The following is a 233,909-nucleotide window of genomic DNA, read 5'->3' as shown; positions in this document are numbered from 1 at the left end:
AAGAAAATTAATAGTAGACTGAAATATAAACATAAATCACCTCACAGCTGCTGCTATTGGAGCTTATCAATGTTTAAAAAAAAGATATTATATCTCACACACACCCAAAGAAAGAAATTAAATGTCTCAGCATATCGTGTGTAGTGTTTGAATGTAGGATGATCTTTCATTTTAAATCCCTGAATCCTTGCTCTTCCTGTTTGAATGTGTCAAACATTTAATTTCATGAAGTTTTTTTCTTTTTATCTCCAGCGGGGGCACATTCAAATAAATACAGACAGTGATTAAAAGGACATATTAAATGTTTTGACAGCTTTCCTATGATTTGAGTCACAGGTTGTTTAGATGGCGTCATCAGTTCCCCTCTGGAATTGACACAAAAACAGGCAGGAGGAAGAAGAGAAGCGCGATTTATTGAGAAAACGGCGTGGTGCAGTGCCGCTGTTTCACCGCCAGAGGGCAGCATACAGAGTAAAGACAGACACAATATAGCATGGATGCCTACTTCCGGAACTCTTTCAAAATAAAATAAAAATGGCGACCGCGGCTGGCTGTGGGCTTTACCTCAACTTTGTCTGGTGAAATGAGTGATTTGTAGCCGTGGTGATGGTGCTGGGGGGTCCCGGGGTTGTACAGCTGTCCGAGCAAGACAGCCAGAAGTTGGATTGTGTCCCGGGGAGCCCAGCTGTCCGAGGACGAGACCCGAGAGTTGGAGCTGCTAACGGGCTATGTTGCTAATGCTATCGGTTGATATCCGCTGAAATTTGAGAGCGTCACGACCGTATCACACTCTGCCAGGGTTAAATAAATAAAGCGTCTACTTCTGAAGCTGTTCCTCGTCTAAAACACTCTGTGAGAGGCCACAGTACTTATCGTTACCTGACCGTAAAGTTGGGGCGGTCGGAGTCATCTTTTATTTAGAAAGCGAGCGGCGACTTCCGCTTGTGGCCTTATGTAACTTCTCTAGCTTGACGCTACGGTGCGATGCAGTTCCCCGTTGTGACCGGCAGAGGGCAGCAGACACAACGCGTTTCAATGGGTTGGATGAATTGTATTTTTAAATTCCTGAATTCTTGATCTTCTCTTTTGAATGCATCAACAGACATTTAATTTTATGATTTTTTTTTTTTTAATCTCTTCAATAAATCTTTATTGACAATAATAATTTCAGTACAAAGGCAGTTATTAATGTAGGCTCAAGCTGACAGCTACAGGGAGGAAGGATAGATAGATAGATAGATAGATAATTTATTAGTACAGACTCTGGGTCCAGTTAAAATACAAGACAGGACAGGAAACAACAACAAGCAACAACGACATACGGGGTGGTCTAGCAGCCCCTTATTAAAGACACTTATACCAGTGTTTCCAAAGCAGTGACGTGTATCGTGTGGCACTAAATGCAACGTTAGTCAGTTCCATCACAATCTGATTTTCTGAGTTGTTTAGACGACAAATGAACTTATACATGATATTTCTTAAGACAGACTGGAGAGTGTTGACTCGAGCATTCACAAACATTTCAGTGGCGCTGGTCCATCTGGGCCGTTTTAACAAGATTCTCAAAGAGTCATTATATGCCACTTGTAATCTCTCCGAAAGCTCGTTTTTTTGTAATTTGACCACAGATGTGCAGTGTACAGCGGTGTGCAATAAGCTTTAAACAGAGTCAGCTTCACATCATCAGAACAACAGCCAAATTTCCGTCTTAGCACATTTGCTTGCACATATAACATGCGAGACTGACGCAGAATGTCCTCGTCATCAGTCAGTGTGTCTGTGATCACATGACCAAGATATTTCACCTGACTACAGGTTTTTAAAACTTGACCTGACAGCTTAAAGTCAGGGAAAATCACATGTTTATCCTCATTTGTTCTGGAGATCATGATCACACTCTTTACATCATTATATTTTATGTCATGTTGTTCTCCATACAACGAACACACATTAAGAAGCTGCTGCAGGCCAGCTGAGCTCGGACTAAGGAGCACACAGTCATCCGCGTAGGCCTACTAAGTACGAATATGAACAAATGACTGTATTAATCCCCAAATCATGTACGTATATCAATATAATACTCTACACTGCTACATATCACTCTAGATGATTATTAATACTGTAAACCACTGTACACAGCTGTTAATTAACTGCAGTAAAGCCCAGAAGACGCTGTTTTAATGTGTGTTTGCAGTGAGCTGCAGTTCTCTAAAGTCACCACAAGGGGGGCGATCAAGAGCCACTGTCCTGTTATATCAGGTTCTCAACAGTTTTATATGGAAGAAAATTAATAGTAGACTGAAATATAAACATAAATCACCTCACAGCTGCTGCTATTGGAGCTTATCAATGTTTAAAAAAAAGATATTATATCTCACACACACCCAAAGAAAGAAATTAAATGTCTCAGCATATCGTGTGTAGTGTTTGAATGTAGGATGATCTTTCATTTTAAATCCCTGAATCCTTGCTCTTCCTGTTTGAATGTGTCAAACATTTAATTTCATGAAGTTTTTTTCTTTTTATCTCCAGCGGGGGCACATTCAAATAAATACAGACAGTGATTAAAAGGACATATTAAATGTTTTGACAGCTTTCCTATGATTTGAGTCACAGGTTGTTTAGATGGCGTCATCAGTTCCCCTCTGGAATTGACACAAAAACAGGCAGGAGGAAGAAGAGAGCGCGATTTTATTGAGAAAACGGCGTGGTGCAGTGCCGCTGTTTCACCGCCAGAGGGCAGCATACAGAGTAAAGACAGACACAATATAGCATGGATGCCTACTTCCGGAACTCTTCAAATAAAATAAAAATGGCGACCGCGGCTGGCTGTGGGCTTTACCTCAACTTGTCTGGTGAAATGAGTGATTTGTAGCCGTGGTGATGGTGCTGGGGGTCCCGGGGTTGTACAGCTGTCCGAGCAAGACAGCCAGAAGTTGGATTGTGTCCCGGGGAGCCCAGCTGTCCGAGGACGAGACCCGAGAGTTGGAGCTGCTAACGGGCTATGTTGCTAATGCTATCGGTTGATATCCGCTGAAATTTGAGAGCGTCACGACCGTATCACACTCTGCCAGGGTTAAATAAATAAAGCGTCTACTTCTGAAGCTGTTCCTCGTCTAAAACACTCTGTGAGAGGCCACAGTACTTATCGTTACCTGACCGTAAAGTTGGGGCGGTCGGAGTCATCTTTTATTTAGAAAGCGAGCGGCGACTTCCGCTTGTGGCCTTATGTAACTTCTCTAGCTTGACGCTACGGTGCGATGCAGTTCCCCGTTGTGACCGGCAGAGGGCAGCAGACACAACGCGTTTCAATGGGTTGGATGAATTGTATTTTTAAATTCCTGAATTCTTGATCTTCTCTTTTGAATGCATCAACAGACATTTAATTTTATGATTTTTTTTTTTTAATCTCTTCAATAAATCTTTATTGACAATAATAATTTCAGTACAAAGGCAGTTATTAATGTAGGCTCAAGCTGACAGCTACAGGGAGGAAGGATAGATAGATAGATAGATAGATAATTTATTAGTACAGACTCTGGGTCCAGTTAAAAATACAAGACAGGACAGGAAACAACAACAAGCAACAACGACATACGGGGTGGTCTAGCAGCCCCTTATTAAAAGACACTTATACCAGTGTTTCCAAAGCAGTGACGTGTATCGTGTGGCACTAAATGCAACGTTAGTCAGTTCCATCACAATCTGATTTTCTGAGTTGTTTAGACGACAAATGAACTTATACATGATATTTCTTAAGACAGACTGGAGAGTGTTGACTCGAGCATTCACAAACATTTCAGTGGCGCTGGTCCATCTGGGCCGTTTTAACAAGATTCTCAAAGAGTCATTATATGCCACTTGTAATCTCTCCGAAAGCTCGTTTTTTTGTAATTTGACCACAGATGTGCAGTGTACAGCGGTGTGCAATAAGCTTTAAACAGAGTCAGCTTCACATCATCAGAACAACAGCCAAATTTCCGTCTTAGCACATTTGCTTGCACATATAACATGCGAGACTGACGCAGAATGTCCTCGTCATCAGTCAGTGTGTCTGTGATCACATGACCAAGATATTTCACCTGACTACAGGTTTTTAAAACTTGACCTGACAGCTTAAAGTCAGGGAAAATCACATGTTTATCCTCATTTGTTCTGGAGATCATGATCACACTCTTTACATCATTATATTTTATGTCATGTTGTTCTCCATACAACGAACACACATTAAGAAGCTGCTGCAGGCCAGCTGAGCTCGGACTAAGGAGCACACAGTCATCCGCGTAGGCCTACTAAGTACGAATATGAACAAATGACTGTATTAATCCCCAAATCATGTACGTATATCAATATAATACTCTACACTGCTACATATCACTCTAGATGATTATTAATACTGTAAACCACTGTACACAGCTGTTAATTAACTGCAGTAAAGCCCAGAAGACGCTGTTTTAATGTGTGTTTGCAGTGAGCTGCAGTTCTCTAAAGTCACCACAAGGGGGGCGATCAAGAGCCACTGTCCTGTTATATCAGGTTCTCAACAGTTTTATATGGAAGAAAATTAATAGTAGACTGAAATATAAACATAAATCACCTCACAGCTGCTGCTATTGGAGCTTATCAATGTTTAAAAAAAAGATATTATATCTCACACACACCCAAAGAAAGAAATTAAATGTCTCAGCATATCGTGTGTAGTGTTTGAATGTAGGATGATCTTTCATTTTAAATCCCTGAATCCTTGCTCTTCCTGTTTGAATGTGTCAAACATTTAATTTCATGAAGTTTTTTTCTTTTTATCTCCAGCGGGGGCACATTCAAATAAATACAGACAGTGATTAAAAGGACATATTAAATGTTTTGACAGCTTTCCTATGATTTGAGTCACAGGTTGTTTAGATGGCGTCATCAGTTCCCCTCTGGAATTGACACAAAAACAGGCAGGAGGAAGAAGAGAAGCGCGATTTTATTGAGAAAACGGCGTGGTGCAGTGCCGCTGTTTCACCGCCAGAGGGCAGCATACAGAGTAAAGACAGACACAATATAGCATGGATGCCTACTTCCGGAACTCTTTCAAAATAAAATAAAAATGGCGACCGCGGCTGGCTGTGGGCTTTACCTCAACTTTGTCTGGTGAAATGAGTGATTTGTAGCCGTGGTGATGGTGCTGGGGGGTCCCGGGGTTGTACAGCTGTCCGAGCAAGACAGCCAGAAGTTGGATTGTGTCCCGGGGAGCCCAGCTGTCCGAGGACGAGACCCGAGAGTTGGAGCTGCTAACGGGCTATGTTGCTAATGCTATCGGTTGATATCCGCTGAAATTTGAGAGCGTCACGACCGTATCACACTCTGCCAGGGTTAAATAAATAAAGCGTCTACTTCTGAAGCTGTTCCTCGTCTAAAACACTCTGTGAGAGGCCACAGTACTTATCGTTACCTGACCGTAAAGTTGGGGCGGTCGGAGTCATCTTTTATTTAGAAAGCGAGCGGCGACTTCCGCTTGTGGCCTTATGTAACTTCTCTAGCTTGACGCTACGGTGCGATGCAGTTCCCCGTTGTGACCGGCAGAGGGCAGCAGACACAACGCGTTTCAATGGGTTGGATGAATTGTATTTTTAAATTCCTGAATTCTTGATCTTCTCTTTTGAATGCATCAACAGACATTTAATTTTATGATTTTTTTTTTTTAATCTCTTCAATAAATCTTTATTGACAATAATAATTTCAGTACAAAGGCAGTTATTAATGTAGGCTCAAGCTGACAGCTACAGGGAGGAAGGATAGATAGATAGATAGATAGATAATTTATTAGTACAGACTCTGGGTCCAGTTAAAAATACAAGACAGGACAGGAAACAACAACAAGCAACAACGACATACGGGGTGGTCTAGCAGCCCCTTATTAAAAGACACTTATACCAGTGTTTCCAAAGCAGTGACGTGTATCGTGTGGCACTAAATGCAACGTTAGTCAGTTCCATCACAATCTGATTTTCTGAGTTGTTTAGACGACAAATGAACTTATACATGATATTTCTTAAGACAGACTGGAGAGTGTTGACTCGAGCATTCACAAACATTTCAGTGGCGCTGGTCCATCTGGGCCGTTTTAACAAGATTCTCAAAGAGTCATTATATGCCACTTGTAATCTCTCCGAAAGCTCGTTTTTTTGTAATTTGACCACAGATGTGCAGTGTACAGCGGTGTGCAATAAGCTTTAAACAGAGTCAGCTTCACATCATCAGAACAACAGCCAAATTTCCGTCTTAGCACATTTGCTTGCACATATAACATGCGAGACTGACGCAGAATGTCCTCGTCATCAGTCAGTGTGTCTGTGATCACATGACCAAGATATTTCACCTGACTACAGGTTTTTAAAACTTGACCTGACAGCTTAAAGTCAGGGAAAATCACATGTTTATCCTCATTTGTTCTGGAGATCATGATCACACTCTTTACATCATTATATTTTATGTCATGTTGTTCTCCATACAACGAACACACATTAAGAAGCTGCTGCAGGCCAGCTGAGCTCGGACTAAGGAGCACACAGTCATCCGCGTAGGCCTACTAAGTACGAATATGAACAAATGACTGTATTAATCCCCAAATCATGTACGTATATCAATATAATACTCTACACTGCTACATATCACTCTAGATGATTATTAATACTGTAAACCACTGTACACAGCTGTTAATTAACTGCAGTAAAGCCCAGAAGACGCTGTTTTAATGTGTGTTTGCAGTGAGCTGCAGTTCTCTAAAGTCACCACAAGGGGGGCGATCAAGAGCCACTGTCCTGTTATATCAGGTTCTCAACAGTTTTATATGGAAGAAAATTAATAGTAGACTGAAATATAAACATAAATCACCTCACAGCTGCTGCTATTGGAGCTTATCAATGTTTAAAAAAAAGATATTATATCTCACACACACCCAAAGAAAGAAATTAAATGTCTCAGCATATCGTGTGTAGTGTTTGAATGTAGGATGATCTTTCATTTTAAATCCCTGAATCCTTGCTCTTCCTGTTTGAATGTGTCAAACATTTAATTTCATGAAGTTTTTTTTCTTTTTATCTCCAGCGGGGGCACATTCAAATAAATACAGACAGTGATTAAAAGGACATATTAAATGTTTTGACAGCTTTCCTATGATTTGAGTCACAGGTTGTTTAGATGGCGTCATCAGTTCCCCTCTGGAATTGACACAAAAACAGGCAGGAGGAAGAAGAGAAGCGCGATTTTATTGAGAAAACGGCGTGGTGCAGTGCCGCTGTTTCACCGCCAGAGGGCAGCATACAGAGTAAAGACAGACACAATATAGCATGGATGCCTACTTCCGGAACTCTTTCAAAATAAAATAAAAATGGCGACCGCGGCTGGCTGTGGGCTTTACCTCAACTTTGTCTGGTGAAATGAGTGATTTGTAGCCGTGGTGATGGTGCTGGGGGGTCCCGGGGTTGTACAGCTGTCCGAGCAAGACAGCCAGAAGTTGGATTGTGTCCCGGGGAGCCCAGCTGTCCGAGGACGAGACCCGAGAGTTGGAGCTGCTAACGGGCTATGTTGCTAATGCTATCGGTTGATATCCGCTGAAATTTGAGAGCGTCACGACCGTATCACACTCTGCCAGGGTTAAATAAATAAAGCGTCTACTTCTGAAGCTGTTCCTCGTCTAAAACACTCTGTGAGAGGCCACAGTACTTATCGTTACCTGACCGTAAAGTTGGGGCGGTCGGAGTCATCTTTTATTTAGAAAGCGAGCGGCGACTTCCGCTTGTGGCCTTATGTAACTTCTCTAGCTTGACGCTACGGTGCGATGCAGTTCCCCGTTGTGACCGGCAGAGGGCAGCAGACACAACGCGTTTCAATGGGTTGGATGAATTGTATTTTTAAATTCCTGAATTCTTGATCTTCTCTTTTGAATGCATCAACAGACATTTAATTTTATGATTTTTTTTTTTTAATCTCTTCAATAAATCTTTATTGACAATAATAATTTCAGTACAAAGGCAGTTATTAATGTAGGCTCAAGCTGACAGCTACAGGGAGGAAGGATAGATAGATAGATAGATAGATAATTTATTAGTACAGACTCTGGGTCCAGTTAAAAATACAAGACAGGACAGGAAACAACAACAAGCAACAACGACATACGGGGTGGTCTAGCAGCCCCTTATTAAAAGACACTTATACCAGTGTTTCCAAAGCAGTGACGTGTATCGTGTGGCACTAAATGCAACGTTAGTCAGTTCCATCACAATCTGATTTTCTGAGTTGTTTAGACGACAAATGAACTTATACATGATATTTCTTAAGACAGACTGGAGAGTGTTGACTCGAGCATTCACAAACATTTCAGTGGCGCTGGTCCATCTGGGCCGTTTTAACAAGATTCTCAAAGAGTCATTATATGCCACTTGTAATCTCTCCGAAAGCTCGTTTTTTTGTAATTTGACCACAGATGTGCAGTGTACAGCGGTGTGCAATAAGCTTTAAACAGAGTCAGCTTCACATCATCAGAACAACAGCCAAATTTCCGTCTTAGCACATTTGCTTGCACATATAACATGCGAGACTGACGCAGAATGTCCTCGTCATCAGTCAGTGTGTCTGTGATCACATGACCAAGATATTTCACCTGACTACAGGTTTTTAAAACTTGACCTGACAGCTTAAAGTCAGGGAAAATCACATGTTTATCCTCATTTGTTCTGGAGATCATGATCACACTCTTTACATCATTATATTTTATGTCATGTTGTTCTCCATACAACGAACACACATTAAGAAGCTGCTGCAGGCCAGCTGAGCTCGGACTAAGGAGCACACAGTCATCCGCGTAGGCCTACTAAGTACGAATATGAACAAATGACTGTATTAATCCCCAAATCATGTACGTATATCAATATAATACTCTACACTGCTACATATCACTCTAGATGATTATTAATACTGTAAACCACTGTACACAGCTGTTAATTAACTGCAGTAAAGCCCAGAAGACGCTGTTTTAATGTGTGTTTGCAGTGAGCTGCAGTTCTCTAAAGTCACCACAAGGGGGGCGATCAAGAGCCACTGTCCTGTTATATCAGGTTCTCAACAGTTTTATATGGAAGAAAATTAATAGTAGACTGAAATATAAACATAAATCACCTCACAGCTGCTGCTATTGGAGCTTATCAATGTTTAAAAAAAAGATATTATATCTCACACACACCCAAAGAAAGAAATTAAATGTCTCAGCATATCGTGTGTAGTGTTTGAATGTAGGATGATCTTTCATTTTAAATCCCTGAATCCTTGCTCTTCCTGTTTGAATGTGTCAAACATTTAATTTCATGAAGTTTTTTTCTTTTTATCTCCAGCGGGGGCACATTCAAATAAATACAGACAGTGATTAAAAGGACATATTAAATGTTTTGACAGCTTTCCTATGATTTGAGTCACAGGTTGTTTAGATGGCGTCATCAGTTCCCCTCTGGAATTGACACAAAAACAGGCAGGAGGAAGAAGAGAAGCGCGATTTTATTGAGAAAACGGCGTGGTGCAGTGCCGCTGTTTCACCGCCAGAGGGCAGCATACAGAGTAAAGACAGACACAATATAGCATGGATGCCTACTTCCGGAACTCTTTCAAAATAAAATAAAAATGGCGACCGCGGCTGGCTGTGGGCTTTACCTCAACTTTGTCTGGTGAAATGAGTGATTTGTAGCCGTGGTGATGGTGCTGGGGGGTCCCGGGGTTGTACAGCTGTCCGAGCAAGACAGCCAGAAGTTGGATTGTGTCCCGGGGAGCCCAGCTGTCCGAGGACGAGACCCGAGAGTTGGAGCTGCTAACGGGCTATGTTGCTAATGCTATCGGTTGATATCCGCTGAAATTTGAGAGCGTCACGACCGTATCACACTCTGCCAGGGTTAAATAAATAAAGCGTCTACTTCTGAAGCTGTTCCTCGTCTAAAACACTCTGTGAGAGGCCACAGTACTTATCGTTACCTGACCGTAAAGTTGGGGCGGTCGGAGTCATCTTTTATTTAGAAAGCGAGCGGCGACTTCCGCTTGTGGCCTTATGTAACTTCTCTAGCTTGACGCTACGGTGCGATGCAGTTCCCCGTTGTGACCGGCAGAGGGCAGCAGACACAACGCGTTTCAATGGGTTGGATGAATTGTATTTTTAAATTCCTGAATTCTTGATCTTCTCTTTTGAATGCATCAACAGACATTTAATTTTATGATTTTTTTTTTTTAATCTCTTCAATAAATCTTTATTGACAATAATAATTTCAGTACAAAGGCAGTTATTAATGTAGGCTCAAGCTGACAGCTACAGGGAGGAAGGATAGATAGATAGATAGATAGATAATTTATTAGTACAGACTCTGGGTCCAGTTAAAAATACAAGACAGGACAGGAAACAACAACAAGCAACAACGACATACGGGGTGGTCTAGCAGCCCCTTATTAAAAGACACTTATACCAGTGTTTCCAAAGCAGTGACGTGTATCGTGTGGCACTAAATGCAACGTTAGTCAGTTCCATCACAATCTGATTTTCTGAGTTGTTTAGACGACAAATGAACTTATACATGATATTTCTTAAGACAGACTGGAGAGTGTTGACTCGAGCATTCACAAACATTTCAGTGGCGCTGGTCCATCTGGGCCGTTTTAACAAGATTCTCAAAGAGTCATTATATGCCACTTGTAATCTCTCCGAAAGCTCGTTTTTTTGTAATTTGACCACAGATGTGCAGTGTACAGCGGTGTGCAATAAGCTTTAAACAGAGTCAGCTTCACATCATCAGAACAACAGCCAAATTTCCGTCTTAGCACATTTGCTTGCACATATAACATGCGAGACTGACGCAGAATGTCCTCGTCATCAGTCAGTGTGTCTGTGATCACATGACCAAGATATTTCACCTGACTACAGGTTTTTAAAACTTGACCTGACAGCTTAAAGTCAGGGAAAATCACATGTTTATCCTCATTTGTTCTGGAGATCATGATCACACTCTTTACATCATTATATTTTATGTCATGTTGTTCTCCATACAACGAACACACATTAAGAAGCTGCTGCAGGCCAGCTGAGCTCGGACTAAGGAGCACACAGTCATCCGCGTAGGCCTACTAAGTACGAATATGAACAAATGACTGTATTAATCCCCAAATCATGTACGTATATCAATATAATACTCTACACTGCTACATATCACTCTAGATGATTATTAATACTGTAAACCACTGTACACAGCTGTTAATTAACTGCAGTAAAGCCCAGAAGACGCTGTTTTAATGTGTGTTTGCAGTGAGCTGCAGTTCTCTAAAGTCACCACAAGGGGGGCGATCAAGAGCCACTGTCCTGTTATATCAGGTTCTCAACAGTTTTATATGGAAGAAAATTAATAGTAGACTGAAATATAAACATAAATCACCTCACAGCTGCTGCTATTGGAGCTTATCAATGTTTAAAAAAAAGATATTATATCTCACACACACCCAAAGAAAGAAATTAAATGTCTCAGCATATCGTGTGTAGTGTTTGAATGTAGGATGATCTTTCATTTTAAATCCCTGAATCCTTGCTCTTCCTGTTTGAATGTGTCAAACATTTAATTTCATGAAGTTTTTTTCTTTTTATCTCCAGCGGGGGCACATTCAAATAAATACAGACAGTGATTAAAAGGACATATTAAATGTTTTGACAGCTTTCCTATGATTTGAGTCACAGGTTGTTTAGATGGCGTCATCAGTTCCCCTCTGGAATTGACACAAAAACAGGCAGGAGGAAGAAGAGAAGCGCGATTTTATTGAGAAAACGGCGTGGTGCAGTGCCGCTGTTTCACCGCCAGAGGGCAGCATACAGAGTAAAGACAGACACAATATAGCATGGATGCCTACTTCCGGAACTCTTTCAAAATAAAATAAAAATGGCGACCGCGGCTGGCTGTGGGCTTTACCTCAACTTTGTCTGGTGAAATGAGTGATTTGTAGCCGTGGTGATGGTGCTGGGGGGTCCCGGGGTTGTACAGCTGTCCGAGCAAGACAGCCAGAAGTTGGATTGTGTCCCGGGGAGCCCAGCTGTCCGAGGACGAGACCCGAGAGTTGGAGCTGCTAACGGGCTATGTTGCTAATGCTATCGGTTGATATCCGCTGAAATTTGAGAGCGTCACGACCGTATCACACTCTGCCAGGGTTAAATAAATAAAGCGTCTACTTCTGAAGCTGTTCCTCGTCTAAAACACTCTGTGAGAGGCCACAGTACTTATCGTTACCTGACCGTAAAGTTGGGGCGGTCGGAGTCATCTTTTATTTAGAAAGCGAGCGGCGACTTCCGCTTGTGGCCTTATGTAACTTCTCTAGCTTGACGCTACGGTGCGATGCAGTTCCCCGTTGTGACCGGCAGAGGGCAGCAGACACAACGCGTTTCAATGGGTTGGATGAATTGTATTTTTAAATTCCTGAATTCTTGATCTTCTCTTTTGAATGCATCAACAGACATTTAATTTTATGATTTTTTTTTTTTAATCTCTTCAATAAATCTTTATTGACAATAATAATTTCAGTACAAAGGCAGTTATTAATGTAGGCTCAAGCTGACAGCTACAGGGAGGAAGGATAGATAGATAGATAGATAGATAATTTATTAGTACAGACTCTGGGTCCAGTTAAAAATACAAGACAGGACAGGAAACAACAACAAGCAACAACGACATACGGGGTGGTCTAGCAGCCCCTTATTAAAAGACACTTATACCAGTGTTTCCAAAGCAGTGACGTGTATCGTGTGGCACTAAATGCAACGTTAGTCAGTTCCATCACAATCTGATTTTCTGAGTTGTTTAGACGACAAATGAACTTATACATGATATTTCTTAAGACAGACTGGAGAGTGTTGACTCGAGCATTCACAAACATTTCAGTGGCGCTGGTCCATCTGGGCCGTTTTAACAAGATTCTCAAAGAGTCATTATATGCCACTTGTAATCTCTCCGAAAGCTCGTTTTTTTGTAATTTGACCACAGATGTGCAGTGTACAGCGGTGTGCAATAAGCTTTAAACAGAGTCAGCTTCACATCATCAGAACAACAGCCAAATTTCCGTCTTAGCACATTTGCTTGCACATATAACATGCGAGACTGACGCAGAATGTCCTCGTCATCAGTCAGTGTGTCTGTGATCACATGACCAAGATATTTCACCTGACTACAGGTTTTTAAAACTTGACCTGACAGCTTAAAGTCAGGGAAAATCACATGTTTATCCTCATTTGTTCTGGAGATCATGATCACACTCTTTACATCATTATATTTTATGTCATGTTGTTCTCCATACAACGAACACACATTAAGAAGCTGCTGCAGGCCAGCTGAGCTCGGACTAAGGAGCACACAGTCATCCGCGTAGGCCTACTAAGTACGAATATGAACAAATGACTGTATTAATCCCCAAATCATGTACGTATATCAATATAATACTCTACACTGCTACATATCACTCTAGATGATTATTAATACTGTAAACCACTGTACACAGCTGTTAATTAACTGCAGTAAAGCCCAGAAGACGCTGTTTTAATGTGTGTTTGCAGTGAGCTGCAGTTCTCTAAAGTCACCACAAGGGGGGCGATCAAGAGCCACTGTCCTGTTATATCAGGTTCTCAACAGTTTTATATGGAAGAAAATTAATAGTAGACTGAAATATAAACATAAATCACCTCACAGCTGCTGCTATTGGAGCTTATCAATGTTTAAAAAAAAGATATTATATCTCACACACACCCAAAGAAAGAAATTAAATGTCTCAGCATATCGTGTGTAGTGTTTGAATGTAGGATGATCTTTCATTTTAAATCCCTGAATCCTTGCTCTTCCTGTTTGAATGTGTCAAACATTTAATTTCATGAAGTTTTTTTCTTTTTATCTCCAGCGGGGGCACATTCAAATAAATACAGACAGTGATTAAAAGGACATATTAAATGTTTTGACAGCTTTCCTATGATTTGAGTCACAGGTTGTTTAGATGGCGTCATCAGTTCCCCTCTGGAATTGACACAAAAACAGGCAGGAGGAAGAAGAGAAGCGCGATTTTATTGAGAAAACGGCGTGGTGCAGTGCCGCTGTTTCACCGCCAGAGGGCAGCATACAGAGTAAAGACAGACACAATATAGCATGGATGCCTACTTCCGGAACTCTTTCAAAATAAAATAAAAATGGCGACCGCGGCTGGCTGTGGGCTTTACCTCAACTTTGTCTGGTGAAATGAGTGATTTGTAGCCGTGGTGATGGTGCTGGGGGGTCCCGGGGTTGTACAGCTGTCCGAGCAAGACAGCCAGAAGTTGGATTGTGTCCCGGGGAGCCCAGCTGTCCGAGGACGAGACCCGAGAGTTGGAGCTGCTAACGGGCTATGTTGCTAATGCTATCGGTTGATATCCGCTGAAATTTGAGAGCGTCACGACCGTATCACACTCTGCCAGGGTTAAATAAATAAAGCGTCTACTTCTGAAGCTGTTCCTCGTCTAAAACACTCTGTGAGAGGCCACAGTACTTATCGTTACCTGACCGTAAAGTTGGGGCGGTCGGAGTCATCTTTTATTTAGAAAGCGAGCGGCGACTTCCGCTTGTGGCCTTATGTAACTTCTCTAGCTTGACGCTACGGTGCGATGCAGTTCCCCGTTGTGACCGGCAGAGGGCAGCAGACACAACGCGTTTCAATGGGTTGGATGAATTGTATTTTTAAATTCCTGAATTCTTGATCTTCTCTTTTGAATGCATCAACAGACATTTAATTTTATGATTTTTTTTTTTTAATCTCTTCAATAAATCTTTATTGACAATAATAATTTCAGTACAAAGGCAGTTATTAATGTAGGCTCAAGCTGACAGCTACAGGGAGGAAGGATAGATAGATAGATAGATAGATAATTTATTAGTACAGACTCTGGGTCCAGTTAAAAATACAAGACAGGACAGGAAACAACAACAAGCAACAACGACATACGGGGTGGTCTAGCAGCCCCTTATTAAAAGACACTTATACCAGTGTTTCCAAAGCAGTGACGTGTATCGTGTGGCACTAAATGCAACGTTAGTCAGTTCCATCACAATCTGATTTTCTGAGTTGTTTAGACGACAAATGAACTTATACATGATATTTCTTAAGACAGACTGGAGAGTGTTGACTCGAGCATTCACAAACATTTCAGTGGCGCTGGTCCATCTGGGCCGTTTTAACAAGATTCTCAAAGAGTCATTATATGCCACTTGTAATCTCTCCGAAAGCTCGTTTTTTTGTAATTTGACCACAGATGTGCAGTGTACAGCGGTGTGCAATAAGCTTTAAACAGAGTCAGCTTCACATCATCAGAACAACAGCCAAATTTCCGTCTTAGCACATTTGCTTGCACATATAACATGCGAGACTGACGCAGAATGTCCTCGTCATCAGTCAGTGTGTCTGTGATCACATGACCAAGATATTTCACCTGACTACAGGTTTTTAAAACTTGACCTGACAGCTTAAAGTCAGGGAAAATCACATGTTTATCCTCATTTGTTCTGGAGATCATGATCACACTCTTTACATCATTATATTTTATGTCATGTTGTTCTCCATACAACGAACACACATTAAGAAGCTGCTGCAGGCCAGCTGAGCTCGGACTAAGGAGCACACAGTCATCCGCGTAGGCCTACTAAGTACGAATATGAACAAATGACTGTATTAATCCCCAAATCATGTACGTATATCAATATAATACTCTACACTGCTACATATCACTCTAGATGATTATTAATACTGTAAACCACTGTACACAGCTGTTAATTAACTGCAGTAAAGCCCAGAAGACGCTGTTTTAATGTGTGTTTGCAGTGAGCTGCAGTTCTCTAAAGTCACCACAAGGGGGGCGATCAAGAGCCACTGTCCTGTTATATCAGGTTCTCAACAGTTTTATATGGAAGAAAATTAATAGTAGACTGAAATATAAACATAAATCACCTCACAGCTGCTGCTATTGGAGCTTATCAATGTTTAAAAAAAAGATATTATATCTCACACACACCCAAAGAAAGAAATTAAATGTCTCAGCATATCGTGTGTAGTGTTTGAATGTAGGATGATCTTTCATTTTAAATCCCTGAATCCTTGCTCTTCCTGTTTGAATGTGTCAAACATTTAATTTCATGAAGTTTTTTTCTTTTTATCTCCAGCGGGGGCACATTCAAATAAATACAGACAGTGATTAAAAGGACATATTAAATGTTTTGACAGCTTTCCTATGATTTGAGTCACAGGTTGTTTAGATGGCGTCATCAGTTCCCCTCTGGAATTGACACAAAAACAGGCAGGAGGAAGAAGAGAAGCGCGATTTTATTGAGAAAACGGCGTGGTGCAGTGCCGCTGTTTCACCGCCAGAGGGCAGCATACAGAGTAAAGACAGACACAATATAGCATGGATGCCTACTTCCGGAACTCTTTCAAAATAAAATAAAAATGGCGACCGCGGCTGGCTGTGGGCTTTACCTCAACTTTGTCTGGTGAAATGAGTGATTTGTAGCCGTGGTGATGGTGCTGGGGGGTCCCGGGGTTGTACAGCTGTCCGAGCAAGACAGCCAGAAGTTGGATTGTGTCCCGGGGAGCCCAGCTGTCCGAGGACGAGACCCGAGAGTTGGAGCTGCTAACGGGCTATGTTGCTAATGCTATCGGTTGATATCCGCTGAAATTTGAGAGCGTCACGACCGTATCACACTCTGCCAGGGTTAAATAAATAAAGCGTCTACTTCTGAAGCTGTTCCTCGTCTAAAACACTCTGTGAGAGGCCACAGTACTTATCGTTACCTGACCGTAAAGTTGGGGCGGTCGGAGTCATCTTTTATTTAGAAAGCGAGCGGCGACTTCCGCTTGTGGCCTTATGTAACTTCTCTAGCTTGACGCTACGGTGCGATGCAGTTCCCCGTTGTGACCGGCAGAGGGCAGCAGACACAACGCGTTTCAATGGGTTGGATGAATTGTATTTTTAAATTCCTGAATTCTTGATCTTCTCTTTTGAATGCATCAACAGACATTTAATTTTATGATTTTTTTTTTTTAATCTCTTCAATAAATCTTTATTGACAATAATAATTTCAGTACAAAGGCAGTTATTAATGTAGGCTCAAGCTGACAGCTACAGGGAGGAAGGATAGATAGATAGATAGATAGATAATTTATTAGTACAGACTCTGGGTCCAGTTAAAAATACAAGACAGGACAGGAAACAACAACAAGCAACAACGACATACGGGGTGGTCTAGCAGCCCCTTATTAAAAGACACTTATACCAGTGTTTCCAAAGCAGTGACGTGTATCGTGTGGCACTAAATGCAACGTTAGTCAGTTCCATCACAATCTGATTTTCTGAGTTGTTTAGACGACAAATGAACTTATACATGATATTTCTTAAGACAGACTGGAGAGTGTTGACTCGAGCATTCACAAACATTTCAGTGGCGCTGGTCCATCTGGGCCGTTTTAACAAGATTCTCAAAGAGTCATTATATGCCACTTGTAATCTCTCCGAAAGCTCGTTTTTTTGTAATTTGACCACAGATGTGCAGTGTACAGCGGTGTGCAATAAGCTTTAAACAGAGTCAGCTTCACATCATCAGAACAACAGCCAAATTTCCGTCTTAGCACATTTGCTTGCACATATAACATGCGAGACTGACGCAGAATGTCCTCGTCATCAGTCAGTGTGTCTGTGATCACATGACCAAGATATTTCACCTGACTACAGGTTTTTAAAACTTGACCTGACAGCTTAAAGTCAGGGAAAATCACATGTTTATCCTCATTTGTTCTGGAGATCATGATCACACTCTTTACATCATTATATTTTATGTCATGTTGTTCTCCATACAACGAACACACATTAAGAAGCTGCTGCAGGCCAGCTGAGCTCGGACTAAGGAGCACACAGTCATCCGCGTAGGCCTACTAAGTACGAATATGAACAAATGACTGTATTAATCCCCAAATCATGTACGTATATCAATATAATACTCTACACTGCTACATATCACTCTAGATGATTATTAATACTGTAAACCACTGTACACAGCTGTTAATTAACTGCAGTAAAGCCCAGAAGACGCTGTTTTAATGTGTGTTTGCAGTGAGCTGCAGTTCTCTAAAGTCACCACAAGGGGGGCGATCAAGAGCCACTGTCCTGTTATATCAGGTTCTCAACAGTTTTATATGGAAGAAAATTAATAGTAGACTGAAATATAAACATAAATCACCTCACAGCTGCTGCTATTGGAGCTTATCAATGTTTAAAAAAAAGATATTATATCTCACACACACCCAAAGAAAGAAATTAAATGTCTCAGCATATCGTGTGTAGTGTTTGAATGTAGGATGATCTTTCATTTTAAATCCCTGAATCCTTGCTCTTCCTGTTTGAATGTGTCAAACATTTAATTTCATGAAGTTTTTTTCTTTTTATCTCCAGCGGGGGCACATTCAAATAAATACAGACAGTGATTAAAAGGACATATTAAATGTTTTGACAGCTTTCCTATGATTTGAGTCACAGGTTGTTTAGATGGCGTCATCAGTTCCCCTCTGGAATTGACACAAAAACAGGCAGGAGGAAGAAGAGAAGCGCGATTTTATTGAGAAAACGGCGTGGTGCAGTGCCGCTGTTTCACCGCCAGAGGGCAGCATACAGAGTAAAGACAGACACAATATAGCATGGATGCCTACTTCCGGAACTCTTTCAAAATAAAATAAAAATGGCGACCGCGGCTGGCTGTGGGCTTTACCTCAACTTTGTCTGGTGAAATGAGTGATTTGTAGCCGTGGTGATGGTGCTGGGGGGTCCCGGGGTTGTACAGCTGTCCGAGCAAGACAGCCAGAAGTTGGATTGTGTCCCGGGGAGCCCAGCTGTCCGAGGACGAGACCCGAGAGTTGGAGCTGCTAACGGGCTATGTTGCTAATGCTATCGGTTGATATCCGCTGAAATTTGAGAGCGTCACGACCGTATCACACTCTGCCAGGGTTAAATAAATAAAGCGTCTACTTCTGAAGCTGTTCCTCGTCTAAAACACTCTGTGAGAGGCCACAGTACTTATCGTTACCTGACCGTAAAGTTGGGGCGGTCGGAGTCATCTTTTATTTAGAAAGCGAGCGGCGACTTCCGCTTGTGGCCTTATGTAACTTCTCTAGCTTGACGCTACGGTGCGATGCAGTTCCCCGTTGTGACCGGCAGAGGGCAGCAGACACAACGCGTTTCAATGGGTTGGATGAATTGTATTTTTAAATTCCTGAATTCTTGATCTTCTCTTTTGAATGCATCAACAGACATTTAATTTTATGATTTTTTTTTTTAATCTCTTCAATAAATCTTTATTGACAATAATAATTTCAGTACAAAGGCAGTTATTAATGTAGGCTCAAGCTGACAGCTACAGGGAGGAAGGATAGATAGATAGATAGATAGATAGATAATTTATTAGTACAGACTCTGGGTCCAGTTAAAAATACAAGACAGGACAGGAAACAACAACAAGCAACAACGACATACGGGGTGGTCTAGCAGCCCCTTATTAAAAGACACTTATACCAGTGTTTCCAAAGCAGTGACGTGTATCGTGTGGCACTAAATGCAACGTTAGTCAGTTCCATCACAATCTGATTTTCTGAGTTGTTTAGACGACAAATGAACTTATACATGATATTTCTTAAGACAGACTGGAGAGTGTTGACTCGAGCATTCACAAACATTTCAGTGGCGCTGGTCCATCTGGGCCGTTTTAACAAGATTCTCAAAGAGTCATTATATGCCACTTGTAATCTCTCCGAAAGCTCGTTTTTTTGTAATTTGACCACAGATGTGCAGTGTACAGCGGTGTGCAATAAGCTTTAAACAGAGTCAGCTTCACATCATCAGAACAACAGCCAAATTTCCGTCTTAGCACATTTGCTTGCACATATAACATGCGAGACTGACGCAGAATGTCCTCGTCATCAGTCAGTGTGTCTGTGATCACATGACCAAGATATTTCACCTGACTACAGGTTTTTAAAACTTGACCTGACAGCTTAAAGTCAGGGAAAATCACATGTTTATCCTCATTTGTTCTGGAGATCATGATCACACTCTTTACATCATTATATTTTATGTCATGTTGTTCTCCATACAACGAACACACATTAAGAAGCTGCTGCAGGCCAGCTGAGCTCGGACTAAGGAGCACACAGTCATCCGCGTAGGCCTACTAAGTACGAATATGAACAAATGACTGTATTTTAGCCTTAAAAAAGTCAGGAAAAATACCATGTGACGCCTATGTCACAATGAGAAAAATGGGAAAGAACTGCTCAATTAAATTAGGTGATTCAGGTATTTTGAATTAATATACTCTATGTTGTTCAATTTAAAACATAATTTAAAAATGTAGACATAAAAATAATGTCAAATTCAATCAATATTTAATAAAATGATATATCAGTCCGGAAATTGAACCACAGATTTAGCAGAGACACTCTTCTCAGTAAATGAACAAGATTTTAGTATCCCATGCTGGTCCCATATTAATGTAATTATGCTTTTTTGCTGTATTTTTTGTAATAAAATAGGATACAGTGTTCAGGATGTACTGACGATCATCAGACGTGCAATAGATGTTGTATACAGAACAACAAATACAGCAAAGAAGAATGAGAATTTACATAAGAAAATATTAGGAAACAAATAAGAAAAGTTAACACAGTCAAACAGTCATGAACCAGGTTTGAGACAAGGGTTCTGGACTGCTGTACTGATGGGAGAGAGGGTCCCATGTGGTGCATTGTGAGAGAAGGACGTTTTACCCAGCTCAGTTCTGACGAATGGAATATGACCCAACTATCAGTTCTGTGAGTGGGTACCAATGTTTTGTGATTTCATAGTTAACAGAGATGATAAATAAGGAGACATAACTGTGACAGGGCTTTAAAAATGGATAAAAACCAATGCTGTTTTCCCCTTACTGTCAGAAATGACCAGCCGAAATTTTGATAAAGAGTGCCGTGATGAGTATTATATGAAGCATTGGAAATGAAATGTAAGGCTGAGTGGTAAACAGCATCCAGTGGAATCAAAGTGGAACTAGCAGCTCTTCCATAGATGTCATCTCCATACTCTAAAACAGAGAAAAAATAGTGTCTCCAATTTTTTTCCTGTGGTGAGCAGGGAAACGGTGCTTATTTCTGTATAGAAAGCCAAGTATTGTTCTTAGTTTAGCAATGAGGGTGGTGATATGGTGCTTAAAATTAAGACAACTGTCCATCCAGATGCCAAGGTATTTGTAGTTGGAAAGAAAATTGTGGTTGCACAGCTTTTAAGGTTTCAGTAACTGGTTAAAGCCTTCAATATGAGGCAATATTCGCATTTCTATAGTGTTTGCCCTTTTTTGTTGTGAAACTTGTCTTAAAAAGGTGTTAATAGTAACCAGCAAATTTGTAATTTTGATATATGTTATGGAAATGCAAATAAAAGGTCAAATTTGTGTTACAGAGCAAAAGAAAATGTCAAGCCCATTTATTTTCAAGTGAAAATTTAAGTTACCAAAAACGCCCGATGTGACATATATGCAACATTCCAGATCTCTGACAATAGGTGGCGCTATTTAAAAAAAAACTTCAAAAATGTGTTCCATGCATTCCACTTGGTCTGTGTTTCACCCCACTTAATTTTCCTTCAAGTATAAATGGGTCTGGGTTCTTATGGGTTAATGTAGGCTCAAGCTGACAGCTACAGGGAGGAAGGATACTAAGTACGAATATGAACAAATGACTGTATTAATCCCCAAATCATGTACGTATATCAATATAATACTCTACACTGCTACATATCACTCTAGATGATTATTAATACTGTAAACCACTGTACACAGCTGTTAATTAACTGCAGTAAAGCCCAGAAGACGCTGTTTTAATGTGTGTTTGCAGTGAGCTGCAGTTCTCTAAAGTCACCACAAGGGGGGCGATCAAGAGCCACTGTCCTGTTATATCAGGTTCTCAACAGTTTTATATGGAAGAAAATTAATAGTAGACTGAAATATAAACATAAATCACCTCACAGCTGCTGCTATTGGAGCTTATCAATGTTTAAAAAAAAGATATTATATCTCACACACACCCAAAGAAAGAAATTAAATGTCTCAGCATATCGTGTGTAGTGTTTGAATGTAGGATGATCTTTCATTTTAAATCCCTGAATCCTTGCTCTTCCTGTTTGAATGTGTCAAACATTTAATTTCATGAAGTTTTTTTCTTTTTATCTCCAGCGGGGGCACATTCAAATAAATACAGACAGTGATTAAAAGGACATATTAAATGTTTTGACAGCTTTCCTATGATTTGAGTCACAGGTTGTTTAGATGGCGTCATCACTTTCCCTCTGGAATTGACACAAAAACAGGCAGGAGGAAGAAGAGAAGCGCGATTTTATTGAGAAAACGGCGTGGTGCAGTGCCGCTGTTTCACCGCCAGAGGGCAGCATACAGAGTAAAGACAGACACAATATAGCATGGATGTACTTCCGGAACTCTTTCAAAATAAAATAAAAATGGCGACCGCGGCCGGCTGTGGGCTTTACCTCAACTTTGTCTGGTGAAATGAGTGATTTGTAGCCGTGGTGATGGTGCTGGGGGGTCCCGGGGTTGTACAGCTGTCCGAGCAAGACAGCCAGAAGTTGGATTGGTCCCCGGGGAGCCCAGCTGTCCGAGGACGAGACCCGAGAGTTGGAGCTGCTAACGGGCTAGAAGGGCTTTGTCTAAAGTCACCACAAGGGGGGCGATCAAGAGCCACTGTCCTGTTATATCAGGTTCTCAACAGTTTTATATGGAAGAAAATCCATATACATTATACATTACAGATCCATGCTTGGGACTTCTCTTCTTCTTCTTCTTCTTTTTGTTTTACGGCGGTTTCCGCTTAGGACTTCCGGTATGGATTGGATGTATGGCGGCGCCCTGGTCGGCCATTGTATCTGCAGTTGGGTCCCTCTCAAGTTGACGGCGTCTCAGGTGATCTTCAGGTGTGTTCAAGGGGGTAGATCGGACTACACGCAGGCGTAGCTCACAGTCGGCCATATGAGGACGGGCAACTTGCTCTGACTCTGGCTGCAGTTACAGTGCAGTAGATAGGTGATCCAGTCATCTGCACTAAAAAAACGATTCATAACTCTGTGAAAAATAAATCAATATGTAGCTATTACTTTAACTATTTGCATAATGTCACTATAATGTTACTTTTACAAAAAAAATACATTATTAAAATTATCCGTGATTCTAAATATGCTGCATCATAACTGAATAAACGTTCATAAAAATCAAACCGTTTTGAAATCGGACAAAAACTGAGCAAGTTATGGTCATTATAGCAGAATATGCACCATAGGCTTAATGCTCTGAGGGAGAGAGTTGCCCGTCCCAAGATGGCCGCCGTACTGGCTACGCTTTGTCATTGGGAAACAGCTGCGGGTGAGTCATCTAGTTCTTATATATATCTATGGGTGTGTTTACCTCACACAGGTGAACCAGGAAGTGAACCGGAAGTGGTTGCGGCTTTAACAGCAGCGCCACCTGGGTTAGGGTTAGGGGCGCCACCTGGCGGCGAGGAGGATAGATAGATAGATAGATAGATAGATAGATAGATAGATAGATAGATAGATAGTTTATCCTGTTACAGCGAATGTCTGACGTCTGCCCGATTTCACGTGAATGCAACATTAAGAATACGTTCCGATATGCAACCGCACTGCTAGATGGGGGGAATTCCTACATATTATACCTTTAATTCATCAACCAATCAATCAATTTATTATTTAAAGTGTAAAATCACCATGGTACATGGTCTCAATACACTTTCCAATAAAAACAAGTACAGAAATAACAAACAAATAATAAAAAAACATTAGAAAAACACCAGAGGAAAAAGATTAAACAGTTAAAAGTCCGTTTACAATAATAACAGCCAATAAAACAATAGTAAAACACCAGAGGAAAATGCTAAAATTATTTAGTTTAATCCAAAATATTGGGTAAAAAGGTAAGTTTTAAGACGGGACTTAAAAATTGCGGTGGATGTAGCGCAATTACTTAGCCGTTAGCATCATGATATCTGCATTATTAGTTTCAGACAGTGGAGTTTAGTGTTCTATTCAGTAAAAATGTAATTAAGTATTTGTGTATCATATAAATAAGTGTACTGTAATTGGTCTGCTGTAACATTTCCCATAATAGCCTCAAGTTGCCTCCACCATCTTGTCTTCTTCCCATTGTGCATCTCTTCTAATGTAGGTATACTGTATGTGTGTGCACTGTAAAAAAATAAACGGTAGCCACTTGTCTTTCATTCACCAGTTATTTATTGTTTGCACACATTAATATTACAGTATATCACCAGTATATCAGACATATATGAGACTAATATCCACAACATATCAAAAGTAAAAGGATGAAAAAAAACAAAACAAACATCAGAGTTAAGAAAATAAGATCAATAACTATCAATAAATCAGCTGGAAAACCACGTGATTTTCTCGCACGGAAATATTCTTCACTGTCACCATGACAACAGTTACAGTACGAAGATCCATAGATTAGACAGGGCTGTAATCGATCAGCAGAGTTAAAGGAGAAACAGAATCTGACCTGGAGTCAGATTATTGAAAAGCTGCGAAATGATAATAATGAATATATTAATTAATTAATTAGTGTGTTAACTTGATACTGAACATGAGAAAAACTTCAAAATAAAATACCATACCGTGAGAAAACCAAGATTTATGAATGAAATGACTGAATCAGTGATGATTTGGATGTGAATTAATTTGAAGTGTTTTGAATAGAAATGCAGCTTTAATCCTCTTCACATGTGGTGGTTCATATTCATCAGGTTCAGTTCTTTAAGCCTGTGATTGTCCATTACAGCTGAGCTGCGTTCAACCACGCCAACGCCTTCAAACTGTTAAAGGGATAGTAGCATTTTTTTTAAAGTGTGGTTGTATGATCTACAAATAGCCCCTAAGTACTTTAATTGCAGTAGAAGACTCTCTGCACTCCTCCCGTTAGCAACGCCAGCCCATAATAGCCCTGCCCAGAGATTTACAACAAGCGAACAATGGAACTGTGTATTTTTTTTTCAGATAAAACCTCTTTTAGGCCGTGAAAATAGGCCGTTTCTTTGGGTCCATTCACAACACTGTATGTTGTAAATCTCTGGGCAGGGCTATTATGGGCTGGCGTTGCTAACGGGAGGAGTGCAGAGAGTCTTCTACTGCAATTAAAGCACTTAGGGGCTATTTGTACATCATACAACCACACTTTAAAAAAAAAAATGCTACTATCCCTTTAACAAACGCGCAACAGGCTCCGTTGAACGCAACTCGTTTTCTTTTTAATCTATGGCAGAAACGGGCACACTGGCACTTTGATGGCTAATCACATGACCACTTAGGGGAAACAGATAAGGCACGGGCATGCACACACACACGCACACACACACACTCGCACACACACACATTTGCTGTTGTCTAAAAAACTTTATTTCATCAATTTTATTTTAAATGGGTTGTCAACAGGGCCGTATAAGGGAGAAAGGTGGTGATAATTCTAGGGGCCCAGCGCCCAGTGGGGCCCATAAAAAAAACGCAGTAGTCTAATCTTTGTATGACTGAATTATTCTGGGTAATACTCATAGTAATGCTGCATTAGCATTAAAACAAAATAAATGAATAAATTAAAAAAAATGATAATACATACGTAGTCTAAGAAAAAAAAACTGGAAAAGTTAGGTGGGGGGGGGGGGGGGGGGGAGGCCCACTTTAGTATTCTTTAAGGGGGCCAGAATTCTTAGCAACGGCCCTGGTTGTCAACCCCGACAACAGAAAAAATAACACACTCACTCACCCCTATACACACACACACACAGAGCCCTAGTTTAAAATCTTTTACCTATATATTTTAACCCCTGCAGTTCCAACATGCTGGGTCCACATTTACACACACACACACGCACACACACACACACACACCCATATATACACTAATAGCATGTCAATTAGCAGGGCATTGACATGAGTGGGAGTCACGACAGGTAAACATCTGAAATTGATTCTTTTTTTAATTTTTTATCTTTTTTTTTTTGGTTTTGTGTGTTTTGGTGTTTTTTTTTCCACTTACATCACTTTACTATGTTTCAACTACTGACATTTGGAATTTGGCCACTGATGAAATTAAAATAACTCTTGGGTTATTATTATATAATAATAGGAGGAGGCTTTTATTTTGACACAGGAAGTGAAGCTTTGGATGAGCCGACTCTGTGACGACGCTGAGATGAGATGAGGACGTTTAACGTTAAACTTAAGGCTTTGGAAAACAATAAAACATAAAGCTTGAAGATGTTGTAGCTCGAGGTGGAATCAGGAACTGCATTACCCAGAATCCTCCTTGTTTAAATTCTAATTCACTATATTACTTCCTGTAACGAACATGAACCGAAATTTCACATTAAAGCGTTCCAACACAGGAAGGACAGGAAGACTTTTACTGTGAAAAATGGGGGATGAATTAGCAAAGTGGCAACATTTGACATCTGAAATACGCCTGTGCTACTGTCCCGTACCATTAAAAACAGAATGTCACCATGGCGACAGAGGGGGGGAAACACTGTTATTTTATAAACGCGATAAGATAAGAATGAATTACAGCATCGAACTGATTGTCCAAAACATCTGAGACCATCTGGGTCCAGTCGCACAAAGTCATTTAAGATTTCACTTAGAATAAACATTTAACCTTAAGTCTTCTCTTTAAGGGTTCAACGCAACTTCCTGTTATTTTTAAGACATTTCCAAATGTCCTTAAGATTAAGATTAAGAAACAAAAAAACATAACGTTATTCCGCGAAATTGCCCTTAAGTGGATTTGTGCAACCAGCGCCCAGAACCTCAGGCTGTTTGTCCTCAAGAACTGATCCCAGACCTGATATTCCTTTAGAGTCAGGTTTTAAACTGGAAACCTGTGTTATTAAAGGGATAGTTCACCCAAAATTCAAATTTCACTCATTATCTACTCACCCTCATGTCGACTAAGAGCTGGGAGACTATTCTTCGTCCAAAAAGACACACCAAAAAACATCCAAATACCGAGCAGTATGGAGGTATTTGGATGTTTTTTGGTGTGTCTTTTTGGACGAAGAAAAGTGAGCTCCATTCACAACCGTCATATGGACATGCAGTGCTGCACGGAGCCCCGCTGTAACTCAGAGAAGGCACGGAGGACTCTGAAACTTCTCCCAGCCCAGTAGATAATGAGTGAAATTTGAATTTTAGGTGAACTATCCCTTTAACTACGGTAATTAAAAGACCCTGTTACGCTGCGATACGAAGGATGTAGTAAGATCTGATGTGTTGGGAGTTTGATCATTGCATCAAACCCCAGCGGAGAGAAAAACAACTTGGTGTGCAGCTCTTGGATGCTACGGAAAATTAAAAAAACAACACAATCACAAAATGACGTTCCAGTCAGGCTTTGGCCCCGCCCCCATCGATCAGATCGACGATTGACGATTCACCTGAAATTTATTTGCCTGCACTTATCAACATATGAACCGGTCAGACGTTCGTCGACTCGGCAGTAATCCAGGCCAATCAGAACGCGGATGAATGACGGAGGCTAGATGAAATGCGATTGGTCCGCTGGGATGATGGGGTGTTGGGACTAAGTGCTGTAGGTAGAAGTAGAGCACTGGAAAAGAGAGTAACTACACCTCCATTGACTCCCGTGGTAAGGGTTTAAGGGTTTAAGGGTTTAAGGGTTTTGCGCCCCTAGTGGCAGGATATGGGTATTGCAAAAGCGCCCAGAAAACCCATTCACTCCAATGTATGTGTGTTGCCCACTTGCTTTGTAAATTGATGAAAACCGGTCGTGTTTTTGTTTTTAGGTGTCTTGGTCATATCAGATTATACTTATAATTTGTTTATTACAAAATGTAGATTGAAACATTAATGTAGACAACTGTTAGACAAATGTCTAATTTCTAGTCAAAGCTAAGCTCTTTCCACTTAAAATAAGACTCATAACCTAAAAATTTACTTTTTTTTAAAGATCATTTTCACTTGTTTCAAACTAATTTTCACTTGAAATAAGTAGAAAAATCTGCCAGTGAAAGTAAGTTTTTTGTGCTTGTAATAAGGAAGAAAAACTTGTTCCACTATCAGATTTTTTCTACTTATTCCAAGTGAAAATCTGCTTGAAAGGAGTAAAAGTGTCTAAAAACAAGCTACTTTTAATATGATGAGTCTTATTTTAAGTAGAATGAGATTTGTTTTGACTAGAAATAAGACAAATATTCTTGGTAAGATACTTGAGTTTTTGCAGTGTAATGCTGCATTAGCGTCAAAACAAAGTAGGCTAAATAAAAAACGATAATACATACGTAGTCTAAGAAAAAAAAAATTGAAAAGTTGATGTCAGTTCTTGGGCGCTTTTGCAATTCCCATATTCGTCCACCAGGAGGCGCTTCTATTGGACCAATGTGTGTCGTTATTCTCTTTTACAGAGCTCTAGGTAGAAGTACCTGATGAAGACTAAATGCTGAATGAGAGGAGGAAGAGGGAGGAGGAGGAGGAGGAGGATGAGGGAGGGGGAGGGGTCACAGTGGTGATGTCACTGCTGGGGGGGCGGGGCTTAGGTGAAGACCAGGTGCTGCTGGTCCAGCAGGGTCCTGGTGAAGTTGTTGATTGGCCCGATGGCGCTGAGCGACATGGCGTTGTCCCGCCCCCACAGCAGGTTGGGGCCGAACACCACGGCCAGGTTGCTGTTGGTCATCTTGTTCACCTCGCTGTTGGCCGACACCTACACAACACAACACAACACAACACAACACAACACAACACAACACAACACAACACAACACACACACACACAGAGTTAAACTGGGGAATTTTAGAAATATTCCAAATTGGAAACTTTCCTTGGGAATTATGGGAATTTATGGGAATTAACTGGAAATTGGGGGTAATTTAAACAAACTGTATCATATCCAAACATAAATGTAAATATTTTGTTTTGTCATAAGCAGACATCCATGTAAAATAATACAATTAAAAAACATTTCAACTGATTTATTTGAGTAGAACTTTATCAAGTTTTAATTCTTGTATGAACAATCAATTCTTTTACTGAACAACAAAAACATGATGAATGTAAAATATTACTACCCCCCCCCCCCAAATAAAAAAAAGTAAGCAGTGTGCTGTGTGCATGTGATTGAGGAATAACAGAGATATTCAAGTGTATTTGCATTAAATCTGGTTGTTTTAGCCAAGATTATGCTACAATATATTTCCCCCAACTATATTTAAATTCCCTGTTAAGGGCCAAACTTAAATTTTGTAAATTTCGGATTTATTCCCGTTAATTCCCATAAATTCCCATGGAAAGTTTCCAACTTAGATAGGTAAGTTAGATAGATAAGTTTATTGGTCACATGCAAAGCTAAAACCAAGGTTAAAAAACAGTGCAGTGAAATGCAAAAAAACCAAGCTCTCGACTGTACCAATGAAACACAAAAGATATATACCCTCACTCTCACACACATACATATTTCAAAATAAAACAATTATAAAGACATCACTCTCAGTAATAAATAAACTAAGATAAAAAATAAATATAATAAATAGGGAAGCCCATAAGAGTCCTTAAAATCATGGCATGTTCATAAGCCTCACTGCCTGTGGGAAAAAGCTCTTTTTCAGCCTTTCGGCCCTGGCTTGGAGGAAAATTCCCGGAATTTGAATGGAGGTTGTGTACCTGAGCCAGGAATGTGATGAGGTATCTCAGAGAAGCGTAGTTTTCCTCCGGCAGCGACTCCACCAGAGTCTTCATGGCCGACACCTGGCTGTCACTGGACACAGCTGCAACACAACACACAGCTGGAGTCACAACACACACCTGGCTGTCACTGGACACAGCTGCAACACAACACAACACACAGCTGGATTCACATACTCTCCTGAACTCTGGAAAGAGATATAGGCTTCCTTTGTGCAGGCACAATCCATACAAACATTCCTTTGTGCCTGTATCAACCAAGCTTCTCAACAGCAGGAAATGATTGTGATGTTTCTGTATGTATACGAACATAGGCTATGTGTATATGGAAATTAATGTATTATGACTCAAACTATGGACACATGTGAGTGAATGGATTAATGTATGTTTGAGGTTATGTGATGCTGATATGAATGTATATTTATGATTACAGTTAGAGTAGCGGTGTGGATGCATGTGAACGACGTTCACATCAGCTTGCTGCATGTGCAGGATTGTCCAGTGTGGTCTGTTTACTGTCTTTTAACTTGATGTTCTTTTTGTATTGTATGTGTTTTTTATGTATGCAACATGTTCCCTGTCTCCGCAACAAATTTCTCCCTGGCGGAGACCAATAAACTAACCTAACCTAACATCTGGGCTCTCCAGAGATGCTCCTACACCTGATTCCTCAAGAACTGATCCAACATCTGCCCCTTCAGGAACTGATTTTAGACCTATTTCCTCCAGATATGCTCCCAGACCCAATTCCTCAAAAACTAACCCTAGACCTGCTTCCTCAAGAACCCCAAGAACCCAGACCTGATTCCCCCAAAACTTATCATAGACCTGCTTCTTCAGGAACTGATTTCAGACCCATTTCCTCCAAGGAGGCTCCTAAACCAGCTTCCTCAACAACTGATCCCAGACCCAATTCCTAAAGAACTAATAGCACACCCAATTCCTGAAGAATTAACTCCACACCTGACTCCTCAAGAACTGACCCTAGACCTGCTTCTGCAAGATCAATCCTTGTCCTGCATCTTCAAGAACTGATTTTACAACGATTTCCTCCAGGAATGCTCCTAGAGCTTCTTCCTCAACCTGCTTCCTCGAGAGCTGATCCCAGACCTGCTTCTACAAGAACTAGGAAGGAGTGAGGTCCTTGTGTTGAACGTACAGGTGAAGTTGACGATGTCGTTGTAGAGCTGGTAGGTGAGCAGAGGCTCGGGGAGTTCCCTCAGGAAGGTTTTCAGGATCACAGCAGCCAAGTGAACGTCCTCCATCTCGCTGAAGTTTACTACTGCTCCTACGTTCACAACAACAACAAAACAAGTCGTCAGGTCCCTGTCCAAGTACACCCAACACCCACCATCCAAACTTGCAGAATTTGAGTTCTGTTGACCTGAAATCTGCTTTAATGTCCCCAAAAACCAGTTGGGCCAATCAGAAGAGAGTCTCAGAGCCTCCTCTGTTCTGATTGGCTTACGGAGCTCCACATACCTGAGTTGTATTTGAGCTGCACCTCCTTCACCAGCGTCACGTTGGCCGACCGTCTGAAGATCCCCTCTATATCCAAACCTGACACACACACACACACACACACACACACACAGTGACACACCGGTCAGTTCTGATTGGACGGATTCAGAGACATGTCTCGTTTAAGAAGAAGAGTCACCTTGTTCTGACAGGAAGCCGATCGTGTCTCTCATCACCACGGGAACGGCATCAGCATCTGGACTCCTCTGTCTGAGCCTGAAGTGGACAAGACACATCCACAGTGGTCACTTCATTAGGAACAACACAGTCCTGCTGACAATAACTATACTGATACTTTTGGGACTACCGTATTTTCCGCACTATAAGGCGCACCGGATTATAAGACGCACCTTCAATGAATGGCCTATTTTAGAACTGTTTTCATATATAGGGCGCACCGGATTATAAGGCGCATACCGTAGATGACCATTTAGTAGCAGTTAATATGCTAAATCGACTTGGACCCCAGGCGTTTATAAGAACCAGGCGTATTTGCAACAGGCTACAATTTATTTTAGCAATGAGCAGCACCAGACCATCATGCAAAGAACAAGGAGGTCACCATAGGAACACTGAAACAAAACTACTCCCGACATCGTTATTGACATCAAACAATAAATACAAAGACTGTGTTACCGCGACACAGGGAGCTGATCATATCAGTGTTATGAACGATAGCGGGAGGGGGGGTCGATCGCGGTAATTTCAACATAGCGCATTTATCTATTTGTCTTTGTCTATTAGTAGTCCAGCGCGACCTATCCCGCTGGCGCACCTGTGTTTGTGTGTCTGTGTGTGTGTGTCCGCCTGCATGCAGGAGAGAGAGCGAGAGGAGGGGCTGACTGACATAAGAGGTGAGAGCTGGTGATACGCTGTTAAAAAAAACTTTTTTTCTGTGCAAGGCAGGCTATGGTAAACACTTAATCGCCCCGGCGTTTATTTTGCCAAATGAGGTCGGACCCCGGCGGCTGTTAGAGCACAGGCGCGTATTTGCACGCGGGCGACTATTTGGTCATCTACGGTAGAATAGAAGATACTGCAGTCAAACTGGGGTTACGTTATGCATCCCCTAGATGGAGCTGAGTATGAATCAACCAATTAACCAATTGATCCATATATAAGGCACTCCGTATTATAAGGCGCACTGTCGTTTTTTGAGAAAATTAAAGGCTTTTAAGTGCGCCTTATAGTGCGGAAAATACGGTACTAATGATATTTTGTATCGCTATAAAAAGTGTTAGAAAGCAGGGGCAGGGTTAGGGGATGGGTACTTGGGCTCAAGCCCCGGATGTTTTTGCCAAAGCCCCGAATGTTTTACAGTAGGGGCAAAAAAAACCTCAACGTGACTCCACTATGCCAGATGCCAGGCTGCTGTATGGAGCCAGGCAGGCTGCATATAGATCTATGCATTATATGAGATACACTACTCACAAAAAGTTAGGGATGTTTGGCTTTTAGATTAAATTTCAGAATGCACCTAAAATGCACTATAACCTTTACAGGTGAACTTAATTAAACCTTCTCTTTTGAATGCACATGTCCAGTTGTTCAATGTTTCAGTTCTTATTGAATAACATGCTGTTCTCTAACAAGGTGATTAACTACAAACATCAGTTTTGTTGTGCTATAGCCACCACTGTTGTTAGCTTTTGTTTGAGATAAAGAAATGACCATTGCATCCTTCTACTTAAAAGGCCTCATGATAGAATATCACTGTAGCAGAACTTTTTTATAGGGATATTCTTATCAAATATCCCTAACTCATTGTGAGTTGTGTAAATGTAAGTCAGACAAATTGAGTTTAAATTCAGATTCTTTCCTTTTTTTTAAAAGCGTAATGCTGTGGGAAGGGAGGCTGAGGTCAATCAGGATTACATGCACTGCCATATCATTTTTATTTGAGTATCTTATGATCATTTTTATATTTTCTTTTTTTATGATGTAACACCTGTTTGTGGATCCTTCAGGACAATGCTTTTGTAAATGTCCAGTAGGCCTATCACAGTCAGCAACAAAGACAAAAAAAAAGGCAGATCTTTGTCTTTCCTCCCCCTGGGCTAAGCCTCGGATCTCCCATGAACCTAGATCCGCCCCTGAGAAAGTCTAAGCTTTGGGTTTTCTGTTCAGGACCTGGTCTAATGTGGTCTACAACAAATAACAAATAAAACAACCAGATGCCAAAGGTTTCTAAAGGTGCATGTCCACGTGTTCCTGGCTTGATTGACTTACAGTGTGAGTGGAACTCCAAACACCTGGTTGGGGAGTGGGGGGCTGCGAGGAGGAGAGAGGGGGGGCTGGGCGGCCGGTTTCAGAGACGCTCTCAGCTTGTTGTCGTACCTACAACAGAGACCAGGTCAGATCATCACATGGACAGATATATAACCTATAACCTGTGTGAAAAGAAGTGTGAATGGAAGTGTAGTGTGAAAGTCGTACTCTTTGACCCGGGCGGGGATGAGCAGCTGGTCACACTTCACCACGTCCTCCAGCTCGCTCAGGTAGCTCACGTAGTTGATCTTCCTGCCAAACTTAAAACTATAGAGGAAAGACAAGATTACACATCACATGAGCAGCTGTTGCAAACCTCTTAGTTTGTCTCAATCATTCTGTTGCAATTCCAGTTTTAAATGGATTTTCAAGATTCTTTCAGCAATTTCTTCACTTAATTCAGCATTGTTTCAACAATTTATTCAGCTCATTCAGCTTTTTCAGCATTCACCCGTATTTCCTTCAGGAAATGCATTCTGTAGTTTTAATTGTAACTTCGAAATATCATTCTCACTATCCTTAAAGCAGATATCAGTGGAATGTTTTTGTTAATATAAGTCCTAAATAGTCCTATTTTCCGTCAGCAATCACTTACATGAAGTATTTCAGCCTAAACACGAGTCTCTCCGTCACTCTGCTCTGCTGTAACCCGAGGAGAAAATTTTCCTTGTGGGATACAAGTGTTATCCAATGAGGAGAGAGAACGGCATGAAGGGCTGTGTGTGCAGCCAAGGGATGCGCGTGAATGTGGTGACGTAGCACGAGGACCAATTGATGCCTGACAAGGGCGGGGGCTGCTAACTCATGGTGCGTTCAAAGAAACTCGTACTTTGTGTTTTTCCTTCCTGTGAAGTCATACCAGTTCGATCTGGTACGAGTTCACGGGTCGGAAGTTACGAGTGGCCGTTATAGGGAACTTTCACAGACAACAGGATGGTAAAAACACGAGCTACGGGTTACCTGGAACGCTACCAAGTCGTAGTTGTGACTTGAAGCTGTAACTTACGGTTTCAAAAGCCTGCCTTGAACGCAGCATTAGCCGAAACGGCCGTGAAGCTGATATCTGCTTTAATGCAGTTAATTTACACACAAGTGTGACTTAGAAGGACTGTAATGCTTTGAGCAGACAGGCCAATCAAAATCCATTAATATGTAGCTTTTTTTTTTAATTAAGTCCATTTCATTACATTTATTTCTAAAGAAATACTGATTTCTTGTTCATAAAATATATTTTAAGGGAAATATGTTTAAAGCAACCTACAAAAATAAAAGACTACAGTCTCACAATCCGTAATAAAACCTGTTCTTCTTAATAAAGTGCTCAGATTTCAATATACCAATCCACCAAACGTCCCATGTTACAGTGGTGCTGTACTTTGCTACGGCCACTAGATGGCCCTGCAGCCTCAGTCATTGTGTTGCCGAAGCTTCACCAAGTCACCAGAGCAGTCTTAACTCCCAACCCTAATCACTGGTTGGAGTAAAACGTTCAGTAAAAAACAGAAAGCAGAGGAGCTCAAAAACAACTTTAAACAAAAATGATGTTGAACAAATCAGCCCCGAGGCTTCTTCTTCTCAAGGCTTCCTTCAACGGGTCACTGGAGTATTTTAGCTGTTCTCCTTATTTGGTCTTGTATTTAAGGAATCACTAAAGGTCAGTTCAGCTATTCCGCAGAAAACCTCAGAGACCAAACTAAGAAGAAACGAGCTGCATCCGACTGTAGCTGAAGCTGAATTGTACCACTTCTTTCTAGAAATGTTTTCGGAGAAATTTTACCACTTTTTTTTCCAGAAATTTCTCTATAATATTTCCAAAAAATTCACACCATTGGCCCTAATTTGAATGTACAAAACTTTATTCAGTCTCGGAACAAATATTTGTGTATTTCTGGTAGGGCTGCCCCCAAATAGTCGACCAAAAAAATCATTAGCCGACCAAGATTGCAACATTTTGTCCAATGGGGGTCCATGGTCTAATTTGTGTCAATTTAGGGGTACTTAAAAGGTTGAGGTTTGAGCAGAATCACCCTTTATCCCTGTATTTAATACTGTTGAATGAATTAGGTAAGTAAGTACCTGATAATTGGTTTGAAGAGGATGAGCAGAGTCTTGATGAACATGGTGGGGTGGACGATGTACAGGGCCTTGATGTTCTTCTTGTACCTGCAATCGCCCAGAGCAGAAACCATGACAACGGGAAGGATGGGGGGGTATAAACAGCGTATTATGGTCTAGAATCTGGTCATCTGGACTTATCCGGGGCAAAAGGCCCTGTAAAGACTAAAGACCACCTTCGATTGACTCCAAAACACTTTCCTTTGTGAACCAGTATCTTGACTTCATGATAAAAACTTGAGTGGGTTAAAGGGATAGTATCATTTTTTTTTAAAGTGTGGTTGTATGATCTCCAAATAGCCCCTAAGTACTTTAATTGCAGTAGAAGACTCTCTGCACTCCTCCCGTTAGCAACGCCAGCCCATAATAGCCCTGCCCAGAGATTTACAACATACAGTGTTGTGAACAGACCCAAAGAAACGGCCTACTTTCACGGCCTAAAAGAGGTTTTACCTGAAAATAAATACACAGTTCCATTGTTCGCTATAATATAATTTTTTCAAGCCCTTTTTTTTTTTTAAAAACAACTTTAAAGGCGAATTTACAGTCAATTTTAGCATGAGACTAGGGTCCAGATTTACTCAGGTTTGCACAGCTTTTGCTCCTGTTAAACCTGCACAATCTGTCTCTCTGTGTTTGGTTTTGAAACATGTGAAGACAGACTGATTGGTTCATTGTGAAACATTTATTTATTGATGTAAATGTGTTTTCTGTACATAGGCTATGCTCCGAGGCAGCGCTACTCTTTCTGTCCAATAACACACATGAAGCTTAAAAATGCCATAGGTTACATAAAACATATTAAGCGGCAATATGTATTTAAAAGATGTTCAAGCAAACGGTTCGGTTCACGGTTTTGTGGTCATGGTTTTCGGTTCGGTTTGGTTTACTCTGATCGTTGGGAAAATCAATCATGTCTTGTATATTCAGGTTAAAATTGAAAGAATGAGGCAGTCTGACATCTGATAGGCTATAGGCCCTTCAAAGTGCAGGAAAAAGGCAGTTTTTATTTGGACCTAACCAACTCACGTATCCGTCCGCCCAGGGTTAGCTCATAGATCATACAACCCCACTTTAAAAAAATGCTACTATCCCTTTAAGAGTGTCTCTCAATTTCTTGATTGGATAACAACCGTCTCAAAAACACAGCTGTAATTGATTGGATTCTAAAGTTTTGGAGCATTTGAAGTAAAAACTAAAGTCAAACCATGATTTTGATCTGGTTTAGACGTTAAACCTTGAAGGTGCAGCAGTCAAACCAAAGTTTTATTAAATACCAGCAGACTTACTTCCTGTCAAACTCCCTGTAGGCGTCTCGCAGCCAGCTCAGGGACGGTTTGTTTTCGCTGGTCAGTCCGTGGTGGAAGTAGATCAGAGTGTAGTCGCTCTCCACATACTGGTCCAGAGTTCCCTTCAGGTACCTGCAGAAACAAAACAATCCTCCTGTCAGGAACCACAGCTTTGGTTTGGTCGTATGAAGTTAAACTGAAGCTGGACCGACTCATCTAACATTTGGTGGACCGTTTCTAAATATTAGTATCAGTTTTGTTTTTGCTAGATTTGGGTCAGGATTGGACCGGATTGAACTTTTTCTGTAGTTGCTGGCGACATCTCTTTGACCAAACTAGTGCACCTTCTGGCAGTCCTTTTTATTTACGTTTTAAAAACCCAACTGCAACTGGAAAATGAAAGATGTATAGGTACACTGTGGTAATCTTATAAATTGCTTTCTTATTGCTTATTATTATTATTATTATTATTTATTTTTGTTTAGTTTTCTTGTTTTTTTGGTTTTTGTATTTTTTTGTCTACGTGCTGTTTTATTTACTTTATTTCCCCCCATTTTTGTAGTTTGTCATATGAGCGTCTTATGTGGGATAAAAAAAATAATTTAAAAAGCTGTTTTCTGTTTTTTCCGCCAAAAATTTGCACTTTGTCAGAACAGCCTTTATATCCTCTTACTTTTATTTTAAAATATTTACCTTTACTTCCATGTCCTCTAACTAATTTTCTCCATCTTTAAAATTTTACCAAGATAAAATGATAAAAGGGACATTAGTAAACACCAGAACTGAAGAGTTTCCTCAAAAATGTTTGAAAAAAATGTCTGTATTTCTGCTTTTTTATTTCTTTATCACTATTCCACCTCATGTTTGACTCTCTGTCCCATCAGGACTTACATCAGCAGCTTGTGGTGGTCCAGCTGGTGCTGGGGGGGCATCCTGCAGGCGTTAAACACTATCACCTTCCTGCCGAAGTTATCATCACCTGCACACACACACACACACACACACACACACGTCATAAGTGATTTAAATCCACTTCTATCTGTATAGAACCGTTTCCTCTGGACCAGGACTGACCTGCCACTTCAATGATCTGATGCCTGGCGATGTCGTAGAAGGGATGGTCCCAGGGCAGGTGGGGGGAGCCCCCATCGAAGCGCTGGGAGATGTCTGTCTCTGCAACACACACACACACACACACACACACACACACACACACACACACACACACACACACACACACACACACACACACACACACACACACACACACACACACACACACACACACACACACACACACACACACACACACACACACACACACACACACACACACACACACACACACGATCCAGGATGAATATATAGTTTACTGTTCAGGTTTTGAGCTGCAAAACATTCAGGATAAAACAAACTAGAGAATGCATTTCCTGAAGGAAATACGGTTGAATGCTGAAAGCTGAATGAGCTGAATAAATTCTTGAAACAATGCTGAATTAAAGGGATAGTATCATTTTTTTTAAAGTGGGGTTGTATGATCTACAAATAGCCCCTACGTATTTTAATTGCAGTAGAAGACTCTCTGCACTCCTCCCGTTATATAGGTCCAAATAAAAACTGTGTTTTTCCTGCACTTTAAGGGGCTGGAAAAAATTATATTATAGTGAACAATGGAACTGTGTATTTTTTTTCAGGTAAAACCTCTTTTAGGCCGTGAAAATAGGCCGTTTCTTTGGGTCTGTTCACAACACTGTATGTTGTAAATCTCTGGGCAGGGCTATTATGGGCTGGCGTTGCTAACGGGAGGAGTGCAGAGAGTCTTCTACTGCAATTAAAGTACTTAGGGGTTATTTGGAGATCATACAACCCCACTTTAAAAAAAATGCTACTATCCCTTTAAGTGAAGAAATTGCTGAAGCAATCTTGAAAAGATGAAACAATATCTGAATCTGAGTAAAAGTAGAAGATGGAAGACGGAGGATGAATGAAATGGTTGGAAATTACTTGAATTGTTGAAGATTATAGTATGAAGAAATTGAAAGGCTGAAATCTACTCAAATAAATGTAAAACCAACAGCTTGGAAACATTGTAGAGCCATTACTAATATAGATGAAACAATATATTGATATATATATTGTTTCATCTTTTCAAGATTGCTTCAGCAGTTTCTTCACTTAATTCAGCGTTGTTTCAAGAATTTATTCAGCTCATCCAGCTTTCAGCTTTCACCCGTATTTCCCTCAGGAAATGCATTCTCTAGTTAGGCTATGAAATGGTTGGAAATGACTTGAATTGTTGAAGATTTAGTGTGGAAATAAATTAACATTTAAGTCTACTCAAATTAATTAATATATATTATAAACAGACAGCTTGAAAACATTTGTTGAACAAATATTATATTATTCAGTTTTTTTTCAGTGTTTTTCAGTTTTTTCTTGGAATTCTGACTTTTCTTTTTAAAGTTCTAAAAGAAATTCAGAAAGAAAGTCAGAATCCTAAACAAAAAATAAATCAAAGTGGTCCTAATATAATTCTTTATTTCAAATGAAAAGTCCTGAACCCTGCTGCAGCCTGGACTGTACTACATCAATTCGAAACAACATAATAAAACTGTCAGCAAACTATTTCAGGAAGCTTTCCAACTTCTTCCTCTCATTCAATAAATCTGATTTAGAAGAAGAGGAAACGCCGACAAACATGAGACCAACCAGGCTCCCAGAATGCATAGCAACCTGTGTGTGTGTGTGTGCAGGGCCGTTGCTAGGAATTCTGGGCCCCCTTAAAGAATACTAAAGTGGGCCCCCCCCCCGTAACTTTTCCAGTTTTTTTTTCTTAGACTACGTATGTATTATCATTTATTATTTAGCCTACTTTGTTTTGATGCTAATGCAGCATTACACTGCAAAAACTCAAGTATCTTAGCAAGAATATTTGTCTTATTTCTAGTCAAAATGTCATTTCTAGTCAAAACAAATCTCATTCTACTTAAAATAAGACTCATCATATTAAAAGCAGCTTGTTTTTAGACACTTTTTTACTTCTTTCAAGCAGATTTTCACTTGGAATAAGTAGAAAAAATCTGATAGTGGAACAAGTTTTTCTTCCTTATTACAAGCACAAAAAACTTACTTTCACTGGCAGATTTTTCTATTTATTGTGAATTTAAGTGAAAATGATCTAAAAACAAGTTAATTTTTAGGTGATGAGTCTTATTTTAAGTGGAAATAGATTAGTTTTGACTAGAAATGAGACATTTGGTGTGTGTGTTACCTGACTTGGTGAGCGTGGCCTCGTCGGCGGGCCACTGCTGGTCCTCTATCGTGGCGAGCTTCAGCTGTCCCAACTGAGCCGTCGCAGGGTCTTCGCCCAGGTCCACCAGCAGCTCTGAAGACATCACACACACACTGCGTACACACACACGCAACACACACGCTGGGCAGTCTCAGACACGCAAAAAGCTGCGACTTCCACGTGGCAAAGTCCTGCAGGAGACAAAATCAAAATCAAATCAAAATCAAAATGAACTTTAATGTCCCCGGAGGGAAAACTGTCTTGGACAATCAATCAATGCTGTAGCTACATCCTGCAAGACAGATTTTAAAACCATTCACCATTTCACACACACACACACACACACACACACACACACAACCAACAGAGATCACTTATGGGCTAATGATATCTGGTTTAAACCAAAGCTCAGAACCTGTTGCCAATTGAAAAATGTATATTGTTCAGAACCCGATGTGACTTTGCCATTGGATCGATCCAAAAGATCTTTATGTGGCCAGTTGAGGGCTGGATTCTCCCTCTGGCAGTAGAAGTAGGTCGGTTTAACTCAGTACCTGACGAGGGAAGACTATGCACATTATGTAATTTAAATGTAATCGAGGATGAACTGCATTTTGTGTTTCATTGTCCGTTATATGACGAAGCCAGAACAGGCCGTTTTTGTTTCAGAAAATGCTAAATGTGAAACCTGAGTTGTGTTGGGCTGATGATGATGATGATGATGAGGTAAAGTTGGAATGGTTCTTCAGAAAAGAAGTCTTTATTATAGCTACTTTCATAAAAAGTGCCTGGTCAAAAAGAAAAAGTGAATTATTGATGTGAATTCATGTGGTTTCTGTTTTTGTTTGGTTTTGTCTGTGCTCTGATGATTTTGTTTGGTGTCTAAATATGATGATAATGTGTCTTGTATAAGCCCCGATAGGCTGCATGGGCGCCTTAATTGGTGCACGACACGTAAATAAATATAAATTCATTCATTCATTCATACAGACAGTACGACTAAGTTCATAGATCATACAAAGTAATAAAGAATTATTGCACTACTTTCTGCTGTATATATTGCATCTTGCCTCAGTATTGCCACAGTCTCTGGGTCTAAATTACACCATTTCGTATGTCAGCATCAATTTAAAGGTGCCGAAGGAATAGAATATGTATCTATTAAAAAAAGAAATGTATATATCAATTAAAATGATGAATATAAAACAACAAAACCATTAAACATAATTTTACAATACACTGATAATAACCAAATACCTAATATAAAGCACACATGATCCAGAACTGGAGTTTGGGGAACATGAAGCATTTCAAAATAAAAGGTTTCCCTGTAAACAAAAATGTTGGCGTATCCCTTTAATGCTTATTTCTTATCTTTTATTTGCTTCGATGTGCGGAAATATTTTTAATCCTATTTAAATAAGTACGTTTTAATGGTAATTTACTGATGCTCTCTGTGTTTATAATGTACATTACATATTATATGTTCATTTAGATTTTATCGCATCTTCAGCCTCTTAAAGTGTAGAGGAGGAACTGTCGCTAAGGAAACTGGAGAGCTCGCCTAGTTGAGCATCGGTACGCTTCACCATCATCTGGCTGGGGGTTCACCACACTAACACAACGTCTTAACAGAAGCTGCTAAGTGTGTGTGAGTGTGTGTGTGTGTTATGCTACTTTATATTCCCGTATGTAGAGAGCAGTGAGCCTGACTGTAATCTGCATCTCTGATCCTCCTCCCCCTCTTTTCCACTTCCACTTCCTCTTTTGCCCCAACCCCCACTTATTCACTCAGCTTTCTCTCTCACACACACACACACACTCACACACACACACACACACTCACACTCATAGCCTGTGTTCCCTCTCTGCTGGGTGACGTTATACAGGCTGACAGCATGTTGCTTTAAATAAATATAGCTACTAACCAACAGGCACAGTTCAGTTGGGTCTATCATCGCTGCTGCTGCTGCTGCTGCTGCTGACCAACAAAACACACATGCATGCACACACACACACACACACACACACACACACACACACACGCATAGCGAAACAGCTCAGTCAGCCCATGTGGGAGGTAACTGCTTCCTCTGTTTTTTCCTGTGTGCACCTGAATGCAACATAGAAGGTCAGACAGAGGTCACACACACCCCCCAAGCTGCTAGTGTGTGAACAAGAAGTACAGTCGCAAGCATCCCATGGTTGATCTTGAACGCAGCTGCTGAGGCTGCATCATGTGACCTCACTGTGGTCACATGACCGCGTGTGGTCACAAGACCGACCGTCAAGGCCATCGACCAGTAATCAGCTGATGACCGAGTAGGGAGAGGAGAGGAGATTCTCACATTTGATGCACTATGTCAAGCAGATTTAACTTTTAAAAGCTAAATTTGACTATCTATGGTGGTTATTTGCTGCCATAAATCAAGAGCATATTATATTGATTTGAGAGCATTATTTTTTGATTTCACGTTCAGATTTTGTGATATTTTCTGTCAAAACTCTGCTCTCGCATTCAAATTTGCCCTGTTCGTGCTCAAACTGTGTGCTCACACTCGGTTATAGCTGCTTGCACAGATTTCCTGCGCTCAAGATCGAGCTCTTCGTCTTGCGCTGAGGAAAGTTCTGCTCTCGGATTTCTGCTCTGCTCGCGGATTTTCTATCAACTGTCAACCAATAGAAGGCCGGCTACTGTTGACCAATCAGATTATCCCTGCTTCTTTGTGGGTGCGTTCGCTGTACTTCAAGGAGCGTTGCATACGGGCGGGCACTTTTTTGCAAAAATATTGAAGCGGTCGCATGTTTTTATTTTATTTTTTTTATTTAGCCTTTATTTAACCAGGTAAAAGTATGGTATGGTATGGTTCAAGGCCATGCAGACTTACCTGCATGGCCTCTAAAAGTGTACTTTCTACCTTATGGGGTCTTAAAAGAGATATTTATAGAAAAATGTGCACCTCAACATTCTCAGCATCATGCTGGGCCGGGATGCGAACCAGCGGTCCCATGATGTAAAAGAGTGCGAGCACACAGTTTGAGCACGAACAGGGCAAATTTGAATGCGAGAGCAGAGTTTTGACAGACAATATCACAAAATCTGAACGTGAAATCAAAAAATAATGCTCTCAAATCAATATAATATGTTCTTGTTTTATGGCAGCAAATAACCACCATAACTATCCGGAATTAACATTGTAGATATCAACAACGTCTTTAATTCATAGGGGTGTGACGATACACTCATCTCACGAGACGAGACGAGACACGAGATTTTAAGAAAACTACAATGACAAAATCTCTGACTGGACCAACAGACTTTTATTTAACCGAGTTGCACATGCATTTTGAAATGTTTTATTATAACTCTTTACATGCATGATGTAGCTAAGCATTAGCTTTTAATAAACTTCTTCTTCCACAAATTTAAACTAAAAGGAAGTTAAAATAAAATAAATTAAATTAAATATTTCTTTCACACCCCTAGTAATTCAGTTTTGCCGAGTCAAAAAGAACATTTCAGTTATCCACAACTGTCATTTTAGATATCTACAACTAAGTTCTTCCTGTTGCCATTCATGTGTATGGGGTTTGTCATTACAGATATCTACAGTTCAGTTGCAGATATCCACTATGTGAATTACAGATATCTGTAACTGAATTACCACTAGTACTAACTCCAGTTTGAGATATCTACAACGTCATTTCTCCTAGTCAAAACTTAATTTAAGATATCTGAAAAGGGGCATGTAGATATCTTTAATTGAGGTAAATTAAAGATATCTAGAACTGGACAACTGAATTATAGATATCTGTAATGACAAACCCCATACACATGAATGGCAAAAGTGATGTAATTTGTCCTATAGGAAGAACGTAGTTATGGATATCTGAAATAACAATTATGGATAGGAAGAATGTAGTTGCGGATATCGGGAATATTCTTTTTGACGAGGCAAAACTGAATTACAGATATCTGCAACACACATCCAGTCTGGCTTTTAAATGTTAAAATGGCTCGACATAGATGAACTGAAACCACATAGCAGCAGTGTGGTTCACCACCGAAAACCTGCGCTGACTTTCCAAGAACTGTGGACTCGCTCCACGAGGACCTGGGCGGTGCTTATCTTATATTTCAATTCTGCTTTTTGATTCTGAAGAGCAGCAAAGACTTCTGCAACTTCTGCGGTAAAAAATGTTTTGTGCAATGGAGGAACCATCACCGATGTGTCGAAACACTGAGAGAATGAAAGAGTGTTTGATGTGGGTGTCCAGCCCACAATAAAGAACCAGGTAGCAGGTGCACCGAGGTCAAATTACATTTTCCCTCGACATTGATTTTTTTTTATCGACAGCTATCTTTGAAAAATTCAAGATTTCTTTTGGTATTTTATCATTTATTTGAAAAGTTTGGGGTTTTTAATTGTTTTTGTTGGTCATCTCTTATAAGAAAGTGATATGTTTTAATTTATATTATACTCTATTATTATAATCTTCAGAAACTAGAGGAAAAAATTACTATTATTATTATTAATTTATGAACTAACTTTGAGTAGTAAACATTAATTAACTGCTTACTAATAAGATACACTAATTAATCTGTTTCCTAATCCTAAGTAATACATAATAATGATTGTTAATATATTAATTAATGCTTAATAATGTACTAACTAATGTTAATTAAGGGACCCTTATTGTAAAGTGTTACCGTTGCAGTTAAAACCTGGGGCTCAGATTATTTTAGCACACCACAGTTTCTAATCCAAACTGTAAACACCACACCAGTCTGATATTATAAATCTAATCCAAAGTAAGTGTTAGCCTGGCTAATACTAGCTTAGCATTAATAAAATGGAACCAACAGAGTTTAAAGTAAAGCCCTAATATAAGTTAGCGCTTTGGCTAAGTGGGGTTTTACACTCTAAATGTAAAACCCCACCTCACAACCCAAAAAATAGGCATTTGTGGTGTTTAAAATGCAGAAGAGAACTCCTCAACAGCTACTGGCAAGGACAATGAGGACAGTAACGCTTGTTTTTCATTATTCCACGGTGATTTCACCACCGGTAGTGTAGGCTGATGATGATGTCACCATTTCCGAAGGCTACGGTGCAGCCCTTTAATTTTCAGACTGCTGCTATAATATAGTAGTAAGGATGTAGCCTGTAAGGTTAGCATAATAGGCTATGAGAGACCTCTTGCGGGGCGGTCCCAAATTGCTTCATCCTTACACTACATTAGATCAATCAATAGTAGCCTAGGGTTGCAAAATTCTGGGAAGTTGGAAACTTTCCATGGGAATTAACGGGAATATATGGGAATTAACAGGAATATATGGGAATAAATCCGAAATTTACAAAATTGAAGGTTGGCCCTTAACAGGAAACTTGGGGGGGTAGTAATATTTTACTCAACATTCATGTTTTTGTTATTCAGTAAAAGAATTGATTGTTCATACAATAATTAAAACTTGATAAAGTTCTAAATCTGTTGAAATGTCATGTTTTTTAATTGTATTATTTTGCATGGATGTCTTCTTATGACAAAACTAAATATTTACATTTATGTTTGGATATGGATATGATACAGTCTGAAAATTACCCCCAATTTCCAGTTAATTCCCATAAATTCCCCCAAATTCCCATAATTCCCATGGAAAGTTTAAAATTTGGGAGCTTAATTGTAAGCAAAAGGCCTAATTACCCTTCAAAATAAAACACCAAAAGATTACAATAAATTCCAGTTGGAGTAGAGACTGTATCAAAGAGTTTTTTGTCGATTGACTAATAATCATTAAAGACTAATAGATAATGTGCATCCATCCGAGAACACACATGATTACAACATCAGCCAAGAGTCATCTGTTCTGTTCTGACTAATGCTCCATGTTCACTCAGTTATTATAGCGGTTCAGCAAGTCAGTCGGGATGCCAGCGGCCAGCGGGCGGCGGCAGAAAACTGTAGCTAACAGCAACATTAAAGCATCTGTTCCAATGTCACTGTCAGGGCCAGAGACACACAAACACTCAGTCTGCTTCCTCTGCAACTAACGGCTGTAAAGGCGGTATGGTGCGTCTACTACTGTAGCCCCACCCACAACACAACACCTATCACTAGGGATGTCACGATTACAGATTTTCTTGGTACGATTATTGTCAGAGAAATAATCACGGTGCTACGATTTTCATGATTATTATGCATTAATTAATTTCACAACACTATGAATGTGTAAAATCAAACATAGTTAAAATATACATTACTAATTATAAAATATTTTAAATACCTACGAAAATATGACCAATTATTAATCCTCCAGGGGAAGCGTCATCGATACCAAATGTTTAAGTTAATTTTAATCTTTTTTTTTTTTAATTACAAATGACACTCTAGCATTTAAATTCCTACCAATTCAATGCTACGTAGGTAAATGGACCAGCATCTGTGCATTTACCTTTACTTTGGTGCACATCTGCCAACAAGGTTCATACATGATCTTTTTTTTTTTAAAGTGACGGTATTTAGGAATCTTTGCGATCAATTAATTGTGGCGTTTAATACCGCGATTAATTGTGAAAACAAGTAATTGTGACATCCCTACCTATCACAGTTCTGCAGAACAGATTAGCTAAAGTAAGTTTCCTCCAGGGCGTTGGAAATTGGTTTCAAGCTAAACTACACTGTAAAAATAAAAAAATTGGTAAGAACGAAGTCAGTTCCTGTTAACTCACCACAGAGACAGGGTGTTATCAACTTATCACTGATCTGTTCTGATACATTGCACTTCACTTCCTTCTATGCCTATGACACTGTATCAGTCAACACACACACACACTCATCTTTTATTAAAGAGGTTTATTTCCTCTATTAGTCAAGGAGTTGAGCTAACCTGGTTCTAGGCTCACATTAGCTAGTAGCGGTGGTGGGTAATCTGAGGATAGAAGTGTGTCATAAACATGGAAAATAAATGACAGTGTTGTGATGCTAGCTGCTGAATCATACTGTTTCACCACCAAACAAAAACAGCACCATCATCATCATATGCACATCTTTCAGTGAAGTGAAATGCAAAAATGATTCATCACAATTGCAATATCTGCCGAAAATAATCACTTTTAGAATATGATTTATTTTTCTTTTTTTTTTGCACATTGTTCAGTGCTAACTGCTCTTAGCTAGCTGTCAAATCAAATTAAGCTGAGAACAAAGAAGCTTGACATTTTTTCTCTGCAGCCCAGAGAGGAACTACTACAAAGATTGTGTGACAGTGGCTTTTGCAATATGTTTCTCTATAGCTTCCTGGTTGGTACTCCTTTTAACATTATGGGATGGTTTTACATATAAGCTATATGATATTTGCTGCTTTTTAATATTTAATATGCATGCTTTGAGGTTGAGGGTTGAGCACTGAGGCCTCGCCCTAGGGCCGGGCACCATCCAGTCACAAGCCCTGTCATCTGACCTTTAGGGTCACACCACTACCCTCATAGCTTTTAGGCATTTTACTACACATCCCATAATGACTTCAAGCCCACACATGCATTCATGATCTGGTCTACAGCTTTTTTGTTACTGGCACTGGAAACCGACACAGAGCTGTCAAATTACTAAGCAATGAGGTGAACAACATTAGTGAGAGTCATATTAAAGGGATAGTTTAACATTTTTGGAAATATAAGGGTATAAGGGGGGGACCTGTACCATTCACCTCCATTGTGTTCGCTGAGCATCTTTACATCTCTGCCTTGCGAATCTCAAAACATGCACCGATAACTAAAGATAATGATGAACCTACTGCTATGACTATTAATTGTCAATAGGCGAATTTGCCAAAAAAAATATTGAACTATCCCTTTAAACTAATATAAATGATATGTGAGCCGGGTTTTACTGCATGTAATGGGGTAATTTGAAAAGGAGCATCCTTACTGCTTATCCTTGGACTTGACTGTGTTAAATATGCAAATGTCAATCTAACACTGACTCACTGCATTGGCAAATACAGTAGAGGAGGTGCTAACAGCTAGCAGCTAACAGCTAATGTGTCCACTGGCTGTTAAAGCAACAGGTGAACACACTGAGGTAACTTCAGGTAACATTTCAGCACAGAAAATGCTTCATTATTCAGTTATTTTAGCTCCAGTAGATAACAAGAAGCTAACTCCCCTCCAGCTATTATCACACAGGCGACACATAGCTTGTTATGTCGCACAGTTATGTCTATTTTAGCTTCATTAACACTGTTTCTGTTGTGTAATTGTGTTGCTTCAGAGATCTACACCTCGATAAAAGCATATTATTGTGTTAAATTCAGCGTTTTCAACAAGTTAGCCCCCGTGATAGGCGGCTGGGAGCGACACAACAACAGCAACACAGCAACACGTAAATTAACGTTACGTAGCTTTTCCCGCCGCTAAAGAGTCTCTGAATTCAATATGGCGGCGCAGTTAACGTACAGAAATAACCGTTTCTTTACCGTAAATGTGCCGTAGCTCTGCGGGGAAACCCTGTGGTGCTTTGTGTGGCGTCTCTTCTGTCTTTCTCTCTGTGTGTTTGATTGTGTGACTGTGACCGACAACAGCCAACAACTGAACTGCGTCAACCCCCTTTTCCGCCCTGTGATTTTCAAAGTAAATGTAGGGGTGTCTGTTTGCTACGGTTTGTTATGGTTCCTTTCAAAATAAGAGCACGTAATAGGAATCGTGTGCCCCCTTGTGGCCACACACCGGTATTACAAGTAAGTATCACAAGTCCATAGATCTCGGTGTTGTACTGAAAAAGTTCTTTGGTTTTCCATCAGTCCATTTTTTTTGTGTGTATATGAAATTTTCCTAAAAATAAAACAAGTTGTACAAAAAAAATTTAATCATTATCCATTTGGTTATTATCAAAGTAAAGAAAAATTCTTTATACAGTCTATGATATAAACACGTAATAGGTGAATCGTGTGCCCCCTTGTGGCCACACACCGGTATTACAACAAGTGGTAAAATTAGAATCAAAATCCAAAATTATAATAAATAATACTACGTTGAAAATCTGTGGTAATATAGTATTATATTATATTATATTATATTATATTATATTATATTATGATGATTAAAGCTGTTTATTTTAATAGTAAACTTTAGTAGTAGTAGTATTCATTTGTGTGGAAATGGTGGTATGATACACATAATACTGTTACTACTCCTACTACTAATAATAACAATGATCATTATTATATTACAATAAATAAATGAGACTGAAGCCCAAGTCCAGTATCATCCTAGTAAATGGCTGCAGGTGTTTTGACGGCTGAAATATGTGAGTAATGTACAACAGCGTAGCTTTAAGCGCAAAAACAAACACTGAGCACATTCCTGTTTGAAGCAGCAGAGTGGAAAACAAGTCTGACAACCGGCCCTGGCAGATCCCAGATCAGGATTCCCTCCACTGTACTGACCAGGCAGTTGTATGAGGGTATGAGGTTGTATCAACTGTCAACCCAGATCTAGAAATTCATAATTTCAACCATAATTTTTCTTTTTTCAATGCAAATCAAGCTGAGGAAGTAACCTTTTTTTTTTCCAAAAGGTGTAGTCGTATATATACATACACATATAGAGAGATTAAGTTAAGAGAGCATTAAAACAAAAACATGTAAAAAGAAAAGGCTTTAGTTAAAAAAAAAAAAACTTAAATAAATTATTATATTCATCATCACAAAATAAATTCCTCAAAGCGTTAATTGAACAAACTTCCATATACTGTATATATTTTATTTTTTTATTAAGACATACATACATACAATAAACATACAATAAACAAATAAACCACAAAATATATACATAGAAAGGGGTATTAATATTATATTATGTTATATATTATAGGAATATATTATAGGTATTATTAAATCATAGTTGTTTGTAACAGGAACTCCAGCCTCTCTGTGACCTGAACCAATCAGCTGGAAGATCAGGTGAGCGGAGAAACTCCTCTACGGAACTCCTAAAGGGACTATTTAAAGTGCGGAAGTGTTATTACCATAGACATACAGGTTATTACTGGGGGGTAGAGGACCGAGACCTGAACCCGGACTGGACCAGACCAGCACCTGTTCCCAGTCCACGGTGCGGGTCTAGGGTCTATGGGTCTAGCCTTCTAGCATGCAGCACAGTCAGCCAGGAGAGGCTGCAGACTGACCCAGGATCAGCTCCACGGCGACGCCCAGAGAGAGAGACCATGTCCAGAGAGAGCTGCACCATGCCCGGGGAGGGGACCAGGGGCTGGGCGGCGCGCTGCGGCCCAGGACGGTGGTCTGTGGTCGGCCTGTCGGTGCTGAGCTCCGCGGTGTCTGTGGCCGCTGTCGGCTGTTTCTGCGCGTTGATCTATCCCATAATCAAAGGTAAACACACACACACTGCAGGACTTTGGAGAAAGTGGTTAAAGTTTTAGGTAAAGTTTGATGCAGCTACTTCCTGGTCAGACTGCAGCTCATGACGTAATAACCTACCTACTATGATAAAACAGGAAGTCATGAGTCTGATCTCAACAAGTGTAAACGTATTGAGCCTGTGGGGGATGAAGACCATGAGATGAAGCTGAAAGGTCCAGGCTTGAGTAGGAATGTCCTGATGTTGAGCAGATGTTGTGATCCTGACTGTTTCAGAGCTGCGGTCAGACAGACTGAGACGAGAGGATGGGACTGAAGAGAGGATGCTGGGTAAGTTTATAATAACTTTGGGGTATGAATGATGGATATCCATGTTCTCTTTGATTTGAAAAGTAATTTTTACATTTAAACGTTTCCGTGCCTGTTGTTACTAGAGCTCCAGAAAAATAAAAACATGTTAAACTACATTGAAGTGCTTTAAAACCACATATAAATGATGGAATTAATTAATTAATCTTGAAAAAAAAAAGAAAAAAGTTTGCATCAGTAACTAAAATCATACAAAAAAAATTGTGACTGTGAAAAGTTACAACGCCAAGGTTTTGGTGTTTGTTTAGGTATGGTATCAGTAGTTTTTCTGTTCTCTGTGATTATTTAGATTTTTTTCAATTTTTACAGATTGACTATCTTTTGTTTTCATTTACAAAAGTTTAAAAGCATTTTGAATTTCATGGAACTTTTTTTTTTTTTGGGGGGGGGGGGTCCGACAATCAGGTCCAACCTCAGTCCCCCAGCAACTCCTTTGACTTCAAAGTCACTACAGTAGTAAAATCACTACTGTTTGAGTTTACATATTTTATCATGAGTTGATTATACTTTTTTTGTTGTTAAAAGTTCACTTTTTAATTTAACATTTTTAATTTTTAAAATATTTCCATCCCAGTGAACTTTTATTAGGAAGCACACCTGATACTATCTGCATCAACATAATATCAAGTATAACATTAGCTATGTGCGCGTAATCCTCTATGTAAAGACCGTCATGAATAATTAACGAATGAAAAAAAAGAAACATTAACTTCATCTGTCATCATAACCTTACGACGGAGTATTAGGGCCACATTGACGAATAAAAAAATAACAAACTTCAAGAAAAAAGTTGTACATTTACGACTTTATTCTCGTAGGAAATGTATGACTTTATTCTCGTAAATTTACGACTTTATTCACATAATGTTATGACTCTTTTCTCGTAGGAAATGTACGACTTTATTCTCGAAGTCTGTGTGTTTTTTCTCCACGTGGCCCTAACACTGGGTCATATAACCTTGCTGTAACTGTGTGTAGGTTTCTGGAGCATCCTGGTGTTGTCGGTGTTAGCAGGATGTATCTTCTACATCTCCTCCTGGACTCTCACCTACCTGGACTCTCCTCAGCCTCGGCCCGGCAGGACCAGGACCGCCCCGCTGGACCTGGACCAGGACCTGGACCTGGACCTGGACCTGGACCGGTTTCACACCAGGTAACAACAGTTTAACATCATGACATCATCAGTGTGACCTCTGACCTCACATGACCTCATCATCTTATATCATTTTCCTTTTCCCCCTAGTGACCAACCTGGCTGTGACCTCCACATGGGTCACGGTGTCGCTGTCCTTAACGGCGTCATGGCGATGCTCACGGTCATCTGGAGCCTCACCTAACACACACACATGATAGAAACACTAGATGCACAGGTATCACCCACCGTGACCAGACTAGAATATGTTTAAGTGTATAAAAAGTTTTACTATTTAATAAAATTGTAATTTGTAATAATGGTTTTTGTGTGTTTTTATTACCACCAAACTGATGCATGTTTTTAAAACTTATCTCAAGGCTACTGCTCATTCTTTTATCCCCACGTAGCCACTGTGTTTCTGGGTTATCACCAATTTTTTTAGTTTATCACTATACAAATGTCATCAAATACACAACCCAACAACTCCACAACGCTCTGGTGGACAAGTTGTGAGCTGCACATTCACCACGCTATGAGATAATAACACAACGTTACCACACAGAGTTGTTTTAGAGGGAAATTCATGTAAAACCGCTGATGCACGTTGCCTTCAGGGACAGTTTTTCATCATCAGTCTCTGTATTTCCCTCTAAAACAACTCTGTGTGGTAACGTTGTGTTATTATCTCATAGCGTGGTGAATGTGCAGCTCACAACTTGTCCACCAGAGCGTTGTGGAGTTGTTGGATTGTGTATTTGATGAGTTTGATGATGAGGGAAACCAAGAAATCCCATAATGAGCCTCCGTAGCGTAGCTCTGAGCAGCTCACGGCTCTGCTCCGCCGTTCTAAAAACAGCTTGCACCGACAATTAAAGGTAACGAACCTACTGCTATGACTATAGGGGTTATGGCAATGGGCCAATTTGCCAAAATGTTGAACTATCCCTTTAACTAATTATTATTCTTTTAAAAATTATGACTAAAAACACCACACACATTCTTAAACAACTGTATTCTATACTTTCACTTTCTTGATTATAAATCGAGTTCAAATCAAATGCGGCATATGAAAATATCTCAGCTGGCGCATCTTGATTGACTAATAGAATAGAAAATAGAATTAAAAACACAACTTTACACAAGACAAGAAACAAAATGTGTTAGGTAGAAAGGTTGATTTATCTGACAGAAATTGCATAGAGACAGATTTACAGTTTTGGCTTTGTCACATCCGCTACAACACATGAAGTCGATGCTCAGTCGGGGCAAAACAAAAGGTTTTTAAACTGTTATAATGACATGAATCTTAACAGAAGAGACTCATGTATTTCATATAAAAGTGAAATAATTGTATAAATATATAAAATATGCATGGAGCAGCTGACATGTAACAGTATTCGTAACGGATTAACAAGAAGCTGCCTATTAATAATACATTTTATTATTTATAGGCGCTTTCCAAAACTCCCATGGTCCCCTTACAAGGCAGAGCTGAATAAAAATGTAACAATAGATAATAAAAATTGAGCCCTTTATGCAGTTTCTGTAAAAATCCACATTCCTGCAAACTTAGCCTGAGAGAATTACCTAAAGTTCAAGAAGTATTAAAAAAGAAAAGAGGTAAACACCAGCTGTAAAACCGTAGAGAAGGATAAAATCAAACATTGTTATTTTATTGAGAAACAGGAAGTGGAGAATAAGAATATAGAACGTAAAATAAAACAGATGCAAATCTACATTTGGCTTCAAGTGTTAGGTACAAAGTTTAAAACCCAATACTGCTATCAGAGTTTTACATTGATATAATGCAACACATTAACTCCTGCTGGTCGTTAATAAAAAACACTGAGGTTGGTCATGTTAAAATAAAATAAAAATAAAGTCTCTCTACACACACACAGACTCTAGAAAGTGACAGCAACATGAAGATTTGTCTATGCAGTCATTTATACTGTATATTCTACAAACATCTGGTGAAAAGTTTGGTAATATATCATATTATTTAAAGGGATACACCAACATTTTTTTTTCCGTGTCTTGCCTCACTCCCGAGTCCATGACCAGCAGATAGACACCATCCTTTCCACTGTGCGTGCAGTAACAAGGGAGATAGAGCCGTATCACCCGTAATTAGCTTAGCTCAAACACTGGAAGTGTATGGGTAGTGTTAGCCTGCCTCCACCTAAAGTCGCTAATTAGCTTAGCTCAAACACTGGAAGTGTATGGGTAGTGTTAGCCTGCCTCCACCTAAAGTCATCAGAGAAACTCTTCAGCAACTCTAAACGGACCGATCTTCATCTCAGAGCTGACAAAACTCTCCGGTAAGGCATCTTGAGCGGTCAAATGCCGCTAACGGGACCAGATCGGTCAAAACGGAGGGTTCAAGCAAAGACGCTTTATTTTGGTTCAAGCTAGCTACATCGAGGGTAGGTTAGCTTCCTATTTCAAAGTAAAAGCACTATTGTATGTAAAGGGCAACGGGTGTTTTATTTTGTGAAAGTAACCGGAAGTGTGTTGGTCACAACAGCTAGCTTGAGTAGCGCCGAATTCGTCCCAACAAAATTGTAAACAGCTGGTATTTAGACAAATTAACGACACACTGCTGATCTAAACGGCTACTTTCTCACCTAAACATGTTTGAAATGTTGATAAAGTGATATATTTACAGAGTTTAGAGCTAAAATGAAATCAGCTTCTGACTGCTGATTTCAGCTCAGGTAGGAGGCAGGCTAACACTACCCATACACTTCCAGTGTTTGAGCTAAGCTAATTAGCGACTTTAGGTAGGAGGCAGGCTAACACTACCTATACACTTCCAGTGTTTGAGCTAAGCTAATTAGCGACTTTAGGTGGAGGCAGGCTAACACTACCTATACACTTCCAGTGTTTGAGCTAAGCTAATTAGCGACTTTAGGTAGGAGGCAGGCTAACACTACCTATACACTTCCAGTGTTTGAGCTAAGCTAATTACGGCGATACGGCTCTATCTCCCTTGTTACTGCACGCACAGTTGAAAGGATGGTGTCTATCTGCTGGTCATGGACTCGGGAGTGAGGCAAGACACAAAAAAATTTTTTTTGGCGTATCCCTTTAAATCAGGTATTTTTAATTTAATTTGTAGGAAACTGGTGCTAGCTCAGGTCTTGCCTGATTGATGGGGCTCATCAGCACCAACGCAATAATATAAAAAATACAAACATATGCTTTTGGCTAGTGTTAAATTAAACACAGACTTAGCAGCATCTGGTATAAGGCATCAGCTTCACTATGGGATGTTGGTTGTGGTATATAGATATGTTTTTTGAATGGGATTTTGGTAAAATACCTCAAATTAGGTCTGTGGTTTACAAAAGCTTCAGCGAGTTTCAGATTTTGTTTTACAACATAAAACACGCCAGTAAATACCCTACTGGTGGATTTTGTAGCTTTTACGTGTGGTAAAAAAAGGCGTGTAGTAGCTAGTCCGTAGTAGCCTAACGTTAGCTTTTTACTTCTGGACATCGCATTAAGTTCAGATACGGTAGAAAATGAGTTTACATGTGAAGATTATCTCACTGAACTAAATTTTATAGTGCGTATCTTTGCGCCTCACCTGGTAAAGAGCGTACCGTATAGACTTAGTCCTAACTTAGACCTAACCTCTTTGATCTTCCTCTTTTTCTTTTGCAATAAAGTTTTTTTTTATGCTGCATTTTACATTGTTATATACGTAGCCTAGTTTATTTTTTTTATTTTTTGACCTTTAAAGGGATAGTAGCATTTTTTTTAAAAGTGGTGTTGTATGAAACGGGCCGCGAAAATAGGCCGTTTCTTTGGGTCTGTTCACAACACTGTATGTTGTAAATCTCTGGGCAGGGCTATTATGGGCTGGCGTTGCTAACGGGAGGAGTGCAGAGAGTCTTCTACTGCAATTAAAGTACTTAGGGGCTATTTGGAGATCATACAACCCCACTTTAAAAAAAAAATGCTACTATCCCTTTAACCTTCTACTAAGTAAGCTACTGTAAGTCTAATGTCAGTAACACCTAGATAGCTTTTTATACTGTTCTAATCTATGTTTTATGATTATGTTTCAGTGTTTTATTGTGTAGTATCTTGGAGCCCAGATCTCCAAATGTACTCTTAAAATAAAGTTTTACATATTTACTTAATGTGCTTTTTTCTTTTCTTTTCATAGTAATATCTTCCTACTTTGATAGTTGCATGTGTACAGATTTTCTATGCAAGTGAGTCCCTGGTTTGACTCCTGGCAAGTTCAAGTGTAAAGAAACATTTTTATTTCCTCACTGTACTGATCCCAAAATAGAAAATAAATAAACTGGCTCCAGTGTTAAAGGTGAAGTGCAAATGTTAGCGCGCGGCGGGGATGTGCGGCGCTAATGATTGTTCACATATACGTACTGCAGAATATCTGCAAGCTTCATTTAGCTGGTGGTTTGTTATTAATATAACAACTCACCAGCAGGGGGCAGCACTTTCTTTACTGCCTGAAGAGCTTTTATTGTGAAAGGGCTCTGACTGCTACACCTCTTTTCCACAGGAAAGAGATGTGCATGTGTTTTACAGTAATAACATAAAAATGTTAAACGCTGCTGCTGCTGTGTCTTAAGCAGCTTCTACCTTCTACTGTGACGACTCAGGCTTCGGTACTTCATCATGTTCTATCGCCGACCGGCGTCGTGGAGTCAGATTCCTGTTCCCCGTTGGCCAGGACTTCCTGTTTGGAGCGCCGCCGGCTGAAGACCAGTTTGCAAATCCCCGCGACCAGGAAGACCGCGGAGATGACGGCGAAGTATCCGCCGTAGATGAGGAACTGCAGGAGGAACGGCGGGAAAACCATCAATCAAATCTGCATTATACCCAGGGGGCAAAGCAAAACAACAGACAGGGAGCGTTGTAAAAGGTTTGACACCAGAAATGATCTGTAGGAACTTGAAGGATTAAAACCTGGTGGACAACCTGGTCAACTAGCTGCTGGAAAGCTACAGGGGCCAAAACCCCTTTCTGGGCTCATTCTGCTGGAGAAATGATGTAAATGCAAATATTTAGGTACTACAATGGCATAAATAGTCATACAACTATAACATTTGGCAGAGAGTATCTTGACCCATAGGGGGAGGCAGGAAAAAAAGATTCTGGGGTTTGTTGCAACTCGATTTTAAGATATCACCCTCAACATCCCAAAAAAGACCAAAAAAAGTACTGTTCGCCTGACAAATTCTCATGAAAGTTATGATTTTTCAGCACTTTATGGAGAATATCTATGCCTAACATGTATATAGAAAAGTTCCTTAATTCATAAGCTTCCATTTGAGTCCAAGATAGCCTTTCTATCTCCAAAGCCCCACTTGCTGTGGCCAACGGTCTTCTCTATCTCTCTGTTCACTTTGGGGAGACCAGAAATAGAATGTTTTCTGATCATGACAGTTAACATGTAGTTTTTGTAATAGGTGTTGCATTGTTTGGAGGCAGCCTGTAGCTTTCCAGTAGCTAGTAGAAAGGCTATCTGGGACTCAAATGGAAGCTTATGAATTAAGGAAGTTTTCTATATACATGTTAGGCATAGATATAGATATATGTTGAGGGTGATCTCTTAAAATCGAGTTGCAACAAACCCCAGAATCTTTTTTTCCTGCCTCCCCCTATGTGTCAAGATACTCTCTGCCAAATCTTATAGTTGTATGACTATTTATGCCATTGTAGTAGCTAAATATTTGCATTTACATCATTTCTCCAACAGAATGACCCCAGAAAGGGGTTTTGGCCCCTGTAGCTTTCCAGCAGCTAGTTGACCAGGTTGTCCACCCAGGTTTTAATCCTTCAAGGTCCTACAGATCATTTCTGGTGTCAAACCTTTTACAACGCTCCGTGTCTGTTTTTCAAAAAACTGGGATTTTGCCCCCTGGGTAATATGTGTGCGTTACAGAGGGTTTAGGTGTTGTAGGTCAGCTCACCTGTGTGAAGACGTCCAGGCCGAGGCCGGCCGAGTCCACCACCACCACGGTGAGCAGCGACTGCAGCGCCAGAGCTACGAAGGTGTTGACTCCAAACACCAGAGCGTAGCGCTGCATGTTGAGACTGGCTGCAATCTGAAACCTAAACATGACAGATGTGTAACTACAAAGCTGAAAGAGCAGTGTAGTGAGGCCGCGCTGCAGCCTTGACTTTGGTGTTAGTTTTGCTTGTCGGACGGTGACTCAGCAGTTTTCCCCCACACACACACACACAACAACATGACAGATGCACTCGGCCTTCAGATATTTAGACATCAGTGAGTGGTTGCCACAGTTTGCACTGCAGTTAGACAACTTCCCTTTCCCGCGGCCTGTCAAAGCATCTTGGAAATGCAATATGTTATAAACACTGCTGTTAAAGGGATAGTTCACCCAAAAAAAAGTTTAACAATTCTAGAAAAAAAATTTAAATGCTGTTATAGTAGCTTTATTTAAATAAGTGAGTCTTTCCACAGAACTGCTGCCTTTGTACTCACGTCGCCACGGTGATGAGCAGCATGTACGTGGCTCTGAAGACGACGTAGCAGCTGTAACACACCCAGATGTCCTGGACCGAGTCCATGAGGAACAGGCAGGCGGCCATCAGCACCGAGAACAGGCACAGGGCCACTTCCCCCCAGGAGGACCAGGACACGGGCAGGTGGCCCCCCAGCAGAGAGGCCAGGGCCCCTAGGGACCAGCAGGACACAACAACACACAACAATACACAACAACCGTTAATACTGAGACACCAGGGCCCCTAGGGACCAGCAACAATACACAACAATACACATACACACAACAACCGTTAACACTGTTCATACAGTCAGAGACTTTCTGGAGTCTGAGTTTTATACGACTGACAGGATCAACGACTTTTCCTGTTTGAACTCCACAGAGCCAGGAAGGTTATTTCTAGAGGTGGGAAAGAAATCTCATTTTCTAAGGTTCAAAATTTAAGGAAGAGGATTAGGGCAGATGTTCTGATTTTTTTCACAGAATTCTGAGAAAAAAGTAAAAACTCTGCCCTAATCCTCTTCCTTAAATAAATAAATAAATATAAAGTCAGAATTCTGATATTAAAGTCAGAATTTTGAGAAAAAAGTTTTTCTTTTGGTTAAAAAGAAAATCTCCTAGACCGTCCCTGGAGCTCTGGAGATTTTTTTTTCTCTCAGAATTCTGAGAAAAAAGTCAGAACTCGCCTTTTTTTCCCACAGCGGCCCTAATCCTCTTCCGTAAAAATTGATTCATAAACATAAAACCTAAAGTCTTGGTTTACCGTCATGTAGCCGGTGACCTGTCTTGAAGCGTTTGAACACGTTTCATTTGTTTCATTTTAAATGCAGTTATTATTACTGAAGTTTAAAAATTAGCCCAATGCAAAATTAAAGTGTCTAAAGTCTTACTTGTTATAACTTTTTTTGTTCATAGATTTCTTCTTTTTTCATGTTTATATGTGTTTTCTAAAACCTTGTGAAATGATATTGGGCTAAGTTCATTCTTGTATGTAGTATTTTAGTCCATGTTTTCTGGGATACTATAAACAATTTTCAAATTGGATCAAATCATTTTGAGTCGTGACTCAAAGAATTGGAATCATAGATTTCCTGAGCCGCGCCTCCTTAGTTACTTCATCTTACAGTTTCTCCTCACCCAGCAGCGTGGACAGAGTCTCCACGTAGCCGTTGTAGATGTCGTATTCCTGCGACGGCCGTATCTTCTCCCACAGCGGCTGGGCGTAGTTGACCACCTGGAAGTATCCGCAGGTGGCCAGAGCCCACCACAGGGACCAGGCCAGCAGGGGGCGACACCTGTAGCACTGCAGGAAGTCCTCCCACAGCGCCCACAACACCTCCGCTAGACCAGCACGGTGGCCTTCTGCCTCAGAGGTCACCGACGTCTGGACCTGGAGGGAAAACAATCAACCCTTTGTCAAGTCCTCCACGGTTACTGTTGCTAGGTTGGACAAACAGTGGTCACGGAAGGGTTAACTCCCATTGGAAACCATTGAAAATTAGGCAGATTTAAATTGCTTGTAAGGAAAATCTGAATTAACTTATACATCAGTCCGTGAAAGAAGACAGACGTGGCTAAAGAGCGGTTCAACGGGCATTACCTGACTTTTCCGAAAAGTGGAGAAAAATCATTGTTTTGGTCACTCACTAGCGATGCTAGTTAATGTTAGCTACAAGCTAATGCTCTGCCGATCTCCTGTTTCTCCTCGTCAAACTTCACAAAGTTCAAAAGACATTAGCAACGGTAATGTTACGTTTGCTAGATAACTTTGAAGGTTAAAGTAATATGTAGTTAACTGTATAAACATAGGCTAAGTAGCCTATATAGGCTATAAACATATATGTTTACTGATGTCCTTTGTTTGGGGAATGGGATAAAATGACTCTGGGAATACGTTCCAGATATTGTGAGTCGTTATTACAGGAACCTCAGGAACATTTTAACCATATTGAAAAATTATAAAGTAGTTTTTGCCGAAAAAATTGCTGTCTACCTATATCTCGTTTCATAGGGTTTCATCCCAGGGTTGTCCAACCATATACCCCTTTCCCACTGGTCAAAAAACCAGTTTAAACCCGCTAACAATCGGCTTTTGGTGGCAGTGGGAAAGGCACCGAGCCGCGTCGATGCGGTCAAACAACTCGGCAAGTGACCCGGGTTAAAATCGGCTTTCATCGGCTCGGCTCTGCTCGGCTTGCAGTGGGAACGCCACACTCGATCACACTCCGCGGCGGCGATGTTTCTTGCACCGCGGATGAAAGCGGGGCTGGTTTATCCCCCAGTGGGGGGGTCAGACTCGGCTCATTTTGGTCAATGGGAAAGGGGCCAAATGCCGATTGTTAGCGGGTCGACCCGCGTTTAAAAAACCTGCGTCGACCCGCTAATTTTAGTGGGAAAACGGCTTTAGAACGCTGCGCAACACGTGACATGGGGAGAAGCGCTCTGATTGGGGGATCAGCAGACCAATCAGAAGGCCAACAAAGGGTCAATTGACAAGGTTTTTTTACGTACAACTTGATGCCTGTGGGTTGAACATCTGCCAAACATCTGGTCACTCACCGTGGGAGCTTCCTGGCTGCTGTGAGGCACTTTGCTTTCGGCGTCCTCTCCAGTCTTCTCTATGAGGGGAGTGCTGCTACGTCGGCTCTCCTCCTTCTCTATGCTGCTGCGTTGGGTCTCCATTGGCCCGTTGGTCCTGTGGAAGAACAAGCTCTTCCTGGGCATGGGCAGGAACCAGGGGGCCACGAAGGCCAAAGAGACCGACGTCAGAGTGGCGATGACGAGGTGCAGCAGCAGGACGCGGGGCGAGGCGAGCAGCAGCTGGCCCATCAGAGACCCGGCGGCCGATCCCAACAGAGTGACGCTGCGACAGTAACTGGTCACCTTCTTGTAGTGTTGGGGGTCTACCACGCTGTAGATGTAGGAGTAGTAGGCCACGTCCGAGGCCGTGGCCAGGCCGAAGAAGAACTCCATCAGCTGCATGGCGAGCACGCCCCGCGCCCGCAGCAGCACGGCGTAGGTGACCAGCAGGCTGGCGGCCTGCAGCAGCAGCACCGGCTTGTAGCGGAGGTAGTCGGTGGCCAGGAAGACGGGGAACAGCAGCACCAGGTAGGAATACGTCCATACGGGGTAGATCTCACTCACCACCTGGAGGGAAGGACCAGGATCAGAGGATGAGACAGCAGGAAGTAGAAATAACCTTCACCTACACCTTCTAATTCAACACTTGGGCCACCACTGGCTTTGTTGTTTTAAAAGGGATACGCCAACATTTTTTTTTCGTGTCTTGCCTCACTCCCGAGTCCATGAGCAGCAGATAGACACCATCCTTTCGACTGTGCATGCAGTAACAAGGGAGATAGAGCCGTATCGCTGTAATTAGCTTAGCTCAAACACTGGAAGAACTTTGAAGGGCTGGAAAAAATTATATTATAGTGAACAATGGAACTGTGTATTTTTTTTCAGGTAAAACCTCTTTTAGGCCGTGAAAATAGGCCGTTTCTTTGGGTCTGTTCACAACACTGTATGTTGTAAATCTCTGGGCAGGGCTATTATGGGCTGGCGTTGCTAACGGGAGGAGTGCAGAGAGTCTTCTACTGCAATTAAAGTACTTAGGGGCTATTTGGAGATCATACAACCACACTTAAAAAAAAAATGCTACTATCCCTTTAAAGTGTGACTTCCTGCCTGGTTTAAACTTTCTGGAATCCCTCAACTCAAAAATTGACTTGCGATATGGTTTTGTTTAGATGATCCAGTTTTCCTGGATGTACAATGGAAAACTTGTTCCTCTGTATTGATTTTCTACAGGAAGTTAATTCTGGACTGATCAGTCCCGTTCAAACAGAAAGATTTATTCAGGCTTGTTCTGATGGAAGCAAACGATGGAAGTAATTACACGAGGATTAACCAGAAATTCCAAAGGGATCGGACCAGTTTTTCATGGGGGATTTAACCATCTGGTCCAGACTCACAAACCAGTCTTAGAAAAGGACCGAGCCATTCACACAACCTGAGTTAGCTATCCACTCTGCTGAGAGAAGGCTGCAGCCAAAACTCATCCAAGTTTCAGAAGAATCCGCCCTGGCAAACAGATCCCATTTGTTTTTAAAGGTAAAGGTTTATATTGACCAAATCTGTCCAAATCAAAACAGAAGCAGTTTCCCATCAGACTGTCATCTAACTGGTTTCTTTACTTTACAAGGAAGTCCCACTGAGATAAAGAAAACCCAGTCTATCATGACCAGGCTTCAGACTAACGTTTTTCAGGGCACAATGGCCCCTAATTTAACATTTTAGGAGCAAGCAGAACATTTATGGGCAGAAATCGACTTGCAAAGCAAATATTCACATTTCCTTTTCATTATTGATCCTCACACACATTGGGCTTCCCACCTGTAGCCTACTGACAGATACCAGATTCTCTGACTTGCCCATTCCATGTTGCACCAGTGTTGGCAAAAAAAAAGACAAATTTACTGGTTGCGCAAGTAGATGAAAGATTTACTTTCACTGTCTCAACTTTTAGGGGCAGTCTGGACTGACCTGCATGAGGGAAATCTGAACCTATCATATCATATCATGGCCCAAAGAGGGACTGTAATAACAGTGCACAACTGCTAAAACACTGTGAACGCACCTTGTTTTACCTCATATGACTCAACAGTAACTGCAGAGAGCAGCTACAGTAAAAACAACAGAGAGCTCAGAGAAAGCTGCAAAAATTCAGATTTTTATCCGAATGCAACAGAGAGGAAATAAAAGGAAATCCTCCTTTAATCAACTTGAGTCTAAATCTGTTAAATACAGATCAGAGTTGTGTAGCCTAATGCACTAACAATGAAACGTCTCTATTTAACTAATGTTTGAACACACTATTATGAGTGAATAGAATCTTTTCTTACCCCTTCATTATTTTAATCTTGATCAAATTATTATTCAAAAGGTTGAACTTTAATATCTTATTTCAAAATGTCCCAGAACTCTGTTTGTTATTCAGTTGTTTCGGTCGTTACTACACTCACAAACACATTCTGAAATATTTCTTAGTATAATAAACATGCTCATTTTTTCGTTTATTCATTTACTTCCTTATTCCATTTTTCTCCCCTCTTTTTTTTATTTTTTTTTTTTACTTTATATACCCTCTTGAATACTACAAAATGTACCTTTATATTACGTTTACGTTTAAACATGGGTTGAAACAAAAGTGGTTATTTAAATTAACTTGTTCACTCCTACAGACCTTTTTTTTTTTTTTTTTTCAAAGCTTTATCTCAAATTCACAATGTCAAACATTACAATTGGAACTCATTTGCACTACTACAGACCTGCACGTGAAGGTCACCTGTCAGGGACTGATGCTCGCGAGCTCACTTTAATAAATGCGTCATCGTTGTGTCACCGTTACTACACAAATACACACAACTACACACACATAGCGACTTGAATAGTTGTGTTAGTTGTGTTACAGCCCCAGCAGAGGAGGAAATCCAACATGTTACAATGATGCAAGTTTTCGTGTGTGTCGTCTAGTGTGTGTGTGTGTGTGTGTGTGTGTGTGTGTGTGTGTGTGTGTGTGTGTGTGTGTGTGTGTGTGTGTGTGTGTGTGGTAACAGACCTGAGCCTCGGTCAGGTTATGGTCTGGTCCCAGGAGGAAGGCGGTGATGAAGGGCTCGAGCGGCCGCAGGTTGGAGAAGAAGCCGTAGACACAGAGCAGGAGGGTCGGCCGCAGCATGGACATGATGACCCACAACACACACACACACTGACACACACAGACACGAGCTGTGTGGACTGACATCGCTGTGAACAGACTTCTTCTATGGAGACCGGAGAGGCAGCGGAGCCTCGAACACACTACCGACACCAGGCGGTGTGAGAGCGGAACTGCAGATTAGATGATGATGATTAGATTAGATAGCATTTCTTTCTTTCCTTATTTTTTGCTGATTTTAAATGCTCCTACGTTTTTTTTTGTTTGTTAAATAAAACAAACATTTAGGCTATATTAAAATTATTTGGTAAAAAAAAAAAAATAGAAGAAAAAAATGGAAAAAAAACAGTTTCTTCATAATTTTCTCCTTTTTTCCAGGAGATAAAAATCTGGATTTATACAGCAGTTGCCAATTTTAGTTGTATTTGCTCTATGGTTTCTTCATTTGAACCCTTATAGGTAGAAGTTGTCTGAGTGGCTTTTTTATTTATTTATTTATTATATTTTTGGGCATTTTTGCCTTTATTTGACAGCACATAGTAGAGATAGACAGGAAAGGGGGAGGCAGAGAGAGGGGGAATGACATGCAGGAAAGGTCTGCCTGCAACGGGATTCGAACCGGGGACACCTGCGTTGAGGACTAGTCTGTAGCTTCTACATGGGGCGGCGGCACGCACCGCCGCTGAGTGGCTCTTTAAAGAGGAACTATGCAAGATTTTTAACTAAGGGCAGTGTTTTTCAACCTTGGGGTCGGGACCCCCCGTGGGGTCGCCTGAAATGTTTAGGAATTGATGAAAAAAATTACTGATAAGAATATTTAACGAACTAACTAATTATTATTCTTTTTAAAATTATGATTAACAAATTCACGTAGGCTACAGTCCTATTAAAGACACAGGTAAGACAGTTTCCCTTCTCAACCAGAGAAGCTAGCTAGGCTACTACATCTTACATTGTGTTGCTTTAACTATGATACATTTTTACCTTAATCAAACAGTTTCAGAGTGATGGTTAAATAAATGACTTGTAACTTATCCACCGCTCTGTGGATTTCTTTCTTGCCGGCTTTGTTGAAAACAAATGCACATGGCCGGGAGGAGGGTTAGCAAAACAGTGGAAAAGTGACCGGCCTTGCATAGTTCCCCTTTAAAGGCCGATATGATAATGATAGTTGGGAGCAGGGAAAAGCTGATAAATAAATAAATACACAAATATCATTCTGTTTTACAATATTTGGGAAATTCTTTATTGATAAATGTGTAGTTTAAAATGTTGAGGTGTTACCACGGAGCAGGTTTATATATCTGGACACTGGAGCAAGAGGCAGTACAGACTGAATACTTATAATCCCACCAACAGACGACGACATAGTAAGAAGAGCTAGAATCACTGAAGGTCATGCTTTATTTATTTAGTGAAGAATTGTCAGTAAAAGGTCGACGTAATGATCGTAAAAACAGCCCAAAGTGTCGTTGAAAGTTGATTACTCTGTTTAGTGAAAGAGTTGCGGACGGTACGCACGGCCAACTTTAAATACGTCTTAGCAGGGCCGTATAGGGGAGAAAGGTGATGGTAACTCTAGGGGCCCAGCGCCCAGTGGGGCCCATAAAAAACCCCAGTAGTCTAATCTTTGTATGACTGATTTATTCTGCGTAAGACCCTGACTAATACTCATAGTACACTGTAAAAACTCAACATCTTTCCAATAATATTTGTCTTATTTCTTGTCCAAATGTCTCATTTCTAGTCAAAACTAATCTCTTTCCACTGAAAATAAGACTCATCACCTAAAAATTAACTTGTTTTTAGATCATTTTCACTTGTTTCAAACAAATTTTCACTTGAAATAAGTAGAAAAATCTGCCAGTGAAAGTAAGTTTTTTGTGCTTGTAATAAGGAAGAAAAACTTGTTCCACTATCAGATTTTTTCTACTTATTTCAAGTGAAAATCTGCTTAAAAGGAGTAAAAAGTGTCTAAAAACAAGCTGCTTTTAATGTGATGAGTCTTATTTTAAGTAGAATGAGATTTGTTTTGACTAGAAATGACATTTTGACTAGAAATAAGACAAATATTCTTGGTAAGATACTTGAGTTTTTGCAGTGTAATGCTGCATTAGCATCAAAACAAAAAAAAAAAAGTTATGGGGAGGGGCCCACTTTAGTATTCTTTAAGGGGGCCCAGAATTCCTAGCAACGGCCCTGCTTCTTAGAGACAGTTAGTGACGTAGTGGCTCGTAAAGGCATGAGAGAAAAACCTTCCAAGATGGGAAAAACTGCCCACGATTGAAGTCAAACACAAACACAAAAACTGTACGCCAACCGAGAACCGAGGGTGTGCGACGGGGCCGAAAAACATCTACACATTCAGAGAAGAAAGTTGTAAAGTTTTAAGACAAACCGGCAGAAAGAGCAACGATGAGTTTCAGCCATGATGATTCCTTTGCATGGGAGCGATAATAATAACCACTGGGAACGAACGCAAAGCTCTTCTGGAGTTCTGAAATGCCTTAGAAAGTAGCAAGGTACGTTACATTAGCTACCGAATTTTATATCTGAACGTCAATTATAGTTGTACAATGAACTGTTAGATGCGTTTAGCAGCTGAAGCGCTACAGAAAACCAAGTATTGGACTTACATTCATCATTTAGACACATCAGAATTAATGCCAACATAAAAAAAAAACACGTAATGCTTGAATTTCCGTGTTGCACTGTAAAAACTAAAAATCTTACCAAGAATATTTGTCTTATTTCTAGTCAAAATGTTATTTATAGTCAAAACTAATCTCTTTCCACTTAAAATAAGACTCATAACATTAAAAAGTAGCTTGTTTTTAGACACTTTTTTACTTTTTTCAAGCAGATTTTCACTTGAAATAAGTAGAAAAATCTGATAGTGGATCAAGTTTTTCTTTCTTATCACAAGCAGAAAAATCTTGCTTTGACTGGCAGATTTTTCTACTTATTTCAATTGAAAATTTGTTTGAAACAAGTGAAAACTGTCTAAAAAAGTTAATTTTTAGGCGATGAGTCTTATTTTAAGTGGAAAGAGATTAGTTTTGACTAAAATTGAGACATTTTGACAAGAAAGTTTTTGCAGTGTGGCGCTTTGCACGACCAGGGTTAATAAAGTTTTGTCAAATTTGATGAAGCAGAGAAGCGGTGCGGAATGTGGTGAGTTTTATAATCGTCTTAACAAAAGGACTTTGTGAGAGTTCACCACACCGTGGTCACAACATTTAACCCTACGGAGAAACGGCAGTCGGGCTTTTGGGGAACGCAACCTTGTCTGCAGTCGTACGCCAGAGTCAAAGGAGATAGATCAGTTCTATCTGGCTGGTTAGTCTCTCACAAACAAGCTACTTACACATATATCCCACTGTGTTGTTTTTACATTTCTCTTTTTTCTCTAGGTTAAAGGGATAGTAGCATTTTTTTTTAAAGTGTGGTTGTATGATCTCCAAATAGCCCCTAAGTACTTTAATTGCAGTAGAAGACTCTCTGCACTCCTCCCGTTAGCAACGCCAGCCCATAATAGCCCTGCCCAGAGATTTACAACATACAGTGTTGTGAACAGACCCAAAGAAACGGCCTATTTTCACGGCCTAAAAGAGGTTTTACCTGAAAAAAGGCGAACAATGGAACTGTGTATGTTTTTCCAGGTAAAACCTCTTTTAGGCCGTGAAAATAGGCCGTTTCTTTGGGTCTGTTCACAACACTGTATGTTGTAAATCTCTGGGCAGGGCTATTATGGGCTGGCGTTGCTAACGGGAGGAGTGCAGAGAGTCTTCTACTGCAATTAAAGTACTTAGGGGCTATTTGTAGATCATACAACCACACTTTAAAAAAAAAATGCTACTATCCCTTTAAATAAATAGACACAACGTGAACTCATCTCAAACCTCTCTGACTCTGGGTTTCATGGAAACAAGCCTGTTTCCTAAAGCCACCGTTTCTTTAACAGACAATCACAGTCACACACCTTTAACACCCCCCCCCCCCCGTTCCCAAGTCCTGCACTCGCGCAGCAAAGTGTCTCATAGTAACACAAACTCTCCTGGAACCAGAGCAGACCGGACAGAAGCTCCGATCTCGTCCCGTGTTGGAGCAGAAGCGGTGCACCGGCCGGCGAAGAAGCTACATGGTGAAGTGTCTCGTGTAGTCGTATTCTATCGTGGGAATGACCGCCTGAACGAACTTGAGGAAAATCAGAAGATACCTGGAAGTCGAGAGTTAAGGAAAAGACATGGGATGCACAGGGGGAAGACGCAACATCTGCATTGTCACAAACTGGCAGACAGGATTGGTTGGTTAGGTCCAAATAAAAACTGTAAAAAAAATTATATTATAGTGAACAATGGAACTGTGTATTTTTTTTCAGGTAAAACCTCTTTTAGGCCGTGAAAATAGGCCGTTTCTTTGGGTCTGTTCACAACAATGTATGTTGTAAATCTCTGGGCAGGGCTATTATGGGCTGGCGTTGCTAACGGGAGGAGTGCAGAGAGTCTTCTACTGCAATCAAAGTATTTAGGGGCTATTTGGAGATCATACAACCCCACTTTAAAAAAAATGTTACTATCCCTTTAAAGGGACATTGTGTAACTTCTCCTGTTATCTATTCACGAAAATCGATTATTTCGTTCAAAAGTCTGTTTTTCATTCATCAGTAATCAGTGATGCTGCATTCACCTGCAGTTGGGCAGACAGCCGTCGGTAACAAACCAGATGTCATTTTAGTCATAGAAGTCCAGAGAAAGCCGGTAAAACGTGGGACAGGTAAACAATACGACATCGCCATGACAACATATTGTCACGTGTATTGTTTTGTTGTGCTGACGGACCACTAGTCTGCTGTCTGCCCAATTTCAGGTGAATGCAGCATGAAAAATACCATTGAGTTGCTTGCGATATACAACCGCCAACGCTAGATGGGAGGAATTCCTATACGCAATGTCCCTTTAAGGATTGCTTTGAATTTCAGAACTACTTCATCACCCTTAAAGTCTCATTAAGTCATAAATCAGTTCTGCTGAATCACTGCTTTACAATGATTCAACACAGCTGGAAGGTCGTGTCCCAGTTTCAGGGTGTTTCGTGTGTAAAAGGGAAAGTTAACTATAATGATGATGAATGAACTGACACTGTTGGATTGAAGTTTTTGCCTATGTGAGCAGAAACTGAACAGAAGCTGCTGAGCCGCTGTAACAGTAAAACAGGATGAACAGGAAGGACCTGGAGGAAAACATGGGCCACTTCCTAGTTTCTGCCACAAAGGAGAATCAGAACAGGAAAAACTGGATCTAAATCCTCTCTTCCTTCACAATAAAGCGCATTGTTACCCACACACGCTGTGAAAGGATACATATGGACGCCGAGCTCTCCTCCTCCTTCTGCCACCGTCTCGATGATCTTTTTCATCACTTCGGCATGCCTGGAAGTAAAAGTGAGATCACAGAGCTTCTTATCATCCACTCACAGAAGCTTTGGATAAAGGGATACGCCAACATTTTTTTTTTGAGGCAAGACACGAAAAAAAAAAAATGTTGGCGTATCCCTTTAACACCCCTTAAAGGGATAGTTCAACATTTTGGCAAATTGGCCCATTGCCATAATCCCTATAGTCATAGCAGTAGGTTTGTTACCTTTAATTGTCGGAGCAAGCTATTTTTAGAACGGCGGAGCAGAGCCGTGAGCTGCTCAGAGCTACGCTACGGAGGCTGATGGGATTTCTTGGTTTCCCTCATCAAACTCATCAAATACACAATCCAACAACTCCACAACGCTCTGGTGGACAAGTTGTGAGCTGCACATTCACCACACTATGAGATAATAACACAACGTTACCACACAGAGTTGTTTTAGAGGGAAATTCATGCTAAAACACTGATGCACGTTGCCTTCAGGGACAGTTTTTCATCAAGCAGTCTCTGTATATACCTCGAAAACAACTACATAGCGTAGCTCTGAGCAGCTCGCCACTCGGCTCGGCCATTATAAAAATATCTTGCACCGACAATTAGAGGTAACAAACCTATTCCTAAAACTATAGGGATTATGGCAATGGGCCAATTTGCTAAAACGTTAAACATGGGTTAATTAACATGATTGATTGACGGTAAAGTTCTCTTCTATGACAAGTCCTGGTCTTACCTGCAGGGGTGGACCGAGCACATGGCAGGTGGAGGGAGGTGGGGGTGGTTTTCTATGGTGACCGTCTTCTTCACGTGGTCCTGGCTGATGTCCTCGTACATCTGCTCTACGGTCAGCGGCTGTCTGTCCTGGAGACACCACATGGGCTTTAGTTCTACCAACATCCAGATGTTTACACAACATGTCCTACAGCAGTGCTTCTCAAACTTTTTTTACACCGCGGACCCCATTGGACAAAATTTTGAAGCAAAAACGGGAAATACACAAATATTTGTTCTAAGACTGAAGAACATTACTTTTTTAGTCAATGTACGTTCAAATTAGGGCCAATGGCGTGAATTTTTGCAAATATTGTCGAGAATTTTCTGGAAAAAAATGTTAAAATTTTTTCCAAAAAAGTTGAAAAAATTTCAAAAAGAATAAATAAAAAAAAGTTAAAAATTTTCTAGAAAAAAGTGGTAAAATTTCTGTAAATAACAATTCTAGAAAAAAGTGGTGAAATTTCTCAAAAAAGGTCAAATTTATCAAAAAAAAGTTTTTAAAAAATTCTAGAAGAAACGTGTAAAATTTCTCAAAAAAGTAAAAAAAAAAAATTTATAGAAAAAGTGGTAACATTTGAAAAAAAAAAAAGTAAAGTAAAAGAAATAATAATTAAAGAAAAAACTTCTAGAAAAAAGTGGTAAAATTTCTGTAAATAACAATTCTAGAAAAAAGTGGTGACATTTCTCAAAAAAAGGGCAAATTACTCAAAAAAAAGTTTTTAAAAAATTCGAGAAGAAACGTGTAAAATTTCTCAAAAAAGAATTCTAGAAAAAGTGGTAACATTAAAAAAAAAAAAAAAGTAAAGTAAAAAAATTATAATTAAAAAAGAAAAAACTTCTAGAAAAAAAGTGGTGACATTTCTCAAAAAAGGTCAAATTTCTCAAAAAAAAAAGTTTTAAAAAAATTCTCAAAAAGTAAAGAAAATAAAAATTCTAGAAAAAAGTAAAAGAAAAAAATAATTAAAAAAGAAAAAAACTTATAGAAAAAAGTGGTAAAATTTCTAGAGAAAGTTGGGGACCCCCTTGAACCCTCTCAAGGCCCCCTCAGGGTCCCCGGACCCCACGTTGACCACCATTGTCCCACAGCTCCACTGCATCACTACCTCATCGTATCCGAAGAGCCAGAGTCTCGGGGTCTGGTAGTATTTGTCGTAGGTGATGTACAGGTCGTACGTTCTGGTCTGGAGGATCTGGTCTTCGTTCCCCGGCTCAACTTTGGCTTTGGTTTCTACGGTTTTCATGTCCAGCGTTGCCTAGAGACAAGACAGAGGTGTCAATCAACTATTATGGGCTGGACTCGTTGGTTTTACATCAGGTGATAAATGTGGAAGCTGAGAGCGTCCACCTCGTCGGTCTCCAGCAGGCCGCTCTCCTCGTACTCTGAAAGGACAACGCACACGGTCAGTTACTGTCACTTCTGTGTAACCATGGCAACATCATCAGGGCCGTTGTATAGGGGAGAAAGGTGGTGATAACTCTAGGGGCCCAACGCCCAGTGGGGCCCATAAAAAACCCCAGTAGTCTAATCTTTGTATGACTGATTTATTCTGCATAAGACCCTGACTAATACTCATAGTACACTGTAAAAACTCAACATCTTTCCAAGAATATTTGTCTTATTTCTTGTCCAAATGTCTCATTTCTAGTCAAAACTAATCTCTTTCCACTTAAAATAAGACTCACAACCTAAAAATTAACTTGTTTTTAGATCATTTTCACTTAAATTCACAATAAATAGAGAAATCTGCCAGTGAAAGTAAGTTTTTTGTGCTTGTAATAAGGAAGAAAAACTTGTTTTTCTACTTATTCCAAGTGAAAATCAGCTTGAAAGGAGTAAAAAGTGTCTAAAAACAAGCTACTTTTAATATGATGAGTCTTATTTTAAGTAGAATGAGATTTGTTTTGACTAGAAATGACATTTTGACTAGAAATAAGACAAATATTCTTGCTAAGATACTTGAGTTTTTGCAGTGTAATGCTGCATTAGCATCAAAACAAAGAAGGCTAAATAAAAAATGATAATACATACGTAGTTTAAGAAAAAAAAAAAAAGGAAAAGTTAGGGGGAGGGGCACTTTAGTATTCTTTAAGGGGGCCCAGAATTCCTAGCAACGGCCCTGGACATCATCGCCGCTATGACATCAGCACCTTCCATATCTGCTGCTTCTCCATCCTCGTCCTCGTCTTCATCGTTGTCGTCGTCACAGCGCGCTGCAGACGTGGCGTTCATGTTCTTGTCCTACGGGATTTCAGAATAAAAGCGGGATTTTATTACATCAACGAGAGACAGAAACCTAAAAAATAATAATAACTAGAAAAAGCATTTCCAAGAATGGAAATGGTGTGACTGCTGATAGCAACTGAACGCTGTTGCAGAATTAGCAAATAGTGCAAGCAGTGATCACCATGCAAATTTTTTACCAAGGTTGGAATCAAACCCACAACCTCATGGTCATTAGACTTCCACTCTGCCTCTAGGCCACGGTGCACACACAGTTAACACCAAGAAAGCTTGAGAGTCAAGCTTGAATGACTTAGAATGAAAATTTCTGTGAATTTCAGGCTGAGAGCAGCAGTTTCAACATGAAGCAAGTTATCAGAAGTCAACAGAGGACAACTGGGAAAATAATTCACTATAATTGTTGTTGAGGCAAGATTTGAACCAGCAACCTTCAGGTCTCCAGACCAGCAAGCTAACCACTAGGCTACAGACAGAGACAGTATGTGAAGGGTAAAGAAAACCTTTGATAAGAGGATCACTGGCTTCTGCTTAAAGAAAAAAGTAAGGAATCGTGGCAGAAAAAGTTAAATATTTTAAAAAGTATAAATAGTTAAAAAGAGAAAAGTAATGCCGATAAAGTTAAAAAAAAAAGCTGCACGTTTTGATATATGAATTGTTGAAATAGCACAACACCTAACACACTAACCATATGGCCACAGAGAACCTGAGTTACAATGAGCTTTATACTATGAGGAATCAAAGACTGTCCAATGACAGCTGAATAATTGGAATCAAAAGTCAAGCAATGATGTGAAATGACTGAGGCAGGAATCGAACCCATGACCATATGATCACTAAACCTTTACTCTGCCACTCGGCTACAGAGAGCACACTGCTTTCAAGACTGTTGTCATTCATTCTAATGTGATGATGTGCTGCAAACTGGTATGAGTAATCAAGGAGATAACAAACACCTGTGACCAATTGAAGGCGGGGGAGGAGAGCAGAATTCAACATAACATAACAAGAGTTCTTCCCTTGGATTCGAACCAGTGACCTTAGGGTTGGGAAGCGGCCACCATAACCCCTACACTACAGTGGAGTTGTCAAGAAGACTGTTGTCTGTTAATGATCTGCACACTGTCAACATCTAAAAAGTTAAATATTTGAAAAAGTATAAATAGTTAAAAAGAGAAAAGTAATGCCAATAAAGTCCAGAAAAAGCTGCACGTTTTGATATATGAATTGTTGAAATAGCACAAAGTATGAAGGACTAGAAGAAGACCGTAAAAAGGCGGAAGAAAATGGCCAAACAGAAGAACAATAGTGTGACTGCTTCAGCAGTCACACTAATGACTAAATATACCTTATTATTGTCCAGTGAGATTTCTTGTACAGCGTCTGTGACACCCAACACTCCTGTGGAAACACATTCAAATTAACTTTATTGCACCTCCAGCTATGCTAACAGCTCGTGTTTGTTTCCAATGCATGTGCTACAGCAAAAACTGGATTTCATATGAGTGTCAGTAAGCGTAATATTTTAGAAAATTACAACTTAAAGGGACACAACAATTTTTTTTTTCGTGTCTTGCCTCACTCCCGAGTCCATGACCAGCAGATAGACACCATCCTTTCTACTGTGCGTGCAGTAACAAGGGAGATAGAGCCGTATCGCCGTAATTAGCTTAGCTCAAACACTGGAAGTGTATGGGTAGTGTTAGCCTGCCTCCACCTAAAGTCGCTAATTAGCTTAGCTCAAACACTGGAAGTGTATGGGTAGTGTTAGCCTGCCTCCACCTAAAGTCGCTAATTAGCTTAGCTCAAACACTGGAAGTGTATGGGTAGTGTTAGCCTGCCTCCACCTAAAGTCACTAATTAGCTTAGCTCAAACACTGGAAGTGTATGGGTAGTGTTAGCCTGCCTCCACCTAAAGTCATCAGAGAAACTCTTCAGCAACTCTAAACGGACCGATCTTGGTCTCAGAGCTGACAAAACTCTCCGGTAAGGCATCTTGAGCGGTCAAATGCCGCTAACGGGACCAGATCGGTCAAAACGGAGGGTTCAAGCAAAGACGCTTTATTTTGGTTCAAGCTAGCTACATCGAGGGTAGGTTAGCTTCCTGTTTCAAAGTAAAAGCACAAATTCTATCGTCATGGTTTTCTGTATGTAAAGGGCAACGGGTGTTTTATTTTGTGAAAGTAACCGGAAGTGCGTTGGTCACAACGGCTAGCTTGAGTAGCGCCGAATTCGTCCGAACAAAATTGTAAACAGCTGGTATTTAGACAAATTAACGACACACTGCTGATCTAAACGGCTACTTTCTCTCCTAAACATGTTTGAAATGTTGATAAAGTGATATATTTACAGAGTTTAGAGCTAAAATGAAATCAGCTTCTGACTGCTGATTTCGGCTCAGGTAGGAGGCAGGCTAACACTACCCATACACTTCCAGTGTTTGAGCTAAGCTAATTAGCGACTTTAGGTGGAGGCAGGCTAACACTACCTATACACTTCCAGTGTTTGAGCTAAGCTAATTAGCAACTTTAGGTGGAGGCAGGCTAACACTACCCATACACTTCCAGTGTTTGAGCTAAGCTAATTAGCGACTTTAGGTGGAGGCAGGCTAACACTACCCATACACTTCCAGTGTTTGAGCTAAGCTAATTACGGCGATACGGCTCTATCTCCCTTGTTACTGCACGCACAGTCTAAAGGATGGTGTCTATCTGCTGGTCATGGACTCGGGAGTGAGGCAAGACACAAAAAAAATGTCGGCGTACCACTTTAAAATTCACTTAAACATCATTTGTACAAAGCTTTTCAACAGGTTTGTTCAGAGTGCATTACAAAAAGACTGATGGGCTGAAGACAAAAATGAAAAATCGAGAAGAAAAACTGAAAATGAGACGTTGCAGCTGTGTTGAGCGTCATCGTACCTGCGTTGTGGTACGTGTCGACCCAGCCCCCGTCGCCATCGTCCTCCTCTATGATGGCCTCCAGCTCGTCTGAATACTCCATCTGTTTACAGCGCTTGTAACAGGGAACTGTGGAGCACAGCCACACACACACATACATACACACACACACACACACACACACACACACACACAAATCACTGGTTATCCAAGGCAGCTTGTTGACCTCAAAACACATTTACAGGGAACTTGAAAAGAGGAAATGATCCTGAAAACAGAAGTTGTGCAGCACAGGATCATAGATCAAACCTTTAAATTATTAAGTTAAAAAGTGTCAAAAATCCCAACTTTTATATGGACGGTTACTACATTTTTAAAGACTGTGGTATCGCTATCATCCAACTTTTTAAATTTAAAAAAAAACATACTTCCTGTTAATTATTGCAACATAAAGGTTCTGGTGTAAATCAATGCATTTCCTCAATCTACTGTGTTTTTCCCCCATTGCAAAATAAAAAAAAATACTGATTAAATACAGTCCAATAAAGTAGAAGTAGAAGTTTTTACAGCCACCTAGCAACTTAATTTGCCCACCAGTGTTTTCAGACTGTAAATTATAACAGAATAGAAAGTCTCACCGTTGCGCGTCAGAAGGAACTGTTTATCCTGAGGCAGATACGGCTTCACCTTTAACTCCTCTCCTGAGGCCCTGAGGGCAGAAGCAAAACACATGTCAGCTTCTCTATAATTTAATGATGTGATTTTGGTATTTCCTCCCATCAGCAGGATGTGACACAATGCAGGAATTCGGGAATTTCATCATGAGGCCACATGGTCTTGAGTGTCATAAATGCCATTAAATGATTGGATGGGACAGGAAAATAACTCAAATTGTCTACAGACAATTACATATTCACTTAACATATATACAAGACATCTTTTAAGATACATCTGCTACCATGCATCAACTATCATATAACACAATCAATCAGTGAGTGAGTGGGTCATCATGTGACGACTGTGCTAATCACCAATCAGGCTTCCAATAGCTTATAATTATAAACACATATCAGCAGAGTTAGCTGACAAATTTTAATACTTTTATAAAACAATCAATTTGCTTAGATTTAACTGATTATCAAAATATAGCGCATCACACACCTCACTTTTGTTAAGAAAATAACTTATAGATTCACTATTGAGGACAAGATACCAGCATTAGTACCAATATAATGTGATGTAACACGCTGATTTCCAGGGCCGTTGTATCCACCTTTTTCCGAACGTCAAAAATGTGTGCTGGTTTTGCTCTTCCGGTGGAATTTTATGTTTACGTTTCCATGGTTTCAGTAGTCGCTGTAAATGCATGGATTTTTTTTCTTTTTTCAATGAAAATCTGTAAAACGCATGGATCATCACACCAGCTTTTAACAGTGGATATCACACAAATTGACATCCGTGTTAAAAGCCAGCGTTAATAGATCCATGTGTTTACCGTAACTATGACAACGACTGAAAACCATGGAAACGTAAACGTACAATTCCACCAAACCGGCAAAACTGGAAGCCGGTTTTGACCATAGATCATGTTCGGAAACTTGTGTATAGGGGAGAAAGGTGATGATAACTCTAGGGGCCCAGCGCCCAGTGGGGCCCATAAAAAACCCCAGTAGTCTAATCTTTGTATGACTGATTTATTCTGCGTAAGACCCTGACTGATACTCATAGTAATGCTGCATTAGCATCAAAACAAAGTAGGCTAAATAAAAAATGATAATACATACATGAAAGTGGAAAAGTCAGGGGGCCCCTTAAGTATTCTTTAAGGGGGCCCCAGAATTCCTAGCTACGGCCCTGCTGATTTCATAATATGTCACTCACCATTTCCATGTGGGGCAGTGGTGAACCAGGTGATCTCCAGCTGCTACAAACTGACACACACACACACAGAGGCCTGAACGTCAGCATTATACATTATATATTATATTATATTAAATATCAAATCAATATTTTGTGTAGTCTCACCTCCTCTGGTGTAATGACTCCTGTCTCTTTGAATTTAGATTCCTGAAATCAATAACAAGAGCAAAAAGTGAAGCCATGCAAAACTGGTGGGAATTTAAATATATTATTTAGCTGCTAATTGCTTTAGCTCATGTTGATATTAGAATAAAAGGGAGGAATGTGGTAAGAGCTGGTGTGTTTACGCCGCTTCACAGCAGCAGCCACCACCTACCAACATGCTAACAGTAACTTAGCTGCTGCAGAGAGAGAAGTTTCTTTACCTTCAGCACCGGGGTGAGGAACTCAGCAACACCCAGAGCTGTTCCCTTCACCGTGTTGATCACGTTCTGCATCTTCAACCGTCCAACGCTGCTGCTGCTTCACAAACCGTCCGCTCTTCTTTATTTATTTGGACATGTTACCTGCTCCCAGCATAGTAGACAGCCAGCGAGAGCGAGAACGGAGTCACATGATACGACTAGAGAGAAACACTTCCGGTGTCGGAACTCTCGCGAGAAGTCGTGAGGGTAAGGTGACAGAAACAGAAAAATGTGGAGGAGAGACAGCAGCAGCAGCTGGCTTCACTGACAATCCATTTTCTAAAGAAAAACAATACTATATCATCAATCTTATTATACAATTAGCCAAATGGCACATTCATAAATGTCGTTATACTAATCAAAAAACACTTTTTCTTATTTTTGAAAATGAAGCCAAACAATACATTAAGTCTATTAAAAAATCCAACAACATGAAAGCTATAAAAACTTTGAATTGATGTACACTTTACAATGTTTTTATATGAAAGCTTGTCTCTGCATTGTATTGTCTGTATTGAAACCCCTGGCGATGTTCTGTTGGTGTATTGAATTGTATTGCACCATGCTGACTTAATAAAGTTTCTAAAATAAAAAATAAAAATCAATTTACTAGGTAAATGGATTCCTCCAAATCTGGCAATGTTTTATTTTTTTTTCTTATTTTTAATGTCATTATTTGTACTGTCATTGTCATTTTTGTTTCCTTTTCTCATTCTCCCCCTGTCTGCTTTGTCCACCTCTATCTCTTTGTATAATGCATAATGTCAACATATGCTATTAGATAACTCTGTTATGCTTATCTCACGTCAATTAAAAAAAAACAAAAAAAAAAACACTCCAGGCTGTCTCTGGTCTCCCTAAAGGGGCGTGGCCGCGCAGAAACCCACGTGACATCATACAGGAAGCAGCTGACTCCTCATGGAAGGTCTTGGTTTATAAACCGTCTTTAGAGGACAGACAGCGGAGTTTATTTAACATTCAGCTGTTTTGGTTCCAGAGGAGAGGGGATCTGCAGCAGAAGAGGGTCGGGATGTGGAGAAGCGCGGTGAGGACGGTGGCCTGCAGGGCTCAGCTTCTAAACACAGCGCGGCTCGTCCGCTTGATAGTCCAAGCAGCCGGGTCACGCACGTCCTGCTGCGGGGTCTCAGCCTCAGGGAATCAGACCTGGACCTGGACCAGACCCAGCGGGTTCGACACCGGGGTGAAGACCTTCAACAGCCTGACCAAGAAGAAAGAGCCGCTGGTCCTGGCTAGAGACGGAGTGGCCACATGGTAGGAAGGAAGAATAAATACAGTGTAATGTCCCTTTCATGCAGGTGTAATAAGCACTAACCAGGGCCGTTGCTAGGAATTCTGGGCCCCCTTAAAGAATACTAAAGTGGGCCCCTCCCCCCTGACTTTCCCCCTTCTTTCTTAGACCACGTATGTTTTATCATTTTCTTTTGTTTTGGTGCTAATGCAGCATTACTATGAGTATAGCAGTGGTGTAGTGGGGATTTATTTTACTGGGTGGACGCCATCGAAATACAAAATATGTGACAAATACCATCCACTGCCACACGAGAGTTTAGTGTTTAGTGTGACTGAACAAGACTGTAATGTTTAATGCCACTGTCACAATCATTCACTCCGAAGTGTTGAAAGTCCAAGACAAAGTTTTAATCTCTAGACCAGGGGAGTCAAACTCAAATACGCTGTGGGCCAAACTTTAAAAATTGGTACAAGTCCAAGGCCGGACTAGTAGTTGTTAATTGAGAACATTTACTTTTTTGCACATATTGAACCTAAGACTAACAAAGCCTGTAAGTTAAAGGGATAGTAGCATTTTTTTTTTAAAGTGTGGTTGTATGATCTACAAATAGCCCCTAAGTACTTTAATTGCAGTAGAAGACTCTCTGCACTCCTCCCGTTAGCAACGCCAGCCCATAATAGCCCTGCCCAGAGATTTACAACATACAGTGTTGTGAACAGACCCAAAGAAACGGCCTATTTTCACGGCCCTAAAGAGGTTTTACCTGAAAATAAATACACAGTTCCGTTGTTCACTATAATATAATTTTTTCCAGCCCTTCAAAGTGCAGGAAAAACACTGTTTTTATTTGGACCTAATCTCTGGGCAGGGCTATTATGGGCTGGCGTTGCTAACGGGAGGAGTGCAGAGAGTCTTCTACTGCAATTAAAGTACTTAGGGGCTATTTGTAGATCATACAACCCCACTTTAAAAAAATGATACTATCCCTTTAATGTGTTGTCCCTTTAGGTACAGCTGCGGCCCCACCGTCTACGACCACGCCCACCTGGGTCATGCATGGTAACGTCATAAACATCCCATAATAACAGCTACAACACCACATCTGTACAGCTGTGTGACTCAGTAACCTCTGTGTCCTGTCTCAGCTCCTACGTCAGGTTTGACATCCTGCAGAGGGTCCTGTCCCGGGTGTTCGGGGTGACGGTCGTCCACGCCATGGTGATCACCGACATCGATGATAAGATCATTAGGAGAGGCTGGGAGGTGAGACTGCTTATCGGTGATGGATCGATCAGGGCTGATGTGGTTAATTAGTTTTGTTTCTAACACTGTGTTGTGTGTCTCTGCAGGAGAATGTGTCCCCCACCATGATCGCCAGACTGTACGAGGAGGAATTCAAGAGTGACATGCTGTCCTTAAAGGTCTATACAAGTCACTATTCAAGTAGTAGCTACCCTAGACTCCTTCTATTCAGTCTCAGTCTTGTTTCCACCAGACTCTGTGGACCTGCACACTAAAAACAGTTGGGTTAAAAAATAACCCAATTTTAACCCAACTGCTGGTTCAAATAAGGACGAACCCCTTTTTTGGGTTATTTTAACCCAACAGGTTGGGTTAATCTTTTTTTGACCCAACTTTTGGTTTGAATATTCAACCCAAGAGTTGGGTTATGCTAACTACAACGATGGCTTATTTTTAACCCAACTATTGGGTTGTGTATAAAGCACTTGCTCGACCCAATAGTTGGGTTAAAAATAACCCAATGTTGTAGTGCGCGGACAGCACTTTTCAAATGAACCGGCCAGTTAAGTCACAGAACTACCCAACCCTTAACCCAACAAATGGGTTACTCACTGAAAAATAACCCAATTACTTACACAACCCAGGAATTGGGTTAAATTCATAGCCCTATAACCCTGAAAATGGGTTACACTCTGGAAAAATAACCCAAAATTTTAACTCAACACCAATAACTCAGAAATTGGGTTACAGAGATAACCCAACATTTTTTAGTGTGTGTCGTGTCTTGTGGACTCGTCTGGATCAGGTCTTCATGTTGTGTGGTTGTGTTCAGGTGGTTCCTCCTGCTGCCTACCTCAGAGTCACCGAGAACGTCCATCACATCGTCTCCTTCATCGAAGGCATCATCAGGAACGGACACGCCTACCACACAGAAGACGGTGAGGGGTCACGATGGTACAGTAGTCTGATATAGGGGACGTTTGTCCTCCTGGGGAAAGGAAGGAAGGATGAAAGGAAAGAAGGAAGGAAGGAAGGAAGGAAGGAAGGACAAAGAAGATGGGAGGAAAGAAGGAAGGGGAAAAGGAAAGAAAGATAGATGGAGGGAGGGAACAGAGTCAATTGGGTCAAAAAGGAAGGAAGAAGTAAGGAGGAAGGAAGTAAAGAAAGATGGAGGGAGGGAACCGATTCATTCAAGGAAGGAAGAAGAAGGAAGGAAGGAAGGAAGGAAGGAAGGAAGGAAGGAAGGAAGGGAAGGAAGGAAAAAAGGATTGTGGAAAGAAGAAAGGGTGAAAGGAAGGAAGGAAGAATGGAAGGAAGGGGAAAGGGATTGTGGATAGAAGGAAGGGAGGAAGGGAGGAAGGAAGGAAGGAAGGAAGGGAACAGAGGGTTAAGTCTCAACCTGTCCTCTGGTCTGTTACAGGTGACGTCTACTTTGACATCCGGTCCATCGGGGGGCGCTACGGGAGGTTTGTTGGAGCTGTGGACGCTCAGACAGAAGCAGGTCAGTAGCAGGTGTCATCTGGTCTAGACCCTTTAGGGTGAACTATCCCTTTAAGGTGTGCTACGTTAGCCTCACTAAATGACAACTCCCCCCCCCCCCCCCCCCCCCCCCCCCCAGGTAGTTCCAGCAAACGGGACCCGAGGGACTTTGCTCTGTGGAAGCGGTCTAAACCTGAGGAGCCGTACTGGGAGTCTCCATGGGGCAGAGGAAGACCTGGGTGGCACATCGAGTGCTCCACTGTCGCCAGGTCTGAGTCCAGTTGTTAGCCTGTCCCTGAGGCTTTTATTTACTCTGCATAAGACCCTGACTGCATTAGCATCAAAACAAAGTAGGCTAAATAAAAAATCTTTCACCCGTCCACATGCAGGGCCGTTGTATAGGGGAGAAAGGTGATGATAATTCTAGGGCAGTGGTTCTCAAACTTTTTCACACCAAGGACCCTAAACTGACACAAGTTAGACCACGGACCCCCATTGGACAAAATTTTGAAGCAAAAATGAGAAATACACAAATATTTGTTCTAAGACTGAAGAACATTACTTTTTTAGTCAATGTACTGTACGTTCAAATTAGGGCCAGAAGTTTTGCAAATATTGTAGAGAAATTTCTGGAAAAAAATGTTACAATTTTTTTCCAAAAAAGTTGTAACATTTTCTAGAAAAAAGTGGTGAAACTTATCAAAAAAAGGTCAAATTTCTCAAAAAAGTTTTTTAAAAATTCTAGAAGAAACGTGTAAAATTTCTCAAAAAGTAAAAAAGAAAATGTAGAAAAAGTGGTAACATTTAAAAAAAAAAAAAAAAAAAAAGTAAAGTAAAAAAAATAATAATTAAAAAACAAAAAACTTTTAGAAAAAAGTGGTAAAATTTCAAGAAAAAGTTGGGGACCCCCTTGAACCCTCTCAAGGACCCCTTAGGGTCCCCAGACCCCACCTTGACAACCATTGTTCTAGGGGCCCAGCGCCCAGTGGGGCCCATAAAAAACCCCAGTAGTCTAATCTTTGTACGACTGATTTATTCTGCATAAGACTCTGACTAATACTCATAGTAATGCTGCATTAGCATCAAAACAAAGTAGGTTAAATAAAAAAATGATAATACATACGTAGTCTAAGAAAACAAACTGGAAAAGTCAGGGGGGAGGGGCCCACTTCAGTATTCTTTCAGGGGGCCCAGAATAACTAGCAACGGCCCTGCCATCGATCCTTATTGAAGTATTACAGCGGTGTTGTTGTATTGTTGTGTTGCGTGTCTGTCTGCAGCCATGTGTTCGGCAGTCAGCTGGACATCCACTCTGGAGGCATCGACCTGGCCTTCCCCCACCACGAGAACGAGGTGGCTCAGAGCGAAGCCTATCACCAGTCTGGACAGTGGGCCAACTACTTCCTGCACTCAGGTAGGTTTTTTATTCTGGAAGGAACCGCCTCACTCAGGGCCGTTGTATAGGGGAGAAAGGTGATGATAATTCTAGGGGCTACCTTTGGGGGCCGTGCACACCGAGGGGAATCATGGTCCATGACTGCAGGGGCCGGCACAGGGACCGCCCCAGGCCAGGCGGACAGGAGGCTCCACACCAAGGTGTAGAGCTCTCTAGCCATCCGGGCCAGGGCCGTCCACGGGACAGCACCCCCATCGGTGGACCAGAAACAACTCCCGGTGTGGTAGGCCCCCAGGAGGAAACACTGGAAAATCGAGGGGCTAAACCGTAAAATAAGATAAAAGGTATAGAAGCTCAAACTGAAGGAATAAAACAATAGAATGTATAAAATAGACCATAAATAATGACTAAAATATTGAAATAAAACATTGAAATAAAACAATAAAATAATAAAACAGGATAAACTAAACTAAAAATTAATATAAAAATAGAATAATAATAAAAAATGTAAGAACAGGGGTGAGCTTAAAAATTATAAAAAGTTAAACGAGTCAGTTAAAAGCCTGATTAAAAAGATGGGTCTTGAGCCTCTTTTTAAAAACATCAACAGTCTCTGCGGCCCTGAGGTTCTCCGGGAGGCTGTTCCACAGTCGGGGCCATAATAACTGAATGCCGCCTCCCCGTGTGTTCTAGTTCTAACTTGTGGTATTGTTAAAAGGCCAGCGCCGGAGGACCTCAGGGTCCGCGAGGGTTGATAGGGTAAAAGTAATGCAGATAAATAAGAAGGCCCAAGACCGTTAAGACACTTAAAAACTAGTAAAAGAACCTTAAAATCAATCCTGAAACGCACGGGGAGCCAATGCAGCGATTTTAAAACAGGTGTAATATGCTGACGCCCTCTGGTCCTCGTCAGCACGCGTGCGGCCGAGTTCTGTAATAATTGTAAATTGTACATGCTCTTTTTAGGAAGACCAGAGAGCAGGGCATTACAATAATCTAAACGACAAGAGATAAAAGCATGCATCAGCACCTCTGTGCTGGCCTGAGAGAGAAACGGGCGGACTCTGGCTATATTCTTAAGATGGTAAAACCTATCTTTGTTATGTTTTTGATGTGTGGAATAAAAGAGAGCTCAGAGTCAAAAATCACGCCCAGATTTTTTACTGATTTTGAGGGTTTAAAATCCTGTAACTTTGGTAAAAGTTTCTCTCTCTGGCCTTCAGGACCAATGACTAAAACATCTGTTTTGTCCTGGTTGAGCTGTAGGAAATCCACTGCCATCCATGACTTGATGTCTAAAATGCAGTTAAAAAGGGCATCAATTGTTTAGCATTATCGCTAACAGGTTTGTTGTTGTTTTTCAGGGCATTTACACCTGAAAGGCAGCACAGAGAAAATGTCAAAGTCACTGAAGAACTACATCACCATCAAGGTACAGTCGGTCGGTCGCTTACCTCATCACGGCCGGACATGACACAACTGTGACATCATGAGTGATGAGGTCACGTTTGTGTTTGTCTTTGTCGTCCCTCAGGATTTCCTCCAGTCTTACTCCGCTAACGAGTTCAGGATGTTCTGTCTCTTGGCCAAATACAGATCAGGTGAGAAACAAGCTTTGAAAATAAATCTCCTCTCTAGGGTTGCAAAAGAAATTCCGGGAATTTTCAAAGTTGGAAATTTTCCATGGGAATTAAGGGGAATATATGGGAATAAACAGGAATAAATTAAGGTTGGCTCTTAACAGGGAACTTAAATATAGTTGGGGGAAATATTGCATAATCTTTTGCTAAAACAACCAGATTTAATGCAAGTGAATATCTAGGCTATTCCTCAATCACATGCACACAGCACACAGCTTACTTTTTTTATTTGGGGGGGGTAGTAATATTTTACTCAACATTCATCATGTTTTTGTTGTTCAGTAAAAGAATTGATTGTTCATACAAGAATTAAAACTTGATAAAGTTCTACTCACAAATAAATCTGTTGAAATGTTTTTAATTGTATTATTTTGCATGGATGTCTGCCTGTGACAAAAAAGATTTGCATTTATGTTTAGATATGATACAGTTTGTTTAAATTACCCCCAATTTCCAGTTAACTCCCATAAATTCCCCAGTTTAACTTCCCATGGACAGTTTTTTTACTGGAAATTTTCCGCCCCTTTGCAACCCTACTCCTCTCTAACAAAATAATCAAATGAATAATGAATATTTAGTCTAGTAATGCGATGTCTGCTGATGCATTGTGGGTCTGGTCTCCTCCTGATGCATTGTGGGTCTGGTCTCCTGATGCATTGTGGGTCTGGTCTCCTCAGCTATAGACTACAGCGACAGCAGCATGGCCGAGGCTCGCTCCTCTCTGGGAACCATCTGCAGCTTCATCCGCGCCGCTCAGGCCTACATGACGGGGCAGCTGCAGTGCTCGCCGGTAGAGGAAGCTGCTCTGTGGGACAGGTAGCTCATCATGAACATCCCATCATGAACATGCAACACTCAGTCCAGGGCCGGCCCTATAGGATGTTGGTGGCCCCCTAAACAAGATTTTTTGTTTGTGGACCAAATCACTGGTTAAAACTGAATACAGACGTGTTTATCCCTCTGAGGTTTAAGGCCATTTTCTAAACTTTTACATATTTTGTAAGTAAATAATTTGTCCTACAACACTGTATAAAGAAATAATTTAGGCCAAATGCTGGAAATTTGAGGTCTGCTTTTTGAAAAATACCAAATCCCTTGTGAAAACACTCCTTCAGTCATGAGAATGAACTGTTCTGGTGCTTGAAATAGGATATGAATACAGTAATAGATACGTGTAGAAAACAAGTCTAAAATGACATTTTGTCAGATTGTTTTTTGAGCATAAACGTTGTCATTCTGCCGTTCTATTTTCACCAAATGTCTCAAATGTGAGATAAAAGAAGCTGAATATTGACTTCACATTACATATAAAGCTCATAGCTGCACGTGCAGACCTCAGGATGTTTAAATGACTTGATGAACCCCGGTACCTTTCTGATCATGTGGCCCCCCACCTAACGGCTGTGGCCCTAAACAACCACATAGAGGGTTTATGCCCTGCTCTCCACATACATGAACATCCCATCATGAACATGCACCACTCTGTCCTGGTGCTGTAATGTTTACCAGCAGCTGTTTCCTGCAGGTTGGCTGAGACTAAGTCCAGCGTGTTGTCGGCGCTGGCGGACGACTTCGACACCCCGAGAGCCGTCGCCGCTCTGATGAACCTCGTTTACCACGGCAACTGCCAACTGCAGCCTGTTGCTATGGTAACAACATCCGTCCCCGACTGGGTCGAAACTGAACTTTTCTGAAGGTCAAAGGTCAAGGCTGATGTTGTTTTTGTGTCTGTGTGTGCGTTCAGAGTAGCGGAGCAGCTCGCAGCCCCGCGGTGTTTGGAGCCGTCGTTAGATACCTGACCGACGTCCTGGAGGCGTTCGGGGTCGATCTGCTGCACAGTCAGGTAGGAAGAGGATCAACCTCACCTGACAGCAGCTAATGGGAGTCTTTAATAAACATAAACCCTGACATTATCTACTAGGACCAAACTAATGGTGTGTTTCTACGGAGGAGGGTTACGGCCACTGTAGGAAAAGTCAGAATTCTGAGTTTAAAGTCAAAATTCTGAGAGAAAATAGTCAGAATTCAGATTTTTATTTTTCTCAGAATTTTGACTTTAAAGGGACAACGAGGAGTTTTGTTAAAGTGAAGTGTTTTCTCACTACATTTATGAGCCTCCGCACCGTGAAATTCTTTGACCGGTGCAAGACAGACTCATGTTTTCATTCATCAAGAATTAAAGTCAGAGGTTGGAAGACGATCACATACCGTCGTAGTTCCCACCATAAACGGAGATTCGGCGGCGTTATTCTCATGACTCGCCACGAAACCGAAAGTAAAGAAACGCTGGTCGGCTCGCCCAGCATTTCCACCACCACTAATAATAACAAAATAACCATAGAGACAAAACCATAGATTTATCTAAAATGGACCATTAACAAGTGGTAACGGAGATTCATCCACATTAATATCAGACTTTTTTATAACCAAATACAAACTCCTCGTTGTCCCTTTAAACTAAGAATTCTGACTTTTCTCAGAATTCTGAGAAAAAAAATTGAGTTTTGACTTTTTTTCTGATAATTCTGACTTTAATCTCAGAATTCAGATGTTTTTTCCTCAGAATTCTGACTTAAGCCCCCATGTAAGAATGCAAGATGGCCACTACTCACGTTTTCTCGGAATTGTTTCACATTACAGTCGGCCATATACTCAGTACTGTTCAATACTTATACCTGGACATTTTCCGACCTGTTTGTAAGTGTAAAAATTGCATTTTGTTGTTATCAAAATAGGTTTTAGCTAGTTTTTTTTGACATCTGCATTTGTTTTTAACCCGACAACGCTCCATTCTTCATTCCAACTTCCTAACTGTAACGCACCTTAACCCCACCTCCTCTCTCCGCTGCAGCAGGCTGATGCACTGAGCGGTGGCGGTCTGGGTCTGCAGGCTGTGGTGGAGCAGCTGACCCACTTCAGAGCCGAGGTCCGAGCGTTCGCCCTCGGTCGCCTGAAGGACCAGACGGCCGCGCCCGGCTCGAAGGCCGACCGAGACCTCCTCCTCAAAGCCTGCGACTCCCTCAGGAGAGACCTGGCCCCCCTGGGCGTCCTCATCAAGGTGCCACCATCACCATCCAGTCTAAATGTAGCAGCTTAATGCTAACAGGGCCGTTGTACAGGGGAGAAAGGTGATGATAACTCTAGGGGCCCAGCGCCCAGTGGGGCCATAAAAAACCCCAGTAGTCTAATCTTTATATGACTGATTTATTCTGCTTAGACCCTGACTAATACTCATAGTACACTGTAAAAACTCTACATCTTTCCAAGAATATTTGTCTTATTTCTTGTCAAAATGTCTCATTTCTAGTCAAAACTAATCTCTTTCCACTTAAAATAAGACTCATCACCTAAAAATTAACTTGTTTTTAGATCTTTTTCACTTAAATTCACAATAAATAGAAAAATCTGCCAGTGAAAGTAAGTTTTTTGTGTTTGTAATAAGGAAGAAAAACTTGCTCCACCATCAGATTTTTTCTACTTATTTCAAGTGAAAATCAGCTTGAAAGGAGTAAAAAGTGTCTAAAAACAAGCTGCTTTTAATATGATGAGTCTTATTTGAAGTAGAATGAGATTTGTTTTGACTAGAAATGACATTTTGACTAGAAATAAGACAGATATTCTTGCTAAGATACTTGAGTTTTTGCAGTGTAATGCTGCATTAGCATCAAAACAAAGAAGGCTAAATAATAAACGATAATACATACGTAGTCTAAGAAAAAAAAAGGAAAAGTTAGGGGGAGGGGCCCACTTTAGTATTCTTTAAGGGGGCCCAGAACTCATAGCAACGGCCCTGATGCTAATGCTAATGTTACATTCTTATCTGAACTGGGACCGATGTCTTTGTCTTTCCTCAGGACCGAGGAGCGACGTCCACGTGGGAGATCACCGAGGGGAAAGGACAGAAGGTCCACAACAAAGACAAAGACCAGGACCCGTTCAGCTGAAACCTGGAGACTCTTGAGTTGGACTTTTATAAATAAAAACAGACCAGATGATCCTGAAGCTGCCTGTTGAGCCTCTCTTCAGCCATCACTCATGTTTCCTGTAAATTACATGTTGATTATTTAATAAGGGAACACCTGACCCCGCCCCCTTTAGGAGGACAGGTGTGGAGCAGCAGGGACGGACCAGCCAACTACGGAACGATGCAGGACACGTCTTCAACTTAATGCAGAGAATTTATTTGTTTTATTTAATCTGTGGATGAATTAAAAAGTAATTTGAACTTCACTCAGCTGTTCTTTTTTTCCCCTTCTTGACGTAATGTTATTTAGGGCTGGGCCGATGCGCTTTTGTGCCAATTCGATTCTCTAACGATTTTTGGGTCCCGATTCGATTTAAATTGCGATTCTGATTAAACAAGTATTGCGATTTTATATTTCAATTATTGTGATTTTCTTTTCTTAAACAAGAGCAGGTTGAACCAAACACTTGACAATACATCATAAGTCATATTTACAAAACACAATACACGACATCACATCAGTTTGTCTGTTGTGTTGGTTTGTTCACATAGATATCTGTGAACAAACTAACACAACAGGCCGGTTTGACTTTGTCGAGTGTAATGGCACAGAATACATGATCGTACAATAAAGATTGGTTGTCCCCAAAAAAAAAATTCGCATATGAGAATCGATTTTTAAAAATCACCAGAAAAAAATTGCGATTAATATAAAAATCGATTTTTTTGGCCCAGTCCTAATGTTATTCTACGGGTGCAGGATTAATGAGCAGAACCTGGACTAGGGATGTACCGAATCCAGGATTCAGTTTCCGATTGACCGGTATTTTGGGGGGTTTTTTCAATTGTTTTCTGCTGAACCGAACCCTTAGCTTGCCCTGTGCATATCATGTTCAGACGATGATTACAGGATGGTTTATGAATGATATTCTGCCCTCCCTGAACGACGAAGTTCAAAACACTCAGCACAGTTATCACAGAACAGAAATTAGCATCGCTATCGCTCGGTAATTTTAAACCACTGTTATTTTTACATAAACATGTAAAGATGGCATAAGTAACACATGCAATAATACTTACAAGCATATATTCCCTCTGCTCTGTGGAAATTATTTCACTTTTTGGTCTTTTTCTTTCTTATTTTGAATGAGAAAAAATACTAAAGCCTGTATCCTGAATGAGTGTGAGAGTTCTGTTCAAAATAGTGGCGAAAGTTATTTCCTGTTGTTTTATACAGTTATACAGAATAACTGTAAAATGTTGACTGCAATTATGAAGTGGCCGATGATGGGAGTAGGATTTGGTATTCGGTTCGGATTTTGCCGATTCTTAAACAGTGGATTCAGCAGAACCCCAAAAATCTGGATTCGGTACATCCCTATTGAGTCCCCTCAACCTCAACCTGAGCCCAGTAAATCCACTCTGTAAATCTGGAAGTCATGTGACAGGAAAAGAGCACACTCGATCAAACTGTTCATTGTTTATCGCCGTCACACAGTGTAACCAATGAGTTTACATTAACAAACACAAGTCTTTGTCTGTTTGAGTGCAGGTACTGAACTGATCTGGGGTCAGATCGCTGTGGTCTGGGGGTCGGTGGTCCCTCAGGCGGTGCTGCGGGTCTCGGGCGTCAGGTTGATGAGGGAGTTGCTGGCCTGGGCCAGTTCTGTGATGGAGACCCGGCCCCTCTGGCGGATGAACTGGGCCACCGAGTCCAGCTCCTCCGGGGTGATGGAGATGAACTTCCCTCGGTCGTCGATCACTCCTGGAGGAAACACCACAACGCGTTAAAGGGATAGTTCACCCTAGAATGATATTTCGCTCATTATCTACTCACCCTCATGTTGACTAAGGGCTGGAAGAAGTTTCGGAGCCCACCGTCCCTTCTCTGAGTTACAGGGGGTCTTAGCGTAGCAGTGCATTTCAATGCCACGGTAGCAAAGGGACACCAGAGCTCTTCGTAAAAAAAACACACACAAAAAAACATCCAAATACCTCCATGATGCTCGTATGTAATGTCCGTCTTGTGCTGAAGCCCCAAATTGCGGAATTGTCCCGAAAAAAATTAAATAAGTCTATATTCCAAGCATGTTTGTAGCATTAGCTCCCAGTGTTGTTGTCCGGTCTTCCGCTGCCAGCGCGCATGCGCAAGAGCACATGAGAGCACTGAGACCGACTCGAGTCTCAGTGCGAACATTGCGCATGCGCGCTGGCAGCGGAAGACCGGACAACAACACTGGGAGCTAATGCTACAAACATGCTTGGAATATAGACTTACTTAATTTTTTTCGGGACAATTCCGCAATTTGGGGCTTCAGCACAAGACGGACATTACATACGAGCATCATGGAGGTATTTGGATGTTTTTTTGTGTGTGTTTTTTTTACGAAGAGCTCTGGTGTCCCTTTGCAACCGTTGCATTGAAATGCACTGCTACGCCAAGACCCCCTGTAACTCAGAGAAGGGACGGTGGGCTCCGAAACTTCTTCCAGCCCTTAGTCAACATGAGGGGGAGTAGATAATGAGCGAAATATCATTCTAGGGTGAACTATCCCTTTAACGGTAACACGCGGCAACAAATTTCTTTCTGCCTGTGTGGGTTGTCTGTGGAATACTCCACCTTCCTCCCAACAGCCCACACATGTAGCTACACACCAGGTTAATTGGCAAACCTGAAGTAGCAGTAGCACTCGCAGTAATGATGAATCACTTCTCTTATTGCAACCCAGACCTCCAATCTCTCTATCCGCCTTCAAGCTTTCTTTATGATATGATAAATGCGGTGTTAAGGCATGTTGCAATGTTTAAAATCCATCTAGAGTTATCCTTAAATGAACTTTGGTTGGATAAAGCAGATGTTGCAGTGGTCTCCATGGTTTTTTTTGCGTTTTGATCCACCAGTGCTCCATAACATGAGGAACAGGTGACTTCTGAACTGGGCTGAAGGTGAAACTGGCATGTTAATAGGAATTTCTATTACAGTATATGATCTGTAGGCAGTCCTGTTTCAAAACCAACAAAGACGTCACAAGCCACATCAATGAGACAAAACAGACTATTGTTGTCTGACCTCAGACATCTGAGCTACAACAGTTCCCTACAGTTGTATGTTGATCTATAGCAGAGTACATACAGGAAGCTTGAAGTTAATTTTAATACCTTTTTAAGACTTTTTCAAGACCTTCTCAATATTTTCTAACACCTCACCGCCGCTTCAAGCTGTAACCATTTACATCAATGACACTTAAGTTAACAGTTTTAGTTTGTGATAAAGACTATAGATCACTATGATACAACAGTATTCAAAATAGGCTGGGATAATAAATAAAGGCAAAGTTTATCAAAAGAAAAAAAACATTGCTCCACTCTCAAAAAACAAAAACAACAATCTTCTTTTTCATGTAGCCTACCGGTTCATCTTTGTTTTTTAATCAAATGAATAAATTCACACACTTTTACAATGTTTTTTAGGACTCAAACTCTAATTCAGAAAAAATAGCTTCAAAATTTAAGACTTTATAATGTTGTGAAAAGACTTTTTAATACTTTTTAAAGGTCTTGATTTTCCCAAAATTGATTTATCACCCCGCAGATACCCTGACGTGACAGCGATGGCGGCAGCGTCGAGCTATGCTAACACCGACCTGTGAGGGAGCCGTCGGCTAGCAGGTCCTGCAGTCTGGAGATAGCATCCTGAGTCCTCATCCCAAACTGGGAGGCCAGATCTTCCAGGAGAACCACCTTAGAGGTCTGGAAACATAAAGGACAGAACACCGTGTCAGAGGATGGTGGTGTCATGTGGTCCAACAACATCTACATGTGTGTGTTGCCTCACCTCGATGTACTGGATGAATTCTTGCAGCAGGTTACGGGACTAAGAGTCAAAAAGACATGATTTAGTTTTAGTTTGACTTTCAGTTTGTTAAAGAGATACACCAACTTTTTTTTTTTCGTGTCTTGCCTCACTCCCGAGTCCATGACCAGCAGATAGACACCATCCTTTCCACTGTGCGTGCAGTAACAAGGGAGATAGAGCCGTATCACCGTAATTAGCTTAGCTCAAACACTGGAAGTGTATGGGTAGTGTTAGCCTGCCTCCACCTAAAGTCGCTAATTAGCTTAGCTCAAACACTGGAAGTGTATGGGTAGTGTTAGCCTGCCTCCACCTAAAGTCATCAGAGAAACTCTTCAGCAACTCTAAACGGACCGATCTTCGTCTCAGAGCTGACAAAACTCTCCGGTAAGGCATCTTGAGCGGTCAAATGTCGCTAACGGGACGAGATCGGTCAAAACGGAGGGTTCAAGCAAAGACGCTTTATTTTGGTTCAAGCTAGCTACATCGAGGGTAGGTTAGCTTCCTATTTCAAAGTAAAAGCACAAATTCTATCGTCATGGTTTTCTGTATGTAAAGGGCAACGGGTGTTTTATTTTGTGAAAGTAACAGGAAGTGCGTTGGTCACAACGGCTAGCTTGAGTAGCGCCGAATTCGTCCGAACAAAACTGTAAACAGCTGGTATTTAGACAAATTAACGACACACTGCTGATCTAAACGGCTACTTTCTCACCTAAACATGTTTGAAATGTTGATAAAGTGATATATTTACAGAGTTTAGAGCTAAAATGAAATCAGCTTCTGACTGCTGATTTCAGCTCAGGTAGGAGGCAGGCTAACACTACCCATACACTTCCAGTGTTTGAGCTAAGCTAATTACGGGCGATACGGCTCTATCTCCCTTGTTACTGCACGCACAGTGGAAAGGATGGTGTCTATCTGCTGGTCATGGACTCGGGAGTGAGGCAAGACACGAAAAAAAAAATGTTGCATATCCCTTTAAAATACGACCTGTAGAGGAGCAATCAGACCTGGTCCTCGCTGAGCTGCTCCTCCTCTCCTTGGTCTTCTACGACGAAGGAGGCCTTGAGTCGCAGGTACTCGTCCTCCTCGCGTTTCTCCTGCTCCTCCTTGGCTCGTCGCTCCTCCTCTTCCTGTTTCTGCTCCATCGCTCGCTCCTTCTCGTCCTCCTGCCGCCGCTCCTGCTCCCGGAGCTCCTGCATCCTCTTCCTCTCCTCCCGCTCCTCCATCTCCGCCTGGAAGAAAGAAACACAAAACATATGGTGAGGCCTCATTTTATCACTACAGCCCACGTCTATGGAGCCGACTGCCTGAGGACTTGAGGAGAGCAGAGAATCTGGACATTTTTAACCCTCTATGGTACCATGTTGCCCTCAGGTAACATACCACTTTTTGGCCTGTCACATCTCCACAATTCATCCCATTTAATGCTGTAATACTTGATTAAAACAATGCTTTAATTTATCACATGACTTTCAAGAAGCCACTGAAACCCTTTTTTGCAGACTTTTTCAAAGGAAACAGGTTTACCATTTTGCTCCACTAAAACGGTCTGAAAACATACAGTAACTTCCTGGTCCTTTTTCATCTGGAAAAATATATATTTACACTAATAGATTAGTAAAGTTAAATTTTTAATAGTTCCATGCAATTTATTTACTTATTAAATAATGGAAACTTGTTAAAATGCACCTGTTGCCCCAAAGCAACAACGTACCATTATAGAAAATTGCAATGTTGCCTTGAGGCGACAGTGGACCATTATGGAATCAATATTACATTATGAGACTATGGTAGTGTGTGTTTAGGTGTAAATATAATGTTCAAAAACATATCATTCATCATAATTTTGTTTTTTATCCTTAATAAATGTGATTTTGGATGCAGGAAAGTAAACATCAGGCTATTATGATGATGATGAAGAAGATGATGATGAGGCCAGTGAAGGTGAAAGTCTACAGAGACTGGTGTTTCTAACACAGTAGATGATGAACCATAATGGTACAATGTTGCCTACAGGCAAAACATCCCCAAAACTTCCAAAAATAAATAATAATAAAACATTTCTTTAGATTATGTTTATTTAGTCTATTTTGAGACATAAAAACACTACAAACATTTTTTCCCCACTGGCATCATAGTGCTACGATAGAGGGTTAAAAGCAAACTGAAGACCTACCTTTTTAGCCTTGCTTTTAACTGACTCGTACTATTTCTATTATTCTGAAACATTCATTTAATTTAATTTATCTTATTTTCTATTTATTATTATCTTTTTTTATTCTATTTTAATTCATCCATTCTTCTTTCTATTTTATCCCACTACACCTGTCTATTTTACTTCATTTTATCTAGTGTCTTTCTCGTCTTCTCATTCTATCTATTTTACTTCATTTTATCTAGTGTCTTTCTCCTCTTCTCAATTTTATTTATCTTATTTCATTTTATCTAGTGTTTTCCCCACTGCAAATGAGTGAGTATAAGACAAATAAAGCCTGATTGATTGATTGATCATGGGAGAAAAGTGTTGAAAGCGAGGCTGCATGCTGGGCCTCTCTCTGCTCACCTCTCTCTGGGCTTTCTTGGCCTGTTTCTCCTCCAGCTTCTTCTGCTTCTTCGCTCCGACCTTGGCCCCCGTCGGCAGGAAGTTCTGCTCCTGCTCTTCATCCTCCTCCTCCTCTCGTTCTCGTTCCTCCTCTGAAATCAACAGCACACACCCAGCATCACATACAGTATAAGGCTAAAGGTAGCTCACTAGTAAGAGCTTTCAGTTTGGGAGTTAAGGGGAAAGTTTATATTTAATTGTTTTTTCTGCATCTAGACCACATTAAAGTCTAAATCCCTTCTGGGATAAAGTAACCCAGATTTGAAAAGTCTACATCTTTGTCATTTGTGATCAAGACCTGGTTTATTGTGGTCTTGTTTCAGAAAAATGTGGTGTAATGTCAATTTATGATTTTCATGAACAGAATAAAGGTTTTAGAAAGCAGAAACTGTGCTTTTCAAGACTCTAAATCCTTCTTGGAATAGTCCAGACCAGATTTGGAAAGTCCAGGTTTTGTGGTTTCCTTTCCTGCATTTTCACAATTACAAACCAGAACCTGTGTTTTTTAAATTTTACTTTGAACGTTAAAGGGATAGTCCAACACTTTGGCGAACTGGCCCATTGCTATAATCCCTATAGTCATAGCAGTAGGTTCGTTACCTTTAATTGTCGGTGCAAGCTGTTTTTAGAACGGCGGAGCAGAGCCGTGAGCTGCTCAGAGCTACGCTACGGAGGCTCATTATGGGATTTCTTGGTTTCCCTCATCAAACTCATCAAATACACAATCCAACAACTCCACAACGCTCTGGTGGACAAGTTGTGACCTGCACATTCACCACGCTATGAGATAATAACACAACGTTACCACACAGAGTTGTTTTAGAGGGAAATTCATGCAAAACCACTGATGCACGTTGCCTTCAGGGACAGTTTTTCATCATCAGTCTCTGTATTTCCCTCTAAAACAACTCTGTGTGGTAACGTTGTGTTATTATCTCATAGCGTGGTGAATGTGCAGGTCACAACTTGTCCACCAGAGCGTTGTGGAGTTGTTGGATTGTGTATTTGATGAGTTTGATGAGGGAAACCAAGAAATCCCATAATGAGCCTCCGTAGCGTAGCTCTGAGCAGCTCACGGCTCTGCTCCGCCGTTCTAAAAACAGCTTGCACCGACAATTAAAGGTAACGAACCTACTGCTATGACTATAGGGATTATGGTGATGGGCCAATTTGCCAAAATGTTGAACTATCCCTTTAAACCCACAAGAGGAGCTAAACTATTAAACTTAAATTCCCCCTTAACTTTCAGTCTGCTCTTCCTGATTTTTCTGGATGTGGAACATGAGGTGTCAGTGTTTTACCACGTCCTGCTGCCCCCGTTGCCCCCGCTGCCTCTCTCTGCGGTCGCCTGTTGGCCATCACCGCCGCCATGTTCCTCCTCCTGCGGGGCATCCCGGCCCCTCGGTCCTCCGCTGCCTGGGGGGGGGGCCCCGCCGCCCGGACCACATCCCGCCCCTGCTCCTGGTCAGCTGAGCACACAACACATCTGAGGTCAGATATCTACTTAGTAGCTCCTACCATAACATTAAGACTGCAAATACTTCAGAATAAGACGGAGAAAGAAAGTATTAAAAGGGTCATTCCGCCAAAAGAGTGCCATTTGCTCATTGCAACTCTTAAAAATTAAACTTAAGTTTTCATTCCATTTCAGTATAGAATTTTTTAATATACACATTTACTCATTCAAAATGAGTAGTGGTCAATCTCAGGCTACTTTATTTAATTTATTGCTGCTTTTATCATTGCATTTTTGAAGACTGAGTAACAGCAATGAGTTTTTAGCATAAAATCAGCAATTGTGTGAAATCTAGCCAAATAGCATCTATACTAATAGCTTGAGCACACAGAGCACATTCTTAGGATTTAACTGAATATTTTACTTTTGATATCAACAAACACTGTCTAGAGATAATTTAGGTAACAGGAATGAGTTTTAAGAGTGACGGACCCTGACATAGCTACAATATCATTCAATTTCAGGAAAAATAAATTACAAAATTTTATTTTGGTCTTCCCATGACTTTCAGAAGACCCAAATGATGTCACTTCCAGCAGAACATGTCACTGGTGGAATGTTCCAAAACTTTTAGAGTGTAGAATGTGTCCGGGTAACAGCAATGAGTGAAAACCTGGGGACGGGACTAAAATGTGAATTTTAACCAAAATATAATTAAGTTTTAATTAAAAAAATGTTATATAAGTGTTGATATAATATAAAGTCACACTAATATACAAAAAAAAAAAAAGATTTTAGAAGGATTTTATTCATTATGCATTGTGGTAAACTATAGCGTTTGGCTCTGGGGACAGGCAACAAAGGCTGTTTCAGTGCTTTGAAAGCCTTTTTATAGTAATTAAAAATTATATATCTTTAATTTCTACAGTGATTCATGTGTATGGTGCTTTGTTTATTAATTAAATGCAATTTATATTATATTATTACATGTTTTTATACATTTAATATGCTGGGGACAGAAATGGCACTCTTTTGGTGGAATCGCCCAAAACATAATACAGTGCAATATTGTAAAGTACAGGATAGTATGACTTTATAGCTGAATTTTAACTAAGTAACAATTGAAGAAAAATGCAATGTTATTCATTTTGGTGCCTTGAAAACATCTGGAGAAAAGTTCCAGATGTGTAGCTATGGCAACAGGTGAAAGGTGACGTAGCCAGAGTTGTGCTGCGTCAGCTTTAACCGTCGCCGTTTGCGTCATTCACTGACATTAAAAGTATCTCATATCCGACTCATAACCCGCGTCTCAATGTTCATGAGTCGCGTTAACTCAGAGTAAAAGAAGCAGACAGATAAACACGACACACATTAGCTCTGTAAACATAAACATTAGCTTAGCTTAGCTTAGCTTAGCTTAGCTCACCCTCCTCTGTTTTCTTCCGGATTTTCAACACGAACGCGATGAGGACGATGAGCAGCGCCGCAGCGGCCAGATACAAGGCCACGTCCATGTTGGATAGGAACCTACTTTATTACTTAATATTTACTATTATTATCCTTTTTTATATACAAGCGTCTACTGTTTCTATCTCCAAACCATTATGACAGACAGGAGGCCGCCATTTTCTTTTTATTCTACTTCTTCCTGCTTGGTGTTCATTTCCGGTTGGCAAAGCTAACGGGCGCGTTCCCGCCACCTACTGGGCGGGAGTCACGCAGAAATACATTTACGGTCAAATAGGTCGTTTTTTTTTTCAATCTTTATTTTCCCGGTATCTTTCCGGTATCTTCAACAATAACCAAAAGTATACTTGTATTTTGTGTTTTTTTTTTCCCTTTTCCTATTTTCCTTTTATTCTGTCTTTCTTTTATTATTTTATTGTGCTTTTATGGCGATATGGATCCCCTTGGGTCTGAAATAAAGAAGTGAATGAATGAATGAATATAATAGTAGGTAGGCTACATAATAAATAGCCTACAAACAATCAGACATTTCCAAATCGCATAATATGAAAAAAGAGACACAAAATCGTAATAAACAAAAATAATATAGGCTAATAATAAAAGATAATATAATGAAATTAGATAAATAAAGAAGCTACATAAAGTGGCAGACAAGCTTAAATAGGGTAGCCTATTCTGAATAAAACTGATGGGCTGGTAAACATTTCTCATTATTATCATCAATATATTTCAGAGACTCAAAATAAAGTTTCAGTTCAATTAAAAGCAACATAAATAATGAGGTTGTTTTGGACATCTTAGCTTTGTGAATGGGAAATTTTCTCAATAAAATAAAAAGGTTAACAATGTTAAAAAACAAAAATACTGTCTTTGTCTTCAAAATTATAGCCTACTTGTAGTTTTGTTTAATAAAAATGTCTCTACTTCCTTCCAAAAAGTAGGCTAATAAAAAATTAACATTTAAGTATCACATATTTCTTGCAACCCCGCGATCACGTGACAGCCGTCAATCAAGATATGCCGAATCAGATATCTTTATATGCTGCATTTTATTTGAACTCGATTTATATTCAAGAATGTGAAAGTATAGAATACAGTTGTGTAAGATTGTGTGGTATTTTTAATCATAATTTTAAAAAGAATCATCATTATCAATTACTCGACAATTCGGGCGACCCCATTTGAATTCCAGGCCCCAAGGTTGAAAAACACTGACCTAGGCTAATTGCCTGTGCTGTTTACTACAGGAACTGAGCTTGTAATACATCCAATGTTGAGTTTACTTAATCTGCTAACATGAAGGCTTTGCAGCATCTCAGCATTTTGTATTTTAATGACCATCACCAAAACCAATTAGGCTCTATATCATAAAACAGTATCAATTACAATATCAGGCCTTAGACCTGACATTCAAATCACCATGTTCCTGCAGTTTATTTATCCGCAGCTACATCTTCCTTTAGTTCTGCTGCTGCTGCAATCCCTCAAATAATAGAAGTTGTAGCTCTTGTCCTGTGACTTTAAACGCAGCACAACCAGCCTCTCTCTCTCTCGTCTCTTCTCTTTCCGGACCAGTAACCCTCCCTCCCTCCCTCCCTCCCACTCTCCTCCAAAGCTGCAGCAGCTTCAAGGACGCTCCATCACCGAGTCACTATGGAGGATAAATCCTCTGCTACTTCCTCCTCATAGAACGTCTATACCGCCATCTACTGCACTGGAATGTATGGAATTATGGCTATAGCCTTATTGATTATTCATATATCTATATTAGCAGTATTTTTCTATGACAGAGATTTATCTTTTCTAAAAAAATAATAATAATTTGATATATTCTTATGCTTAAAAAGTCAGAATTTACAAATTTTAAATTAAAATGTAGGCCTACAGCACCTTTAAATCTGTTTAAGTGTATTATCAGTCTCTAAATAATAAAAGAAGTGTTTATTAAGCAGAGAAAATGGTGTCGTGACTGCACTTTTAAGCTGCCAGTGAACATGCAGTGCCCCTTTTTGCCCACTAGATGGCAGGCGTTCCCCTGCTTTGGCCACAGCAGTGTGTGTGTGTGTGTGTGTGTGTGTGTGTGTGGTGTGAACAGCTCCCACTCCAATACACATGAACCTGCTGAACCTCTCGCATCCTCATCTGTTCCTCTGTGACTGAATTGAATTGCAACACCACAGGAACAAGATGCTTCCTCCCTCAGGACCTGATTCAGAGATACGTGGCCAGCAGCAATCTGGTTTTTACCGCTTTTCCCCAACTGCGGTATTACGATGCACACATCAGACACGTTATTCCTTAAAGTCATGTGCAAAAGCCTTTGAAATAGCTGATTATGTTTTTATGTAAATCCACTGGCAAAGCTATGTCAAGGACAGAGTCACAAAAGGGTATGTTACTGTATGCAGGGCCGTTGCTAGGAATTCTGGGCCCCCTGAAAGAATACCAAAATGGGCCCCTGACTTTTCCACTTTTTTTCTTAGACTACATATGTATTATCATTTTTTATTTAGCCTACTTTGTTTTGATGCTAATGCAGCATTACTATGAGTATTAGTCAGGGTCTTATGCAGAATAATCATACAAAGATTAGACTACTGGGGTTTTTTGGGGCCTACTGGGCGCTGGGCCCCTAGAATCACATTTCTCCCCTATATAACGGCCCTGAGTGTCACAAAGTGGTATGTTATGTTAGGTAAGACTGCAATACAGTCAATGATATAATGTTTGAATTTACATACAAGTTGATTTGATATCAGGATTCACTACAGAGTCTTTGTGATGACACTTCATTTAAAGGCGATTATAGAAACTCTGATGCCCTTAGGGGGTATTGTCGGAGTTAAGTCGGTCCATGAGATTTATTTTAGTCCTTGGTCTGAAAAAGTTTTAGAAACACTAAAGGCCTCATATTAAGGTCCCTGTGATGTCAGCTTTTGTTGTCGAGTTCTGAGAACCGAGCTGACTCAACGATGACACACTTGCGGGTATTTTTAGGAAATAAAAAGAGGATCGTGTCTAAAATACCGCAAGACTTTTGATTACGTAAAGGGACACAAATGCAAATGAGACCGTTTGTCATAAGGACTCCCAGAAGAAATCAAGGAAACAATGTAAATCAGACTGATAGATAGGTAGGTAGAGTGTAAATAGACTGTCCTGATGTGGGACAGTGCAGCCGGTGCAGCTGAAAGAATGTCCCAGTCAGCATTTTTCTGAGTCACACAGCAGCAAGCATCCCCGACGCAAGAACGGGACACAAGAGGAGAGCAAATGAAAAGTGAGGACGGGCTTATCGTATAATCCCTTCACCCACAGAAGGATGCGAGGCTCGGCCGGCCGCGACGGTACTTTTCCATCAGCGCTGACATCTGGAGGACACGGCCGAGCTGCACTGAAACATGAAACATGACTCTCCCTCTCTGCTTCTGTTGTACATGGAAATGTGTTGTTGTTGCTACTAATAACACAACTAGAACACAGAAGCCAGAAGCCAGCAGAGGGGCGGTTAGGTTGTAAGCTGTAATCTTATTGAGTTGTAAATGTGCCTCTGCTTATAGATAAGCACCAGCAGCTCTCATTGAGGTATGTAGGAGAAGTCTAAAGTTGAAGGTGAGCCCTCAAAGGACACCGGGATTGCCGCAGTCCTCACTTCCTGGTTCTCGCTCAGGTGATCATCCAGTAGGAGGAGGAGGAGGAGGAGGAAGGAGGAGGGGGCAGAGATGGTTTTGTAGTGAAATTACATACAGTAAGGAATAAAGAGGAAAGCCTAAATGATAAAGAGAAGATAAAAGAAGAAAATAAAGGGAAATAAAATAAAGGGATTAAAGAGGGTACATTTGAATAAAGGGACATTTTGTGGGGTATCTAAAGAGTCAAAGGGGGGTATTACAGTAAAGAGATGATAAAATAGAGGTCTCCTAATTGGCTATGGAGGCTTCTCGAAGATTCGGCTTTATGACACTACATCTTTTTTTGTAATAAACTCCTTTTTACCATCTACAAAGAAGACGTGTCAGAGTGGTCATCTTTTCATCAGCATCGACATTAAAATATACCACAGTTTCCCTTGCATTGCAGGGACTGCTGCGATGTACAGTACAGTAGAGGAATGATGATCCATTTCACACCTCCAGAGGTCAGTGTGGCCCCCGAGTCCCACGTGTAAAAAAAAAGAAAGGGGGCAAGGAGCGGCGTGTAAGGGCTGTGCATGTGCAGGTGTAGTAGTGAGGATGCAGGACTTCATGCAGATACGAGGAGGAAGTAGTAGTAAGAAAAGGGGGCTGGACACAGGAAGACAGGAAGACAGGAAGAGCTGTAGGGACAAGGTGACTCCTCTAACAGGACACAACCACACTGCAAAAACTCAACATCTTTCCAAGAATATTCATCTTATTTCTAGTCAAAATGTCTCATTCTACTTAAAATAAGACTCATCGCATTAAAAAGCAGCTTGTTTTTAGACACTTTTGACTTCTTTCAATTAGATTTTCACTTAAAATAATCTGATAGTGGAGCTAGCTAGTTTTTCTTTCTTATTACAAACACAAAAAACAGATTTTTCTACTTATTTCAAGTGAAAATGTGTTTGAAACAAGTGAAAATGATCTAAAAACAAGTTAATTTTTACGTGATGAGTCTTATTTTAAGTGGAAAGGGGTTGTTTTGACAAGAAATAAGACAAATATTCTTGGAAAGATTTTGAGTTTTTGCAGTGCATGCATACCGAAGGTGTCAGAGTTTAACAGCCAATTGACAATTAACCAAGTGTGCAAATATTATCATACCAGCCATTTTTTCTATATTCCATTTTTTATTATCATCATCCATAAACCCAGTACCGACTCCCTCGGGCAGGTACTGAGTGTGTTTAATACACACACAGTAGACAGGAAGTGTGGGTTAATCCGATGATGGAACCACTCCCAGACAAGCCTACTGTCCTTCTTTTTGAGTAACATGTTATTAAAAACTACAGAGAGTTTCTGTTCTGGAGTTTGACCAAGCCTTTAGGAATGTAGGGAAGTCAGAGTGTTCAACTCTACTAGATTATTGATTAACAGGTTGTACCCTGGGTCTTCAAGTGTCCAAAAGAAAGATACCATTCCATCAGGAATTACAAGGTGTTAGCTATAGCTTGACATTGACTGGCTTTAGGAGTTTCTCTTAGTAGTGGGGCAGAAAAGCAAACTAAATGTGCATTTTATGACTAAAGCATGAAACTTTCAGACTTTCAACTTTCTACATACCCCAAGGTTTGATTTCAGACGTGGAACTACTTTGGTGGCTGACCTTTGGTGACCTTTAGGGGTCTTCGGCCTCAGAATTGTATTTTTCCACATTATTTTCCATTGGGAACATATGAAAATCAACTTAGAATCATGAAAATCCCCTAGTTTGACCCCTCACAAGTTACTTAAGGCCAAATTTAACATTTTGGAATTTTCGAAAAATCTGGTTATAGGGGTACCCCAACTTTGATTGGTTTTTTAGGGGGTTTCCAACATTTTATCACATGATATTACACACCTTCCTCAACACAATGGTGAAAAAATATCTTGGTAATGATTTACTTCCCAGATTTTCATATGTTTCCAATGGAGAATAATGTGGAGAAATACAATTCTGAGGTCAAAGTCCCCTAAAGGTCACCAAAGGTCAGCCACATCTGAAATCAAACCTTGGGGTATGTAGATGGAATTCTGAAAGTTGCATGCTTTAGTCATAAAATGCACAATACCTTCCATATATGAGCTTATCTGCCCCACTATAGGAGTTATTTCTATTCTTAAGGTGATGCTACCCCTAAACTATCCCTTTAAGAGGTTCTTTCTGAAGCCCGTTCAGTGGTTCGGTGTTATTTCCTTCTACAGGCCAGATCGGACTCGTCCCTCATGATGGATGTGTCATCACAGACAGTCACTTCCATAAAGGATGTTTGTCCTTCATGGAGTCAATCTCATTTACAGAGCGGCTAACAGCCTCGGCCATCATCACGAGGGTCACCCCGGTCCTGTTTGTGATGGTGAAGGCAGAGACAGGAAGCAGATCATTATTTGTACAACACATCTCTTACACACATGGGTTTTTACACAATAAAAACTATAAACAGGAAGTAAAATGTGGAAAATCTGTTCCACATGAAATTGAAGAGAAAATAATGAGATGATAATGATGGTCGTTGGCCCAGATGTCTGGTTTTCAGAAGGTTCTCCATCTTCTCCACTCCTAAAGCTTCTCCTTGAATAAGGTCCTTCTTAGTTGGACAGCAACTCCTCATTCCTAACTGGTTCCTCTTCACAGTTATCTCCCGATTATTCTGGACATAGAGCTTCACTGTGGTTGATGATGATAACCTGCTCCTGATTGGTGATTGATGGCCAAGATACTTGAGCTTTTAGCAGCTTGTCCATCTCTCCTGAAGCTTCTCCTCGATCAAGGTCCTTCTTACTAGGGCAGCAGCTCTTGAGGAGTGTGGACTGGTTCCTCTTCATAGTTCCTGTTCTCCTGGGACATTGATGATCTAGCATATCCCATCACATTTATACACTGCAAAAACTCTAAATCGTACCAAGAACATTTGTCTTATTTCTAGTCAAAACAAATGTCATTCTACTTAAAATAAGACTCATCACATTAAAAGCAGCTTGTTTTTAGACACTTTTTTACTTCTTTCAAGCTGATTTTCACTTGAAATAAGTAGAAAAATCTGATAGTGGAGCAAGTTTTTCTTTCTTATTATTACAAGCACAAAAAACTTGCTTTCACTGGCAGATTTTTCTACTTATTTCAAGTGAAAATTAGTTAGAAACAAGTGAAAATGATCTAAAAACAAGTCGATTTTTAGGTGATGAGTCGTATTTTAAGTGGAAAGAGATTAGTTTTGACTAGAAATGAGACATTTTGACAAGAAATAAGACAAATATTCATGGAAAGATTTTGGGTTTTTGCAGTTTATCCTGATTCTCCTGGTCTTATGACCTTCACTGCAAACGATGGTCATCAGATCATTGGATTTCCTCTTTAAACATGAATTCAGATTGTATTTATTATATGATTTTCTTTGACTCTCTGGTTGATAAAGTCTTATCTCTCTCTTGGTGAGTGATACAAGCACATTCAGCAGGAGGCAGGTGAGGGTGGGCAGGTGACGAGCAGGGCCAGAGGCAGAATGTCCTCCTCTGAAAACACATTCTGTTGACACTATGTGCAACTGACAAGTGATCCGTGACGGCGAGCGTTGTTGTCCTCACAATAGAAGCTGATGATGATGATGATAATGATGTTATCAGGTGGACAGATGAAGCTGTGATATATATAAAGGTGTAGTGCAGCCTATTTTCAGACTTGAAGAAGTGAAGACGGTGTAATAAACAGTAGTGAGAACGAAGAACGGGTCTGAGAGTGAAGCAGCAGCAGGACTCTGATTCTTCCTCTTATCGCTCTGTTAATGGTTGTGTGTTTTTATGACTGCAGGTCAGAATCACTGGGTGTGTTGTGTTCCTGTCACCTTGTGTGCTTGAAGGACGTTGTCGTGGCGTCAGGGCGTCTGCCGGCCATGTCCTCTTCTACCTGTCAACGGGTTTTAATACGACACACGCTGCTCTAGTTTACCTGTGGTGAGGAAGCAAGGGCGACAGTCAGGGTCAGGACTTAGTGACCAAGTCTTAGTCCTGGTCTCACTAGGTAAAGAAAGAAACGAGGGACAGTGTCTTTCACCCGTCCACAGTCAGGGCCGTTGTATAGGGGAGAAAGGTGATGATAACTCTAGGGGCCCAGCGCCCAGTGGGGCCCATAAAAAACCCCAGTAGTCTAATCTTTGTATGACTGATTTATTCTGCGTAAGACCCTGACTAATACTCATAGTACACTGTAAAAACTCTACATCTTTACAAGAATATTTGTCTTATTTCTTGTCCAAATGTCTAATTTCTAGTCAAAACTAATCTCTTTCCACTTAAAATAAGACTCATTACCTTAAAAATTAACTTGTTTTTAGATAATTTTCACTTAAATTCACAATAAATAGAAAAATCTGCCAGTGAAAGTAAGTTTTTTGTGCTTGTAATAAGAAAAACTTGTTCCACTATCAGATTTTTTCAACTTATTCCAAGCGAAAATATGCTTGAAAGGAGCAAAAAGTGTCTAAAAACAAGCTGCTTTTAATATGATGAGTCTTATTTTAAGTAAAATGAGATTTGTTTTGACTAGAAATAAGACAAATATTCTTGCTAAGATACTTGAGTTTTTGCAGTGTAATGCTGCATTAGCATCAAAACAAAGTAGGCTAAATAAAAAATGATAATTCATACGTAGTCTAAGAAAAAAAACTGGAAAAATTAGGGGGTTAGGGGGCCCACTTTAGTATTCTTTAAGGGGGCCCAGAATTCCTAGCTACGGCCCTGTCCACATGTCAGGTCACACAGTGAAGCAGTGAAGCACTAGGCTAATTAATTAAATAGAAGTGGAATCTCCGATGTGTTTTGGTGTGCGGTCCCTTCGCCTTCAATGTGAGTGAGTGTCAGTGTCCTGGTTGCCGTGGCAACATGGTCAATGTCCACTATCTATTCCTGTGCTTCTATTCTCAGTGTCTGTGTGTTGTTATAAGAGCGCAACGTTTTTCGTTTCTGTTCCTCTGAATTTGGGACAAACGTTCACCGGGCAGCCTATACCCGAGACTGAGCTGATTAAGTAACCGATTACATCCTGAAGGTCAAAGGTCAAGATGGGGATGTGACCTCACAAATCAACACTCTTTGACCAGAAGTCAGGAATTCGTTTGCTAGTTCACAGTTACACCTTTGAATACAAATGTCAATACAGGATAAAACGATAAAGTTATGATATTTTGTATCTAAAGGGTCAAAGGTGACATCATCATATCAGGAAGTACACACTGTCCCTGTAGCTCCACTTCAAACAAAGAAAATCTGATAATATTTAATAGCAGTGTCAGTTTATTGCACAATGACTAATACAACCCAATTATCAAACAGAATATTCGATATATGATGAATCTTATACCCTAAATTACCATTTATATCAATTCAATGTATCTGCACAAGTCAAAATACTCAAAGAACATATTTACCTCTACTTTTATTCAACCAAATTGATAAATAGGTGGATTAATTTGCATTTTCAAAAGAATACGGTAACTGAATGGAGTCTTAAATCTGCAATGTTTAGTTAGCTACTAGCATAAATGACAGTGTTAGTGTTGCTAAAGTTGTCAGGTGACACATTGGTCCACTGGCTTGGGCAAACGTTAAATATTAACTGACCTTATATAGTTTCATTATCAACACAATATGACAGCGAAGCAAGTGCATCAGTGCTAACTTAACCTTTAATTCCATTGGTTTATTTTTATTTCTTAGGAAAAAGTTGAAGACAATAGTGTAAGGACTGTAAGGCCAAAGGAATGATAAGTCTAACAGGGTGTCCATTGTTTTTACAGTTGGTGATCGATCAGGAAGTGGAGAAATGACATTGATCCGTCACATTCCCGATATTTATGAGGTACAACTTGGTACACAACGGACCGGCTTTGTCCTTTCCAAATCAGAAAGTGTGAATATGGTCCTGGTCTGGGCATTTATACCTGTCGCAGGTGTCGTTGTGAACACCTGCCACTATCAGGCGCTTAGTGAACACGACTGCAGCAGAACGGCTTCAAGAAGTCAGGTGAGATATTCGCAGGAAACAAAGTCCATGCGGGGCGAAGAAGGCGTTACCCTCGGGAGGCTTCGATTCCAAAGAGCAAAGATTGGAACTTGCTTATTTTTAGATTCTCGTGTTCCACTAGTAACAGTTTAGTTGGGTACGTTCAATAAAAGATCACAGTTTGGGTTTAAATAGAGCTTCTAAAGAATGTGTAAGAAACCGTTTTACCAGAACCAGGGCCGTTGCTAGGAATTCTGGGCCCCCTGAAAGAATACTAAAGTGGGCCCCCTAACCCCCTGACTTTTCCACTTTTTTTTTCTTAGACTACGTAGGCTACGTATACGCATTTTTTATTTAACCTATACTTTGTCTATGGATATTCTCATTCATCCAGGTCATCGTTCTTTTCTGGGCAAATTGAATCGTAGGCAACTGGACTTGTATTTGTCTGGGAAGACGTTTCGCCTCTTATCCAAGGGGCTTCATCAGTTCGTACGGGACGCAACGCAAAAAAAAAATGAATTAGCCTACTTTGTTTTGATGCTAATGCAGCATTACTATGAGTATTAGTCAGGGTCTTATGCAGAACTAGAGAATGACCAGAACTTCTCTCATGTGACTGGGTGAGAAGGTCCAGAAGAACCTGTTGACTCCTGAAGACATGGTAGGCCTACATGGACTTGCACTTATATAGCAATAAGTGCAAGTATAGCACCTTTAAAAGTCCATGAAAAACATTGCAGCTTGAAACAGAGATGCTTTTGGCAGCAAAACAAAAAAAGAATAGATTTAGTTGTTGTAATGTTCCCCCGGAAATCTGGCCTTAATCTGCTTAAAACAAGAACCACAGATGGTTTGAATTAGGTTGAACCATCCGTAACCTGCACCACCAGTGCTATGAGGATAAGATGCTGCAGACCTGGATTGCATGCAGTCCCAATCTGAACCAGGTCTTCACTCAGACCAGACTCTAGGCCTTTATCTGGTCAAGTTTCATAACCCCTGTGTAGTGAGTGACTGTGCAGTTGTAAAGCACTAACAGTTCAAAGAGCCCTGAGTCTCATTCTGCAGATCGGGTTATCTACGCGGCTCAAATATTAACCATCAAATGAATTATTGGAGGAAGCCTGTAGTAAACTTTGTCCTGGAGGTGGTGGTGGGGGAGCAGCTGCTAAATATGAGTGAGATGAGGATTAATCTGTAACCAAAGTTTCACAAGAGGCTAAGGAGAGGAACCGGCTCAGAGGAACAATAATGAAAGTTTAATGGGAAGGTGTCGTTACACAGTGGACACAGCAGCTGTACACTGGACTGACATATGACCACCAGCCCAACATGGATCTATAGTATAACACTTAATATCTCCATGTGAGGTAAACAGCTCCAGGTTGAATAGCGTGTTGCTTTATTTGAAAGGTTTTTCCTCCAACTTGTGTTGTTTTCTTCATTTATTTAAATAGAGGAAAAACAGCTAGAGGATGACATGGTGATGAAATGTTAGCAGCCCTATCTAGTTCCCACCTTCACGCTGTGGTGACATCACGGCGAGCCCTCAGGGGATTGGGTAACAGGGGGCCTGCGAGGAAAAACATCCAGTTACTTCAATAGAGACAGGAGAGCAGGTTTCTACTGTGTTCATGTGTTTACATTCATGGTTGGTGAGAAGACCAAGGGGCCGGTGGCACAAAACACATTTTCCTTAGAGTTTGAGTTGCACTTAACACCCGTAAAGTCTTCCCTTTAAGAGTTTTACTTAAAATTTTCACCTAAATATAGAAAGATTCCTCCTTATCTTGGTCTAATACAGGGGCTCCCAAACTTTTCCATGGCTAATAGCATTAGCTTCTGGCCGGGGACCCCCCTAATTTGTCTGGCAGGGAATTAGAAAGATGAGCATGCAAATAAGGTTTCAATATGTTATATTATCATATAATAATGCCCAAAATACAATTATGTTATTTTATTTTGTGATTTGCATTTCTTCTTTGACGGGGCCCTGGCCCCAACTTTGAAAACCACTGGTCTAACACTAAATAATCAGTAAGTAATCACTTAAACTCTTGCACAAAAGGCATTAACAATCAAAGTAAGGGGGGAAAAAATTAAAGGTAGCCTACCCAAAATTCTGATTGTCTTAAATGCATCATGGCTTAGTTTATGATAGGCCTAATAAATTGTGTGAAGTGAAGATTACACATTACACATTTCTTTAACATGACCAGGTTTGCAAAAGTTCTAAAAGGTATCGCAAGGTCATGCTAGCCAACAACTGGTCTCTGTGGAAACAGCTCAGTTTACTACTACAACTACTATAAAATGTAGTGTACTGAAAATGTGCGCTAACATCACTCATGATAAACCATCATGTGTTGTGGCCTGGCTCGTGAAAATGCTGCCGAAGTCCCTAGCATGCTAGCTGCTAGCTAGCATTGGCTGTGTTAGCCACTATAGGCTATGTTATATGTTTAATGACCGTGTTGAACAGTCAGAATCAACCTGACACAATTTATGTGGAAATGTAGTATGTTTCCATATATCACAGTATGGATTTATGAATGTGCAAAACAACATTTGCCTATTAAAATGTAAATAGGGCTTAATCTCTTATTAATTGTAAATATAAATGCCCATGCTATATATATAACACGAACATATATTGACCGATTTCGGATGGATGGATGTATATACATGTCACAACAGTATGACAAATATAGCCCAGTTTCCTTCCATGTAGCATCACTGACACTGTCAGAACTCTCTGTCAGAACTCTGTTTAAATATATGGATAATATTACATTCATACTCAGTCATAACGAGGCTTTAACTCTGAGTTTTAAATTATAGCTTTCACATATGGACTGTTAGGATTCAGCCGTGTGGGTGCTGGTTGAACAGGTTCAGATTCTTTTTACAGCTCTACACATTAACCAGAGAGAGGACATTTAAACTTTCCATAATTATCCTCCGTCAATCATTAACCAGTGGGTCTTTATGGAGAGGCTGACAAAGTGAGAGTCAGAGGAGGCTCAGGCCTCTTCTTGTGTTTATGTTGGAGAGCTGAAGCTGCTCCATGTGTGTCCTGTTACAACTCCACAACCCCTCCTCCATCTAACCACACACACACACACACACACACACACAAACACACATATGTAGCCTACACACAGAGGACTAGATCCAAATGAAGCGTAACTCTCTGGTTACCTGTTAAGGGAGAAGAGGGGAGCTTTGAGAACAGTATTAAAGCTTTAGTTCATGCTAACATCTGGAGCTCACATGTGTCTGCTGTGGTGCTGGCTGACTCCCACATACAACAGTGACACACAATGCATCTTAAGACTAAATTGCGTCACAGTGCAGCAAGATTGTCCCATTTTGAAGCCTCCTGTGCCAATATTCATTGCAAATAAGACGGTTGAACCTTAAAACATCCAGAACCTTCGAACATCAGGTGTAAAGAGTTTATATGTTCGAAGATTTGCGAGGTGCCAGGATATCTGTGATGCATCTGTAAGGGACGGACACAGCTGGAACAGTGCAAATTGTCCACATCATCCCAGAGTGCCTCATCTGGATTTGGTTTTAGCATCTTCCAAAGGATGCAGCCCCCTGAATTAGATAGCCATTCATACACCCTGGAATAAAAGGTTGGTGGTCCTGACTCCAATGCTAACCCTGATCTGATCTGATCACATCAAAGCAACATATTGAAAATGTGAGAATGCCAATAAAGAGCGTTAAAATGAGAAATTGAAGCAAAAGCTGATGGACCAGGTTGGACCAGGTTGGAATGGTCCTTTCTGGATCAACAGACAGGGGTCAGGAGACCAGTCCCTGTTGGATCTGAGAGTTCTGGACAGTTCCTGTTGAGACACAAGACCGTTGTTTCTCAGTGCATTCATTCAAGACGGTTGGGTGTTCTGGTGATAGCAAGAACATTGGGGGTTGTCCTTGGCAGGAGAGACATAGTAAGAGGGGGGGAAACCTACCCTCAACAGAGATTTGCAACCCAGTTTAAAAATCCTACCACTGGAGAGTCAAGGAGGTGGAAAAAGGGGAGGTGGGGCCCTGGCTGTCTTCTGAGTGGACCCCCTGTCCCGAGTGGTTTGGTTGGGGCCCCCGTGCATACCCCTCTAGCGGGACTCTCCCCAACCTCCCAACTTCATCAACAACATTCCTAACCCATCTACGTTATCTTGTACAGTCAACATGTCTTAGGAGTCGCTTTCTCTTTTCTGTTTTGCACAAAGAAAAGAAAAAAAGGGGCCATTGATCGGCCCCTTGACGACTTGACCAGCAAATTTGCATTCCGGTTTATCCACATTTCATTGTGCTTTGTAAAAGGTCAAATTTGATATTTGTACCGAACTTGAAGAAGTGTGTCTGGCGGATGGGATGGACAACCTGAAAACAACATGAAATGACTCAAATGGTTGACGGAATTAAATGTTTTTAGCAAAGCCAGCACCAAGCTTGTAGATGATATAGTGGAATTGCGATCTTTCCCAATTTGATGCTGCAACAGGATGTGGAAGAATGAAGCTCTTTAGGGCTAAGGGTTGAGAGTGGCAGGTCAAGTGGAGTCAAGTAGAGAATAAAGACGGTCCTGTAATGCACAGAATCATAATTAATGTCCCACTTGCTCACTATGTTGGCTGCAAACAACAGCCCCCTCCCCCCATTGCACTGCTGCTGAAACACTTCATTTCCTGCAACATGACGTATGCTGACATTCCTCAATGTTTCACCTATAAACAGCTGCTTGGGACACTCTGTCACACAGCACTGTGAAGGTCAGCAGCCCTGCCGTAGTAGCTACTCTGTCTATGATCTTAACTGTGACTAGTAATAAAAATAGCAGCAGTCATACAGAGATTTTTTTTACAATAAACAGAGCGGAGTGAGTCCTGCAGTGTCATGGACAGGGAGTAGGATTTCATTTCCGTCTGCCTAAAGTAGAATATTACACCACGTTATCTGCTTCCCTCAGAGGTCACCGTGATGTCAGACATGTTTAAACTGCAGTCACACCTCGCTGAGCTGCAGCCTGCAGCTGGAGACCCACATGTCAGCATGTAGCCTAGCTTAGCATAAATTCAAACATACCTACATGCGTTTTACGATACAGGCTGATGGGATGCAGCCGGAGCTTATATGATTTAAACAACCTTATACTGCAGAGTGATGTCACTGACATGGCTCATCCTGCAGCTGCAGTGATGTGACAGTAATCAGGGTCAGCTCTGTAGCTGGATTTTATAATCCTCAGTCCTTTTTTTAATTAATCTCTAATTAACTTGTTTGACCCAAGAAGACAGCACTGGATCAGCTTGTACAGCGTCATACGACATGGACAAATCCTCCTCCTGCTTTACGTCGCAAAGAGTTTCCAAGATGAGGCTGAAATATTGGGATATAGGGGAGAAAGGTGATGATAATTCTAGGGGCCCAGCGCCCAGTGGGGCCCATAAAAAACCCCAGTAGTCTAATCTTTGTATGACTGATTTATTCTGCATAAGACCCTGACTAATACTCATAGTAATGCTGCATTAGCATCAAAACAAAGTAGGCTAAATAAACAATGATAATACATACGTAGTCTAAGAAAAAAAAACTGGAAAAGTTAGGGGGAGGGGCCCACTTTAGTATTCTTTAAGGGGGCCCAGAATTTCTAGCAACGGCCCTGCTCACTAGCATTAATTCTCGGCCCAAACCTGGATGGACTTGGCCAAAAAAAGAGGAAGAATGGCCCAAACCATTTGTAGGCTATATAATTGGAAGCATTTGAATCTTATCAGTTAACGGTTATTAATTGGTTAGCGAGTGTCGGTTGACCGGTTGGTACTGTCATAGACTACGCAAAAGTTGGGCATTTTTATAGCTTTTTCCTAACAGCTACGCCCCAAGTGTATGGCGTCGTCACCTGCAAACCACCTACATTCAAAAGTTTGAGAGTTAATGAACCTGTTTGAACCTAGTGTCCGTGGTCTCCAGAGAATGAATAGTCAATAACTTTCATTAGTTCAGTTATGTTAAATACTTTACTTTCAGTTTTTGAGCAAGAGGCTACCAAGCTAATGACCTTCACATCAGCCCCAGGTGTGTTTTGCGCTAACAGGAAGAGTTAGCATGCTAAACTAAAAGGTAGCATGTTAGCATGCTGTTAGCGCTGTTGCTAATTTCAGCCCCATGGAACCAAGAGAGTCTTTTTAAAGGTGCATTCTGATGTTTGGGAGTTATTTGATGAATTGTGGTAGATAAGCTAGGTGTCACAGAGGAAGAGTCTCGCTCACCTTGAGTCCGCCCTCCCCCATCCAACCTCTCACTGTACACATGTTGATTGTGTACACAAGATAACAGAAGTTATGGTAGCTGTCAGACAGTAGGCTGCAATATATATCTACAAAAAAAAAAAAAAGAATCATCCCAAACCCTGAGCACCTGCACAGGTACCTCCATTACACACAAACACAGGAAGTGAGTGTTGTCGCTGTGCAGATTATAACCAAGGATCAGGAGTGAAGAGAAAGCAGTAATTACTGGAGTTAGTCTCATCATGTCTGGACTGAAGGAGTGTAAAAAAAAAAATGTAGAGAGCTCTAAATAAACACTGAACTCATGATCACATAGCCTAATCTTCAGCTGAAGAAAACACTTCTTCACATCACATCATGTAAAATGTCAACTTAACTCAGCATTCTAGCCTTTATTATCTTAAATTCTATGAAAAGACCACTTTTAAAACTGATTTGCACAACCAAGCTGTAGCAGATTGTTGTGTATTTTCTAAATGAAGTGATAGGACATACAAAGACCAGGGCCGTTGCTAGGAATTCTGGGCCCCCTGAAAAAATACTAAAGTGGGCCCCTGCCCCCTTGACTTTTTCACTTTTTTTCTTAGACTACATATGTATTATCATTTTTTATTTAGCCTACTTTGTTTTGATGCTAATGCAGCATTACTATGAGTATTAGTCAGGGTCTTATGCAGAATAAATCAGTCATACAAAGATTAGACTACTGGGGTTTTTGGGGGGGCCACTGGGCGCTGGGCCCCTAGAATTATCATCACCTTTCTCCCCTATACAACGGCCCTGACAAAGACCAGGAGTACCATGTGGACGGATGGGACGAGGTCTTTCCCGCTTGTCCCGCAACCTTCAGGTGATATTGAAAGGTCAAAGCCCCCATGTGTGTAATCCTGACCCGTCACACTTACGCACATGTGTTTACATTCAAACAAATCTACACAGATGGCAGCGCATTTGCTGAACAATCGCACTCGCGCACGCATGAGCACACATATCACACGCATTCCGCACGTGTGTAATCGGCATGTGCAGGTAGGTAGTTGCTTTTTTAACCCCCGGTCCTTTAATACGCTGTAAATGAAAAGATTCTGAGTTATCAAGTGGCCCCTGGCCCCTGGCAGTGGAACGCCCTCGGGGCCTCGCTGTAGAGAGGAGTTAAAGGCTGCAAGAGGCAGGATATATACTGTATACAGGATTCAGCAATGCTGTGTAACCAGAGCTTATTATCCCTGTAGTGTGTGTGTGTGTGTGTGTGTGTGTGTGTGTGTGTGTGTGTGTGTGTGTGTGTGTGTGTGTGTGTGTGTGTGTGTGTGTGTGTGTGTGTGTGTGTGGACACCCACCGAGTTCCAGTGGGAACAGAGTGTGTAGCTCCGTCAGTGAGGTGACGGCGATCAGAGTAATGACTGTTTTAGAGGAGTCGCAATTACAGGTTTGGAGGACTGTAATCTGGGACTGAACCTGAGCTCCCAGTGAACCATCAACACCTCAACACATCCTGGTCTACTCAGACCCAGAGGATCAGGACCGATCTGGATCGATCTGGATCCCACCTTATAGGTTCAATAAAACCTCCTTAACCCTCCTGTTGTCCTTCAATTTGTTCCCTTCCTCCATCCTTCCCACTTTCCTTCCTTTCTCCCTTTCCTCTTTCCACAATCCCTTTTCCCTTCCTTCTTTCCTTCTTCTTCCTTCCTTGAATAATTCTGTTCCTTCCCTCCATCTTTCTTTCCTTCCTTTTTCCTTTACTTCTTTCCACAATCCTGCTTTCCTTCCTTCCTTCTTCCTTCATGTTTGACCCAATGGGCTCTATGCACAGCTCCACTACTTCCTGAAATAAGCCAGCTCCTTTATTTCCTGTCTTACATTATTGGACCAACTGATTAATCCAGGTGTGTCTGACCTCACAACAATGGTCAAACACACCTGGATTAATCAGTTGGTCCAATAATGTAAGACAGGAAATAAAGGAGCTGGCTTATTTCAGGAAGTAGTGGAGCTGTGCATAGAGCCTATTGACCCAAACTCTTCCATCCCTCCTTCTATTTTACCTTCCTTTTTCCTTTCTTTCTTTCTTCCCATCTTTCCCTTCGTCCTTCCTTTTTTCCTTGACCAAGGAGGACAACAGGAGGGTCCACACTCCACAAACCCACCGCATGGATGTGTACGTTGTCTACATTGTGTTCACCATGATAATCTGAAGGTGGTCTCCATTAATTTGGTGGCCTCTGACAGTGAAGATCACACTACAAAAACCCAAGAAGTGAACTTCTAAAACATTCCCAACTCGGAAATTGTTAATGCTACGATGTCACTAAACTAGCCTATAGGGAGAACAGTAACAAAAATGGAGGTTTAAAGGTGGGAACATTCAAATAAACAAGGGGAACCCCAAGAAAAAGAACTTCGGGGGTGCAGAAGATGAATGTCCAGGTGTCCACATAGTGTCTACGGAGACCCCGGCATGTCGGGTAATGACAAATTCAAATCTGAGTTTTTGTGGAATTACAACATAAAGTATTACAAATGTTTCTCTGACCTTCTTAGATATGCCTTGAAAAAGCTCAGAGCTCATCCTGGTGTTACTGGTCTCATCCGGATCGGGATTCGGGGTCACTCTTCTTGAGTTCTGATGAAAATGAAAACATTAATCAGACAATGACACATAAGGCACGCTTTTGTTTTGAAATTCCTGAGTGTGACGTGTGTAGCTAATTATTAAGCTCTAAAATCCTACTTTTGTCTTATAGATGGTGTAAATCTCAAGAAAATCAAAATGTGGCACTTTACTATGAAAGAATACCTACTTTTATTTAAAAAAAAATAAGATTTTGATGTCATGTTTTTCATTTAAATGTCTCAATGATGTTTTAGCTTATAAGCTTTTTGTGATTTGATATGGATGGATATGATATTATCTCTTGTTGATGACTGATGACTGGGTGGGGGCAAGAACTTGATCAGATTTTGAATTATGACAACATGTAATATTAAAAATGTATATGTGACCTTGTTAAATATGCCACACAGCTGGGAGGGGGGTGGTCACACATACAGTTTTCCCTAACAAATGAATTAAACTATAGAATTAAATGGAAAATAAATCGGAAATAACAAGAGATGGATGCGTTAACAGCTGGTTCTTAAAAGGAGAATGTATGTCACGTATTTTTATACATTATTAGGGGGGACAAATTGGTCTTGCCCTAATATGGAGGGGGGACATGTCCCCCCTGGGAGAATGCGTGGTTACGCCCCTGCTTGAAACACCTCAGCCATGGTCTTATCTGGGTTCTGGGTTAATCTGGAGTTCTTGAGTCGGGGTGGGGGGCAACAACTTGATCAGATTTTGAATTATGACAACATGTAATATTAAAAATGTTTATGACCTTGTTAAATATGCCTTGCGCTACCAACACACAGCTGGGAGGGGGGTGGTCACACACAGTTTTACTACTAAAACTATAGAATTAAATGGAAAATAAATCGGAAATAACAAGAGATGGATGCGCTAACAGCATTATTAGGGGGGACAAATTGGTGTTGCCCTAATATGGAGGGGGGACATGTCCCCCTGGGAGGATGCGTGGTTACGCCCCTGCTTGAAACACCTCAGCCATGGTCTTATCTGGGTTCTGGGTCAATCTGGAGTTCTTGAGTTGGGGTGGGGGGGCAAGAACTTGATCAGATGTTGAATTATGATCATACATCTGCATCTAGATTCTGGTTCCATCATGATCCAGAATTTACAGCAGCAGGACCTTGATACCACAACATCTACCACCTCCATCCTCCATGATGATGAAAAAACTGGACTGCAGTGTGTGTGTGTGTGTGTGTGTGTGTGTGTGTGTGTAAGGTGCTACCTGCAGACAGCCTCTCATATATATACATACATATGCATTACACACCGTCCCCTCCTCCTCCTCCGCCTCTATAGGCTCTCTGTCCGTCTTCCTGACGTCACAGTTACGCACGCTGCTGCTGCCTCTCCGCGCGCTAATTAGCCGCGGCTGTCCCCGCCCCTCCTGCCCCCCCTCCCAACCAACCCCCGCCCCTCCCTCCTCGGAGGTAACTTGTGGAGAGTTTGCAGCGGGCGGAGCAAAGCTGGAACAGACGGTTTAAATTCGGGAGTCGTCCTGCAGCAGCGGCTGGATACCTCTGATACCTCTGATACCTCTGACACCTCTGATACCTCTGCGACGCGACGGGGGCTGGGAGCACGGAGGGGAAGGAAGTCCAACACACACACAGCCACTGAGCCAGCAGGAAGGAAGGGAACATATAAAAAGGAAAAGAGAGGAGGAATTAAAAAGAAAAAGAAGTCACGATGCCTGCGAATAAAGAAGACGGCGGCTGGAAGAAGTTCGTGTGGGACTCGGACAAGGGGGAGCTGCTGGGGCGCACGGGCGGCAGCTGGTGTGAGTAGCCTATCACACACCTTCCTTCCTCTCCTCTCCTCGCGCACCTGTTCGATCTGACTTTGCAGCATCCGTGTGTGTGTGTGCGCGCGTGTATGACTGTGTATGCGAATGTGTAGCCTATGTATGTGTGTGTGGAACCGATTCCTATTAATCAGCCAGGTGAGATAGAGAGAGAGAGAGATAGAGAGCGGCTGTCCAGGTGCGTGGAGATCAGTGTGTGTGTAAAAAATGTGTGTGTCAGTGTCTGATTGTGCATGCACGGTGTGTAGCCGCTGCGGTGCACACACACACACACACACACACACACACAGCTGATGTGCGTGTTGTGACGTGAAGTTGTGTGTCGGCTGTGTGTATAGAGAGATTTAGGAGCAGGGGGGCAACGAAGGGGTTAAAAATGCATCATAGTCCCAAGGTGAGTCAAGGTGATCCGGCCTGTGGACGCGGCGGAAGGAGCCGACGCGGAGGACTATGTATCGATCCGTGGTGTCGGGTTGCTGTAATCAGGTGTCACTCTGTAATCTAAAGGGACAATACAACTGATTAACTGACTTGCAGCAGCGCAGCGCGACCTTTCTTCTCCTGTTTCCTCCGCCGGCGCCACTGCGCATGTCCTCATCTCCTCATGTCCTTGCCTCCTCTCCTCTCCTCTTCCCTCCCCCCCCTCCTCACCCCCTCAATGTCAAAGTGACACCTGGGTTTAATGTTGTCTCAGTGACTGCATGGCTGCTGCTGTTGCTGCTGCTGCTGCTGTGTGCGCCATCCCAGCTTCTAGATGAGGTGTGTGTGTGTGGGGGTCATCTGAGAATGTTTGGTGCCATGCGCAGTGATAGTGATGCTCATGATCATGTGTGTTACCAGGTTTACGCTACTGCAGAAGGGGAAGGGAAGGGGAGGAGGTGGGGAGGGGGGTGTCAGGTTTTACACCAAGACTCGGGTTCTGATGGTCGTGGATGAGCGGCTCGTGTCGTGTCGTGTGACCCCTTTGACTTTGCCTTCCTCCCTCCTCCTCCTCCTCCTCCTCCTCCTCCTCCTGCAGTAGCTCCTCTTCTCCTCCTCTTCACCCTCCTCTGGACTTCACTTCACACTGATCCTATAGCTGCATGTTCATGTTCATGTTCATGCTGAGAATTGATTAGAGCGAGTAAGAAAGGCAGCCGCTCATGCATTCCTGTGATCTGCACACACACATGAACACACATGCACATGGACACACAATGGCCACCACTGTTGTTGAGCCTTCGTCCTGTCCTGTTCTGGTCTGAATGCCGGCTTTGTACCTTCCCTTTTTTCGCATCGACAGAGGAGACTTGAGCAGCGTTAACTTAGCACGCCGGTGTGCGACCGACAGACGTCCTTGGAGGATGAAGGAGTCTCTTAACTCAGCCGTTTAAAGCCTTTAAAAACTCATTCTGCTCTTTACTGAGCATTTAAGTGCATTTCAGAGCACATGGATGACACAGAGGAGTTACCATGACAACTGCATGTACGGAAGTGAATAAAAAAATGTCATATCAAACTGCACAAAATGGAGACCAACAAAACGATATATTTGACTTCTAATGCATCTCTGCATTCAGAGCATGTTCACTAAAGTGAATAAATATCAAATTGCACAAAATAAAGACCCACAAAACAAAACAAGGTATTTTCACTGCATTCAGGCCACATTAATAAGAAACTGATATCTTTGCATTCAGAGCAAATGGAGCAAATAATAAGAAAGTGAGGAGGAGCATTACAACTGCATGTGTTCACTATAAGTTATAAAAGACTTGTCCAACATCAGATGAGCATTAAATATTATCTCTTATTAGAGTCTTAACAGATTCTGCTGCATATGCTTATTAAAAGTATCACTGTGTGTAACTACTGATACCCGGGTCGGGGGTTCATGCAGGTCTACGTTTAGTCTGGATCTCCATCCGTGGTCTTATGAGGCCGTGAAATCCTCTTGACACTGGGATGTCATGTGGTGTTTCTGGTCCCAACACTGCAGCTCTTTGTCACTCAGCTGTGATGGCTGAAGCACAAGGATCAGTCACTGTTACACACACTCTGCTACACACACACACACACACACACACACCCTGGCATTGTTTTCTGTGTGTGTGTGTGTGTGTGTGTGTGGTAGCTGAGATGTAAATGAAGGCGGAGGTTGAAGTGTGAAGGTGAAGGTGAAGGTGCGGTCTGACCTAAGTCCTGAGTTTTCATAACACTGTAGTAAAAAGTTAGCTGCAGGGGGGTGGGGCATCGCCATGGAGACAGGTATCAGATTGTCATGATTGGTTAGGCTATTTATTAGTCACCTTGATTACACACAGGTAGGGTTGCAAAATTCCCAGGAATTTTCAAAGTTGGGAACTTTCCATGGGAATAAACAGAAATAAAATCCGAAATTTACAAAATTGAAGGTAATATTTTACTCAACATTCATCATGTTTTTGTTATTCAGTAAAATAATTGATTGTTGATACAATAATTACAACTTGATAAAGTTCTACTCACAAATAAATCTGTTGAAAATATTATTATATTGAAAATTATTATAGAAAATTTGGATATGATACAGTTTGTTTAAATTACCCCTAATTTCCAGTTAATTCCCATAAATTCCCCCAAATTCCCATAGTTTCCAATTTGGAATATTTCCAAAATTCCCCATCTTAACTTCCCATGGAAGGTTTCTGGAAACTTATTGGAAATCTTCTGCCCCTTTGCAACCCTACACACAGTTGTTAATCAACCTCCAATAATTTAAATATTTCAGCCTAAGTGCCAAAACCTGCAGTTCCTCTACTGACCACTAGAGTGAGTCAATCCCCATAGACTCCCATGTTAAATGGTAAATGGTAAATTTTACAATAGGATTCCCATTCCATTCCATTTATTTTTATAAATGTTATATTATTATTATTTAAAGACGGCACAACAAGTCGGCAGAATTTGCTTTCGGCACAGCAGAGTGGCACATAGCACCAACCGACATGTTTACAGTCAGGTTTTGGTCCCGACAGCTGATTTCAATGACAGCTCACCTGTTTCCTTTATAATAGGTCTATATTTTAATTATATATCATATTAATCTTATATTTAAGCTTAATGACAGGCCTGATGAATGCCCATGATCTTCAGAAATGACATCAGAGGTCTACTGTACATCTTTGCGTACCGAATTGTGCGCCGGTGAAAACTAATCATAGTGCAGTCTAGTCTCTGCTTTTGTTGTATGCTGTGATGTCACCACTAGAAACCACACACACACACACACACACACACTCACACACACACACACACACACACACACACACACACTCACAAACACTCTTCTTTTCTCCCCTGCAGTCAGAATCATCGTCTTCTACATCATCTTCTACGGATGCCTGGCGGGGATCTTCATCGGCACCATCCAGGCGCTGCTGCTCACCCTGAGCAACTACAAACCCACCTGGCAGGACCGAGTGTCGCCCCCTGGTGAGACGACACACACACACACACACACACACTTCCTGTCAAAAAAAAAACAGTCTTTTTGTTTTTAATGTTGTGTTGTTGAGGTGATCTCATCTTGTTTTCCTGGCTGGACGTATCATTTACACTCTGAGCGGATCTTAAACACCCTAATGACATGATGTTTTAGTTTGGCAGCTGAGCTCACCCAAATAGATCTGACCCGACCCACATACACTCTGCATCCTCTCTGATCGCTGTCGGGTCCATGATGGCTGATTTGACAAGGAGCTGTAAAAGTGTGAGGTGATTTATAGTTTCTAAACATCTGGATCTAAGGTCAAGGACAAAGTTTTGCAGCTCAGATTGAAGATATTTAAGCAATATATCACTCCAGGCCGTGGTACAGTATATGCTCATTCTACCACTGTAAGGGGCGTTGTTCCCCCTTAGAGTGGTAGAATGAGCAGAGACCACGGCCTGGAGTGATATATAGCTTTTATAAAACGGTTACCAATAATGACAATATGAAAGAGGACATGTAGTTTTCTTCCAGCAGAATAAAAAGCTGTTCCCAGCTCTCCAGACGTTAGCTCCAAGTAGCTCTGTCACTGCTCAGTCCCCTCTACCATTGTTAACCCTCTGGAGGTCAAAGTTCACCTTCAACATGTCAATTACACTCAGTAGTCGAGTTGAGGGGTGATGAGGGGGGATGGCATCCCCCCTGAAATAAAAACAATCAAAATCATCCCCCCTGAAAAAATGCCATCCCCCCTCTCCATCCCTCCCCTTTTTACATTAAACGTTGGACATATAACTTGTAATTATAGGCTGTCAAATCAATTTTAACGGCGTCAATTTCTTTTTATCTATTGATAGTTGATTTCATTAAAAAACATTTGCACAAATCAAGCCTATCCACTTTTCCATGTTGATAAAAGTATTAAAATGATAATTCAAGGGACATTTAGGCTATAATAGATAAAAATGTGAGATTAATTTGCGATTAACCGCGAGTTAAGTATGATATTCATGAGATTAATCGGGATTAAATATTTTAATAATAATAATAAAATAGATTGACAGCCCTAATTATTTCATCATTAGACAGTTGAATAAAATAAATAATAAAATCTGAGGGCACAAATAAAAAAATTCAAATAAACTTGGCTTGATTTGATTTGAGAGGATTAAGAAGTCTTATTTTCAGTGTTTTGTTTTGATATCGAATTTACATGAATCCCCCCCCCCCCCCCCCCCCCCCCCCCCGTTTTTTTTAAGGTGAAAAAAATAGACCATCCCCCCTGAACTTTTTTTACAACTCGACTACTGATTACACTACTTTACTACATTTTTAACATCCTAAAAACATCAACTGTCTGTTGCTACGGACTGCAACAGTCAAACCAACTTCCATTCATACCAGTCATACGTGCCTGAGGCGGAGTGATAGCCTACGCTGTGATAAGGCTTTAGAATAGTAGAATAATAAAGGTTAACAACCAATCAGATCGTCGGATTTCACCTTTACGTTTTATAATTTTTTTTAAAGCTAATCTTTCTTGATACCGCTGTGGCCTCGACGGAGCTTCTACAGATTTGACAAGGAGCTGTAAAAGTGTGAGGTGATTTATAGTTTCTAAACATCTGGATCTAAGGTCAAGGACAAAGTTTTGCAGCTCAGATTGAAGATGATATCTCATCTTATATAATTAAAAAGGTTAGGCTGCTTTCTTTCATAATCACCAGCAAAGGGAATTAGAAGCAGCTCCTTTTGTTTTGGAAATGCGACTTCTTCATCCCGGTCCCAGAGCAGCCTCCCCTGTGTCAACAACACCACATCATCGTTGCTGTGGCGAGAGGGTCCGCCGGGGGGGGGGGGGGGGGGGGGGGGTTTCTGCAGGTCACATTGAGCATGTGCGGCGCTGTGATTAGCCGCTCTGTTATTATGTCTCCGGAGGGTTCAAGTGCAGCAGGTGCATTATGGGTCATGAAATGTGCTGATCTCTAGTTGTGCAGCATTAGCTTTCTATTTAGTTTCAGGTCTGGACCGGGTTCAAACCGACTCAGCTGGACCGAACATCAAACCTGACACTGATACTCGTCATCTTCACATCAGCACAAATTGACAAAAAAAATAGTTGCTTCTGTTCCTGAACATGTTACGGGATCGAGACTTCAACCCCCCTCCCTCACTCGCAGGCTTTCTGTATCTGATTGGTTCTTTAAAGGGATAGTAGCATTTTTTTTTTTTAAAGTGGGGTTGTATGATCTACAAATAGCCCTTAAGTACTTTAATTGCAGTAGAAGACTCTCTGCACTGCAAAAAATCTCTTACCAAGAATATTTGTCTTATTTTTAGTCAAAATGTCGTTTCTAGTCCAAACAAAATTAATTCTACTTAAAATAAGACTCATCACATTAAAAAGCAGCTTGTTTTTAGACACTTTTTACTTCTTTCAAGCAGATTTTCACTTAAAAATAATCTGATAGTGGAGCAAGTTTTTCTTCCTTATTACAAGCACAAAAAACTTGCTTTTCACTGGCAGATTTTTCTACTTATTTCAAGTGAAAATGTGTTTGAAACAAGTGAAAATGATCTAAAAACAAGTTAATTTTTAGGTGATGAGTCTTATTTTAAGTGGAAAGAGATTAGTTTTGACTAGAAATGAGACATTTGGACAAGAAATAAGACAAATATTCTTGGAAAGATGTTGAGTTTTTGCAGTGTGCACTCCTCCCGTTAGCAACGCCAGCCCTAAAACCTCTTTTAGGCCGTGAAAATAGGCCGTTTCTTTGGGTCTGTTCACAACACTGTATGTTGTAAATCTCTGGGCAGGGCTATTATGGGCTGGTGTTGCTAACGGGAGGAGTGCAGAGAGTCTTCTACTGCAATTAAAGTACTTAGGGGCTATTTGGAGATCATACAACACCACTTTAAAAAAAAATGCTACTATCCCTTTAAGGTTGAGAAAAGGTGTGTTGAGTGTGTGTTGTGTTGTCCCTGCAGGTCTTTCACACACCCCGCGCTCGGATAAGACTGAGATGTCCTTCAGCCTCAACGACGTGGAGACCTACCTGCCCTACACCAAGGCCCTGAGGGACTTCCTGAACAACTACGATGACGAAAAACAGAGGGACCAGATGAAGTACGAGGACTGTGGAGGTGGGTTCTACCCCGGGGCCAGGTTTCCTTAAAGGGATAGTTCAACATTTTGGCAAATTGGCCCATCGCTATAGTCATAGCAGTAGGTTCGTTACCTTTAATTGTCGGTGCAAGATATTTTTAGAACGGAGGAGTGGAGCCGTGAGCTGCTCAGAGCTACGCTGGCTAAGGGAATTTCTTGGTTTCCCTCATCAAACTCATCAAATACACAATCCAACAACTCCACAACGCTCTGGTGGACAAGTTGTGAGCTGCACATTCACCACGCTATGAGATAATAACACAACGTTACCACACAGAGTTGTTTTAGAGGGAAATTCATGCAAAACCAGCTGATGCACGTTGCCTTCAGGGACAGTTTTTCATCATCAGTCTCTGTATTTCCCTCTAAAACAACTCTGTGTGGTAACGTTGTGTTATTATCTCATAGCGTGGTGAATGTGCAGCTCACAACTTGTCCACCAGAGCATTGTGGAGTTGTTGGATTGTGTATTTGATGAGTTTGATGAGGGAAACCAAGAAATCCCATAATGAGCCTCCGTAGCGTAGCTCTGAGCAGCTCACGGCTCTGCTCCGCCGTTCTAAAAACAGCTTGCACCGACAATTAAAGGTAATGAACCTACTGCTATGACTATAGGGATTATGGCAACGGGCCAATTTGCCAAAATGTTGAACTATCCCTTTAAAAGATCGGGTCAAAAGATCTCATTAACCCTTCCCTCTCCTTCCTCCTCCAGATGAACCCGGCCCCTACAAGGAGCGGGGCGACCTGGAGAGCGAGACGGGCATCAGGAGGGCCTGCCGCTTCCCCAGGACCCTGCTGGGCCCCTGCTCCGGCATCGAGGACCGCGACTTCGGCTTCAAGGAAGGAAAACCGTGCGTGATCGTGAAGCTGAACCGGATCGTCAACTTCCGTCCACGGGCAAGTTTTTTTTAAATGGGATCGTAGTCGTGACAAGACGCATCGAGAAAATCATTCAAGTCTGTCCACTAAGCTCAGTTTGCAGCTGCACTGCAAAAACTCTAAATCTTTCCCAGAATATTTGTCTTATTTCTTGTCAAAATGTCTCATTTCTAGTCAAAACTAATCTCTTTCCACTTAAAATAAGACTCATCACCTAAAAATGAACTTGTTTTTAGATCATTTTCACTTGTTTCAAACTAATTTTTACTTGAAATAAGTAGGAAAATCTGCCAGTGAAAGGAAGTTTTTTGTGCTTGTAATAAGGAAGAAAAACTTGTTCCACTATCAGATTTTTCTACTTATTTCAAGTGAAAATCTTCTTGAAAGAAGTAAAAAGTGTCTAAAAACAAGCTGTTCTTTATTTGATGAGTCTAATTTTAAGTAGAATGAGATTTGTTTTGACTAGAAATAAGACAAATATTCTTGGTAAGATTTTGAATTTCTGCAAGTTTGCCATGTGTGCGGGAACTTTTCTTTGTTCGAAAAAAGTGGTAAAATTCTCAAAAAAAAGTTTAACATTTTCTAGAAAAAAGGTGGTAAAATCTTCTCGAAAAACAAAATCTAGAAAAAGTGGTAAAATTTCTAAAAATAAAAAAAGTTTAACAATTCTAGAAAAAATCGTAAAATTTCAAGAAAAAGTTGGGGACCCCCTTGAATCCTCTCAAGGACCCCTGGGGGTCCCCGGACCCCACGTTGAGAACCAGTGGTCTAGTCTTACAGATGTCAGTGTTGCCGTCTGTTGAGCTGAATGAGTCCAGGTCCTAATGCATCTTCTCTGTGCAGGCCCCTGGCTCCAATGAGAGCATCCCTGAAGAGGCTCAACCCAAGGTGCAGCCCAACACCATCCCCCTCTACTGCACCAACAAGGTAATCACACACACACAGACACACACACACACACACCTACCTCATTACAGTCTGAACTCTACCCGTCCATACCCTCACACTAGGGGTGGGCGATATGGCAAAAATATCATATCAAGATTTTTTAAAAATGAAGTCACGATTTCGATTTCATCACGATCTTATATCGAAAAAAGAAAAACAGACAATTTAGGCCAAAGAACCTTTCTGAACAGATTTTAATCTAAATAGTTACAGTTTTGCCAACATGTGCAAACAACGTAAACATAGTAAAACTCTTGCAACATAAAAGGTAGTATAGCTTTCAATAAACATGAAAGTAAAATATGAATGAAGACATTACTGTTTGTTTTATAGACCAGAGCAGCTTTTTTATGCAAATGAGAATGACCGATGCATTCTGGGTAATTTAGGGGCAGCTACCAGCATCCCTCCATTGAAAAGTTCAGCCTAACTGGCTTGACAAACTAACTAACAAAAAGTTGTCTATTAACAGGCTATTTACAGACAACACTGAGCCAAAACCTCCCCGGTGATTCCACCAAATACGTGTAGATGTCTGGATAAGACATTTCTGGCCACTGTGTGGAGTCATTGATCACTGTGGGAGGCTAAAGGAGCATACCGGCAGATTCATTAATTGTAGTTTTTCAAGATAGCGTGAACGGTGGGTTTCAAAGAGGGTGTCAAAATAATTATGAGACATAGTGCTACAAAAGAAACACAAAATAAAACATTCAGATTAATTGTTAGTTAGTCTACGCTCCATCAAAACACAAAAAGCCACTGAGTGCAATGTAAAAATGACGGTAGCTGCCCCTAAATTACCCAGAATGCATCGGTCATTCTCATTTGCATAAAAAAGCTGCTCTGGTCTATTCAACACGGTCATTTTAACAGGATTTTAAGTATCAAAACACTAAATAGCTGATTGAAAAGGGTCAAATAAAAATACAAACTAAAGTAACTGTTGTTATCTCTTTTAGCAAATGTCCTTTGTTTGCGCTTTGCAGCATAGAACTGCAGTTATTCACCCATACACACCCCAACCTCATTACAGTCTGAACTCTACCCGTCCATACCCTCACACACGTCTCTTTGTCCCTCCAGAGAGAGGAGGACGCCGGGAAGATCGGCGAGATCAAGTACTACGGCATCGCGGGCGGCTTCCCCCTGCAGTATTACCCGTACTACGGCAAGCTGCTGCACCCGCAGTACCTGCAGCCGCTGGTGGCGCTGCAGTTCACCAACCTGACTCAGAACACCGAGCTGCGCATCGAGTGCAAAGTGTACGGGGAGAACATCGGCTACAGCGAAAAGGACCGCTACCAGGGACGCTTTGATATCAAGTTCCAGATCAGCAATTTATGACTTTGATCATGAGCCATAGCACTTTGTCTGACCGCCCCTCTTTGCCCCCCCCCCCCCCCCCCCCCCCATCTACCGTAGAAGACGCTCGGCGAGGGCGGTAGGCGTTAGCGGTTAAGTCAATCACAATAGTCTTGAATGAATAATGAGAGAAACCCTGCTAGAGGACCGACGTGTAATCAGCTTTTCATCAATTCTGTCTCGCATTTAGGATGTAATTTTAGAGGAAGAGTAGCAATAGGTCTAATAATAATAAATATTTATTCAGCTGTAACAGAGACTTCTCTCTCTCCACGAGCCATTGGGACATCCATCACCACTGTAAAGTAAAGTGTACTTCATGTGCGCCGCCGCGTAGCGAGCTATGTCGCTTCCCCACCTGCTGCCGAGTGAAAGAAAGAGTGAATGAATGAGTGAATGTGGCTTCTGTAGAGTGTTGCACTAGTCCTTCCAAAAAACAAGAAAACCAACCCGAGAAAACCACATCCTACTCATAGTCTTCCGTGAGCAAGCTTTAGCAGTTGTAAGATGTGTGCGTGGTGTGCGTGCGTGCGTGCGTGTGTGTTGGTGACATGAACACACACTCCACCTCCTGAAATAAGATGGTGTGCGAGGAGAAGCTGCACTCCAGGGAACTTCTTGTCCTCTTTTTGTTTGTTTTCCAGCTGATCGAGATTAGGATTCCTTTTTTTTCTTCTTGTTTGTTTTCCAGCTGATCGAGATTGGGATTCCTTTTTTTTTTTTTCTTCTATTATTTTTTTTTTGTGCTTTTAATATAATGAATCACTTCCTGTGTGCCGGGGTTTTATTTTTTTATTTTATTTTATTTTATTTTTTTTGCTTTCACGCCTTTTTGACCTTTTTGATTTAGCCTTGAATGTAGAGTTGTGCGTTGTGCGGCCTGCTGTGAATTAAGGCAGTGGTGCTAAACCAGGTGTTTTGTCGTGTTGCCGGCTTCACCACCACCTCTGAATGTTTGAGCCATTAATAAAACATGGTGGAAGAATTTTATATTTATGCAGTTGTACATTTTATTTCTTTGCAGAATATTGTCATGTATAAATGCAAAAAAAACCAAAGTGAAGAGAGTCTTCATCGGAAGCAATGCAGTACTGGTTTCTAGGATCATCATCCATCAGTGTCTCGTCTCGCAGCTTTTCACTGGTCAACTCTCGATTTGTGTTTTAGCCATGATGAATGTTGGTGCAGAATGAACAGGAGGAGGAGGAGGAGGAGGAGGAGGAGGAAGAAGAAGAGTCTCCAGACCTTTAACCTTCCACAGGATCGATCTGTTCATCCACCTCTGTCATTCAATCAAAGATAGAAACGAATAAAATCATAATGGACCTTTATTGTCTCCTCTGTTCATTCATTCATGTGCTCGTCTCCAGAACCATTGTGATGTGTCTTGTCTTAAATGGTGTCGACGACGATGTGTCACAGATTAAAGGAACAGTCCAAAAAAATCTTTAAGCACTTATATGAGGTCAAGGAAGTTAGTAAAGGACAATTTCGTAAGGACTTACTCTAGAACACTAGAATAAACAATGAGAATAACATGAAAGAAAATACGAGTCTTTGCTCAGACAATTATTTTACGGATCTTTAAAGGGATAGTTCAACATTTTGGCAAATTGGCCCATTGCCATAATCCCTATAGTCATAGCAGTAGGTTCGTTACCTTTAATTGTCGGTGCAAGCTGTTTTTAGAACGGCGGAGCAGAGCCGTGAGCTGCTCAGAGCTACGCTACGGAGGCTCATTATGGGATTTCTTGGTTTCCCTCATCAAACTCATCAAATACACAATCCAACAACTCCACAACGCTCTGGTGGACAAGTTGTGAGCTGCACATTCACCACACTATGAGATAATAACACAACGTTACCACACAGAGTTGTTTTAGAGGGAAATACAGAGACTGATGATGAAAAACTGTCCCTGAAGGCAACGTGCATCAGTGGTTTTACATGAATTTCCCTCTAAAACAACTCTGTGTGGTAACGTTGTGTTATTATCTCATAGCGTGGTGAATGTGCAGCTCACAACTTGTCCACCAGAGCGTTGTGGAGTTGTTGGATTGTGTATTTGATGAGTTTGATGATGAGGGAAACCAAGAAATCCCATAATGAGCCTCCGTAGCGTAGCTCTGAGCAGCTCACGGCTCTGCTCCGCCGTTCTAAAAATAGCTTGCACCGACAATTAAAGGTAACAAACCTACAGTACTGCTATGACTATAGGGATTATGGCAATGGGCCAATTTGCCAAAATGTTGAACTATCCCTTTAACATCAGATCTTTCTGTGTTAAAACATAAACCACTTCCTGTCCTGCCTCTGGCCCCGCCCCTCTCTGATGACCTGTTGTCGACCGTTCAGTCGGGATCAGGTGGCTCTGTGATTACAACGGCGCTCGCTGAGGGATGGGGTTTCAGGTGTCAGGTCTCCAGGGGCAACGAGGCGGGGGGGGGGGGGGGGGGTTGCACATTACCAGCTCACCACCTCACCACCACTGACCCCCTGGGAACCGGCCAACTCTCTGTGCTCTTATTAATAATTCATCCTCCCTTTACTCACTCACACAGTAATTGATTTAATTCACATTTAATATGTCAGGTGAGGTAAGTGGGGGGTGAAGCTGGTCTGACAGGGAACAGGACTGGAGTAAAGTCTTCTCCTGATCCTCTTTTAGACAATCTTTGACCTTTGACATACACACTAAAAACAGTTGGGTTAAAAAATAACCCAATTTTAACCCAACTGCTGGTTCAAATAAGGACAAACCCCTTTTTTGGGTTATTTTAACCCAACAGGTTGGGTTATTCTTTTTTGACCCAACTTTTGACCTTTGACCTTTCAATGGTTCATTGACTCATTCACATGGACGTGAAATAAGATGAAGCTCAGGTCGAGGCAGCTTTCAGTGACGCTAGAAACCACTGAGGCCAAAGAAAGCAGGAAGGAAGCCAGAGAGATGGGTAGGTGATTTACTGGATATCAAGGTGATTTTGAAACAAAAAAAACAGCGCACTACCATGCATTAAGAGATGCACGGTAGAGATTTGCAACTTTTAACCATTGTAAGCAGGGCAATGGTGATTCAGAGATCCAACTGTGTGCGGTTTTCTATGCTAAGCGATGTATTCAAAGGACTAAATAGAGTCACATCTGCATTTGGAACTAAAGGCTACTGTATAGCGACTTCCTGCGGAGACAGAGGGACAATGTACCGTCCTTTCACCAGCTTACAACAGCTCTTTATGTTCCCTGACACCACCGCGTCTGTGTGACTAAAGACCATCAGTCTGAGATGATGCCGTGTTTGTGGCCATGTCACCAAGAAAATGGGTAAACACCATGAGGAGCGAGGCCCACAGTGCTCACCAGAAACCTCTTATAGGGGGTCAAGCTTGAGTCCCTTTGAGCTTTAAAAAGACAGAAGAACTCATTATTGACTCCAGAAGACATCGTGGCGACAACGCGCCCCTAATCGTCAGGGGAACAGGAAGTTGAGAGGGTCACCAGCTTCAAGTTTCATGTCATGAACCATATTGAGAATCTTTCATTACAAATCCCAATTATACAAATGTCACAAAAATGTGCAATAAATGCCTTATTTATGTATTTATTGGCCTGTATAGTGTGTGTTTTGTATTTATTACTGTCTATATCAGTGGCTCATGACCCCATTTTGACATCACAAATTTCTGGCGACCCTCGTCAATCAAGATACGCCAGCTCAGATATTTTTATATGCTGCATTTTATTTGAACTCGATTTATATTCGAGAAAGTGAAAGTATAGATTGTGTGTGGTGTTTTTAATCATACTTTTAAAAAGAATAATATACATACGTAGTCGAAAAAAAAGAGAAAAAAAAGAAAAAGAAAGAAAAAAAAACTGGACAAGTTAGGGGGTAGGGGCCCACTTTAGTGTTCTTTAAGGGGGCCTAGAATTCCTAGCAACGGCCCTGGACTTTTCTGTAAAATAGAAGCCGATTCTAGAAAAATATTGCCTATCATCTCCATTAAAATCCATCCATCCATCCATTGTCCGCCGCATTATCCGAGTCCGGGTCGCGGGGGCAGCAGTCGGAGCAGGGATCCCCAGACTTCCCTCTCCCCGGACACTTCCTCCAGCTCTTCCGGGGGGACCCCAAGGCGTTCCCAGGCCAGCCGAGTGACGTAGTCACCCCAGCGTGTCCTGGGTCTTCCTCGGGGCCTCCTCCCGGTGGGACATGCCCGGAACACCTCACGAGGGAGGCGTCCAGGGGGCATCCTATACAGGTGCCCGAGCCACCTCAGCTGACTCCTCTCGATGTGGAGGAGCAGCGGCTCTACTCCGAGCTCCTCCCGGGTGACAGAGCTCCTCACCCTATCTCTAAGGGAGCGCCCCGCCACCCTGCGGAGGAAACTCATTTCGGCCGCTTGTATCCGGGATCCTGTCCTTTCGGTCATGACCCAGAGTTCATGACCATAGGTGAGGGTGGGAACGTAGATCGACCGGTAAATCGAGAGCTTTGCCTTTCGGCTCAGCTCCTTCTTCACCACGACGGACCGATACAATGACCGCATTACTGCGGCCGCCGCACCGATCCGCCTGTCAATCTCGCGCTCCATTCTCCCCTCACTCGTGAACAAGACCCCAAGATACTTAAACTCCTCCACCTGAGGCAGGAACTCTCCCCCGACCTGGAGGGTGCAAGCCACCTTTTTCCGGTCGAGAACCATGGCCTCGGACTTAGAGGTGCTGATTCTCATCCCAGCTGCTTCACACTCGGCTGCAAACCGCCCCAGTGCATGCTGAAGGTCCTGGCTCGAGGGAGCCAACAAGACCACATCATCTGCAAAAAGCAGAGATGAGATCAAGTGGCTCCCGAACCGTACCCCCTCCGGCACTTGGCTGCGCCTAGAAATTCTGTCCATAAAGATAATGAACAGAACCGGTGACAAAGGGCAGCCCTGCCGGAGTCCAACACGCACCGGGAACAGGTCTGACTTACTGCCGGCCATGCGAACCAAGCTCCTGCTCCGGTCATACAGGGACCGTACAGCCCTCAGCAGAGGGCCTCCGATCCCATACTCTCGGAGCACCTCCCACAGGTTGCCACGTGGGACACGGTCGAAAGCCTTCTCCAGATCCACAAAACACATGTGGACTGGTTGGGCAAACTCCCATGCGCCCTCGAGCACCCTGCGGAGGGTGTAGAGCTGGTCCAGCGTTCCACGGCCAGGGCGAAAACCGCATTGTTCCTCCTGAATCCGAGGTTCGACTATCGGCCGAATTCTCCTCTCCAGCACCCTGGAATAGACTTTCCCCGGGAGGCTGAGGAGTGTGATCCCCCGGTAGTTGGAACACACCCTCCGGTCCCCCTTTTTGAAGAGAGGGACCACCACCCCGGTCTGCCAGTCCAGAGGCACTGTCCCCGACTGCCACGCGATGCTGCAGAGGCGTGTCAGCCACGACAGCCCCGCAACATCCAGAGACTTGAGGTACTCAGGGCGGATCTCATCCACCCCCGGTGCCTTGCCACTGAGGAGCTTCCTGACTACCTCAGTGACTTCAGCTTGGGTGATGAATGAATCGACCTCTGAGTCCCCAGCCTCTGCTTCCTCGATGGAAGGCGTGTCAGTGGGATTGAGGAGATCCTCGAAGTATTCCTTCCACCGCCCGACGATATCCCCAGTCGAGGTCAACAGCTCCCCTCCTCCACTGTAAACAGTGTTGGCGGAGCACTGCTTCCCCCTCCTGAGGCGCCGGATGGTTTGCCAGAATTTCCTCGAGGCCGACCGGTAGTCCTCCTCCATGGCCTCCCCGAACTTTTCCCAGACCCGAGTTTTTGCTTCCGCGACCGCCCGGGCCGCCGTCCGCTTGGCCTGCCGGTACCCGTCAGCTGCCTCGGGGGTCCCCCGAGCTAGCCAGGCTCGGTAGGACTCCTTCTTCAGCTTGACGGCATCCCGTACTTCCGGGCTCCACCACCGGGTTCGGGGATTGCCGCCGCGACAGGCGCCGGAGACCTTACGGCCGCAACTCCGGATGGCCGCGTCAACAATGGAAGCGGAGAACATGGTCCATTCGGACTCAATGTCTCCGGCCTCCCTCGGAATCCGGTCAAAGCTCTCCCGGAGGTGGGAGTTGAAGACCTCCCTGACAGGGGATTCTGCCAGACGTTCCCAGCAGACCCTCACGATACGCTTGGGTCTTCCAGGTCTGACCAGCTTCCTCCCCTGCCAGCGGATCCAACTCACCACCAGGTGGTGATCAGTTGACAGCTCAGCCCCTCTCTTCACCCGAGTGTCCAAGACATACGGCCGGAGGTCAGATGACACGACTACAAAGTCGATCATTGACCTCCGTCCTAGGGTGTCCTGGTGCCACGTGCACTTATGGACACCCTTATGCTCGAACATGGTGTTTGTTATGGACAGACTGTGGCTAGCACAGAAGTCCAATAACAAAACACCGCTCGGGTTCAGATCGGGGAGGCCGTTCCTCCCAATCACACCTCTCCAGGTGACACTGTCGCTGCCCACGTGAGCGTTGAAGTCTCCCAACAGAACGATGGAGTCCCCAGTTGGGGCACTTTCCAGCACCCCTCCCAGGGCCTCCAGGAAGGCCGGGTACTCTGCACTGCCGTTTGGCCCGTAGGCCGAAACGACAGTGAGAGACCTATCCCCGACCCGTAGGCGCAGGGAAGCGACCCTCTCGTTATGCGGGGAGAACTCCAACACATGGCGGCTGAGCTGGGGGGCTATGAGCAAGCCCACACCAGCTCGCCGCCTCTCACCATGGGCAACTCCAGAGTGGAAGAGAGTCCAACCCCTCTCAAGGAGTTGGGTTCCAGAGCCCAGGCTGTGCGTGGAGGTGAGCCCGACTATCTCTAGTCGATACCTCTCAGCCTCCCGCACAAGCTCAGGCTCTTTCCCCCCCAGCGAGGTGACATTCCATGTCCCTAAAGCCAGAGTCGTCATCCGGGGATTGGGTCGCCGGGGCCCCCGCCCACGGCTGCCACCCATATCACACGGCACCTGCCCCTTATGTACCCTCCCGCGGGTGGTGGGCCTACGGGAGGGCGGGCCCACGTCGCTCGTTCGGGCTGCGCCCGGCCGGGTCCCGTGGGCCAAGACCCGGCCACCAGACGCTCGCCTGCGAGCCCCGACCCCAGGCCTGGCTCCAGGGTGGGGCCCCGGTAACGCCAGTCCGGGCGACGTACACGTCCTTGCTGTTACTTTTTTCATAAGGGGCTTTGAACCGCTCTTTGTCTGACCCGTCACCTAGGACCTGTTTGCCTTGGGAGACCCTACCAGGGGCATTAAGCCCCGGACAACATAGCTCCTAGGATCATTCGGGTACTCAAACCCCTCCACCACGGTAAGGTGGCGGTTCAAGGAGGAGGATGATATTGCCTATCATCTCCATTAAAATCAATATTGATTTTTTTGTCCATAAAATGACAAAGTTAGGCTTTAGCATGGGCCAAAAATTTGATTTTTTTTCTTTTTCTTTTTACAAATTGGTGTTCTGAGAAAAAAATGAGGTGATAAAACATTTAACATGTCATGATAACACATGATAAGCAGGTGTATTCCTCATTCAGTAATGTTGTTTTTACTTCTGGACACTAGATGTCAGCAGTGCAGCATCACATGAAACAACTGCTATGGACAAAAGCTCAACTCCTACTGTGACACAGTGCAGGGCCGTTGCTAGGAATTCTGGGCCCCCTGAAAGAATACGAAAGTGGGCCCCTCCCCCCTAACGTTTCCCTTTTTTTCTTAGACTACATATGTATTATCATTTTTTATTTAGCCTACTTTGTTTTGATGCTAATGCAGCATTACTATGAGTATTAGTCAGGGTCTTATGCAGAATAATTCAGTCATACAAAGATTAGACTACTGGGTTTTTTGTGGGCCCCACTGGGCGCTGGGCCCCTAGAATTATCATCACCTTTCTCCCCTATACACCACTTTATTTTCCCATGATCCATTGCGTCACACCACAACGGAAGTCGGTTTTAGTAGCATTCTAGCGAGCGGCTAACTGGTAGCGCTAGTGGCTAACTGGTAGCGTTAGCCACCGGTGTAGGTACCAGATGTGGGGGCTCCGGGCTGCTAAAACCGTTTTGACTAAATCTGATGTTTGTTAAGTCTATAAAACGAATTATTGAACAGACATTACTATTTCTGTGTGCACGTTTTTGTAATTAGTCATGGTTATCGTAGTTGTTAGCTTTGCTGCTGCTGACAGCTAACAGCAGCAGCTAAGATAACACCAGGACGTCAGCTGTTAAAACCCTCCCGTTGTGGGACACGACATGAAACTACTCCAGTTAGCTCAGTCATGTTGGAACTAGGATATTCTGCTGGAAATTTTTCTTTTTCATGGGCCGTTTATTGAGTTAGCCTATAGACACTGCTAACGGCTAACGGCTAACGGCTAACAGCTAACGGTTAGCCCAGCTAATCTAAAATGTTTGTTCAACAATTCGTTTTATAGACTTCATAAACATCAGAGTAGTCCAAACGGACGGTGATATAGTGACGTGAAAAGATGTCACATCTGATCTGACATCACTGCTTGTCGGCATGGCAACAGTTTGAGGTCTCATCATGATGAGGACGGTCTTGTGGGACGCAGACGGAGCTCTGACGCGAGTTTAATTGGCGAGTTGGGTGAGTTCTGCCTGTCAGCAGGTCGTTAACACCTCAGGAGCTCTGGGAGTTGGTAACAAAGTCCCAGTTCGATCAGCTGCGAGTCCGGGTGCAGTCAGGGCCGTTGTACAGGGGAGAAAGGTGATGATAACTCTAGGGGCCCAGCGCCCAGTGGGGCCCATAAAAAACCCCAGTAGTCTAATCTTTGTATGACTGATTTATTCTGCATAAGACCCTGACTAATACTCATAGTACACTGTAAAAACTCAACATCTTTCCAAGAATATTTGTCTTATTTCTGGTCCAAATGTCTCATTTCTAGTCAAAACTCATCTCTTTCCACTTAAAATAAGACTCATTACCTAAAAATTAACTTGTTTTTAGATAGTTTTCACTTAAATTCACAATAAATAGAAAAATCTGCCAGTGAAAGCATGTTTTTGTGTTTGTAATAAGGAAGAAAAACATGTTCCACTATCAGATTTTTTCTACTTATTTCAAGTGAAAATCTGCTTGAAAGAAGTAAAAAGTGTCTAAAAACAAGCTGCTTTTAATATGATGAGTCTTATTTTAAGTAGAATGAGATTTGTTTTGACTAGAAATGACATTTTGACCAGAAATAAGACAAATATTCTTGGTAAGATACTTGAGTTTTTGCAGTGTAATGCTGCATTAGCATCAAAACAAAGTAGGCTAAATAATAAAAGATAATACATACGTAGTCTAAGAAAAAAAAAACTGGAAAAGTTAGGGGGTAGGGGCCCACTTTAGTATTCTTTAAGGGGGCCCAGAATTCCTAGCAGTGGCCCTGTGTGCAGCCAAACCAGCCTCAGTCTTCTGGTTCCCTCGGGGCTGCAGAACTGTGTCCTCTGAACCACATCAGCGCCTCGTGGGAGATAACTACCAACAAGCTGCATCCAGCAATTATGAATGCACACGGGGCCGGAGATTATCTATGGATGACCTAGAGAGTCTGAAATGAGACCAGGTCCCTGCAGGGGACATGAATCTGATCTTTGTACCAAATCCTCTTCTATCACTTCTGAAAACTGTAACATCATCATTTTTAAGGCCTAGTTATTGCACTCTTGTAAAAAAAAAATATATATATATTTTCTTAACAATTTCTCCTATTCTTGTTGTCCCAAGCACAGGGCCGTAGCTAGGAATTCTGGGCCCCCTTAAAGAATACTAAAGTGGGCCCCTCCCCCCTAACTTTTCCACTTTTTTTTCTTAGTCTACGTATGTATTATCATTTTTTATTTAGCCTACTTTGTTTTGATGCTAATGCAGCATTACTATGAGTATTAGTCAGGGTCTTATGCAGTATATAACAGTCATACAAAGATTAGACTACTGGGGTTTTTTATGGGCCCTACTGGGCGCTGGGCCCCTAGAGTTATCATCACCTTTCTCCCCTATACGGCCCTGCTCTAGCAACAGATCTATATTCATCAACACTGATGGTGCAGCGAGTCAACGCTCTGCTGAATTGTGATCCATCACTTCTCTGTCACCAGGAGGCATCAACAGATTATAGCTAATCTCATTTACAGCAGCTAATCTGACACACACACACACACACACACACACACACACACACACACACACACACACACACAGTACAGGCCTACTACATGTGAACATCAATGTGATGACTATTGGATCACAGTTTTGTCGAGTCATTCAATCAATCTGAGAGAATTTACTAATTATTTTACATCCCTGTTCATCATATCATAGTATGCATGGACGTCGGAACTATTTTCTGAGAGGGGGTGCGCTCCCTCTTTCACTCACACACACACACACACACACACACACACACACACACACACACACACACACACACACACACACACACACACACACACATCTGCCATCTCTCTTTTACGCACGCAGCCATTGCGCATCACTGAAACAACTGAAGCTACTAGACCACAACACAACACACAGCCAGATGCAGCACAGATTCAGACAAAACCACACTCAGCTTTAAGATAGAGACTAAACAATATAAACAATGCCACGGCGGGCAGAATGCATTAAAAGAGGCTCAGCGTTAATTACCTTTAGAAGAGTTGTAGCAGCGGTGTGGCCATAAAGAAGCGTCTTTCCACTGGGTCGGACACTTCCGGGTCCAGTCTCTCTCAAAGTCCAGCTGAAGCACCTGGACTTTTCTTTATGAAGCATTGCACATCTGTGGTCCGAAAACACCCAGAACAGATGTTTCCTGAAACGATGATGTCATATCACCGCTCTACCTGTACGGACACACACCTGTGTAGCTACAGCTACGTAACAACAGCTGACTACTGTCGGTCCCTCGGACACTGCAGCTGAATCTCGCCCGTTAAATCATTATCCACCGTCATATTTGCACTGACACGACTCCCATCAACATTTAATCCACTTGAAGGAGTTTGAATCGTGCGGGGAAGCTTTCTGTCTTCTTCTCTGTTGTTAGTGTTTCTGTGTGGCAGCGCTACAGCGCCACAGCTCCACACAGGCCTGGAGGAGGTACTACAGCGTTTTCTACTGAGCACACCAGCCAGATGTGAGGTTTTTTATTTTTTATTTATTTTTTAATCTAATTCTCACCGTAGTGACTTTGTGACATTATATGTTTTATATCATTATCCACTGCTCCATTTATTGATTATCCGCCGGCTTCATTGTAAACAAATGCACATGGCCAGACGGCCATGGCTGTGAATTACAATCTGTCAAAATGACGGATGGCCTTTTAAACCCCCTGGTCTAATGGCTACAGTCAGAATCTGAGCCTTTTGTCCTTGAGTCCTAGTGGATATTTGTGCGAAATTTGAAGTAATTCCCTTAAGATGTTACTCAAATATCACTTTCATAGAGCCAAACGGTTTTGTGACGTCACTCCATGACCTCTGACCCCAAAATGAGATCAGTTCACCATTGAGTCCCAGTGAATATTTGACAAATTTCTGTCATTTCTGTCATTGTGTTGCTGAGAAACGTCCACGACAATGGGACAGACTGAAGACAACATGTCCCGGCCAAAAGGGCAGAAAGACAACATACTGTAACATTTTTTAGATTTTAAAGAGGGATTTTCAAGATGCTCCAAATATTTTCTTTTACTAAGAGGAACAAGTGGACTACTGTATTTGAACAGTGATTGGGTACAGAGAAGATCTAGATCCAGTTCTACACTGAATTAAAGCAAACTGGTCCACAGGAGTAGTAGTGGTTTTGGGACCGATCCACAGGGCCGTTGCTAGGAATTCTGGGCCCCCTTAAAGAATACTAAAGTGGGCCCCTCCCCCTAACTTTTCCACTTTTTTCTTAGACTACGTATGTATTATTATCATTTTTTATTTACTTTGCAGTGGTTTCAGGACTGATCCAGATCAGGATCAGGAACACCAGAGGGACCCAAACACACCCAGAAGAGGAAGAACTCCGTCCTCAGGCCTGATATTTCATTTTTTCAAACCTTTATTTATTCTCGAAAGGACATTGAGGTTTTACCCTCATTTGCATCGTCGACATCACAGCAATATTCAAAGCAAAACACAACGCACAGCATAACATTACATTACATTACAAAATTTAAAAACAGTTAAGTTAGTTACTGTGGTAAAGAGGTTTGAGATTATATTTTTATAATGTTGATAGGATGGGGGAGCGTTGATTTTAAGTGTGAGTTGAAGATCGTTCCAGGAGGCAAAATGCAGATTCACCAAGTTGAGTTTGTACCCGGGGGACTTTAAAAGTAAGCCAGTCATTGGAGCGAGTTGAATATGAACCTTGATTTAAATCTAAGTGTTGTAATGCATGCTGGGAGTTTTTCAGTAATGGCTTTAAAGATGAAGAGATGCCAGTGATTGTTGTGTCTTTCTGTCAGGGAAGGCCAACCAACCTACTTTTGTGTACAGATTACATTATGATGAGTGCTGTAACTAACTATCGCCGATATAATGAATCTAAGAGCAGAGTGATAGACCATAGACCACATCTAGAGGTGACAGAGTTGAAGGGGCAGCATTCCTATAAATAATATCACCATAGACCAGGATCGGTCCCTGAAGGTGCTACATGTGACCTACTAGAGTCACAACTCAACATGATGATGTGCAGTGAATACAGACCAGGATCATATGGGATGTAGCCTAGACTCTCACTCTCAGTCCAGCAGGCGGAGGATTATCTGGTGGGGGGTTGTCCTGTTGTCCTGGTCCTGGGAGCTGCAGGTGGAGACTCTGAAGTCTCACTTTAGCTAAGAGGATTTACTCCGACTGGAAGGAATCTAAATAAAGAGGCAGCTCCGAGTCCTGTTCAGGGATATAAAATAAAAGATGCTGGATATATTTATAGAAGATCGTTTTAGCTTCATTAAATCATAATCCACCTGTTTGATACCAATCAATGGTGATTTTTTTTTTAATTGAATGAATCTTTTTATTATGAGGTCCTATTTCAAGGCTCAAGCATCAAGATCTGTGTTGCTATGGTAACAGTAAAGCCCAGAGGAAGAGCTAAAGCTTCGGTTGGATTCATCATCTCCTTTTATTTGCACATAAAGGTTTTATCTGTCACGCTTTTCAAGTTAAAGTGTTTCTCATGAGTGTAATAGGAGATTTCTGGCGTCTTTCTAAAAACAAGTCATGACCTGAGCTCGTCACAATAAAAGCACTTTTTAAAATTTGCAGTTTTATTTTGAAAATGTGTCATTTTTTTAGGAGCTGAAATCAAGATATATTGTGCAACAGCTGGAATGTGTGAGCATTTTGTTGCTAGAATTTTAAAAAAAAATGTTTTTTTTATATTATTGTTCAGGATAGTTTGCATTTATACAAACAGTTATTAGTTAGGCCTACACTGCAAAAACTCAAATATCTTACCAAGAATATTTGTCTTATTTCTAGTCAAAACTAATCTCATTCTACTTAAAATAAGACTCATCACATAAAAAGTAGCTTGTTTTTAGACACTTTTTTACTTCTTTCAAGCATATTTTCACTTGAAATAAGTAGAAAAATCTGATAGTGGAGCAAGTTTTTCTTCCTTATTACAAACACAAAAAACTTACTTTCACTGGCAGATTTTTCTATTTATTTCAAATGAAAATTTGTTTGAAACAAGTGAAAATGATCTAAAAAAAGTTCATTTTTAGGTAATGAGTCTTACTCATCACCTAAAGTAGGTGATGATTTTAAGTGGAGATAGATTAGTTTAGTTTTGACTAGAAATGAGACATTTTGACAAGAAATAAGACAAGTTTTTACAGTGTTTTATTGTGTTTATTGGTACAAAATATTATTTGGTGATTACCTTTAATGGTTGAACAGGTTCTGACACAGCAGCAGCTACACAGGTGAGAAGTCATGATGGACAACATTGTGTTTGCTCTCCTGTTGTGTATCTGTCAGCTGCTTTGCCCCCCCACCCCCTCCTCCTCCTCCTCCCTTCATCCTCTGCTGGGCGGCGTTGCAGCAGCAGCAGATGAACAGAAGCAGCTTCAACACAACACAGGATGGTTGTGGTTGTAGAAAAGGCCCGGTGTTACTGTGCGCTGTGATTTCACGTCGGTGACACCTTCACAGCTGGATCTATAAGACCTGGACCCACCTGGACCAGGACTTCTGCAGTCCACATCACTCTCCTGTTGGATGGGACGGAGGGGGAGCGGCTCACTCTGACATCGCCGCACACACACACACTCAGGTAAACCTGCAAGTTACAGAACAGAACAGATTGATTGTTATTGTGTCAAAGCGACGTTGTAAAAGTGAGAAAAGAGCGACTGACTGAGTCCACGACGAGTCCCGGTCTCGGGCTTTGAAAGTCTAATTTTAGCCAAAGTAATCTGGAGGAGGATTTGAGTTAACGGCGCTAAAGGACAAACATGAGGAGCTAATGAGACTAAAGTCAAGTGGACATGTTGTGTTGAGACTGAGGTGTGTGTGTGTGTGTGTGTGTGTGTGATCAGAGTGTGTGAATTTATTGTGGAAATGAAACAACCAGATCACAACCTGTTGTAATTCATATATCAGTACCACTTTACAATGAAGGATTTATAAATGTTTATTCATAGGTTATCTATCTATCTATCTATCTATCTACCTATCTATCTATCTATCTATCTATCTATCTATCTATCTATCTATCTATCTATCTATCTATCTATCTATCTATCTATCTATCTATCTATCTATCTATCTTATGTAGCAAGATCAAGTTAACCCATGTTACTTCATTTTCCCCAATGAACTGCTATTTTCTCACTATTTGGCAAGCAAAATGTCACTGTTGTACTATGTACAGGGCCGTTGTATAGGGGAGAAAGGTGATGATAACTCTAGGGGCCCAGCGCCCAGTAGGGCCCCACAAAAAACCCCAGTAGTCTAATCTTTATATGACTGATTTATTCTGCTTAGACCCTGACTAATACTCATAGTAATGCTGCATTAGCATCAAAACAAAGTAGGCTAAATAAAAAATGATAATACATACGTAGTCTAAGAAAGAAAAGTGGAAAAGTTAGGGGGTTAGGGGCCCACTTTAGTATTCTTTCAGGGGGCCCAGAATTCCTAGCTACGGCCCTGACTATGTATCTACAGTGTCAAGATCTAGACTCAACATTATTTGTATTATGTAAATCATAAACTGAATCAAGGGGACATGTTGGACTCACCTGTCTTGGGTCATGGATGTGGTTTAGAAGGCCCTGGAGGTTTCCCTGACAGCTGGTCTCTGTAGTCCCCTAGGTAAGGAGTCCAGAGCATCTGCATTGGGTCTCAGCTGCACACAAGAGGCACTGAATCATAATGACTCATTGACTCACTGCTCTTACAGCTGGTTCAGACACAGGAGGTCAAGGCACCGAGGGAGAGCCAGGTCTGAACCTGAGTAGAAGATGGTGTTCATGTGAATGTGAATCTGAGCGTCTCTAACCTTCTATCTTCTATGTCCCCAGGCTGATGGACACCCAAGATGGTGCCCCTTCGGCGGGGACAGGCCTGATGTCCAGGTGAGTCTCACCGACGACTCTAGAACAGCTTAAAGGGATAGTAGCATTTTTTCTTTTAAAAAGTGGGGTTGTATGATCTCCAAATAGCCCCTAAGTACTTTAATTGCAGTAGAAGACTCTCTGCACTCCTCCCGTTAGCAACGCCAGCCCATAATAGCCCTGCCCAGAGATTTACAACATACAGTGTTGTGAACAGACCCAAAGAAACGGCCTATTTGGAAAAAATTATATTATAGTGAACAATGGAACTGTGTATTATTTTTCAGGTAAAACCTCTTTTAGGCCGTGACAATAGGCTGTTTCTTTGGGTCTGTTCACAACACTGTATGTTGTAAATCTCTGGGCAGGGCTATTATGGGCTGGCGTTGCTAACGGGAGGAGTGCAGAGAGTCTTCTACTGCAATTAAAGTACTTAGGGGCTATTTGGAGATCATACAACCCCACTTTAAAAAAAAAATATGCTACTATCCCTTTAAGAACACAAACCCAATGCTTGGAGTTTCATCAAACTTTTGGATAAACGTCATTGTGATCTGTTTCTCGAGGCTTTTCCACAAGAAGAGCACCGTTGCACCTGCAGAGTCCAGGACCGAGGATGGGAGCAGGTGGGTGAATAAAGCTGGATTTATTCTTATGCTAAGTTTGCAAAACACTTTAGAAACTTTCACACATTTTATGACCAAGTAGTTTGTTTCACCTCTTCAAGATTGGAAGATTAGAAGTTAAGTAGCATGCCACATAACAAAACATCTAAATCAATCAAGTACAAGCATCGAATGCCAAACATATTTTTCAATACAGTTAATGTTTTGAATAAAGGATGTTTAATAACTCTGTTTGTCTTGCAGTGACTGTCGGAGTCGTCTGGCTGCACGAAACATGAACAACAGCAACAACAAAGACGGGTAAACATTTGATGGTGTTAATTTGTTGTAGTGATATAAAGCCCCAAAACTAAATGCTTAGATCATCTAATTCTGCCTCTGTGGACATTTACAGCAAGAAAGATGAGAAGAAGGATGATAAGAAAAAGGACGAAAAAAAGGAGGAACCGTGAGTACACTCTCTACTTTTTTTATGCTTTATTCATAAATTAGAAACAATTCTTCATTATCCAACCTGATACATGTTTAAACTCAATGTAGAACTGTAGGTTAAAAGTAAAAAATATCTGATCATATCTAAATTTGAGAAGACAATGACTCCAACACTTCCCAGAAGTTAATCAATAGTCTGGTATACAGTATATTAGTGATATGCAACTATACCGTTGCTAGGAAATCTGGGCCCCCTGAAAGAATACTAAAGTGGGCCCCTACCCCCCTGACTTTTCCACTTTTTTTTCTTAGACTTTAACCATTGAAGCTTCCAATACAGTTGAGTAGAAAAGGGGTTAAATAGTTGAAGCTTTTCAGATCCGAGCTCGATGGCGACCTCTGCTGGTCAAAACGCTGCGGTGTAAATGCTTTACAAAGAACCATCATGTGAACCTGCTTGAAGGGAAAACGAAGGCATTCATTGATGAATACATTTAATGAATGGATTACCAGATTGATGCACAAATACTATATAGTGAATTTAAATTAAATATATTTAACATAACAATACTTGGAATGAGAACACAGGTTAAAATTCTACAGTACTGATGTGTGTTTGCGTAGCATAAAGATGCTTTACCTTCTAATTCAGGAAGGAGGTGTGGATTATGGACCCCGCCACGGACCTGTACTACTACTGGCTGTGCACAGTTTCCATCCCAGTGTTCTACAACCTGATGTTGCTGGTGGCCAGGTCTGGTTTTATATCACTTTGTTCCCCGTCTTCAGGGCCGGTGGCCGCTGGCATAAACCCTCTATGTGGTTGTTCAGGGCCACAGCCGTTAGGTGGGGGGCCACATGATCAGAAAGGTACCGGGGTTCATCAAGTCATTTAAACATCCTGAGGTCTGCACGTGCAGCTATGAGCTTTATATGTAATGTGAAGTCAATATTCAGCTTCTTTTATCTCACATTTGAGACATTTGGTGAAAATAGAACGGCAGAATGACAACATTTGTGCTCAAAAAACAATCTTACAAAATGTCATTTTAGACTTGTTTTCTACACTTATCTATTACTGTATTCATATCCTATTTCAAGCACCAAAACAGTTCATTCTCATGACTGAAGGAGTGTTTTCACAAGGGATTGGACATTTTTCAAAAAGCAGACCTCAAATTTCCAGCATTTGGCCTAAATTATTTCTTTCTACAGTGTTCTTTAACCAGTGATTTGGTGTTTGTGCTTAGAGTGCAGGGCCACAAACAAAAACCTTGTTTAGGGGGCCACCAAAATCCTATAAGGCCCTGCACATCTTCATCCCATTTGATTTTCAGAGTCTGATGGCATCTTTGTTGCTTCCTCTCAGGGCTTGTTTTCTGCAGCTACAGTTCCAAAATACAAACACGTGGTTGGTACTGGACTATCTCTCCGATGCCCTCTACTATCTTGACACGTTTGTGAGAGCCAGGACAGGTCAGTGGATGGAACTTGGTTGTGTGAAGTTTGCAATCACAGAATCACATGTTGAATATGATGAACTCAAGCATACTTAATAAAATGAACTTCAAGTAGGGGTCATTATCAAAATATGGTGATTTTCCGAGTCAAAAAAGTTAAAGATTTTAATTCAGTTTTCACAAATTTAATTGTGGGAACTATTTATTAGCATGTTGACCATGTTACCAACTATAATGGACAACTATAATATTTTTCTTTTTTTTTCATCTATCAAATGTATTTAGAAATATCTATAAAAGGCTAATTATACAAAATAGTGTCCAAGCTAGCTCAAAGCCAGCACCTTAAAATCTATAAATTATACTTATTAAACCGTTTTTTTTCCATAAAAATATTTAATTATAGCGCAAATCAAATTAACACCAATGACACAAAAAAAGGACCACATTGAAAACTGACATTTTAATTGGAAATATCTTACTTTTTACTCATGAAAGAAACACTGTGTATGAATTGTCTTAAATGGCTCTTTTTCTTCTAATTATTTCTGACCTTGGGAGTTCTCTTACATATTCTTAACCTTTCAAAATAATGGTCTGCACTGCAAAAATTCAAAATCTTACCCAGAATATTTGTCTTATTTCTAGTCAAAATGTCATTTCTAGTCAAAATAAATCTAATTATACTTAAAATAAGACTCATCACATTAAAAAGTAGCTTGTTTTTAGACACTTTTTACTTTTTTCAAGCAAATTTTCCACTTTAAATAAGCAAGTTTTTCTTTCTTATTACAAGCCCAAATAACATGCTTTCACTGGCAGATTTTTCTACTTATTTCAATTGAAAATGAGTTTGAAACAAGTGAAAATGATCTAAAAACAAGTAAATTTTTAGGTGATGAGTCTTGTTTTAAGTGAAAGGAGGTTAGTTTTGACTAAAATTGAGACATTTTGACAAGAAATAAGACAAATATTCTTGGAAAGATATTGAGTTTTTGCGGTGTGTCTACTTTTTGCTAATGAGGCTAATCATGTTGTATCATGTTGTGCACAGGTTTCCTGGAGCAAGGACTGCTTGTCCGGGATCAAAACGTCCTGAAAGAAAAGTACATGAAGACACGTCAATTCAAAATGGACGTCATATCGATGCTTCCCACCGATATCGTATTCTTACAAATTGGAGTCGACCACCCGGAGTTGAGGTTCAACCGCCTCTTCAAGTTGGCCCGACTCTTCGAGTTCTTCGATCGGACCGAGACGAGGACCAACTTCCCCAACATATTCCGAATCGGTAACCTCGTGCTTTACATCATCATCATCATCCACTGGAACGCTTGTCTTTACTTCTTCTTCTCCAAGATACTCGGCTTAGGCTCCGACACCTGGGTGTATCCAGATTTTAAGAAGAACCCCGAGTTTGGGACCCTTTCCCGCCAGTACGTCTACAGCTTCTACTGGTCGACTCTCACCCTGACGACCATCGGTGAGACTCCCCCTCCGGTCCGAGATATCGAATATTTCTTCGTGGTGGCCGACTTCCTCACAGGAGTTCTGATCTTTGCTACAATTGTCGGCAATGTCGGTGCAATGATTTCCAACATGGGTGCCGCCCGTGTAGAGTTTCAGGCTAAGATCGACTCCATCAAGCAGTACATGGAGTTCCGTAAGGTCACCAAAGACCTGGAGGTGCGGGTGGTGAAGTGGTTCGACTACCTGTGGACGGAGAATAAGACCTGCGACGAGAAGCTGGTGCTGAAGAACCTGCCGGACAAACTGAAAGCGGAGATAGCCATCAACGTGCACATGGAGACTCTGAGCAAGGTGCGAATCTTTCAGGATTGCGAAGCGGGTTTGCTCGTGGAGTTGGTCCTCAAGCTGCAGCCTCAAGTCTTCAGCCCCGGGGACTACATCTGCAAGAAGGGGGACATCGGTCGGGAGATGTATATCATCAAAGAAGGCCATCTCGCGGTAGTAGCGGACGATGGGGTGACCCAGTTCGTGGTGCTCGGTAGCGGGGCTTACTTCGGAGAGATCAGCATCCTGGGAATCAAAGGCAGCAAGGCGGGAAACCGGAGAACGGCCAACATCCGGAGCGTCGGCTACTCCGATCTGTTCGCCCTCTCCAAAGACGACCTGATGGAGGCGCTCACGGAATATCCAGAAGCTAAATACGCGCTGGAGGACAAAGGCCGCGCCATCCTGATGAAGGATAATCTGATCGACGAGTCGCTGCTCAACGCCACCGACGCCGCCGACTTGGAGAACAAGGTCAACCAGATGGCGGCCAGTTACGACGTCATGGCGGCCAAATTCAGGAAGCTGACGAGTCAGTACGAATCGTCTGAGCGTAAACTGAAGCAGCGGCTCACCAACATCTCAAACCAGGTCCGAACCCTCAGGACAGATGAAGAATAGAGCAGTGGCTTGGTACCGCCAAGCTTCGAGACTCTTCCATTACTCTGTACGCACCAAAATGACATCTTATTTCTGCATATAAATACGGGTAGGGGAGAGTGGGGTAAGTTGAGCCACTTTTTGTATTCAGGATCACTACATCAAGACAATTATAGTTTTGTTGCTAACTAACACATCTGCATATATTTCAGGATGTTTTGCATCCCTACAAATTAACAGAATGAGTGTAAATATAACTGTTTTTAAAATAAAGCATGTTCAAAAAAAGTGGTCTTGTGACTCATGACTCAAGTTGACCATAGGAGTGGGGTAAATTGATCAACCCCCCCTTCTTTCTTTCCTTCCATCCATCTCCTACCTCCCCCTTTACTTAATATTTCATCTGTCCAGGTTACAGGTGAACACAAACTGCAGGGACTTCCTGCTGAGCCACCAACTCACTGAGATTTGGGGAGTTTTGCAATTACGTGGCATCTTGGGAAGAATCCCAGAGATTTTTCTTTGAAAGTAAAGTTTGGCCTCACTATAAACAACTTTTCCTGTTTATAGGAACATACTTACTGTAATCACAAAGATACAGAATCTTGATTTAATCATTTGGACATATACAGCCAAAATACATTCATTAAGTGTATAGGATAGGTGGCTCAACTTACCCACTGGCTCATCTTACCCCACTCTCCCCTACGCACCAAAATGACATCTTATTTCTGCATATAAATACGGGTATGCATAGATTAGGCACATCGATACTGAATATTAATAAGAAGCTGTGTGGTATTGCAATGGAAAAACACACTATTAGTCTGATTCTTACTTGTCCTTTGAACAGAGATTTTGTCACAATTTTGTTACACTGTAAAATGTTTTTTGTAGAAAAATAAAACGTAACAAAAGGTATCAAAAATGTCAGAACTGAAAGGTGTGTTATCTTCACACCAATAATCAAATTATTTAAATGAGCAATAAAACAGCAATTGGGTAAAATCCTGGTTCTATCACCGCCACTTGCCTAGATCTTCCACGAAATTCAGTTTAACAAGAATATATTTGAATGGGAATTCATTTGTCATGTTTATGTCATCATTTAAAAAATGTAAGTGATGCACCTTGATCTATTTTCAACAACTTTTTGCAGGGTCGACTTTCTGCAGATGCATAAAAATGCTCAGGTGTGACATTGTTTTCAAATGTTCATAATAAAAAAATACTTTTACTATGTACATCATCAGTCTTATTGTATATTCATTTGAGGATGTGGTGGATATTCTTTTATTTTCAGGTTGGTTCATCTAAGATTTAAGCTCTAAACTCTAATTCTAGTCAGTTTAGGAAATAAACTGTAGTGATTCATTACTATATAGTAAATGATTAGCAAGTCAAAAAACATGTCTCAGCTTCTCAACATCTTTTGGATTGGTACAGCAGGGCCGTTGTATAGGGGAGAAAGGTGATGATAATTCTAGGGGCCCAGCGCCCAGTGGGGCCCATAAAAACCCCAGTAGTCTAATCTTTGTATGACTGAATTATTCTGCATAAAACCCTGACTAATACTCATAGTAATGCTGCATTAGCATCAAAACAAAGTAGGCTAAATAAGAAATGATAATACATACGTAGTCTAAGAAAAAAAACTGGAAAAGTTAGGGGGGTTAGGGGCCCACTTTAGTATTCTTTAAGGGGGCCCAGAATTCCTAGCAACGGCCCTGGTCATCAGTAACATTAAAAGGCTGTTTTGGCTGCTTATTTCTAATTGGCTTATTTAAACATATGCATGCTAATGAGCTAAAATGCCCTATGTCAGCACTGAATTATTATGTTACCATGTAGCTAACCTTGAATTCTTAGACTTACGCTAAGCTAATGTTATTGATGTGGGTATTTGGGACTGGAATCAGTGAAAAAGCACCTGTGAATTGGAATCAGGGTTTATACGGCAACAGGAATTGGAAAAAAAGCAGTCATCTTTATTGAGCATGTTTTCACAACACTGAATACTTGTAGCCTTTCATCAGTTTGTTATCTTGAACGTATCTGTTGACTCAAAACCATTTTAATGAAAACTGCTTCCCTTTCCAAAAAGATCAAGTTCAAGTTGACCTTTTTCATCTTTTAACCTTCACCGGGCCACAGACTCGACTCGAGCCCCGGTGAGCAGCAGCATCTTCAACATTACAAAATGGAGGTACAAAGTAATGTCAAACAGCTGAGACCTGATCTGGGCTCAATGACATTTGGACACAATAATCCACCACCACCCCTCCTCCTCTTCCTCCTTTTTCCTTTTTTTTTTGTTCAAAACCTTCAACATGACTGAGATTTAACTTCAACAACATAAGTACTGCAGTATTTCAGGCACTCGTACTGTAACCAGAGCGACCCACCCCGGCGGTGAAGGCGAAAAACAACAACCAGAGGAAGAAGGTTCGTTCTGTCCTCCATCATCATCATTCAGCCTAGGTCCGGTCCGACATCATGAAGATGAGAAAATAATGGATCGAAGACTCAGTGGCTCAGTGGTGAACTGTGGTGGTCTGAGCACCGTGGTTTTAGTGGCATGTCCCGGGCACCGTTAGGCTCACAGAGTCAGAGTATCACATGACCAGTTATTTCCTGGTCATAGGTCACAGATTCACCCTACGACCAACTGTGGTCACCACCACGACTCTTTGTTGTATCACTCCCCCCCCCCTTCCTTACACTGAGGCTGTCAACCAGGACTCTAACCTGTCTGTTAGAGTCCTGGCTTTGGTCTTTAATTAATAATAATAATAGGCTTTGACAAGACATCCTAACTTAAAGGGATAGTTCAACATTTTGGCAAATTGGCCCATTGCCATAATCGCTATAAGTCATAGCAGTAGGCTCATGGGATTTCTTGGTTTCCCTCATCAAATACACAATCCAACAACTCCAAAACGCTCTGGTGGACAAGTTGTGAGCTGCACATCCACCACGCTATGAGATAATAACACAACGTTACCACACAGAGTTGTTTTAGAGGGAAATACAGAGACTGTTGATGAAAAACTGTCCCTGAAGGCAACGTGCATCAGCGGTTTTGCATGAATTTACCTCTAAAACAACTCTGTGTGGTAACGTTGTGTTATTATCTCATAGCGTGGTGAATGTGCAGCTCACAACTTGTCCACCAGAGCGTTGTGGAGTTGTTGGATTGTGTATTTGATGAGTTTGATGAGGGAAACCAAGAAATCCCATAATGAGCCTCCGTAGCGTAGCTCTGAGCAGCTCGCGGCTCTGCTCCGCCGTTCTAAAAACAGCTTGCACCGACAATTAAAGGTGACGAACCTACTGCTATGACTATAGGGATTATGGTCAATGGGCCAATTTGCCAAAATGTTGAACTATCCCTTTAAGTGTTTTCAGCAGCTTTCAGCACACATCTCTTGGTTTTCATCACTGGATCGAGCCGCCAGTTGTCCCAATTTTGGGTACTGAATTAGCAACTGGGTCCTTATCAGTGACCTTTGACCCCTGGTCTATGGTTTCCATGGTTTCTATGGAACTATGGGATGTGGTGACACCTGGACCGGCTTCACTTCCTGCCGATGAGTTACCACGAGCTGCGGTTGAAAGCTGAGAAGCTAATGAGAAGACCTTGACACTGAAGCTGTTCACTGTGGATAGGGCTGCAAAAAGGTGGGAAAATGTCCAGTAAATTTCCGGAATATTTCCAGAAACTTTCCATGGGAAGTTAAACTGGGGGAATTTTAGAAATATTCCAAATTGGAAACTTTCCATGGGAATTATGGGAATTTATGGGAATTATTGTGAATTTATGGGAATTAAATGGAAATTGGGGGTAATTTAAACAAACTGTATCATATCCAAACATAAATTCAAATATTTTAAATATAAGCAGACATCCATGCAAAATAATACAATTAAAAAACATTTCAACTGATTTATTAGTTAGTAGTAGAACTTTATCAAGTTTTAATTCTTGTATGAACAATCAATTCTTTTACTGAATAACAAAAACATGATGAATGTTGAGTAAAATATTACAAAAAATTATATATTCAAGTGTACTTGCATTAAATCTGGTTGTTTTAGCCAAGATTATGCTACAATATATTTCCCCCAACTATATTTAAGTTCCCTGTTAAGAGCCAACCTTCAATAATTTAGTAAATTTCAGATTTATTCCTGTTAATTCCCATCAATTCCCATGTTAAGTTTCCAACTTTGAAAATTCCCAGGATTTTGCAACCCTAACTGGATTTTTTTTTTTTTAAATCCACAAATGATCTGAGCCATTTATCTGGAAGTAAAACTAACAAGTCACTGTTACAGAACCAGGACTTAGATTTTAGATTTTAGACATTTGACGTTTTGTCGTTTAAGGTCTTTGTGCTTCCATCACAGTGAACATCCATCAGGGTCTACAACACCGCTTCATCTCATCTAGATCTGAGGTGGGTTAGGACAGAAGGCAGAGCAGAGCAGATGCTTCACTAATCGGCCGATTCTCACATTTTTACTTGAGCGGTTTGAACCGATGGATCGAACCGAAGGAGCTGAAGGACGAAGGATCGATCGATTGCACAGAGAAAAACATCGACGTCTTCAGAAGAGAAGAGCTCCTCGTTGGATTGTCACAGTCCTTGTTAGAACGTCAGGCGTCGTGTCACTCTCAGTCAGGGCCGTTGCTAGGAATTCTGGGCCCCCTTAAAGAATACTAAAGTGGGCCCCTCCCCCTATTTTTTCTTAGACTACGTATGTATTATAATTTTTTATTTAGCTTACTTTGTTTTGATGCTAATGCAGCATTACACTGCAAAAACTCAAGTATCTTACCAAGAATATTTGTCTTATTTCTAGTCAAAATGTCATTTCTAGTCAAAACTAATGTCATTCTACTTAAAATAAGACTCATCACATTAAAAGCAGCTTGTTTTTAGACACTTTTTACTCCTTTCAAGCAGATTTTCACTTGAAATAAGTAGAAAAAATCTGATAGTGGAACAAGTTTTTCTTCCTTATTACAAGCACAAAAAAACTTACTTTCACAGGCAGATTTTTCTACTTATTTCAAGTGAAAATTTGTTTGAAACAAGTGAAAATTATCTAAAAAAAAAGAGTTAATTTTTAGGTGATGAGTCTTATTTTAAGTGAAAAGAGATTAGCTTTGACTAGAAATGAGACATTTGGACAAGAAATAAGACAAATATTCTTGTAAAGATGTTGAGTTTTTACAGTGTACTATGAGTATTAGTCAGGGTCTTATGCAGAATAAATCAGTCATACAAAGATTAGACTACTGGGGTTTTTTACAACGGCCCTGCTCTCAGATAAGTGGTTTAAAACTAAAAGTTATGTGCTGCCAACACACTCTGTCTGTTCACAGTTCACGTTCCAACTGATTCTGTTCGACTGCTCTGTGGACGATGGTTACACCCGATGCTTCCTCCTCATCTAACTCCGATCACAGTGATGTGTCCGTACAGTGCGTTACAGGACGGGTTCAGGACAAAGACTGGAGGCGTCGAAAACATTAAAACTTTTTAAACAATTCAATGTGAATGTGACGACAAACTTCTTTTCTTGCTCTTCACAGTTGGACTTTTTGTGTTTTTGCCTCCAGTCTTTGAGCTACGTTTGACCGACGCCGACATGGAAAATAAAGTAAAATATGTGTTATTATGTCGCCGTTGTTTCCCTTGGGTCTGGCGTTGCGTTAAAGGGATAGTTCAACATCTTGGCAAATTGTCCCATTGCCATAATCCCTATAGTCATAGCAGTAGGTTCGTTCCCTTTAATTGTCGGTGCAAGCTGTTTTTAGAACGGCGGAGCAGAGCCGTGAGCTGCTCAGAGCTACACTACGGAGGCTCATTATGGGATTTCTTGGTTTCCCTCATCAAACTCATCAAATACACAATCCAACAACTTCACAACGCTCTGGTGGACAAGTTGTGACCTGCACATTCACCAGGCTATGAGATAATAACACAACGTTACCACACAGAGTTGTTTTAGAGGGAAATTCATGCAAACCGCTGATGCGCGTTGCCTTCAGGGACAGTTTTTGATGAAACATTGCCCCAAATTACTCCTAAAACTATAGGGATTATGGCGATAGGCCAATTTGCCAAAATGTTGAACTATCCCTTTAATGTTCAAAGTAAAATTTTAAAAACACAGGTTCTGGTTTGTGAAACATTTGTTTTTACCTGATGAAAAACTGTCCCTGAAGGCAACGCGCATGAATTTACCTCGAAAACAACTTTGTCTTGTAACGTTCCCATTGTGTATTTGATGAGGGAAACCAAGAAATCCCATAATGAGCCTCCGTATAGCGTAGCTCTGAGCAGCTCGCGGCTCTGCTCCGCCGTTCTAAAAACAGCTTGCACCGACAATTAAAAGGTAACGAACCTACCTACTGCTTTGAGGGATTTTGAGGGCAATGGGGCGCAATTTGCCAAAAATGTTGAACTATCCCTTTAAAGTGATCAGGTGTAACCACAGCCAGAGACTCAGGTCCAGTGGACTGAAGACCTACAGGGGACCAAAGGTCAATCAAAAGGTGTTTAATTAACTCCCTGTGTGTGAATTAATGTGTGCATGTGGTTATTGGACTAATTCAAACAAAAGCCAAACGAACAACACAAAGTGCAAACTCAGGGGGGGGGGGGGGGGGGGGTCTCACCTCACCTCACCTATCAGCTGAACGTACGAGACCGCCACCGAAGTGAACATGCAGCGTATTCTATCAGAGCTCCACTGGCACTCTTATATAAATACTGTTTATTTAGAATCAAACACAGGAAGACATGGAAATAAATGCTTCAGACAATCATGGCGACCTGTGGGCCAAAAAACAAACATTCTTGAAAATGTCTAAGTGCACTTACACAGCTCTGACAAAGGTTCGAGTCTAACCTGCAAGTGTTCCCCCCACCCCTCCCGCCCCCTCCCCCCCCGAAAGGAACAAAAAAAAAGGTCCAGAACTATAAACCGAAAGATGCCGTTCAGGTCCAGGTGGATCGAGGCGAGACAGTAAGAGATGGTGTGAGTGGAATGGTCAGTGGGTTTACAGTATTGGTTATTCAGGTCTACTTCTAAAGACTAGTAGCAACAAGCTGCAACAGAATCAAGAAGCAAACTCAACTGGTTTTGTATCCTCAACATGTCCTGAGTGAGGGAAAAAAAGCCCAGAAGAATCCCATTAGGGGAAAGTTTCGAAAAAGACCTCAATATAAATATAGACCATTCATACGCCTATTCATTGGTTTTCTCGCCTGAATAGGGTAACATTTTTAACCTTTAGATATCTCCATGAAAATTACTGAGTTGATTACTGACATTAAGACAAACAAAAAATGTATTACAAGTTTTTTTGAAATTCTTTGTTAACATGAGAAAATTTGCATAAATTTGCATAAATCCCACCATTTTGACAGCACATTTATATATAATATATATATATAAAGGTGCTGTGGTGGTACCAGCATGAAAATTGGAATGAGTTGACTCCACTTTGTTGTCGGTTGACCGATAGAGTCAACTCATTCCAATTTTCATGCTGGTACCACCACAGCACCTTTATATACAGTATATTATATATAAATGTGCCGGCAAAACGGTGGAATTTATGCAAATTTATGCAAATATATGCACATTTGCTCATGTTAACAAAGAATTTCAAAAAACTTGTAATACATTTTTTGTTTGTCTTAATGTAAGTAATCAACTCAGTAATTTTCATGGAGATATCTAAAGGTTAAATTTTTTTTTTTTACCCTATTCACATGAGAAAACTAATGAATAGGCGTATAAATGGGATATATTTGGGTCTTTTTCTAAACTTTCCACTAATGGGATTCTTCAGGGCTTTTTTTCCCCCTCACTCAGGACATGTTGAGGAAACATAAAACCAGTTGAGTTTGCTTCTGTTGCAATTTGTTCAACCTTTTCTCATTAAATGACTGGACTATTATAGGTTTCTGCTCTGTGAACAGGAGCTCGGGGGGGGGGCTACTCTAACAGGTCTTTTGTTCAATAAACGGGCTTTATATTGACTCATTAATGCGTCCTAAATTTACATAGTTTAATGTAATATCGACCTCCCCTCCGATCTCTCGGGGGGGACGGCGGGGGACGGGGCAGGCAGCCATGAAAATCACCCACTTAGCCTTGAAATAAATAATAAGGGAAAAGGAAAAAGGGGGAAAGAATTATTATCCTCTCTGTACATAGAAAAGAAGGAAAAGGAAAAGGAAAGGAAAGGAAGGGGGGAGGGGGGGGGCTTTGATCTGGAGGTCTCTGTGCTTACACTGACTGACTGACGTGGGCTGATGCAGGCACAGTAGAAGCTCTCTCCTTATCGACTCGCTCTTCGTCGTCGTCGTTGTCGCCTTTATGTGTCTGATACAGGTGGAAGGAGGGGGGGGGTTGTTGGTTTTTTTTCGTTTTTTCTTTCTTATTTAGATGGGCCTTCTCAGAACGAGTCCCTGTGCTGGGGGGTAAGGGGGTGTAGGGGGGTGTAGGGGGGGGCTGGGAGGGCTCAGAGCATGCCAAACCCTTTGGCGTAGGTGATGGCTTTCAGCAGTCTCTCCCTCAGCTTCTCCTTGCTGCCGTACTCGGGCAGCAGCAGCACGTTAAAGCAGGTGTGAGATGTCGGTAACCTGCAGAGGGAACGCACACACACACAGTCAGTTCATCACACACACATATACAGTATACACAATGGCTGATATGCAGTATGCAAACAAAAGCAAAATCTGCAGTATGCGAGAAATTCCCCGAGGCAGCGCTGCTCTTCTGTCCAGGAAGCTTCACTTTTCATTCAAACTAACTAATGCTACTGCCACCAATTGTTAGATTTTTATCAATGAGACCAACATTTATCTCCTAAAAATAATTTAACCAGCCGGTGGTAAACCTCTAAAAACCTGCGGGTAAGTTAATTAGCGATCGTTTTCTCCCCCCCGGGATGATGACGGAGGTTGGCCGGCCGAGCAGCTCTCCAGAGCTTCGGAGCAAACTTCTAAACAGCCGTCATTTGGATAAACTGGCCGTATATTTGGGATCTAAACAGTTACTTTATCGCATGAAAAAATATTAAAACTTAATAAAGTTACATAATAACAGCGCTAGAGCGGGAAATAAAACAGCTTTTAGCCTGTTTTACAGCTACTGCTACCGGTTGCTGTGAAATGCATTCTGGGAAACTTGTATACTGCGGTGTGAACGGTGTCGGCCTGAATCCCACATTCAGTATGCAGTATACAGTATGTAGTATGCATTATAAAACGGAAAGGTGAAATCCGGCAATCTGATATATCTTGAATAAAACTACATGAAATTGATGCGTATTCCTCTTTCATATTGTCATTATTGGTAACCGTTTTATAAAAGCAATATATCACTCCAGTCCGTGGTCTATGCTCATTCTACCACTCTAAGGGGGAACAACGCTCCTTAGAGTGGTAGAATGAGCATAGACCACGGACTGGAGGGATATATTGCTTAAATGTAGTAGGCAGTAAGGTAGGATGCGGTTTCTAAAACAGCCGATGGTTTCACGGCTCCGTTGGTCGGTCGGTTCTCACACACCTGTCCGTGTCGGGGCCGTTCTTGGCGATGATCATCTTCAGCTTTCCCAAACCGCCCACGGGCGCTCGGTCGGTGCCGGTGGTGAACTGCAGGAAGAGGCGCTTCTGCTCCTCGCCGAACGAGTGCAACGTCTCCCAGAATTCCCTGCGGCAAAGACAAGACAAGACGGTCGGGAGAGTCAGCGGTGGGGTTGCGGAAAATTTTCAGTAAATTTCCAGAAACTCCCCATGGGAAGTTAAGATGGGGAATTATTGGAAATTTATGGGAATAAACTTGAAATTGTGGGTAATTTAAACAAACTGTATCATATCTAAACACAAATGTAAATATTTTGTTTTGTCATAAGCAGACATCCATACTAAATAATACAATTAAAAAACATGATATTTCAACTGATTTATTTGTGAGCAAAACTTTATCAAGTTTTAATTCTTGTATGAACAATCAATTCTTTTACTGAATAACAAAAACATGAATGGTGAGTAAAATATTACTTACTATATTGGATTAAATCTGGTTGTTTTAGCCAAGATTATGCTACAATATATTTTCCCCAACTATATTTAAGTTCCATGTTAAGGACCAACCTTCAATTTTGTAAATTTCGGGTTTATTCCCGTTTATTCCCGTTAATTCCCATGGAAAGCTTCCAACTTTGAACAGCCCTACCAATCCTTTACTTACTTGATGATTCTGGAGTCTCTGTTGTATCCTCCGTCGTATTCCGTTGTTTCCTCCAGCGCGAGGAAGTCCAGGTTCTGCAGCGCGCGGCGAGGAAAAACAAACAAAACGTTAAATCCCCATTGTAATGAATCAATCAATATGAAGCCAATGAGATCAGATCATTGATCCGATTCCTCACCCTGCTCCCACAGATCAGCAGCTCGATCTCCTCGGGTCGGAACAGGTACTTGAGCGGCGACTCGTTGGTGACCATGTGGAAGCCCCTCCGGAACGCCTTGAACTGCTTCTCCACGCTCTTGTTCAGCATGTACTCTGCATACTGAGCCACGAACTCCTGCAACACAACACAACACACACCGAGATGTTGAAGTGTGTGTTTTGAAGTTCCTGAGAGTCGCTATAAGGACTAGAGCAGCTGCGAATGTGGACATTTTTAAGAGCAAAGTTAAAACACACCTTTTTAGCTTGGCTTTTGATTAGATTTTACTTATAGGTTTCACTATTTTATTAGCTTTCCTATCATTTTATTGCATTTATCGATTTTTACTGTTTATTAAATGTTTTTATTATTATTTTATTTTATTTTGTTTTGTATTCATTTTCACTTTTAATCTTTTTAGTCTTAGCATATTTACGGTATAATTTTAGTTATTTTTTATCATTTCATTTAATTATTTGGTTTTATCCAGTCCCTGGTGTTTCCTCACGGCAAATTGTAGAGTAAGATAGCGCTTCAGTTGCCTTCTTTTAAGCTTTATAAAGTGTGTGTGTGTGTGTGTGTGTGTGTGCGTGTATCTGCATTACTTTGGGTTTTATTTTTGCTTTGTTTTGTCTGCTTTTATCGTGTAAACCACGTTGTGCTACATATCTTTTGTATGAAAAGTGCTCTACAAATAAAGTCTGATTGATTGATTGATTGATTGATAGAGATGTCACAATTACTCATTTTCACAATTAATCGTGGTATTAAACGCCACAATTAATTGATCGTAAACATTCCTAAATACCATCACCGTATCGGTAGATGTGGCACCAAGGTAAAGGAAGATGCACAGATGCTGGTCCATTTATCTTATAAACGTAACACTGAATTGGTGGGAATTTAAATGTTAGCGTGTCATTTGTAATTTTAAAAAATAAACTTGATTTATATGGCAATTAATGACTTAAATATTTCACACACTTCCCTCCGGAGGATTAATAACTGGTCCTATACTGTATTAAGAGATTAGTAATGTAATTATATTTTGACTATATTTGATTTTACACATTCATGGTCTTGTGAAACTTATTGATGCATAATAATCGTGATAATCGTCGTAACACCGTGATTATTTCTCTGACTCACCTTTCTGTTCTCGTTGGTCACGGGGATCTTGTCCCCGTTTTCCCTCAGGTCGTACATGAGCGGGTTCCCGAACAGGTCGGTCTGGGAGATCTGGAAGGTGATCATCATGTCGTCCTCCACGCTGCCCTCGTACTCCAGCAGCTCCTTCAGACTCTGGTACAGAACCTGGCGGGCACAGAAGAAAACCTCAGCACCGACGCCACATAAACAGAATCAAGACCTACCGTAATATCCGGACTATAAGCCGCTACTTTTTTCATACGCTTTGAATTAAGAATTAAGAATTAAGATTATGCGCCGAAGAAGACACTGGTTTTGAGGTTTGGTGCAGTGTTTTATCTTCTAACCAGGCATGTTACTGTCTGTTGGTGCTGTGTTGATGCCGTGTTGGTGCCTAGTGCCGATTTTCAGGCACAGTTAAAAAAAAAAAAAGCATAAGCAGGATTTCTCCCGTGGCTATGCTACATTTTTACCTTAAAGGGACAACGAGGAGTTTCTATTTGGTTATAAAAAGTCTCATATTAATGTGGATGAATCTCCGTTACCACTTGTTAATGGTCCATTTTAGATAAATCTATGGTTTTGTCTCTATGGTTATTTTGTTATTATTAGTGGTGGTGGAAATGCTGGGCGAGCCGACCAGCGTTTCTTTACTTTCGGTTTCGTGGCGAGTCATGAGAATAACGCCGCCGAATCTCCGTTTATGGTGGGAACTACGACGGTATGTGATCGTCTTCCAACCTCTGACTTTAATTCTTGATGAATGAAAACATGAGTCTGTCTTGCACCGGTCAAAGAATTTCACAGTGCGGAGGCTCATAAATGTAGTGTGAAAACACTTCACTTTAACAAAACTCCTCGTTGTCCCTTTAGTTTTGGAAAAGCGAAGTGTACACGTAATAATAACAAAATAACGATAAGAGACAGAACGATATATTTATCTAGAATGGGCCATTAACAAGTGGTAACGTAGATTCATCCACATTAACATGAGACTTTATAACCGAATAGAAACTCCTCGTTGTCCCTTTAATAGTCCGGAATTTACGGTACATGAGCTGCCGAGGTGGTTCTCCTTCTTACCGGGTTGGCGTCGGCCAGGTCCCTGAACGTTCCCTTCTTGCCCATCAGCTTCCTGTAGACGACCATGGGGAAGTGCACGTCCAGGATGCAGTTGTTGTAGATGGCGAGTCCCAGCACGATGCCGATCAGCGTGTACTGGCCCTCGTTCTCGAAGGACGACGGGTTGAACCAGAACAGCTTGGTGCGTTCGTCGTACGTGAACATTCCTGAGGACGGAGCGAAACGCGTCATTTTATTTATTATCTGATCAGGAACTAGGACTGGAAATTGGGGTTAACTTAAACAAACTGTATCATACTGCAAAGGGGTGGAAAATTTCTGGTAAATTTCCAGAAACTTTCCATGGGAAGTTAAGATGGGGAAGTTTGGACATATTCCAAATTCGAAACTTTCCATGGGAATTATTGGGAATTTATGGGAATTAACTGGAAATTGGGGGCAACTTAAACAAACTGTATCATACGTATCTAGGGTTGCAAAGGGGTGGAACATTTCCTGAAATTTTCCATGCAAAGTTAAGATGGGGAAGTTTGGAAATATTCCTAATTGGAAACTTTCCATGGGAATTTATGGGAATTAACTGGAAATTGGGGGTAACTTAAACAAACTGTATCATCATACGTATCTAGGGTTGCAAAGGGGTGGAACGTTTCTGGTAAATTTCCAGAAACTTTCCATGGGAAGTTAAACTGGGGAAGTTTGGACATATTCCAAATTGGAAACTTTCCATGGGAATTAACTGGAAATTGGGGGTAACTTAAACAAACTGTATCATACGTATCTAGGGTTGCAAAATTTCCAGTAAATTTCCAGAAACTTTCCATGGGAAGTTAAGCTGGGGAATTTGGGAAATATTCCAAATTGGAAACTTTCCATGGGAATTATTGGGAATTTATGGGAATTAACTGGAAATTGGGGGTAACTTAAACAAACTGTATCATACGTATCAAGGGTTACAAAGGGGTGGAAAATTCCAAATTGGAAACTTTCCATGGGAATTTATGGGAATAATGGAACATTTTTGGGAATTAACTGGAAATTGAGGGTAATTTAAACAAACTGTATCATATCTAAACATAAATGTAAATATTTAGTTTTGTCATAAGCAGACATCCATGCAAAATAATACAATTAAAAAACATGATATTTCAACAGATTTATTTGTGAGTAGAACTTTATCAAGTTTTAATTCTTGTATGAACAATCAATTATTTTACTGAACAACAAAAACATGAATGTTGAGTAAAATATTACTGTCAATAAAGTTATTACAGAGGGTGTTGCTGCGGTAACACACTGTGTGACTGTGTGACATGTTAGCAGCAGCAGCAGCAGCTAAAGTCTAAATGTCATGTGAGTGGGTGTGAACCGGTTAAACCTTCTCTAATCTGATCTGAGGAAGGAACCGTCAGCGTTGTAGACACTTCCTGTCATCGCCTGGAGTGAACATTTCAGAATAAAAGCCAAAAAACTCTTTAAAAATTAAATTTCAACAAGGATGAAAAAAAAAAAAAAAAAAAAAAAAGATTCTTGTCCTCACTTATCTACCTGAAATGAAAAGTTCAAGGGTCGAACATTATCGCCTCTATTTTCCATTGTAATTAAAGAGCCACTTCCTGTTCAGCTTCACAGGCAGATCAATAAAGCAGTGGACAAAGTCAAACATTAACGAGAATAAAACTATCAGTTGTTGCTGAGTTGCCGTGAACATCTCACAATTCAATTCAAAATAGATTCTTGATTTAAAAACATTTATCAACCAGCTAATTAGCGTAGCATTTAGCAGCAGGTGTATGAACTCAAGTCGTTTGTGTTCTGAATGATTTCTTTTACTTACTTGAGTTGAGCAAGAGATGCAACATTGGAAGCATCCATGCAAAAGCTGCAGTGCAGGATAATGCTAACAGGCTAGGCTATGACAATGTAGCCGAGCTAGCTTCTGGTTGACAGTGCAGCTCAGATGCTAACAGCAGCAACACTTTATATACATCTACAATGTATATAAAGCTGCAGTTAAATTAGATACAATTTGAAATGTGCCAAAATGCTGCATTCAGTGGCCGTGGGACAGATTGAATTATTTTTTCTATAGCACACACAGAGAGGAATACCTACATGGTGAGCTAAACTCTAAAAAATAAAGTCAACTAGCACTGTATCTGGACTGAAAATTGTGAATACATTTTTTGTGCAATTTTATGAATAGAGGCAGAAATCCAATTTTGAAGGGGGTACCCAATTTATTTCTTGAAAATGTACCACTTTTTTCTGGAAGTTTTTTTTTTATTTTACCACTTTTTCTAGATTTTTTTAAAACTTTTTTGTTTTAGAAATTTTACTGCTTTTTTCTAGAATTTTTTTTACTTTTTTATTTTTATTTTGAACATTTTTTACGAGAAATTTTACCACTTTCTTCCTACAAATGTTTAAATGTTTTTGAAGAAATTGGACGACTTTTTTCCAGAAATTTCTCTATTATATTTCCAAAAATTCACACCATTGGCCCTAATTTAAATGTATAAAAAAGTAATGTTCTTCAGTCTCAGAACAAATATTCGTGTATTTCTGGTGTTTGCTTCTAAATTTGGTCCAATGGGGGTCCGTGGTCTAATTTGTGTCAATTTAGGGTCCTTGTTGTGTGTCTTCTTACCGATGTCGGGGTTGAAGATCTCCTCCACCACCAGCTGAAAGAACTCTTTGGAAACGCCGCCTTCGTCGACACCTTGCTCTCCTTCGAACTCCACGTACAGCTGCTTCTTCAAGTCTGCAGGATTCTCCATCGCTATCATCTCCAGCTGTGGATGCAGATGTGTAATCAGATGTATAAAAAAACGCACAGTATAAAGGAGGATTAAAGGGATAGTTCAACATTTTGGAAAATTCGCCCATTGCCATAATCCCCATAGTCATAGCAGTAGGTTTGTTCCCTTTATGGATTATGGCAACGGGCAAATTGACCAAAATGTTGAACTATCCCTTTAACCCTCCTGTTGTCCTCCTGGGTCAAGGAAGGAAGGACGAAAGGAAGGAAGGAAGTTAGGAAGGATAAAGGGATAGAAGGAAGGAAGTACGAAGGGAAAGAAGGAAGGAAAGACAAAGGGAACGATGGGAGGAAAGAAGGAAGGGGAAAAGGAAGGAAAGATGGATGGAAGGAGAGAACAGATTCGTTCAAGGAAGGAAGAAGAAGGAAGGAAGAAGGGAAAGAAGGAAGGGAAAAGGAAGGAAAGAAAAATGGAGGGAGGGAGGGAACAGACCAGGTCAACTGGATCAAAAGAGGAAGGAAGAAGAAGTAAGGACGAAGGGAAGGAAGGAAGGAAAGAAGGAAGGAAGGGAAAAGGGAAGGAAAGAAAGAAAGAAAGAAAGAAAGAAAGAAAGAAGGAAGGAAAGAAAGAAGTAAGGAAGGAAAGAAAGAAAGAAAGAAAGAAAGAAAGAAAGAAAGAAGGAAGGAAAGAAAGAAAGAAAGAAAGAAAGAAAGAAGTAAGGAAGGAAAGAAGTAAGGAAGGAAGGAAGGAAGGGAAAAAGGATTGTGGAAAGAAGGAAGGAAAGAAAGATGGAGGGAGGGAAGAGATTCGTTCAAGGAAGGAAGAAGAAGGAAGAAGAGGGAAGGAGGGAGGCAAAAACGATTGTGGACAGAAGAAAGGGAAGGAAAGAAAGATGGAGGGAGGAAGGAGTAAGGACGAAGGGAAGGAAGGAAGGAAGGAAGGAAGGAAGGAAGGAAGGAAAAAAGGATTGTGGGAAGAAGGAAGGAAAGAAAGATGGAGGGAGGGAAGACATTGGGTCAATTGGGTCATAAAGGAAGGAAGGGAAGAAAGATGGAGGGAGGGAACAGATTCATTCAAGGAAAGAAGGAAGGGAAAGGGATTGTGGAAGGAAGGAAGGGAGAAAGGAAGGAAAGAAGGAAGGATGGAGGAAGGTGAAGTGGAGTGTGTAGAGGAGCTGCATACACACTCACCCGGACCAGCGCGTCGTCGATGATGTGGAAAGAAGGAAGGGAGAAAGGAAGGAAAGAAGGAAGGATGGAGGAAGGGAGAAGGGAAGGAGAGAAAGAAGGATGGAGGAAGGGAAAAGGGAAGGAAAGAAGGAAGGATGGAGGGAGGTGAAGTCGGGGACACACTCACCCGGACCAGCGCGTCGTCGATGATGTGGAAAGAAGGAAGGGAGAAGGGAAGGAAGGAAGGAAAGAAGGAAGGGAGAAAGGGAGAAAGGGAGAAGGGAAGGAGAGAAGGAAGGAAGGGAGGGAGGAAGGAAGGAAGGGAGAAGAGAAGGAAGGATGGAGGAAGGAGAGAAGGAGGGATGGATGGAGGTGAAGCTGCGTCCACACTCACCCGGACCAGCGCGTCGTCGATGATGTGGAAAGAAGGAAGGGAGAAGGGAAGGAGAGAAGGATGGAGGAAGGAAGGGAGAAGGGAAGGAGAGAAGGAAGGATGGAGGAAGGAAGGGAGAAGGGAAGGAGAGAAGGAGGGATAGAGGAAGGAGAGAAGGAAGGATGGAGGAAGGTGAAGCTGCGTACACACTCACCCGGACCAGCGCGTCGTCGATGATGTGGAAAGAAGGAAGGGAGAAGGGAAGGAAAGGAGAAAGGAAGGAGAGAAGGATGGAGGAAGGGAAAAGGGAAGGAGAGAAGGAAGGATGGAGGGAGGAAGGAAGGAAGGGAGAAGAGAAGGAAGGATGGAGGAAGGAGAGAAGGAAGGATGGATGGAGGTGAAGCTGCGTACACACTCACCCGGACCAGCGCGTCGTCGATGATGTGGTCCCGGCGCACCTTGAGCCTCAGGTAGGGGTTGAGCTGCTGGCCCTGCACCAGGCTGTACAGCACCGTGATGCGCCGCTCGCTGTACATGCGGATGCGGTTGTCGTAGTACAGACCCAGGTTCTTAGTGACGGCGTTCAGGACGAAGGGGCACGTCATGAACGAGAACTTGTTCTCCGTTTCCACCTGAAAGAAGGAGAGACACCCCAGAGAAAAACACTGTTTTATCATGCACTGATCAATTTTCCTTAACATGTATTTTTTCATAAAAGTCAAAAGAAATGGTAGAAAATCACAACATTAAGGTGGTTATTTTACTTCATTTTGTCTCTTTTGTCGGTAGATTTCTCCTAAAGTCACCAAAAGTTAACATGCTTCTTCAGGGTTTATACAGGAATCTTGAAGTTAATTCTAATACCTTTTTAAGACTTTTTCTAGACCTTCTCAATATTTTTCAATACCTCACCGCCACTTCAAGCTGTAACCATTTACATCAGTGACACTTTTAACTTAACAGTTCTAGTTTGTGATAAAGACTACAGACCACTATGATACAACAGAATTCAAAATAGGCTGGAATAATAAATAAAAGGCAAAGTTTATAATAATAATAATAAAAAAAAAAAAACATTGCTCCACTCTCAAAAAACCAAAACAACAATCTTCTTTTCTTTTTTATGTACCGTTATGTTATGTTCATCTTTGTTTTTTAATAAAATAAATAAATTCACACACTTTCACAATGTTTTTTAGGGCTCAAACTCTTGGACAGCTAATTCAGAAAAAATACCTTCAAAATTTAAGACTTTATAAAGTCGTGAAAAGACTTTTTAATACTTTTTAAGGGTCTTAATTTTCCCAAAATTGATTTATCACCTTTTAATACTTTTCAAGACCCCGCGGATACCCTGTTCTTTGACATACTGCTTCAAAAATTGTCATCTCCTCCGTATCCGCAACCAGTCGTAAAAGTACGATTTACATTAACAATCTATGGAATTTTACAGTACAAGTCTTTAAAGGCCGTTTTCTCAAAATGAGTTTTTCCTCAGACTCTGAACCTGAAATCTCCACTTTAGCAGCACTTAGAGACACCAAACCTTCCACTTTTATTCCTGTCTATATTCTGAAGAAAAAAATATCAAACTGCACGAAATAGAGACCAACAAAATGATATATTTGACTTCTAATGCATCTCTGCATTCAGAGCATGTTCACAAAAGTGAATAAATATCAAATTGCACAAAATAAAGACCCACAAAACAAAACAAGGTATTTTCACTGAAATGGAGCAAATAATAAGAAAGTGAGGAGGAGCATTACAACTGCATGTGTTCATGTGTCTTTCAAAATAAGTTATTTTTCAAAATAAAAGACATGTCCAACATCAGATGTGCATTAAATATTATTTACTTTTTTGACCAGCTGTCCACGACCCATCCAGAACGGGTCCCGACCCACCAGTTGAGAACCACTGGATTAGCGCATGTTTCATCAGATATTGCCTCATTTACATATTTAAACATAAGATTTGACAAAACTTGTAATTCAAAAAATATTTGTCTTATTAATGTGAGTGATAAACTTGGATTAGTTTCATGGTGATACCTGTTATTTAATAATATATTTGTTCCCCCAGCCCTACTATTCACCTGCGGCGCCTCAACTTAAAGAAGGTGTAGTCCTTGGGTGATATCTGTTATTTAATGTTTCCCCCCCCCCTATTTGTCTTATTAATGTGAGTGATAAACTTGGATTAGTTCCATGGTGACATCTTGTTATTTAATATATATATTGTTCCCCAGCCCTACTATTCACCTGGGGCGCCTCACCTTAAAGAAGGTGTAGTCCTTGGGTGATATCTGTTATTTAATATTTTTTCCCCCTATTTGTCTTATTAATGTGAGTGATAAACTTGGATTAGTTTCATGGTGATATCTGTTATTTAATATATATATTGTTCCCCCAGCCCTACTATTCACCTGGGGCGCCTCACCTTAAAGAAGGTGTAGTCCTTGTCCATCTCCAGCACCTCGTTCAGCGGCTCGTTGACGAACTCCTCGAAGGGGACGAGCGGCCGGCGGCAGTCGTTGGTGCGGACGCCCAGCTCGGTCTCCAGCGGGTCGACGCGCGGGCCCTTCTTGTTGCGCCGCTCCTCGCCCAGCAGCTCCTGCAGCGTCAGCTCGCTGGACTCGGGGATCGGCTCGTCGTCCTCGTCCTCGTTGTGCTCCGTGTCCAGCTCGCCGCCCAGCACGTTGGCGTAGTACACCACCTTCAGGCACCGGGTGGACGCCACCACCGCGTCGTCGTCGTTCACCAGGTTGCGGCTGTTGAACTCGTTGCTGATCACCTTTGTTAGTAGGAGGGGTGAAGGGAGAAAAAATACATTCACATAAGTATCGCAACAGTTTTTGACGATTTTTAAACCAATTTCTTTTTTCAAATATAGATTTTTTTATTTTATTTTTTCAAAAATCGATTTTTTTTTATTTTTTATTTTTCTTAAAGGTGATAGCTACAAGTTTAATTCCTCCTGGCCAGTAGGTGTTGCTGCTCTCGCTCCAACCTTCTGTTGTACTGGTTGCCAGTTACAGCAGTAGCTAAAGTTCTAATGCTGTTGCCACAGAGATCATTCCATGCCGACGTTGCCAACGTAACCAGATGTAAATATTTATATATTTCGGACCCGCCAATATTTATTAAACAATTATTATTAAAATCAGGGATGCAAACGGGTCAGGACCAAAAAAGAGAGGAATTGTCTGGTGGGGGGGTGCTCACCATTAACAAATAAGTACATTACAATATCACGGAAAAGTCAATTTCCAGTAGTTCAACCCCAACCAAGTATTGAGTGCATATAGATGGACACAGTTTTCAGAAGGCCAACATTTCTATATTAAAAATGCTTTTTTTTTTTAATCCTTTGCAATATTTCCATTTTGGAGATACTGATTTTTAGGTCTTCACTGAATGTTAGTCATAATTATTACTATTAAAATAAACTGAATAAATAAAGACATGGGATGTTTCATTCAGTGTGTAATAATAATGTGTTAGTTTCACTTTAATTGAACACATTCTACATCGTGGAGGCGACGTCTTTCCACTCAGGGCTTCCTTCACCTCTGAAACAGGGCAGAGCTCCGTGGAGACACCTGCCTGTCACAGCAACGTGTGTAGGGAACAACGGGGGGGAAAAACGGCGTCGCCGTCGCACCGATGTACGCGGATACGCGCCGCTTTAATGAGTGCGCATGTCGCCCGTCTACATTGGAGGTCAGCTGTTATCAGTATAATCAGAGACCATGAATGAGTTCGCTTCAGTTTCACGTGATTGTCACTGTCAGCCTGTTAGAAAAACATTTTACTGACCCCAGCTGAGACGCTTCCAAAACAAAAACTCTTCGGATCTGAACGATTCACACAAGTCACCTAATTGGTCATGAAAAAAGCGAGTTTCGCTTTTCGGCGCGCTGTTTGCATCCCTGTAAAATTTACTGGGAAATTTACTGGAAATTTCCTGCTTAAAGGGATAGTTCAACATTTTGGCAAATTGGCCCATTGCCATAATTGCTATAGTCATAGCAGTAGGTTCATTACCTTTAATTGTCAGTGCAAGCTATTTTTAGTACAGCGGAGCGCAGCAGCTGGCTGCTCAGAGCTACGCTATGGAGGCTAATGGAATTTCTTGGTTTCCCTCATCAAACTCATCAAATACAAAATCCCAAAACTCCACAGCGCTTTTGTAGACAAGTTGTGAGCTGCACAATCACCACGCTATGAGATAATGACGGAACGATACGAAACGGAGCCGTTTGAGGTAAATTCATACAAAACCGCTGATGCGCGTTGCGTTCAGGGACAGTTTTTCAGCAAGCAGTCTCCGTATTTACCCTGTATTTACCTCGAAAACGGCTCCGTTTCGTATCGTTCCGTCATTATCTCATAGCGTGGTGGTTGTGCAGGTCACAACTTGTCTACAAAAGCGCTGTGGAGTTTTGGGATGTTGAATTTGATGAGTTTAATGAGGGAAACCAAGAAATTCCATTAGCCTCCATAGCGTAGCTCTGAGCAGCCAGCTGCTGCGCTCCGCCGTACTGAAAATAGCTTACACCTACAATTAAAAGTAATGAACCTACTGCTATGACTATATATGACAGACAGAGAGCACACATTACACCGATTTTAAGGTCTCTGCACTGGCTACCTGTCTGCTTCAGGATTGATTTTAAGATCCTTTTAATGGTTTTTAAAGCTCTTAATGGTCTCGGTCCCAGTTACCTATCTGAGTTGCTTTTAACATATGAACCCTCTAGAACTCTCAGGTCTTCAGGCAGCGGCCTTTTAATTATTCCAAAAGTTGCAAACAAAACATATGGTGAGGCCTCATTTTATCATTACGGCCCACGCCTATGGAACCGACTGCCTGAGGACTTGAGGAGGGCAGAGAATCTGGACATTTTTAAAAGCAAACTGAAGACCTACCTTTTTAGCCTTGCTTTCAACTGATTCATACTATTTCTATTATTTTGAAACATGCATTTAATTTATCTTATTTTCTTATTTATTTGTTTACTATTATTATCTTTTTTATTCTATCTTAATTCACCCATTCTTTTCTCTATTTTATCCCACTACACCTGCTTATTCTTACCTAGTGTCCTTCTGGTCTTCTCTTTTTATCTATTTTACCTCATTTGATCTAGTATCTCTCTTATCCTCTCATTCTATCTATCTTATTTCATTTTACCTAGTGTCTTTCTCGTCTTCTCAATTTTACTTATTTTACTTCATTTTATCTAGTGTTTTCCCCACTGCAAATGAGTGAGTATTAGATAGCGTTTCCCCGACAAAATCCAATGTTCTAAAATGATTGTGTGAATGTGTATGTGTTTGCGAATCTATGTATGTCTCCCAATATGTGTTCCCTTTATTGCTTGTTTTTAACATGTAAAGCACTTTGAGCTGCCATGGGCATGAAAAGTGCTATACAAATAAAGCCTGATTGATTGATTGATAGCGATTATGGCAATGGGCCAATTTGCCAAAATGTTGAACTATCCCTTTAAATTTCCTGTAAATGTCCCGCCCCGCTGCAGCCCTGGTTGCAGCCCCTCTGCAGCCCTGGTTGCAGCCCCGGTCCCGGCCCTGTTACCTTGTAGGTGATGAGCTGCTGGAAGGTCTCGACCATGCGGCGCAGCTGCTCGGCGCCGTAGCGCGACCAGAGCCGCGCCAGCTTGGCGAGCGCGGCCAGCGGCAGCTTGCTCATCGCCTTGCAGAACTGCGGCAGCGCGATCTCCAGGTACTCGGGGCTGTGCAGGTTGCTGTTCTCCATCACGATGACGAACAGGTTCAGGTAGTTGGGGTCGCGCGAGTACACGTTGTGGTACGTCAGGTCGCACTCCACGTTGGGCGACAGGTAGACCAGCGCGTTGAGGAAGGCGGCCTCCACCTTCTCGTTGGACAGCAGCCGCTCGTACACGCGCCGCACCGCCTCGATGTCCACCGACACCTCGTCCGCCGCCAGTTTCTGCACCTCGTTGTCCCCCGACGACGACGAGGAGGACGAGCCCTCGCCGAGCCGCGTTGCCTCCGACGACGAGGCGGGGGAGTCGTCGTGCTCCATCGCCGTGGCAGCAGCAGCCTCCTTCTCGTCCTCGTCCTTGTCCTCGTCCTTCCCCTGCAGCGACTTCAGCTCCTCCTTGGTGTGAGGTTTGGAGCGGCGGAAGCTCTGCACCAGGCCGTCGGCGCTGGAGAAGACCCGGCCGAGGACCCGGATCAGGGGGGAGTAGTCCTCCTTCTCCCCGCACATGTCCAAGATCTCATACACCTTCTCCTCCGTCAGGTAGCTCACATCTACACACACACACAGGGAGTTCATAAAGTTAAAGGTTAATAGTTCAACATTTTGGCAAATTGGCCCATTGCCATAATCCCTATAGTCATAGCAGTAGTTGTTTTAGAGGGAAATTCATGTAAAACCTCTGATGCACGTTGCCTTCAGGGACAGTTTTTCATCAACAGTCTCTGTATTTCCCTCTAAAACAACTCTGTGTGGTAACGTTGTGTTATTATCTCATAGCGTGGTGAATGTGCAGCTCACAACTTGTCCACCAGAGCGTTGTGGAGTTGTTGGATTGTGTATTTGATGAGTTTGATGAGGGAAACCAAGAAATCCCATAATGAGCCTCCGTAGCGTAGCTCTGAGCAGCTCACGGCTCTGCTCCGCCGTTCTAAAAACAGCTTGCACCGACAAATAAAGGTGATGAACCTACTGCTATGACTATAGGGATTATGGTGATGGGCCAATTTGCCAAAATGTTGAACTATCCCTTTAAAGTCCACAGGAAGTCTCTTCAGGTCCACTCACTCAGATGTTTCTAAATGTGTTTTACAGAAAGCTGGAAAAGAGACTAACAGGTTTCCACTGGTCTTTCTTTCCTCCTTTCCTTCTGTCTCTCCATCCCTCCTTCCTTCCTCCTTTCTTTTCTTTGTTCCTCCCTTCCTTCTTTCCACCATCATTTCCCTTCCTTCCTTCTTCTTCTTTCCATGGCCCAATCTGTTCCCTTTTCCATCCCTCCTTTCTCCATTCCTTTCTTTCTTCCTCCCTCCCTTCATCCTTCTTTTCCTTCCTTCCTTCCTTGACCCAACCTGTTCCCTTCCTTTCTTTCCTCCCTCCTTTCTGTCCATCCTTCCTTCTTCTTCCTTCCTTGGCCCAACCTGTTCTCCCTTTCTTTCTTTCCTCACTCCCTTCTTTCCCTCCATCCTTCCTTGACCCAATCTGTTCCCTTTTTCCATCCTTCTTCCCACCATCCTTTTCACTTCCTTCCTCCCTTCGTTCTTCTTCCTTCCTTGACCCAATCTGTTCCCTTACTCCATCTTTCTTTCCTTCTTTCCTTGACCCAGGAGGGTTAAACTATGGAACGACGCTGTCATGGATTTACGAATGTGTAGTTCATTTTCTGTTTAAAAAAAAAATTGTATTAAGGGCAATTTTTGAAGGTTAAAAATGTTAATGTTTCTGTTTTTTTCCCCATTTATTTCTATGTTACTAAATTACTGCTTTTCTACTCAACTCTACTACTACTATATCTAATTACTTTGTTGGTTATGGTCTTTTTCTGGTTTAGTTTTGCTTCTATGTTTGTTTTTTTCCTATAATTTGATTTGATTTGATTTGATTTTTATTTGTCTCAAACAAGCACATCAAAAGATAAACAATCTATGTAACAAGAAACAAAACAATAATGATACTGTGCAAGTTTGAGCAGGGGCTGAAAGAAGCAAAGCTGATCAAGTTACATTGTGATTCATGTCACATCTGTAGTTCCATACAATTCAGAAGATTAAAAACATATTGCTTTAATATGAAATAAGACCATGATTATAAATAAAAAGAGTAAAATGATCTGTCCAGTTCTTTATAGCTGACCAAGAGTGTGTGTTTGTACTTACTTTTAAATTGTTGTAAGTTATTGCACATTTTTATATCCTCATCTAGTCTATTCCACATTTTAACACCACAAAAATAGATGCTAAAACTTTTCAGGGTAGAATGGATGGTAGATTGTTTAAAGTTACAGTTCCCTCTAAATCATAAATGCTTTCTCTGACCATAAACATTTTTTGGATGTTTATTGGTAGCAACCTATTCCAGGCTTTAAACAAATAATAATAATTTGCTATGTAAGACACATGAATATAAGCATCATGCTTCTGCCTGCATCATCTCGTTCTCACCTTTAAAGTTGTCCCGTACCGAGTGGACGTCTTTGTGGTTCATCTTCCTGTTGCCGGGGCAGGCGGCGGCGGCGGCGGCGTTGGCGTGGGCGCTGCTCTCCAGGTAGGCCGAGGCCGTGCCCTTCTTGGAGGGGTGTGGGTCGCACAGCTTGGCGTTGACCTTGTAGAGCTCCAGGGCCTTGACCGCCGCCGCGTTGTTGTCCATGCGGTGGAAGCCGACCGACGAGGCGCACCACGAGTTGGAGCACGACTCATTCCCACAGCCCTCGGTTAACTGGTGGTAGTAGCGCTCTATCAGATGCTTGGCAGCTGCTCGCTTCCTGTAGCGTAGCGCCGGGACGAAGGAAACACAGGTTAGAGGAGAGGAGAGAATACCAGGGTTCCTACAGCTTAAGCCAAGTTACATTTAAGACTTTTTAAGATTTTTTTCAGGGTTTATACAGGAATCTTGAAGTTAATTTTAACACCTTTTTAAGACTTTTTCAAGACCTTCTCAATATTTTCTAACACCTCACCACCGCTTCAAGCTGTAACCATTCACATCAGTGACACTTAAGTTAACAGTTTTAGTTTGTGATAAAGACTAGAATTCAAAATAGGTTAGGATAATAGATCAAAGGCAAAGTTTATCAAAAAAAACATTGCTCCACTCTCAAAAAATAAAAACAACAATCTTCTTTTCTTTTTTATGTACCGGTTCATCTTTGTTTTTTAATAAAATGAATAAATTCACATTCTTTTACAATGTTTTTTAGGACTCAAACTCTTGGACAGCTAATTCAGAAAAAATAGCTTCCATATGTAAGACTTTATAAAGTCATGAAAAGACTTTTTAATACTTTTTAAGGGTCTTACTTTTCCCAAAATTGATTTATCACCTTTTAATACTTTTCAAGACCCCACGGATACCCTGTTTTTAAAGCCACTTGAAATGAAATTTAAGACTGTCTTCACAATAAACACAAATGCAGAAAAAAGAAAAAAAAACACCACATCAATTACATACTGTAGGGTTATAGGGACAATTTAACCCACTTCCCTCTGTGATCCAAGGTAAAGTGACTGCTACATGAACATTGGGTTGTGTCTCTTTCCAGCTGTCCTTTCAAAATAAATGCATAAAAAGTCTGAAAAAAGCTGGAGGCGGTGAGAAACTTATCGTTGACGGCCGCCACTAACTTCTCTATGTGTGAATGTTACCAATTATTTTTAGATTTGAGACTAATTACAACCATAAAATACCACTTACCATGTGTTAACATTTTTAAGACGTTTGAAAAATTGGTTTAAGACATTTTAATGCCAAATTAATTAAGGCCTTGTTTTTAGATTAATGAATTCAATGCCTTTTAAGACTTTTTAAGGATCCGTAAGAACCCTGAGTGAGTAGAGAATACTTTATTCATCCCTAGGAGGGAAATTCAAATCAGTCCAGTAGCTGACAACACGACGACAATGACACAAAAAAAGAAAGAAAGAAAGAAAGATGGAGCAGGGCCGCCGGATGAAGGTTACAGCTTTATCCGTCAAACACAAGCCTGTTGCCATGGTTACGACTAGGGTTGCAAAGGGGCAAAAAATAAATGTTGAGTAAAATATGATTTACTATATTGGATTAAATCTGGTTGTTTTAGCCGAGATTATGCTACAATATATTTCCCCCAACTATATTTAAGTTCCCTGTTAATGGCCAACCTTCAATTTTGGTAAATTTCGTATTTTTTTCCCGTTAATTCCCATATATTCCAGTTAATTCCCATATATTCCCATGTAAAAACTTTATTTTGCAACCCTAGTTACGACTGAACAATCATGTTTAAGAATTAAAAACACACACACAGCGCATCAACAATTTACTACTACATCCATTAGAATTGGGTTAATAACTCTGTAATATGTAGTCATAGGGACAACAAGGTCTATCCTAATATGGTTAAAGGGATAGTTCAACATTTTGGCAAATTCGCCCATTGCCATAATCCCCATAGTCATAGCAGTAGGTTTGTTACCTTTTGTTGTCAGTGCAAGCTGATTTTCCATCAGCGGGGCAGAGATGCGAGCTTCTCAACTAACACTACGGAGGCTCATGGTATTTCCGGGTTTCCCCCATCAAACTCATCAAATACACAATCCAACAACTTCAAAACACTCTTGTGTAATAGAAATCCCATTAGCCTCCGTAGCGTAGCTCTGAGCAGCTCGTATCTCTGCCCCGCTGATCGAAAAACAGCTTGCACCGACAAATTAAAGGTAACAAACCTACTGCTATGACTATAGGGATTATGGCAATGGGCAAATTGGCCAAAATGTTGAACTATCCCTTTAACAGGAAGTACGCATACTGAAAAACCAAGATACCACAGTGGTGCATTCAAAAAATATGTTGTTACTGTTTGACAAGAACTTTATTAACAAATGGGGAACAGCTAATTACAGTAATTGCACCGTCACTCATAAAACAAGGCAGATTTATGAGGCTGATATTGATAATCCAAACCTCTTACAGTTTCATTATGACAGTCTAGCTCTACTTTTCCCACTCTTCTGAATTCAAAAACAGCTGCATCAGTCTGGAGCAACATATTAACATGTCACTTTGCACGATTACACCCATCATCATCATCATCATCATGTAATTGGAAGAAAACAGTGAGGAGATTTGTGCCGTCAGTCTTAAACACCTCATACACACACACATCTATGTCAAGAGGATAAATTTAGTGGAACTCACATTCGGCTTGCTTCTGGGTTTTCTATTTCAGGCTCCTCGTATTCTCTGGTGAAAGAAACAAACACACAGCAGAGGTCACGACGTTGCTGCACCGACGTGTTAATTACAGCTAACACCACAGGCACCGCGTCGGGGACTCAGGGGGGTTCACGTATGTATGAAGATCAGGACTGCTGAGGATTTAAGAAAAAAAGACATCATCTATCTTAAAACAAACTGTTGTGTGTCTTTTAGCTGAAACTACGGGGAAGCTGGTATCATTATAGGGGCGATGCTCTGAATTCGGTGCACTTTGGTCAAAGATTTGGGCTAAAAGCAGCGGCCGTTAGGGGCCCAGCGGCCAGTAGGGCCCACAGAATCTTTGTATGACTTAATTATTCTGCGTAAAACCCTGACTAATACTCATAGTAATGCTGCATTAGCATCAAAACTAAGTAGGCTAAATAAAAAATGATAACACATAGGCCTACGTAGTCTAAGGAAAAAAGTGTAAAAGTCAGGGGCCCAGTTTAGTATTCTTTCAGGGGCCCCAGAATTCCTAGCAACGGCCCTGGCTAAAAGTAGCCAAAAATTGGGGGACGTGATAAAATATTGCAATTTCATACATTTTTTTTTTTCAGATTTTTGTATTGTTTTGGTTAAAGTAGTCAGGAATATTATTATACTATCATGAAAATGTTGGTTAATTGCAATCTTTATTTCTTTTTAATCCAATTAAAAAGTGATTCTGGTCAGTGAAGACATACAAATTAGGCTGTCACCTACCTTTGTAAAAGATTTCTATTGGTTTTGGTGTTTAATAATCCAAAGACACATGAATGAATCCATCAATTAATGGCTTTAAAATGCCCCCAAAATGTTACTTTATTTAAACAAAATCTTTGATATAAACCAAAAGAAACGCAAAGTGCACGTAATTCAGAGAACCACCCCATAATGTGTGATTTCATAAATGACCATTTATAAGCCAAACTCTGTTAAAACGCGAGATGCTGGTGAAGCAGCAGAAACGTCAGGTACCTGCTCATCCTGAAGCTAACATAGCAAAGAGCATTATTAGCCCGCCGGCTCGTTTTTTTTATTTTTATTTTATTTTTTAAAGAAAAACTATTATTCATGCACAGCAATAGCAATAGCGATAATTTTAAAAGTAAAGAGCAGCTCTCAGGTTATAAAAACCCAATGCTTGTGATGCACTTTGCCTAAATGTGGCGATAGAAACAACAGAGTAGCATCCACGCAGCTAGCGGTTAGCAGTTAGCGGCTAGTAGTTAGCGGCTAGCAGTTAGCGGCTAACAGCTAGCTGGGTCTTTCCAGCGGGGCTTCGCAGCATCCCCGGCTCTCCCCTGACAGCTTTGCCCACCTATCGGCTCCTCCCGCGGGGCAGCTCTCGGCCTGTGGTGGCGCACACTCACAGTCCTCCTCCTCGTCGGGATTCATACGAGACTTTTTTCTCCTCAGCGGTTGTTGTTATCCCTGCGGCTGGCTGGTTGGTTGGTTGGTTGGTGGTGACTGTAACTGTAACTACCGGGGGGGAAGGAGGAGGGAGGAGGGTGAGGAGGGGGGAGGAGAGGCCGAGGAAAGGACCGCTTCGACGGACAGACGTGTTCGGAGTTAGCGGCGGCAGCGACGGAAGAGAAGAGAAGAGAAGAGAAGGGGTTTGTTTTTTTTTCTATTCAAGACTTCATTCACGGCCTTCTTCCCACTGCGGGCTCTTCACCCTGCCTCATCTCCGCAGCCATCTTGACTTCACCATCATCGGCCTCGCGTCCCACAATGCAATGCGCTCCAGCGGCAAAACCCGGCGGAGTGGATCGGGATGCTGGAAGGGACGGGAGTCTAATCCATCCCTCCCTCCATAAATCTGTACTTATCTGGTACTTATATATTCTATTTTATATTTAATTTATTTTTGACTATTTATTTTGAGATGTTTATTTTTTATTTTAATTTTATTTTAACTGCTCTAAATGTATTCTATTGAAGCACTAATGACATGTGTACTAATGTTGAATGATGTTCATCTCCCTTGACACTATGAAAAATGCCAGTATTGTTTATTTTTGTACTTTTTCAATAAAGAATTAGAAAAAAAGAAAGAAAAAAGTGTGTATTTATTTAATCATGCCCCTATTAACTAATAGATATTCATTCATTCATTCATTCATTCATTCATTTCTTTATTTCAGACCCAAGGGGAGCCATATCGCCATAAAAGCACAATAAAATAATAAAAGAAAGACAGAATAAAAGTAATTAATAATTAATACATGTATGATTATATATACAAATACACAAAATCATTATCGTCTATGCACAATGATACTCTATTTCAGAATGAGAATACTTTATTGATCTCCAAGGGGAAATGTATTTTTGTTGCAACATCTCCAACTCAAAGTGTACAAGTTAAAGAGCAAAGTAGTAAAGAAATTGACTCGGATTTTTCTCTGTGTTGGAAAGATTTACTGTTTGGTTTCCATAACAAAAAAAAACAAACAGCTCTTGTTAATTATTTGTATTGTTTGTGTTATAATAACTGCAATTGAACCTTGAAAAAATTCTCCCCCACCATCATGACATCACATTCACATATGACAGCTGTGGGGAAAACTCATAGGGGAAAACTGCATTACTGAAGCAGTGATGGTGTTGTGGGTCCATGCTTTGTGCAGCAGAGGGCGCTGCAGACAACATGACAATGCACATCTCTGACTGGGGGCTGTTTGACAATGTGTGAAATAAAGTCAAAGACGGTTTATAAACCTACATACACTAACAATTTTCTGGTTTTAAGTATCAAAGGAGACGTGACTTTTCTTTAAAATGTGAGGTAGCCGCTTATAACTGAGTATGTCATTGTTCATAATGTTCTGTGTTTATCCTTCCTCCCTGTAGCTGTCAGCTTGAGCCTACATTAATAACTGCCTTTGTACTGAAATTATTATTGTCAATAAAGATTTATTGAAGAGATTAAAAAAAAATCATAAAATTAAATGTCTGTTGATGCATTCAAAAGAGAAGATCAAGAATTCAGGAATTTAAAAATACAATTCATCCAACCCATTGAAACGCGTTGTGTCTGCTGCCCTCTGCCGGTCACAACGGGGAACTGCATCGCACCGTAGCGTCAAGCTAGAGAAGTTACATAAGGCCACAAGCGGAAGTCGCCGCTCGCTTTCTAAATAAAAGATAACTCCGACCGCCCTAACTTTACGGTCAGGTAACGATAAGTACTGTGACCTTTCACAGAGTGTTTTAGACGAGGAACAGCTTCAGAAGTAGACGCTTTATTTATTTAACCCTGGCAGAGTGTGATACGGTCGTAACGCTCTCAAATTTCAGCGGATATCAACCGATAGCAACATAGCCCGTTAGCAGCTCCAACTCCCGGGTCTCGTCCTCGGACAGCTGGGCTCCCCGGGACCAATCCAACTTCTGGCTGTCTTGCTCGGACAGCTGTACAACCCCGGGACCCCCCAGCACCATCACCACGGCTACAAATCACTCATTTCACTAGACAAAGTTGAGGTAAAGCCACAGCCCGCCGCGGTCGCCATTTTTATTTTATTTTGAAAGAGTTCCGGAAGTACATCCATGCTATATTGTGTCTGTCTTTACTCTGTATGCTGCCCTCTGGCGGTGAAACAGCGGCACTGCACCACGCCGTTTTCTCAATAAAATCGCGCTTCTCTTCTTCCTCCTGCCTGTTTTTGTGTCAATTCCAGAGGGGAACTGATGACGCCATCTAAACAACCTGTGACTCAAATCATAGGAAAGCTGTCAAAACATTTAATATGTCCTTTTAATCACTGTCTGTATTTATTTGAATGTGCCCCCGCTGGAGATAAAAAGAAAAAAAACTTCATGAAATTAAATGTTTGACACATTCAAACAGGAAGAGCAAGGATTCAGGGATTTAAAATGAAAGATCATCCTACATTCAAACACTACACACGATATGCTGAGACATTTAATTTCTTTCTTTGGGTGTGTGTGAGATATAATATCTTTTTTTTAAACATTGATAAGCTCCAATAGCAGCAGCTGTGAGGTGATTTATGTTTATATTTCAGTCTACTATTAATTTTCTTCCATATAAAACTGTTGAGAACCTGATATAACAGGACAGTGGCTCTTGATCGCCCCCCTTGTGGTGACTTTAGAGAACTGCAGCTCACTGCAAACACACATTAAAACAGCGTCTTCTGGGCTTTACTGCAGTTAATTAACAGCTGTGTACAGTGGTTTACAGTATTAATAATCATCTAGAGTGATATGTAGCAGTGTAGAGTATTATATTGATATACGTACATGATTTGGGGATTAATACAGTCATTTGTTCATATTCGTAGTAGTATCCTAATTGTTTTTTTCCCCTTCTTTGACCTATGTGTTGCTATATATTTATGATATTATTTTCTATGTTAATTCTTTTATTTTCTGTTTTTCTGGGATTCAATGTACTGTTTGAATTTAAATAAAGAAAAAAAAACTTGGAAAAAAAAAAACTTTTCAGGTGTGTTGCGTAAAAAAAGATACACGAAAACATAGATTTTTATCTTGAACGTGTTTAATCAGTCAGTGTCATGATGGTTGACAATTACGAATAGGAAATGAAGGAAATATGGAATATGTACCATTCACAATGATGAACAATGTAAAATACACAATATCTGAGATCATAATCGTGTTTTCAAACTAGTTGCCGTTTCGGCGGGAAAGCGGCGGAACTGGCAACCCACGCTGCTCGACGTCGCTCTTTGCACACGACACGACCTTTCGAAGAGTAGACACCTCGACGCTCACAAGCGAAGTCGCAACGAAGACTTTCACACACCGCTGCTTTGGACGCTTTTCAGTAAGTAAGCTTATGAATACGTTTTTATTTTTAATTAATGCAACCGAACAGGTATCAATTACATATTTAATTGTACTTTTTTATTTATTTATATAAATGCAGAAATAGCTAATTTTGGTCGGTGGCTACTAGCCTTGGCTTTGACCGGCATTTTGAAAAAAACTCGGTAATTATCCTCAACTATATAATGAGTAATAATTAAAAGATAAAACTATGTAGATTATCTTGATTATCGTAGTTTATATTGTCGATTTTATAAAAGCGGCTCTGCTCGTTGAAGGTGTGCCGGGATTAGCCACCCAGCTAGGCTAACGTTAGCGCTTGTGGCACAGGTGTTAGCTTCGTGCTATTAGCTCGACGAATTGACTTTATTTCTGCTAGTTTTTTCAAACAATTATACACAATATCTACCTAAAACCGAGTTCCCCAGGTGCAGGTGTAATGTTAACTTTGGTTACACCCAAACTCCGAGTTGCATTTCCCGCTGAAAACAGGGAGAGTTATTAGCCACAATGAAGCTAACGACGCCACGAGGCTAATGGCTAATGGCCAATGGCCGACATTTTGACCACGCGGTCGACGACTGCAAGGTCACGACACACACACACACACACACACACACACACACACACACACACACACACACACACACACACACACACACACACTGCAATTTTACGACTCTTCTACGTTGAAGTAGCTGGAATTAAATGCTAAATGCTAATTGTCGACGCCTGTTTCTCTGTAATTTTCAGATACACTAATAAAATGGACGAGTGGAATGAGGAGGTAAGTTTAGTTCACTGACAAAACTCCCAACTAAACTGCTCGTGTATTAATTAATTTGATGCAAATTTATATTGTTGAGACAGTCAACTTTTAATTAACATGTTTTTGTGTTTTTAAGTCTACTCCTGCCAGTTCCAGTGCAAATGATAGTAAGTTCATAATACATTGTTAATGCAACTTAAAATTGGTCAAAAAACTGTTAATCCACCTCTAACACGTTAAATAAATGTATTTTTCTAATTTGGTTACATCTTTTGCTGTTTAAATGATTGGAAAATTATATTGTAATTACATTTTTTGTTATCTAGGCTCAGGAAAAGACTTCAGGAACGGTGATAGTGGTGAATTTGGAAGGGGTAAGTTCACTGAAAATGAGCAGTTGTCTCACCCCTTTAAAAATGATTGATAATGAATGTGTTTCTGCTTCTCTGCAGGTCGTGGTAGAGGAGGTCGAGGCAGGCGAGGAGGGTTCTTCTCCGCAGGTATCATCATCTACTCATCTTTTAGCTTCTGTTGTAACATTTTTACTTCCTCTGACTGTGTGAATCTTAACGTTTCTCCTCTTGTGTGCAGGCGGTGACGACGACGAGGGCGGTGGTGAGTCCTGGCAGAGTGACGACGAGTAACATCATCATCGCTGTAGTTCTGTACAGCTGCTGAGCCGTCTTGTCTCTTCTTCCCAGATTCTTCCAGCAGCTGGAACAACTCAGGAGGAGACAGAGGTGGATTCAGAGGCCGAGGAAGAGGTGAGTTTGTGTTTGTGCAGGATTTAAAGGGATAGTTAAACATTTTGGCAAATTGGCCCATTGCCATAATCCCTATAGTCATAGGAGTAGGTTTGTTACCTTTAATTGTCGGTGCAAGCTGTTTGTACCTTGCACGGTGCAAGTAAGAGCTACGCTACGGAGGCTCATTATGGGATTTCTTGGTTTCAAACTCATCAAATACACAATCCAACAACTCCACAACGCTCTGGTGGACAAGTTCTGAGCTGCACATTCACCACGCTATGAGATAATAACACAACGTTACCACACAGAGTTGTTTTAGAGGGAAATACAGAGACTGTTGATGATAAACTGTCCCTGAAGGCAACGTGCATCAGCGGTTTTGCATGAATTTCCCTCTAAAACAACTCTGTGTGGTAACGTTGTGTTATTATCTCATAGCGTGGTGAATGTGCAGCTCACAACTTGTCCACCAGAGCGTTGTGGAGTTGTTGGATTGTGTATTTGATGAGTTTGATGAGGGAAACCAACAAAGAAATCCCATAATGAGCCTCCGTAGCGTAGCTCTGAGCAGCTCACGGCTCTGCTCTGCCGTTCTAAAAACAGCTTGCACCGACAATTAAAGGTAACAAACCTACTGCTATGACTATAGGGATTATGGTGATGGGACAATTTGACAAAATGTTGAACTATCCCTTTAAGACTTGATTTAGATTTCACATGAGGAGGAAAAACTACATTTGTACAGATACTTTTGGTAGATTTTCAATTTTTTTTTAAATTTCAAACTACTTTCTACACCTATAAACCTCCATTAAATGTAAAGATAATTGTTATGAAGTCATGGTTTCTGACTGTTTGTCCAATCAGGGCGCGGCAGAGGATTCGGTGGAGGGGATCGTGGCGATCGCGGCGATGGTAACGAGCTGTGATATTTCACACTTTTTAACATTTCAGTCCAGTTAAAGACTCGTCACTGACTGAACTGCTGTTTTTTTCTTTTCTTTTCTTTCCAGGAGACGATGGAGTTAGTGAAAATGGTAAATGCTGCACACACATGCACATATTTAAATACAAGACGGGTGTGAGTTGATGTGTTGTTACTGATGAGTGTGTTTGCCAGGCTTCAGAGGAGGCAGAGGAGGAGGACGAGGCAGCAGGGGAGGAGGTGGAGGCTTCAGACAAGGTGTGTGTTTGAGTAAAATGATCGTTTGTGTTTAATTTTTATAAACTACTGATAACGATTTCTCCCAAAAAATTACAACTTGGGTCAAAATAACAAATTAAGATGCAGTGTTTTCAGACCTCAAATAATGCAAAGATAACAAGTTGATATTCATTTTTAAACAGACCACTAATGTTTTAATTTAGGAAGAGTTCAGATTAATATAGATGGAAATATCAATTTTAATCCTGCAGCAGCACTGATTGATTCATAATAGTTCTAAGATTTTCTATTAAAATAAAGTCAATAATGACATTTTTGATGATGATGTGTTGAAGGTGGAGACGAGGGAGGAAGAGGAGGCTTCGGAGGAGGAGGAGGTAACGCACACAAACTAACATGTTCAATCATTTAGAAGTGGTTTATTATTATATGATGGTGAATCCAGAGTGTGGTTGTGTTATTGCAGGTTACAGAGGAAAAGATGAGCAGGTGTTTTCTAAAGGTAGAGCTGCTGCTGTTCTATCTTTAAAGGGACAGTAGCATTTTTTTTAAAGTGTGGTTGTATGATCTACAAATAGCCCCTAAGTACTTAGGGGCTATTTGTAGATCATACAACCCCACTTTTAAAAAAAATGCAACTGTCCCTTTAACTATATAATCCAGTTTGTATGTGAAACATCATGTGACTTAATGAGATTAATGTGTGTTTATGAAACAGGAGGAGATAAGGATGGAGAGAATAAGGACGGGGCCGAAGACGAGAGTAAGTCAATAACACTGTGTAGCTAAAGTCCAACAGGAAGTAGATAGATGCAGCAGCTGACCGGTCTGACCTTTGACCTCTGACCCCCCCCCCCCAACAGGGCCGAGGGTCACCTACATCCCCCCCGAACTGCCCGACGACGAGGACTCGATCTTCGCCCACTACGAGTCGGGCATCAACTTCAACAAGTACGACGACATCCTGGTGGACGTCAGCGGCTCCAACCCGCCGCAGGCCGTCATGGTGAGCAGAGATGATGATGATGATGATGATGGGGTGTTAAAGCCAGTTGGTCGCCGTAACGACACGTGAAGCTGCATGCAGTTGCAGAATAACACGAACAAGTGATATTGATCGTTTATATTTTACATTTCCAGCTGAGCTTTTTTTTTGTGGGAGAATTAACAGGAAAAAAGAGGAAAAAATGGAAAAAACATTTCAGTTTAACTAGGTGATTTTAAAAAGAAAAAATAAGAAAAAAGGAAAGAAAAAAAACACATTTCAGTTTAACTTTTTTTCCCTGGATAAAAGAAAAGATTAAATTGAATTTTAAAGTCAATTTAATGTTTTTCATTGTTATAGTTAATGTGTACTGCTGTTGAACTGTTTTTATGTTAATGGGATTACGGATGGAAATTACAGGGTTTCCGCGGGTCATTAAAAAGCATTAAAAGTCATTAAATACATTTTGCTAAAATTAAGGCCTTAAATGGCATTAAAAGGCATTGAATCCGATTCTCAAAGGCATTAAAAAATTGATTGATTCATACAGTGAGATTTTGGTATCATTACATCCCTAAGGAGCACAAAGAGCAGAAAAATAGGGGGATTATACAGTTAATCTACAGTAAAATGAAACGTGGGTGAAGAAATGGAGAATTTTCTAAATTAATATTTTTAGGTGGTGGCAGGACACTGTTGACTTTTTTTTTTTTTATCGCTATCGGCAAAAATTGGAATCGGTGGGTCAGGCTTTTTAAAAATCGGTGATCGGTGATCGGACAGAAAATTGCAGTCGGTGCACCCCTATTGGTGTGATAAACATGCAGAACCAAGTAATTGGGTGTGTGTATGTGGATATAGGTAAGTGTATGTATGCACACGTATAGTATTTGCAGTCACGGACATTAAAAATGTTTGAAATGGCATTAAAAAGCATTAAATTAGATTTGCTGCTACCTGCAGAAACCCTGAATTAGCATTTTGCTATAATCCGGCATATTTACATGTTATGTCCATTAATGTGAAGGAGTGGGAGGAAAAAATCGATTCACATAAAATAAAATCGCGATAACTTTTTTTGTGTGTTTCAGACCTTCGAGGAGGCGGCGCTGTGCGAGTCGCTGCGCAAGAACGTCAGCAAGTCCGGCTACGTGAAGCCCACGCCGGTGCAGAAGCACGGCATCCCCATCATCTCTGCCGGCAGAGACCTGATGGCCTGCGCCCAGACCGGCTCGGGCAAGACGGTGAGTGACCTCTGACCCCTGAACCCCAGGTTGAGTGTGTGTGTGTGTGTGCAGGGTCTTGAAAAGTATTAAAAGGTTATAAATCAATTTTGGGAAAATTAAGACCCTTAAAAAGTCTTAAAAAGTCTTTTCACAGCTTGATAAAGTCTTAAAATTTCAAGGTATTTTTTCTGAATTAGCTTCTGAAAGAGTTTGAGTCATAAAAAACATTGTAAAAGTGTGTGAATTTATTCATTTTATTAAAAAACAAAGATGAACCGGTAGGCTACATGAAAAAGAAGATTGTTGTTTTTGTTTTTTGAGAGTGGAGCCATGTTTTTTTTTTTTATTATTATAAACTTTGCCTTTATTTATTATCCCAGCCTATTTTGAATTCTGTTGTATCATAGTGGTCTATAGTCTTTATCACAAACTAAAACTGTTCAGTTAAAAGTGTATTAAAGGTTTATTATTATTATTAAAGGTATTAAAAAATATTGAGAAGGTCTTGAAAAAGTCTTAAAGGTTTTAAAATTAACTTCAAGATTCCTGTATATACCCGTGTGTGTGTGTGGAGTTTAACTGTGTTGTCGGTGCAGGCGGCGTTCCTGCTGCCCATCCTGCAGAAGCTGATGGCGGACGGCGTGGCGGCCAGTCAGTTCAGCGAGCTGCAGGAGCCCGAGGCCATCATCGTGGCCCCGACCCGCGAGCTCATCAACCAGATCTACCTGGAGGCTCGGAAGTTCGCCTTCGGGTCAGTTACACTGCAGAAGGAGGAGGAAGCTTTTAGTTTTATATTTATTTATCTTTTTTTTTTTAGATTTAGATTTAATTTATTTGCACAATTTAACAAGAAAGAAAATCATAAAAACAGTAAACGAGATGTGCAGGTGAATTTAAAGAAAGAGGTGGACTGAAATGCTATTTGAATATGGCTGTTCCAAAGCCCGGCCCCTTTATATCTAACAGAAAATTGACAAAGCTTGGTACGAAACAATTATATTTATGAACATCACTGTATTAGTCAGAAAAAAATCTTTACAAGGCCTGGGAAAATGATACAGGCATATAAACAATTTTATAAATGAAAGTACAAGTTTGATTTATGTTTATATTAAAGTTTGGTAAGATATTGAGCTGTTTGACGCTCCGATCGCAGCAGCTAACGTGTGTGTGTGTTTCTCTCTCTAGGACGTGTGTGCGTCCCGTGGTCGTGTACGGCGGCGTCGCGAGCGGACACCAGATCAGAGACATCTGCAGAGGCTGCAACATCCTGTGTGGAACTCCAGGACGCCTGCTGGACGTGATCGGACGAGGAAAGGTGAGAGACGTCCACACACAGTCCTCAGTCAGGCTTAAAGGGATAGTTAAACATTTTGGCAAATTGGCCCATTGCCATAACCCCTATAGTCATAGCAGTAGGTTCGTTACCTTTAATTGTCGGTGCAAGCTGTTTTTAGAACGGCGGAGCAGAGCCGTGAGCTGCTCAGAGCTACGCTACGGAGGCTCATTATGGGATTTCTTGGTTTCCCTCATCAAACTCATCAAATACACAATCCAACAACTCCACAACGCTCTGGTGGACAAGTTGTGAGCTGCACATTCACCACGCTATGAGATAATAACACAACGTTACCACACAGAGTTGTTTTAGAGGGAAATTCATGTAAAACCTCTGATGCACGTTGCCTTCAGGGACAGTTTTTCATCAACAGTCTCTGTATTTCCCTCTAAAACAACTCTGTGTGGTAACGTTGTGTTATTATCTCATAGCGTGGTGAATGTGCAGCTCACAACTTGTCCACCAGAGCGTTGTGGAGTTGTTGGATTGTGTATTTGATGAGTTTGATGAGTTTGAAACCAAGAAATCCCATAATGAGCCTCCGTAGCGTAGCTCTGAGCAGCTCACGGCTCTGCTCCGCCGTTCTAAAAACAGCTTGCACCGACAATTAAAGGTAACGAACCTACTGCTATGACTATAGGGATTATGGCAATGGGCCAATCTGCCAAAATGTTGTAGAACTATCCCTTTACTACCCGGTGTGGTGCTGCAGGTGGGGCTGGAGAAGCTGCGCTACCTGGTGCTGGACGAGGCCGACCGGATGCTGGACATGGGCTTCGAGCCGGACATGCGGCGCCTGGTGGGATCCCCCGGGATGCCGACCAAGGAGAACCGCAACACGCTGATGTTCAGCGCCACCTACCCCGAGGACATCCAGAGGTGGGACAGCGGCGCCACCTGCTGGCTCAATGCAGAGTTGACAGGGTTCTTACGGGTCTTTAAAAAGTCTTAAAAGGCATTGAATTCATTAATCTAAAAACAAGGCCTTAATGGGCTCTATGCACAGCTTCACCACTTCCTGAATTTAAGGCAGGTGCTTCATTTCCTGTCTTACATTATTGGACACACTGATGAATCCAGGTGTGTCTGAGTAGTCACAATGGTCAGATACACCTGGATTAATCAGTTTGTCCAATAATGTAAGACAGGAAATGAAGGACCTGCCTTAAATTCAGGAAGTGGTGAAGCTGTGCATAGAGCCCATTGGCATTAAAATGTCTTAAATCAATTTTAGTTCATTTTTGACGTTTGAAAAATTGATAAATATGAGTTAAGAAGTTGCACCTTTAACCTTTTCTATCCCTTTCTATCCCCCAGGATGGCAGCAGACTTCCTGAAGACGGACTACCTGTTCCTGGCCGTGGGCGTGGTGGGAGGAGCCTGTTCCGACGTGGAGCAGACCTTCATCGAAGTGACCAAGTTCTCTAAAAGAGAGCAGCTGGTCGACCTGCTCAAAGCCACAGGTCAGTATGGATTAGGCATCTTTAGTTATATAGCGCATTTCATTACCAAGGCAACTCAATGTGCTTTACATAAAGACAAAACATGAAGAAAAAAAAAGAGAGAGAAGCATAAAACAGAATAAAAACAAACACAAAAAAAAGTAAAAGTAAAAGAAAATAGATTAAGTTTTAAGTTCTCAGCTATAAGCACGTGAAAAGAGAAATGTTTTTCACCTGGATGTAAAAGTGCTGACAGTTGGGGCTGATCTCAGTTCTGCTGGTAGTTTGTTCCAGTTGTGTTTAATACACATCCCATCATAAGATCTATTCTAAACCGCTCCCTGGTCCTGGTCCTGGTCTTGTTGCAGGCTCGGAGCGCACCATGGTGTTCGTGGAGACCAAGCGACAGGCCGACTTCATCGCCACCTTCCTGAGCCAGACCAAGATCCCAACCACCAGCATCCACGGGTAAGTGATGCCTTCAGGGACCCAGAGCAGGTGGTGAGGTGTGGTGGTGCCTTCAGGGACCCAGAGCAGGTGGTGAGGTGTGGTGGTGCCTTCAGGGACCCAGAGCAGGTGTCGAGGCGTGGTGGTGCGTTCAGGGACCAGGTGGTGAGGTGTGCCTGAAATAATGGAGGTATAGTTACTATGTGTGAATGTTTATGGCTGGTTCGTGTGCAATAATTAGTCAGGGTGCAATCATGTAATACCTGCAGTGTTTGAATGAGATCGGCTACAAAAACGTGAATATGGATAGAATATTTAGTTGCTAAAATATGTGGATAATATACCATGTCGTACTTTAATCTGATGCGCTATCTGATGCAATACACCTGGCACTTTAAACTGATGTGCACTTTAGGGCACCGTGCAATACAACTTGGTACCCATGATGCACTGCTGCACTCTAGAACTTGTCACTTTGGCCCGGCACTTTTGCACCTTTGCACTTTATCTCTTAAACTCTTTAGATTCCTCTACTGGCCTGATTATCTGACCTGTTTTTTATATGTACATTGATGTGCACTGTCCCACCCAAATAAACTAATAAAGTAAAGTGTGGTGGTGCGTTCAGGGACCAGGTGTTGAGGTGTTGAGTTGTGTTGTGTTTCAGGGACCGGGAGCAGCGGGAGCGTGAACAGGCCCTGGCCGACTTCCGCTTGGGGAAGTGTCCCGTCCTCGTGGCCACGTCGGTCGCCGCCCGCGGCCTCGACATCCCCGACGTGCAGCACGTGGTGAACTTCGACCTCCCCAACAACATCGACGAGTACGTGCACCGCATCGGGAGGACCGGTCGCTGCGGCAACACGGGCAGGGCCGTGTCCTTCTACGACCAGGACGCGGACGGACAGCTGGCTCGAGCCCTGGTCACCATCCTGTCCAAGGTGAGACGCTCTGTCCCTGTCTCTTCTGACTCTGTTCTAGCAGATCTATGCACACACTTCTCCCTGAATATTTAAGCAACATATCACTCCAGGCCGTGGTCTCTGCTCATTCTACCACTCTAAGGGGCGTTGTTCCCCCTCAGAGTGGTAGAATGAGCAGAGACCACGGCCTGGAGTGATATATTGCTTTTATAAAACGGTTACCAATAAAGGCTATATGAATTTCATGTAGTTTTATTTAACCAGAAATACATATTATCCAATAAAATAGTCCCACCTCTCCAGATGTTAGCTCCAAGTAGCTCTGCATCTCGTCTTTTCCTCCATTTTTTTTCAGGTGAAAGTCACTGCTCAGTCCCCTCTACCATTGTTAACCCTCTGGAGGTCAAAGTTTAAACCTTCAGCATGTGAATTCAACTACTTTTGTCCATTTTTTTACATCATAAAAACATCAACTGTCTTTTGCTACGGACTGCAACTTCCAGTCATACGTTAACAACCAATCAGATCGCCGGATTGCACCTTTACGTTTTATAAGTGCTCTTAAATTCAGGTAGAAGATACCGAGTCCCTCTGTGCAGGCACAACCGCCTCAAAAACTCCTTCATCCCTCTGTCCATTAAATTTATGAATGAGCAGCTTGTGTGATGTGTATGAATGTTTGTGTGTCTGTACATCTCTGAGGCATATTGCACTTTAATGATTTTTACTGTATGTTTTTAGTATTTTCCTGCAGCTCTTCTTTTTGTACTGTTTTTGTCTTGTTGTGAAGCAGCACTGCTCTCTGTCCCAGAGAAATCTATCCCACAGGAGACTAATAAATGATTTTGTCTTTGTCTCACCATCTCACCGTGTTGTTTGACTGACAGGCGCAGCAGGCGGTGCCTTCGTGGCTGGAGGAATCTGCGTTCAGCGGCTCAGGAGGAGCAGGCATCAACCTGTCCAGGACCTTCGCCTCCACGGACTCGAGGAAGGTAGTAACACATGTCCTCTCTTATCTTTATTTTATTTATTTTTTTATTTGGCATTGAAAATACAAACTCAGTAGGGGAATCATGAAACAAAAAGGTAAGTAATAAATAAATCAAGGCACATAAATAAAGTACAATTTCCCAGTCATACACGTTCAACATAAAAACAGAGCAGCAAAAGATAAGTTAAATTTTTAAATATAGTTTAGAATAGAAGTTGTTAGTCTTTTTAAGGCATGAAAAGAATAACTTAAACTCATTAATGAAACATGAAAAGGAAGGTTTAGAGTTCCTCCATTTTGCACAATGGATATGATATTTACCCAAGAGTATAATAGCATTAATAGTGTCAGAAACAGCCACGGTTATAGATGATCCAAATTAAAGAGAATATCATATAATTTAAGAGGCAGTACATCTTTAATTTTTAAAGCAATCCAATGGGCTCTATGCACAGCTCCACCACTTCCTGAATTTAAGGCAGGTCCTTCATTTCCTGTCTTACATTATTGGACAAACTGATTAATCCAGATGTGTCAGGAAATGAAGGACCTGCCTTAAATTCAGGAAGTGGTGGAGCTGTGCATAGAGCCCATAAGCTGTCGAAGAGTTTGAGTCCTATAAAACATTGTGAAAGTGTGAATTTATTAATTTTATTAAAAAAAAAAAGATGAACCGGTACATAAAAACTGATAAACTTTGTCTTTGATTTATTATCCTAGCCTATTTTGAATTCTGTTGTATCATAGTGGTCTTCTATAGTCTTTATCACAAACTAAAACTGTTAAGTTAAAAGTGTCACTGATGTGGCGGTGCAGGTAGGCTATTGAGAAGGTCTTGAAAAAGTCTTAAAAAGGTATTAAAATTAACTTAAAGATTCCTGTATAAACCCTGGTATAATAGCATTAATAGTGTCAGAAACAGCCACAGTTATAGATGATCTAAATGAAAGAGAATATCATATAATTCTTTAATTTTTACAGCAATCCAATTACGTATATGTCACACCAAAAAAGATGTGAAGTGGGACAAAGACAAATCATATGCTCTCTAGGGTTTCATCTTCTTCATTACAGAACGCACATTTATCCACCTCATAACCAAATCTTTTCTTAAGAAATTCTGCCACTGGATAAATTTTGTTTGTAACTTTAAAGTGTGTTTCTTTAACTTTAGGTGAAATATCCTCTGTTTGTATCTGTTGTCCTCACCGTGTCCTCGTTGTCTTCCTCAGGGTGCACAGGGCGCCCCCTCTCAGGACGCGGCGGCGGCCTCGGCTGCAGCCGACGATGAGGAATGGGAGTAGAGAGGAGGATGAAGACGATGAGCAGCAGCACACAGCACTGACCTGATAATAATAATAATAGTTTTCTTTGCAGGCGTTCATCTTGTTGTTGTTTAATCACAGTGGTTTAGTTTGAGTGAAAACCGTTGTAGAAGATTAAGTCGTCCCCGGCTGGACAGAGTCAAATGTCAAGTGAGATGTTCAAAAGAAAAATAAGAAAAGAGTAAATTAGATCTTTAGTGAGATCTGTCAACTTAATCTGCACTGACCAGTTTTTCTTCTTTTTTTTTCTATTCTATTTTATTATTATCATTATTATTATTATTATTTTTTATTCTTTTAAGACATGTACCATGGTAAAGACTCATATTTGAATATATATTTTGTTTCCTACCAGAAGAATAAATATGTTCAAAGCAAAGTGTGTGTGTGTTGTCCTTCATGTTCAGTGTTTAGTTTAGTGAATGAAACTGATGATTAAAGTTGATAATGTCTGATGTGATGTTGATGGAGAAACTGAACTGTAGATTTATTTATAAAAATCCAAAATATAATCTGCTAAATACATTTTATGTAAAAGAATGTTTTTTATTAAAAAATAATGCACAGTTAATAATTTATCATTAAAAATCTCCCAAAAAAAGTACACCATAGCAGGGATGTGGTTGATAAAACGTTTTTTTCTGTTCCTTTCAATGAACTTTATTGTATCACCAAACAAATCACAATTAACTAAGGGTATTATCAAAGTCCTTATCTACTTTTTGTATTTTTTGCTTGTCTTAGTCCATAACCCTTTATTATTATATTCAAAAGAAGTTGACAAGTACAAATGGTATACAGGGAACAGTATGTGCCAGGGCTGATGTTCATTATACAACAAGGTTATACATATTACAAAGGTCTATGGTTTTAAAAGCCTTTTCGTTTGCTGATTTGGTGATTAGCTTAAAATAATGAAGTTCCATTTCTTTTTGAAAAACATAAAAGCAAGGGGTTTTCTCAGAAAATAAGTCCTTTTTTTTTTTTTTTTAGGGCAAATTTTATTGACAATTCAGGTATTACATTTAGTAAAACATACAAAACAAAGAACAATACAATGCCAGGGGGTCGCAGTATTCAAAATAGTATACAAAACATTGCTATTAATCCAATAAAATATATAAAATGCATAACTCAGTGGTTTTAATAGCTTTTTTGTTTGATGAATATTGGATTAAAATAAGTCCTTCTCTACTGGTGGCAAATCTTACAGCGTCACTCTGTAGCCCCGCCCACTCCCCCCTACGTCACACGGCAGCAGCCATCTGATTGGTTGTCCTCCTGTTCCTCGTTTCAAACTTCTGTCTAAACCCGGAAGTAGACGAAAACAAGCGAAGTGAAGCCGCCGCTGATGGAGGAAACCATAACGGCTCTGAGGCGGAGCTGCTGAAGCTGCTGAAGCCGGAGAACAGCGTCTGTTCCCGGTGTGACCGCTGCAGAGGAGCCGCTGACCGACAACCATGAGACCGACAACTAAACACAAGGTGAGACCGACAACACCGTCACTAACTATCTCAGTTAGCATTAGCTCCCTAGCTGTTTGTACTTTCCTTCCCATCTGTGCCACCTGTTAAACCAATAATTTAAACATATTAGGTGGATCACAGTCAAAGTAGTATTGCTATACAGAATAGACTCTTTTATTTTGGCTGAAAATGATGCCTTGTAAAAATAAACTCTCATTCTGAGCTGTTATGTTTTTACATTTAGATCAAACCTAACGGACATCTTTAAGAAATAATAACTTAAAGCAGAAGTAAGGTGAATGTTTGTGTTAATCTAAGTCTTAAATAGTTCTATCTTCCGACAGCAATCACTTCTATAGAGTGTTTGATCTGAAACACGGGTCTGTCAGTCACTCTGCTCTGCTCTGAGCCCAGGAGAAAACTTTCTCTGTGACAAGGTGTTTTACCTTCACTAGTTTAAGTCCAAAGACTGACCAGATGTTTCAGACTGTAGCCTGAGCAGATGTTTCACTGACCAGGTGTTTTACCTTGACTAGTTGTTTAAGTCCGAAGACTGACCAGATGTTTTGATGATTTGTATGTTATATCAAAATGTAAAAAAAGCAAAAAGAAAAGAAAAGATTATGATATGATCTGTATACCACCTACTGCTGTAACATGTTATGTCAAAATGTCATAAGTAAAAGAATGTTATATCAAAATGTAAGGGAAAAAAAGCAAAAAGAAAAGATTATGATAAAGATTTTTATTCTGTGGGTAATGGGGGCGGGACTAGATCAGCTTTTGCTTCTCCCGCTTTCCCTTTGGGCCATGTGTGTTGTATTATTTGAACTAAGATGAAGTGTGATGATGAGGATTTAAATTGACATGCCCAAAATAAACAAATTGATTGATTGATGTTTGACCCAGACCAGATGTTTCAGACCAGATGTGTGGTTTACTAACAGGTGGTGACCTCAGGGCGACTGACAGGAAGTGGTCGACTGCAGCTGAGCAGGAAACAGTGAGTTCACCTGAACATCTGTCCTGAACATTGTTTGTTTGTTTGTTTATTAGATCCCCATTAGCTGCTGCACAAGACAGCAGCTAATCTTCCTGGGGTCCAAACATCTTTTTTCTATTTCAGAATTTAACACAGAACATTCAACATAGATCATCATCATTCATACAGTGGACAACAGCAACACAAAACATAAAAAAAAGCTCACATCTCATTTACAAACTGTTCTTAAAGTACAAAGAAACAGAAATCATGCAGCTGTCTCTAATGGTCAGAGCTGAACATCTGTCCTGAACATCTGTCCTCAACATCTGTCCTCACCTCGTCGTGTCCACCTGACTCCCTCTGTCTCCCCCTGTCAGAGTGAGTCCACATCCTGGACCAGCAGCCAGACCTGGACCAGCCTACTCCCTGTACTCCACCGACTCAGAAGACCAGGTACCAGCAGGAGCTCAGAGCTCAGCAGCCCCTTTTCTACCAGTTTCTGTAATGTGATTTCTCTTTCTATTGAGCCAGATTTTTCCCTTTGTTTTGAAAATGTAGCTACTGTTTGGCTTCACTGTCTTTTCATTTACCAAAGTTAGACAGTACTACATCATTAATCTTCTTATCCTTTTATCAAAATGGCACATTAATAAATGTAGATACACAAATCAAAATCATTTTTTTCTTACATTTAAAAACGAAGTCAAGCAGTTTATTAAAACCATTGAAAAATCTAATAACACAAAAGCTATAAGACCTTGAACCTGTGTCTCTCTACAACATCTTTTTATAATGCAATCTGTAAAAAATGCTTTCATGCATGTAACGTTAACCCCCTGGTGATAATATTTGTTGTCGTGTTGAATTGTATTGTTTTGCACAATTTTTAATAAAGTTCTGAAGAAGAAAAAAAGAAAAAAGCATGAGCTCAGCAGGTCAGAGGTCAGAGGTCAGAGGACAGGAAGTGTCGGTGACGTTGTGGTCTCCTCTGTCCTCTGTCCTCTCAGGTCACCACTCTCCATCGGGGTCTGGACCGCTGCGCCGCCCTGCTGGGAGGCTTCCTCCAGGCTGAGGAGGGGACAGAGGGGACGGGGGGAGGGTCTAGATCTAGACCTGGACCAGGACCAGGACCTGGACCGTCCACCTCGGTGGGGAAGAAGACCCTCAAGAAGCCACAGAAGAAGAAGACAGGTGGGTGCAGCCGTGTCTCAGTCTGGACCTGGTTCCTGGAAACTGTTTATTCATTTTCAGCTGTAAATTAACAGCTGAAAAACTCTGCTCATAACTTACAGTCACTACGCACTTTATCTTTCTACACACAGTTACACACATCGCACATTTTCTACTTTGCACTGAAGTCAACGCTGCCATTTTGTTATGTGCATATATCACATTTTATCTTATTTGCTATTTCTATTTTATTATGTATAGTTTGTTCTTTATATTCTTATACTATATGTTGTTATCGTCACTGTGTGTCTTTGTAATGCTGCTGCTGCACTGTCATTTCCTATCTATCCATCTCCTGGTTCTGGGTCAGTAACAGTTTTCCTCTTTGCCTTCCAGGCCAGAAGATTCCTCCGTCGGGTCAGCAGGGACCGGGAAGCAGCACCGCTCCCAGACCAGGACCAGGACCTGGGTCTCCAGCTCACTCCGGGGTGAAGCTGCATCCGCCTCAGAAACCGGTCCAGACCCGGGTCCAGTCCCAGGTCCAGTCCCACACACAGAGGCTTCAGCAGGTCAAGGTTATTATCGTTAACGAAAATGAACGAAATGACGAAAACTAGAATTGAAAAAACATTTTCGTTAACTGAAATAAATAAATAAAAACTATAATCAAATGAAAAAACGAGAACTAACTGAAACTGTATTGTGTGTTTACAAAACTAAAACGTACTGAAGTTATAGATAAAATTCCCTTAGTTTTCCTCTTCGTCAATTTCGGATTGATATGAAATCGATTCAGGCCATAGGCGCCGATCCCGTGGCTGCTCCGGTGCTCCACCTCCACTGACCAGGTCGAGCCACCAGATGCGCATTTCTTTTAATTAAAACTAACTAAAACTAGCAAACCGGCTCTAAAAACTCATTAAAACTCACTGAATTAGAGAAAAAGAAGTCAAAACTAAATAAAACTAAACTATAATTAAAAATCCAAAACTATTATAACCTTGCAGCAGGTCTCCACCAGCAGCAGCACCGCTCCAGCCCAGTCCCAAAGTCCCTCGGTCCCTCCACCTCAGACCTCGGTCCTCCTCTCCGTGGTCCAGTCCTGTTCCCGCTCAGACCACCACCACGACTTCCTGTCTGGACCTGAAGCTCCGCCCACAACACGCCATCCCATAGAGGAGGAGGAGGAGGAGCCTGTTGCCGTGAGAGACGACACCGATCACACTCACTGCTCCGCGAGGACGACAAAGACACATCTGGATACTCAGGACTCAGTCCAGTATCTGCTGAGGGAACTCAAGACCCTGATAGCAGGACGAGGTAACCGAGGTAACCGGTCCAGCTGTTGTTCTTTCTGTTGGTTACAGTTTTTCTCGATTGTTTACACACATTTTCTGAAAGCATGCCTCATACTCTCACAACTCTACACACAAATCCAAAAACACACACACACACAATGGGCCAAACCTCTCACTGCTCCTGCAAAATGAAACTTTACATTCAAAACAATGTTACTTCTTCTCAAAATGCTGTTTTAGTCTCAAATGACACAAACCATCCTATGACTAGACATTTATAAGAACCAGTTGAACACTGATGTGCTCAGTGTAAAACACTTCTACTCCATTCATCATAATGACTTATCCCAGGGGTACTCAAATACATTTGTCGAAGGGCCAGAATTTTTCTTAACAGACACCTTGGGGGTCGAACATTCAAATAGGCCTAGATTGAAATTAAATTCACCTTTTTCGTCTAATAATTTAGATATTTTTATTTTACTTGTAAGCACATCATTTGTATTTATACACTTCACGGTGTTTTGTAAATGTCTTGACATTGTCATATCATCATTTACATATCATGCTGGAGCTTTACACTGCTGACTTGTATCCTCAGACATGTCCTGTGACTTTCATCTTAAATATGAAAGGAGGCTGACCATCACAGGACATGTCTGACTCTGTTCTGAGGATACAAGTCATTGGTCCTGAAATGTGTGTTTCTCTTCTATAATACACATTCTACATCTCGGAGGCGACGTCTTTCCACACACGGGCTTCCTTCACCTTTCAAACGAGGCAGAGCTCAGTGGGAAACAGTAGAGACACAGGCCGATGGAACCGGGACACAACAGCGGGGGAGAAGCAGGTCGTGCAGCTGTGCACCGCAGACGTGCACGAAAAAACAATATGCATCTCATCAAATGCGCGCGGCTACGGCTTTTGAGTTGTGAGCGTGCATGACGGGCGGCTACATTGAATGGGTTTGAGCGCGCGCAAAAGATGCTTCATCTGAACGGCCCCCATGCATGATGCACACACAGTTGAACCAAGACGGCGGTGAAAATCACCCACGGTCTCTGCAGACAGGCAGAGAACCCTGCAAGCCAGCTCGCCCCCCAAACACTCGCGCATGGTGATTTGGGTCCGTCAGCGTTATTGTATCCCAGTGCAGGGCCTCACAGGCACACACAAACGCTCCACCTGTGTTTCCATGTCCCAGCGCTTTGACTTACAGGCGCACGGAGCCCGAGAAATACAACATGTAAACTAGTAGAACTCAGTCGCGAGCCTGATTGGAAGGTTCGGCGGGCCGGATGCGGCCCGCGGGCCGCCTATTGAGTACCGCTGACTTAGGCTTTTTGTTTCTTTTTTTACTGTAACTACAGACAGTACATACATATATATACTGTAAATGTGTTGTAAAATATTATAGAATATAGTTTTGATACTCAGAACACTCAAATACAGTTCAAATCCTTCCATCAACATGCAATTTTGTTGATCAATGCATTTTCTTTTCTCATCATTATTATGATCACATATATAAACTAACTTTAGAATATTGAGTAACAGTGTGTTACTCGTGAAAACAAGAGATTTTCTTCATGAAAATTGAGCCAAATGCAGAGAATTGTGTTATAGAACTGCAGATTGAGTGTAAAGCAGGAACTGTGCTTGTAGTTTAACAGATTTGGTTAGATTGTTGAGTTAGATGTTGAGGCCGTTGTGTCTCAAGAACCAGAAATTGTGTGTAAACAATCGAGAAAAACTGTAAATCCAGATGTTCCAGACAGGATGAAAACATCTGGACACTGTGATGTGTGTGTGTGTGTGTGTGTGTGTGTAGGTAGTGTAGCAGAGAGGCTCCTCAGTCACCTGGAGGAGATGCTGAACCTGAAGCAGCCGCTGCAGGACACAGGGACACTCGGTGACACAGAAGGTAAAGTGTGTGTGAAACTTTCCATGGGAAGTTAAAGGGATAGTTCAACATTTTGGCAAATTGGCCCATTGCCATAATCCCTATAGTCATAGCAGTAGGTTTGTTACCTTTAATTGTCGGTGCAAGCTGTTTTTAGAACGGCGGAGCAGAGCTGTGAGCTGCTCAGAGCTACGCTACGGAGGCTCATTATGGGATTTCTTGGTTTCCCTCATCAAACTCATCAAATACACAATCCAACAACTCCACAACGCTCTGGTGGACAAGTTGTGAGCTGCACATTCACCACGCTATGAGATAATAACACAACGTTACCACACAGAGTTGTTTTAGAGGGAAATACAGAGACTGTTGATGAAAAACTGTCCCTGAAGGCAACGTGCATCAGAGGTTTTACATGAAATTTGGGATTTATTTCCATACATTCCCGTTAATTCCCATGGATAGTTTCCAACTTTGAAAATCCCCGGAATTTTGCAACCCTTGTTGCAAGTGTGTTCTCAGTGATCCAACTTGTGTGCGTCTCCATAGTTACGACCCTGCGACAGGAGCTGAGCGCGGCCCAGTCCGGTCTGCAGGAAGTCCAGTCTGACCTGAAGGAGCTACGGCGAGCGCTGAGGGACACACAGGACCAGCTGAGGGCCAGAGAGGCCCAGAACACGGCCACCAGCACAGGTCCAGACCATAATATACATCCATGGTCCAGACCCCAGACCCTCACCGCTGAACCTGGACCAATCAGGACGTGTGTTTAATGTGTGTGTGTGTGTGTGTGTGTGTGTGTGTGTGTGTTTGTGCAGAGCTGGAAGACACCAAACGAAGGCTGGCGGAGAGCGAGCGGGAGAAGAGCGACTTAGCCTCGGAGATGGACGACTTGAGAAGGTTTTTTTTTTTTTTTCTTTTCAACTTTATTTAAAGTTGTAGCAACAGCAACATTTCAGTCTTTCGAGCTCACATTGTTACAGTAACAATACAGTAAAGGTTAAGTAAAAAACACAAAACAATCAAGTTAACAATAAAGGAAAATACATTTTGGTGACAGACCAAAGAAATGGCCTATTTTCACGGCCTAACCAACTCACGTATCCCTCCGCCCAGGGTTAGCTCCCGCCGATCAGCAGTTGCTTAGGTCCAAATAAAAACTGTGTTTCTCCTGCACTTTGAAGGGCTGGAAAAAATTATATTATAGTGAACAATGGAACTGTGTTTTATTTTCCAGGTAAAACCTCTTTTAGGCCGTGAAAATAGGCCGTTTCTTTGGGTCTGTTCACAACACTGTATGTTGTAAATCTCTGGGCAGGGCTATTATGGGCTGGCGTTGCTAACGGGAGGAGTGCAGAGAGTCTTCTACTGCAATTAAAGTACTTAGGGGCTATTTGTAGATCATACAACCCCACTTTAAAAAAAATGCTACTATCCCTTTAAATTATTGAAAATACCACACTGCTCATTCACCATTAAAACAATGCAGAGATGTCAGTTCTTGGGCGCTTTGCAAAACCCATATTCCTCCACCAGGAGGCGCTTCCATTGGACCAATGCTGTTGTTACTCTCTTTTACAGCGCTCTAGGTGTTGCTAAGTGATGGTTGTGATGTCATCGTTAGGCCCCGCCCCCCCTCATCTCATCTCATCTCATCTCTCTGCCTCTGTTTCCAGGATTCTCCAGAGTCAGGATTCCTCTGGTTCTCCTACTCTCACCAACGGTTCAGGACCAGATACAGAAACAGACCAGAAACCAGCAGCAGCACCTGAACGCATCGCAGCACCTGAACGCATCGCAGCACCTGAACGCATCGCAGCACCTGAACGCATCGCCCAGTACCTGATGTCCCTCGGTCCCACCAAGGCCGAGACCCTGATGATCCCCGTCCACGACGAGGCTCACCGGGACTCGAACCTGTCCCGGTGCGACGTGGAGTCGGTGGCGTTCTCCGACTGGACCCTGAGGTCCTGCTCCACCTTCGACACCCGGGACGAGGCGGCGTTCAGGGACGGTCTCGCCGCGCTGGACGCCAGCATCGCCAACCTGCAGAAGACCATCCAGCTGGACCTCAGGAGATAGATGATCCACATCCAGGTCCAGGTCCAGGTCCAGGTCCAGGTCCAGGTCCAGGTCCAGGTCCAGTTCCTCCAGGTTTTACTCTGCTCACAGTAGCACTTTGTGGTTTTCATTTGTTTATAATGTAAAGTGATATTTAAGAAATATGAAATAAAGCGTTTTAACTGTTTTCCTTGGTTGTCATGGAGATAGTTGGGTGATTTCTCAGAACTTGGTGAACTTTGGGTTGTCTGAAAAACTAAATCTAAACCCCCGGTTGAAGATGAAAAAACTAAAAAATTAGGTTAATTGCAATTCTTATTTGTTTCAAATTCAATGAGAAAGTGACTCTGGTCAGCGGGGACATAGAAATTTGGCTGTCATCTACACCTAGCAGCCCATACATTTAAAAAAAGAAGATTTTTATTGTTTTTTTTAAATTTGTTTTATAACCTAATGACACCTTGATCAATTTATGACTTTAAAATGCAAAAAAAAAAAATATTTTATTTTTTTAATCAGAGAATCACCCTGTTCTGTACGACGGAGTCTTAGGGCCACATTGAGAAAGAAAAAAGTCATAAAATTATGAGAATAAAGTCGTAAATTTACGAATTTATTCTCATAATTTTATGACTTTTTTCTAGTAGGAAATGTACGACTTTATTCTTGTAAATTTACAACTTTATTCTCACAAATTTACGACTTTATTCTCTAAGTTTGTGTTAGTTTTTTTCTCAATCTGGCCCTAATACTCCGTCGTAGTTCTGTTATTAATGGTCACACCCCCAAAAAAAAGAAGTGAGGCAGATTTTTATGAAACAGTACAAACGGGTTTTAATAGGAAAAGTATCAAAGAGCGTTCAAGAGACAGCGAGCCAGTTTTTTTTTCTTTTTTTTGGCACATAGTGTTCAGAGCTCAACCGAGTCGACAGTAAAACACATTCATCTGCTCTAACACATAAATAACAAGATTTCAGAACAGAAGTGATAACAACACGTTTAACACGTTCCCTTTGGTGGATGGAGACTCGGTCTCAGTGCAGGAGGGTCAGGACCAGGACGGCCTCTAGGAATACACACTGTAGCTACTCTACACACACACACACACAATCCAGCCCTTAAAAGGGATAGTTCACCCAAAATTGAAATGTCCCTCATTATCTCCTCCCCCTCATGTGGACTAAGGGCTGGGAGAAGTTTCAGAGTCCTCCATGGCTTCTCTGAGTTACAGGGGGTCTCGGCGTAGCAGTGCATGTCCATATGACGGTTGCAAATGGATACCAACTGTCTTCGTAACAAAAAGACACACCAAAAAACATCCAGATACCTCCATGCTGCTCGTATGTAATGTCCCTCTTGTATTGAAGCCCCGACATGAGAAATTGTCCCAAAATAAATTAAATAAGTCTATATTTCAAGCTTGTTTTGTAGCGGAAGCTTCTCGAAGCTCCTCTTCCTGGTTCGTCAAATTTGGACGAACTGGGAAGAGGGCGGACCCGCTACAAACAAGCTTGAAAATAGACTTATTTAATTTTTTTCGGGACAATTTTGCATTTTTGGTGTGTTACGAAGACGGTTGGTATCCATTTGCAACCGTCATATGGACATGCACTGCTACGCCGAGACCCCCTGTAACTCAGAGAAGCCACGGAGGACTCTGAAACTTCTCCCAGCCCTTTTGGTCGACATGAGGGGGAGGAGAAGAGAATGAGTATGATGAAATTTCAATTTTGGGTGAACTATCCCTTTAATAGTGCAAACGAGCAGCAGTGAACTAATAAATCAAGGTTTGAAATGCAGGAATACATGAAAGGAAATGGTGTGTGTGTGTGTGTGTTTCATGATAATCCACTTCAGTACGGTTGTGTGGAGAAGACCCTGTTGCGTTTTGCATAATGGTGCGTTTGAGTTAAGTTAAGTTAACACACATCTGGTTGTTTTGCATACGACACAGGAAGTGGGAGACGCGTTATAAGGCCGGGTGTGAACTAACACACTGAAACAGTCGGTCCATTTAAACAGTCGAGTAAACCCCGCCCACCTCTGACATCATCAGTTTGATTAAAGGGATAGTAGCATTTTTTTTTTAAAGTGGGGTTGTATGATCTACAAATAGCCCCTAAGTCCTTTAATTGCAGTGCAGAGAGTCTTCTACTGCAATTAAAGTACTTAGGGGCTATTTGTAGATCATACAACCCCACTTTTAAAAAAATGCTACTATCCCTTTAAAGGTTTGTTTTGGTCAAACCTGTCAGTTGGGTGTCAGTATTACATTTGTGTTACAATACAGTAATACAGTACCAGTATGTATGTGTGTGTGTATATGATACATTCTTTAGAGTTTGACTTGTCTGGGGTCAGATTTCTCTCTCCCGGCGATGCTAACCGTTAGCCGTTAGCGCCACCTACTGGTGAAGACCATGAAATGCAGTTATTAAAAGCTCAAACAAAGCTATAGACCGAATCGCCTTGTAGTTTACATTCTACTTCCGGGTAGAAAACCAGCTGTAATGTGAATGAGATTGAACCAGAGTTTAGCTATATATCATATTTTTCACGCCCTATCACCGTTTAGACAAATCTGAAATGATTGAAGAAACATTACTATTTCTGTGTGTGTGTTTTGTGTTGCTATGTGTTGTATTTATTCAGTTTGGGGGAATCACAGTGTCTAGAAAGCATCAGTGGCTCAGCTGACAGGGACAGCTAACGGTAGCTAAGCTAACGGCGGTAGCTAAGCTAACGGTAGCTAAGCTAACGGCGGTAGCTAAGCTAACGCCGGTAGCTAAGCTAACGGTAGCTAAGCTAACAGTAGCTAAGCTAACGGCGGTAGCTAAGCTAACAGCAGGACGTCAGCTGTTAAAACCCTCCCGTTGTGGGACACGACATGAAACTACTCCAGTTAGCTCAGTCATGTTGGAACTCAGATATCCGCTGGAGAAAATATTTTTTCATGGAGCGTTTATTGAGTCACTGAGTTATTAAAGTTAAACAGGTAGCTAACCGTTAGCCCGGCTAATCTATGATAACCATGACTAATTACAAAAATGTGCACACAGAAATAGTAATGTTTGTCCAATCATTGGTTTTATAAACTTTACAAACATCAGATTAGTCTAAACGGTGATATAGTAACATGAAAAATTAGATAAATATAGTGAAACTCTCGTCCGTCACTATTGTTCTCATGCTGGTTTTCTACCAGGAAGTAGTTGTAAACAACAAGGAGATTCGTCCTATATGTGGTGTTTTAATTATGAATATGAGGCCAAACCGTAAACGTAACATGGATGGCAGGTTTTCGAGGGTTGATGCTAATGCTAATGCTAATGCTAACGCTAATGCTAATGGCTCTCCAGCTCCTCCGCCGTGTCCCCGAAGCCGTGGTAGTGTCCGTACTGCTGGAAGTCCCCGAGCTGCTCCGCCCCCCCCATCAGCCCCCACCAGGCCGGCCGCTGGGACACGCAGCTGCTGGGGCTCCCGCTCAGGTGCAGCGAGCCGCACATGTCGGCCGAGCGGCGCTGCAGCGGCGGCGGCGGGGACGCTGCTGCTGCTGCTGCTGCTGCTGCGTGCTGATTGGCCGAGGGGAGGAGCGGTTTGGGCGGGACGGGGGCATCCTGATCGGTAAAGTGCAGGTGGGGATGATGATGATGATGGTGACCGTTGGTGAAGGCTTTGGTGTCATCATCTGCTTTTAAAACAACAGTTACCAGTAAATAACCACACAGTTACCAGTAAATAACAACAACAACAACAGTTACCAGTAAATAACCACATCCTTATATCATTTCTGTCATTTACACCTCAACGTGAGGTCCAATTTTTCTTGAAATTCTACCACTTTTTCTAGGTTTTTTATGATCTTTTGAGAGATTTTACCACTTTTTTCTTTAATTGTTAAACTTTTTTTTTTGAGAATTATTTTTTATGATTTTTTAGAAAATTTACCACTTCTTCCTAGAAATATTTGAACGTTTTTTGAGAGATTTTACCACTTTTTTCTTGAATTGTTAAACTTTTTTTTATTATTATTTTTTAGAAAATTTACCACTATTTCTAGATTTTTTTAAAAGATTTTTTTATTTTTTATTTTTAGAAATTTTACTACCTTTTTTCTAGAAAATCTTTAACTTTTTTTTGAGAATTTTACCATTTCTTCCTAGAAATGATTGAATGTTTTTGGAGAAATTGTACCACTTTGATGATGATGGTGACCATTGGTGAAGGCTTTGGTGTCATCATCTGCTTTTAAAACAACAGTTACCAGTAAATAACCACGTCCTTATATCATTTCTGTCATGTTCACCAGTGGTGTAGTGGGTAAACTGCTTTTTAGGTGGGTCACAACTGTTCAGATTCTCAAACTTTTTTACATTTAGGACTCCAAAATTGACACAAATTAGACCACGGACCCCCATTGGACAAAAGTTTGAATTAGGCGTACATTTTTGAAAGATTATAGAAACATTTCTGGGAAAAAAGTGGTAAGATTTCAAAAAAATAAACAAAAAAGTTGAAAAAACGTAAAATTTCTCAAAAAATTATAGAATATGTGGTAAAATTTCAAAAAAAAAAAAAAAAAAAGTCAATCAATAATAAAAACAAGTGGTAAAAGTAAAAATAGTATATAGTCAAAAAATTGTTAAGAAACTGGTAAAATTTCTCAAGAATTCTAGAAAAATGTGATAAAATTTCTCCAAAAAAGGGGACAAACAATAATACAAATAGGGGTAACATTTCTTTTAAAAAAAAATGTAAAAAGTAGAAAAGAAAAATTGAGAAGAAACTGGTAACATTTCTCAAAAATAATTCTAGGAAAAGTGGTAAAACATTTTCTTTTTAAGTCAAACAATCATTTAAAAAGTGATAACATTTCTGAAAAAGATAGTTTTGGTCTGACCTGAGCTCAGCTCCTGTGCAGACTCTATGTTCATGCTCTCCACCTCCTCTCCTGCGCTGAACATCTGCAGCAGCACATCTGGAGGAGACAGAACCACAAGTCAACAGATGTGCAGATCAGATCAGATCAAACCAGATAGTCTACTTGCCAAAAATGAGTACCCGGAAATGTTGAGTACCCCAAAGTTTTATGTTAGAAATATATAGTATGGGTCCCCAGTATTCAGAAACTGCCGGATGCTAACTTATATATATTGGGCAATTAGCACAATTGACATAATTAGCATAAATTAGCATAATTGCCTATAGATAGATATCACGTGACGTCACCGCGCTGTCAAAGCTCGTCTCAGCAGAAAGGTGGTGGAGGTGTGTGCTTTCAAGGCAAGGCCATCAAAATGAGAAATATCCATATCCAAACTACATCAGGCAGCAGTCTTCTGGTCAGAGAGGATGTGGCTGCACTGATCTGAATAGAGGTTAACTCAGTGTTCGGTACCCAGCATGGCGGCGGCCAGGTGGAACGCACCGTGACGTCACCTACTGATATCTATCTATATGGGCAATATTTCAGCAAAATTGACTTGGCTGATCTGGGTAATATTGGAGTGGTTTTAGGGGTTATTGATGATGCTGAATCCATTTCTGACATTTTCAAAATTCAAAATGGCTGTCTAAACCGGAAGGGACCAGATTGAAATCCATCAAAATCGGCCCACTGGCGGTTTAAATCTGGTCACTTCCGGTTTAGACAGCCATTTTGAATTTTGAAAATGTCAGAAATGGATTCAGCATCATCAATAACCCCTAAAACCACTCCAATATTGCCCAGATCAGCCAAGTCAATTTTGTTGAAATATTGCCCATATAGGAAATTATGCTAATTATGTCAATTGTGCTAATTGCCCAATATATATAAGTTAGCATCCGGCAGTTTCTGAATACTGGGGACCCATACTATCTATTACTAACATAAAACTTTGGGGTACTCAACATTTCCGGGTTCACAACGGGGCCCTATGGGCTGGCAAGTAGACTAAGATCAGATGTTGTGGTTTCTGGCGTCTTGATCTCTTACTGTCTTGTCTCTTGGCTCTCTTCACGTGTCCGGGCTCGGCCGCCGCCGCCAGCAGCCTCTTCCTCTGACCGCAGACAGCTGCAGCAGCGTCCCCGTTGTTGCCATGGAGACCGCTCAGCTGCTGCAGCTGCGTCTGGGCGTCGGAGATGAAGAGCGAGCAGTCGAGGAAGCCGTGCGCGCGGGCCAGGTCCGCCGCCGTCTGCCCGCTGGCGTTACGTAAACTAGAGGAGGAAGAGGGACAAGGTGAGAGGAGGGACTTCCTGCATCACTCCTAACTCTAACATCACTCACTGTCATCAATGATCCTACTGCTGCTAAACACATCTGATCTGTCACTTATCAATACAAGACCATAGAATAAATATTTATGCCACCACTTCATAATAGGACGACCCTGAAGAAGGATTTATGAATGGTTTATAAATAGTTCATTACTTAGCACGCTCGCTAATCTATAAGAAGTTAGAATATATGAGATAAATAAAACTAAATGCTATAGTGTGTCCAGCTGTGTTCATTATAATCATAAGTGTTGTTATTAAAGGGATACGCCAAGTCCATGACCAGCAGATAGACACCATCCTTTCCACTGTGCGTGCAGTAACGAGGGAGATACGGGCAGAGCTGGCGCACCGCTAATTAGCTTAGCTCAAACACTGGAAGTGTATGGGTAGTGTTAGCCTGCCTCCACCTAAAGTCATCAGAGAAACTCTTCAGCAACTCTAAACGGACCGATCTTGGTCTCAGAGCTGACAAAACTCTCCGGTAAGGCATCTTGAGCGGTCAAATGCCGCTAACGGGACCAGATCGGTCAAAACGGAGGGTTCAAGCAAAGACGCTTTATTTTGGTTCAAGCTAGATACATCGAGGGTAGGTTAGCTTCCTGTTTCAAAGTAAAAGCACAAATTCTATCGTCATGGTTTTCTGTATGTAAAGGGCAACGGGTGTTTTATTTTGTTAAAGTAACTGGAAGTGCGTTGGTCACAACAGCTAGCTTGAGTAGCGCTGAATTCATCCGAACAAAATAGTAAACAGCTGGTATTTAGAGAAATTAACGACACACTGCTGATCTAAACGGCTACTTTCTCACCTAAACATGTTTGAAATGTTGATAAAGTGATATATTTACAGAGTTTAGAGCTAAAATGAAATCAGCTTCTGACTGCTGGTTTCAGCTCAGGTAGGAGGCAGGCTAACACTACCCATACACTTCCAGTGTTTGAGCTAAGCTAGGCTAACACTACCTATACACTTCCAGTGTTTGAGCTAAGCTAGGCTAACACTACCTATACACTTCCAGTGTTTGAGCTAAGCTAGGCTAACACTACCTATACACTTCCAGTGTTTGAGCTAAGCTAATTACGGCGATACGGCTCTATCTCCCTTGTTACTGCACGCACAGTTGAAAGGATGGTGTCTATCTGCTGGTCATGGACTCGGGAGTGAGGCAAGACATGAAAAAAAATGTTGGCGTATCCCTTTAAAATAAAGACATTAAAAAAACACATAATTGGTTACTAGTTATCAATAAGATTAATAAGTGAGCATTGACTAGATCTAGAACTAACTTGTAAGTGTTAATAACCTCATCATAAACCATTAGTAAATCCTTTGGTCGTAAAGTGGTAAAACTGTTACAATCACAGCTACAACAGATGTTGGTGTATATCCTCTACATTATAAAACAATAACGATCATATCAGTTAGTTATGAAATCCTCACTCTCCTCAGTCTTGTCTACAAAATGAAATGTCTTCTCACTAATAATAATCGCATTTACGTATGTTTTTATCTTCCTCAACACCAGACAAATGAAATGAAACAAAAAGGTTAGCATGTAAAAGATGCCGCCATCTTTGCTCTACTGGTTTCTAAGGGTCATTATATTGCTATTGTAAGCAGCCGTTGCTAGGAATTCTGGGCCCCCTTAAAGAATACTAAAGTGGGCCCCTCCCCCTAACTTTTCCACTTTTTTTTCTTAGACTATTTATGTATTATCATTTTTTATTTAGCCTACCTTGTTTTGATGCTAATGCAGCATTACACTGCAAAAACTCAAGTATCTTACCAAGAATATTTGTCTTATTTCTAGTCAAAATGTCATTTCTAGTCAAAACAAATCTCATTCTACTTAAAATAAGACTCATCACATTAAAAGTAGCTTGTTTTTAGACACTTTTTACTCCTTTCAAGCAGATTTTCAGTAGTTAGTTAGTTTTTCTTCCTTATTACAAGCACAAAAACATGTTTTCACTGGCAGATTTTTCTATTTATTGTGAATTTAAGTGAAAATTATCTAAAAACAAGTACATTTTTAGGTGATGAGTCTTATTTTAAGTGGAAAGAGTTTAGTTTTGACTAGAAATGAGACATTTGGACAAGAAATAAGACAAATATTCTTGGAAAGATGTTGAGTTTTTACAGTGTACTATGAGTATTAGTCAGGGTCTTATGCAGAATAAATCAGTCATACAAAGATTAGACTACTGGGGTTTTTTATGGGCCCCACTGGGCGCTGGGCCCCTAGAGTTATCATCACCTTTCTCCCCTATACAACGGCCCTGCACGTGACATGTTTAAATGTTACGTCGGCTCAGAAAAACAAGCAGTAAGTGCCCTTTAGTGAGATGATTGTGGTCAAACTGTTAGAAGAAGCATTTCATTTCATTTCACCCTCCATCTGATCCTGAGCTCCTGAGGTTTCTACTCTGTTAGCACACAGTTAGTTAGTCAGCTAAGCATGCAGGTCTATCATCATAATCAGTGCTTTCTTAGCATTGGAAACCAATCACTGCAGGAAATACCTCGCCAGTTTGCCAGCTGCAGAAACTGTAGGAAGCGATAGTGAACACTCATTGGCTGATTCTGCAGCAGTGCCCATACGGGACTGTCACTGCTCCCTCTTTCTGGGACTACTCGAGAAAATCATGTTCAAACTGTCACGCTGCAAAACATCAGAACGAGCACAACGTGTTTGTCTCTGCCAGGCAGCACAGGTCCACATGGGTGAAGCTTAAAGGTTATAAATCCTGTCTTCACACAACACAACACAGCAGCACAATGACCATCACATTAACACACACTCTCCTCACGGTGGCTCAGTCACAGTCCCCGAGGCTCAAGAGCTCATGTGCTGCTGCATTCACCGACACTGACATTGAACTTTTTATTTAAATTTAATTTGTATTAAGATTTAGTCAAATATATTTTTTTATGATCTAAATTATAATTTTTCACATCGAAATCTAATTCAAGTCGATTCGTTTTTTCAATTTCAATTTGATTCTGAATATATTTCAATTTCATTCGTTTCTCATTAAATGTAGCTACACAGTATTTTAGAGCAAAGTGACTCAGGAAATTTGAATATCATTGAAAAATGCAGTAATTCAATTCAAAAAGTTAAACTAATACATTATATATAGAGCCACTCGCACAGAATGAAACATTTCATGTCTTTATTTATTCAATTTCTTTTAATTGTAATGATTATGGCTTAAATTTAATGAAGACCTCAAATTCAGTATCTCAAAAAATTTGAATATTACAAAAGACCAATTTTTTTCTGTATGTCCATCTTTATGCTCAATGCTCAATACTTGGTTGGGGCTGTTGCACCTGTACGCATTTTATATGTTTGTATGAATTGTATTTGTAATATTGAAAAAAGATTATTTAAATATAATTGTACACTCAGTCTTAGATCTATTCTGAATTTAAAAAATGAAGCATTCAGGTCTTTGTGTCAGTGGCTTCATGTAAACAGAAGCACATGAGCTTCTCTGCCGTCATATAACATCAACATTAATGTCAGTGACTAAATAACACAGATATGAGAACAGTTGGTGCAGAAAAGCTACTGTATCAAAAGCATCACTCACACTCTCACACACACACACACACACACACACACACACACACACACACACACACACACACACACACACACACACACACACACACACACACACACACACACACACACACACACACACACACACACTAAACATTCATAACATTAACACTGTGTCATTCTGAATTCTAATATGATCCACCTTAAATCAGCCAGTCTGGGAGAAAACGGACAATAAAACATCTGGAATATTTCAACACTTCCAGGAGATTTAGTTAAAGTAACGAGTTAAACATTATACCAGATATTTCAATCAATTGTTAGTGAGTTAGCGTTGTGGTTTCCAATTATATATTTCAAGCAATTTACAAGAAATAGTAATTTTACATCTTAATCTTAAATTATCAGAGGAAAAAAGCCAATGCCAATGTTAATTTTGCAAAGTTCAAAATCACAAACGACCGCCCATCCATCCACCCAGCTCATCCAGTGTGACCGTTTCCTCCCAAACAGCTGATGTGACATTAGCAAAACACTGAGATCAAAACAACACTAATAGATACGCTGCAGGATACTCACTGTGGTTTAGCTCCTGCTATCAACAGCACCTGGACACACTCCAGGCTGCCTGAGCGAGCTGCCTTGTGGATGGGAGCCTCGCCTACAAAGTCCTAAAAACACATAGAAGGGATGAATGAATGGGAAACGGCACTGCGAGGTTTCTATGTTCCTATTGGACGAATCGCCTTGTTGTTTACAACTACTTCCTGGTAGAAAACCAGCATGAGAACAATAGTGACGGACGAGAGTTTCAATATATATATCTAATTTTTCATGTTACTATATCAAGTAAACTAAACTATACAAGTTTATTTATATTTTTTAAAATATTGTGCAATGTGCATTTGTTCGCCTTTTTTACATACAGAGAGTAACAGGTTTTGAAAAGGGTTTAAGTTCACTATATAATGGAGTATGTTAATTTATAGGCTCCTAAAGTGTTTGTGTGCAGATAAATGTTAAAAATTCAGACTAAAAATCGAGAGAATTGGCAATATCGTAGAATCGCAATTTAAATCGAATCGCCATCCAAAAAATCATAGAAGAATCGAATCAGGAGAAAAGCGTATCGTCCCAGCCCTAGTAATGTTTCTTCAATCATTTCAGATTTGTCTAAACGGTGATAGGGCGTGAAAAATATGATATATAGCTAAACTCTCGTTCGTTACTATTGATCTCATTCAGATTACAGCTGGTTTTCTACCCGGAAGTAGAATGTAAACAACAAGGAGATTCGGTCTACATACAGCTGCTGTCAGAGTGATGAGGACTGACCTGCCTGTTGACGTCGGCCCCGGCCTGAGTCAGCCACACCAGGCACTGGGGGTGTCCTCCGAACGCCGCCGTGTGCGTCGGTGTCTGGTTGAAGCGGCTGGTCACAGAGTTCACCTCGCAACCCATCTGCACCAGGCGCACCACGCACTCCAGCTGGAAACACAACACAACACAACACAACAACGTTAGTAGTGAAATTATTGAGAGGTTTGACTGTGATACATGTTCATATATGGCATTTAAATTATGTATTTTTATTTATTTCAGTTGAACAATTTTTATATTCAAAGTGTAACTTACTATTTTACGTGAGCTGTAAGTTACAGCTCATGTAAAATAGTAAGTTACACCAAAAAAAGCTACTCATGATGTATCATATTATCATTTTTTGTGTAAGTAACATTAAACATAATGAACATAGTCGATATTTCATTGAAATGAGATTAAGTATTAACAAATACAGTTAAACAACCAGGGATAACGTGTGTAATTAATGTTAATAATAATATTAAATCAGTATAATGTCATGGAAACCAAACTATGTGTAATGCAATTTAAAGAAAAAGTTATTAGAAAGTAATAAAAGGAAATTAAAGGACATTTTCAAAAGATAAGAGGGTGCAACAAAACTTGTTGAGTTGGTTTGTTCTGTGTAATAAAGAAAAACATATTGTTTCCGTTTGTTATTACAGTAATTAGGGATTTGTGTTAACAATTTTGTTTTGAAATCACGACCTCAGACAACACTTCCTGCTTTCCTGGAGCTGTTTGGCGCCTGAATTCCCATTGGCTCCCCTCGAACCAATGGAAACGCCGCAAGCCCGCACTTTGTTTTTTTCGCCAAAAAAAACCTTTATTGTACAGTAGCAGACAAACTGTTACTGTATTGGACCAGTAAACGATTCAAACAGGTCGCTCAGATAATGACAACTTTAACCGTGATTCAAGTTGACTGCAGTTTAATAATAAAGACATACTCTGACTCTTTTATCCCGTCCTCTATCAGGCTTCTGAATAAGATAAGATAAAATAAGATAAGATAAGAGACAGTAACAGACAAACCAGTAAACGATTCAAACAGGTCGCTCAGCTGCTTCTGTTATTGCCAATTAATAAATGACAACTTTAACCGTGATTCAAGTTGACTGCAGCTTAATAATAATAATAAAGACATATGAATCACTGTGGATAACTTACGCATCACCACAATAGCAAACATCACAGAGTTTAGGAAGCCTTTAGGAAGATTACCTGTCGCCATAGGTAGGCTAAATCTCTTATAATCCACCTTGTAGTGGAAGAAGTAATCCCTATATCTCTATATTCCCTACCTGGCCGGTGTGTGCAGCCCAGTGTAAGGGCGTCCAGCCGTAGCACGAGTCCTCCGCGGTGAGAGGAGCTTGGTCCGGTTGCTGCTGCTCCGACAGAAGAGACACCAGAGCCCCGACATCTCCATCCCGGCAGGCTCGGTGGATGGGGAACCGGCGGATGAACACCTCGTCGCGGGAGAAGTCCGGCTGCTCCTGTCCCTGTCCCACGGACACCAGCAGACCGTGGAGGTGGCTCACAGACACCGGTTTCTTCTCCATTGATCCCGGTCCCATAGAACAGACTAAAAAAAAAAAAAAAAACGGTTCAAAGTTAACACAAAGGAAGAGGAGATAAGCCTCTCTAGTCTCTGCCCCGGCGGAGGGATACAAAACCCGGACTGGAGCCGCGTTCCCAGGAGTGAAATGCGTCGACGCGGCCGCCATCTTGGTACGGGGGAAGCCGTGTCTACTTGCTGCTTTAGTTTGTAAATTTTCATTTTCATTTACCTTCATTGAATCAAATATCTATTTATTTGAATTTTTACCTTAAATTATAATTTTTATATATTTCTTTTATTTTATTTTTATTTTATTATTATTATTATTATTATTTTATTTCATGGCTTTGTTACTATGTTAAACCTTTATTGAAATGCTGACATGACAAGCTCAGTTTCAAAATGTATTTTATATTGAAATTTGCTGCTTGTAAGATTTGTATTTCTAATAAATATATATACATATATAAAAAATAAAAAAATAAAAAAACTTCCTGCTTTAGTCAACAGAGGCAGACGTCTATCAACCATTAAAATCGCCATAACTCACCGAATATTCAACCGATTTTCAAGCCGTTTGGTTTATTATAAATGTCAGACATATATTTATGATACAACAGAAAAAACATTTAGAAAAAATTTCATAATTTTTTTTTTAATGTATTAAACATACACTTACATACTCAGACACACACCCACATGCATAATAAATACACTGAAATTTGTTCTACAAGGGTCCGACCGGGTCTGACTGACTGCTTGTCAGACAGAAACCCCGACCCAAGATGGCGGCCATGTTGACGTACGCTGAGAAGCAGAAGGCGGCATCTAGTGTATAAACACCGGCCGGGAACTACATCACCCGTCTTGCCCCCTGGAGGCCGGAGGGAAACTTTTTTGACACTACACAGTAAGTTAGTTTAGTTGGAAAAATAAAACTTTTTTGTTTCGTTTTTTATAATTGGGTATGTATAATATAAAAAACCTACACATTTATTCACAACAGGCTCAAGGCTTCAAACCAACATATCAAGGCTAACGCTGCTAATGCTAAGGTTTTGTGATGCTAACAACCCCACAGGAAGAGCAGCAGCATCTCCAGCAACACAACCAGCACACTGGATAAAAGATGTCGGCTTCATTAGGAGGGAAACATCTGGCCCTGAGTCAGGTAGCTAAGGTAAGAGCGAGGAAACATCTGGATGACAATACTCTGTTCACTCAGTTCTTCTTTTTTCTTGTCTAGATGTTTCTTTCTTTATCTTTTCTCTTTTCTAGATCCTCCTTTCCTCTTTTTTGTGCTTTTTTTTCTCTAAATCTTTCCTTATAGATCTTCCCCTCTGTCTTTAGATTGTTCTTTCTTTTCTAGATCTTTATTCTTTCCTAAAAAATATTGTTATTATATCTTTATTCCAGATCTTTCAGGGGTTTTTTTTAATGCCAAACTGCTTATTAAGGTCAATACATGTCATAATAACCCCATAATCCATCAACCTTTTTGAAAAGAAAAAAGAAAAGGCATATTCAAAATATTGCTGTCCAGGTTTATGAATAGCCTAAATGAACAGCAATAGGGAAATAGTTAAACCAGTTATGTATAGAGGGATAGATGATGATGCAAAGTGTCAGTCATATAAGATAATATCAATGCTGATGTAACACAATCACTTCCATTCATATAAAATTACAATAAATCAATGCTGTTGACTTGTTGATCACTGAACTGATGTATTAATGTAGACAGATGTGTCTGTAAAGCCCTAGTAGCTCTGAGCAGCTCACGTCTCTGCCCCGCTGATCTCAAAACAACATGCACCGATAATTAAAGGTAATGAACCTATACTGCTATGACTATAGGGATTATGGTGATAGGAGAATTTGCCAAAATGTAGAACTATCTCTTTAATTTCCTGTGCGTTGGCATCCAAGAAGGATTTTTGCATAAACCTTTCAAAATAAAGGCGTATTTTTACAAATTATGGTTTCAATGTAGGATACAGTGAATGTTAATCTGAAAGGACAAAGACTGAAGCATGTAGAATAAAACTACTAAGGGAGGAAGATGGAGTCTGATGACAAATAAAAACAAAAAACAGACAGTTTTTATGTTTTTTTGTGTGTTTTCAAACTGGGGTAATAAATAAAATGTAACTTTAGAGAACAGTGGGCCACACTCTAACTATCAAAGATGCAGTAACACAATTTAAACACTAGATGTCACCCACTAGTAATGGAAGAAGAGGAGCTGTCTCACCACCACAGCAGAAACCAGATGTTACTGTAATGCTGAGCACAGGTGGAAAAAGTCAAACACTAGTAAAGCACAAGTTTCACCGGTTGAACACAACAACTCAAAATGGATCAAACTTGTGTCCAATGATGTGAGGGAACAGATATGAGCTAGTTCAACATGAAGTCCTGTGGCCTGATCCAGTGCAGAGAAATGATGCTGTGGCTGAGTTGTGCACTTCTCATTTCTATATTTTTATTATATTTTACTTTATTTTTACGTAGGCTTACTGCATACAAGTGCTAAATGCAGAGGATTTCTGTTTGTCTTTGTACTGTACAAGTGCTACGTGTAAAATGCACAGGATTTCTGTTTTTTGTACTTTTTTTTACTATGTACAAGTGATAAATGCACAGGTTTTTTGTTTTGCAAGAGGAGAATTTAGCATTTAGCTACAGTGAACGATAAACATTTATTTCTACAGCTTCATGTGGTGTTTTCTATTTGTCTATGTAGTGTTTAGTTGCTGCTCAGTAGTGGTTTTAACGGTGATTGACTCGGGGCACGATTTGACAACATAGTTCAGTTTTGGGCACCAGATTGAACTGTTTTGAGGTGAAAGTTTGGTTTTGCAAGAAGAGTCTGAGGTTTTGTGAATGTAGCTTGAAAACTGGTGTTTGTGTTCACAGTTTAGAGAAAAGGAGAGAAGCTTTACAGAAATAATGTGTCTTAGCAATGGAGAAAAACTGTAACTGCTGCTTAGAAGAAGCAGGTGAGCGTGTGTCCTCATCTCCTCGTCCCTCCAGGTCCACAGCTGTCCAGATGTTGCCCAGGAAGCCTTCGTCAGGGTGAGGAAGCGCGACCTGGAGAAGCTGACCACGGAGGTGATGCAGCTGAGGGACTTCCTGCCCCGGGTGCTGAACCTGGACCTGATGGAGACGCTGCACCAGGCTCGGACCGCCAAGGCCGGTTAGCCGTTAGCCGCCGTTAGCTCGTCTTTAAGTTTCAGTTTGGACACATTCACCATGTTACTATACCTGCTGTTTACTGACAAGGACATGATAACACAGAAGGAACACAGATATCATCAGAATGGATGGAACGTGTGGAAAGAAAGACGAGAAAACAATATGTTGTAGAGATAGAGATAGATAGATAGAGATAGAGAAAACTTTATTGATCCCAATGGGCAATTCAGTTTGCAGTTGCACCTATCCATGGTGAATAAATACAATACCACAACCAGCATGACGTGAAAAGAGTCTCAGCAACACATTCAAATTGACATTCAACATTTAAAAGCCAGGGGAAATAAACCAAAGATATGGTGGTGTGCCCCTACACGCACACACACACTTAAAGCAGAAGTGAGTGATATATTTGTGTTAGTCTAAGTCTTAAATAGTTATATCTTCCGACAGCAATCACTTACATAGAGTGTTTGGACTGAAACACGGGTCTCTCAGTCACTCTGCTCTGCTCTGAGCCCAGGAGAAAACATTTATCGTATCCTACAGTTTTTATCCAATGAGGAGAGAGAACGGCATGCAGGGCTGTGTGTGCAGCCAAGGAACGCCGTGAATGTGGTGACGTAGCGACGAGGACTGTTATGGTGCGTTCAAGGAAACTCGTATTTTTCCGACCGTGAAGTGGTACCAGTTCGATCTGGTACGAGTTCACGGGTCAGAAGTTACGAGTGGCCGTTATAGTGACTTTCACCGGTAAAACAGGTCGGAAAAACACGAGTGGGTTGCCTGGAACGCTACAAAATCGTAAGTTGTGACTTGAAGCTGTAATTTACGATTTCAAAAGCCTGCCTGGAACGCAGCATTAGCGAAAACGACCGGACCACTCACTTCTGCTTTAAGCAAGTAAAAAATAAAAAGGAGAAAAGAACCAAACTAACTAACCTACCGACGCATGACAATCTTATTCAGAAGCCTGATAGAGGATGGGATAATATGTTGTGTGTGTGTGTGTGTGTGTGTGTGTGTGTGTGTGTGTGTGTGTGTGTGTGTGTGTGTGTGTGTGTGTGTGTGTGTGTGTGTGTGTGTGTGTGTGTGTGTGTGTGTGTAGTGAAGGAGCAGCTGCTACAGGAGCAGGAGCAGCTGAGGCAGGAGTGTGTTCACCTTCAGTCCCGACTGGACGCAGCTCAGACCGACTGTCAGAGAGAGAGAGAGGTGAGGGAGTTAAGCTGGGGAATTTTGGAAATATTCCAAATTGGAAACTTTCAATGGGAATTATGGGAATTATTGGGAATTTATGGGAATTAACTGAAAATTGGGGTTAATTTTAACAAACTGTATCATATCTAGGGTTGCAAAGGGGTGGGAAATTTCCTGTAATTTTCCAGAAACTTTCCATGAGAAGTTAAGCTGGGGAATTTTGGAAATATTCCAAATTGGAAACTTTCCATGGGAATTATGGGAATTAACTGGAAATTTAAGGTAATTTAAACAAACTGTATCATATCTAGGGTTGCAAAGGGGCGAAACATTTCCAGAAACTTTCCATGGGAAGTTAAGCTGAGGAATTTTGGAAATATTTCAAATTGGAAGCTTTCCATGGGAATTATGGGAATTTATGGGTATTATTGAGAATTTATGGGAATTAACTGAAAATTGGGGGTAATTTAAACAAACTGTATTATATCTAGGGTTGCAAAGGGGCAGTACATTTCCAGAAACTTTCCATGGGAAGTTAAACTGGGGAATTTGAGAAATATTCCAAACTGGAAACTTTCAATGGGAATTATGGGAATTATTGGGAATTTATGGGAATTAACTGAAAATTGGGGGTAATTTAAACAAACTGTATCATACTGTATCTAGGGTTGCAATGGGGCGGACAATTTCCAGTAAATTTCCATGGGAAGTTAAACTGGGGAATTTTGGAAATATTCTAAATTGGAAACTTTCCATGGGAATTATGGGAATTTATGAGAATTTATGGGAATTAACTGGAAATTGGGGGTAATTTAAACAAACTGTATTATATCTAGGGTTGCAAAGGGGCAGTACATTTCCAGAAACTTTCCATGGGAAGTTAAGCTGGGGAATTTTGGAAATATTCCAAATTGGAAACTTTCCATGGGAATTATGGGAATTAACTGGAAATTTGAGGTAATTTAAACAAACTGCATCATGTAAATATTTTGTTTTGTCATAAGCAGACCTTATTTGTTATTCCCGTTTATTCCCATATATTCCCAGAATTTTGCAACCTTACACATCACCTAAACTGATGTCATATTATTTGTGTGTGTGTGTGTGTGTGTGTGTGTGTGTGTGTGTGTGTGTGTAGGAGAAGCTGCTGTTGCGGGAGCAGCTGTGGCAGAGCGGAGCCGAGCTGCAGCAACAGGCCGACTTCTGCTCTGGTCTGGGATCAGCGGCCTGCGGTCTGCTGTGGAGCTGCTCCGTCACCGAGGAGACCGTCACACACTGGCTGGCCGATGTGAGTCTGTGTGTGTGTGTGTGTGTGTTGCACTTAACCCCAGTACGGTGGCCCTGAGGTGCAAATCACAACAGCAAATCAGAAAACACAACGGCAAAAAAGGGAAAACACAACTCACAACTCGCTCACTCATGGAGCTGTGTGTGTGTGTGTGTGTGTGTGTTTCAAAATGTGCAGTTTTTTATGAAAGGCGGAGTGGGGGGAACCGTTGGTATAGAATATTACAGCAGACTTGAGTCTATAAATGTATCCCCACTGCCACTCATCATGAAGCTGGAGGCAGTTAGAGTAATTGCATTGTCCAAGGTACAACATCTTCTTTCTAATGTACATGTTCCACGAAAATCATTATGTGATTTGACGGATAAAACTGTATATTTTGTGAGACAATGGACTGGCCTGAATACACATACAACACACAATATCATATTTCATAGTAAGAGTGAGGGTGGTCTGGGTGTTCCCAATTTTGAATGGACATATATTGCTACGAGACTTTCCCACCTGTTGAATATGTTGAACAATGATGATAAATATGTCAGAGAGCTTGCCCGAGCTTCTCTGTTCCTGGACCTAAGAATTGTAGATTTGATATCAGCAGATATCTCTTCTATCCTCAGGTCTACCATCATGCTGTATAAACATTCTAGTGTGAAGCCGAGTATGTTCAGCCTGTGTAATGATGTCTCAATGTTCTCTAATGTAACAGCTAATACTCCTGATGTTGTTGTTGTTAATGAAAATCATAGAGAGGTGTTGATTCATCCTGGAGGTCGGCTGTACCTTTGATTACAGCCTAGAGGCCTTTCTGACCAAAGTGCTGAAATAGCAGCAGCTGAAGCAGACCATCTCTCAGCTATAGGCTACAGGTGTAAACTTCTAGTCTTTATATCTGGTAGCCTGGGGCATGTGCATCAGTTGGTTGTGAGGGGCCTTCAGATGGCCGGCCTCCCTAAAAGAAGAGCTGAACAGTTGGCCAGGTGCTGCTCAGTCTCAGTTATTATTGGTAGCCGCTCAATCTGGAGGAGACGATGTTTTTTGTATCATTGAATGTGTGTTTTCTATCTGACCTGAGGTCAGTTTGTATGTAACTGTGTTCAGCTGCCCAGGCGCTTTGTGTCTGACCGTCTTCCATTGTCAACTGCACTGGCAGAGTTTATGTCCCTTGTGCAAGAACCCTTGTACTTCTTTGTTATGTGGGCATAAATAAATATTCCAAATGTGTGTGTAGGGGAAGCTGCAGGCCTTCCTCACCGTAGCAGCTCAGACTCTGGAGAGCTTCGTCAGGTCTCTGGATGTGGATGTGAAGACCCAGACCGAGGACTACAACTCCCATGAGCACCAGTTTGTTCTGGCCCTGGCCGGCACCATCACCAGTGAGTCCTGAAGCACCGGCTGCTGAAACAAACCTCGCTAGGACCCTAGTAAGCTACACAGAGCGGGCCTCAGACCAACTGGCCTGTGTTGGAGGTGCTCAACTCACAAGGGCACTTATCTGCACATGGTATGGGACCCAATTAAAAAATTCTGGACTGAGGTCTGCCTATGTGTGAGCAAAATAACTATGGTTGTGTCCGAAACCCCTCCCTCAGACCCTCCTCCCTACTCACTATATAGTGAATTCAATATAGTGACTATATAGTGACTCACTGGTCAAATAAAAAAACACTTTCGGACACGACTCCGCCGCACAGTTAATGACGTATTACGTCGCGTAATTAAAACGTTCCGACCGCGATCGTAACAGCTGGTGCAGGTACCATGGATACAACCATGGTAACGGCCGGTGTAGAGGAGTAAAGCAATATATTAAGCGGTAATATATATATTTAAGCATCAAAGATGTTCAATCAAACCCACATAGTTTGAAACAACATTCAAAACACCAGTGTCACAACTAAGCATAAAGTCTGCTAGCTTAATGCTAACGTATAATGTAAAACACCATAGACGGGCTAACAGAAATTAGCCTCGCTATCTGTGGTCAGTTTATAACGCTTGTATTTTCTTTTGTGAAAAAAAAGAATAAAAAAGAGTAAAAAAAAAAAAAAAGAAACAAACAAACCTGGCTCACCTCCTCTTTGTCTCCGTCCAATCAGACATCGCGGCGGTGACGTGTGGGCGGGACTTCCTGTCCGGCTCGGCTCACGTCCTATTGGACACTCTGATGAAGCTGCTGGAGCTGATGAAGCCGGGCGTCCTGCCCCGGCTCAAGGTGTAGGTGGAGCTGCTCGCACAAACATCCCATAATATTCATGTGTTTACAAACCCTGAGTAGAGATGGCAGTGTGTGTGTGTGTGTGTGTGTGTGTGTGTGTGTGTGTGTGTGTGTGTGTGTGTGTGTGTGTGTGTTGCAGGTTGATGCTGATGGCTCTCTACAACGTCAGCATCAATGTTAAAGGTCTGAAGTACATCAGTGAAAACCCAGCAGCTCTGACTCTGATCTGGACGCTGCTCAACGGTCAGGACACACTGCTCTTCTTTTCTTTCTTTCTTTCTTTCTTTCTTTCTTTCTTTCTAGATCTTTCCTCTTTTTTTTCTTCTCTATATTCTTGTTTTTTCTAAATCCTTTCCTCATAGATTCGGCCTCTGTCTTTTGGGTGTTCTTTTTTCTTTATCTTTCTTTTTTTTTCTTCTCTAGATGTTCTTTCTTTCTTTCTTTCTTTCTTTCTTTCTTTCTTTCTTTCTTTCTTTCTTTCTTTCTTTCTTTCTAGATCTTTCCTCTTTTTTTCTTCTCTATATTCTTGTTTTTTTCTTCTAAATTTTTCCTCATAGATTCCCCCTCTGTCTTTCAGTTGTTCTTTTTCTAGATCTTTCTTTTCCAAGTCCAAGTTCTTTTTTTCTTTCTTTTCTAGATATTTCGTTATAGATCTTCCTCTGTGTCTTTAGATTGTTCTTTCTTTTTCTAGATCTTTCTTTCCTCAAATATTTTGTTTTCCCAGTCAATATTCCAGATCTTAATTTATTTTTCTTTCTTTTCCAGATCTTTCCTTGTAGATCTTCCCTACCGTCTTTAGATCGTACTTTCTTTTTCTAGATTGTTCTTCTTTGTCCTTCTTTTCCTGGTCTTTATTGCAGATCTTTCTATCTTAGATCATTCTTTCTGATAAATATTGTTTTCCCTATTGTATGTCTTTCTTGTTTCTTTCTTTTTTTTTATATCTTTCCTTTTAAGATATTTCTTTTCTAGATCTTCCCTTACAGATCTTCCTGTGAGTCTCTTTCCTTTTCTAGATCATTCTTTCAACTTAATTTTCCTTCTCCAGGTATTTATTGTAGAGCTTACTTCTAGATTTTTAGAGAGATCTTTTTTCCTTTCTGTTCTAGATCTTTCTTTCATTCTCTCATCATCATCATCCGCAGCGATGACATTTTATAGATAATAATAAATAGATAATAATTCTCTCCTCTCTTGTCCGTCAGATGGGAACTGGGAGGTTTGTCTTCACTCTCTGCGCCTCCTCCAGTCACTGCTGCTGGATGAGGAGGTGCTGGAGCTGCTGGGCTCGTCCCTGCTGGACCCGGACCTCCAGGCCTGCGTCAGCCGCCTGGGCTCGAGCCCAGAACCGAGCCTGAGGCTGACGGCCCAGCAGACCCTGGAGGACCTGCAGCTGCTCCAACAGGTACCGCCACACTGAACCGTTTCTAGTCGCTCACCACTTCCCTTTTCAAAGCAGAGGAGTTCTTCCAATACGCTGAGCCTTGCCTCCATTTAGGGTTGCAAGATTCTGGGAGTTTTTTCGAAGTTGGACACTTTCTATGGGAATTAAAGGGAATATATGGGAATTAACAGGAAAATATGGGAATAAACAGGAATAATTAGTAGTAATATTTTACTCAACATTCATGTTTTTGTTGTTCAGTAAAATAATTGATTGTTCATACAAGAATTAAAACTTGATAAAGTTCTACTCACAAATAAATCCGGTGAAATGTCATTAATGTCTTTTAATTGTATTATTTTGCATGGATGTCTGCTTATGACAAAACAAAATATTTACATTTATGTTTAGATATGATACAGTTTGTTTAAATTACCCCCAAATTCCAGTTAATTCCCATAAATTCCCATAAATTCCCATTATTCCCATGGAAAGTTTCAAATTTGGAATATTTCCGAAATTCCCCATCTTAACTTCCCATGGAAAGTTTCTGGAAATTTACTGGAAATGTTTCGCCCCTTTGCAACCCTAGATATGATACAGTTTGTTTAAATTACCCCAAAATTCCAGTTAATTCCCATAAATTCCCAATAATTCCCATAATTCCCATGGAAAGTTTCCAATTTGGAATATTTAAAAAAATTCCCCAGTTTAAATTCCCATGGAAAGTTTCTTGAAATTTACCGGAAATTTACTGCAAATTTTCTACCCCCCTTTGTAACGCTATACCTCCATTACAGCCAATCAGCTGCCTTCATTCCATGTAGCGTTATCACTAGAGGAGGCAAAGAGATGAGTATCCTAAATACTAAGCAGAGAGAGATATGGTTGGTTTTGGGGGACTATGGGACTATGGGATGGTTACCGTGGTGATAGTGTGGTGGTATTTGGTGGTTACCGTGGTGATAGTGTGGTGGTATTTCTTGGACTTGAAGCAAGGAAACACTAGATCAGCTGTTACCAGAGATGAAACCTCCTTTATATTATGGGTCATTCATCCACCACCACTCATCTTATCCAACCCACACACACACAGAGGACTGTTCAGGCGTTACCATGGAGATGTGCTTTAAATATTACAATGTAAAGTGGGAACATACATCATCACATGACTGTGTGTGTGTGTGTTTGTGTTTCCAGGGTCACAGTAAACAGAACTCTGTTTGACATGGATGCAGTATCTTCAGTCCTACCTCGACTATGTAATATAATATAATATGTTATAATTGTTCAGATAATAGATATACCGTAACTATAGCAACATTTCAAAGTAAAACAATCTGTTAGAACACCACAAAACCACAAAATCTTACCAAGAATATTTGTCTCATTTCTAGTCAAAATAAATCTAAATATACCTAAAATAAGAAACATCACATAAAAAGCAGCTTGTTTTTGACAGTTTTTACTTATTTCAAACATATTTTCACTTGAAATAAGTAGAAAAATCTGATAGTGGAGCAAGATGGCAGATTTTTCTACTTATTTCAAGTGAAAATTAGTTTGAAACAAGTGAAAATGATCTAAAAACAAGTTAATTTTCAGGTGATGAGTCTTATTTTAAGTGGAAAGAGTTTAGTTTTGACTAGAAATGAGACATTTTGACAATAAATAAGACAAAATAATGTTCTTGGAAAGATGTTGAGTTTTTGCAGTGAACTGTTCTTGCATCAGTTATTGTTACTGTTTCCTGTTTGGTTGTTACATAATGTGAATAATATGATGACACAGTTTTTGTACAAGACAGATTAAAGATGACGACCGTTCACTCTCTGTCTTCTGTTGCCATAGAAACAGTACCTATCCATGTTTTACATTACATTCAAACGGATCAAATCTGCTCTCAACAACTCACAGCAACACGAACAAAGCGAGTTTAGAGCTCAGAATAAACTCTATATCTATATCTATATCTATATCTATATCTATATCTATATCTATATCTATATCTATATTCTATGTTATTTACAGACACTTTAACTCCCACTGTGAGGGAAAACAAACAGTCCACAGCCTGGCAGAGAGCGACAGAGAGATGGACTGTAACCATGCAGGCGTGAAGTCAAAAATAATAACTTCTCAGCTCCAACAATACACTACACTGCAAAAACTCAAAGTCTTTCCAAGAATATTTGTCTTATTTCTTGTCAAAATGTCTCATTTCTAGTCAAAACTAATCTCTTTCCACTTAAAATAAGACTCATCACCTAGAAATGAACTTGTTTTTAGATCATTTTCACTTGTTTCAAACTAATTTTCACTTGAAATAAGTAGAAAAATCTGCCAGTGAAAGCAAGTTTTATGTGCTTGTAATAAGAAAGAAAAACTTGCTCCACTATCAGATTTTTCTACTTATTTCAAGTGAAAATCTGCTTGAAAGAAGTAAAAAGTGTCTAAAAACAAGCTGCTTTTTATGTGATGAGTCTGATTTTAAGTAGAATGAGATTTGTTTTGACTAGAAATGAGACAAATATTCTTGGTAAGATTTAGAGTTTTTGCAGTGTAGATAATAGAGAAGATCACAAATGACCTCGGTACTTTAATGTCTTAAAATTAGATCCATAAGAATTTCTAGTGCTGCAGTTGATATAAAATTAAATCATATGTCCCATCTTCTAAGACTTAGATAGATTAGACAGCTGTCAGTATCCCAGTTTTCACTCCTCTCGTGTTTTATTTTGAAGTGATGAGCCTGGGGGTGTGGCCTATATAGGGTGTTGTTGTGACATCACAAAGTTCAGGAAGTCTCTGTTAGCTGGTTTTAAGGCTCAGTTTTCTGAATACAATCCCTTTACTTTCACTGTATTACATTGAACCTAGAGCTGCTTTATAATTACACTGCAAAAACTCAAAATCTTAGAATTTGTTGTTGTGTTTTCTGATTAGCTGTTGTGATTTGCACCTCAGGGCCACCGTAGAATATTGTCTTATTTCTTGTCAAAATGCCAAAATTACCAAAACTAATCTCTTTCCACTTAAAATAACTTGTTTTTAGATCATTTTCACTTGTTTCAAACTAATTTTCACTTGAAATAAGTAGAAAAATCTGCCAGTGAAAGCAAGTTTTTTGTCCTCGTAATAAGAAAGAAACACTTTTTTGACTTATTTTAAGTGAAAATGTGCTTGAAAGAAGTAAAAATTGTCTAAAAACAAGCTACTTTTTAATGTGACAAGTCTTATTTTGAGTATAATTTCATTAGTTTTGACTAGAAGTGACATTTTGACTAGAAATAATACAAATATTCTTGGTAAGATTTTGAGTTTTTGCAGTGTAAGGAAGGCATTGTGCTATTATATGCATTGACTTTAGCAAGAATGACCAGGTAATACACACACAAACCCACACAGGAGGTGCTTCTTGTTAAGTGTACAGCTTTATTATTAAGTTACTTTAGTGTGGACTTGTCAGGAATGAGCCTGTATCCATGGATACAGGTCTATAGACTACAGAACAGGAAACTGAAGACAGAGCAGAGGGTCAGAGAACTTCACCGATGGAAACCTGGGACATGTTTAAACATTACACTTGAGGACTGGCCCTTTAAATACACCAACCATCATCATCAGCAGAGTGAAGTGTGTAGCTCTCAGTCTTCGTCCTCATCGCATGACTTCTCTCCTTCAGTTAACTCGGCCGCCGCTGCCCCACTTCACCACCCCCGCGTGGTGGTTTTGTTAAACTCAAAAAACAATGGCGCTAATAATAATAATAATAATAATAATAAAACAGAAGAGAGCTACGAAGAAGGAGAAGATCTACAGAGGAGGAAGTGAAGCTTAGGACCAGAAGAGCAGAAGAATCCGAGGTCATCCATCCCAGTTGAAGCTTGGTGGTTCTTTAGGAGGATGCAGCAGCGTTGGGTTTGTCATCGCGGGTGACGGGGATGTTGCGCTCGCCACGGGTGGACTCGCTCCCGCCGCCGCCGCCGCCGCCGCCGCCGCCGACCTTTGGCCCGGTCAGGGTCAACAGGCCGTCGGGTGTCAGGCCGCAGGTGATCGCTGATTGGTCGACACTGGAGGGGAGGCGGTAGCGGCGATGAAACTCACGGGAAACGTAACCGTGGTCGTCCTGAAAGACAGCGGGATGAACACGTTGATGGTTAGGAACAGTTAGCAGGGCCGTTGCTAGGAATTCTTTAAGGCCCCCTTAAAGAATACTAAAGTGGGCCCCTCCCCCTTTCACTTTTCCACTTTTTTCTTAGACTACCTATGTATTGTCATTTATTATTTAGCCTACTTTGTTTTGATGCTAATGCAGCATTACACTGCAAAAACTCAAGTATCTTACCAAGAATATTTGTCTTATTTCTAGTCAAAATGTCATTTCTAGTCAAAACAAATCTCATTCTACTTAAAATAAGACTCATCATATTAAAAGTAGCTTGTTTTTAGACACTTTTTACTCCTTTCAAGCAGATTTTCACTTGGAATAAGTAGAAAAAATCTGATAGTGGAGCAAGTTTTTCTTCCTTATCACAAGCACAAAAAACTTGCTTTCACTGGCAGATTTTTCTACTTATTGAAAATTGAAAATTTGTTTGAAACAAGTGAAAATGATCTAAAAAAAAAAAAAGTAAATTTTTAGGTAATGAGTCTTATTTTAAGTGGAAAGAGATGAGTTTTGACTAGAAATTAGACATTTGGACAATAAATAAGACAAATATTCTTGGAAAGATGTTGAGTTTTTACAGTGTACTATGAGTATTAGTCAGGGTCTTATGCAGAATAAATCAGTCATACAAAGATTAGACTACTGGGGTTTTTTATGGGCCCCACTGGGCGCTGGGCCCCTAGAGTTATCATCACCTTTCTCCCCTATACAACGGCCCTGGTAACAATCCAGACCGTCGATATCAATCAATATCATCAATCAGTATCAATTAAAGGGACAAATTCTCGCCAGAATACAACACTTCCTGGTTTTGTTGTAGCTTCTGAACTTCAAAATAAAACATCACCAGCAGGGATGATGTATTATTTAACCAACCGCCTGGTTCCCTCCTCTGAAAGACAATGGATTTTCCATTGTCTTTTGGATTATGACAGAAAGTAAACAGCGGTTTATGATAGTGACAGGTTTTGTGAGGATCATCTTCACTAATGAACACCTCTTTATGATGTTTGAAGCCTAAATACAATCAGCTGAAGTAAAAAGCGAAAGAAGGCTATAAACTGACTGCAACGTGGTCAAACAACGTGGTCAAATGACTCAGCTAGTAGGCTACTGTAGCTCGACTGACAGGCCTTTCGCCCCAGATTGCAATAGCAAGGATGGACTGGTCAACGGACGACCGCTGCAGCCTTATTTAGACACTTGTTAGCAACCTTTTTAAGATTTAAAAGGATAAAGAAATCGTGACTGGGGTATCTACTGATGTTGTAGAATAAAATTTGAAAATGTGCCTCAGCTTCAGACCTAATTTAGTCGTCACCAAAAACCCTAGAGACTTCAGAACCAGGGAACAGGAAGTGCTAACAAGCTAAACTGAAGTAGATAGATAGATAGATAGATAGATAGATAGATAGATAGATAGATAGATAGATAGATAGATAGATAGATAGATAGATAGATAGATAGATAGATAGATAGATAGAAAGAATGCCCTTATTGTATTAAGTAAGCTGTTGCAGATGTTCAAATATAGTGAAATCTAAAGTCTATCCAGAGTCGTTGCTAGGAATTCTGGGGCCCCTGAAAGAATACTAAAGTGGGCCCCCTGACTTTTCCACTTTTTTTCTTAGACTACGTACGTATTATCGTTTTTTATTTAGCCTACATTGTTTTGATGCTAATGCAGCATTACTATGAGTATTAGTCAGGGTCTTATCCAGGACTACTGGGGTTTTTTGTGGGGCCCACTGGGTGCTGGGCCCCTAGAATTATCATCACCTTTCTCCCCTATACAACGGCCCTGAGTCTATCTACAATGTTTGACCTCTTCACCAACCAATCTGTGTTAACTCTTCAGCAGTGCGGTGAGGTAAGGGATAGATCTTCATAACGAGTCAACAGGTTATTCAAACCTTTCGTTGACCATATTTGACCTAACTTTGCTTTGTTTGGAAGCAAAGTGTGTGTGTTTATTGTTACCTGTCTCTCTCCATGTTTGCCCTGGATCTCCACATAGTCGTCACAGACCTTCACACAGAGCTCGTCGGGTGAAAAGTGCTTGACGTCCAGGTAGATTGTGAACTTATCCCTGTCGGACCTCACCTGAAGGACACACACAAGCACAAATAGGATCATCACACTGTCGAAGTAAGAACCTTTCGACGCTCTGAAGATATTGAACGATGGATGTTTGATTTAACTGTTATATAAGCTATAAAAGTTTGTTTAGAAGTAGAGTAGAATCGAGATTGTCGTCGAATTTCATCGCTTCTAGAAAGATCCTGTTTGAAATTCTAGCCGACTCTACATCTTTGCTTCTTTACTTTACAGCACTGCTAGAGTAAGAGTTGTTGTAGGTGTTTAGTCGTTACCTCAGAGATGCCAGAGTTGGAGAAGTCCAGGAAGTTGCGGAACAGTGACTGTCTATAGTAGGGGCTGATGGTGGAGGCAGTGTAGGGGAACAGGTCGTAGTCGAACATGCCCTCTCCAAAGAACTGGTCAAAAAGTCGGGCAGGGTAGACAGAGCCCATGGCGCGTCTGAACCAGGGGTGCTGGATGGCAATATCCATAGCGACTGGAGACTTGACTTGGCTTGGCTTGGCTTGGCTGGCAGATGTACCTGCTTAGAAATCCAGCAGGTGGAAGGGAGGGAAGTGAGGAATGATGATGAAGAACGATTCGAGAGAGAGCTTTGTCCTCTGCTCTCCAGCTGCCTCCTCTTTATATACCTGAGAGCCAGAAAGAGAGGCTTTAGCCACGATCCCTCTGGAATGGCATTATCTCATAGTGGGTTGGGCCTTGTCAGCAGAATCGGGGGGTTGAGGATGGGGGGGCAACTACTAGGTCCAGTTACCCTGCTGCGACCCAGTGCCACCCACACACCAGACACCCATGGCTGCCAAAACAAACCCTGGTGAAGGAGGGCAGCACAGAAACAATGAGGTCAGGAAGCCGACTAAAGACACAGAGGCATTTTACCTGAGTGGTGGCTCGTCAACAGACACACATCCACTCAGTCAGTGACACAATGCTGTTGCGTTGTATTGCTGTATTTCTGCTGCCTACATGTGTGGTGGGGCAGAGCAGATTTACACACAATGCTGCACAGAGCAACAACAACTGACACACAACGGGAGAATCTAAGGTCTGGGTGCCAAATTGAACAAGGCCCTAATGTAAAGTCTTTAGTAGCTTCTAAAGGTTAACACTGAGGTTTATTTACATGCAGGCAGATATGTCGGCACAGCAGAAGACGATAGGATTTGTAATTTATGTGACATCCAAGAGGTGGAGAATGAAATTCATTTTGTGTTCTATTGTCCTTTCTATGACTCTATAAGACAAAAAATTTTCAGTAAAGTAGATCCAAATAACGAATTTGTGTGGTTAGATGACGCTGAGAAGCTAAAACTTATTTTTCATTTGAATATTTTTGCATTTTCTTTATTTCTTGAAAAGGCTTGGGCAATGAGACGAAGAGCGAGATATAGTTGAGTACTGAAAGTGATCTTAAACCGTTTATTTATGTCACACCTGTGTGGTGGGTAACACCAACAGGAAGGACTGTCTAGTTTTTGTTTTTTGTATTTGTTATTGTGTCTTGTAATCTCATATGGGATGGGCCACAGTGGTGGCATGACACGAAAATAAAATATTCATTCATTCATTCATTCATACATTGCACTGATATATATGTAGGTCTGCAGATCAGTTTTAAATAGAAATCATGGTTACAATAAAAGTTAGAGATCTAATTTAAAGGGGAACTTTGCAAGTCCGCCGGTCACTTTTTCTCCAGCCTTCCTCCTTCCTTCCTTCCTCATGTGCATTTGTTCATAACAAAGCCGGCGTGAAGGCAATCCATGGCGCGGTGGATAACATGATATATCATATTATACGTTTTACAAGGTGCATATTTGTGTTTGAGTTTTATCCGTCATAAACAAAAGATTGCGGATTTGTTCGATCGTGCGAGGTTGGTTTTGAGCCAAGAGACGCTATAGGGGAAAGGCAGAGAACCAAACATCTTGCAAACAGAGGCTCCTCACCTGGATTCGCAGACCTCGGTTCAGGTACTTGGCTCTAACACTTGTGCTGCTCAGTTATATATTTGCTGAGCTGAAACCCAATAATTCCATTTGACAGTGTCTTCCCGTCATTGTTATTGGTTTTTTCAATACCTGTGCGATGAATCTTGGGATATGTCGGACCATTGTTGTGCAAGAAATCAAGGATGCATTTGAAGGGTCCTTTGAAACGAAACCGTCCGGTCTACTCGGCCTTCAGATGCAGGAAGCTCCTACAGCTCCACCATCTCCAAGTACAGTACTTGTTCTCAAGAATTTCCTTATCATGTCAAGGTCAAAGCTCTGCCTTGACCTAAACAAGCTGGCACCACACCGACTCTTACATCTTTTGCAAATAGGCCCATGAGATAGGCCCCATGGGGTAAGGTGCCTATCAAGTTCTTCCCAACTGATTCCAGGAGGTTCAGATCTCCTAACAACCCCGCCAGTGATACCTTTTTGCCGTCTTGCGTCTTCTCATATGTTTCTGCCCATGTGAATTTATTTGAAATCTTAACAAACAAGACCACATAATTTGGAACAAAGACAACAACGAATGCTGAGAGTAAAGAGAGCTGACGTGCAGTCATGTGAACAAGAGTAAATTCTAATAAAGATAAGGGTCACTTCCCATGCCTGTTGTTTCACCACCAGTGGCTTCCATCCTCCTGCATTAGTCTAATCCCACATGGCTTTGCTCAGCTAGCACAGGGGCTTAGCTGCTCCACGCACGCACAGGCCAAGAGCAACTGGGCTGGGTAGCAGGGGCCGGGCTGTTTTAGGGGCAGTTTGGGGTGGCTGTTGGGGGTATGGGGTGGCTAGCTGCTGCAGACCAGACGTAGATGCCGTTAGACTGGCTGCAGTTCAGCAGAGTCAGCATTCTGGGTTTTTATCAATGGGACAGACAATGGTTGTGTGTTCTGTCTTTGAAAAGCTGTTTTGGCTGACAACCTGGCAACAGGCAGGGTGGACGGGCCCAGTTTTATTCTTTGGAGGAATGAGAGTGGGCTAATGTCTTGTTATTGATGTGTCACCGTAGATATCATGAACATTATTACATTTCTATATAATCTAGAAGAGCACAAGAGGAAGACACCAAGACAGCTTGTGTCCTGTGAGCAGACTGGGGAACAGTGGGAACGGAGGTGGGTGTGGCAGTCGGACAGGAAGGTCCAAGGACATCTAGTGGACAGATGGAGAAGAAGCAGGGGAGGGGATGGAAAAATAAACATGGAAAGTAGTGAGAGTGTAGTAGTAGGCTGGGTCGGGATCAGGTGGTCTTGGGAGGACCACATCGACGATGGAGTTCTTGAGCTGGAATGACCCTTTGGCCTCAAGTCCAAGAGTCTT

At 41.2% G+C, this 233,909-nt stretch overlaps 14 protein-coding genes across 18 annotated transcripts; 7 read left to right on the top strand and 7 right to left on the bottom strand.

The window, feature by feature from the left end:
• Nucleotides 1–27,557: 27,557 nt before the first annotated feature.
• Nucleotides 27,558–48,962, bottom strand: arhgap1 (Rho GTPase activating protein 1). Its single transcript, XM_083989172.1, has 13 exons — nt 48,841–48,962; nt 40,344–40,555; nt 38,147–38,245; nt 37,964–38,051; nt 37,073–37,204; nt 35,745–35,831; nt 33,837–33,935; nt 33,630–33,737; nt 31,540–31,616; nt 31,362–31,439; nt 31,039–31,167; nt 29,859–29,962; nt 27,558–28,901 (listed from the first exon to the last, which is right to left on the bottom strand). The coding sequence occupies exons 2-13, from the start codon at nt 40,465–40,467 to the stop codon at nt 28,734–28,736; spliced, it is 1,293 nt and encodes a 430-aa protein (XP_083845298.1). The 5' UTR covers nt 40,468–40,555; nt 48,841–48,962; the 3' UTR covers nt 27,558–28,733.
• A 1,421-nt stretch (nt 48,963–50,383) lies between these two features.
• On the top strand, nt 50,384–52,455 carry arl6ip6 (ADP-ribosylation factor-like 6 interacting protein 6). Of its 2 annotated transcripts, none has more exons than XM_083989349.1 (4): nt 50,384–50,751; nt 51,016–51,069; nt 52,087–52,249; nt 52,352–52,455. In XM_083989349.1, the coding sequence occupies exons 1-4, from the start codon at nt 50,589–50,591 to the stop codon at nt 52,443–52,445; spliced, it is 474 nt and encodes a 157-aa protein (XP_083845475.1). In that variant the 5' UTR covers nt 50,384–50,588; the 3' UTR covers nt 52,446–52,455. The 2 variants fall into 2 exon arrangements, with proteins under 2 accessions (XP_083845475.1, XP_083845474.1); XM_083989348.1 differs by having other exon boundaries at nt 52,087–52,261.
• Nucleotides 52,456–55,223: 2,768 nt separating this feature from the next.
• On the bottom strand, nt 55,224–64,503 carry slc19a2 (solute carrier family 19 member 2). The gene is made up of 6 exons (XM_083989125.1): nt 64,373–64,503; nt 61,312–61,899; nt 59,890–60,142; nt 58,734–58,926; nt 58,198–58,339; nt 55,224–57,056 (listed from the first exon to the last, which is right to left on the bottom strand). The coding sequence occupies exons 1-6, from the start codon at nt 64,493–64,495 to the stop codon at nt 56,898–56,900; spliced, it is 1,458 nt and encodes a 485-aa protein (XP_083845251.1). The 5' UTR covers nt 64,496–64,503; the 3' UTR covers nt 55,224–56,897.
• atg3 (autophagy related 3) lies at nt 62,345–78,236 on the bottom strand. 2 transcript variants are annotated; one of them, XR_014596023.1, is made up of 13 exons: nt 78,084–78,236; nt 77,824–77,865; nt 77,680–77,729; nt 76,437–76,507; nt 75,820–75,927; nt 74,247–74,299; nt 72,808–72,898; nt 72,005–72,039; nt 71,763–71,912; nt 70,619–70,746; nt 69,831–69,899; nt 68,307–68,687; nt 62,345–62,394 (listed from the first exon to the last, which is right to left on the bottom strand). XR_014596023.1 is itself a non-coding variant. In XM_083989228.1 (12 exons), exons 1-12 carry the CDS (start codon nt 78,153–78,155, stop codon nt 68,606–68,608), a joined length of 951 nt encoding a protein of 316 aa, XP_083845354.1. In that variant the 5' UTR covers nt 78,156–78,236; the 3' UTR covers nt 68,233–68,605. The 2 variants fall into 2 exon arrangements, 1 of the variants encoding a protein (XP_083845354.1); XM_083989228.1 differs by lacking the exon at nt 62,345–62,394 and having other exon boundaries at nt 68,233–68,687.
• Nucleotides 78,237–79,147: 911 nt separating this feature from the next.
• Nucleotides 79,148–89,377, top strand: cars2 (cysteinyl-tRNA synthetase 2, mitochondrial). Of its 3 annotated transcripts, none has more exons than XM_083989016.1 (15): nt 79,148–79,394; nt 80,383–80,433; nt 80,520–80,637; nt 80,724–80,795; nt 81,449–81,554; nt 82,037–82,117; nt 82,235–82,364; nt 83,376–83,509; nt 84,856–84,923; nt 85,026–85,092; nt 85,809–85,947; nt 86,657–86,780; nt 86,876–86,974; nt 87,986–88,189; nt 88,986–89,377. In XM_083989016.1, the coding sequence occupies exons 1-15, from the start codon at nt 79,153–79,155 to the stop codon at nt 89,073–89,075; spliced, it is 1,725 nt and encodes a 574-aa protein (XP_083845142.1). In that variant the 5' UTR covers nt 79,148–79,152; the 3' UTR covers nt 89,076–89,377. The 3 variants fall into 3 exon arrangements, with proteins under 3 accessions (XP_083845142.1, XP_083845141.1, XP_083845143.1); XM_083989015.1 differs by having other exon boundaries at nt 87,983–88,189; XM_083989017.1 differs by lacking the exon at nt 87,986–88,189.
• A 1,186-nt stretch (nt 89,378–90,563) lies between these two features.
• ddrgk1 (DDRGK domain containing 1) lies at nt 90,564–98,642 on the bottom strand. Its single transcript, XM_083989244.1, has 7 exons — nt 98,436–98,642; nt 96,855–97,022; nt 95,515–95,645; nt 93,959–94,183; nt 92,931–92,969; nt 92,740–92,845; nt 90,564–90,860 (listed from the first exon to the last, which is right to left on the bottom strand). Exons 1-7 carry the CDS (start codon nt 98,521–98,523, stop codon nt 90,700–90,702), a joined length of 918 nt encoding a protein of 305 aa, XP_083845370.1. The 5' UTR covers nt 98,524–98,642; the 3' UTR covers nt 90,564–90,699.
• A 20,017-nt stretch (nt 98,643–118,659) lies between these two features.
• Nucleotides 118,660–129,896, top strand: atp1b1b (ATPase Na+/K+ transporting subunit beta 1b). Its single transcript, XM_083989256.1, has 6 exons — nt 118,660–118,871; nt 122,220–122,348; nt 125,335–125,490; nt 126,228–126,412; nt 127,238–127,321; nt 128,429–129,896. Exons 1-6 carry the CDS (start codon nt 118,781–118,783, stop codon nt 128,687–128,689), a joined length of 906 nt encoding a protein of 301 aa, XP_083845382.1. The 5' UTR covers nt 118,660–118,780; the 3' UTR covers nt 128,690–129,896.
• A 12,756-nt stretch (nt 129,897–142,652) lies between these two features.
• Nucleotides 142,653–149,258, top strand: LOC310998374 (cyclic nucleotide-gated channel alpha-3-like; the record flags this gene model as incomplete). The annotated part of the gene is made up of 8 exons (XM_083988382.1): nt 142,653–142,690; nt 144,293–144,346; nt 144,892–144,951; nt 145,195–145,251; nt 145,346–145,399; nt 146,036–146,137; nt 146,753–146,859; nt 147,898–149,258. The coding sequence occupies 8 exons, from the start codon at nt 142,653–142,655 to the stop codon at nt 149,256–149,258; spliced, it is 1,833 nt and encodes a 610-aa protein (XP_083844508.1).
• Nucleotides 149,259–157,153: 7,895 nt separating this feature from the next.
• On the bottom strand, nt 157,154–178,938 carry LOC310998719 (ubiquitin-protein ligase E3A-like). Its single transcript, XM_083988892.1, has 13 exons — nt 178,540–178,938; nt 177,177–177,221; nt 174,446–174,765; nt 171,861–172,561; nt 168,699–169,052; nt 166,676–166,888; nt 164,603–164,747; nt 161,953–162,158; nt 160,870–161,034; nt 159,700–159,855; nt 159,522–159,595; nt 158,838–158,981; nt 157,154–157,906 (listed from the first exon to the last, which is right to left on the bottom strand). The coding sequence occupies exons 1-13, from the start codon at nt 178,614–178,616 to the stop codon at nt 157,786–157,788; spliced, it is 2,721 nt and encodes a 906-aa protein (XP_083845018.1). The 5' UTR covers nt 178,617–178,938; the 3' UTR covers nt 157,154–157,785.
• Nucleotides 178,939–182,805: 3,867 nt separating this feature from the next.
• ddx4 (DEAD (Asp-Glu-Ala-Asp) box polypeptide 4) lies at nt 182,806–193,376 on the top strand (the record flags this gene model as incomplete). The annotated part of the gene is made up of 21 exons (XM_083988368.1): nt 182,806–182,826; nt 182,945–182,975; nt 183,261–183,308; nt 183,400–183,423; nt 183,510–183,572; nt 184,425–184,472; nt 184,571–184,594; nt 184,678–184,740; nt 185,058–185,099; nt 185,189–185,224; nt 185,441–185,485; nt 185,586–185,728; nt 186,799–186,951; nt 187,530–187,684; nt 188,122–188,251; nt 188,985–189,151; nt 189,590–189,735; nt 190,083–190,182; nt 190,829–191,099; nt 191,969–192,073; nt 193,305–193,376. 21 exons carry the CDS (start codon nt 182,806–182,808, stop codon nt 193,374–193,376), a joined length of 1,887 nt encoding a protein of 628 aa, XP_083844494.1.
• A 1,343-nt stretch (nt 193,377–194,719) lies between these two features.
• On the top strand, nt 194,720–202,304 carry ccdc14 (coiled-coil domain containing 14; the record flags this gene model as incomplete). Its single annotated transcript, XM_083988356.1, has 10 exons — nt 194,720–194,881; nt 195,811–195,866; nt 196,226–196,301; nt 196,856–197,039; nt 197,415–197,587; nt 198,026–198,347; nt 200,151–200,243; nt 200,772–200,915; nt 201,041–201,122; nt 201,899–202,304. The coding sequence occupies exons 1-10, from the start codon at nt 194,858–194,860 to the stop codon at nt 202,302–202,304; spliced, it is 1,560 nt and encodes a 519-aa protein (XP_083844482.1). The 5' UTR covers nt 194,720–194,857.
• A 3,323-nt stretch (nt 202,305–205,627) lies between these two features.
• ankrd10a (ankyrin repeat domain 10a) lies at nt 205,628–215,037 on the bottom strand (the record flags this gene model as incomplete). Its single annotated transcript, XM_083988343.1, has 7 exons — nt 205,628–205,804; nt 205,892–205,971; nt 207,184–207,261; nt 208,372–208,481; nt 212,693–212,784; nt 213,449–213,601; nt 214,780–215,037. 7 exons carry the CDS (start codon nt 215,035–215,037, stop codon nt 205,628–205,630), a joined length of 948 nt encoding a protein of 315 aa, XP_083844469.1.
• A 1,128-nt stretch (nt 215,038–216,165) lies between these two features.
• On the top strand, nt 216,166–224,357 carry hsf2bp (heat shock transcription factor 2 binding protein; the record flags this gene model as incomplete). Its single annotated transcript, XM_083988331.1, has 8 exons — nt 216,166–216,216; nt 218,073–218,235; nt 219,343–219,446; nt 220,570–220,719; nt 221,951–222,095; nt 222,819–222,936; nt 223,077–223,180; nt 224,143–224,357. The coding sequence occupies 8 exons, from the start codon at nt 216,166–216,168 to the stop codon at nt 224,355–224,357; spliced, it is 1,050 nt and encodes a 349-aa protein (XP_083844457.1).
• A 3,862-nt stretch (nt 224,358–228,219) lies between these two features.
• On the bottom strand, nt 228,220–231,062 carry cryaa (crystallin, alpha A; the record flags this gene model as incomplete). Its single annotated transcript, XM_083992208.1, has 3 exons — nt 228,220–228,450; nt 230,473–230,595; nt 230,865–231,062. 3 exons carry the CDS (start codon nt 231,060–231,062, stop codon nt 228,220–228,222), a joined length of 552 nt encoding a protein of 183 aa, XP_083848334.1.
• Nucleotides 231,063–233,909: the final 2,847 nt, after the last annotated feature.

Source organism: Trachurus trachurus, assembly GCF_905171665.1.
Source record: "Trachurus trachurus genome assembly, chromosome: 2".
Lineage (NCBI taxonomy): Eukaryota > Metazoa > Chordata > Actinopteri > Carangiformes > Carangidae > Trachurus > Trachurus trachurus.
This window is presented reverse-complemented; position numbering and strand designations above follow the sequence as displayed.

Bases quoted from the DNA above. Each gene is read 5' to 3' on its own strand.
- cars2 (XM_083989015.1), top strand. From the start codon at position 79,153: ATGTGGAGAAGCGCGGTGAGGACGGTGGCCTGCAGGGCTCAGCTTCTA. The intron at 83,510-84,855 runs GTAGGTTTTTTA...GTTGTTTTTCAG, and splicing joins CAACTACTTCCTGCACTCAG to GGCATTTACACCTGAAAGGC. The intron at 88,190-88,985 runs GTGCCACCATCA...GTCTTTCCTCAG, and splicing joins CCCTGGGCGTCCTCATCAAG to GACCGAGGAGCGACGTCCAC.
- slc19a2 (XM_083989125.1), bottom strand. From the start codon at position 64,495: ATGTCCATGCTGCGGCCGACCCTCCTGCTCTGTGTCTACGGCTTCTTC. The intron at 61,900-64,372 runs GTCTGTTACCAC...CCTTCCCTCCAG, and splicing joins ATAACCTGACCGAGGCTCAG to GTGGTGAGTGAGATCTACCC. The intron at 60,143-61,311 runs GTGAGTGACCAG...TTTTCCCTCCAG, and splicing joins GCAGCCAGGAAGCTCCCACG to GTCCAGACGTCGGTGACCTC.
- atp1b1b (XM_083989256.1), top strand. From the start codon at position 118,781: ATGCCTGCGAATAAAGAAGACGGCGGCTGGAAGAAGTTCGTGTGGGAC. The intron at 118,872-122,219 runs GTGAGTAGCCTA...TCTCCCCTGCAG, and splicing joins GCGCACGGGCGGCAGCTGGT to TCAGAATCATCGTCTTCTAC. The intron at 126,413-127,237 runs GCAAGTTTTTTT...TTCTCTGTGCAG, and splicing joins TCGTCAACTTCCGTCCACGG to GCCCCTGGCTCCAATGAGAG.
- ddrgk1 (XM_083989244.1), bottom strand. From the start codon at position 98,523: ATGGACGTGGCCTTGTATCTGGCCGCTGCGGCGCTGCTCATCGTCCTC. The intron at 92,970-93,958 runs GTCTGATTGCTC...TTTGACTCTTAG, and splicing joins AGCAGCTCAGCGAGGACCAG to TCCCGTAACCTGCTGCAAGA. The intron at 92,846-92,930 runs GTGAGGCAACAC...TTATGTTTCCAG, and splicing joins AATTCATCCAGTACATCGAG to ACCTCTAAGGTGGTTCTCCT.
- arhgap1 (XM_083989172.1), bottom strand. From the start codon at position 40,467: ATGTCTTCAGAGCTGCTGGTGGACCTGGGCGAAGACCCTGCGACGGCT. The intron at 37,205-37,963 runs GTAAGTCCTGAT...TTGTTTCTGCAG, and splicing joins GACCACCACAAGCTGCTGAT to GTACCTGAAGGGAACTCTGG. The intron at 31,617-33,629 runs GTAAGTCAATCA...TGTCCACTTCAG, and splicing joins TTTGGAGTTCCACTCACACT to GCTCAGACAGAGGAGTCCAG.
- LOC310998719 (XM_083988892.1), bottom strand. From the start codon at position 178,616: ATGAATCCCGACGAGGAGGAGGACTGTGAGTGTGCGCCACCACAGGCC. The intron at 166,889-168,698 runs GTGAGGCGCCCC...TCCTTCTTTCAG, and splicing joins AGGACTACACCTTCTTTAAG to GTGGAAACGGAGAACAAGTT. The intron at 161,035-161,952 runs GTAAGAAGGAGA...TGTGCCCGCCAG, and splicing joins ACCTGGCCGACGCCAACCCG to GTTCTGTACCAGAGTCTGAA.
- arl6ip6 (XM_083989348.1), top strand. From the start codon at position 50,589: ATGTCCAGAGAGAGCTGCACCATGCCCGGGGAGGGGACCAGGGGCTGG. The intron at 51,070-52,086 runs GTAAGTTTATAA...AACTGTGTGTAG, and splicing joins GACTGAAGAGAGGATGCTGG to GTTTCTGGAGCATCCTGGTG. The intron at 52,262-52,351 runs GTAACAACAGTT...TTTTCCCCCTAG, and splicing joins CTGGACCGGTTTCACACCAG to TGACCAACCTGGCTGTGACC.
- atg3 (XM_083989228.1), bottom strand. From the start codon at position 78,155: ATGCAGAACGTGATCAACACGGTGAAGGGAACAGCTCTGGGTGTTGCT. The intron at 75,928-76,436 runs GTGAGACTTTCT...TGTGCTCCACAG, and splicing joins GTTCCTTCTGACGCGCAACG to TTCCCTGTTACAAGCGCTGT. The intron at 70,747-71,762 runs GTAGTGATGCAG...TGGTGTCTCCAG, and splicing joins GGCTCTTCGGATACGATGAG to GACAGACAGCCGCTGACCGT.